Source organism: Camelina sativa, chromosome 5 (assembly GCF_030686135.1).
Source record: "Camelina sativa cultivar CO46 ecotype springtype chromosome 5, ASM3068613v1".
Taxonomy (NCBI): domain Eukaryota; kingdom Viridiplantae; phylum Streptophyta; class Magnoliopsida; order Brassicales; family Brassicaceae; genus Camelina; species Camelina sativa.
Window position 1 is genome coordinate 14,811,535 of NC_141884.1, and position 261,913 is coordinate 15,073,447.

Sequence of the window (261,913 nt, forward strand, 5' to 3'; positions counted from 1 at the left end):
TTTTTTTGGTTAGATCTCACTAAAACTAAATCTTATACATATATGTATGATATATATATATATATATATATATATAATATGCTGTCAAATATAAACATACCAAGAATTAACAATTTTAAATATGTTAATTAGTTCTTATTTAAACAAGTAAACACTTTTTAAAATAAATTTTTTATATATATTTTAAAAAATCAAATATAATTTGATATCTATAAGTTGTATAATATATATATATATATATGTTATTGACCCGCGGTCAATTTGGGTTGACCCAGTGAACCGGTGATCCGGTGACCTTCGCGGTTCAGTATTCGGTCCAAATTTCAAAACATTGAATAAAAGTAAAAAAATTAAAGAAACGTTTAGCCAATTCATCAAAACAATATCAAATTTGAGTGGTCAATGAAGGTGTTATTGACTCGTGAGGTCATATTACTACATACACGTGAAAATGATTCGTGTCACTACTCTTACTAAAATAATACAATTGTACATCAAAATTTGTTTTAAAACTCAAGAAATATTGAATGAATTCGATCAAAATATCTCTAAAATTAGAAAGAGAATTCTCTCATCTTTCTCGAACAGATCCAAGTGTCAATTTCAAACTCTCTTCAACAGCCAATATTGAGATTATAAGTTTTGTTTGCTCTACTTCCAGATAAATGAAGAATGTCGGGTTAAGAAGATGAGTAAAACACAAAAAGTTGTAAAAGTCGAAAAAGGCGATCGTCAAAAAAGTTGAGTTTTTTCTCTTTTTTATTGGCGACAAAAAAGGTGATTGGCTTCGTAACCCTAATCGCCGCCATTTACCGGCTTCACGCCGGTAGATGAGAATAACACGATGGCAAGGAATACGAAGAAAAAGAAAAAGGGCTCTTCACGATCTGGGACAACCCTCTCAGGTACTTCTCAGTTTGCTCGCATGGCCTCGACGATTCCTACCCACCAAAAAATCCAAATTTCGCCCCTCTCCTTCCCCCGTGGAGATTTCTTCTGTCGAGACCACTGCTGGTGAAGTCTCGAAACCTACAGAGATCTCTTCTCCTCTCCCCGCGGACATCTCGTCTCCAGATCTAATCCTCCCTGTCGCTTCGTCATCGGCTCTGGATCTGAGCAATCCTCCCCCCCCCCCGGGGCGACTTCTCCTGTATCAGCCGGCCCTTCTCTCGTTGTTGTTGAGCCTCCTGCCTGCGGCAACGTGTCTCCGGGTATTGCTGATTCTCCTCCTGCGCTTCCCAGTCAGGCGGTATCCTCTGGTCCAACCTCCTCCACTCCGGAAAAGCGTTGGACTAGCTTGTTTAGTGACTCTTCCCAGCTTGAGGAGTTGGGGTCTCCTACAGTGCATATCACAGGCGTTCCATTTGTTCTGATTCCGGACGACAATCTAGAAGCTGCCAGGGAAGAATTCAAAGACTTTGTCATTGCCCAATTTCATGGTAACTCTCCAGATATGGGTCGGGTCATTGGAGTGGTGAATGCTCTATGGGCACATACAAGTCCTCGCATATATGTGCACAATATAGGGAATGGAGCTTTCCTTCTGCGAGGTACAAATCCTCGGACCAGGGCAATCTTGTTGGGCCGTAATGTCTGGAATATCGCGGGGAACCCGATGTTTGTTGCTCTCTGGTCGCCGGAATTTACACCTGAATCTCCCCCTATTACATAATCGACTTTTGCTGTCGAATTCAGAGGAGTTCCGTATCTGTTGCTTAACAGACAGAGTCTTAGTAGGCTAGCCACTGCAGTCGGTAAGCCGGTAGCCTTAGCACCTGAAACAGAACGCAAGGAAAATTTTGAAGTGGCCAAGGTGTTTGTCAGAGTTGACCTCACCAAGGATCTCCCATCGAAGGTAATATCAGGTTTCTTTGATGGTCGGGAGGTGGAAGTGGATGTCTCCTATCCATGGCTCCCTCCTCGCTGTACTGAGTGCCGAGCATACGGTCATGACTCTGTTCGATGTCCCAAGTTGACAGCTACCACTGTTTCACTAATGCGGAGAAGGAACAGGTCCCGGTCGCGGAGTAGACCTAGGCTACATCGTCGCTCAAGGCAAGGACGATCACTTGGACGTCTGTCTAAGGGTTTCTCGAGTGCAAAACCAACTCATCTTGTGTGGAAGGTCCAGGAGAGTGGCCTTTCATCTGCGATTGTGGTGGCACAGAGTATGGAAGCGGTCCAAGGACACACCGACGGTGAAGTTCGAGAACAGGAATCAGGTCCAGGTCAAGCTCCTCTGCTGGGAGACAAGTTTTTGGCGCTGGATAAGGTTATCGAGATTAGGGATGATCCGAATCCGGATATCTCTGCTGGCAAGGAGCATAGCTTGGACCCTGGAAATGAGGTGAATGTGAATATGGAGAAGACCATCTCTGTCTCTGTCAAGTCTAATGAGTCGACGCCTGATCACTCGATAGAAGCAGAATCTGAAGCACCCTTTATCTTGGTTAGTCGCAGGAGGAGTGGCCGCAAGGTCACAACAACTTCACATTAATAAGTATTTTTTTTTTTTGTGGAATATAAGAGGTCTCAATAGTACCAGACGTCAGGACTTTACAAAGGATTGGATTTTAATCCATAGGCCACTTTTTGGAGTGTTTTTGGAGACGCATATATTACCGGCTAATGCGGAAAGGGTTGCTAGAGTAGTCCCTCAGGGGTGGAATTTTTTTGGTAACTTCGACCATCACAGTACAGCTAGGATCGTGGTGTGTTGGGACCCCTCGGTATCTATGGTTGTGTATCAAGCCTCTTCACAACTTATCACTTGCGGCTTCTATATTCAGTCGCTTAGCCTAAATATTACAGTATCTTTTGCTTATGGTTTTAATCTGCTAGAAGCGCGTTTACCTCTTTGGGATGATCTATCTTGGCTTAATGCGAATACTCCAGTCAGTCGTGTTCCTTGGGCAGTGGTGGGGGACTTCAATCAAATCCTGCGAACCTCTCATCATCTTATACAGGATGTGGACTCATCAGGTATTGAGGAATTTAATCTTGCCATTCAGGAAGCATAGCTCTTTGAGGCACAGGCCAAAGGTGTTCCTTTCACGTGGTGGAACCATCAGGAAGACAACCCCACCTCAAAGAAGATTGACAACGCTTTTATAAATCAGGCGTGGGCTGACTCTTATCCGGAATCCTATGCGGAGTTCCTGGAGCCACTACAATCTGATCATGCTGCCTGCTTATTCCATCTACCCGCGTTGAGAAGGTCTATTCGTAAGCCATTCAAGTTATTTCAGCATAACATCGACCACCCGCAGTTCAAGGACTCAGTCTCTCAAGCTTGGGATCCAATTCAAATCCAGGGTACGTGTTAGTACAAACTTGTTAGGGCTGTGCGCAAGTTAAAGATGGTCCTTAGGCTCCTGAACAAAAGACACTACAGCGATATCAGTGTGAGAGTCAAGAATCAAGCGGATAAGGTTGCAAATCTTCAAAGACTGCTGCTATCAAACCCGGATGTTCAAGCAGCTAGGGAGGAGCATGAAGCAAGAACTCTCTGGCACACGTTGATCTCTGCTGAGGAGAAGTTCTATCGCCAAAAATCCAGAATACTGTGGCTACATCTAGGGGACAGGAATACTGCATTCTTTCACAAGTCAGTATCACAACGGGCAGCGAGAAACCACATTCACTTCTTGTGTGATCAGGATGGTACAAGGATCAATGATATCTCTGCCATCAAAGCTTATGCAGCAAATTATTTCAAGAGTATTCTGGGGTACACTGAGCTGCCGGTCTCGCCAGTCTCAGTGGATGAGCTCAGAGGGATCTTACCTTTTAGATGCTCGGATGCTCAGGCTCAGGAACTTCAGAAGGTCGTCTCTCCTGAAGAAATTAAGGCAGTGGTGTTTGCAATGCCTTTAAACAAGAGCCCAGGCCCAGATGGTTTCCCGGTGGAGTTCTTTCGGGCTTCATGGGACATTGTTAGAGACACGGTAATAGCTGCAGTACAAGAATTCTTTCGTAATGGCAGGCTGCTCAAAGATCTCAACTGCACCATCATCGCACTTATCCCAAAAATTCCTGAGGCAAGCAGGCTGAGTGATTTCAGACCTATCAGTTGCTGCAATTTGATCTACAAGGTTATTTCTAAGGTAATCGCCAACAGAATGAAGCTTGTTCTTCTTGAGTGCATCAGTCCAAACCAAGCCGCGTTCTTGAAAGGTCGAAGCTTAGGAGAAAATGTACTACTGGCCTCGGAGTTAGTAAGAGACTACCAAAAGCCAAGTTGTCCAAAGAGTTGTATGGTGAAGGTTGATATCCGGAAAGCCTTTGACACAGTCTGTTGGGATTTCGTGTTAAAGGTTCTTGAAGCTCAGGCTTTTCCTCCACTGTTCTGTTCTTGGATTCGGGAATGTATCTCTTCGCCAAGGTTCTCTATAGCAATTAATGGAGAGCTGGCAGGATTCTTCTCAGCGGCAAAGGGTTTACGTCAAGGTGACTCCATCTCACCTTACCTCTTCATAATGGTCATGGAAGTCTTATCGAGGTTACTTGAAGCTGATGCTGCCTCTGGTACATTCAGGCTGCACCCTCGATGCTCTTCTCCACTGGTAACCACCTTCTGTTTGCTGATGACTTATTGGTATTCACAGATGGTGCTCGGCACTCTTTGACAGGGATTGCAGGTGTTATGCGCCACTTCAGGGCCCTTAGTGGTCTGGATATGAATCCTGCTAATCTGAAATCTTCTTTAGGGGCTACTCGGAGACTCATGTTGATGTTTTAAGTGCTTTGACAGGTATTAAAGTGGGGGCGTTTCCCACTCGGTATCTAGGTCTCCCACTCAATCCCACGAGGATCTCTTTTGCAACTCTTCAACCTTTCTTGGAAAGGATAACATCGAAGTTGCACACGTGGACTGTTAAAAGCTTATCCTTCTCCGGCAAGATCAGACTCATTTCTTCTGTGATCTATGGTATGGTGAATTTCTGGAGCTCTGTCTTCACTCTACCTAAGAAGTTCTACGAGAAGGTGGATTCTCTATGTGCTGGATTCCTCTAGAAAAATAAGACTGAGTCTGCACGGGGTGCGAGAGTGGCGTGGGCTGATGTGTGTAAACCAAAGGCGGAAGGAGGGTTAGGCATCAGGAGATTGCAGGATTTCCAGGTGGTTTTCCAGTTGAAACTACTGTGGAACTTCTTTGCAAAGGCGGGTTCGTTGTGGGTTGCTTGGTTGAAATGCAATGTCTTCCACCGGAAATGTTTCTGGCTCATGGAAGACTCTCAAAGACTCCCTAGAGCGGTAAGAGACATGCTAAAACACAGACACTATCTCAAGGATTTCATGCGTTGTGAACTTGGTAATGGACGAACGGGTTCATTCTGGCATGATTCTTGGTGTGCGCATAGCCCTTTATCTGAATTCATTGGGAGGAATGGACCCCGACAGTTCAGACTTCAGCTGAGTGCATGTGTTGTTGATGCGGTTCAGAATGGAGATTGGCGGTTACCTGCTGCTAGATCAGTATCCCAGCAAGACTTTATGACCACTCTTACGACCATCTCTCCCCCAAATGATGACAAAGGGGATGATGTTTATCTCTGGAAACGATCCGCTGACACATATGCAACCACTTTCTCTTCCAAGGCAACTTGGGAGCTACTTCGATCTACTTCTGCTCAAGTCCCTTGGTGCAAGACGGTCTGGTTTAAAGCAGCGGTTCCAAGATATTCGTTTATCACTTGGCTGGCCTTTCAACGCAGGCTACCTACTAGAGACAGATTACTAGCTTGGGGGTTGAATATACCTCCGGACTGTGTCCTCTGTTCGACTGGGATAGAAAGTCATGATCATTTGTTTTTTTCTTGCGCGTATTCTCAGGAGGTTTGGGAGGCTTTTGCCTCATGGATTTCGCCATCCCCACCTACTGGTCTAACTGCAATCTCCACCTGGATCTCTCAAACTCGGCAAACTCCTCAAGCCCTGGTATCTATTCTTCTCAAGCTTGTCCTGCAAGTCACTTGCTACCTTCTGTGGTAGGAATGCAATGCCAAAGTCTTCACCAATGTCGCCACCCCTTCCGCAACGCTTCAAGCAAAGGTGGATCGTACTATTCGCAACCGCCTTATCTCGCTGCCAGGATCGACTGACTCCCTAAATTCGCTTCTAGCTCTTTATTTCCATTGTATTAGCTTTTCCTTCTAGCTTTTATTTTTCTTTTGTACAGAAAAAAACATAAAATTTGGTATAAAATTTAACCTTTTATCAAAAAAAATAAAACACAAACTACGTAGTATCATCTGTTTATTAAATAAACGACATCATTGCAACGTAGATTCCACGTCGTCGACATTTCACGACAAAGTAACAGTGTTAGTCTCTAAGTATGATTTAGCACAAAAATTTAAAATTAGATATGTTTATTGAATAAATAAAGAATGGAGGTATGTTTTAGCACAATCTTATAGTCAATGTATGAATTTAACATAACAAAACTGTGGGGACATGAATTAGCCGATTTCCCACATAATCTCAAACATACGAACTAATGACTAATAATGACTAATTTTATAGTGTAAAATGGTTAATTCACCTACATTCAACTCCCCACATGTAGAAACACATATATTCAATCCACCTCGTGATATTCTCACTAGAGACCAATAGAAAAAGTTCGACGACAGTCGACACGTTTATCTGAATTGAACTCTAATATCATTTTGTAATGCGCGCACGAGCTTTCGGTACATACATACTCGCCCCACGATCAATATCAAAGTTGAAAGTCAGATGGACGTTGACTAACATTGCATACCATAAATATATCTTTTGTTTTGGCATCGTCTATTGAAAATTTATTTTCCGATAGAGATGTGTGTTCTGTTTCAATAGGTGTCAACTAGAAAACCACAACAGTCCAATAAAAAAAAATTGGACTTTTTCTATTCCAACTCATTTTATTTCCTCAAAAATACAGACTTTTGAAAATAAAATCAAATCTCCGGTCAAATTACGATTTACACTTATAATTAGAAGTCTCACTTTTTTTAACAAGTCAGCAACTTTAATCTAATTTCTCCAAACATGAAAAGCGTTCATGTATCTTTTTTTGGGAGAATTGGAAAAAAAAAGAACATTTTTGTGAAAAATGTCCATATAAAGTATAGATTTTAGTTTTATTGGTTTGGTCATATAGGTTTTATAGTAATTAAAACCCAGTTTTACCCTCACTTAAATAACAAAAATATAAAAATTTAATATATTTACAAAAAACTAAATAAAAAACAAAATAGGTAAACCAAATCGTAAACAATCAAAACCCTTTTTTCTTTACTCCTCTTTCACTTTTACGAAGTCTAAAAAAGAAAAATCTCTCGCTCGATTCAGAACAGTTTGCAAACAATGGAACACACTCTTCAACGACAAGAGATTCATCAACAATCACGTCCGTCCTCAATTCATCTTACAGACCTAGAATTCCAAGATTTATTCAATAGGCATCCATCTCGATGACTCATTAAAGGTACGTGAGCTAAAAATATAAACTCATGAGGGTCCTAATAAGAAACTTAAGTTGTATCGAAACTTGTTTTATTGCGACGGGTTTTTGTTATGTCATGCTTTGCCTCACGTGGTTGCGATCTGGAATCCATGGTTAAGACAACAAACTAAATGGATCGAGCCGAAGAGGAATACATTTAGTTTGTATGGACTAGGATATGATAATGGTAGACCTGATAAGGAATACAAGATATTAGGGTTAAGTTATAGTTACTGTCAAGCGATGGACGACAGTAACACCAAAATTAACCCGAGAGTTTCAATCTACGAGTTTGCAACCAATGCGTGGAAAGATTGTGAGTTTGGTTTACTTGACTGGCACTTAAGATCTCCACGGACTGTTTTATCTTTGAATGGAACTTTGTATTGGATTGCTAAGAGGCTTGAGAGTGGTGATTGTTTTATCCAAAGCTTTGATTTTTCAAGCGAGAGATTCAAGCCCTTTTGTTTCTTGCTGTGTAAGAAACAATTTCGGGGATACTCAAATCCTCGAGGTTTTTAGGGGAGATTGGATTTCTGTGTTGGAAGAATGCAAGACAACAAAGAAGGTCAAGATTTGGGTGACCAAGAACATGATTAGTGGAGATAGGAAGGAGATCGTATCGTGGAGACTGTTAATGACAGTGTCGATACATTGTTTTATGGATCGGATCATTGTTTTATAGATTGGGTAACATATTAAATAGAAAGTACTTTTTTAATGGTTTGTTCAGCTGAGGCTTTGTGAATGATGTTCGAAATTTAATAGTGTATATATTATGACTAACAATGTGTATACCGTACGTTTATGATAAGTGGTAAGTCTATTTCGACTTCTTCTTAAGGTTTTGGATAGTTCATGTTTTATGGATCAGAGACTATCTATACAAAGCCAAAGTTTTTAAAAAAAATATGTCTTTGAATGTTTTGTTTAGTGTGGCCTGGTGGAATCGTCGTTTGATAAATTCTGTCATAACAATATAACATGATACATGAAAAAGTCGGAGAATTATGAATACCACACACCACTTTTAACATAGATGTGCATTGCCAAGAAATAAGAGAAACCGGTTTTAGAGACCATAAACTAGTGCATTAATCGATAAAGGTTTGTTGTAACACTTTCAAAATTTTCTAAAACAGTTAGACAACGTTTTCTAAATTACGTAGAACATAATCCTAACAAACAATTATGATCTTAGCTAAATATTAGATAATTATTTAGTTTCCTATTTTAAAGATTCATTTCCTATATTTAGTTGTCTCTAAAAGTTTCAGTGTATACATTCTTCTTTTCCGTAGTAGATATCTACTAATTTTTTCAGAGATAGAGTAAAAGGAATAAAACATATTCTAACGTTTTCAGAGCATAGAGTAGATCGTTGAAGGATTGTACTAAAAAAATTAGAACATAGAGTAAACCGTAGAATACAAACTCTAAATTTTGTAGAATTTAGAATTACGGGCTACTAAACTAATTTAGAACATAAACTATTCCTGAAATTAGTATAACATGTACAAAATATTAGAACATCATCCGTTTTTTTCAGAACAACAGAAAACGTTTTCTAAATGTTTTATATCAAATTTTATCCATAAAAATAATAACTTATACATTTTTTTTTTTGTAAAAAATTATATGACCTCTACTATGGTATATCTACTTATTTTCCTATATTTCACTTCTTATAACTTGGTAAATTTAGGTTTATTAATTTGTATGGGTATTTTAGGTAAAAATGACCATTTTTAAAAAATGGTGTATATGGACAAATTTTTTTTTTAGTAATCCTTTATTTCCAATTTTCCCATGTTTTTTGTTTGCGGTAAACAATCCAAAATTCATAAAAATGAAGGAAAAAACAAAATTTGCATTGTTCTCAAAAATAAAAAACCCAGAAGAAAAAAATTTGTTTTTAAGTAATCATCATCTATATTAACATTTTTGGAGTATATTTTTGTGCCATTTTTTTATCTTTGTATCCAAACAATTTCTAACTAAATTCTTTACAATCCTTACAACCAAACACAATCATTTCTTTATTTGATAATATTAATTTCAAATTTTCTAAAATCTATCCTCCTAATTTAAAGCAATATGTTAGATTAAAATATAATTCTCCTTTCACTTTTATTTAATCTTATATTTAATTATTTGAATTACTATTTAGTACATAAATTTAATAAAATATTAGATTTTTTTTTAGCAGATGATGTGATTTTCATTTTTATAAATGGATATCTATATTAACATTTTTGAAGTACATTTTGTATTATGCCATTTTAGTTTTAATTATTTAAATTTTTATTTACAACATTAACCTCTCAAAAATTTCCAAAAATAGTATCACGACATATTTTGTTTTCTAAATCTATATTAACATTTTTGAAGTACATTTGGTGTTTTTACCCTTGAAGTTATATGTATTTAAAACTTATTTACAAATTTAATCCCTAAAAACTTTCCAAAAATAACATAATTTCATATTTTATTTCCTAAATATTTTACATTCCATTACAACCAAAAATAAAAAACAGCAACCAATATTATATAGAGACATAAACTATGATATATATTCCATTTTATTTTCCAAACTTGTGAGTTTTGATTCTTACGTAAGAAGAACTTCTATTCCTAATTATTTAAATATTATAATTAATATATATATATATATATAAATTTAATAAAATATAATTATATGAAAAATTAAAAAAAAAAATACTATATAATGTGGTTATAAAAAGGACATGTTGGAATTAATAAAATATTATTAAATATGTGCTAACATGGTTTAAATCCTCATTTTATTATTTACCAACACTATAAATATTATAATATCTGACATATAAAATCAATTTGTTTTACCTAAGATTGTGTAAAATAATTAATTCATTAGGAAAAATGTGACTTAATCACATCATATAAATGACTTATTATGTATTTAGATCCCTTATTTTTTTGTTATAATAATTAAAAATCAAAATAGAATCTCAAACACTAAACAAAACAAACTAAATATAATAAACAAATGGTCATTTAGTATATTACAGGTTAAAAATTTAATATAAACATTTGGTCGCACAAGCGGCCGAAAAATTAGGTTATTTCTGTATTTATAAAACATACAATATTTAACAAACAAATAAAATAAAATATAAATAATAATAAAACTATATACATGTGATATACCGCAGGTTAAAATCTAGTATATTTTAAAAATCTATCTTAACATTTTTAAGTACATTTTTGTGCAATAATCTTATTTGAAACAATTTTCCAAAAAACCATGGTCTTAAACACCTTAAAAACTATTAATCTAAAATCATTAAGGTTAATTATCAAAAACGGGTCGGTTTAATTTTATATGTTACAACCCAAAATTAGTGAGTCTGATCCCATTAATCGAAAACATAAATGATTAAAACTCGGAATATTTACATTACAAAAGTATATTGTTGCCAAAAATATCGCAGTTGTTTTTTATTTTTTATGTTAGCCGAAATAAGAAACAATATTGAAGATATACTGAAGATATGGTAATATTCTGGTTCTAATAAATCTATTTATAAGCCAAAAAAATCGGCATTAATTATCAAGCATATGAACATATTTGTTAAGATTTCACCATAGGCTAATGACTCTCTAGATTATTAATCCAATATACAAGTTCCTTAAAAGTAGCAACACAATAAACTAAATCAAAAATGTTAAAGATCTTTCGTTAAAGATCTTTTGACATCATATAGTAACAAAATTAATTACATACGAACATAATAATAGCATATACGGATATACCTAATCAACTATTCTGAAATATTTAAATTAAAGATCTTTCAATATTTTTTCTATAGGAAAATCACATTTTAAACCTTTAAAATATCACTGAGTAGTACTTTAACCCTCGACAGAATTTCATTAACACTATAAACCTTTAAAAATGATTTTACTTACACTTCGAACCTTTAAAATGATTTTACTAACACTTTAAAACCTTGAAACTGACTTTCATGTTTGTACTGCCATAAAAAATAACGGAATAATAATATATGTCAATGCAAAATAGTTAAACTATGGTGGTTTAATTTAAATTTTAATTAGTTTTAGTTTTATAAATAAAAAAAGAGAAAAATATAAATTTGTATTCATATTTATTGTAGACAAAACTTTTACGACGTTACTCTTCACATTATTAATCCTTTTAATAAATGCATCTCCACTGGATTATGATTCAAACCGATTAACTTCTCATTGGAAACAATGACTCTTCTAAACATGTTGTTATCTTCAGTTTTACATTTGTCAAATGTTTTAACATTACCTCTGATTCTTCATTTTTTTTTGCTTTGATATATATATATTTTTTTAATTTTTTTTTATCAATCGTAATAAATAATTAAATACATTGTTAGTTGTTGGATAGTTGATTTTAATGACATTGTTAGTTGTTGTTTTCACATCATTTAGCATGCTATGCTATCATTTCTTTTATTCCCACTCATAATAATTCGTTTCAACTCAGGTTTTTTTTTTCTTTGTTTCGGATTTACATAAATAACAAATTTGTTTTCCACAAAATAATGTTGCTGTCACGAATCCTTGATTTTTTTTTTTTAATTCATGTACGTTTTTTTTTTGGTTAGTTGTTGGTTTCTAAGAAAAAAAACATCATTGAATCCTACATAAAGTACTAGCAGAACTGGTCAGATCATACCAACCCGTCATACATCGCAAATAATACTATCTTTCTGATTATACAAATTTATTTCTCTGTCAGTTGAACAAATGTTTACTAAAGGGATTATGACGTTTTTAATAAATAAATAAGAGGTAATTACAAGATAAATAAAAAACACACATAATCACGCGATACGATATTATAGATTTTGCAGGGAATCTTAAAAACCGAGAAATTAAAATCTTTGGAAAATATCGTTGACCAAAACTATTTTTGATCAAAAGTGGATTAGGAAAAGAAAAAGAAAAAGGAATGAATCTAGACCGATCGATTCACACGGGAGTGACGATAGAAATAAACCATACACGTGGCATAATAACTTGGGGGAGGGAGACATTCACGCTTAAACACACGTAACAGCCACGTCAACTTAACAACAAGACCGCTCCGAACAAAACAACACACGTGTCTTGTTGGGTCCTACCGCACGAACGCGACGTCTGTGCAACGTTATCGAAGATCTCTGTCTCTTTCGCTCTCTCTTCCTTTTTTTTTTTTTTTTAAACAAAATTTTTACTCTCATATTCTTATGAACTAAACTAATTTCGTTAGTTATATTAACATCACTCTTATATTTTTTAGTATTTAGTTTTTTACGTTTCATTTAGTTAGTTAAAAATTAGATAAGTATTTGTGAATTGTTATAATGTAGGAGATAAATAAATTAATAAATTTCTGATTTTTTATCCACATAATTAACGTGTAATAAAAACATGAAAAATAGAAGATGTCACAAAAACGGATCGTGACACCAACCGAATCATCTAGGTTAATTTAATTTATATGGTTGGTGAATTTGAGGTTATTGACAAAGACTCATAATGTTTTTTTTCTTTTCGTTTTGGTACATCATACTATATTTAATTCGGTCTTGGATCTTGTGCGAGTGCTTTCTTTCTGTCTACACTTTGGTTAAACTAAAAAAAAAAAAACAATTAACATTGTCATTAACAGCGTTTTGCTAGGTTCGCTAACCTATGTCTCTACAATTTTTGACTCATTCAACTGTTTTAGTTTTCAATGTCTAATTTCACTATTTTGGACCATCTGATCTATCGGGACCTTAACCAATTAATGAATCATTAATCATGATTTTAATGTGTACGTGAAACATGTAACTAGTTTTTAAACAAACTTCTCACATTTGTTTATTGTGAAAGAAAAGAAAAACCAGATCTGCCTAACTAACCGTACCTATCGAGCAATGTAATGGATGATAATGTATCATGTCTTCCTCCTTTAGACCTAAGAACCGCCACAAAAAATGATAAACTATAAACTTTTCAAAAACTTACAATTTAAGAAAAAGAGATTTGCAAAAGTCTTCATGATCAAGGAGCTATAAGATTTTATTATATATTCTTTACGTTCTTTAGATCAGCAAACTACAACCTTCTTATATAAATTTATACTATCTTTTAATTTCCATTATTCATCAACATTTTCAAGCTCATCAATCACGAAATGATCACGTTATACGTCAAAACTACATGATACACCTGACACCTCTATATCCAAAATAATGAAACGTCGTACGTGTAATGTTTACAGTATTAAACCATAGATTTAATCAACCATAAATAAAAAATCAACCATGAAAATGTTAATTACGAAAAAACCATGAAAATGTTAATTAGATACAGTACTTAATAATTTTCCATGTAATACCGCATGATTTATCTGCAAATGTCCTCTTCACTATTCCTACAATTGTGAGTTAGAGCTTTGTTTAGGTATTTTTGTCTTTTCTTCACAAGAGAGAAGTTATGTACACCCGTCCATGTTCTTAACATCCATCTGTTCTTTTTTTTCATTCAAATATTGTTTCTTCCTTTTTTTGTTTGTCAATATTAAGATACCAATTTAAGATCATATATAAACCGCTTGTGTTCCTAAAATATACTGGTTTCAGATATGTAAAGATTGAAGGGAAATTTGCCAGATTTGCCACATTTTATTTAAAAATTTTCTTCAATGCCACATTTACGAAACATATAAGAAAATGCCAAAATCTGTCAATATGGCATGGTGTTGATTGACGATATTGTCCTCCGCGTCTGTAACGAAAGAAAAGGTGGCGGAAATTTTTTCTGTTTGGTTCTACGTTTTTGGCGGACATGTGACGTGACAGTCATTAATTGTGGACAAAAGGGTGTGTGTTGGAATATGAGAGACAAATTATTTTTATGTTTTAAATCTGAGTTTTGTTTTGGGTTTACGGTTGTACTAGAGAAAGCTAATGAGTTCTGGTTGGTGGACAAATTAAAAACACGAAACGGGGAGACAGCGAAGCAGGTAATGTCCGTCCACCATTAATGGTGGTGGTTGTGTAGTAAATTTTGATTTGAGGCCAAAGTTTGAAGCTTTTATTGCGTCTGTTTTCTGTTTCGAGTACCTTTCTTTTTTTTGCAGAAGATGAACACTGGCCAAACCTTCTAGGCTTAGTCCTCAGCCTCTTTGTAGGGATTGGGGGAAAAGGAGTTTGATCATCATCTGCGGTCTGACGACTGCGTTTATTCGTATGGAATGTACTACTTACCTGAAGAAAATATTTGAAATTAATAACATTGCATTGACAAATTAACTTAACACGGACATTAGCAAAATTTACCTCAGCCTGAAGCAATTTTTCCCCATCCACTATACCACGGTCCACATATTCAACAATTTGTAATCCTCCATCATAATGGACAGATTGATTATCAAAACCATCTTCTTCTTACTCCCGATGATCATCTAATCTTTCCTCCTCCTGATCATCTACTTCTTCCTCCTCTTGATCATCTACTTCTTCCTCCTCTTGATCATCTACTTCTTCCTCGTCCTTTCCATCATCTTCCTCTCTCTCGTCATTATCGTCATCTAATTCTTCCTTCCCCTCATCCTCCCCATCGTCATCCCTAACATTGTTGCCATCATCGCCATCCTGATCAGAACAATCTTTGGATTCACTACCAACAACAACCACATCATTCCGAAGACCAACTTCTCCATCAGATTCACTCCCACTATCCTCCTCATCCCCTTTTGATTCACTACCACTTTCATCTTCCTCTTCCCCGGATGTCTTCATAGTTGTCAAGATATCATCACTCCTAGGCTGATAAATTGAATAGCAATATTAGGTAAATCTGACTGTAGGGGGTTCATTAGTCATAGGGAAATAAGTAGTAGGCGATAACCTGATCGTCTTCATTGATGTTAATTTTCTTGAGAATCTCTGGAATACCAGGCATAAAGCCAGACCAATCTTTATTAGGCCCTCCTCCAGTTGGCTGATGAAATAAAGTGTTGTTTTAGTAAAGTATGAAACATTAATGTAAATGTTGTAAAGAAATGGATGCATTTACCTGTGTAGAACCGCTCGCACCGACAGACCAAGACGACTTGTTGATCTGCTCCATCAAATCTGAATGCTTGATACTTCTATCATACACTCCTTTTTCCCGAAGAGTTTTGAGGACATCATCAACAATTTCGTCTCTCATACAGCCCTCTCAACGGACAACATTAACTGTATCTTGGACGTATGTTCGTTAATTCTGCGATCTACTTCCTCAAGTAGAGATGCGGCAGTGACACGATCCACATGAGACTCGTTCCCCTCTCCACCTAGTACGGTTGGTTTTGGCTTTTGAAGAGATTGAGCTTTTACTTTCACCATCGGTTTGGGTTTTGGTACACGTTTTTCTTCTTTAACGACTGTTTTCTTTCTATTCTCAAGAGGGTCCATCGCCGTTAAAAGTGGTAGATGTGCGACACCACCATGCCAGTCTTCCTTTCTAAATATATGACCATCTTTAAGCTTCTTACACATGTACTCGACTCCGACGTCATGCATCTCATCCTCACCCCAGGAGTAGTCTTGGATGTCCGCTTCATCATCACCATTTAAAATGTTCTCAACATCAAGCTAGGAGAAAGATTGAGTAAAGGGTTAGATAACCAATAGTATTTTTTTACAACCATTAAAGAAAGACAATGGTAATAAGCACGAAGAACTTACATCCTCGTGTTGCTCCGTTCGGAGGATGTTCGCATTGTGAAAGGTTTTAAGCTTAGTCAAATGTAGTACAGACCGATCAGTAAATGTTTGCTCACCACTTAAGTCAGGTAGGTATTGCTCCAATAGGGGAATGGCATGCAGAATCAGAAGCTGGAAAGCAAGTGTGAATCCGTGAGTTGCTGTATGGGACTGGTTTAATTTATCAACGAGCTTCGATACACTTTCAACTTTGTCACCGACTTTGACCATCTCCAACGTCTTCAGAAATGACAGCCGCCCCCATGGATATTTAACAAAGCTATCGAGATCTTTTACCATCTCTGCAACTCTCATCGAGGCTCTGACATTAGAAGACTCGCATACTAATATACCTTCCACTATGACAATAAGAGCCAATCATAGCCTTCTATCTCCATCCATTCTTTTAGCTTTAGGTAACCTCTTGTCAAGCTTCAACACGTTAACAATAGATTGTATACTATATGACTTTTTCGGTCCTATGAGACTATGATAATAATGTTCTTCCCCTTCGGCAGGATTCTGCAACTTGTCAAGAGTTTCTTGAGAAGGGAATTGACCGCAATTGAGTCCGGTGACGATACCAAACTCTCTCAAGGAAAACCGGATGGGATGACCACCGAATACAAACCACAACTCTTGTTTTCTCTTAGTTACCAGAGACCGACATAGGAATTGATGGACAAGTTTCCCAGACAAGGAGCTCTTCCTAACTGGGAGTTCGAACAATCGGCCAAAGCAAGATTCTTTTAACCACTTGAACTCATCATAACCATCTAATATTTCAACAATATCTAGCAGATACTCTGGCTTAAAGTATGAGTTGATACGACCTTTGACAGGATAACGATCTGTGGAGAATAGCCGAGGAGGTAGGATATCAGTGTCAACACCGGCTTCTTTCTGTGGTGAGTGGTTGCCCGTGTTAACTGATGACCTGATCAGAGAATAAAAGTGATTAAATGAAAAGATAACAATTAGTGAATTAGTGAATGCACCCGATTCATCAACAAAATAGACAACTTTTAAATAAATAATGGAGAAGTTTGTGAGATCTTTCATTAATGCATCAAAGGACAAGTTAAATCAATAATGGACAACAAACTGATATATGCAATGGACATGTTGTACAACACATCAATGGACAACAAACCGGTAGACAACTTAAAGATCGAGTGGACAAGTTAGAACAGAATATTAAAGGACAAGTTAAATCAGCTATGAACAGAATGGACAAGTTTGAACACAAACTCAAAGGACAAGTTAAATCAATGGACAATAAACCGGTAGACAACTTATACATAGAATGTACAAGTTGGGGAATGAATAATTGTCTACTAGAAAAGTAAGGAATATATGTCTACGGGAAACCAAAAGACAAGTCTGCGAGGGAAGTTAACAATGGACAACTAATAACAATGAAGCGGGAATACTTACAAGCGGGAATTTCCGACAGGGTTGACGCCGCCGGCGATATGGTTGTCATCGAACTTTGAACTTTCACTAAGGGATCTACATTTCAGAAATTTTGGAGAAGAGGATTAGATCTATGAACACGAGGAGTTACCCAGTTAATTGTTACACAGGAATCGGGAGAGAAACTAACCGGAATGGTTCGACGTGGTCATTCAGTGAAACGCCACCGTCTGGGTTAGAAGGCCCGGAATCATCAGTTGCCGTTGTTCTCGGCGAGTTCGATAGTATAGCGGGTGGGAAATCGGAGACCATAATCGGAGACCAGCAGGTACTTCGGCGATAGAATCAATATTTTTCCAGCAAACCCTTAACGAAGAAGGAGAGGAACCCGAGGAGTTTTTTAATTTTTTTTCAATTTTAGGAGAACATAGTATTGTCCATCGGTTGCATCGGTTATATTTTTAAAAATAAAATACAGTAAAGAACAATTTTTGAATAATAAGTCCGATGACTGGGTTTCCTATCACACTCGCGTGTGGGCGTGTGAAAGTAAACTTACGGGACAAATTGGTTTTTTCGGATATGGGATGTGGCATCCCAAAAAAGAAACGGCGATTGTGGCATTTTGGAGAAATTTTTTAACTGTTCATGGCAATCTCTTTAATTAACTCAAGATTGAATGTCTCAAACCTAGAATTCAAATATAAACACAAAGTTCATTTGTTTTGTCATTTTCTGTTAAAATAAATAAATGGATAAGCCTAATTATAATTATACAAATCAAACTTTGGATCATCCCAACGAGTTGAAGTAAAAACCAAAACAGATCCCACGGCAATCGGATTGGTACTGATAAAAACAAGAGAGCAAAATAAGGGAACTTGTTTTGTTTGCTTCGAAAAGCTTCGCCATTTGTTGTCTTCTTCGCTAATTTATTTCTTTTTCATCTCTATTCTCCATATATGTTTGACCATTGACTTCTTCAAATATCATTGCTCTTTTTTGTCGTTATTTTTCTTGTTAATCATATGTACATAAATACATAATGTTTTTGGATATTATATGGAATAAAACTAAAACAATGTAAGTAAATTTTTATACGTATAATCTTCTTTTCTATTGGGAATATGTAATACAATAACAATTTATACTCACTCAAAAGTATTCTTATCATAAAGATATTATTATTGTTATAATTAGCATACTTGAAAATACAAAATTATTTGATAGAGATAACTATAACAGTCGTTAGGCTATAACCCCGACTTATTATTCTACTACTTTATTATAAATCTCTTATTATTGTAAATGAAAATCATTAAGGGCATTGATAATAACATAAACACTTCTTAGAAGGGCTGCAATAACCCGCTCCTTTCGACCTCTTCTTCACACACATAGACTCACACTCTGCGGTAACACAATTGGATTGCTTTAGAACTTCATGACATTGATTTTTCTTTTCTAGCCCCTCATTTGCCACCACTCCTGTTACAATAATATGCATAAAACATAAAAATAGTATTAATTTGTGTATTTGAAATGAAATTTGTCCGTTAATTTTCATGAAGATATATTAATAAAAATGTCTAAAACATCAACTGATCAGTCTGAGCATATATTCTGACTAGGCGGTATAAAGTTTGAAACATACAATAAAATTGAAAAAATTGACACTTAATATGAAAAAATTGTATAATATATTAATAAAAGTAAAATAGAAAATTTAATGATTTTCTTAATATGTGTGAGAAAATACTTAAATGATACTTAATATAAAACAGAGGAAGTATGTAATATAGAAAATATACTAATAAATATAAATACAAACCTAGCACAAGAATGGTGAAGATAACCATAACGGTGAATGAGAGTTGGATTGGTTTCTTCATCATGGATGATAAAATTATGAACTGATAGGTTTTAAACTTAAAAGTAAATGAATAAAGTGAGGTTTTTTGTTTGTTTGTGTTTAACCTCAACAAAAGGTAGTGTTATAATGTATCTCTTATTCAGATATATCTATTTTAAGCTATATGTCTGAATTTAAGGATCTAATTTGACCCACATATTTCGTATATGATAGGTAAACGCTTTAAACTCGCTCGTGTTTTTTCTCGTTCACTAGAAATATTTTTTTCAATTTTATTGTAAACAATAAACACACACGAACATATATACAATTTGACGAATATATATATATATATATATATATGATAAAATATAAACTACTTACCGTGGAAAAAAGAAAAGAAAAAACAATAGCATTTGATATTCAGAAAGTGGAAAAGGTACTTTTCATTCAAGGGAAACCAAAAATGATTATATAAGAATGTCAAACTTATATTTTTTCAATTATATAGTCCATTTTTTATGCCATATTATATGCTTTCAACCGCGTAAGTGATCTAGCTATGTTTCCACTGCTTGCCTTGCCTGTGAACATTACCGAACGACTCTTCTCAAGTTCTTTGAAAAATCGTGAGAACTCACAAAGATATATAGACAGTATAAATACAGGACATTTTCTGTATTATACTGTATGAATTATTCTCAAATGACTGTTTTTTAATTTATAAGATGGCACAAGCACCAAAACGGCGGCAGAAATGGGACCGCACGTGAGATGGACCTAGGACAGTGTCATGTGAGGGACCCCTAGTGGCTAAAAATTATGTTGTGTTCTTCAGTTTCGAACTGATGACTTTTCCTTTGACTTTTTCGACAACTTCACCGAGACAGTCAAGTTTTTGCTGTCATGTTTTCCGCATTTCAGATCCCCAAATCCTTTCTTTAATTTTTCCTAATTATGTTGTCTCGTCAAATTAAGCTTTAACAAATACTAATAACGATCAAAACAAGAAGAGTACATATAAATTTGTAAATAGTTTCCAAGAAAATTTTGAGTAAAAATAACAAAAACATTAGTCCATGAAACATTTTATACTGTAAATTTTATGCCTTTTTACTATTTGTGTCGATGTTTAAAGATTTCTTGTTATCGGGAGAGAGAGAGTTGTATAAAGTATAAACGTACGTGTGTGTGTGACACTGTTGAATAAAATATGTGTGGGTAACCCATTTACAAAGTAACTAACTTTAAGTACAATTGAAGCTATCTTAAAGACTTAAACCGAATATTTAATAGATCTTCCTCTGCTATTCATTGAACTAATTAAATATGGAGGACTGAGGGAGGAGACCAAATTATGAAATTCATGTAGATCCCATGTACAATTAATAATTATGTTTAATCTGTTTATTCTTTTTGCAAGAAATTCGCGTTAAAATATCTTAGTCTAATTTCTTGGTGAATGTTCTTTTGCACACAAAATTTGTAAAACAATATTTTCTCCATTTTTTTTCAACCAAACATTTATTAGAAAAAAATCCAATATTGTAAAATAATATTATTTTCTCCTTTTCATAATAAATGTTATTTTAAAGTTTAAATTTTATTTCAAAATAAATGTGGTTTTGTATTTTTAATATAGAGATGTTTAGTTAATTTTTTAGTCTTATTCATAGTATTTAATGTATTTATCAATGAAAAATAATAAATAAAATAAGTTATTGCTTCGACGAAGAAAAAATGAAGATTCTCTCTGGGTGCGATTATTTGGGCGATTCCCACATTTCTTGTCGCCCCCCTCCTTCTCCGATTTGGAGTTTATTTCCGACAATCAATTACGGTTTTTGTGGTTGGGTTGGCGGTTTCCCTCTGTTACAGTTTACTGTTGACAGTTTCTTTTTCCGATTATCCCGTTTGGTAACTGCTGGGAAAAACCGCCATGGCCAAACCCTATAAATTCGATTCTCCCTTCTCAAATCTTCACTCGAGTTTGCCGTTTAATCCACCACAGAGATATGAGTGATTACATCCGAAAAAACCTTCAAAACCTTGATTTAGGGATCAATGATGCCCCTATTCCACTTCCACCAGAGTTATGTGGTCATGCGGCAAACACAAACCGCTTCTCTCTGATTGTTTCTGTACTTAACCCGAAGAAGCAGAATTTGCGCGCCATCGTCAATCAAATGCCTAAGATCTGGGGATTCAGTGATTCATGCCGTGGCAGAGTCTTGGGAAATGGTAAAGTTCTGTTCTTTTTCAAGTCGGAGGAAAGTCTCAATCTCGTTCTGCGCCGTGGTCCTTGGGCTTTTAATGATTGGATGGTGACGGTCCACCGTTGGTACCCCAATATCACTGATGAGGCGATGAAGTACATTCCATTTTGGATTCAGGTTCGTGGTATCCCTGTCCAATACTTGTCTACGGCCATGGTCAACTACATTGGAACCAAACTTGGCCCGGTAGAAAATGTGACTTCGATGAAAACAATAACATGGCCGAGTTTGTGAGAATCTGTATCAACTGGAACTGTGATTCTCCACTAAGGTTTCAGAGAAACTTTCAATTTGCGGGAGGCGAAAACACAATCCTGAGTTTTCGTTATGAGCGCCTCAAAAACTTCTGTCAGACGTGTGGTGCTTTGACTCATGATGTGAAGGATTGCCCTCTCACCTTTGACGACCCTGTGGATGATGATCCGCCATATGATGAACCACCAAACGATGATGATAATGGTGATGATGGGGACAATGGCGATAATGATGAATACATCCCTCATCCTGATCAGTTCCCTGAGAGGTTCGACGACACACCAAACACTCTTCACAACAATGCTGAAAATCAACACATACCCGGTCTTCAGACGGTTCCAAAGGACAAGGAATTCATCATCACTGAATCTGATGATTCCTCCACTCCAAGCGTGTTTGAAGACTCAGAGTTGACTGCTGAGCGTCTGCGATACCTTCTGGAGAAGGTTAAAAGAGGGTGTCTCAATCCGAACACAGTAAGTACTAACCACATGGATTTGCAGGGTCCCTCAAGTTCATATGGTACAAAACGAAAGAAGACTGAACTGGAATCCATCTATCGACACTGCGAGGAACATGATGATCTGATGGTCCTGAATCAGATCAAGAAACGTTCCAAGGCTGAATCAGAGGCTTCTTGCAATGGTAACAGTTTCACCGGAGCCGCGGGGGGGGCCGGTTCCCCCAATGCCTCCATGAGAGTCATCTCCTGGAACTGTCAGGGAATCTGTTCACCTGACACTCAAAGAAGATTAAAACGTTTATGTCGTATTGTAAAACCTAATATTATTTTCTTATGTGAAACTCTAAACTCGTGTGATATTGTATGTAAATTTGCTTCTGATTTAGGATTCTATAACGTTATTACTGAACCCCCTCAAGGTAGGAGTGGAGGTCTTGCTTTGCTTTGGTCTAATGATGTAATTTTATCTCCTTTGTACCAAGATGAACGCATCATTGATGTGTACATTACTATTAATAATGAAGCTTTCTACTTCTCTGGTGTCTATGGTAATCCTGTCCAAAATAAACGGTTTTTGTTTTGGGATTACTTAGAACAACTTGGTACTTCGCGACATGGTCCATGGATGATTGCAGGTGATTTTAATGAGATTCTAAACAACAATGAGAAGGTTGGAGGACCACCAAGAGAAGCCTGGACTTTTCGAAGATTTAAGCATCTACTTGCTACATGTGATCTAACAGACTTGAAGTCAACTGGAGATCGCTTTTCTTGGGTGGGAGAACGATGTAACTACACGGTTAAATGTTGTTTGGATAGGGTCATGGTTAATTCTGAATGGCTATCTCTGTTTCCAACTGCAGAGACTGCTTTTCTTGAATTCAATGGTTCTGATCACAGACCATTACTTACCACTATTCAGCCTCCCAAACAAACTACATCAAAGCCGTTTCGATTCGATAAACGACTTATCGATATTGAAAATTTCGCACAAACAGTGGATCGAGGATGGAACTTATGTAAACAAAACTCATACTACTCTATCTGTGATCAGATTAACATCTGTCGCAGTGTCATGGCAAAAAAGAAACATGCTTCCAACATTAATTCAGCAAAAAGGATCGTTTTCTTTGAGAAAGAATTAAATAAAGCTATGGCAAGCACAAATCGACGTTTAAGAAGAAAAATCCTGAGATTACAAGATGAACTCAGTAAAGCTTACAGTGATGAGGAGTACTACTGGAAAACAAAAAGCAGGAACAGATGGATGCATTGTGGAGATCGCAACACTAGTTTTTTCCACGCCACAACAAAGAACCGATATGCAAAAAATCTTATCTCCAGTATAAAAGATGACGACCAAACAATATATACAGACGAGAAGAGCATTGGGGAGCAAGCACAAAAATACTTTACAAGTTTGTACACATCTAGCCGAATCCCTGTATCTCCAATAGATTTTGGGGACTTTCCAGCAACAGTAACCCCTGACATTAATGAGGATTTAACGAAGGCCTTCACAGACACAGAGATATTTGATGTCGTATCATATATTGGAGATGACAGGGCGCCTGGTCCGGATGGTCTCACTGCACGTTTTTATAAACAGTATTGGGATATAATAGGGAGAGACGTAACCAACGAAGTTCGTGATTTTTTTGACACCTCTTACATGAAGTCAGCTATAAACCATACCAATATCTGTCTTATACCAAAAACAACACCAGCTGAAAACTTTTCAGAGTATAGGCCAATAGCCTTATGTAATGTTCTATATAAGATCATCTCAAAATGCCTAGTGAATCGACTTAAAAAACACCTAGACAACATTGTCTCTGATACTCAGGCAGCTTTTATACCTGGCAGACTAATAACTGATAATGTTATGATTGCCCACGAGGTTATGCACTCCCTAAAGTCAAGAAAGAGGGTTTCTCAAAACTACATGGCCATCAAAACCGATGTTACAAAGGCATATGATCGAGTTGAATGGGACTTCTTGGAGGTTACAATGAAATTATTCGGTTTTTCAGAGAAGTGGATACAGTGGGTCATGGCATCTGTTCGGTCTGTAAGCTACTCAATTCTAATCAATGGATCCCCTCACGGTATGGTTATTCCGGAACGAGGTATAAGACAGGGTGATCCATTGTCACCCTATCTATTCATTCTTTGTGCAGATATCATGAGTCACTTAATCAGAACAAGGGTAGCAGATGGTGATATTAGGGGTGTTCGGATAGGGAATGTCGCTCCTCCGATTACTCACTTACAGTTTGCCGATGATTCTTTATACTTTTGCCAAGCAAATAACCGTAATTGCAAAGCAAGCATTACAAGTTTATGAGTATTACTCTGGCCAAAAGATTAATACAAACAAATCTCTGATAACTTTTGGATCAAGGGTACCAGGTCAATTGCAGAATCGACTAAAAAACATATTGGGAATACCAAACCATGGAGGAGGTGGGAAATATCTCCGTTTACCTGAACAGTTTGGTAAAAAGAAAAGTGAGATGTTCCAAAACATTATTGAAAGAGTCAAAAACAGAACAGTTTCGTGGAGAGGACGACATTTATCACCAGCTGGTAAAGAGATCCTCATTAAATCTGTAGCTTTGGCAATGCCCGTTTACTCGATGTCTTGTTTTAAACTACCAACCGAAGTGTTATCAGACATTGAAAGTATTTTACAAAGATTCTGGTGGGAAAAAAGTAATCATGATAGAGGCATACCATGGATAGCTTGGAAACGATTGCAATACTCCAAAGGTGAAGGGGGTTTAGGTTTCAAAGATTTATCTAAGTTCAATGATGCCTTACTTGCTAAACAAGCTTGGCGGCTTATCCAACACCCAAACACTTTGTTCGCAAGGATTTTAAAAAGTAGATACTATAAAGATGACTGCATTTTGGATGCAACTCCAAAATCCAATCAGTCGTATGGATGGAGCTCGATACTAGAAGGTCTTAAGTTGATCAAGTCAGGATATAGATATTCTTTGGGAGATGGAAAAACAATACGTGTGAATAAAGATAATGTTACAGAATCCCATCCTCCGAAACCAATTTCCGGTTTAGACCCATCATGTAACACCATGTTTCTTTCTGACTTTATTACCACACAAGGAGATCATCGCAAATGGAATAATGATAGGATCATGGAACATATATCAGAAAATGATAGAGAAGTTTTGCTAAATACTTACCTTCCTATATCAAACATCCCGGACAAGATAATATGGCATTATACTACAAACGGTAACTACTCAGTTCGTTCAGGATACTGGTTAGCTATGCATAACCCTGAACAACCAAATAATCTCCCTCCTATCCCTCATGGATCACCTGATCTAAAAAGAAAGATTTGGAAATTAAAGATTTTACCAAAACTAAAACATTTCCTCTGGCGTACAATCTCGAAATCTCTTCCCACTCTCACAAGACTTGGTTCATGCGGAATGAATATCGATCCGATTTGCTCTCGATGTTTACAGGAAGATGAGACCATAGAACATGTCCTCTTACTTTGCCCTTTTGCTGAATCTGTTTGGCAACTGTCTAAAATCCCTGTCTCACTTTTGTACACAACATATACGAATATAGATGGTTTCATTGATAACATTTTCCAGACTATTGATTCTCATTCATCCTCGACAGATATGCAACCTCTTCTTCCCTTCTATTTGTTATGGCATCTTTGGAAGAGTCGCAATGCTTTTGTTTTTGAAGGTAAACAGGACAAGCCAAATACGATTTTATTACGAGCCAAATCCAATACTCGTGAGTGGAACTATTTCCACAACAATAATGACGGGAACACATCAAAACGCGAACATCGCCAATCACAAAAAATTTGGACAAAGCCACCGGTACACTTCACAAAATGCAACTATGATGCCGCCTTTGATCCTAGGACTAATCAAACAAAGTGTGGCTGGATTCTCCGAGACCAAAATGGGATATCACAAGGATGGGGAGCTTCGTTTCTGGGGATTTCTGCGTCACCTCTACAAGCAGAAGCTAAAGCTTTATTGGCGGCAATACAACAAAGCTGGATCAGAGGACTAACTAATATCATTTTTGAAGGTGATAATGAGATATTAACAAAGGTCCTAAATGACCAACAACAAGATATGTCGATCAAAAACATTGTTCATGATATAAAGATTTGGTCATCTAAATTTCATAATGTCAAATTTGCTTTTGAATCTCGGGACTGTAATAATGTTGCTCATCATTTGACAAAATTTGGTTGTAATTCTACTTCTATTTTTTACTCAGGATGCTTTTCATCTCCTGTTTGGTTATTAAACCAGTTGTATAACGATTTTCATTAATAAAATTCACTTTTGCTGAAAAAAAAAAAATCAATGAAAAATATTATATATATATATATTAATAAAGAATAAATTTTAATATTTAATTACTTTTAATTTGTGTGCAAATTTGATGCTTATATTGAAACGGAGAGAACAATATATAAATAACCAATTGGAACACTAATTTTGCTAACAGTAGCTAGCACACAAAAAAAAGAGTTACCTAACAAGACAAAATTATTTCAAAGGAAAAGTTAGCTACAAAACCCAATTCAATAGAAAATAATTTCCATTAAGCAAGCTTAACATCTCATTCGTAGAAGTGAACCATACTTCACATATTTTTACTCATAATAATAGTCTTTTCTTCAAACAAATGATACGGTAATGGCAGGTTCTTTGATTATCATATACAATTTTACAACCCAAACAAATAAATTCAAATACCAATTAGAGGAATTTCTTTAAACTTGGAAATAGTTTGTTACACACAAAAGACCAACAAAACGGATTTAAAAAAGAAAAAAAAGAAAAAAAGAGAGAGAATAAAAAGACAGAAAATAAAATTTCGTTTAGGTTCAAAGGCCACTGCTTCTTCAATGCTTTAAGCGAAGATGCTGAGCGGACCGGTCTTTGTTGAAGCGTCTATACCATTTTCACCATTCCTGATTCCGGTTATCCACGTCCTACGAAAAACCAAACCGAAATCAGTATTCCAATCGGTACATAAACACAACCCAAATATGCTTAAAAAAAAGACTTACTTTCTCACGTTGTCGCCACCAATATCCATCTTGATCGTTAGCCTTTTAGTAGCTCTCATGAAATCACTGCATTTCAAAAACCGGCTATTTCAATCAATGAGGAAAAAATAGAAAACTAACCGTTAACTGAAACGAGTTCTTTGAGATACTTTTACCTGAAAGGTTCATCTCCAATGCGTTTTATAACACCATTTGCGTCCCGGTACACAACATGAGTCAACAAATCCGACCTCTCTTCTATACGAAACATGTCGGCTAATTTCCGGTACAATTCTTGGTACGAGCCAATAACCGAGAGATCAAGCGTGCGTCCAACATCCTCAGATTCCATGAAAACTTTACAATGACCCGTTTCAAGTCCCTGGAAACCATAATTGCATGTTAACCCACGAGCCACCGAACCTTTCTCCTCTCGCACTTGCGCCTCTTCTTCCAAAGACCGTTTCCGGTTCATAACTTGCTGTTCGGTTAAAATAGGTTGACCGAACAACAAAAACTGATGAGTCTTAACCGAACCACCACCAGACTTCTTCTTATCCTGATGAACCATAGCAGGATTCCCCATAGTTAAAGAACACGAAATATTATTACTATTCTCTGTATCCCCCCTACCCTGACGGGACACTAAATTATCGTAATGATGCCTCGGGTTAAAACCGGATAAAAACATCGCTGTAGACTGTAACTTGTTACCGGAGTAACTACTAAGATTGAGATCAGACAACAAAGACGGAGATGGTGATCCGAAGAGTTGTTGAGCTTGCCTGGCTCCCTGTATCCCTGCAGGAGCATTGTTGTTGTTGTTGTTGTCGTTTGACAGATAACACATGGATTCGCCACCCGGGGAGAATATTGGGAATTTGGTACCGTCGAATGGGAACTCGAACGGCTGCGGAATCCGAATCTTCTTCCTCGGCGAGAAAGGAGATAAATGGATCGCAGGCATGTTCGATACCAATTCGACTAACCACGGGCTAACCCGTTTCACATTTTGTAACAAATCAGGTTCGTCCCACGCTACCTATAAAACCAATATCACCACACAAAACACTTAAAACGATGATTCTTGTTAAAAAAAAAAAAAAAAAAAAGGAAGAGAGAGACTTTGAGGTGACTTAAACTAAACTAACCTGGAGGAGACGCCAAGGTGAATTAGGCCAGCGAATGGGATCAGCGACTTGAACAGCTGAGACAGTACCCATGAACCAACTGATTCTTGAAGAATCCTCAGTTTCAAACGCCATTTTAAAACGCATACCACTACACCATCTTATCCTCATTGCTGATCTCACATCAGCTGCTTTGACACAAAACTCCGGCGTGCTAGCGCGTGGGTAGTAAACAACCTCAAACGCTTGTCCACACGCTGCACGCGCCACCGCTTCCGCCACTGCTTCCACTCTTACCCTCCCCGCAGTCGCCGCAGCCGCAGACGCAGCGTTTCCGTCGTTTCCTCCGTTGCGTTTCATCATCATTAACTTCGTCGTTGTTGTTGTTGTCTCGTCGTCACGGAGGAAACCGGAGAATCCGGGGTAAGGACTGTCGGATCCTAAACCGTTAGATCCGAGTCCGCCTCGTTTGGCGCGACGGATTCCGACGCAGAGGTCGCCGGATTCAGAACGGAGGAAAACGATGGAATCGCCGGCGATTAGTTTCTTCTGGTTAACGAACGTGCTCCAGCCGGTGGTTAAGAGATGACGGCGAGGCGTACCTCTGTAGATATGCCGGAATTTCCAAGTCTCGCCGTGGATATCTTTAGCAATCACGGTTTGAACAGGCGGCTCCGCCGTGTAATCAAGCCGAGGGAAAATAGTCTCGGCGCAGTAACGAGGAACGGAGAAACCGCCGCCGTTGTTAGCGTCGGACTGCGTTAACGTTTTAGCGAACGACGCCGGTTTCTCGTTAACGTTAGCGTTACCGTCAGAAGAAGAAGAAGGAGTAAGACCCAAAACGGCGTCGTTGTTGTTGTCTAGATCCAAGTCGTTGTTTCCAGGTAATGGCAAAAGTGTGATTTTGGCGAAAACTTCGTCTGTCTCAGAGTCGGCGAGGAACTTGACGGAGACGACGCGGCAGAGGATGAGAGGAGGTACGCGCGGCGCGTGGAAATCAGGAGGAGCGTGAGCGTGTTCTGTGTGGCCTTGAGCGAAGTAAAAAACAGTTGAGTTAACTGAAGGGATTTGAACCATTGATCCTGCACAAGCATGCCATAGTTGTGGATCCAAGCTTTTCTCTTGCTCCATCTTCAAAATTCAATCGAAGGAGACGAAGTTATGTTATCCCCTCAGAAGAAAGATCAATCCTTTATTAATAAGACAAGAACTTGAAAGGATTCAAAAAAACAGAGGAAGACGAAACAGAGAGAGAGAGAGAGAGACAAGAACCGTTTCAGGGGAAATAGAGAAAGCGAAGTGAAAGAGAAAGAGAAAGAGAAAGAGAGAGATTTGTGGTTTTAAATTAGGCAGAGGAAACAGTAAAGTTTCGTCTTTTTATTTGGTTTCTCACTTCAAAAGAGGTATCATAGTGAAGGGTGAAAAAAAAAAAAGAAGCTTTAATGGCCGATCAGATCGTAGAAGAAGAAGTAGAGAGAGAGAGAGAAGTTATAATCAGGTACGGACAAGACTACTATAATAATAATAATTATCTATCTTCTCTTTAGTAAATGATGTGTACAGAAGAAACAAGAACCAAACAAACCAGAGAGATTATCTCAAACACAAACTTTTAAAACTACTTTATATATATAATAAAAAGTTTATTTAATAAAAATATACTATAAAAATTGTGTTTAGTTTGATTAAAACCTGCAACTAACTTGTTTGTTTCATTTGTAATCAGGTCCAAGAACAAGTGAGTTTTTTTTTTTAAATAATTAAAATTAGCAATTTATCGTATCACGAGCCGCGATATTTTGAGTCACACCAACAATTTTTTTTTAAAAGTTCATTACTGTTATACCATTTTAGTAATCAGCTAATTTTACTTTCTGCTTTTCACTTTTTATTTATTTTTCCTTTTGTTTTTGCCCGTTAGTGAAAGATGGGTTCCATTACACGATAGTAGTAAAAAAAAAAAAGGGATAGGTCAAACCCATAGTAAAACAAATTCTGCTAGGTGTAAAATAAACAGTACTACACTGGGGTAAAAAGTAAAAAAAAAAGTAAGATATGTTAAACTCATTCAAATAATAACTTAAAAATAAAAAAAGGAAAATAAATAGTTGCATATCACTAAGTTACCCTTTCATCACAATAAAATGTTTTTTTTTTTTGTTTTTTCCATATTTTTAAAAATATAGTTGACTCTTGGTGTTCTGATATATAGGTAACTTTAAATTTTATGGTAGTATAAAACAAATACTTTAAAAATGATATTTATATTGAAAAGAAAAATGAAGTTTCAATATTGAAATAGTTATGGTAATGATGTCATAAATAAGGAATATAGAGTGTATATAAAATAAATAACGTACGTACGTGGGGGGGGGGGGGGGGGGGGTTGACCCAAGAGATGAAAACGCGGCTGTTAAAAAGGGGATCGGAGTTAGGAGTGTGTGATGAGTTCGTTGAAGTTAATTGTACTCGTCGATTGTTTTGTCGGGTCAATATTGTCCAATTATAATCTGACACGGACATCACCCAACTCATCCGTATTTTGGTCCTTGTTTCTTTTTCTTTTTTAAACGTTTATGGTAATTAAAAAAAAAAATTGGTGGTTTTGCTTTTCTTTTCAAAAAAAAAACAATTCAAACCAATTTTGTCGTATTTTTCACTTGATATTATCACTATAAAGTATTTTCCTAAAATCTAGAACATCCGTATTCTTTTTCCTATCTTAACTTTAATTTTTTAGAAAGTTAAAAAAGCCACGAATATATTTTTGTCTACTGCAACAAATTGTATTTGAAATTCTTTAGCTGAATACAATCACATTAAACAAGAGAAAATATTCATCATGAGTTCTCTTCTCGCTGCTGATCCCTAATTTACTCTTTTAACTATACAAACACTAAACAGATGACTTAAGTAAAGTTAGGAGTAGGACTATATTAACTTCTATTGACCATATACGAAACCAAGTAACTATTCTTTTTGTCGACTTCTGTTTGAAAAGAAAAATCACATGACTATTCTAACATAAAATTGTAAATAAACATTTGTGTAAGTTCATTGTCAAAGAATGAGCAAACAAGGTTGAAAAATAATAGGAGCAAACAAAAAATAGTTAATAGAGAATAAATGGACCAGGAGAGAGGAAGAAAACAAAGGGATTAATTAATGCATGACTTGTGAAAAAAAAAAAAAGAACAAAACATAAAATCATCGACATGACACACAGTTTCTTTGTCTTTCAAGTGTGTATTTCAGCCATATACTTTTTTCATCTTATCTCTAATACACACACGGATATATTCATGTAAATGTGTATATCAAATGCAGATATATTTAATATATGGATTTGACATGAATAGAGAGAAGCAACACAAAATTAGAATGGTAAATATTGTGTTGGTGGTTGTCTTGCATTATGATTTATGAAATGGTCCATTGGTCCTATGACTCCTAGCTAACCCTATCTTCAACTTTTCTTACACATAAACATATGAAACTACTTTACCCAAACTCTATTAACATTAGCTTTCCTGATCTATATACTATACTTAACAGTCTTCTTATTTTGTAAGTTGTCTATGCAGAAAGAAATATAATTTTATCATCAATAAATTAACAGTCACACGTACAAAAATAGTTTTCACTTTGCAAAATCAGATGAAGATATTGTGTTTAAAAATTATATTACAGAAGGTTTGACTTGTACATGTCTTGGAGATAAAACACTAGACATTTGAGTTTTATATAGATATATCATATATAATTATGTGACCCTCTGGTCACTAACTCACTATTAAACCAAGTTGAGGTCATTCTACTCCAATGTTATAACATGCTATATAGACAAATATAAATATATAATTTCATATTAGTATTTGGAGTTCTATTCATGTTATAATTTTGTTTTTGTTATTTTTAACATCATTCATGTTGGGATTGTTATGTCATGTCTATTAGCTGCTATAACGCATATGTCAAAGCTAGTGAACCCGATGTCATTTGTATAATTGTATATATGTTTCAAACAATTTAATTATGTCTGTATGATCAGTTTTCAATCCTAAAGTTCCTAACAATCTTTTATTGAGAGAGAGAGAGAGATAGATAGATGGTTGAAAGACATGAGATGTGACAAAAGGGAAGATGGGTGTAGTTAAGTTGTTGTGTCACTGTCCGCCAAACCTTCCAAATCAAATAGAAGCGTCACTGCTCAGACAACCAAACCAAACCACCCAAACGTCTCTTTCCATGTTTCACCGTCAACTGCTTAAATCCACCATTAACTCTTATATATAAATTTTTTTTTTTTCATTTTCCAAACCCTCACAATTCCTTTATTGGTCAACAAATCCCATAAGAAACAAAAGTTTATGTTTGTAATAAAACTGGGATATTGAAAAACCCATCCCCTAAATGATTAACCTTCGTGGATTATGTTTTCTTGCTAATGAAAAACAAGAGAGACATATCAAATCAAAGAATTTAAGCTATAACTTGCATATGAAAAGATAAGACGAACTGCATGTGCATAATCGTGACATCTGTTATTTGTTATTTTGATTTACAATGAAATTATAAAATATATAATCGTAGGTGCCAACCATTTCTTTTCCAAATACTATATATATACTTGATGTGGTTAGATAATATTTAATGCTCTTGTCCCGAGTTAACCTATGCTAAAACATTGTAAATTTGCTTTTTTGTAGAGGAATAGGATTGGAGATTAAAGATTTATGTCAAAAAGGGAGATCAAGATTCAAAATGGTAACCACAAAGCTTTTTCTAGTTTCACATCTTAAGAATAGTGCTTGTGAGATATTTGTTCTCTCTCACCTGCAAAGAGAAAACATGTTGCGTATGTTCACCAACAAAATAGCATATATATTGTGGAAAGTCTCCTCTAAATTATCCAAAATAGCTCTCAAAGTAGCATATATATTACTGTATGCTAACATTTGTTTAAGTCTTCTCTAAATTATCCAAAGTCATATATACAATTATAACATTATGGATAATTATTTAAAAATGCTCTCAAGTGTTTTCTTACGAACATGACCAAGTATATATATATATATATATATCAATTTCCAGTCACACAAACATCAATAATCCAACAAAAATAATGAATTTAATCTAATGACATCAAGTAAAATATATATTAATTAGTCATTGAAATTTTAGGTGTAAATGACATTTTCGGATCATATTTTGTGGCCAAATTTTCAGAGAATATAAATTTGGATATATTCTGACTAATTTTTTAAATATAAATTTAGATATGTTCTTAATAATATTGGACCAGTCTTTTTAAATATATATTTTATTAATCTGTTTAATAATTTTGATACTTGCAATAATTTCATTCGTAACTAATTATCATAGAACAAATTTTAGTTATTAATTTCTTTAGTTAAATTTAGCTATTTTTTGTTAGACTACGCCCATTCTAAACGTCCCACTAGCGCCCATCCCAAACTTTTACCATTATCTCACCAAATCATGCAATTTGATGATATTGTGGACGAAAATATCTTTGTAACATTGGAAAAATAGAAAAGAACAACAGTGGCTGCTTATTAATAAAAGTGGGCCAAAACTAAAAAAACGGTTTGGGCCCAAACGACAAGGACAGAGCGAGAGACTATATTGCGCCTGACGCGCATTTAAAACACATACTGTTGACAACTCGTTAACTTACGCTCATGACAGCTAAAGACAACTTAGTAGTAAAAGTAAAACACTTTCTACGACAGTTGACTTGTTTAGTTGCTGAGCTGGCACATATGTGAATGTACACGTGGCATCATCATCACGGCTTGCTTTGTCTCCCACGTTAAATCCTTAAGCTGAAACATGATTGGCCAACTGATTCCATTTATATATCTTTAGATTTATTGTTTTTTTGTTTTTTGTAATCTCTTGGTTTATTATTTTTGTTTCAAGTAAAGATTGGTTAAAAGATTTTTGTCCATTTCAATAATAAAAATATGGTAAATATTCTTTGTTTTACACTCTTTTTTTTTCAATATCAAAACTATTTTATGTATGATTTTTAGGAATATTAAATTTTGTTTTTTTGGTCGACATCAAATGTTATGAAATGAGACTCCTAAATGTGACATCTGTATTTGAATGCATGTTAATAATAATAAATTTGGAAAAAGTAAATTAGTCGAGTAGCTCTCAACAATAATCGATGATAAGAAAAAATATAAAATAATTGATGATAAGTTGGGTCGTAATAATTTAGTGTTTTTCTTTTTTTTTTTTGTATCCACTGATGGTTTTTTTTTCCACTCAAAACTCTTAAATGATTTTGTTTTTGTCCATTAATAAGTCTAGAATTATTTTTTTTTGGCAAACAGTCTAGAATTATTAAAACAATAAAATAAAATAAAAACGAATGAGGACAAATGAGGGAAGAGACATAATTGGGGGTTAAAGGGGACCCTACAAGAAGGGAAAGACAACGAAGTCTGAGGAATCTGTGTCGTTATGTCTTCAGATTCAGATGACACCTTCTGTTTCATTTGTCTTTTTTTTTTTTTTTTTTTTTGACGATCAAAACTAAGTTGTCTTTTTTCATATTTTTTTTTTCAGAACCATTAAAATATAGATGATTACAAGTTTACAACAACATTTACTATACGGAGAGAAAAAAAAACTATATAAAAAAAGAAATGTTAACTATATATGTTGTCTTGGTGATATATGTTATATTCCTCTTCTTCTTTTTTTTTTTTTGCGAAAATGACTTCACTCAAATGCAAATCCAATGTTTGGCTAACACTATCTTGAAGAGATTCAAAAATTCATATCGAATTATCCTACAAACTAGTATTGATGATGGCTCTGGATTCTCCAGACTTTGAAACAAAATATTTTGTAACAGAAGTGGAATGTGAACAATACTCCTCTTTTTTCTCTTTGAAATCAATCTCAAAATCACATAATTGAAGTATAATTGAATCGTCACCAATGTCAATATCCATAGATGACGGTCAAATTACTTAAGTATACAATCGAAAAAGGTGAACCCTTGAATAAAAACTGAATCGTTGTAAAGAGTGAGAAGCCGTTTTATGGTAATCACACCTCTCAAATCACTCTTAGGAGAGACAAGAATACGCATTGCTCTAGTATATTTTTTTTGGTGTGAAAAAGGAGACAAAGTCTCCTATGTTTTATTATAAAATAAAGAAACTACATACGAACAGACCGTGGGATCGCAGTCCCCTGGACATCCGCTAACAACACCAAACCAACAACTTCCGGGCAAACATCAAAAGAAAAGAAACCAAGCGGCAAAGAAAAAGCATAGTAGTTCGCATTGCTCTAGTATATTGTTTTATACTATTTGATTCTTTCTTTTTAATTCATCTTTGTCTTTGTTCAATATTCTTATTACCTAAACAACTTTGTTTGCTTGAAAAAAAGAATAATAATTTATTTGATGTTATATTATATATTCAATTTGATAAAATTGTAGATTTGAATGATGAGTTCTAAATTCATGTTTGACAACCGAAGAGATGAGAGAGAGAAAGGTTGAGTGTTTTCTAAACCACGTGTTAAAAATTTCTGAATTTCCACACTTTAAACCAAAAAATTTGGATTTTAATGGTTCAGATCATACACCAATTTTCATAATATTGATGTCTCCAACCCAAATATCAGAAAACCTTTTCGGTTTGACAAAAGTCTCTTTCGTGAGAGATGGGAGAGTCAGCAAAGGTACTCAATCATGGATCAAATTCGAGGTTGCAAGGAAAAGCATTGCCTTGGTGTAAACAATAGTTCTAACTAAACTCAGCAAAATGTATAACTTCCCTTGAAGGTCAACTCAATAGACGAATGTCAAGTCTTATTATACAATCAGATCGTATGCTCATCCCTCGATTTTAACATGACTTGGCTTCAGCTTATAGAGATGAGGAAGTCTATTACAAGTTAAAAAAAAAAAGTCAGAATCAATGGCAACTAGAAGTTAAAAAGTCAGAATTAGCACCTAGTCTTTATATTCTTTAAGTACATTTTTATAGAGTAATATTTGGTTTGTAAAGATATTACAAAGAGTTACTTTATTGTATATAAACTCATAAGCCAGTGCTTAGAAAAAATTAAGCTGGAATGCCACTTTCTATTTTGTATTTTAACATTTTTTGAAAAATCAGAATCTGTAGAAAAGGTTTAATTTTTCAGATTGTGTGGAAGAAATCCTTTTGAGATTAAATTCTAATAATTGTGAAAATACAAAAAAAAATCGATGGCGAAAGGAAAAATAAAATTTAAAATATTGTTAAACATCTTAACTAATGCTAGCCAAATAATAGCACGTCGAATTCTTTGAATTTTTTATTAAATTCTTTTAAAACAACATACCATCACAAGCAACCTTAGTTAGTTGAATAGATACTTAAATTTAATAGAATCTATAAAGCACATAACGAAATATCACTAAAATTATTTAGAAACTTTAAATTCTTTCAAATTCGATTATTTTGATTTTTTAAGTAATAATACGATAACTAGGTAAACAACCCGCACATAGTGCGTATAAATCGATTCAAATAAAATTATTATTTGAGATCTAAGATTCGTTTGTATAAAACAAAATATGTAACTAATTTTTTATTATTATTCAAATTTGTGACTATTTTGTGTAAAAATACATTTCATCCGTGAAATATTTGAATATAGAAAAAAAGTTTGATGTGGTGGAAAAATTTGAATGGACTTTATTTTAATAAAATATGAATAATTATCAATTTTTAAAAATAATTTGTTGTTTAAAAAAAATAGTAATATAGATTCAAATTAAATGACTACAAATAGTTTTAATTTATGTAATAAATTTTGATTTAAATCTATAGTGGCATGGATGTAAAACATCTTAACTAATGCTAATAATTGTGAAATCTTTTTGAGATTAAATTCTAATAATTATGAAAATACAAAAAAAAATCGATGGCGAAAGGAAAAATAAAATTTAAAATATTGTTAAACATCTTAACTAATGCTAGCCAAATAATAGCACGTCGAATTCTTTGAATTTTCTATTAAATTCTTTTAAAACAACATACCATCACAAGCAAACGTAGTTAGTTGAATAGATACTTAAATTTAATAGAATCTATAAAGCACAGAATGAAATATCACTAAAATTATTTAGAAACTTTAAATTCTTTCAAATTCGATTACATTGATTCCTTAATTAATAATACGGTAATACCACTCCTCAAATCACCCAGTGTATGAGTCTTGGAGCAGTAGCATCATCTTCTTCAGCAAAATGTTGGCCATTAGTTGGATCACCCGCATCCAACAAAAACTGATTGTATTCATCAAGATCAAACACTATCTCTTTCCGCCTGTCCAAAACAAAACGTAAATTACAAGTTTGCCATTAACAAATTATTATATTATGCTAATCAAGATACTATACTTACATTTCAAAGCTTATATTATACCCAAAAAATGTTCCAAGTTAAACCTTCATAAAGATTGACAAGAGTTAGTATAAGCATTTTACAATTTATTAAACAAAATCAAAGATAGCATATGTGTAACTCTAGTAGATCTTCACATCCGTGAAGTGTCAGAACTTCCAAACGTAAGTCACACTCCACAACGCCACTGCACAAGAAAAATAAAAGAATGAGAACAAAAAAATACTACAAAAAAACTCACACAAAACAAGTTTGTGAAAAGCCCCGTGAATCAGATAAATCTAGGTCTTTAAGCTTCTTAAATCCCCGTGAATCAGATAAATTTAAGAAGTCTTCTACAATCAAGATCGTATGCTCATTCCTCGAATTTAACATGACTTAGCTAGCTTCAGCTTATAGAGATGTCAGAATCAATGGCTATTAGACGTTAAAATGTCAGAATACTATTCCCGCAAAAAAAAAAAAAAACTATCAAACAAATTATATTACAAGATGAAGTGCATTAAGTTTAAACCGATTTTAAAATCTTTTTACCAAATAAAATATAGAATTAATATATGGGATACTATTAATATATAAATATTTTCAATAGAATTCTACACATAATTCTTGTACCGGCGTAAATACGCAGACCTAATCTCAATATTTAATATAGCTTTAATTATACCATGTACTATTTTTGTCCTAAATAAGCTTAATAATTCTATAAAAAAATAACGACATCGAAAATGATGGTACTAAACAAGCGGAAACACACAAAAAAAAGCGTGAATTAATTAGAAAACTCATTTGGTCTACTGAAGTTACAAAAGCCCTGTTTAGTTTCTATGCTCGGATCTTTCTGTTCTAGTCTTCATCTCAATGATCTTTCTGTGCGAATTTGAATGCACGGTTGGGATGAAGGTCGGGCTTGATGCTGGACGGTATTCTGGAACAAGACGGCCTGACCTGAACCGTACTCCGCAAGCATTGCATAGGGTGTTACGCCCACATGGTCCTTCCCTCCACTGCGGTGTCCTAGTTGTCTCGCAATGAGTGCATTTCCGGACTGTCCCGTCTGAGTTAAATAGTTCTGGACTGGAGACCGACGGGGCCGGACGACTCTTGTTCCTCTTGCGCTTCTTGGCAGAACTCTCGGAAGAGAGGTAAGTTTCAGATTCTGATTCATCCGGAACGAAATGCTGAGACATCTCTGCTCCAAGTGACTGGAAGAATCTCAGCGTTGTGGGGCGTTTGCGTTTGCTTCTGATGCCTTTCACCAGAAAGGCCAGTCTCTGAATCCTGTTTTGGTTTTGGGACAAGACGGAACCGTTGGTGGTGTTGTCGACAACTGAGACTGGGCTTGAAGACTGAAACAGCTTCGAGACTTTGACATCAGGAGGGGAGTTATCAACAGTAGAAGAGACATCCGAAGAACTCGACTGCTTCTGCACGCATGAAGTCAATCAAAGTAAATGAATCTAAACTCAGTAACATATTCAATGCATACAAAAAAGTAAAGAAAAAGAACAAGAGTCATGGTAAAAAAGAAGACAATCTGATATGTTGCCAATAATGGTATGTCTCTCTCAAGTTAAGTGAGAGACAAAGAAGATTTCTTCAGAATAAAGAGTGCCATAAGAAAAGTATACAAACGAAACAAGCCTGAGCATGATTCCTCATATATCAACAGAGTTCAATATCAGATTGACAATGATACTAAGCCTAATCCTTCTTGTGCTACATATACACATACAAACTGATAGAATTAGAAAACAGTTTCTCCTTTGTTCCTCTCAAGAACAAACACAGACACTTAACTAACCAAAGTAATTTAAAGTTTTGTTGAAGAGATCAAGAAACCCAAAAAAAACCTTTCCTGCCACAAAGGCCCTAAACAACCACAGAAACACTCAACGCCCTTACCTATCTAACCACATCCTATACATATACCAGCTGCTGAGTTGGCAACTATTCCTATCCATGGGAATTTGACACAGGAAAAGGTAAAATTAAAGACCTAAGACACTGCACAGTCCTTTTCACATATACCTTCAAAGACTTAACATACATACTCTCAGATTACTACTTTCTCAGGTGCTTTCCTAACTGGGTAAGAAAATAGTAATTGTGTTTCAAACCCACAGAAGCATTACACCAATACTGACACAAAACTATTTTCCTCTAGCACATGCACATCTCTTGCCTAAATGATCCATATAGACAAGCGTGATTCTTTGACTTTTACACACACCTAATTCAGTAAAAAGCTATGGATGCTTAAATTCAATAGAATGGGTGGGTGATCACATGCTAAACTATTTCCTAATGCAAATGGATATTGTAATCGTGTGAACAATCAAGTTAACGTAAATAAATAAAGTTTCAAAAAATCCAAAATGATGCAGTTTCCTAATGCAGATAAGAGTGATTCTTTTCAATGCAACAAAAAACCAACTGAAGCTAATATACAAAAGAACTGACATGTTGCAGTGTACCAAAAATGCAAATGTGGGATGTGATTGCATGAACAAATATATCAAGTTGCATAAATGATGCAAAGTAAACAATCTATCAAAGTGAGATGCTTAATTAAATGTGTATAACCCCTAAGAACTACTTAGTCACTCACCACAATGGTTGCAGGCTTGTGGACTCGCACACGCTGTACCTTGCAATTGAACTCAGAGGACAAACTCGTTAGCACGTCCAATGGTGGAGGGCCGAGGTTTTTAAACCCGGTAACCCAATCTTCTTCCTCATCATCATCAGCGGTTTCGATGTCTTCAAGGGGGAAATCATCCATATGCTCAACAAGATTATCAAAGAAATTATCGGCAAGACCCTTGAAGTCCTCTTCAGGTAACCATGAACCGTTACTCATTTGTCACTCACTCTGCTCAATTAAAAAAAAAAACCATAGACAAGACAGAGAAAACAACATTAACATAAGTTTAAGCAAAGCAAAGCCAAGCCAACATAAACATAAAGCGTATATGTATGACTAAAATTCAATTTCCCATTAGCTCACTCAATATGTTGACTCAATAGAGAGAGAGAGAGTAACACAATAAAGCAAATTTACAGAACAGAAATGGCAAAAAAAGACTAAATTGAGTCAAAAAAAAGATTTCATTTTGTCGTTACATATGAATTGGCTGAGAATTTTAGGCAAAAAAAGATTTCATTTTGAATATTCAATTCAACATTTGAATTCAAACCCATTTCGAGAAATCATGAGAACAGTCTCCGTTTTTAACAGTTTTAGGGCACAGAATAACAAAACACGAGACAAGGAAGAATCATAACGAAGAACAAAACATCTTCTTTTTTACATTTTGTACTGTCTCATAATCAGAGATAATTGAGAAAAATGGAAGAGAAAGAGAGTGAGACAGAGAGAGACCCAACGAACCTTCCGATACAGCAGCTGACTGCACAGAACGCATTCCCCAAGCACGAGCAAGGGTGTGTGAGAGAAAGACACTAATTTGTCACAATTTGGGGATTTAGGGATTACAGAACATGAGATAGAGAGAGAGAGGGAGAGAGGTAATGTAATGTTGTTAATGTACACGGGATTTCAATTGTGTCATATCTTTGACTTTACCATTCAATTTTTTTTTTTTTTTTGTTGTTTGGGAAAAATGAGTTTCCAAATTATATGTTTCTAAAGATTTACTTCACTTTAAAGAAAAAGTTTTAAATGATTTTGTACAAATTGCAGGAAACTGAGACAAGTTTTAATGGAAGGATCTCTATTCAAAATATTATATTAAGCAATTCATTTAAGAAAAAAAGGAATTTATAAGATTTCAGTGGAAAATATTACAGCTATTATTTATCATTAAAACTTATCTTAACATTGAGATTTTGCACCAATGATATAGGTACAAGAATATTTTATCACAATCTGTATAAGTGATAATTAAAAAAATATCTAAGAAACTTAGTAGTTTTATTGTCTTTTCATTTTTTTTTGAAAAAATACAATATAAGTACAGTAACACTTTTGATTTATTGATACTTGAACAAATATGTTTATTTTCATTCTTTTTATTGTTGATGGGTATATTGGTATTTTATTATTCAAAATTCTATTAACTACATAATAATTTAGTACTCTTTAATTTTAAAAAATTACCTTGGAATATGAGATTTTTTTGGTAGGAGTTTTTTTTGTTTCTAAATGAGTTCAGATTATATGACTAAGATGATATTAAATGTTTTTAATGCTATTAATTTTACAGAATAGATTTTTAACAAGCGATGGTACTAATATTTGTTTCGAGTTTCGACACTAAAAATAATTGCAGGTAATTTAGTAGTATAAATTTTTTTTTTAGTAAAATTATTTGTTAAGACGACTTTCATAAATTTTAGGTTATTCGATTAATGAACTTAGTATTCCTTGTAAAACAAATTTCATTAGCATACTAACTACGTAAGTGAAAATGATGTTAAAATTAGAAGAAAGTGTAGTTATTACTTTTACTCTTAATATGGTTTACATAAAACTAGGTTGAATTTAAGGTTCAAGGTTGGATTTATGATTCATGGTTTACAATTTTGTTGTTAGAATTAAAAGCATCTTCAACCCTACTCTATTTTTTCCTCTAAATTCCATTATAGGATAAAATATTCTCTATGTTCTTTTGTATTAGCTCGCTTGAGTCAATCTAGTTGTTGTTGTAAAAAAAAAAGATAAAATCCTCTCCAAAATAAAAGAAATGATAGGACTATTCTATAGGAGAAACTCTGTCTTTTATACTAAGACCTCTATTTAGAGTGATACATTGAGTAGAAACATTACTAAACTTTAAAACGAAAATAGAAAAATACATACATATCTTACATAACTTTAGTAGTATTTTTTTTTTTTTTTTTTAATTTTGTGCACCCAAATACTTTATATTGCTCATCAAATGTTATGGCCATTATACAAACTAAGACAATGCTTCGCGAGAAAGAAAAATACTTCATATATCCAAATTTAATCACAGCAATTTCAGTTTTGTCTAATGCTTTCAAGTCTAAACTTCGAATAGTTCCGATATATTCTGTGAAGCATTGTTGTGTGATAGTGTAGTATACTAGTATAGATGACACTGAAAAGTAAAATAATATGGTTGCTTCTCGAATATAGGTTACCAAAACAAAAATGGCATTAAACAATCACTCTTATCCGAGAGGCTCTGGCAATAGACCCGTAATCCCCTCACGCCAGCGACCAAAGGGTTAATAAGTCCTTCTTTTTAGCGAGGAGATACGAACCCGAGCCTAAGGTTCATTACCCTACTCTGATTAGACAACAAGTAAGACCCTAAATTTCAACAAAAACCCTAAACTCTCCGCATCAGATTAAAAAAAAAAACACAAACACTAAACTCTAGTTTTTAAGAACATTAGTCTTCCAAGAGAAGAGAGTTAACCAATTCTAGAGATCCTCACAATTTTGTTTTTATCATAGACCAAAGTTACAAAGCCCTGTTTTAGTCTCCTATGCTCAGGAAGTCACGGTACGGATCTTTCAGGTATCAAGCTGGCCTTCATCTTTCCTTCTCATCTCAACGATCATTCTGTGCATATTTGAATGTACAGTTGGGATGAAGGTCGGGCTTGATGCTGGACGGTATTCTGGAAAAAGACGGCCTGACCTGAACCGTACTCCGCAAGCATTGCAGAGGGTTCTAGGCCCACGGGGTCCTTCCCTCCACTGCGGGGTCTTGGTTGTCTCGCAATGAGTGCATTTCCGGGCAGGACTCTTCTGTTTCTTGCGTTGCGGGGTACTGGTTGTCTCGCAATGAGTGCATTTCCGGGCAAGACTCTTCTGTTTCTTGCGTTGCGGGGTACTGGTTGTCTCGCAATGAGTGCATTTCCGGGCAAGACTCTTCTGTTTCTTGCGTTTCTTCTTGGCAGAATTTTCAGAAGAGAGGTGAGTTTCAGATTCTGATTCATCCGGAACCAACTGCTGAGACATCTCTGCTCCAAGTCTCTGAATTATGTTTTGGTTATGGGACAAGGCGGAACCACTGGTGTTCTCGAGAACTGAGACTGGGCTTATAGACTGAATTAGCTTCAAGACTTTGACATCAGGAGGGGAGCTATCAACAGTAGAAGAGACATTTGAAGAACTCGCCTGGTTCTGCACAGCATGAAGTCAGTCAAAGTAAATGAATCTAAACTCACTAACATATTCAATTGCATACAAAAAGTAAAGAAAAAGAAGACATGATCTTCATCAGTTTATCTCCTTACAAAACAGGATTTGATATGCTGCCAATTATGGTTTGTCTCCCTCAAGTTAAGTGAGAAACAAAGAACATTTCTTCAGAATGAAGAGAGCCATAAGAAAAGTATACGCACTGATAGATTTAGAAAACAGTTTACTCCTTTGTTCCTCTCAAGACCAAGCACAGACACTACACTAACCAAAGTAAATTTGTGTTTTACTGAAGAGAACCCCACAACTCTCCCTGCCACGCAACCAGCCGAACCCTGAAGGCACACAGACACTCAACGCCTATACCTATCTAGCCATGTCCTATATATATAGAGAGATAGCAACTATTCCCATCCATGGAATTTTGACACATGAAAAGCTTAAGTGAAAGACCTAAGACACTGCACAGTCTTTTCTCATATACCTTCAAAGACTTAACATATACACTCTCGACTGAACCATACTGAGGATTATTTTCTAGGTGCTTTCCTAAATGGGTAAGAAAACAGCAATTGTGTTTCAAACTCACAGAAGCATTAGCTAATACTACCGAAGTAACATGCATGTGTGACGTAAATAATTAAAGTTTCAATTCAAAATGATGCACTTTCCTAATGTAGATAAGAGTGATTTTTATGAAATTCAAAATGATGCAATAAAAACATACTAAAGTTTAAATCCAAAACAATTGACATGTTGCAAGTGTACCAAAATCTCTTCCTAATACAAATTGCAAATGTGGAATGCCATTGCATGAACAATATATATCCAGTTGCATATCACGCAATAAGAAGCGACGGAAGCTTATGTTACAACTTTCCTTAATCAAAGATTTGCATGCTGTTAAAAGTGGCATAGTGAAAGAAGTTAGTTATATGCAATAAATGTGGTCACAAGGCTAAATCTATAGATAATGCAAACTGGATTTATGGTGTGCGGGCTTCTAGACTCGCACACGCTGTACCTTGCAAGTTAACTCAGTGTACAAACTTGTTAGCACATCGAATGGTGGAGGCCCGGCAACCCGATCTTCCTCATCATCATCAGCGGTTTCGATGTTTTCAAGGGGAAAATCATCGATATCATCAACAAGATTGTCGAAGAAATTATCCTCTAGAACCTTCAAGTCCTCTTCAGGTAACCAAGAACCGTTACTCATTTTTGCACTCACTGCCCAAAAAAACCATAGACAAGATATAAATTCAATTTACATATAGCTCACTGACTCAATAGAGAGTAACAATAAAGCAAAAAGTTTCAGAACAGTGATGGCAAAAAAAAGAATAAATTTGAGTTAAAAATATTTCATTTTTAATTTCCTCTTTACTTATTAAGAAAAAAAATCACAACTTTTCTAAATTTCAGGCAAAAAAAGATTTCATTTTTAATAATCAATTCTTCATTTGAATTCAAACCCATGTCGAGAAATCATAAGAACAGTCTCTGTTTTAACAGTTTTGGGGCACACAAATAAAACAAGAGACAAAGAACAAAACATCCATCTTCTTTTACAATTGTACTGTCTCATAATCAACACAACAGAGATAATTGAGAAAATGGACGAGAAAGAGAGTGAGACAGGGACTCACGAACCTTCCAATACAGCAGCTGACTACACAGAACGCATTCTCCAAGCACAAGCAAGGGTGTCAGAGAGAGAGAGAGAGAGAGAGAGACTAATTTGTCCCAATTTGAGGATTTAGGGATTACAGAACATGAGAGAGATAGAGACAAGTGTTAATGGAAGGATTTCTATTCAAAAGATTATATTAAGCAATTCCTTTAAGAAAAATATATATATACACATTTTTAGAGGAAAAAAACATACAGCTATATTATCAAAACTTATCTTAACTTGAGATTTTTGAGATTTTGCACCAATGATATAGATTCAAGAATATTTTAACCTAATCATATTTTATTACAACCTGTATAAGTGATAATAAAAAATATATCTAAGAAACTTAAAAGTTTTATTGTCTTTTCTTTCTGAAAAATACAAAATACAGTAAACTTTTGATTAACTGTTACTTAAAAATAAAACCTTTTTTTTTTCATTTTTTTCTAGTTGTTGGGATAATGGTATTTAATATTACATTAATTAAATAATAAATTAGTTGTCTTTTCTTTCTGAAAAATACAAAATACAGTAAATTTTTGATTAACTGTTACTTAAAAATAAAACTTTTTTTTCATTTTTTTCTAGTTGTTGGGATAATGCTTTTTTATTATTATATTAATTAAATAATAAATTAGTGTTTTTTAACTGTAGAAAATTATCTGCAAATTCACGGTAATATGAAATTTTGTCATAGGAGTTTTAAAAAAAAGTATTTCAGATTATCTGCCTTATTAATTTTTTTGATGTTACTAATTTAACCGGCTTTTCTTCGATAATAAATGTTTAACAAGTGATGGTCCTAATATTTGTTACGACACAAAAAAAATCGTGTAAGAAATTTAGTAAAATCATTTGTTAAGACGACTTTCATAAATTTAAGGTTAATTTTGATTAATGAACTTCCTATCCTCGTAAAACAGATTTTATTATCATACTAACTAAGTGAGTGAAAATGATGTTAAAATTTTAGAATAAGCTGTAGTTAAAATTTAAAAGAAACTGTAGTTATCATTTTTACTCTTAATACGGTTTACAGTTTGTAAAAGTAGGTTGAATTAAAAGTTTAAGGTTGGGTTTATGATGCATGGTTTATAATTTTGTTGTTAAAGTTAAGACATCTCCAATCTCCGTCTATTTTTTTCACTCTAAATTCTTTTATAAAATAAAATCTTCTCCAAATTAGAAGAAATGCTAGGATTATCCTATAGAATTAACTCTATTTTTTAATACCAATATTTAAAGTATATATCTATTTTAGAGTGATACATTGAAGAGGAATATTACTAAATTTTAAAACGAGAATAGAAAAATACATGTTTATATGACATATCCAACCCTACTCAAATATGAATGTATTTTAAACATGTTATATGACTTTGTGAGATATCAAGCCCACTAACTTGGGTTGCGCAGGTTATATGACTTTGTGAGTATATGTTTTAACATCTGGTGATGACTTTGTTTGTGAGTTTCTGTTTTCATTTTCCATCATTAGGTTTCATCAACAAGTCTAACTTAAAAAAAAAAAGGAAAATACTTTAAATATGATATATCCAAATTTTATTACAACAATTTTAGTTTTGTCTTATGGTTTTAACTTTTAAGTTTAAACTTCGAATAGTTCCGACCTATTCTGTAAAAGTGTAAAGCATTGTCGTGTGATAGTGGAGAATAGATGACACTAAAAAAATAAAATAATGTGGTTGCTTCTTGAAAACAAAAATGGCATTACATCACTCTTATCCGAGAGGCTCTGGCAATAGACCCGGGACCAAAGCAGGTTAATAAGTCCTATTTTAGTGAGGAGATAAGAACCCGAGCCGAAGGTGCACTACACTACACTACTCTGATAAAAAAATAGATGTCAGCCAAACATTCTTTCAAACATAACCAAATAATCAAACAACAACTAAGACCCTAAATTTCAACAAAAACCCTAAACTCTCCGCATCAGATTAAAGAAAAAAAAAAAAAGACAAACCCTAAACCCTAGTTTTTAAGAACATCAGTCTTCCAAGAGAAGAGAGTTGACCAAATTCTACAAATCCTCACAATTTTGTCCTTTTATCATAGACCAAACTCATTTGGTCTGCTGAAGTTACAAAGCCCTCTTTTAGTCTCCTATGCTCAGGAAGTCACGGTACGGATCTTTCTGGTTTCCAGCTGGCCTTCATCTTTCCTTCTCATCTCAATGATCTTTCTGTGCGAATTTGAATGCACGGTTGGGACGAAGGTCGGGCTTGATGCTGGACGGTATTCTGGAACAAGACGGCCTGATCTGAACCGTACTCCGCAAGCATTACAGAGGGTTTTACGCCCACAGGGTCCTTCCCTCCACTGCGGGGTCCTAGTTGTCTCGCAATGAGTGCACTTCCGGACTGTCCCATCTGGGTTAAATAGTTCTGGACTGTGACAGACCGGCTGGGGAGGACTCCTATATTTCTTGCGTTTCTTCTTGGCAGAATTCTCTGATTCTGATTCCTCCGGAACAAACATCTGAGACATCTCTGCTCCAAGTGACTGGAAGAATCTCAGCGTTGTGGGGCGTTTGCGCTTGCTTCTGATGCCTTTCACAAGAAAGGCCAGTCTCTGAATTCTGTTTTGGTTATGGGACAAGGCGGAACCATTGCTGTTCTCCAGAACTGAGACTGGGCTTGTAGACTGAAATAACTTCGAGACTTTGACATCAGGAGGGAAGTTATCAACAGTAGAAGAGACATCCGAAGAACTCGACTGCTTCTGCACGCATGAAGTCAATCAAAGTAAATGAATCTAAATTCAGAAACATATTCAATGCATACAAAAAGTAAAGAGAAAGAACAAAGATTATTCATGGTAAAAACGAAGACATGATCTTCATAAGTTTCTCTCCTTACAAAACAGGATCTGATATGCTGCAATTATGGTTTGTCTCCCTCAAGTTAAGTGAGAACCAAAGAAAAGTATACAAACAAAACACGAGCATGATTTCATCCAGATCAACTGCTTTCCATATCAAATTGATAATGATACTATGCCTCATCCTTCTTGTGCTATATGTACATACACACTGATAGATTTAGAAAACAATGTCTTCTTTGTTCCTCTCAAGAACAAACACAGACACTAAACTAACCAAAGTAACTTTGTGTTTGTTGAAGAGATCAAGAGAACCCCAAAACTCTCCCTGCCACAAAGGCACAGAAACACTCAACGCCCATACCTATTTAGCCATGTTCTATATATATAGCTGGCAACTATTCCTATCCATGGGCATTTGACACAAGAAAAAGCTTAAGTGATAGACCTAAGACACCCCACAGTCTTTTTCTCTTATACATTCATAGACTTAACATATACACTCTCGGGTGCACCATAATGAGGATTATTTTCTAGGTGCTTTCCGAAATGGGTAAAAAAATAGCAATTGTGTTTCAAACTCACAGAAACATTAGCTAATACTGACACAAAACTACTTTCCTCTTGCAAATGTGCATTGTGATTGTGTGGATAATCTACCGAAGTAACATGTATGTGTGATGTATATAAGCAATAATTTTTTGACTTCTACACATCTCTAGCCAAATGATGCATAAACGATACATAAGAATTCGTATAGACAAGCGTGACTCTTTGACTTTTACACACACATAATTCAGTAAAAAGCTATGGAAGCTTATATTCAATAGAATGGGAGATATACATGCAAAACTATTTCCTAATGAAAATGGATATTGTAATCGTGTGAAGCTTAAATAAATAAAGTTTCAATTCAAAATGATGCACTTTCCTAATGTAGATAAGAGTGATTTTAAGAAAACACAAATTAGCTACCAATGCAAGAATAACCAACTGAAGCTTAAATTCAAAAGAATTGACATGTTGCGGTGTACAAAACTTACTTCCTAATGCAAATGTGGGATGTGAATGCGTGAACAATATATCAAGTTGCACAAACGATGCAAAGTGAATCCCCTTTTCCTCGTATTTTCTAACGTTATGTGGTAAAAATGCTACTGAGGTTTAAATCTGAAAGAACAATGATGAAATACAATATTGAATCATTGTCTTACAGGGGATGTGTGCTGTGATCGTGTTTCAAAAATCTTTCAAGTAATATGCATGAGCTATGTAGATTAGTGTGATCAATCATTAAGCAATAAAAAGCTATCAAACTTGAATACGGAAGTACCATATGTTACAACTTTCCTAAATCAAAGATTTGCATGATGTTAAATGTGGCATAGTGAAAGAAGTTATATGCAATAAATTTGGAGTTATGCTTAATTAAATGTGTACAAGCCTAAGAACTACTCACCACAATGGTTGCAGGCTTGTGGACTCGCACACGCTGTACCTTGCAATCGAACTCAGAGGACAAACTCGTTAGCACATCCAATGGTGGAGGACCGAGGTTTTTAAACCCGGTAACCCAATCTTCCTCATCATCATCAGCAGTTTCAATGTCTTCAAGGGGAATATCATCCATATGCTCAACAAGATTATCAAAGAAATTATCCTCTAGACCCTTGAAGTCCTCTTCAGGTAACCAAGAACCGTTATTCATTTGTCACTCACTGCTCACAAAAACTATAGACAAGACAGAGAAAACAACATAAACATAAGTGTAAGCAAAGCCAAGCCAAGTAAGAATCAACCAGCGTCTGTATGACTAAAATTCAATTTCCCATTAGCTCACTCAATATGTTGACTCAATAAAAGCAAAATTCCAGAACAGATATGGCAAAAGACTAAATTTGAGTCAAAAGATTTCATTTTTAATTTCCTATTAACTAAAAAATCATAACTTTTAAAATTTGAGTCAAAAAAGATTTCATTTTTAATATTCAATTCAACATTTGAATTCAAACACGAGACAAAGAACAAATCATTCATCTTCTTATACATTTGTACTGTCTCATAATCCAAAAAAAACAAAAAAGAACAAAAAAAGCACAACAGAGATAATTGAGAAAGTGAAAGAGAAAGAGAGTGAGACAGAGAGAGACACACAAACCTTCCGATACAGCAGCTGACTACACAGAACGCATTCCCCAAGCACGAGCAAAGGGTGTGTGGGAGAGAGAGAGAGAGACTAATTTGTCCCAATTGGGGATTTAGGGATTACAGAACATGAGAGAGATAGAAAGAGAGAGAGAGAATGTGCTGTAGATTTATTTCTTTTTCTTTTGAAAGAAAACAGTAATTTTTTTAAGTAATTAATATCTAAAAGATACTGTAGAACTTTAATTTCATTATTTTTTAAGGAATGTTTGAAAATACTCTTTTTATTTTACTTTTTTTTTTTAAATGCTCATATCGTCTATCTATTTTCAATCTGAATATTTATAAAATTTTATAAGGTTTATAATATACAGCTAATTTGTTTATATTTTTATAAGTTTGCACATATATTTGGATACATACAGTATATGATTTTTAGTGACACTTTGAATAAAGTTTTATTGAGGAATATTTTTGAATAGTGATTTTGAAAAAGAGGTATTTTAAAAATTTCCCATTTTTTAATTGTCGTTGGGATCATGGTATTTTTATTTAAATATGTATTTATTATATGATAAAATATTATTGTCTACAGAAAAATTTATCTTATGATCATTATAATATGAAATTTTTATCGTAAAAGTTTAAAAGAATTACGAGTTGATACTATATGATCAAGGTAATATTAATGGTTTGGATGCTATTAAGTTTTTGGTGTTTCTTGGATAAATTCAACAAATTATGGTAAAAGTACTGTTTTTGACACTAATTTTTTTTTTTATCTAGAGTGATGAAATATAAATTAATTAGGATAGATGACTTTCTTAATTTTAAGGTTTCGATTAATGAACTTAAGTATTCCCAACAAAACAGATTTCATTAGCATACTAATTATGTGAGTGGAAATGATGTTCAAAAATTAGATCAGTAGATATTACTTTTACTCTTAATATTATTTGTAGTTTGTAATATTAGGTTAAATTTAATGTTTGGGGTTGGGCTTATCACTAACAATTCATGGTTTAGATTTTTGTTGTTAGATTTAAGTCATGATGTTTTGCAGTTTTTGATTTTTGATTTTTTAGTATTGATTTTTAATTTTTGCAAAATCTTGAATAATATTTTTAGCTTTTGATTTTTTTAAATATAATGAAGCACATAGAAATAAACATAAATTTATTGCAGAAAACATAGGATAAATGAATCAATGTTTGCATATAAAGAAATAAATAATTCATAAGTAATGCCAAAAGAATGATGCAAAAATAAATAAACATAGGTTTATTGCATATAAAAAAATAAAATAGGATTATTTTGGATAAATTGGTAAATGTTGAAAATAGTATATTTGAAAAAAGCAAAAGAAAAATTTAGAAAAATATCACACAAATTTTGTTAGAAAATTTGGCTGGTTACCATATTTTTTTAGGTATTTTTATTAAAATCATAAATGTGTGATTAACTGATTTTTGCAAAATCAAAAAAGTCATTCTTGAAATTAAACCATCAGATTTTGATTAATGAATCAATGTTTTGCGTATAAATAAAATAAAACTTTCAGAAGTAATGCCAAAAGATTGATTCAAAGATAACTAAAACATAGGTTCCTTGCATATGAAAAAAAAAGGGTTTTATTTTTGGATAAATTGGTAAGTGTTGAAAATAGTATATTTAGAAAAAGCAAAAGAAAAAATTAGAAAAATATCACGCAACTTTTGTTAAAAAAATTGGCTGGTTACCATCTTTTTAGGTATTTTTTATTGAAATCATAAATGTTTAATTAACTGGTTTTTATAAAATCAAAACAGTAGTCATTCTTGAAAAACAAACCATCAGATTCTGTTTATATTTTTTGCAACTTCTGAAAACCTATACATACGATCTGAGTAATATATGTCGATAACAAGTTAACAACAAGTCAACAACACACTACAAATAAAATAAATTGTATCAATTTGAAGCCAAGCCATGAAGTTATCAATATAACAGAGAAAGCTATGATTGCGTAGAGTAGTTAGGTAGGAACCAAAATATCAAACTCATGAACGGCCCACATGTCAAATCAGATAACATGCTCTTTTAGATCCGATCTGATTCAATTATTGTTTTCTTCTTACTTATTAGTATTATCATTCTGTTGCTAATATTTTCCTTCTTTTTTTTTGTGTGTGTGTGTGCAAAGTTGTTGATATTTTCATATTTCGTCAAACTAAAGATGAAATAGAGAGATCACCGACGATTACGTGAGGAGAGTGTACAAAAACTTAATGGTAATGGAGTTTCCTCATGGGAAAGTGGGTCTCCTCCGGCCTAGCTTCCACATGATGGGTTCTATTAAATTTCAAGATATAGTTTTATCACTTTGTGTCTTTGACAAAGAGTTAAACTAAAATAACACCACCAATATAATGTACATGATAATTTTATTCATATTTTTTATTGATAAAACTAAAATTGTATGAGAAAAAAAAAAGTTTTAGATACTTGAAAAGCTTAAAAGTCTTTTGCCATCCATATTAGTTTAATTTATTCTATTTTAAAATGTATTATATTTAAGAGAATTTATGAAGTTCCTTATTATATAGGGTGAGGAACCAAAAAAAACTAAATATTAAGTCTTTTCATTGAAATTCAGTTAAAAATCGGATAAATTTAATATATTTGGTTAATACAATTTAGAATTACTTTATTCATCAATTTGATCATGTTAACTAATGAAAAGTGCTTGGCCAAAATGGGTAACATGGCGGAAATTTGTAGGGGGTGGGCGTTCGGTTTTTTCGGTTTGGTTTCGGTTCGGTTTTTTTAGTTTACGGTTTTTTTTAGTTTTATAAAATTGGAACCATAAAGAAACCATATATAATTCGGTTTGGTTACGGTTCGGTTTTTTCGGTTTATGGTTTTTCGGTTTTATCAAAAAGAAAACCATATAAAAACCATATCTATCACAGTTTTGTTCGGTTTCGGTTTGGTTCTGGTTTTTAACGGTTATTCCATGCTTTAAAAAAATAAATAGTTGATATGTAACTAAAAATAAGCATAAAAGTAATAATGAATATATATAGGCTAAGGTTTTGTAATTCGATAGATTAATAGGAGATCAATAACTAAAGCCCAATAAAAAAAAATTATTGATATTGTTATACAATATAAATTTATAAGTTTGAGAAACTAATTAGTAATTATATCTAATTATCCTAAATTTTTATAAAAAACCAAAAAAACCATTCGGTTTTAAGGTTTTTAACCAGACCAAACCTAAACCAAATAGTTAATTAAAATGAAAACCAAACGGATTTTTAGATTTAACCATAACCAAACCAAACCATTTATTTCGATCTGGTTCGGTTCGGTTTTTTTGCCCACCCCTAGAAATTTGGTTATGAGCAAGAAAAAAATCTAAGTGTGATACGCATATCTATATATATATATTTTTAAGTACATTTTGGGTTCTACCCTTTTATTTGTATTTAATTAAAAACTTATTTAAAAAGTGAATCCCTAATAAATTTCCAAAAATAACATTACTTCAGATTTTGTTTCCTAAATATTTTACATTTCATTCCAACTATAAAAAATTACAGTAAAATCAATATGGAAATAGAAACTATGATATATTTAACCACACCTTCTATTGTGTTTTGAAGATATTATATCTCTGAATCATTTGCAAAAAAAAAGAAAACAACAATTTGATTCCCTTTGTCTTCAAATACATGTGAGCTTTGATTCTTAACGTAAGAATAACTTTGTAACATATTTATTTAAATATTATAATTAATATATATTAACTTAATAAAATTTTAAAATATTACAAATATGTAAAATTAAAAATTTTAAAATACTATATAATAAGGTTATATAGTAGATGAGTTATAAAAATGCCATGTTAGAATTATTAAAATATCTTTAAATTTGTGCAAACATGGGTTAAATCCTCATTTTATTATTTTTCAACACTATTAGTATTAGAATATTTGACATATAAAATAAAGTTGATTTAACTAAGAATGTGTAAAATAATTAAATTATTAGAAACAATGTGACTTAATCATATCGTATAAATGACTTATTTATTTGTTATAATAATTAAAAATCAAAATAGAATCTCAAACACTAAACAAAACAAACTAAATATAACAAATAAATGGTCATGAAGTATATTTCGGATTAAAAAATTAATATAAATATTTAGCCATAATACTGCAGGAAAATTTAGTTATTCCTCTATTTACAAAACATCTAATATTTAACAAACAAATACAATATAAAATACAAATAATAATAAAAATTATATGCACGTGGTGTACCACGGGTTAAAACCTATAGTAACTCTAGAGAAATGTAAACTCTAGAGAAATGTAAAGACAACGTTGTTTCTGTTAGAGAAGGTAGTGACGACAATGAAGCAGCTCAACGATATGAAACTGGTTAAGACGATGGTGGGTCGATGACGACGAATGTTCATATTTTTGGATTAACCGTAACGTTCAGATGAACTAAACCGAAGCGAAGGGATACCCAAACTAATTTCTTCAAATTGCCAATCGGTTCAACATTACTAAGCAACAAACTAGTATAAGCTTGATTGTCGCCACAACTTTGAAACATGACATTTGTATAATTGTATTACTAATAATAAATATTTGAAAATTTTAATGAATTAAGATTTATATATATATATATCTTTTTATGTTCTCATTTTAATTTTAACCAATCATCCATTCCGGTTTAACAATTTTACATTACAAAACAAAACAAAAAAGAAAAAAAAGAGACAAACGCAACTTAACTGTAGTTGTTGTCACAGCCTCACAGGCGAGAACTCCAAAGTCTCTCCTATGTTAAAAGACAGCCGTCAGATATAAAATTGCAAAATCAATCCAACGGCTAAGATTCACTTCTCATTCCCAAAAATATAAATGAAAAAAAACCCCTAAAAAATGGCGCAAACAAAAAAGCAAAGAACAGAGCCGTCAGGTACACACAGACCACTCTCTCTTCTCCTTCTCCTTCTCCTTCTCCTTCGCCTTCCTTTACTTTACTCTGCTGAGATTTGATTATTGTGTTTGTGGGCTTATTAGGTCTCGTAAACTCGATGGAGCAAGAAGAGCCATGTGAAGTCGTCAAAGAAACAGCTTCGATTATAGAGCCGCCCAAAACTCCAAACCCTAATGTCCCAGATTCGATTCCAGCCACCATCGATTCTGATTCTTCTCTGTCGGAAGAAGAGATAATAACCACACAGAGTGACATAGGAGTCGAATCGATGAAGATTGATTCCAGTTCAATCTCAGATTTTGTTTTGGTATCTGATGAAGAAATTGTAGAGTCTATTTACCAGAGTCTGTTGAGAATCATTTTCTCGTTGCAGAGTCAAGGTGTAGCTGCTGTTTCTGTTTCTGCTTCTGCTTCTGCTTCTGCTGCTGAGGTTTGGTGTTTTGATGGTTGCAAGACACCGCCTCCTTCTTCTCGGAGTCTGGATTCGAAGATGATTGATGATACTTGTCCTGGAGCTCCTATGAAGCTCACTAAGATATCGAGGAACATTGATTCTGGATTGAGAAGGAAACTGTTCTGAATCTGACATGGAGTTTAGACTGACATGAGTTGTTGTTGTTGTTGTTGTTGTATGACCTGAGTTGTTAGCTATAAGGAGCTTTTCAGGGGTTTTTTTCTAAAACTCTTGTGTGGCTCTTGGTTTGACTTTGTTTGTACAGTCTTCTTAGGCTTTTTATTATGTGTATTGCTAATGCTAGCTAGGCTAGTTGATGTTGGAGATATTCGGAGTTTCTTCTGTTTTTTTAGATTTAAAATAAAAACCAATCCTTTTTCTTTCTTTCTTGTCTGTAATTTGTGTTCATGTTTCCTGCAACTTATGAGCGGTGAGGAATCTTTAATAAAGTTTTTATCTTTCCCCCTTTTTGAATTCAATTTTGGCAATGTGTCTATGTTGGATACGCGAAGGAACCACCACAAAGAAAAAAGTTAGTGTATGTGTTAAATATGTCAGAGCTTTTTCTTTATCTGCAGAGTTAAAGATACCAGAAAACTGTACTCAAGTTTACTACAGAATCAAGGATTGCTCAACGATTGTGGAAACTGAAATGATTGTGATTCTCAATGTGGTCAAAAGGGTTCCACTGAGATCTTTGTTGTGGGCTATTGTAAACCAAGGATCAGAGGCAAATGAGCCATGACGCATAAGAGTAGCATTTTTGGTCTGTCATTCATTTCCGCCAGTCTTAAGCGTGCATTTGGGAGATGGTAAATCATAACACTAGAATAAACCAATGGTTGAATCTTTTTTTTTTTTTTAACAAATGGTGGAATCTAAGTATTGGAAAATCAATGTTTAACATGGAGTTGTAAAAATAAATTGTGCTTAAGAACTAAGTCTATACAAAGAACTTCAGCAGTATCCCCAAGATTTTATCAATGGGGTTACATAAGAAGTGCCTAACTGTGTCTATCACATTCGATAGAATTCAAAGAATACTTTATCTGAACTTTTTTTGATCTTTGTTTAGTCCTCTACGGAATAATTGACACAGCTTTGGAAGCGTCTAGATGGTTAAACCGACAGGTTCCAAGAAGATATTCTGGGAGCTCCTCTTCGGTATTTGCCTGTACAAAGAAAAAATTGCACACTCAATTCCAATGCTTCAGTATGTAACAGACTACCAACTTGGGCATAGAGTTAAACCAGGGAAGAAGAGTAATAACAACACCATTGGAAACTACTTTACCTGCACCAAGAATGCCATTTCAATCACGAGTTTGTTGAGGTAACCAAGAACAAGACTCACAACTCCTCTTGCAACAGTTGATGACCCAATATCAACACCCAGCTGAAAATAACAGAGGTGTAAGATTCCCTAACAATCAATGCTCGACAACAAATTTACCCAATTCTGAAAACTGAAAAGCCTAATACTAATTCCTATTAAGACCGTAAATCCTTCCCTACTGTGTTACCTCAATATAGTTTTTTCCCCTGAAGTAATTGATCTCAAGGGCTTGACCAATAAGGCATGCTTTCTTTCCCACACTCTGCTTGACTATCCAAGAGCCCTGATCATTTTGCAAAAACCAAAGTCGGATATGAGTAAATTTGGAGAGAATAAGGATAAAAAGATCTTAAACGAGGTAGTAATCTTTTATGCGAACCTTGGATATGTAAGGAATGAGCTTGAACCTTGAATTCCTATATGCGTCATCACCATTAACAAAGCTAAGTAGCAAAGGATGCTCTTCAATGGGAGTGCTCATCATGTAATAAAGCACAAGGCTGTACGTTGTTGATCCAGGAACCTATTATTCCACAAAACAACTAATTGATTCTTCTACAAACAAATGGCAAAGCTAGAATAAGAAAAAAAGCGGTGGTGGCAGGAGTGTCCTTTTACCTGTATATTAACGATGAAAAAGAACTCTGGTCCACCTTTTGCTGCATATTTCTGCATTTGGGAAACTTGTAAGACTTCTTTTCTAATGATAAGTAAGAGGGGGCAAATTTCTATCAGAACAAACAATAACAATAAGAACCTGAACTATGCCTCCTGGACGGGACCCCAAATCATCTTCCCGCTTGTCAGATTTTAGCCAGTCTGCAGCTACCATTTCCATCAGTGTACCCTTTGCCTTGAACTGGATTCACCAGAAGAGAATGCTTACAAATTGAGCATTATACAGATTGGTATATTCAAAACCTCTAAGAAAGCAAAATATATTTTCTTTTCTTTACCTTCTTCTGGTCATCAAGATAAGTCTTTCCACGAATGAGAAAAGTAGAGGGGTCAGTTGTTGTCCAACTGCATGGTAAAGCACAAGTAGGATCAGTTGGAAGTGTGGTTCCATAGCAGCAAGACGTGCTACTCTCTTCCCTAGCCCTCTCATGCAGGTCCACATAACCCCTCTTTTGAACTGCTCGAGGAAAAAACAATTTAACCATTAAATGACAAGACACAGCTAATAAGAGCAGAATTACTCCACGAAACTTGGGGTTACCTGCAAGATCATGTAATTTTTTCACCAAATTCGTAGCGCTATTGAGTTTTGGCTGGCGGGATTCCTGCGATTGGCAAACGGAAGAATCAGAACTGTTATCTTTTCAAGCATATTTAAGTTAGGTCTGATGTTGCTACCTGACAGCATGTCTCCGTATCAAAATCTGAGGTCCAGCTGTCTTCCAAATAGTCACTATCTGACGGTTCAGGGACATCAAAAAACTCATCCAAGTCTACAAGGCTAGATCGCTCTGAGGGAAATTTGTCTCTCTCTTCATTTGCAGTGTCCTTAAACATTTCACTTTCTCTCAGAGAAGAATCACCAAACTCACCATCTTCATTCTGAGTCAATCTTGCACTTCTTGACAACTCCCCTGACGACAGATTGGGAGGAAAGCTTCCATGTTTTGCCCTAAAAAGCTCTCTCAGGGCTGATTCAACCAATAAGGATGTTATGATAAAACAAAAAACTGCTAAACCTAAGACAGTTTCCTTTAAGAGAACTGGCAACTACCAGAAAGTCTTCCAAGCATTTTCACAGTAATAGATCTAGCTAGGGAGGGCTTCATATAAGATCTCCAAGACTTCCAATCAACAGCAAGCATGTGCTTCACAACTGATTGTGTTCCGTTGTCTATGGGAGAAATCACATAACCGCCACCTGTGATACAAAGGAGAAAGTGTCATCTTGCTTTGATACTCAACCCAAAATTGCAGTTGAAAACAATAGTTACACAAAAGAGATCAATAGTTTCAAGGGAAAGAGTAGTTTTCAAAATGTACTGGCACACCCACAGACATATATATATTCTAAGACAGTGAAACAAAAGTTTTGCTGGAAAATGCGAAGTAAAACTTTGCTATAAAATTTGTATCTTTTCGATACAAAACACTCGAACAAATCATCAAAGAGTATAGAGATAAGTTTCCACAAACACAAAAGAGGTGCAGAAACCGTAGAAGACTGAGATGTCAAATTTATATGACATCACAAGGCTAATTAGCAGTTGCACAAATGAACATGTAAGAAAATGCAGAAACTAACTTCTCTTAAATTTAAATCTAGGCGTACATTACTTTTAAGGCACGCACGGACATAGCCTTTCTGAGGTGGACACTTCTTGTGAAATACGGAATGATAGAGAATAACTGCAACAGAATGAACAGACGAGGATAAAATTTAGTTAATGGAATATCCGGCAGAATCAAATGAACAGATATTTCAATTAAGTGTTACGAACCATATGTTCCATCATCTTCCCTTCTCCAGTAACGTCTTAGGGAGAAATCTCTTCTTTTCATCCCCCTGTTACTACAGCATGTCAGTAATAAGACAAACAAAGAAGCAAACTCTTGCAAAAAAAGTTGAGTAGCTGACCAAGGTAACCAATCGCTGTAAAACTGTTTGTGAATTATATCAGTGTGACCATCAAGATGTTCAACCACACTTCCTTGGTAAAAACAGAAGTCCCATCTGCAGAGTTTCGATAGTTTGGTTTAGAAAAAGTAACAAAACTTTGAAAAAATTAAAATAACCCAAAACCCGCATATGTTTATGTACTAAGATTTTTAATGACTTAGGCTTGCTTGTCTGGATGACAGTAGTACTTACTCTGATCTTGAGGGTCCAAGAGAAAGAAGCGTTTGGAAAATGGTTTCTGAGGTTCCATCAACAACGCCAACAGCCATAATAGCCGGATGATCATCCCACTGCGAGATCAGGCAAAGGAATGATCAAAACTCAATGAACAGATCAACCCTTTTCAACAGATTATGAACGAAGAAGATACTAACCCTTCCAAGAGAATCTCTCTCTTTTGCCTCTTTGAAAAGCCGGAGACCTGTATGCAACACATGTTAAAACTATGCTTTCCAGCCACAAAAAGCAATGAAAAATTGAATATGCACCATACCATTTTGACAACCAAATATCGTCCATGGAGAAGGCGCAACAACATCAGTTGTAACAGGATCCACTCTTGCAGACGGCCGGAGAGTCCAGTCAATAGAGTTTGAGTGACGATCTCGAACTGAGCTACTCAATCTGATTTCAGAAAATATTTCTATCTTTTAAAAAAACCACAAACCATTATAGGTGCTAAGAAACTAACAACATTGACAGGAATTACTGGCTCAACAGTTTCATTAAACAGTTAGGTTAGTGATGTATTTCAGTAAATTGTGGAAAGAAAAAGGTACCTCAAAGAGTCCCATCGTCCCCTCGAACAATTAAAAACATCTCCAGGAAAAGGACTACCCTGCATAAACATATATAACTATTAAGTCTCTAATTCTCCAAATAGAAAAGCTCTTAACAGCTTAGTTACTAAATTGACCTTTAAAGCTGCCTCTTTAATTAAATTGATCCACCTAGCTGCATCCTCAGGACTGCTTGCTCCTAACTATACACAAATTACAATAGAAAACTTAACATATAAAAAAAGAGATGTTCATCACAACAACTTCTTCCACCAACAAAAAGTTAAAAAAAAAAAACATAAATTACCTTACCTTGAGCTGATCATTGTGATTCGAGGTATTGAATAGTGTAAATATAAAGAATGCCTACAAGTGATTAAAAACAAACCATTATAACAAAACCAACTACGATTTAAGAAACAGATACACATCCCAAATAAAAGATTCATACTTTTCTATGAACACTTTCTCTTCCATTGTCAGTAACTCGAATACATGAATCAATCACCGCACTTCTTCCAGCATCCTGTAAAACCCAAAATCAGACTCTGCTAACATTATATAGTCCAAAAAAACAACAACAACATGGAGAAAAACAAAAATCTGAAAAAAAAAAAAAGGAGAGACCTTGGATTTAGAATCAGAGACGGACTTGAAACTCTTGAGAAGATGATCTCGAAGAACAAAGTAACGTTTCCTAGAGAAATGCAATCCAAATCGATTGGATCGAATGATATACAACCAACCTTCCATCTTCGTCTCGTTCTCGTTATCTGACCCAAAAGCCATCGGAACTCCAAAAGCGAAGTCCTGGATAAAGAACAAAGCTTTCGACTTTAAGACACCTTATCAAGTTTCTTGATTTCCAAGGAAAAAAATAATCCAATGGAACCCCAAAAACAAAAACCCACCTTTGGAAAAGTCTTGAACCACTCGAAAAAAACTTGTTCGCAATAACAAAAACCCAACACACAAGTCAGTCTTCCTTGTTTTCTCCGTTTGATACAAATCGAACCATAAAACGACAAAACCCAGAAAAGAAAAAAAAAAAAAAGGATCAGAGAAATCGAGAGCGTAAGACGAAGATGACGAGAGGGTGATTTTGATGTAAAGATCGGATTTTTTTTTTTATTAATTGGGTAAACTAAGATTTGAATTGATCTCTCGTCATCGTCGCTTTTTCCAGATTTTTCTGGGTTAGAGAGAGAGAGAGAGAGAGAGAGAGAGAGGAAAAAAAACTGAAATTTGTTGTTTGTTTATTTTGCAAAAGTGACCCATAAAAAAGATTGGGGAGAGAACGATGAATGATTACGAATGTTGTGAAATGACGTTATTACCCTTGTTATGTTTCTTGATGTGTTTCACAGTTTTTAACCACAAAAAAATGTTTTGATTTGTCCACTTTCACTCGTTTTCCATAACTTTCTTTTCCACCTTTAGTTTTTACTTTTTTGATACACTCATCTTATGATGAATGAGTCCACACTGTTGTAATTGGTTTCACTTTTGCTTTACAGTTTAAAGTTTAACACCCACTAGAGAAACATTTAGAAATAAAGAAATTTAATCTTTGTGCCCACTTCTATATCTTTCCACGGATTGTTTATAAGCAAGTTATAATATACCAATTTATCGAAAGAGATACCCGTGTATATAGAATAGATATCACCTTGGGTAAATGTTGTTTTACTAACTTTTGTACATATTTTTTATACGAACCAAAAGATATCAAGTGACATAGCATGCTAATCTACTTAACTCAAATTTAGACTGTGTATCACTGGCACGAAACAAACAAAAAAATTATGTAGGACGCCTATCTAGATATATATATGGGTGGTTTTGTACATCAAATACACAACAGCCCTTGTTATAATCGCATTAAAAATATCAGTTATTGTAAATAAAATCGAAATAAACAGATCACTGTAAGAAGTAATTAAGAATAAAACACTTGGGAGCTTAATCACATGCACATACAAAAATCTACTTACACCAGATTGTTTAACTTACATTTTTGTAATTAAGTTCCTACATAAACTATTTTTATTTTTTAATATGAGTGGAGAATACAAAAAGCAATGGCTAAAGAAAGTGAAACGAACCGACAAGGTAGTATATAGAATACAAATTAAAGAGAAACTAGTAATCTTAAAAAATAAGCATTAGAGTTGATTGAGAAATTTGTAGAAACGTATCAAACTATCGTTGGCCATAAGATAAAAACTGTAGAAATTTGTAGGAACAAGTCATCATCAAATAAATTTGTTTAAAACACTACTAATAAATGAATTTTTAGTTGGATTGTTGGTTGTTGCAAACAAGTTGGCCTATTGATGAAGATTGATGACCAATATTTCTCAGTTATTATTATTATTATTATTATTATTATTTATCATCCGTAGCTTCAAAGTCTCATGATCACCACTAGATTTAATAACAATAACAAAAAATTATTCGCTTTTAAAGGAAAGTTTCATGCCAATTCTCTTCGTGGGTCCATAATATAAAAATGTTGTAAATACAGTATGCTATTCATGGAAAGATAGAAAAAAAAAACAAAGACGACGTAGCATGTGTACAAGGGATGGGCATGACTTCTAGTAAACGTTAGACTTGATGCACATGTACATACATACATGTAATATAATCTGTAAGCTTATATAGTGGATTGTACATGTAAACACATATATATATATATATAATAACACAAATACTTTCTTTAATTTTCGTATGTGGACAAAATTAAGCATAAAATACTTCATTTCTTTATAAATTGTATAAGCCATAGGAACGCAATTTTTGTTGTGTGTGTAAATTCCTAAAATTATATTGTATGCATGAAATCGCCCAATATCTTTTTTTTTTTTGTAAACTCAAAAACTACCTAATCAGTACAAATTCATCACCCAAGTGTCTAAAACTATTTTGATATGAATTATAATATTAGTTAGCTAGTATACTTTTTTTCTTCTTTTTTTTTTTTTTTACTAGAGAACAAATTTGATTATTTTTGAACACGAGAGATCAGAGAAGATACTAAGATAAACAAAAGATCACGAGAGAAGATAATATTATCCTTGTAATATCACAAAAAGGAGGAAAATGCTTACTCAATTACAAAATATTATCAATGAATGGACCAAAAAAAAAAAAAGAAAGAACAGGATTGTGGAGACCAAACATAAAGAGAGAGTAATTGTACTCATACTGGAGAATGCTTGTCTAATTTCTTGGCTTCATGATGGTTCTCTTTATCTTGTCCCAAAAGAGGTGTCGTGTCCCTATCTTTCCCCTGTAAAAAAAAAAGGAATAAAACAAAAGTACTTAGAAACTTTCAAAGAGTCATTATTTCTAGATATCTTTTCTATTTATTTGGTTACGTACAAGAAAAGTCGACTCTGAGGAGACTTGTTTGGATTTAGAAGCAACGGAGCAGAAGTAGGAGTATAGAAGCATGCCGAGGACAGCGATGAGGATCCCTGCGATGTTACGAGGAGTGAAAGGATCATGGAGGAGAGTGTAACCAAATGCGAGCACCAAACACGTTTTGAGATGTCCCAAGACTTGATATGTCACCGGAGATGTCTTTCCGATCACTAGAAATGTGCTAAAGTTAACCGAAACCGCTATCAAACACGACAAAGTTATGAACCCCTGCATGTATAGAGCAACAAGATTCATCATCGTCAAATTTCACAAAATTCTCCTATCTAGGTTTGTTAAAAATACGACTACAAACATGTTTCAAAATGAGATAGGTTTAAATGGGCCGGACTAAAGGTGGGCTGAATTTAATCGGGTCGGACCAATATACCGAAACAACTCTAATTCTTAAATGAAGATTATACGAAATAAAATTGATGTAATTTTTACCACAACAATGGGAGAGTAATGGAAGGAGAAGACATTGAGGCTAGTGAGGTATTTGTCGACAAAAGGACCGGAGACGAAGAGTATAGCAGCTTGGAACGGGGCTGATTGGTATAGGAGTTGTGTTGATGTCACGTTGAGTCTCTTCTGAATTGTATTTGTTAGCTATACACCACAATATGATATATATTAGTCATATTAGCTATACTATATACTATGGATTAATCTTTTGTACATTGATTAATGAAACACAAAGCATACAATTTGGCCGACGCAAGTTGTGGCGATGGCAAGGAGAGAGAGAACAGAGCCAACAAAGTTGAGCTGAAGATCTGTGATTGATGCTATCCCAACCCCAACCAGCAGCAGAAATAATGAGAATTTTATTTTCTGGCTGCAAAACCAAATATGTCACTACTTTTAGAAATAGATCTATATAGTAAAGAGTAAAAAAATAATAACCTTATATATTTTGACATCATTCATCCGGTTAAAATATGAGTTTTATATAATAAGATAAGCAAGGTTCACCTGAACTTCTTGTTGAAGAAGAGAGTTTCTAATAGAACAGTGAATGGTATGATTGCAAGTTTGGTCATCTGCCATTTGTTTATGGAGAAACTTCAAATTAGTTAAACATGTAGATGTTAATATGATAAAGATCAAAACTAGGTCGAACATATATACTTGGTAGAAGCCGATAGAGTTGAAGCCGAGGCTGAGATTGAGGAGACCGATGGAGATGCCGTTGAGGAGGCCAAAGAGAACAACAGTTCTCATGTCTATAGGTTTATTCTCAAAGAAGTTTAGTTTATATGCCACATGAAGTGTGCAATATGTTACCATCAAATGCCAACTCGTCAATGTTGTTGCTGTAACAAAATCATGGCCAAAAAAATAAATGATCATAATTAATCGGTTTCTGATAAAGATCTTAATTGGAACATATATAGTGTCACAAAGTAAAAAAGAGGAAAAAAATATGAATTACCAAAAGGGAAACCAAGATTGGTCATCAAAGCTTTGTTGCAAATGACAATGGAGACAGAAGATGCAACTGATAGAAACAATGCTCCAATCACACCCATTTGCATACTCTTCATCTCTCCCATTCTCCTCTCCCCCCTCTCAACCTTCAAATCTATTAAACGAAGAGAGAGAAAGATAAATATTTATTGATGAAAGAGAGAGAGAGAGAGGGAGAGAGAAGAATTGTGAATGTGATGAGTGATGAAATGCAAAGGAGATATATGAGGATTTTATTCTTTGTTACTATAAAAATGGTAGGTGCTATAACACCAAACTTCTGTTCTTCCTAATTTCATGTTTTCTTAATTATGTCATTTACACACAAGATACACGAGTAATAACTTTTATGATGTTGCTTAATATATGTTTTTCCTCATAAGATCGCTTCTACTAATGATATGATAGCAAACTTCTTAACCATAAAAAAAGAAATTGAAATTAAACAGCCAATAGAGTATAGAGAAAAATAAATAAATAAAGGGAGACATCATAGTTTTCTATGGACAAATCATAGACTTGAACTAAAAGCAAAAAGGAAGGTGAAACTGACATTTTCATACTTTTTTTTTTTCTTTCTATTGGAGAAAATATTGTAAACAGAAATCAAAAATAAAACCGAATATCGGATTTGGTGTAAAAAGCTTCACATTCACTCCAAAGTCCCTAACCTAAACAATCTTCTCTTGTCCTAAATTTCTCTACCATTTACGTTATCTATTGAAAGCAAATATAAAATTCCCAATCTATGAAATTGGGTGAAATAGATCAATCCTAAAACTGGTTTGTTAGTCTTGTTTTCTTATTGTCTTTTCAGAAGTCCAAAGAAGGAAATTTAAATTGACTGAAGAACAATGAAGAAACAACCAACACTATACCAAATTCTTATTTGTACATATGTTTAGTTTTAATTACAGTTTACCAAACTCATTCCGAAAGTTTAAAGCTCAATCAACATTAAAAGCTCAATCAAAAGTAATCTCACACCATATCAAATATAAAGAGTTTCACATATGCCCTATCAAAACCTAATTAGGGTAAATTGTTTTGATATACAGAGTAAGGTTTTTGATAATAATTATATAAAAGAAAAGAAAAGAAGAAGAGATAAGTCTATTTTTATCCTTTGACCGTCCTCCCAAGGTACTCTTTATCAGCATCTGCTAATCGGTTCTGAAACATGGTCCATTCCTTTTTGCATCTCTCTCTCACTCCTTGCCATGGAGCTTTCCCATTCTCTGACTTACCTTGACTCCCAAGTGACGGTATCACTTTATGTATTATCCATTGCGAATCCACAACGCCAATCTTCTCATGAGCAGGCTGCAACAACACACACACGCATAGATACTTTCATGATCCATTCCGGAGTTAATATATGGTTTATTATCAAGCAAAGGGACAACGAATACTTACTTCTACGCATCTTCTAAGCGCAAAGTCGAGACCCCATCCATGAACCAGATCGTTCTGCATCAGAAACATAAACAAAGTGATTAAATCCATCCAAGCAATAGTGCATTAGTTCCGCGTATCTACTGATTGACAAACCTGAATCATATGCCACACACATCGCCATGCTTCTCGTGAAAATACAGGAGCCATTATTTCAACAAATCTGTGTGAGGGGAACAAAACTTAATACTGATAACGACTAAGCAATCTTGAGTGGGGCTAAAGAGAGGATTATAAAGAGAAGAAAGAGAGTTTTACGCGGCACATGGAGGTAAATGTGGGTCTTTACACCATCCAGGCTTTTCTTTAGTATCTCTGTTCACCAGTGAAAACAACACATTCTTAAATAAGAACCAAAACAAAAAGGCAAAGAATGGTTATTGAGAGAGAGAGATAGAGAGATCTTACTTGTGGACCTCTCGGTCACCTCTCCTCTTTGTCATCTCCCAAGTGAGTCCATTATTAGGCTCTAGGCCTGGTTGAGAAATCTCTAAACCATGCTTCTTAACTAACTCAATGTACCTGAAGTTTTCACAGAACCCCATCATTATATGTATAAGAAGACATTGTTATGCGACTCCAGACAATGTAAGTTACCTATCCGCATTGAAGTGCTCCACTCCAAGATCTTCATCCCATATAAATATGTACTCGTAAGCTGACACAACATCAGGATGCAAAAATCTCTTCGCGTACCACCTGCCAAAACCATTAGAGAAATTTTCATATACTAGACAAGATTGTCCAGAATGTTTGATAACCACTCATAGAAACTACCAGATGACTCACCATTTCGTTTGCTTTCTTATACTAATATGAATCGCGTTCTTTGACCACTCAAACTGGTCCCATTCAGTTGTCCGGCCATCATAATGGAAGAGCAAAATTTGGAAATCTTCTGAAAACTGCAGAAATGACAAAAACAAAGAAAAAGATCTGAGTGTATCCAGCAAATGTAAATAATGTTTAAAAAAACACTGGCTAAAACATGCTGATATTGCACAGAACCTTCTTAACAACTCCATTAATATGGTTCCTCTGCTCAAACCCAACTGTAAATGTCACAAGATATTTTGGCTTCTTCTTCAAATCCTGCATAGGTAATTATTTCGATTATTAGAAATCCTAATAGCCTCCACAGATAAACCATATATGTTGAGAAAACAAAAATAAAAGCACATACTTCATTAGGTTCTCCCCATAATCTACGCAAGTAAAAATCAGTTTTCGCCACAACAATTCCTGGAGGCAATAGCTCAGCACCACGCGGGTTGGTTGGAACATATATCTGCAATCACAACAACAGAAACAATGAGACACTATCTCTAGTACATATAATCAAATAGCTAACATAAAAACTATATTTGGTTCTTGAGGAAAGAAACAGTTCTGCATTCATGAAACTGATTTACAGATCAGACAGCTATATAACCTCAGGAAACTTTCTTGAACCGAAATCTTCAGGCGACTTGTCACCAGATAACAACTTCCCATCAAAAGATGACATAAAGCCCGAGGGTAAGTTAATCTACAGGAACACAAAAACAAAACTCAACAAGTGAAAACGTGAAAGAGGGACAACTAAACAAGTCAAGAAGAAAGATGAAAACAAACATCATACCTTAAAAGAAACTGATGGTAATGTAACACCAATAAAAGTCCCAAACACTATCCCCAAAATAGTTGTGATAATAACCTTTGCATTTTCATTTGTTCTTCGAGGAGCACCACTGCCAAAAATACTAAACCACTAAGTAGTAATCTTCAAATTGAAAGCAAACTCTCTCTTTTTGTATTACAATCAAACAGCCAATAAAAAACATACCTGCGGTGCATTGTTCCCATTTAGTTCGCAATATCTCCAAACTCTACTCAGCCAAATACTAAAGATTCAATCTTTTCTTCAGCTTCAATAGCACAAAACTATAATATCAGTTCTTCAAATCTTGACTAAACGACAGATTTAGGAAAAAAATCTAATCTTTCTCAAAACATCATAATCGAATCGTGAGATCATAATACTGAAACAAAGGCAATATCGAAAAATCAAATTCTAGTATAGAAGAGAAGGGAAATGAGATGAAAAGGTGATTACTTTACAGGATATAGATCTCCAGAGATCTGAACACGCCCAGTGATACAAGAACAACTCGATAGATTAGGGCTCAGAGGAGAGATTCTCCGATCTGTAAGAGAGCAGAGTGAGAAAGAGTGTGTGAGAGAGAGAGATGAGAGAGAGGTTTTAAAATTCTTAAAGGTCTAAACTTTTTTTTTTTCTTAATTAATCAAATTATAAAGGTAAAACCTCTATTATTAGGACATTTGTTCCGGTCTTTTTCATTTTTTTTTATTACAACTCATTTATTACATTTATTTGGAGCCAACAAAGATTTGAAAGTTCAACCTTTTTTTCTTCTTCTTAATTAATTAAGTGTTAACCAGTCAAACTTTAAACAAACAAAGGAAATGTATGTGCTAAGTTTGATTAAGTAAAGAAAAAAAAAAAATTGTGTTGAATAAGAAGCATAAGATAAATGTAAGTATACAGGCTAAGTTTGAGAGTAAGCCCATTAGGTGATCCATATATATGCAGCAACTCCATGTTTGGGCTTAGTATATTGTACACATAATTTTGTTTTGGTTGTTCTTCGTTTTTACTGTAAAACTTGAGGGAACCATATGAATACAACTTTTTGTTTTAAATTATAATACTATGAATGGATTTTTTAAAAAAATCCTAGCATTTTTACAAAATTAATTTCACTAGTTTTACAATTTTAAAAATTTACTAAATCAAATGAAAAAAGCAATTTCGTGGTTTAGGTGTTTCAAATGTGTGTGGTTAAACTAATTTAGATGTTTCAAATGTGTGGCTAAAGAAGCTTAGGTGTTACAAATTGGTGATCAAGAGACTTGTAACTTCAATCAAAATGTTCATACAATCCATCAACATTTGATTACTATAATCACAACGGAAACAAATTTTAAAACATTTTTTTTTTTAATTTAAACTCGTCAACAAATAATGAAAAAAAAAACCCCCCAAAGATTGAGTTGTTGGTTGGGGGCATATTACAAAATTCAAGCTTAGAAAAAAAACCAACATCTTTTCAGTCTTTTTTCCCCTGATATAAAAACTAAAAAAAAAAAATACATTAAAACAACATAATCAACTACACAAAAAGAAGAAAGTTAATCTGTTTTTTCCGATTGCTGGGACTAAAGTTTTACAATCAATAAAAAGGATCCCAATTTTGGAGAAACATTCAATTGGGTCTGTCCTGATTAAGGAAATTAATTAGTCCTTTTTTTTCTTTTTCATCTTGAGATTTCACAAGTAGGACTCAGCCCTATTTGCTCCATCTCCCAGCTTTTCTTTGAGGCTACCTTCTCATGTCTTGGTACATAATCCTATTTTTCCAAAATAAAACAAAAAAATGGAATAGATATTTATAACAGAAAAATATAGGTTGATAACCAAAAACAAAGAAAAAAGATTATAAACCTCAAGTTTCTTGACAAGTTCTTTAGCAGAAGGAGCAGAGACAATGATATGACGAGCAGTTGGTGAAATGAAACCTTCTTCCACTGCTGTGTCTATGAATGATAACAATGAATTGTAGTATCCTTCAACGTTCAACAGTCCCACCTTCACATTTCATTTCACATTTATATTCATCAGATTAAAAAATAAATTAGCTAATTCACAAAAATGTAGCTAAGACAATTATATCAAATGTAACATATATGTTTTGTCGTAGAGGTCTACCTGATAAAAACATGTTCATTGTTGTTTTAGCTAATTACACTAAAACTAAATCATTAACTAGTTTATATATGTAAACGGAAATGGAAGCAAAATGATTACTGGTTTATCATGGATTCCTAGCTGTGCCCAAGTGATTACTTCAAGAAGCTCTTCAAGTGTACCATACCCACCTACATAATTACCAACACATTAGTTAGTTCCCATTTTTTACTGATCAAAATTTTAATAAAATGTGGATAAGATGAAAACGGAAAGGAACCAACCAGGTAAAGCGATAAAAGCATCAGAGTGCTTAGCCATCTCAGCTTTCCTTTGGTGCATGTCTGCTACTGCCTTCACTTCTCCCACTGTCTCTCCTGTTATCTTTATTCACAAATTTTTTACACATTATTATTTTATTTTTTTTGTTATTATTATCACCACTCAGTACTCACTCACTCACACCACTTGTGTCTTCTGTGTATTCCAAAACAAAAAGACAAATCTCTTACACACTCACACCACTTGTTTTATGGTTTCCTTCCTCCAAAGATATGTGAATCTAATAAAAGTCTCTTATGCTACTGTTTTAGACTCAACATGTAGTAATTTACAAATCCATTTTTATCTTTGTGCAATCATATTTTAGCCCATTATGTTGTGAGAAAAGGATTAGATGTAATGATGATTTAGTCTCTCGAGGTGCTTCTCTTACATTTATCACTTTGACCCTCTTTCTTAAAAAGGTAATCATATTTTTGGAGCAACATGATTGGTGTCTTTAATTTTTTTTTATCTTAATCAGTTAAAAATTAATTTCCCATTTCAAATATAGAGAAAAAATACTAATTATAGCTAAAAAAACAAAAGAGAAGAAAGAAACATGAATATATCACCGTCCAATAAACTGGCCTGTTTTGTCTCAATTGAAACACTCTCTAATATGAGACAAATGTTATATACGCGTTTAAAGATAACATTTATGAGGTTGATGTTCTTGTTAAATTATCTACCACCAATTTATCTGCAAACTCTTTTATTTGTTCTTACGAAAGTGGTAAGAAAAAAACAATACTTCATAAATATTATTCTGGAGTTATATTTCGGACGTACCTCTCTTGGCATTAGTGTCTTGGGGATAACCCTGAAGACAGTAACAAGACAAAATAAAGTTAGTTAAAAAAGTTAACGTCACAAACACTACACGTACGCCAAAATTATCCATTTGTATTACTACTACTAATCGGTTCTTTCCACGTTAATGACTAACTTAAACATTGAAATTTTACTTTAAGAATGGATCTAAAACGAACCCGATGACATGGCGACCTCCATTGAAAACAGCTTGAGAAATCAAACCCATTAAACCAATGCTCCCTCCACCATAGACAAGATCGATGTTTCTCGATACCTACAAAAAAAAAAGAAAAAACATTTGGATGGTTTTGGTAAACTTTGCCTTTTAATTTTAGTGGTCGTTGTCATTCGTTAATTGATACAAAAAAAAGAGAGAGAAAAAAATGTATTACATCAAATAGTGGATAAAGATATTGTAGAAAAAACTATAAAGGTGTGGAAAACTCAATAATTACATTTTCTGGTAAAAGTACCCAAGAAAGTACATGAAAAACAAAAAAAAAAGATGGTAAAACAAAAATAAAGTATGAACTTTCCCATCACAAAATTCAACTAAAAATACTTTTGAATTCTCATCCTTTTTTAAGCTATGTAACTATGTTTCTACCACTGATCACAGTAAGTACAAATGGAAGAAGATAATATTCTTCCAAATAAAAATCATCTTAACAAGATAATATGGGGTTTTTAAAAAAGAAATTATATATAAATAGTGAACTCCACTAACTTTAAATGGCTTAAAATGCTTTAGTTATGAGTTATGACAAGTCAAATGATTAAATCCATTTCCGAGCAACTTGTAATACCTTTATTGGGTCAACTGAAAAAAAAATTAAATTAACAAGAGATCCAATATTTGATGATACTTATTCTGAGGTCGTATTTACTAAAAGTCAAGAAGTCAAACAGAAAATTATAATTTTTAATTTTTTTCTTGGTAGCAAAGAAGTTTTGTTCTTCGCTATTCATAAAATATCCAAAACGGAAATCAAAACAGGTTAAACTAATCTCCGCTCTATTATCTTCTTCCATTTGTACTATTTTAAATCTGTCTATATTGCTCCCTCCTATTACAATAAATGTTGTTTTAGCCAAATAAATTTCACGTTAGGTAATGTTTTATACTATTTTAAATCTAAAATTAATTAGTTATTTTTGTTTTACAGTTAGTTGTATGCTATAATTTATTTCGTAATAGATTGAATAGTGTTGATGTAGGTAATAAATAATGTTTAATATGTGAGTTAAAACCTTAAACATTACATAAAACGGGAAAAAAAAACGTTGTGTATGTGGTTTTCTTATTGTTACGGTTTTACAATCTACTACAAAGAAGAAAAATCTGAAGTCTTGAGAAAAAAAGAGAGAGAACTTATGACTCATAGGAGAATTAGGTCTTAAGACATGAGTCTTCCCAAAAACTTGGAACTGATAAAGGTTTTACTGTAATTCTCAATTCTTTTCAAACTGGAAGAGGAAAAACAGAGCTTTTTTTCTTTCTTTCTGGGTTGCTCGTAAGCTATGAAAAAATAAATGAAAAGGCTAAATTTTCTTATATACACGAAAAAAGAAATTTAAGAAAAAAAATAAAAGAAGTAAGAAAGAAAAACAAGATTCTAAACAAAGAAGAGGAAAATGAAAAATTTACCAGTTCGGCTCCGAGTTCGATAGCAGCATCTTTGTAACTGGCTTTATTACCAGCACTACTTCCACAAAAGACACATATCCTCTTAAACTTTGGTTCTATCTCCATCTCTGTCTTGACACAAAGTTTTGGTTTTAAAAAAAAAGGAAAATTATAATTTGAAAGGATGAAGAATCTATCTTTCTCGTTGTGTGTTGGTATGAATGTTCTTTGCTCATTATATATAGAATATTAGGTGGTGGGGTACTACTAATATACCTAGCTCATACGCTTCTTATTAGTAAGTAATATCTCAAAAAGAAACTTTTAAAATAAATATAAATAAATAAATAGTGGCTAGCTACATGAGTTTGACATCTATTTCTTTTTTATATAACACGAGTTTGACATTCTTCCATAATAAATAGATTAAAAATGGTTACGAAAAGAAAAAGAAAAAAAAAAACCTTAGAAAAGAAATTGTCTTATTCCTTATGTTAGTTGGAGACCAATAATAATATACAATTTACAATGTACTGAATGTCTTGAATAATTAAGGTTCACATTCATTATATATCACATTCTATTTAATATTACTTCAAAGTACTTTTTGTTGACATGGTGTGTGTCAGTGTGTGTGGATACGATATGTTTATAAGTTGCCGACTGATTTCCCCACTGATTAAGACTTAATCAAAACGAGCAAGAAAAAAAAAAATCCGGTTTTGATAGGTTAACCGACGTATCAGTATCATCACCTGTAGCCATTTTGAAGAGGTGATTACACGAACATGTTTTGGTCTTCAGTCCAACATAATGAACCTAAACCTGAAACTTTTTGGTTTAGAAAAAGAGCAAAATAAATAAAAGTAATAAAGTATTTAATTTAACCATTAGAAAGATTTTTTATTTGTGTGACTAACAACAAAAATAGAAATGAATAAATAAATTTATTCACTAAAACAATTCTCTGAGCTTTGTACTCGCTCATGAGCCTTCAAAGCATGTGAACAAATTTGCCAACCAGTTCATGAAAGAGAATGATTGACTCCATACGAACATCATAAGTAATGTTAAGATCGTATAATCCTTTCTATCATAGCCATGAAGGTTTATGGAAATCTTTGATTGACTGAAAAATTGCTTTCGATATGCTTGGTTTTTTTTTTTTTTAGGTGAAAGACCTTAAAACAACATTTGAAAACGTTCCTAGTGGGAGACTACATCCTTGGGTTTTTTTCGAAAATGACTTTGTCAAATTTTTGAGCTTAATAACGGATGATTCTTTCAAAGGAACCAAGCTATCACAATTCAGACATAGAAAACAGTTTTTGAAATTATAGTTAAGCTATTGTCTCCCATGAATTAGTCTCGGGTGTCCTCCATAGGTTTGGAAATAGAATTACCTCAAGTTATCCAAAAAAAAGTTCAGCAATTGTCGTCACACATCTGAATTTACTTTCGGTCTATTTTTCGTTTTATTTATTTATTTAGACACTCTGTTAGACGCAATTCTATATTGATTTAATTAGTATGTATAAGAATAACTACAGGAGAGTCTAACAGGTCATTCCTTGTTTTACTTTGGTATTCATGACGAGGAAGACGAAGGGTTCCATATAAAATATATTGTAATTAAGAATAGAAAAAATTTAACAGAAAAAAGTAAAAAGAATTAAAACTGAAATGTTGTGGTTGTAGCTTAATATTTTACTACAAGGCCTATAATTGCATATCTCTATGTAATTTATTAAGTATTGATGTTTAGGGTATCTAAACCAATTATGTTTGGGAAAATTTCATTTAAACCATGAAAGTTTCCATTAACATTATTTAAACAATGAACTTTCCCTAAAACCATTTAAAATATTAAATTATATTGATTATCCTTTTAAAACATCAAATATTGTTAAAGAAGCTAATATAGACATTTCGTAAAATCTGATAACAGAGCAATTAACACATGTTTACTTCGTCGTTAACAAATCTGTTATTGACAAAACGACGTCGTTGTGTTGATTAGGAAAAAGGTCGTTAAAACTATGAATTTTCAAATTAACGACATTTAAACCTTGAACTTTTTTTTTCCTAAAACCATGTAATGTTGTTGATGAAGCAAAAATAGACATTTCGTAAAATTTGATAATATCTTATATATCTTTAAATTTTGAAATTAAGTTTATTAAGTTTTACTAAAACTGATGATACTAGCAAATGAAAGACTTTTGGAAAAATATGTTTCTCAATTTTTTTAAGAGACAAAACCTAATGTGTGTTTCAATCCTTCTTTAAAGTTATAGTTTAATATATGTAGCAAATTCAGCAGTTCTCCAGGTTAGAACCTAGTTTATATATTATTTCTAGTTAGTTTTTTTTTGAAAAGTAATGGGACAACCTATATTGTTCATCTGTCTCTGTTGATGATCCAACGACAAGCAAACGAACAACATATCAATATTTAGTGTTTGAGATAATATTTAGTGATTGAGATACAAATGTTTTTGTTTGTGTAGTATAAAATATGAGAAATTTATATCTGCTAAGAAAAATGTTTAGCGTTAATGTAATGCTATTTCAAAAATAATATTACATGATATCTTTTAAAAAATTATTTTATTTTATATACACTTGTAAAAGTAATTTTTGGATCTGATATTAGAAGGTTCTGATTGTGAAGATTGTCCTATTTAATGTTATACAAATTATTACCGTTGGCATTAGGACGATTTGTTAGTAGTACAAACAGTTCTCAAAACATCAATCATTACTTTTGAGGCATTCAATCATACTATATCGATGCAAATATGCAGTATGTTATTTGAAATATATATATATATATATATATATTGGTAATCAAAACATATAGTCGAATAGTTTGTATTAATTTAGTCAGTATATTACAACCCTATATTTAAGTGTATATGTGGGTAGATTAGATCAGTAGATGTAGAGAAAACATGATGCTCTTATTTATCTAGACCGTTAGGATTGAGAGCTTCCATGTCAATTGTCCAACATAAACAGACTTCACAATTTTTTGAACCATTCGAAGAGAGTGGCCAGCATGCGAAGAAATGATCTAAAGAGCTGAAGAAATGATCTAAAGATATCATACTCTTCTGTAAAATAAAGATATTTATTTTTTATAAATCACTATATATCATTGAATTTTTAATAATTAAAGTCTTATCCTATATTTTAGGTTTTTCTAGGAAAAAATCTTCCAAATATCATTTTCTTGCAAGTTTACCCTAACTTGCAAAAAATGCAAATCATTCATACGAAAACTGATTTAACCTACAATATAATCCTCAGTCATCACTTTAAAATTTCAAAATTATGTGTAAATACTATATCAAATCGAAACCCTCGCATTGAATAACGTAACTTAATTTTCAAAAAAAATAACGTAACTTAAGTCCTAGAAATTAAAAAGAATAAAGTATAAGAGTGTACAAGCTCTTCGAAGAAGAGTAATATATATTAGAGATTGAGTACATTTCAATTTTGTAAGTTTGATACGTATCTTTTGCAAGTTAAAGGTCAATTTACAAAAGGAAAAGAGTTATTTAGAGGATTTTTGTTTACTAGAAAACCTTATTTTTATGGTACATAAATTTAAAAAGAAAATCTACTTCTTGTGAGAAACTAAATAACAGAAAATTAAAATTGGAAGAACATGTAAGTCAACTAGCAAAACCCACAGCCCTAAATCAAACGTGTTAGAATTGACATTTTATTTTCAGGACCATGGTCTTTAGAGGATCAACTTTTGAAAAGCTCAAAATCTATAAAATATCTTAACACGTTAGTAAACTTATTAAATGGGATGAGTTAATCCGGTTTGAAACTTTCATTGAAATATGTAACAGTATTTTGATTACTTTATTCTCGACCAACCGTACATAAAACAGCCTCAATTATTTAGTACTAATCCTAAAGATTGTAATGTTTTATCTACTGCAATCATTTGGTACTGTTATTCCCCATATATCACTGACCATTCTCTTAAAGTCGTAAGTATTCAATTAATGTTGCAAAAGTGACAAATAACCCAATTTATTAATCCCACGAGAAGACTATTTGGTTAAATTGTCTATCAAATACGGTCGTCGAATATTTATGTGATTTCCTTGACGAAAAAAAAACTATACAAAAATCTTTTGTAAAAGATATACAAATTTAGTTTTCATATATTAGGAAAGTGGATATGTGATGCATGGTCCAAATTTAGGGACACTACAAAAGCCAAAAAAAAAAAAAAGTATCAACATGTGAAAAACATGATGGCGTATATAAAATTTTCAAAATTGTTGTACCATAAAATATTAAAGCCATAAGCTATTTTAATGTTATTTATTTATTTCTTATATATATATATATATATACATATGATAAAATAAAAATATATTTCTTGGTTGAAGTTTTCCCCGGTTCCAGAACTAAAACCGTGTACTTACTATTTAGCATATCTTCTTGACTGAATTTAATTTTCTTTACTCGTATATATTACAGTAATTGTTTTAAAAAGATTTATGAAAGTGCAATCACTGAACCCTCTAATTATTTTTGGATCAATGCATAACTTTTATAAGTAGTATACATATTGAGCCAATGCCTTGTGGAAATTTAATATGGACATGACTTAGAAAAAAAAAATTTCACAAGTCTTAGCTCATAAGACCCATATTTTTAGTAGATTTAATTAAACTACACAATTAAGTGTTTTGACCCACAAACAAGTTATAAGATAAGTAGATGATTCATTGAAAATGATTTTTGATAAAGTATGAATAAAAACAAAACAGGAAAAAATTATATATGTGTAGTATTAGATGATCATACAAAAACTCTTTCAAAAAAATTAAAATAACGAATCAACCACTGGACGAAAGTGAATGATGGTCCATTAAAATGAAGTTGTTTGATGGTTGATAAAAAATATCCTACCTAAAATACTCAATACTGAGATTCACCTTCACCATAATTCAATGTTTTACCTTGATAAATTATATAGGATGTCAATATGTGCTTAACACTTGAAATTTCAACGTCGGTGTACAAAAAAATGGCATTAAAATGCTAATAAAGTAACACTGAACTAATCCACAGATCACACTTCGAGCATAACATATTGTAGTGATTAGTGACGGTTTGCCTTTTCTATTTTAAGACAATTTCAAAATAGATGGACATTCCTTAATTGCCAAAGAACCAAAGATACAACGACACCTATCTCATACACTAACCATTTGTGGCCTCCCCATTTTAGGAAAGTATGGTCTACCACCTAGTATCCACCATTTTCATTTTTAGTTGATACAACAATGGTCCAAATTCAAATAAATAATCGAATCTATCTCGAAAGTTATGTTTATATGCATTGAGTATAATTAGTAAAATTATATGCATTGAGTATAACTTGTCTAGAATTAGTAAAGTTTTATGTGCTATGTCTACTTAGCAATGTAGTGGTGAAATTAGTTTCTTTGGTAAATTGATGAAATATTTTGAAGTGAAAATTGATGAAATATTAGTAAGCTTGTTGAAAACTTCAGTCAAGGATCTACTATAACTTCAAAGAGTCATCAGCACTGGTCCATAGCTCTGTCTTGTTGGCGACCATACTCAGTACTAATCTAAGAAAAAAAATAGAGAAAAATGTGTAAAAACAAATGTCACAGAACAATATGTACAAAACTAAGAATGCATGATTGTGAAAAAGGGGGATATGCAAAACCACAAAATAATGTAAGAAACGTATCACATGGAGGAAGAAGGAGAGGGGAGGTACAGAGTACGCAGGGGACCCCTATTCTACCCTTGTTAGTGTTCGACAGAGTCCTTGTCTACAATTATAATGAGTTTATTTTAAGTGATTGTAGAGTTGTGACACTATCTTCTATTGGTATATCAAGTTTCAATCTTTCGATGAATAGTTGCTCTCAATGTTTTTAGAACTTTGACTTTTGTTGCTTCATATATCTGTACAACCTTTGACATCTCAAGTTCACAAAGACTCACAGTTCAGATACAGGAAAAATGATGTACTTGAGGAGTTGAAGATAAAAAAAAAAGTGAGATAATTATTCTTTTGCATGTGGAGGGTGTAAAAGGGAGAATTGACGTATACCAAAACAAAAAGGGGAGAATTGAGAAATTTTTATACATATTAGTTCGATTTTACGATAACTTGATAAACTGTGCTTGTACATTAATCATAGATCTGCGTTCATCATATTGACATATTTGTGCATGTATGTCATAGATAGTTAATAGTTTGAAGAATAATTCTTTAACAAAAAAATAAAATCTGAATGATAATTGTAAGATAACACTCAATTTAGAATAGTAGATAACTAGCTAATATTAAAAATTTTGAGAAAATATTATCGTTTTTCATTTTTATGAGAGACATATAAAGATATTAATTAGGGCTTCTATTAATTATTACCCTCGAAAAATTGAAAATTTCCAAAACGCCATTGAACCATTTGTGTTTGGGTTCTTCGTCCACCCGTCTTTAACTGTAGTATTCAACAACAGAATCCTTAAGATTACTCTATGGTGCTATATCATCCCATGTGCATTAAAACATATGGTGGATGATTATTAGTGTTTGTGTGTGTGTTGATTTTTTTTTTAACAAAGTGTGTGTGTGGATAATGTTCATTATGCTATCCTATTGATGATCCTTCCCAAATTGATACATATTATTCGTTGTGTCGGTATTTAGAAATACCATGTATGGCTGAATGGTGTTCCTTTAGTATGACAATGTCTTGGTTAGTTACAATGGAATATTCATTTTACCATACAAATCATTGCAAACTTTTTAACCCATCAATTTTTTTTCTTCTTTTTCTTTCTCACACAAATGCAGTAAAAATCACCCGTACTACTTAAACATATTAGTCAGTTGCTAGCTAGAAAAAATAATCAGAAAACCATCCAACCCTGTATAGCAAACTCGTTCAAAATATTATATATATGTTCATCGTTTCTCTTTTGAACTAAGCATGATTTCAACAATAAAAAAATACATCAAAAGCATATATGATCAGTTTTTTTTATATATAGTCAATAATATGTACTATGCTGTCTTGTGCTGTCCTGACATGACAACGTCACTAGTATAAATCATAAGGTTATACTTGATCGCCAGACGCCAATACAATACCCGATCTCGAAGTTATGTATGAAAAAAAATAAAAAAATAAAACCATACCTAGGTAGCTATGTAAATGTTGTAACACGATATTACGATAAGTGTTAAAAGATGGGATTCGAATAAAACGGGACATGTGTAAGAGACCAGAGAGACAGAAGAAGTGGAAATCCTGTGTCACCCATCTCTATCTTTACTCTTTTGTCTGAAGTCAAATCATCTCAATAAAATTACGTACTTAGACACACATTAATGCAAATTTTAACAAGAAAATAAAAAATACAACACACAATATGTTCCAAGGTGAATAACAGATAAGTCCCTAGAATTTTTCTTGTTATTTTCCATACCCAAAATTTGTGAAATTGGTTGGAATCCAACTACGAAGCCACCGAAGCAGTATTATTATTAAGAACATGTAGGGTGCAATGGGCAAAACAGGGCTTAATTTAAAATGTTGTCTCTATTTAAGGTTATTCCCACTAAGACATGTTCCCACATAAAACATCTCTATGCAAATCACATCTTGTCCCTCATATCCTTTGGAACATCATCCATCATCTTCACTTACTATCCTCAATTTTACTGGCTACGTACTCATCTATTTTTTTTTTTTTTTTTGAGATTTACGACTATCTAATTTAACTTATTAAAAATAAATTGTATGGTAAAGGTTGACTACAATCCTTATCAAATTGTTTAATTATATTTATCAAAAATTTGTAAACAAAAACTCAAAATATTATCCTTTCTATTAAGGTGATCAATATATCTTACCTTAAAATTTAAAGAATGTTACAAATTCTTAAAGAAATTTTTACTAGATTTTCTTGTATCTTCAATAGCTAAAAGAAATTTAAGATTAGAAAGATTATGCAGCATAAGATCTGACTGAATTATTTTTTTAGTTACCACTCTTTTTTTTTTTTTTTTTTTTTCAATTTCACATTAAACTAAAATAAAACTCCTCGATTGGTTACCCAATCTAGAGGAAAATTGTTTACAAAAGATGATTCTGATAAAAGCACTCTAGAAGATCGAGCTAAGCAATCAGCCTTCATATTGGATGTTCTGGGGATCTTGATCAGGGAAAAGAGGGGCAAGGAAGCACTAAGTACCTGAAACTCCTCAAGAAGCGTTGAGAAAATCGGCCACTCCTCCGGAGCTTGCACCATCGCTAATAACTCTGCAGAATCCGTCTCGAATCTTCGGCAATCAATTCCTCTGGAACGGATACACTCCATCGCCCATAGTAATGCTTCTAGCTCTGAATGAAGTGGGGATGCACTGCGACGTTGACATCTGGCACCCATTACCAAGGTCTGATGTTCACTATCACCACACCACCATCCTAACCCTGAATGAGGTTCTGTGGCTTTCCACGAGCCATCAACCTGACAATAAATTGATATCTCTGGCGTACTCGAAGACTCTGTTAAAACAGGACCCGCCCTTACGGCTACCTGGGCTTCCTCCCACCATAATTGATCACGTAGAGCCTGATCGATAATATCTGTTGGCTCTGATTGTAACCCTTGGAAAACTTTATTATTCCTATCCTTCCATAAGAACCAGACCAGCCACGGAATCGAACTATGTGTAACGCCTAAATCCAAATGGGCTAAACCTTTTCCATATATAAAATCTAAATTGGAATAGATTGAACCAAAAGGGAACTTGTCCGTATTAGATCCAACAAAAATCCTCTCCCAAACCCGACGAGAAAGAGGGCATTGAAATAAGGTATGATTAATCGACTCTTCCTCCATTTCACATCTCTTACATACCGTATCACAATTAACTCCCCGGGAGGCTAATCGCACCGTCACCGGAAGAGAACCCGATGCGATCTGCCAAAAGAAATGTTTGATTTTAGGTGGAACCGGGAGGTCCCAAGCCTTAGCCTTCAGAGCATTAAAATTGGGACCATACTCAATTTCAGCTTTCATATCTTGGGCTACCTTGTACCCTGATTTAACCGAATACCGACCAGAATGTGAATAATGCCACACCAATCGATCTGGTCTATAAGATTTGCTAATAGGCAAACTAAGAATAGTTTGAATATCCTCCGGATCCATATATTCTTGTAGTATAGGGAGGTGCCATTCTTTAGTCTGTGGGTTAATCATATAATTTACCATTAAATTTGGATGAAGGTGCCGTCCCCTACCATTTGCAGATCGAGGATGCTGGTCCGGGATCCACGGATCACGCCAGACCGAAATGTTAATACCCGAGCCAACTGACCATCGGGCTCCTTTTTCCACTAGGGATTTAGTTGAGAAAATGCTTCTCCACCCAAATGAGGGAGAATATGGTTTTGTAGCCATTAACGGATGTTTGTTTCTGAAATATCGACCCCTAAAAACTTGAGCAAATAAAGAATTCAGAAACTGTATTAAACGCCAATACTGTTTAGCCAATAACGCATCATTAAAAATTTCCAAATCCCGAAATCCCAATCCTCCCTCTGATTTATCCTTACACATTTTATCCCAAGCCACCCAGTGGAGCCCCCGATCTTTCCCTTCAGAACTCCACCAGAACTCGTCAATTTAGATGTTTAACCTTGAGGAAGTTTGAAACATGACATTACATGCGTGGGCAGGGCCAAAGCTACCGACTTTAGTAAAACCTCCTTCCCTCCCTTAGATAAAAATTTTGCATTCCAACCATTTACCCGGTCATTCAACCGATCGCGAACATAACCGAAAACTTGAGCTTTCGATCCTCCAAGACTCTCAGGGATTCCCAAATAGGAGCCCAAACCCCCTTCCTTGGAAATGCCAATGACGGACTTAACCTTTTCCTTGACCTCTGAAGGCACTTTTTTACCGAACATAATAGAGGATTTATCCATGTTTACCTCTTGGCCTGACGCTTTACCATAGTTACCAATGATATCCATCACCGTTGAACATTGTTCCTCATCCGCTTTATAAAAAAATAAACTATCATCCGCAAACAACAGATGAGAAATAGGAGGAGAATCTCGGGCAATCTTGACTCCCGATATTTTTTCCTCCCTCTCTGCCTTTTTTATATTAGCTATCAACACCTCAGTACAAAGAATAAACAGATAAGGGGATAAAGGATCCCCATGTCGCAGTCCCCGTTTTGGCAGTATGGAGCCACGTGGTTGACCATTAAGCAACACTTGATAGGAAACCGAACTCACACACCACATTATCCAAGAAATCCATCTGGAATCGAAGCATAGCCTTAATAAAACCGCCTTTAAAAAATCCCATTCAACTCGGTCATAGGCCTTGCTCATATCCGTTTTGAAAGCCAAAAATTCCGAACTACACATCCTATTGGTCTGTAAACTATGAAACATCTGTTGTGCCACCAGAATATTATCTGTAATTAACCGTCCAGAAACAAAGGCCGATTGTGTTTCAGAAATAATCGAGGGCAAGATCTTTTTTAACCGGAAACAAAGAATCTTCGATATGATTTTATAACTCACATTACACAAACTAATAAGCCTGAACTCTGCCACTCCTTTTTTTTATTACACATTGATATAAATATCTTTTATTTGTTTTTTTTTTTTTGACAAACAAATATCTTTTATTTGTTTAGGATACTAAATTAACCAAATACCAATACCAATACCAATACATTTCAGATAACTTGTGGAGCATACCTCTCTTTTTTTTTTTTTCTGAAAAATTGTTTAATAGAGAAATTACCACTTTTGTTGACTTAAAGATCGTTTTCAAATCCATGTTAACGTTGTCGAGCTGTAGTTTGGCTGTTTGGGTAAACAAATTGTACGTATATAGAATCATCACTATAGTAATTATGAAAAATAGTTTTTTTATTTATTTTAGTTTCAAGTATATTTAGACGAGTCATTGCCCTTTTTCAAATGGTCCTCTTATCCGAGATTTAGAAAGATGATTTTCGCACGGAACAAAATGTTACAAAGAAAGTTCTAGCTAGCAACATCATAGTGATTGATCAACAACCAGCCTTAAAAAAGAGCCAATAGAACATGAAATTTTCTACTAAAAGGTATGACACATTCAATAACTTAATAATCGTTAAGACATTAAAGTGAACGGAGAGATTAAAGAGACGTGTTAAATGAAATTATTAGATGTGGCAATGTTAGAGACATTTTCACATCTCCTTCCACAACTTCTCTAGGTCACTATCTTTTCCTTGTAGATGTCAAAATCTAATATTAATTTTTGAATTGGATCTTATCCTCATTTTAAGAAGACAATTGACTTCTTTTTCTTGTTTTTCCTTTCTCAATTCTCTTTTATTTATTTATTTATTTCACATTTGTGTCTCATAAAATAACGTTTGCAAGGAAACGTCTATATGCCGACCAATAGATTAATGATGATGGAATTAATGGGTCTCAAATCCACTGGTTATATGTATTGTGTTAAAGTCACTAACCTTATGTTTGTGGGGGTGAATTGAAATTTCTCTCACCATTTAGTTTGGATGCGCTCTAGATGGACTTAGGTGGATAGTTGGAGCCAATGCTCCACTCCATATTGCCTTTTTATAGATCTTATCCTAAACACGTTTTGACATATATATTTTTGATTATTTTTAACTAATTAAACTTCAATAGGAGGTTACAATGTTTTATAAAGAAAACTTAGACGATCGTCTCAATGCCATCAATCCAGGATGAACTCAAGTTATTTGTAATTTATGTGCAATTTTTTTTATTTATTTATTAAAGATCTTATTTTCTTAGTTATGCCTTTAAATTAAGGATCAACTCAATAAGATATATGTTTTCTTTAATTCACTTATTCCACACAATTTTTGTTTTGTGTAACAACGCTATCTATCAGCTGTTAGTAAAATTTGGTTGTAAAAATTAAAAGACAAGTAAAAAACTATTAATCAATGAAAAATATCTATTCATTTCTCGCAAAATAGAAAAAAAACATATCATTTGTAATAATAAAAAAAAAATAGATTTGAACATCACTCATTATAAAAGGGAAGAGATACTAGCATATCAAAATATAAAATTAGTATTGCCTGTGTAAATTATGAAGTGAAAAAAAAAACAAGCTATATACAGTATAGTATGTCTCGTAAAAATTACTTTCTATCCAAGTAAAAATTGAGAGGGAATATTCCAACGTTCATAGAAAAAATATTAAATATCAAAGCCGTCTCTCTTGCCCACGTCTCTTGTCCAAGCCAAGTTTGTGGACACTGTCTCAACTATCCACATCTGTTACACTCATCATTTTTGGGTATTAATGCGGTCCTCAAAGTAAGAGTCACAATCTCTGCACTATCACGATATTATACATTTCTTTTATTCTTTTATCACATAACTAGGATGTCGATCCGTGCGTTACCGTACGAAAAAATGAAAACTTGAAATGATTAATATTGTTAATTTCACATTTTGAGTGATTTTTTTTTTGATAATCTTTTAATTGTATAATAAAAAAGTCATAAATAATGACTAAGATGAATTAACCAAATTAGTTAAATAAAATATTTGTTATATATAAAAATAAAAAATTGATTCAGTGACGATAAGAGAATAATGTTAAAGATATATAACTCTAGATTTACTGAATCATACTCAGATAATCAATTTTGAAAGATATTCATATAAAATAAAATTTAAATCATTATTTTATCAAAATTTATAAAAATTAATAAGAAAATCAGGGAGAAATAGCTCATAGCTGCAACTGCAACCAACCAAATTGACTAAAAAAGATAAATCTATGAAAAAATAAAAATCACAATTAATTACCTAAATTAATACTTGAAAGAGATGATCAATACAGTTAAATGGAAAACAGTACCAAACAAAAGTTAGATGAATGAATAAAAAAATAAAACAATCAAAAATTTTTAACAAAGATGAGTGAATTAATGTTGATTAATAAATTAAAAGAAAATAATACTCAGGAGTTTTAAATTTGGTGGTATTAAACAATAGTCAAATAACAAAAACTTTTTTCAGGGTCCATAAAAATATAAATATATATAAACAAAGAGGTGTGAAACAAAAATGTGCGAAACTAACAAATGTGAACATTGAAAGCTGGGAGTACGACGAAGAAACACAATTGTTGGATCAAATGAATATAACTTTTAAGATCATTAACAAATCTAAACAGTTAGATGAGATAATAAAAATAATCTCATCCGTTATATTTAAATTGACCCCTAAAAGTGAGTTTGCTATAATATACAAACATATAAATCTATGATTTTATTTATTAACTTGTAAGTTTAAAAAAATACTCAGAAAACAATAAATTCGAAACTTATTTTTGTATTCCATATAAGTTTATATATAATAAATAAAGAGGTGTAAAATATAAATATGTAAAACATAGAGGTGTGAAAAAAATGTGAAAAAATTAATAGGTGCGATTTTTGAAAGATGGAGGTACGACGAAGAGATGCAAAAATATGAAAATAAAGACGTGTGAAACAAAAAGATGCAAAAACTAACAAGTTCAAACATTGAAATCAAGGGGTACGACGAAGAAACACAATTTTTGGATCAAAACACTGCAACTTTATATATATATATATATATATAAACAAAGAGTGTGAAAACAAAGAGGTGTGAAACAAAAATGTGTGAAACAAAAACATGCGAAAACTAACAAGTGCAACCAGTGAAAGCTAGGGGTACAACGAAGAAACACAATTGTTGGATCAAAACATTACAATTTTATATAAACAAAGAGGTGCAAAACAAAAGAGTATGAAAACTAACGGGTGCCAACATGGAAAGCTGGAGGTGCAACGAAGAAACACAATTGTTGGACCAAAACTTTGCAACTTTGAGATCATTAACAAAGGGTGAGATCATTAATAATACTCAAAGAAAAAAAAACTGTTTTCAAAGTCCATAAAAATCTGTATATATGTAAAAATAAAGAGTGTGAAAACAAAGAGGTGTGAAATAAAAATGTGCAAAAACTAACAAGTGAAACCATTGAAAGCTAGGGGTAAGACGAAGAAACGCAATTGTTGGATCAAAGCATTGCAACTTTATATAAACAAAGATGTGTAAAACAAAAAGGTATGAAAACTAACGTTGCCAACATAGAAAGCTGGAGGTGCAACGAAGAAACACAATTGTTGGACCGAAACTTTGCAACTTTTGAGATCATTAACAAAGGGTGAGATCATTAATCATACTCAAAGAAAAAAAAAACTCTTTTCAAAGTCCATAAAAATCTGTATATATATAAAAACAAAAAGTATGAAAACAAAGAGGTGTGAAACAAAAAGGTGCAAAAATTAATAATTGCAACCATTGAAAATTAGGGGTACAACGAAGAAACACAATTGTTGGATCAAAATATTGCAATTTTATATAAACAAAGAGGTGTAAAACAAAAGGGTGTGAAAACTAACGGGTGCCAACATAAAAAGCTGGAGGTGCAACGAAGAAACACAATTGTTAGACCGAAACTTTGCAACTTTTGAGATCATTAATAAAGGGTGAGATCATTAATCATACTCAAAGAAAAAAAACTCTTTTCAAAGTTCATAAAAAGCTGTATATATATAAAAACAAAGAGTGTGAAAACAAAAATGTGTGAAACAAAAAGGTGCGAAAACTAACAAGTGCAACCATTGAAAGCTAGGGGTACAGCGAAGAAACACAATTGTTGGATCAAAACATTGCAATTTTATATAAACAAAGAGGTGTAAAACAAAAGGGTGTGAAACTAACGGGTGCCAACATAGAAAGTTGGAGGTGCAACGAAGAAACACAATTGTTGGACCAAAACTTTGCAACTTTTGAGATCATTAACAAAGGGTGAGATCATTAATCATACTTAAAGAAAAAAAATTCTTTTCAAAGTCCATAAAAATCTGTATATATATATATATAAACAAAGAGTGTGAAAACAAAGAGGTGTGAAACAAAAAGGTGCGAAAACTAACAAGTGCAACCATTGAAAGCTAGGGGTACAACGAAGAAACACAATTGTTGGATCAAAACATTGCAATTTTATATAAATAAAGAGGTGTAAAACAAAAGGGTGTGAAAACTAACGGGTGCCAACATGGAAAGCTGGGGGTGCAACGAAGAAACACAATTGTTGGACCAAAACTTTGCAACTTTGAGATTATTAACAAAGGGTGAGATCATTAATAACTCTCAAAGAACAAAAACTCTGTTCAAAGTCCATAAAAATCTATATATATATATATATATATATATATAAAGTGTGAAAACAAAGAGGTGTGAAACAAAAAAATGTGAAATTAAAAGTGCGAAAACTAACAAGTGCAACCCCATTGAAAGCTAGGGGTACGACGAAGAAACAATTGTTGGATCAAAACATTGCAACTCTATATAAATAAAGAGGTGTAAAACAAAATGGTGTGAAAACTAACGGGTGTCAACATGGAAAGGTGGATGTGCAACGAAGAAATACAATTGTTGGACCGAAACATTGCAACTTTTGAGATCGTTAACAAATAGTTTAATAGGTGCGATTTTTAAAAGATTGTGGTACGACGAAGAAACAGGATTATTAGAAAGAAAAAAACTTGCAACTGTTAGAATCATTAATAATTTTAAACCGTTAGATGAGATAATAGAAACAATCTCATCTGTTAGATTAAAATTGACCCCAAAAGTGGATTTGCTATTATATATAGATAACACAACCAAAATGTTCACGTTTTGTTTTGCTCTTGGGTAAAAATTAGTGAACAATAAGGATGAGGAGAAAAAACCATGACTTAGGTAATGAAATTTTTTTCAGAGAATACGACACCAAGTCAGATACAGTCTACACATCTTCAACAGAACATAGGAAACTAATTTTTTAGGCGATACAAGCTTCTTAATTTACGGGCTTTCATTCTTCAAAACGATACAATAGAATAAAGTGTTACTAAGAGTTCCTGATATTAGATAATCAAAGTTTTACAACTTAATGTAGAAGAAATGAACTAAACATTATCATTGTCTTTTGGTTCCTCTGCTTTGCTCTTTTCGGTGACCAGTGAATTTGGCTCGACACAACTTCCTTCAACAACAGCAACATTTGCACTGTCGGATTCACCATCAAGCCTGTCCGATGGGTTCTCGGCATTTTCTTCCTCCATCTTCGGGAGGGATGAAGGCGTCTCTGTATCTTCAGCAACCACGGTTTCTTTGTGAACGTGCATACCTCCCACTGCATCTGGGGATGGGAGTAATTGAACTTGAGGTTCTGACGAGCAGCTCGTAGAGACATCAACAAATTCACATTCAGCAGTTTCAACTTGATCTTGATCCTCAATGTTTGTTTGCACAACTGTAAGAGACAATGAGGGATCGATATCAGGTAATTGGTTCTCTGAATGTTCTTTACCCGTCATTGAGAGAGATGAAGCGAATTCTGAACCTTCAGCAACCAAGGTTTCAGATGTATTTGCTGCCTCTAAGTGAGCGTGCATGCATTCCTCTGGCTCTGCAGATGACTGTAATTGAACTTGAGGTTCTGAACCTTCAACTAACTCACATCCAGCAGTTTCAACTTGATCTTGATCCTCGATGTTCTTATGCACAACTCTAAGAGACGATGATGGCTCTATATCAGCTAATTGGCTCTCAGTAACCACAGTTTCAGATTCCGTTGTTGCCTCTAAATGATCGCGTGTACCTTCCACTAGCTCTGAGGTTTCAGGTGTATTTACTGCCTCTAACTGAACGTGCATGTCTTCCTCTGGCTCTGCGGATGACTCTAATTGAACTTGAGGTTCTGAACCTTCAATTAACTCACATCCAGCAGTTTCAACTTGATCTTGATACTCAATGTTCTTACGCACAACTGTAAGAGACGATGATGGCTCTATATCAGCTAACTGGCTCTCAGTAAACACAGTTTCAGATTCCGTTGTTGCCTCTAAATGATCGCGTGTACCTTCCACTAGCTCTGTGAATGGCGGTAATTGAACTTGAGGTTGTGCCGAAGATCCAGTAGAGACATCAACTAACCCACATCCATCAGTTTCAACTTGATCCTCTTCGACAACCATAGGAGACGATGAGGGCATGACATCAACTAATTGGCTCTCGGCATTTTCTTCCTCCGTCATTGGGAGAGATGAAGGGAATACTGTACCTTCGGCAACCACGATTTCAGATTTCTTTGTTTTGTCTAAGTGAGTGTGCATATCTCCCTTTGGCTCTGCGAACGACGGTAAAGGAACTTGAAGTTCTGACAAACATCCGGTAGAGACATCAACTAACTCACAACCAGCAGTTTCAACTTGAACGTGATCCTCACTGTTCTTTTCCACAGTCTTAGGAGACAACGAGGGCTTGATATCAGCATTCTCTTCCTCCATCATTGGGAGGGACGAAGAATGTTCTGTACACTCGGCAATCACTGGCTCTGCAGATGGCGGTAATTGAACTTGAGGTTCTGTCGAACATTCAGTAGAGACATCACCTAATTCAGATACAGCAGTTTCAACTTGATCTTGATCTTGTGTCTCAATGTTCTTTTCCAGAACTGTAGGAGGCGATGAGTGCTCAATATCAGCTACTTGCCTCTCGGCATTTTCTTTCGCCGTCATTGGAAGGAAAGAAGGGGATTCTGTACCTTCAGCAACCACTGGCTCTGCGGATGGTGGTAATGGAATTTGAGGTTCTGTTAAGGTCGAGACAGCAACTAACTCACATCCAGAAGCTTCAACTTGATCTTGATCCTCAATGTCCTTTTGCACAACTGTATGAGATGATGAGCTCTCGATATCAGCTAACTGGTCTAAAGAAACATCAGCACGTCTCTCAGTGTTGCAAATATGATTGGCATCAGGATCGTTGAATTCTTCAGTATCCATTTGATCAACCAAAATAGATGGCCCGGGCTGGATATCAGCTAACTGGTGTAAAGACAGATCAGCACTAATATCAGTGTTGCAAATATTACTGGCACAAGGATCTTTGGATTCATCAGTATCCATTTGATCAAGCAAAATGGTTGGCTCGGCGTGGATATCAGCTAATTGGTGTAAAGACGCATCAACACTTAAATTAGTGTTGCAAATATTAGCGACACAAGGATTTTTGGATTCTTCTGTATCCATTTGATCAACCAAAATGGATTGCAGGGGCTGGATATTAGCTGATTTATTTTCAAGAATAGCAGCGGTTATCTCTACCTGAGATTCCACAGACCCTGTGCAAATTTGATCCCTTAAATCCCTTTGTTCAACTACTTCTGCCGGTTCACACTGTGATAAATTTTTATTGTTCTCATCCTCAGACTGGATAGAAGACGAAGGCTCACACGTCTTACCTGAAATTATGCCAACATCAATATAGGCACTGTTCTGCATGGTATCCATTTGCTCACAGTTGCCATCGTCTGGTTGTCCTGGTACCTCGTCAGGCAAGATACTTGGAGACTGAATTTCCTCAGACTTGGACACATCCTCGTTCACTTGCAAATTTTCAGGGACTTCCTCACCAACTAGGGGAACGTCTGTTTGATCCTGGGACACTTTCAAACCATGTGACACATCTGGGACTTTCTCAGATGAAATATTCATTTTTTCATCATTAGTCATACTTTCTAGTTGTCCTGCCACGTCGTCCGGTAAGATACTTGGAGACTGTTTTCCTTCAGACTGGGAAACCACAATGTTTAGTGCTGCTCCGTGCGGTGATGCAGGTACATCCGCATTTTCTTGCAAGTGTTCAGGGTCTGTCTCACCAACTAGGTGAATATCTGTTGGATCCTGTGGCACTTTTAAATCATGTGACGCATCTGGGACCTGCTCAGATGAAATATTCATTTTCTCGTCACTAGACATACTTTCTAGTTGTCTTGCCACATCGTCCGGTAAGATACTTGGAGAGTGTTTTCCTTCAGACTGGGAAACCACAATGTTTGGCGCTGCTCTGTGAGGTGATGCAGGTACATCCGCATTTTCTTGCATGTGTTCAGGGTCTGTCCCACCAACTAGGGGAATATCTGTTGGATCCTGTGGTACTTTTAAATCATGTGATGCATCTGGGACCTGCTCAGATGAAATATTCATTTTCTCGTCACTAGACATACTTTCTAGTTGTCTTGCCACATCGTCCGGTAAGATACTTGGAGACTGTTTTCCTTCAGACTGGGAAACCACAATGTTTGGCGCTGCTCTGTGAGGTGATGCAGGTACATCCGCATTTTCTTGCATGTGTTCACGGTCTGTTGGATCCTGTGGTACTTTTAAATCATGAGATGCATCTGGGACCTGCACAGATGAAATATTCATTTTTTCGCCATCAGACATACTTTCTGATATTTCATTTTCCCTATCAATACCACTTGATTCTGTATGAGCATGTGTCTCTGATTCAAGCCCCTTATGTTCCATCGCTTCCATTGCTGGACAGGAAACTAGAGACTTTCCATGTAAATCATCTCCTTCACTATCTTTTATCGCTTCCATTGCATGGCTAACAGCATCACCACTGGGCATATGGGATTGAAGAGTTTTCTCTTTCTCCTCATTTTCAACTGAACAGCCCACTAGAAGTTTGGCATCATCGGTATCCTCCATCTGTGTGTCAGCAGTACCAACTTTAGGCCTATCAACACCTTGGACCGAAACAGATTCTTCAGGATCTTGTTCTGTATTAGCAGATTTAGATATAGGATCATTATCTGTATCGTCAAGGGACATAGAGTTCTCTTTGCTTGTAACTACCAATGTCTGCATGTCAATGTTACTGTGACCCTTTTGTCTAACATTAGGCAATTCATCAGTCACCAGCATAGACGATTGAACTTCAACAGAATTGGTTGCCTCATCTTCTTTAACCGTCTGATTTGCAGTTTCAACAGATTCTCCATCCACATGAGGAACTTCATCTGTTCTACTGGCTTGAAGTTCCTCAGAATGTGTCTCAATCTTGGAGTTAACATTCGTCTTTTCTTCCGGACTTAGGAGGATAGCTTCTCTTCTTTCACCATTCTCGTCTTCTCTTCTTTCACCTTCTACTTGAAAAGAAATATTTGTTTCCAACTTTTCAGTTGGTAGAGGTTCCGCAGTTGTCGACGCAGATGCAATAGGCTCAGATCGAACATAACTCAATGAAGATGCTGTTTCTTCGGACAGGTCTACACTCACGCGGCATGTTTCACCATGAACAGTATCTTGAGACAATTTTTCTACCACAAGCTGATCTGTAGAGCACTTTTCCAAAGACGACTTAGCAGCAAAAGCATTTCCCAAAGTGGGGGATATCACAGAAGAATCTACTTCACCACCCGGAATCTTGACAAGGTCATTCTCGGAAATAGCCTTAGTCGATCCAATGTCATCAGCCTTGTTTGCAACTGAACCTGAAGTTGTCAGATTACCAGGAACAGGATGAGAAACATCTGAAACAATTTTTTCTTCCTTCCTCAAGTTATATGGAGCTTCTTGAGTCTTAACACCACAAGAATCCTCTTCCATTCGCTTGGCAGATTGGATTTCATTCTCTGCCTCGTGGGTCTCAACTCTGTGCAAATTCATCTCACCTGGGGATTGTGCGTCAGGCGCATTTGTTTTCGTTGTTGCAGAAGGCTCTCCAACTTTATGTTTTAATAGGGAAGTCTCTGAAAAGATCTCTTTCATGACACGAGCAACATCAGTTACATCAGCAGTTTGTTTCCTAGCAGAACCACCAATACCAGAGGTGTCTCTTCTACTTTCCTGACCCAAGCTACCAGAAGAGTGAATATCGGATGCAACTGACTGGCTTAAGTGGGGTTGTTCTTTGGCAACAGCATCACACTTATTTCCAGCCGATATAGCTTTGGTGCCTGATGAATTACCAACCTTGACCTCTATTTGTGGTGTTAATCCTGTACTCCTACCAGAAGAGCCATCAGTAGCAGGTAAAGCTTGGCCACGCCTCTTTCCTTGGCGTCTGGGAGTTTCTCCTCTACTTGGCAAATTGCGGCCTCGCCTCTTAGCAGGAACGGCTGCAGGAAGAGAAGGAACATTGGCTTCTTGAGCTAAAGATGACATGTACAACACGGAAAAGATTTAGAACCAGAAAGTTATAAGCAAGATTACGATGCTTCAAAGATTTATTACCTTCAACTGTAGAACCACCAGGTTGCGAACTCACTGGCAGAGTAGCATCAGAAGGTGCAGCTGTCACACCTGGCAAAGCTGTATATGTTCGACCCTCTGGATGTTTATTTTTTACAGCCTCAACAGAGGCTACAGAAGGACTTTTGGATCCATCACAAACAGAAGAGACAGCACTCTGATTTTGTATTGGGCCAGCACCTGCCAATATAATATGGCATTAAGATTCTCGTCAGCATTATGTTCTCCATCATCCTCATGCAAGTTATAACTAACCTCCTACATGAATATGAAATCTAGAAAGTGATGTTTGATTTATTTACCCGAAAAAGTAGAGCTAGTGGAGACTGGCAAATCATGTGGCTTTTTATTAAGTCCTGGATGCTGGATGCTCTTCTTTACAGCAGCTGCTTTTCTTTCCAATGAATTCTCAAGTACATTTAGCGTCTGAGCATGGGATCCTGAATCAAACCCAGGTGGTGCATCTAGGTTACTATCTGCTGCTTTGTCTGATTGGACTGAAGTAGTTACAGAACGCACAGGAGGTACTGGATCAGGATACGAAGTACTTCCGTCACTAGGTTTAGGGACTCTAGAAACAATCTCAGATGCAGGAGGAAGACTAGAGTTTGTAGCTTCTGGATCCCTAGAAAGAGATGCAGCGGTTTCAGTTCTCTGAGTACTAGAACTGTTGGAACCATGCAATACACCTTCACCTCTTCTTCCCCTTCCTGCTCCACGCCCCCTGCTTCTTCCCCTACCTCGGCCTCTTACTGGCATAGGAGCGGGAGATGCTGGCAATGATTGAAACCCAGGAGGAGCAGATAAATCAGGCGATGTCAGGGCCAGAGACGAACTAGAATTAGAAGCTGCTTCTAGCTTTTTATCCGGACTACCAAAATCAGGACCAGTTACTGCCAATGAGATAGCATTCCCTGTTGCCTGTGTCCTGCTTACAGCTGATAACGATACCGGAGTCAAGGTTTTATCCGTTCTCTTCGGCCTACCACGGCCCCGTTTGATAGGTTGTGTTTCTTCTTTCAGGGGCTGCGGCTGTGTCCTTAGAGGTTCCATTGGTTGTAAAGTTATTGCCTTTGTCGGAGATGTAGGGAGTAGTGTGTCAATAGACGTTTCAAATGGTATAACTGATGTATCATCCGCCAAGCTTTTTTCACTTCCTTCGCCCTTGCCTTGGGGAGAATCAGGTGGCTCAGTCTGACACAACTTCTCAAACTCCTCCTCTGTTAATTTCTCTTCATAAGATCGAACCTAATGAAGTTGCAATATTTGTCATTCTATGGTTATACGCAAAAATGCTACATGCAGGATCATATTATGAAGAGAAAACTCAACAAACCTCTCTTGCTCGTTTCCCTCTTCCATATTGGTGAGTATCCAGGCCTCCCATTGATCCATCCTTCCGTTTCATGCCAACAGTTGATTCTTTTGCAACCATCGGGACATCATTGAGTTTCATTGTTTCATATAATAGTTTTAAATCATCTTCAGTAACAAGCCGAGAGGGTATAGGTGTTAAATGGTCAAAACTATCAGACCCCGGCTCATGTACCAAGGTATTCCATGTTTCCTGCAGGGCCATTGCTTTTTCAGATAAACATCATAAAACAAAATAACCCGAAATTATTATAAGAACAAGCATACCATCTCATTTTCTTTCCTTTGCTTGTCGATGGACTCAAAGATATCAATCTCTGACTCCCTACAAAGACAACAAAATGTCAGATCTGCAAGAAAGTAGAAAAGAAATCGAGATGCATGGAAATATAAAAAAATTGTCTTATTTAAGAATGATTTAAACACATCACACCTGAAGAAAACTAGTAGATGCTATGCAGATAGAAAATATTATGTAAAGATACGATAGCAGATAATTGTTTACAGTTAGAAAGTGCAAATACTTTGTACAAACTGTTGGCAGTAATCTTATAGAATTGCTAGATTTATCACAGTGCACATGCAAAGGAACAAAACTATCATGATAATTTAACAAATTAAAATATGTGCACAAGTAATATATTCTGAAGAAAAAAAACGATATGAAAAAGAGCAGTCACCTTCGAGCTATAAGATCATTTAAGGCATCATCATCCAATACTGGGGCATCCTCCTCTTTCTTTGATTCACGCAAAAGGGATTCCAGATATTCCTTACGATCTTCAGCACTGTTACAAAGTAAGAATAATTTATAGAGAATTGGTAGTTGAAACTTGTTGAAGCATAAAAGGGATGTCTCACGAGTAACCTTGTGTTATTGTCAAAGAAGCCAGCGGTTATACTCTGGTTAGCAACTCCAAGTTTGTGCTCAGCTGAAGCTCTGACTTGCTCCTCAACCGAATTGACCTTAGGATACAATTAAGGAAGAAAGACAAACAAACAGTTCAAACAGCTTGATTATATATCGATTGAACGGGAACAGCCAAGAAACAATTGGTATTTCCCAAGAATACTGCACATTTCTATATGCCCCATAAGTCAGTTGAACAGTCATAGATTTAGGACAGAAACACTACATTAGATAGCCCAATGATGAAACAACAGAAATTAAAAACACCAGGGTGAAAGTTACAACCATTCACAAACTCAGTGACTTTGGACTTTGAAGGTTTCATTGAATTATCAACCCATTTTTTCAGATGCTTGAAATCCTCGAGCACAATAAATAAATGAACTTACCGTTTCAAAACGAAGAACAAGCACATCTTTTTTCTGGCCAATCCTGTGCGCCCTTGCTTGAGCTTGCAGATCAACCTGAATTGTATAAAAAAGGCTGCTTCAAGTCTGGCCTGATGTCCACAGTATTCAACTATAGTAAATATGAGGAAATGTTATATCTAACCTGAGGATTCCAGTCGGTGTCAAATAATATCACAGTATCAGCAGCTTGGAGATTAACTCCTACTCCACCAGCCCGTATGCTGAATTTCCATGAAAGATTTTAGCAATCACATACAAATACATATTACTAGTACTGAACGCCCTACAAGTTTACAACTTGTAGTATTTCGGAACATAACTAAATCTATTAAGAGTGAACATGAAGCATCCTGATAGAGATTAGAGCTACAGAAAGCCAGACCACGATATATGATGCATCACCTTAACAGAAATATGAAAAATGGGGAACCCGACTTGTTGAAACCATCGATAAGAGCACCACGATCACCCCCCGATGTTTGCCCATCCAACCTAAGGTATTTGTACCCCTTCAAGGTGAGGTAATCTTCCATAACATCAAGAAGCCTCGTCATTGTGGAAAAGAAAAGAACCTGCGGGAATTCATGGATACCAAAAAAAAAAAGTAACAATCATTTATAAGGTTTTGCAAATAAAACAAATAACAAAATAAATTACAAACTAAGATATTTTTGCGCATTTCACAAATAACAGAGAATTGTATAGTTGAGGACGTGAAGTTCTGCATAAAGCGATATGGAAGCAACCAAAAAAAAAGGTAAATATACTAGATAGACATCCAAACACAACAAAATTCCAAAAAGTTCTGGTGATAGGAATCATAGTCCTTCAGGGCGAAGGCAATGCAATTACGCAAGGCACTCTAGCTTCAATAATCAGCTTTCGCATTTTAGAGTATTAAATTATTAGAGTTATCCTATCACCACAAGGGAGAATAGAGAACGCATTACCCGATGGTCTGTTGCTTTGAGTTTAGGCAAAAGCCGATCCAACATCTCAAGCTTCCCACACAGTCTTACAATTGGGGGCAGAAAATGCTTAGGAATTATGTTATTGACCTAACAAAAAATAAACTGCCGTTCATTAGAATTTTTAATAGTGGGAACCAGTGATTCATTACATTTACATATATAATTCCACAGAGAATGAAAATGATTACCTCCTCTGAATGCAGTTGGCTTAAATATGGATGATTGCAAATATTCCGAAGCTCCATTACTGAGTTGTGCACTGCACGAGACTGTTAACAGAAAAAAAAACTAAGACATAACTCAACATAATCACAAAACTGCCAACACTTGGAGCAGAAAACAACACCTTCGCATTTCCAATCGAGCCCAAATTATCCTCAACCCTCTTCATCAACAACTTCTGATAAGCCGAAGCCTCGCAGCGTATCAATCTCTCTATCTTTTCAGGAAGCTCATTCTCAACCTACCAAAATAAGTTAGTCGACACATTTATAATCATGTTAAATAAAAATTCAGAAAAAATAACTGAGATAAATGCATTGGAAGATATCTTTCAATATCATTATAGCGATAAAAGGGTGATATTATGTTATGAACCTTATGTTTCAGCCGACGCAGCACAAATGGTCGAAGAACTTGATGAAGTCGATTGATGATCAGTAGATTCTCTTCTTCTGATAGCAACGCCTAGTCAGATTGCAGCCATACACATGTAGTTAATACCACGATGCCTTAAGAAGTGTATACTAGTTAATTTTTTAATATCAAACACAGTCAATGCTACCTCCTCAGCAGAATTTTCTCCATTACTTTGAAATGGTTTGTTGAACCACTGTGAAAAGTCTTCTGACGAGTTGAAAATATTAGGCAGCAGGAAATTAAGCAGAGCCCACAATTCTTCTAGGTTGTTCTGTAACAGATGTAAAATAATGAGATGGTGGGCTATCCCAATAGCAGAAAACAGTAACAAACATGATTGTGTGAAGCCAAGAGTATGCGTCAATATCAACATGAGAAGAGAGGGAGAAGGAAAGAAACTGTACCTGCAATGGGGTTCCGGTTAACAGGAGTCGGTGGGAGCTAACATAATGTTTCAGGTCTGCATTCAGCTTGCAGGATGCATTCTTTATGCGATGTCCTTCATCAATAATAATATAATGCCAGTGAATCTTGCTTAATTTCGGTCTATCATGCTTATTCATAAGATACTCGTATGTCGTCAGAAGGACATTGAACTTCTGATGAACAATTTGCTCCCTACAGCGAAAAAGGAGATAGTGAGCTTTAATATCTGAGACATAAAGAATAATAAAAACAAAATTTGTCTCTCTTTACTTAAATAGTTTGCGCCTTTCCTCAGGAGGCCCACAGTAAACAATTTTATGAATTGATGGGGCCCAGAAGTTAATCTCTGACTGCCAACCAGGCAGGACCGAAGATGGTACAACAACCAAAAAGGGACCTCTGTCATTTTTCGTCTCCATCAGATAGCAAATCAAAGAAATAACCTACAAAGAAGAATAACTTTATAACTATTGGAACAGAGGCATCTTATACGAAAATTTAACATGTGTGCCTATATCCCAAATAGGATGGCATTAAATACCTGAACAGTTTTCCCGAGACCCATCTCATCAGCTAAAATGCCATTTAAGTGATTGTTGTACAGTGAAAGTAGCCACCTTAAGCCATTCATTTGGTACCTAAAGTGAAGGTATTGTAGTTGTAAACATCCCTCGCAAAACTATCACCAAAAGGTTATCAAATATATAGTAAGGAGGGGGATGGTCCACTTACTCTCTTAACTTTCCACCCACTAGGCACGATGGCTGCTCATTAATATTTTCTTTTATACTGCAAAAGAAATTTTGTGAATAGGTAAATGAGGAATGATACGCACATACGACTCTATTTACAAACAACATAACCACCTTTTCGAGAAAAAAAATAAAGAGGCAAGAAAGATGACAACTACTCACATACGAAACAGAAAGTTAAAGCTTTAGAATGTCACTAAGGGTGATGTTTAGACTGTAATTATAGGATGTCGAATATTACCTGTGAGCCATCAAGTAGTATTTTTCGTTGCTTTCCAGGTAGTGCTGCATCACATGTATCTTAACCATGAGAAACAGATGGAAGAATGCTCACCAAATAAAAAAGGAATTCTTAGGATATAGAACTTGCCTTTGCTTGGTCACTCTCATCTTCATTTTCAACCAAAGTTTCATCTTCGGTCGCATTTGACATACGTGTTTCATCTCCCTCATTCTCAAATCGACTGGTCAAAGATTTAGCCTCCTTTAACTTGGATCCAAGTTTCTGAAGGTACTTTTCAGTCTCTTTGAGTAGTTGCTTTACTCGATCTGACTTGGCGTCCTACATATTCACCAACATTCAGAATTACAGGCCAGTATCAAAGAAGCAATATAAACCAAAAACTTCCATATTCAGTTCAAAGACCAAACCTGCACCATCCGGAGATAACCCTCCACATCATTTATCTTTAGCAAATTGATCTTCTCACGTTGAATTTTGTCAATCTTCTCGCGATGAAGCCGTTCCTTTCTTTTGTGGAACTCCTTTACATACCTATTGAAACTCTTCAACCTTTCTCTCTTAACTTTAAACAAATCCTCTAGTTTATCCCTAAAGCAAGGTTTCAAACAAGGATTCAGTACAAAGCAGTATAAAATATATCTGCTACTATTTGGTTCACCAAATAAGAAGAATGAAATAGGTCCGAAAACTAATTCCACATACTTGTGAACTTCTAACCCCCCAAAGAACTCCTTTTGTCTCTCACGAATTCTTCTTTGTCTCTCTTCCTTCATCTTCTGCTCATACTTTTCAAGCTGCTTAATTCTCCGGCCATGCTTATGTTTCTTATATGACTTTAGATGCTCAACATCAGTTGCAATAGGTTTGAAGAAGTTGTAAACGAACTCACTGATTCAACAAGTCAACAAAACACTAGCAGCTGAGAGGTGAAACAACAGGTTGAATATGTATATGCACATATTTTACAGATAAAAAGAAAGTTCGCATCTTCCATAGTATAACAAAGACAGATTATCTAGTTGTATCTCTGTTAGCTCGACCTATTACCATAACGGATACAAGAAGGAGAAACATCTCCATACTAATATTTTCTAAGCAAATAACATACACTTACCTCCTCAAACGCCGTTGCAGATTTAACAGCTGAAGCTTTTTCAGTTCTATTACACTCTTGGTCTTTGCAGATATATCCTCAGACAAACTCACAGATTCCTGCAGAGTTGGATATATGAATCAGTGCCATCAAGATCCAGAATAAGTGATAGTGAGAACTTAACAAAGTAAGGACACAAGCAACTAGTTCCCTAGTGTTACTACTATGTGAAGTATAACTAGTTCTTCAGTATTCCGTCAAATGTGAAGGTCATTTCAACAAAATTACCCCAAGGCCAAAACAACCTTGTAGTTACTTAATATATGACAAAGCGAAAATAAAAACCTCAACACAGGACATTTCTTTTAGTGAATTTTGTAAACTGAAGCAAATCAGTGTTTCTCTCTGGAAGACGAACAAATAATAGAAGTTACCAACTAAGATCAAACTGAATATATAGCTTAATATTATTTAATTCCCGGGATCAGTCTGACAGGTTCCACTGGGTAGAGCTGACCATTGGAGAGCTAAACATTTTACGAGATCACAATGACAGGCACGTCTTTATCCAGAATCAGATACTTAAATATGATTGTGGATTTGTTCCAATAACAAGATCAAGAACACAGAAAAGCAAGAACCACCAAAAACAACAAGTAATAGTATAATGCAAAAAAGCTGACAACAGGAACAAAACTCAATCACCATGAAAACAAAACGTACTACTAACTAAATGAGAAGAGAGAAGGGGGCTAGAGAGAGACCTTCAACTCACTGAACCGTGCCCCAATTGCCTGGTCGGCTTTCTGCTGTTTAAGAGACCAACTCCGATCAACCAATAGTCTCTTATTCTGTCGACCCATAATCCATTTCTGCGACATGGTGTACTTAGGTGATGGTAGCAATTTACCTTGCTCTTCATCTGATATGTGCCATATATCCATTTTTGAAGATTTGTCAACCACATTAGTTTACAATACTCCACGCCAAAAGGAAAGACCATCATTCAAAAAAAAATCGTAGCTAAGGTAGTCCACTAACCAGAAGCGTGAAACTCATCGAGTTGAACAGCTGAAGTTGAGAGGTCATTAGTTTTGATTACTCCAGCCCACCCCACCATCTCCGATGGTGTGTGTTTGGTCAAACCAGGAGAAAAGGCCAGTTGGGAATGACTGACAGCAACTTGGTTTTGTGCTTGAGAGCCTGGAATTTTAGATGCTAGCAGCTTTTGCCCGTCAGAAAATACAGTATTTGCAAAACTTCTTTCCCCTAATCTTGATCTGTCGGTTTCTTTGGATGAGAAGTCCATTTCATCCAATCTTCCAGTGGGATTGTCTGGTCTTGACAACAGTGCAGAGACGTCAGGAATGCCACCCAAATCACTGGACGTATGTGTTCTCCCTTTGGAATCAAACATTTCTCCGCGGAAACCGTCTGTAATGGAGGCATATTATGATCCACGGGAAAGCATGTAAAACGTAAATTAGAAAGCAACTTCAGCGAGAACCAACATTACCATCTTCGCGGAAAGTATTTCGAAGGGCGATCTCTACATGCAGTTTCTTTGGCACCAAACCATTTCTACAAGAAGGAAATTAACCAGACATTTCCGGCGTTATAATTGCACCAAATTGACTAAACAATTGGCTAGGAGACTGTAAAGTACCTGAGAGCTAGAAACACAAGGCACTGGGCTCTGAGCTGCTTCAATTGTTGCTCTCTAAAAGGTGAACCTGAGGGCAGTGATCCCTCTGCTGCAACATTATTTCCAGCTTCTTTATGTACTGGAGGCCTGGTTGCTGTGACTTCGCTATTTTGCCAGCCACACTGCCATAAAAAACAAGATGCCACATATAGAGGGGATAGATTTCAAACAAGGTATCTTTGGTAGGAAGTAAAAGGGGAAAGGACGTTGTGCAGAGCTAAAGTCAAACTAAATGCAAGTAAGCTTCAAACCCTTCATATAGAAGGCTAGGGGTTAATCAAATTACGTTTTAAAATGGTTTTAGTGGCATTTAAGTCTCTAAAAGATCAAGGGAAATGCAAGCATATTTTTCGTATTTCCAATACTGAAACAAAAAAAATACTTCTAAGGATAGACAAATATTTCGGAGAATAAGCCACTATGCGCCAGCACTGTATCTCTTTTTTACATTCTTAAAAATGATTTTGTGCATCAGATAAGTGGACCACAATAGTCCAAGAATATTTGAAATTTGGCAGACTCAGGGAGGCTCAAAATGATTTCATAAACAAAATGTTACGTACATAATATGTATCTTATCTGGAGGGATTCAGGAAACGTAATAGCGTTATATACCTGTGGATTAGTGTAAGCATCTGATGACAACCCAACATGCATATTCCTAATGTCACCTGAGGTTTAATGGCGACAATATATACAAATAAGATAACCAAAGCATACACAAAAAATAGGGTGCTTCTTCTATGCTAGATTAAAAAGGATATGCTCTGTACTGCAAGAAACAACGTTGAAGCAAACATCCTACCTGAATTACCAGGCATTTCTATTTTGCTTACTTCTCCAGTCTGATCATCAATCTTGTGGCTATCAAATATTTGAGAGTTATCCATATTCTGGTCCCATGAAAGTGATGATTCACCTCTCTTTCTCTTTCCACTTGACTTGCCCTCCCTTTGAGATTGAGAGATCCCCGACGTAGAATCCATGTTGGATGGACTCTCACGATCGAATGATCTGTTACTTTGAGTTCCAGACCCTTGGTAAAAGGTTTGTGATGCACTGTTTGATCCACCAAGCTGCCTACTAGAAGTGAATGCATCATATTTTGACATCTCATTTTCAACTAGACTTGCTTTGCCCTCATTGCTAACTCCAACCACTTGGGAAGATCCTGTACTCCACATTGATGCAAGACGTTTAGCTCACAATAAAAAGAAGAATACCAATTTCCCCACATGATAAACAAAACTCCTAGCTCATGGAGGGGTATCTGGTTAGCACACTCTCAGCTGAAACAAAGGAGAGAAAGGATATACCAGCCAAATGAGCAGACCCAGAATCTTCCGTTTGGGTACCACCAGCATGAGGAAGACACGATGACTTCAAAGCTTCAATGTCAAGACCGTGTTGATTGACTACAGTGTCCATGGCCCTTGGAGTTTTAGAAAGATTATATTAGTCGAAGTAAAATGAAACACAGGAGCAAAAGTATAAATTTTCAAAAGCATGATAACAATTAGAGCCAAAGACCCAGATTAACAAGCTGTGAATGAATTAAGTGAGTCTTCTGAGACAGAAATACAAGATAGGATAATGCTACAGCATCCGTATCAGTAGGAAGCAACCTCATGCTCTCATTGCATAAGAAGATAGTCTCATCTTAATCAACCGAAAAAGTAATTTTATTAACAAATAACTAGTGATATCATAGGAAAACAATACCTAGATATGACTTGATAAGGCATTGAGTGTTCCTTTCCGCTGGTTTTCATGTGCTGCAATATCTACAAATAATCAAAAGAATAAACAAAGTTAAAAGCACAGGATTAAAGCTCAAAAAATACAGAGTAAAGCATAGACCTGGTGAAGTCACATTACCACATAAAGTTTAGTTGCTAGCTTTGCAGGCTCATCTTTAGAATCTTGAATAAGTTTATGCAGAAACTTAGCTGCCTCCAACTCGATATTATGCGAAGATGTCATCTTAATTTTAAATTACACCATCACCTGCATCACACCGATCATACAAGTGTTGATTACATAATTAAGAAACAAACAAGAACTGTATATACATGAAGATACCAACAAAGACAATTCCCAACCAAAGAAATGGTGGCTGCCAAAAAAAAAAAAAACCTAAACTCAAGAAACCATAGCAACAGATTAAAATAATAGCTCTAAATCTCAAATGTAAACTTAAAACAACCCAAGAGCAAGTAATGCACAATTTTATGAACCTAAAAGCAAAACTAAGAGGTGAAAATTCATGTGAATAAATCAAAGCGGATACATACAATTTCCGTAAAATTGGGGGACGGAGCTAAACAATTTTCCCGAATCGCAAGGAAAAGGAGCAAAAAAAACCCGCGACTTGCTCTAGTGGATGCAAACCCAAAAGCAAACAAGAGTGGTAACAAAACCCTAAAATAGCTAAAACAACGATCCATCAGTGAAGAGGACGAAGAAACAGAGAGGGAGATTTTACCCAAGTTAGAGATCCACCTCTGGAAGACGAAGCACAAGTGAAATTTCAGGTGAAAAAAAAACGTAGAGAAGTGAGAAGTGAAGAAGGCTGTGTGCGTCGTCGTCGTCTCTGCGAAAGCGCACGAAATGACTCTACCACGAGACGAGACCACTGATAAATACAGTAATACTCTAATTTGGCCCGACCAATCGGTTTACGATAGCCAATCAATTGGTTTTAGATAACCAATAAATAAATTGGTTTATTTCTTTTTTCACTTACCAAAACGATGAAAAAACTATGAACCGGTTGGAATTTTTAAGAAATCATAAACTTTTATTTATTTTCTAAATAATTCATTAGATTATAATTATATTGTCGACTAAAACACAGATTTTTGAATTATCTGGCACGACAATTTAACTGTTTGATTTCCGTTAACAGAATATGTTAATAATAATAAAACGAAAATTTATGATTTATTTATAAAATCAATTTAATGGCTTAATCTTCATTAAGAAATTCTGTTAACATCATATTTTATTTGGTAATATCATTGAAAATTCGTGATTTATTTGGAAAATCAATAAAAGTTAGACAATTAAACCACCAGAAGCAAATTTATAAATTTTTCACCACTTTTTGGTAAGTTCATGCTTTTTTACATTTTTCTTATTGTTTTAGAGTTGAATATATAGTGTGGTTTAGTTCCAAGTGTAGTTTAGTTCCAACGATCTCAAGTTTAACATATAGATATTCCAACAAAAACAAATAAAAATAAAAATAAATATGTTATTGTTGTATTTCAGTATTTGGAAAGCAAGTAAGTCACCGTTTTTTATGTTATATATAGAGCCGTGCCTATGGATTAGAAAAAAGGCATTTGCCTCAAGCCCCCAAAGATATAAAGAATTTTTAAAACCCCCAAATCTAACAAATATAGTGTACCACAATAGTGTAGGAAGACCTTTTATTTCATGAATAATTTGGTTTGATTTTTTTGCTTTGATTCTTTAATATAATAAGATGTATTCCTCTTAAAAATGACAATCTAGTTTAAAACTTTTTTGTTTATTTACTTTTTTTCTTTAAAACGGTTAAAATCTGCTTCACTGCTTCTAAATCTTCATTAATATACTAATTCATTTTTATAGTAATTTTGTTTATGAATTATGACTGTGATGATTTGATATATTATTTTTTCTTAAATTTTTAAAACCTAGATTATGAGCAGTTGGTGAAAAAAATTTATTGAAAGACTATGCTTTGTTTTTTTTAGACTATTATATTGTTTTATTTTCAATAATTTATATCATTTCTAAATTCTTTTACATTTATTTTACTTAAATTCTTTTTAGAAAAACCGCTAATTTCAATCTCACCGTAAGCCCCGATTAGTCTGAAAACGGCACTGGTTATATATACAAGTTTTTAAAAAATATTATTATTTTAATATTGGGTCTTGACTCTCGAATAGAAATCAAGCAGCAAATTTATATAACTACTTTATTTCGTAACAAAGTACATTACAACAAGCCACGTAAAAATATATATATTGCAAACCTTACAAATATTACAACACATATGTTTGGTTTTATTTCGTAAACAAAATTCACAAAAGAGAGAAATTCAAACAAAGTTTTGTGGTTGTGAAGTTGATCGTTATCTTTCTCACACCAACATTCATCATTCACCAATAATATTTTCTTCTTGGTTCCCATGATCCAACATAGCTACCTGCTGCGTCAAGAGCATCTAACTGTAGTTGATGTATTATCGCCATCTCTCTCATCTCTTTCTCAGCCTCCATCAATGACTTTATATGTGAAGTCGATGAGCTTGATTCTCCTTCTTCTTTTTCTTCTCCCTTCTTTGGCTCAATATCTTCATATGATGTGCATGAATGTACATGCGTCCCATAGTCGCATTCTTTGCAATAATACACCCAAAGTTTCTCCGACATATCTTCTTCGCAAACATCACATATGAACATCATACCGTCTTCACGACCTTTGCAAGGTGTATTGTAAAGTAGAGTGAGTGGATGTTCGTGATCGTCACGCTCCACGTTCTCGGGAACAAACGCACATCCCACGTGAATATGGTACTTGCACTCCGAGCAATGGTAAGTGAAAGCAGATCCGTACTCACCGCATGCATCACACGTGTAAGTAGATAGACCATTCGGTGGAGAATAGAGCAGCGCTAAAGGGTGATTCGGGTGAGACTTGTGTTGAGTCTCACCGCGAAGGTCGAAACATGATTTGTGCAAGATGTAATCGCACTCTGACTTTGTGCACTTGAAAGCTTGCCCAATTAGCTCATGTTCGCATCCGGAGCAAATGATCTGATCTTCTTCTTGGGATTTGAAGACCCGTAACGGATGATTATGACTTGTGTGTCTCACCGATGAACGGTTGATCGGATTATCCCTAGTTTTTCCTAAACCCATATTTTTCTTGATATATATGTTTTTGAGGGATTCAGAGGCCTTGTGGAAGAATTGCTTTGGAAACTATATATACAAAAAAACTAAAGTTATTGACCAAGTTGTAACTTAGCTAACTATATAAGGTTTTTATTTATAAAAGAGAGTTGACCTTTGAGTTACAAAAACATATATTCTAAGTAATATCAGATTTAGGTAGCAACATGTGTATTATATATAGGGTTTAACTAGGTCAAATCTTTCCCACTCAATGCGTAAGTGAGTTATCTTTGCAACCTCCATTGAATAAGAGAGAACATATTTATAAACTCTTTTAGTTGTGAGGATGACTAGGTAAGGGTTAATACTATTGACCAAGGAACTTCGTGAGGAATAATCCTAAGTTTAGAGAAATAAGAATTTTAAATTCAGGATAGTTTTGCGATTGTTTTTGTCAGGAATACCGAAGTTTAATCTTCGAGAATTGTTAAATTTAAGAGAGAAATGTGCTCAGTTCCGTGATTGGTTAAGAAGGCGGAAGAAAGATTTTAGGGGGTGTTATTCAACCTTGTATTTTAATGGAGTTGGGTGTATTTCAAAATCCAGCGTTATTCAATTAAGTATTCTAAAAAATACAATAAAATTTGGTGTTATTGGATTAAACATTTGTTGGATGATTTTAAAGCACTTGTAAAATTGTTGTTATTCTATTTCCAATGGATTTTGTTTCACTTTAGATTTTAACGTAATTTACATCCAAAACAGGAACAAACACAATCCTAACAATTTTTGAAGTATTTCATCTCTCAGACTTCTCATGAGTATCTCACCGACTCATGCTAAGCGGAGAAACCGCCGCCGGAGCTCACCCTGAAACCGCCGTCCTTACAATGTCAAGGATCTGTAAGGAAGCAGAGGACTTCCTTGATTACGACACAATGCACAGTCTATGTTTCCTTGCCGTTGTCCCCTATTGAAAGCTTAGCCGCTTCAGCTGTTTCGACGGATAGGAGTCTATGTGCGGCTGCGATTGTGGTTCCCACCAAGGGAGGTTACACGGTGGAGATTGTGGCGAAATACAGGCCGAGCGTTCCGATTCTATCTGTTGTTGTGTTGTGCCGGAGATTACTCGTACCGATGGACTTCGAACAAGGACTCGACGGAGGAGACGATTAGGTCCGCCATTTTAATAATTTAGTTTATTAATGTGGTTTTAATTCACAACCCAATTTATGGATAAGTTCTATTTTTTTTATTTACCTTCAAAAGTAAAAAAAAGTCCACTAGTCATGACTTTCAAAACCATCAATAATGTTTTTCAAATCCACTAATGACATCCAAATCCACATTCAATTCATTTACAAAACCATTAGACTCTAAAATCTACTAGTATTTTAAATCCATTAAAAACTTTGTTGAATAACACCCCCTTAATGTCTTTTTCTTCTTATATTTTTAGATTTTTCTTAACAACAAAAACGTCGTTAATGCTACCCTTACACCCGAGGATGTATCCTTGATTTTTGTTTTACTTTTGGGTGATTGCTCCAAACCAGACGTATTCGGCTAACATTTCACTAAGTCGGGCAAATATACGGTTAAGTTGGGTTACCATATTGCACGACTCGAGAATCCGGCAATTGCTTTGGCCTATTTTTATGGTTCGGATATTATATTTTTACAGGTTTTTGTTTGGAAGGTAAAATGTCCACCAAAAATAAAACATTTCATGTGACAGGTTGTAACAGGTTTTGTGTGAGTCACAGCTAATTTAAAGAGAACAGAGTTAAGTTGTGATCCAAGATGTGATATTTGTGGTCACCTAGAAGAAAAAAAAAATCAATCATGCTTTGTTTGAATGTCCACCAGCTCGTCAAGTTTGAATGACGAGTTAATTCTCATTCCAGTCACCATTACCAAACCAGAGATGTGATATTTGTGGTCACCTAGAAAAAAAAAAATCAATCATGCTTTGTTTGAATGTCCACCAGCTCGTCAAGCATTCTTTTGTTAATTCTCATTCCAGTCACCATTACCAAACCAGAGAGACTTGACTAAAGTGAAACTTCAAAAGTCCTCAGAAACTGTTCTCTAACCAAACTCACAACGTAACAGCCCATATATGTCGGGCCCATAATAATGTGTATATAAATTCGACGTGCAAAACCCTAATTGCGCGCAACTCTGACAGCCGAGTAAAATGGAGATGAAGGAAACGACGAAGACAGAGGATAAGCCGGAGATGAAAATCCGCCGGAAAATCACGAGTCTCGATGATGATGAGGTAAGCTAAGTCTAGGTGTATGATTGATCATCTGTTTAAATATTTGATTTTTGAAATCTGTTTAATTATTAAGTCTTTGTCTCCGATTTGTATGCGTGTGTTTGAAGCTTTGGGCTGGATTTGAATGGGAGGAAACTGATAGGATCATGAGTGGTGAAATTAAACCCAAGACCTTGATTACTGCTTATGCTATAAGGATCAGAGGGCAACTCTGGTTGCACAGGAGATGCGCTCAGTGTTCCCTAATTCTAAATTCATGAGGATGAAATGCGTATCCAATTTACGTCATGTCATGAAATTAGCCAGAGAGAGAGGGGTTGTACATCTCTCATTCTCGCTCATACAGCTCATGCAGAGTATCGTAAACATGGTCCGTAGTGTTGTACTCTTCGTCTTGATTTATTATTATTATCCGAGTTTAGATCTCTGTCGTGCGTTGCGTGGTGTCATAATCTTTGCTTGCTTTCTTGCTTGTTTGGTTTGCAGATGAAATCGTTATCATAAACTTGCTGAATGGTGCATCCGCTTCTTTCAGGGTTTATGATCTCATCGAACGGGCTTCTATACCGGTATGTAAGCAAGCAGCTTTGTCTTTCTTTGTATAACATTACATTTGGTTCAACACTATAAAATATGTGTAATTTGCTCAAAATCTGCCATTTCATAATAAACTGGTCTTACAGAATCGTGTAGCTCCTCCGAGCGGACGCTATCCTCATCTTCATGTGAGAGGTTTTGACTCTTTGGCCAGTGTTGGCACAGCCAGGTCAAAAACTAATGCTATCTTTCGTTATTCATAGTATAGTTACAGCAAACTCTTTTCTTATTTTCATGTATTATTTCTTGATTTTTTTATTTTAATTTTTCTTTTCAGAATGATACATTCACTCTTCCCAAATGTCTCTCATTCCGGTGGACCTTTCCGAACAAGAAGCAATGCATGGTTGCACAAGCAAAAGAATTATGTTTTTTTCCGACATCATCGGTAACTTGCCTTACCTAGCTACTTGTTCATCATCTCTTGAGGTTTTTTTGCCTGACTATAATAATATATTACAACTCTTTATCTGCATCGATGCACTCGTGTTCAGTTTCTGCTCTGAGGAAGCCCTTGCAGGAGAAAGTTCAAGTTCTCCCACAAAGATAAAGGTTTTTATATCTTTTGCTGACCTTATCATGTGTTGCGTCCAACAACAAAACTGGAGATGTAGCATTCCTATTTTGATTTTCAACTTTTTTTTTTTTTCTCAGTTTAAGGAATGTGGACCTCGATTCGCACTCGAGTTGTTGGCTGTTAGTAGGGCTTCGCTTGACACCGGGGAATTCGATTTGATTTGCGCTGGTAAATCACCACTAAACTGATGGTTTGATGAATAGTTCTGTCTCATGACAAGTCCTAACACAAAACATCGTTTCTCTTTTGTTTTATGGATTCGCAGCTCCCGCCTAAGACCATTGCATCTTTGACGACCCTTCTTTGTTATGGCGCTAATATGCTTCTTATAGTCCCATGTTTGTTGCATAACTAAAACAAAATTCTTTATGGGATATCTAGTTTATGTTTAACATTAGTAGACTACAATACTGTGTATTGTCTTTGCATAGTTTGTCATATTCCTGCTATTTCATTTTGCTGTTTGCATTTTTATCCCAAAGCCCTTTTTTTTAAGATGATCGGCCTTGCTTTGAGACTTTTTTACATGATCGGCCTTGGGAATGCCAAACGGTTAAATACAAGTTTTAAAGATAGTAGATTTGAGTTGATCATAGCATCTTTTTGGTATGACGACGACGACCCAAGCCGGATACTTCCACACGATATGGCCAGCAAGCAACAATACAAGCATTAATCAACGAACTAAACTTGAAGTCTCACACTCACTAAACTAAGCCAATGATAAGTCAATGAATCTGACGTTCATTCTAACTAAACTCATCAGCCGATTCATTCATCTATTGTTCACATCAGATAACCCAAACGAAACAAGTTAGCAGGAAATTTTCATGTGTTTTACTATATAGTAGAAAAAGACTAGCTCAGACAAGTTCAAAACTAACCTTGATGAACCAAACATTTTTATTTTTGCAGAGTTCATGAGTTCATCTAAGGAGACATGAGAAGCATTTCTAAAATAATTAAGGAATATAGTTTGATCGTGGATGTCATGTCGCCGATGCTGCAAAAGACGACTACTCACTTTATTTATTTAATGTCCCCTACGTTTTAGCAATCTGGAGGGCTTCTTTGGTGGAAGCCAAAATATAGGATATTTTCGATTGTAACAGCTCTTAAACATTGGTACCAAGTACCAAGTACTAACCATCTTCAGTTAGCTAGGCACCACTTTTATTTGGAAAAAGCTAAAACATGGTAGTATTCCTAGGACAAACAAACAAACAAAGTTCTAATGCTGGCAGTGAATGATGCAAGCAACAAGAAAATACAGATGAGGACTATGTAGTATGTGTCACATAGAAGGCATTTAACTAACTACGATTGGTTTGGTTTGGTTGGTCTGAGGCTTTATAGGAGAAATGCATTGGAAACTAGATATACCATATGCACAAATATATGAGACTATGCATCATTTGGTGCCTACGTGTTCTAACCATATGATCTTCGGATTGGGTTATATTGATGAGGTTAAATAATAAAATTGATATGAAAATAAAAATTGAATGAATGAAAACGGATTAAGAGATTGTTGATACTAACGTACTGATTTAGTTGAATTGCTCTTTGATTCTCTAAGAATGTGTATGGTATTGGGTATGACCGTTCCCAGTAATGTAATTTATTGTTACTCATGTCTCTTTGATGATGCAATTTTTTTTTTTTCTCATAAGGGATATTTATTAACTTTACCTTCAAACAAAGGAAGAGACTTCGATAGCTAAACTTCTGGTCACATAGTCCTCTCTTGATTATGTGGAGACTTCGATAGTGAGATTTCTTGAGAAACGACATGTTACAAAGCCGAAGGAGATATTAAACTCCCCGGAATTTTGCCGGCGGAAACAAAACTTCCCCGGTTCTAAGACTGAACACAAAAGTACAATAACAAAGCCAGCAAGGTTCAAATTGACACCTTCCGGATACTAAGCCGACAAGGGTCGAAACCCCTTCGGATGGATACAAGCCGGCAAGTTTTAAGAAAACTTTCGGATTCAAAAGATTGATTAACGGAAACAACCATCCGAAAATCAAGATAGAAGATCAAATATACAACGAAGCTACAAAGATTATCACCTTGCCCCTTACTTCTTCAATTTTCCAATTAATTTCTGTAACCTGAAGCTTGATTCTGCATCTTCGATAGCAAGACGGATCTTCAAACGAAGACATTAAAACTGTCGAAAGCTGCCTGGACCGGTGATGTCAATAATTCAATTGACTGGATTCGGTATGAAGGAGCCAAGAACCATCAGATTTCACCCAGATCTGAAGAATGGTTCGAGTGGAGGAAGCTTAGAAAAAGCCGCCTTAACCATAGCACCACCCACAAAAACTATTATGGATGGCCATGGGATGATTGGTTGAAGGCCATGAGAAACACCGGAGAACGTCGGAAGATGAGACATGCAATACTCTGTAGTCTAACATGAAGCGGATTTGATCAGAAGGCTATAGGAGCCACGGCGAGCCGGCCAACAATGATTATGTGAACCCACTGTTACCGGACGAAAGCTGATCATCACCGTTAAAAGAAACCGGCGATATCAGACGGAAGCCCGACTAAACGGGACGGCGAAATCGATTTTGCTTTCTCTCTCTAAATGATAGGAGAGAGAGAAGAGAGAGAAAGCCATATTGATGATGCAAATTAAATAGTTGTTTATACAGTAATACAAAATATAGTGATTTTTTTTTTTTTTTTTTTTTTTTTGACAACACAAAATATAGTGATTGTATACAACTAAAATAGTATCTTTACGTAACAAAGGTTTTTTTATATATACAATTACAAATTCATGATTAATGTATATTTATTTAAAATTCCTTGTAACCCTCTCATAATTACATGTCATTTTGTTTTTATGTTTCATCCTGTATAATGTAAAACAGTAAAAGATCTACATACCAGAAACAGCTAAAACTCATATCTCAATCTCATTCACTAGAAAAATCTGGTTCTACTGGTTTTTGAATCGAAGACATCATACCAGAATCCGAACCACTACGCTTGAATGTCCCGCCGTTCACGGCTAGCCTAGCCGTCGCAGCCTCGAACCTATAATGAAACTCTTCTTTTGCCCTAAGCTCACTCTTGTCCTTCCTCTTCTTGTGCCGTCTCCAAGCAGCTTGTACAAAACAAGCCGCCCAAGTCCTCCATTGATGCGAATAAAACCGAAACTTATGTCTCAATTGCTTAGTATGTAGTCTTCTAAACTGTGAAGCCACAAACTGCAAATCTTCAGCTTTCAATGCAAAGGCTTCAACTTCACAAATGGCTTTAACTGTGCGTGTGGAAGACGGTAAGATCACAACTGGACGAGGATCTAATGCCCATGTAAGCAACTCTTCGCCACAGAAATCACCTGGTCCTATGAGACAAGAGTTAAAGAATCCTGTTCTGCCTCCATTGGTTGTGTAGGAATCAAGATGGCCTCTAATGATAAAGAGCATTTCGTTAACCGGGTCGCCTTCTCTTACAAGAAACGTTCCTTCCGTGCATAATGCTGGTTTTAGTCTCTCGCAGATCGCGTCAAGCATTCTTTCGTCCATTTGATCAAACAATGGTACCTGTTTTCAAGAACTCTCAGATCAAGATTTGATCAAGTAGGGATCAAGAAATGATAAAAACATACAAAAGATAGAGAGGCTTACACGGCGAACAAGGTCAAAACAGAGATGGCGTTTGATATCTCTTCGGAGATCAAGAGGAAGACTTATCAACAAAGCTTCTTCATCAACTCCTCGTGTGGCTAGCCACTTGTATTGATCGTATTTTCTTACGGCTTGTCTTAGCTCTGGAGGAAGTTGTCTATGATGCATCCACTGTTCTGTATCTGTCCTTCTTATCCTCCACTCTTCAAGTCTCATTGTAGTTGACTGTAAATATGTCTGCATATTTCCAATAAGCAATGCAAACAGAACAAGCCCGAGTGTTGCAATGATGATGGCGAAGAGGATTTCCCCAGCGTAAGTGCTCGTGGCGAGATTTTGTCCCAAAGAGCTAAAGAATAGAAACATGTTATGGGATAACCAAATGGAGTCTAATTAATATGCAAAAAAAAAAACAAAAACTGTAGTTTCACCTGAGGTTCTTTAATCCCCACCAGAGACAGTAAAAGTACTTGTTTACGAACTTTGATGAAGTAACACCTGAGGCTACTGCATCTCCGAATATACCAAACTCGTAAAACTTAGTTCCAGGTTTACATATTGTTGTTATATTGCTCCACTCAAACCAAGAGTTTCTTTGTGGATCTTCCAGTCTCCTGCACTCAAAGAATCTGTATTGACAAACCGGTTTCTCTATGTTGCAAGCATGTCTCCAACAAGCCTCTTGCCTCTCTACTGCAAGCAAATACCAACAAGCTCCTAAAACCTGGAAAACAAGAAGGACTTAGTTTTGTCTTTGTATGAAACAGAGAGACTTGACTTCAATGCCCTCAGAAACTGCTCTCTAACCAACATGTAGTCTTAAGGCTTGATAAGGTATACCTATAGCTATGAGTTGAGTCACTTACATGGCTTGCTAGCATATATAACATAAGGTTGTAAGCGGCTCCTGCCCAAGCCGTCTCTGTAACAACACCAGTGGCTTTAATGATCTGGCGAGATAGCGGGAATATTAAGAACATCCTTGGAACATACTGGAAAATGATGATGAATCTTAGAACGTTTTTAGTGTTTGTCATTGGTGAGCCTCTTAAATTGGGGATTACAATCCAAATCAAAACCTGAAAAAATTGTAACAAACCAAGAACTGAATCATATGGAATCACTAAAGCTGGAGGGTAGCTAGAGATATATATACCTGAGGTAAAGGTAAAGCAGCAACGAGATGAATCCAAAAGCTTTTATGAAGATATCTCCAAGCAATCTTTCTTGAATCAATCACAAGCTCTCCTCTACCGAATACACGAGAAGGAGGTGCGATATAAGCTGTTCTAAAACGTATAAGAATCTGAGCGATGTAAAAAGCATCAGCTAAAGATCTAATGAAAGTAAGAACCACTTCAAGTCTGATCCCAATGGTGATACATGCTTCATTTCTCATGACCGGTAAGAAGAAAAACAAAGGGTCGACAAATAGAGAAACCAAACATGCTACGAGAAAAATCTTGTTCCATTTTCTTATCGTTTGTCCTCTAGGATCGAGTATTTTGGTCTTCACTCTCTCAAAATCCTCAGAGAACACTCTAGAGAGTACTTTGGCTTTCAGAGACTTCCCTTTACTCATCATCTTCACATTCTTTATTTGAGTTCCATTGATTTTGAACTTGACCTTAACTCCAGATTCACCTCCATGAACCACTTCTTGATCTTCTTGAAATCTACAACATTAAAATTTTGTTTATGATGATTAATAAAAAAAAAAAGAGAGGAAGAGAGAGAGACTAAAACAGAGGACAAGTAAGTCCTAACCTCACAGATCTTGTGTTAGCATAACCCATTTTGCTACCTTCTTTATCAAATCAGAGGGCACGAGAAATTACAGAACTTTACAAGAATTGATAATATGAACCGTGACTATATCAATGAAGGAACCCATTTTAAGGCAACTTGGGAACATTAAATTCCCAGAAAAAAAGGAAGAAAATTAAACCCATATTTGGATTAGACACGTGTGTTTGTAGACAACTGTACGAAAAAGAAAAAAATCCGAATAATAATACCAAGAAATGATTAGGGATTAAGAGATACTTAAGCTTATCAATGTGATTATAAGAGATGAACAGCTAAGATGAGATGAACAGAAAGAAAAGTTTCTTCAGTCGCTTAAGCTACAAGCAAAAGACTACTTTTAGGAGAAATGTTTGATGTGAATACAAAAAAGGAAAGTTGAATATTAAGGCACCGACACAAACAACAAGCAAAAGAAGCTGTAAGAATAAGGAGTAGGACCAGAAATGAGAAAATGTGGTGTTCGTTCATATATGCTTTATGCAGATTGAAAAAAATAGCTTTGTGTTTGAGAAAGAGAGGAGAAAGAAAAAAAAAGAAAGGTTTATAGTGAACTGGTGTGTGGACAAAGTGGAACTTTTCTGGTACGGATCACATGATTATAAATATAAAATACACTGTTAAACGTAGCTACTGTGTTACTTATACTTGTTTGCATATAAAAATTATATAAAGTACGTACAAAGCCAAAATCATGATGGCAAAACACAAGTTGGATTTTCTCGAGTTAAAAAATTTAGAATAAACAAAGATATCTTGCTTTTGAAAGTTTTGTCCAATTATATAACATATAATTCTAAAAATATTTATTACATATTATGTATCCTAGCTACTAAATTATGAACCAATTATTGTGTGCTGTGAAACTTGCATCAAGATGAAGCCTATTTTGGAAGCTTGGTATTCTACGAACACAAACAAATGGATCGCATTAGACGAAGAATGATGGATCAAAAATTAATCAAGAACATAATCAAAAAATAGTGAATAGAATGGGAAAGAATAAGATGAAGATGACACACGAGATTTACGATTTCTTATCAATCAATGTGATTGATCGTACGTCAATTAGGTATTTCAATAATATCTCAATAGAGAATATTCTCTATTGAAAATCTCACATATACAAGATCACAACATGAACATTGAACACAACTTAGATAAACTCCAGCTGTTTTTTTTGTGTGAGTGACAAATATTCAAACTGATTTAACAATCCTAAACAGTTCAAGTTCAAGTAATCTTCTGGTTAATAATGACATAATGTCCTCAACTAGTGCTTAAACCTAGTGATACTAATTCACACTTTAACATTTTAGTTGACAAAAAAAAGAAGGAAATCAATTACTATAAAAAGGAACATATGATCTTCTTTAATATTTGTCAAATTAAATATTAATGAAAGACATATTTATTGACTAAGTATTGAGTTGAGTGGCTGTCTATTAGTACATGTATAGTGGTAAACATAGTGTTCGAATTAATACTACGATGGTGGTTTTGTAAGATCCGAGGAGTTGACTCGTTTTTGGTATCCAGCCATGTGTTTGTACCAGTCGTTGCACGGACCACACTGCTTGACTTCTTTCAAGTTTAAAAGAAAAGAAAAAATCCAATTTTACCACCAAACTTGCTTTGTTTGTTTTGGATATTTTGAGTAATATTATTGGCTAAAATACCTATTTCAACAGCATTTTAGTCCACGCGCAGTAGTTAGGTCCCAGTTTCTCTCATGATTTTTGGTGAGCCTTTTTGAAAGTGACGTTGGTGAATTGAATCGAACCTTAAGCCACCCTTGTTACATCCATGCATTTGATGATGTTTTTATTAATTTTTTGTTGAAGTTAGCCCACTGAGTTTTCTTTACTCGGGTGTGTTAGTATTTGTTCTGTTGCATATATAGCAAACAATGTTGGTCTTCTAAATAAACTACATAGTAAATATAAGTGATAAACTTAAAATTTAGACAATTTGCTCACAAATCTCGACGCATTTTCTCATCGGATTAGATTGCTTTAATTGCATTAATGAATCTTTCGTTAGATTATTAACGTGTCATAAGAAAATGTATTAAAATTTATCAAACACCCCTCAAGATACTAAGACCATTTGCATTTCTTTATGTTGAGATATGCATTATATGTTTTATACTGAGATCAGTGCTGTTAAAAATAGTATAATAAGAATAGGTCAAACGTAGTCTCGAACTAGCCGAAGGACACAATTTTAAAAACTAAAAACAAGTTGGATGGTTTATCCCATCCAATTTTTATTCAATTCTTCTTTTTTTTTTTTTTTGGTAATTAGATTTTACTTATGCAACAATGCAATAAGATTGTAGAACTCCATTTGAAAAGATAAAAATTGAATTTTTATTTTTAGTTTTTATTTGGTTCATGATTTTTATAAGGTTAAGAGACAAAGTTTGGGTTGGCAATTAATTGACGGTTTCATTTGGAATAAATGGGTTTGGTTCGTCCAGTCTGTGGAACACACCATATGGGCTCTTCTTGATTGACATCCCATCATCCCCCACCTTCTCTTTCTTCGATTATCCAAGATGTTAACGTTACTACTACTACTCAATTATTATTCCAAGACATTTGTAACATCATTTAGTCAAAAGGTATTACTTACCGAATGCACTGTGACATAGTAAAAATATATGCTTTGATTTGCATGCAGAGGAAAGTTCAACGCATTAAAAACTGATATCAGCAAAACATACATGACTGTATTCATATGCTTAATATTGCATGACACGAACATTATCCGAACGTATTATCCAAATGAAAAAATTGACATGCCTCCATTATCTATCTTATAGATTATGTGTGTATGCATTGCGAGGCCGGTCCTAGGGTGTGGACGTGTATGATTAACTTGAACTCTAGTTTAACAATATCTTACAATACATAAAGGCCATATTCATTTCGTTTTTGTTTATCACAGTCAAAAGCTTAAATCATATTCTACATTTTTTATTAACCAAATTATAGAAAAAAAAAACTAACAAAGTTTATGAATTATAAAATTATAATCTTTGTTAAAAATATTTCAGTAACATTATAAATTATTGTTTAGAACAAATCTTGACACTCACTTATAGAGAAACCTCTCAAGTCACAACGCTTCACCCGCGTCAGAGTGAGCAAATTATCTACATAGTGTGAAATGGCTCAATGTTGTTTTTGGTTCTGTGCTTTTCTATATCTACTTCAAAGTTTTAAATATGTGCAGATGGTTCAAGCAAGACCGGCTTCACATTCGGCAAGCAGAAGGATTCAAACCGTGGCTCAGTAAGATCCACTGTTTCCTCTTCATGTCCACTCCTGCTCCCACCTCTTGACCATCCTACTTTGCTTTCTTTCTTCGTCTATGAAGACAAAATGTTACTGATAATAAGGTTTCAAATACTTTAGTATTCTGTGTTTTCATGTACAAAACATACCTGGAAAAGATAATTAATGGGGAAACTTCTACGTCTGGATGTTGTATCTGGTGTGATGGTAGAAAGAATCTGAACAACTTCTCTCATTGTTGGTCTAGCTTCTGGTTCCAATAGCAAACACTCTTTAGCAAGATACGCCATGATCTGCATCTCTTCTTCAGCAAACTTCCCGTTTAGCCTCGGATCAGGCAGTTCCTCGATCACCCGCTTACTGTCTTGTAAACGCGGCACAGCCTAACACAAACCAAACAATAACTACTAAGTTTCAGAATGGTTAAAGATTCATTAAGTAAGTGTTGTTACTTACCCAAATAACAAGGCTTTCTTCTCCTTTGTTGTTGCTAGGTTTCTGTATCGGTTTCCTTCCAGTTATAAGCTCGAGTAGAACAACACCAAAGCTGAAAACGTCTGACATCTGTGAAGCACAGCCTGCAATTGCATATTCAGGTGCAAAGTAACCAAACGTTCCTTGTAGTCCTATGGTGGGAGAGCTTGAACCGCTTTGTAAACCGTCGCTACTCAAACACTTCGCCATCCCAAGATCTGTTATCTATAACAATTTATCCTCATTACAAGCTCAAATTTAGAGTCATCTAAATATATGGGGGAGGTGGTATGTGTTACTTACTTTTGCATGCCAATTCTCATCAAGGAGAATATTTGTGGATTTTACATCTCGGTGTAAGATTCTTGGCGCAGCAGCTTCGTGAAGATACTCGAGTCCTCTTGCAGCTCCAAGAGCGACAGAGATTCTTATGTTCCATGTCATTTTCTCCCCCAACTCTCCATCTAAGCAATCTCTCAGACTTCCATAAGACATGTACTCAAAAACCAGAAGCCTCTCTGCATGTTTGCCATGAAACTCCGAGCAATATCCAATTAATGGAACCACATGGTAATGATGGAGTCTTGATAATAACTCAACCTGTGAAAACATTAAAAAAACAGAACACAAATGTCATAATCTTGATTATATTGAAACCACCCCATATAAGAAGCATGAAGAGGAGGAGGAGGAGGCTATTACTTCTGTTGAGAAGAGAGTGTCAGTGTCATTTCCTTTAGGGGTATTTAGACGTTTGATCGCAGCGGTTTTACCGTCTTTGAGCTGCCCACGGTAAACACAACTACTACCTCCATGTCCTATCACACTGTTGCTGGAGAATTTATTGGTTGCTTGCTCTAATTCAGAGTATGAGAACTGAAAAATAGCTCCATGGATTGTTTCAGGTCTGCTCACACAAAACAGAGAAGCATTCTGAAAGAAGCATCCTGTCACTGAGGAGCTGATGCTAATTTTAGATTGCGAAACCGAGCTTTTACGGTTTATTAAGTTGGCAGAGCTATGCCAGCTAGATTCTCTATCTGAAGAAACTGAAGGGGTTTGTCCAGAAAATGTGTTCCTTCTACAAATGTAGCAAATCATAGAGGCAAGCAATGCTAGTGAAGTGAGTACACCGCAGAAGAGTAGTATAACCACAACGAGTTTCCTCGATATATATTGCTTTTTCGAAGATTTGGTAGCTCCTAGAAACAAGTAAGCAGACAAATGTATGATATAAAAGACTGAGCTTGCCATAGAACGAGATCAATAGAGTAAAGACATACCAGCAGCGCAGTTGCATGAAGTGAAGCATGAAGAATTGGCACCACCAATGGCTATTACGGGAAAACCATTAGCAGGACACAAGCACACCCATTGGTTTCTATCAGCTAACATAAGAGAGAGTTCTAAAGTTGGTTATCTCTCTAGAATCTTGAAACTTTCCTACTTAGTTGTTAAGGAGAAAACTAACCTGGTCTACAATTACATGATGTGGAACAGTTAGATCCCAGGATATCACTTTGATTGCTCGAAGAGAAGCAAGTGCACGTATAGTTACTTGCGCCTAACACATAAATGAAAGTCACACCATTTTAGATATGTTGATGTGTTATCTTTGAATACAGAAGCATGAACAAATATGGAAAGAGTACACATACACTAAAGTACTAACCTCCATAACATTGTTGAATTGATATGAGGACCAAGAGAATTAAAAATGCGGTTTCCACTCTCATCTTCATTTATAACTGCTGCAGAAACTACACCACAAGAGGTTAGTAATTGACTCAAACATGTGTAGACAACAACATGAGCGAGGGGAGATTCTTAAACAGAGAAGATTAGATGAAGACCTTCATGTCTGATTATTAAACTAAGCTCAACTCCCAAGTGTGCAACAACCTGAAACAAATTATGTTAGATTAGAACCAGAGACTGCAAGGAGAGTAGACCCTTTTTATAGAAAATTACAGGTAAATCTAAAGTGTAATGTAAATGAATGAGGTTGGTGAACAGACATCCAAAAGATTCTAACTCTGTTGCACCCACTGTGAACCAAAAACATTCTATGACCTGGTCAGACAACAATCAAGAGACTCCAATTCTTAAAGGGCCCAGAGTTAGAAGAGAAAACAAGACACCACCCCAATAAACAAAAAGTAGTACCTTACCAAACAAAAAAAAAATCAACAAAAAGTAGTAAAACTCATACCGATTGATATAAGGTCACATCAAATCATTTAAGATCCAATTGCAAATCTTTAGTTCCCCTCTAAAGTTAGTTGGCTAAAGACAAAGCACAGCAGAACACAGCAACCAAACTATTCATATTGCATTCTTGAAAGCAAAACACACTAAAAGAGAACAAAACAAGAGAGCCAATACAAATCACATTACCCTGCAGAAATGTTGAAGTAAGAACAAGATTGGTAAGTGAATCACAGTGTCAAGAGAAAAGGAAGTTGCAGACAACAAAACAAAGGGTTATAAAAAGAAGAAAGTAATGGAGCATCTTGATCACTAGTACTAAAATATAATGTGATTAAAGAAATGATTGAGATTAGTCAAAAATGGGAAATACAAATAATAAATGGAATGAAAACAGACCAACCACCTTTAGAAAGAAACGGAATTGCAAATCTGAGAGTGACCTTTCAACCATTATAGTATCAAAGGCAGAATCATTGAGATTAGACCATTAAATTATATATCAAAAAAGCTCCTTTTAAGTTAATCTTTAAACTGTTTACTAATAGCAAAATTCTCATATTATAATCTAATCCACTAAAACTTTCTCAACGTTCATAAAAAAGAATTAAGATTTTGTGAGCTCAAATTAAGGGTTAAGAGACAAAAACCAAATTAGAGGATATAGACAAAAAGAGGATGACGAAAGTGCTTTGCTTTTAAGGAAAAGGTAAACGAGGACCGAAGCAAACTGTTGGAACGTGTCGGGGCACACAATTTCCGGTGTCGGTTGTCGGGAACGGGTTACAGAACCGGTTTTTTTTTTTTTTGTGGGGCTCAAAAATTCCGGTGTCGGTTATTTAAACAGGGATTTAGATTGTAAGACATGTTTCCTCTCCTCCGCCATTAACTGATAAAAGTAAAAATGCAAACTTTTTGATGGAAAGAAACATGTCCCACTAATTCAACAATGGTCCAAGTGAAAAAAAGTTAAGGTTTTTGGGGAAATGGGAAACTCATTTCATGATTTCTTGATACAAGTAGCTCGAATGAATTGAAAACGCAGATTCAAAGAATGGGAAATAGCAAACCAACCTTTAAAAAACGAAGCTTTTGGAAAAAAAAACAGAGGCGCAGATTCAAAGCTAGCTAGTAGCAGTACCAGTAAGCGAAAACGCAATTGTGGAATGGAGCTTATCGCGTTTACAGGTTGAGCTTTTATCAAGATAACACTTTCACAATCCCTTTCCCCGTTGGTTCACACTTCACACACAAATCAGAATGAGAATTAAGAAAACTTAACGCTGAAAACAGAGGAGTGTTTTTGCGTTTGCGTTTTGCGGTTGTGGTGGAGTTGAGTCAAGCAAGCTCATCACTGTACTGATAAGTCTATATAGTAAGAGAAAGAGTTCATTTATTAGAGATCGGGGGATGTCACGTGCCACGTGGTGTTAATATCACGTTTTCATTGGAACTCGTTTCAGAGGTTTAAGTTAATGTAGCAGAAGTCCACCATGATCCTTGCTCTGCTAGAATCCATAAATGACCATAATATTTTCAAAATTCGAAGTTTTAAGAAAAGTATTTTTGAAAAATCTCTACTCTATGTAGTAATATTGAACTCTCAACATTCCTTTGTAAATATACAAAAAAATTGTATTCCATTAAGCAAAACACATATGAGCACTAAGTTGCAGTACATGTTTCCAAATCAACCGTCCATTTTTTCGAAATGTTTCTTCGTACGTGGCATTCTCAAATGTTTTAAGGGCTTCGATACCTATATTATATAACCTTAACAGAAACTACAAAAGAATATATACTATATATACTCCCAAGGATTTTGTCACTAGTCGTCATCTGAGAGATAGACCAAGCTACTGTTTGAGTTCCCTTGTTGTTGTTGTTGTTGTTGTTGTTGTTGCTGTTGTTGTTGCTGCTGTTGTTGTTGTTGTTGTTCTTGAACCTGCCTTGTTGGATTTATTGTTGATGCAGCAGCAGTGTTGGGAGGTCGAGATGATCGTAAGTGAGGTGCCATGGTTCGCCTCACTTTACCATGCACATGTGGAGCAGAAGCTGCTGAATAAGAAGTTGGAGTGTGGTTGGAGATTAAAGGTGGCGGTCTTGGCTGAGGCGTGTTGCAGGGTGGTGAATGCAAAGATATAGCTTTTGATGTGACTGAGGGTCCATGTGGGGCTGTTGAACTGATAGGCGTGTTTGCTTGTACTACTGGTAGCTGAGATATTGGTCTTGGCTGAGACGTGTTGCAGGGTGGTGAAGGCAAAGATATAGCTTCTGATGTGAGTGAGGGTCCAGGAGGGGCGGTTGAACTGATATGCGTGTTTGATTGTACTACTGGTAGCTGAGATATTGGCCTTGGCTGAGGCGTGTTGCAGGGTGGTGAATGCAAAGGTATAGCTTCTGATGCGACTGAGGGTCTTAGAGGGGCGGTTGAACTGATAGGCCTGTTTGATTGTACTACTGGTAGCTGAGATATTGGCCTTGGCTGAGGCGTGTTGCAGGGTGGTGAATGTAGAGGACGAGGTTCTGTTGTGATTGAGGGGCGAGGAAGAGCGGTTGAATTCATATGTGGGTTGGATTGTGCTGCTGCTTGCTGAGATATCGGTTGAGGTTGAGGTGTGTTGCAACGCGGGAAATGCGAAAGAGGACCTGAAGGTCTTGGAGCTTCCGCTGTTGTGACTGAGGGTTGAGGAGGAGTAGTTGAATTCATAGTCGTGTTTGTTTGTACTGCTTGCTGCTGCTGCGTTGGATGTTGGGAGCTCCTAGCTGCTAAAGATGGAAAAAGTGTGAGTGTCATTGTTTGGCTCATCAGCTTTATCGAAATTCACTTTTCTTAACTCTTCACGTTTACCTCTAACAGCTGCAGTATCCGTGGCTGCACTCTTCACTGGACGTGAACACTTGTAAGCATTCGCCAAGAGACTGTTCATGGCAACCAAACTCCTAAAGGCTCCAATCTGTTTCGAAATGGCATTATATTCAGTATCTACCTCTTGGGATTTCCTATCGAACTCACTGCGTGCTTCAGCCATCTTTCTCTCGAGTTCAGCCTTCAACCCTAATGTCTGTTTACAAAAAACAAGACAGTGAGCAGAGAAGACAGAAAATTGAATAGAAATTAGATTTAACCGAGAATTAGGACAAACTAACCGTTTCTTCAAAGTTTTTCCTTAAGGTCCCTTGTTCTTTGTTCAGCTTCTCCAGTTCGTAGTCACATATGTCACTGTACGAAGGGAAATGTAACCGAGGACTCTGTCCCATAGGATTGTTGGGAAGAGATGTATCCGCTGATGCGTTGACTGTTGATCCGCTATATGAGATGTTAGGAGGCTGAACACCTGCTTCATGGACATCCTCAGACTGGTTAACTACATAACAATCAAAAACGGACCAAAGCCTTTACATTCTAGTAAACACCAACTATTTTGTTAATGCATTTTTAATCACTATCTCTGAGTAGATCATGACCTAAAGAAGCTGTTCTCGAAGTCCAATGGTCTGCTGCTGTTGTGATATTCTGGGCGAGAACTGATGAAATTGGCAGAGAACCTGTAATTTGAACACCCTGTAGAAGAAAAATCAAATCCATAAGCAACATATGAGATGTTATCAGTTACACCACACCTGTTTCCTCCATAAAATCAAGAACATGTACAAACTACGAGAAATGGCCTTTTCAAGAAGTAGAAACTCACCTGATCTGATGTAGCAGAGCCGGCAGGGTCAGGTAAACAAAATGCAGATTCTTCAGAAATCACTTGGTTCAAAATACCATCAGCATCATGACTAGTTGTACTACTTTCTACTCTAATCAAAGAAGCTTCCACTACATTCAAAGAAAACTCTGTGGAGGCAGCTTGGGAATATAAAGCTGGTGGTGGCATCATTGTGTCACAAACCCGACCTCTTGACGACTCAGGAAGTCTCTCTCCACAGTCAGAAGCAGTCAAAATCTCAGGTACATTGGTTGAAGCCACAATTACAGAGCCATCTAATTGACTAATCATAGAATTGCTCTGTGCTTTTGGCAAAGAATCTGTAGGCTCATCAGTTTCCATTGGAACCATGGCATCAATTACTTTCACCGATACGGTTATGAAGAGATCAAGCAACACATCAGGAGCTTTTTACGGATTACAAGTTCCCTGGTTTCCAAATCACAACAAACCAAGCTTATTTCAAATTACAACCTTTGAAGAACACACACACACAGAATAACCGAAATTAAATCCATAAACATAGATAAAAATTGTAACTAAACTCAACTGACGAATTCTTTGTAAATGCGATTATTGTAAGAAACAAAATTGATCCGAAATCTAGGGCGTGGACATAGATGAAGAAACAAGAGCTTTGTTTCAATTTCATTGAGGGAAGAAACATGTCGAACAAATTCAATGATACTACTCCAACGAAAGATAAAAAAAAGACAAGTCTACCTTAAAATGTAGAATCTTCGATTCAAGGTGTTCTTCTTCTTCTTCCTTGCCCCAGGTTTGGTTTCTTTTAGTTCTTAACACAGTAACATAGGAATCGAGACATGGATCATTTATTTAAGCTTTGTTGGGCCTTTAGCCCACATTTTGATTTCGATAGATAGGTATTGTATAATGCATTTTACTTGGGAGCTTTTTAATTAAACCAAATATTTAGTTTCGAACGATTAGGTTTATTTAGGGAGGTTTATTTGCGGTTGGGGCGGACAAATGCATCTGTGGATTAAACTACTTTTTATTTACCTTTTTTTTATCGGATGTCCCCGTAGTTCACAATAGTGCGGTGTAAAAGAAATAGAGACAAAACCGCAGCAGACCGCTTTTGCTTACAAATAAAATTTGACTGCAGCGGTCCGTTATCCACACTTAAAACAAAGCAGTCTAATCCGCGGATTTGTACGTCCCGACTGCAGTTACCATTCAGACCCGAAAATTCTATATCATGGATTATATATAATATATAATTTGATTCATTATTAGTATCTGATTTACGGAAAAGAGTAAAAATAGATTTATATTAATAAAATTCCAAAGAAAATATTTTATTGGCTTGTGCTTAACTTACTAATGAAAACTTCACTTCATTATATTATCACACAAAATCATAAGAATTCGATAATCAAATTTTACAAATTCATCATCAATCTTTTAGAATATCTTTATTTAATCCCTTTAAAATCATCAAATCCCTTTGAAACTGATTGAAATCCCATAAAATTCAAAAATTATTAATTAAACTAAAATATTAATTTTAATACATCCTCTTAATTTGTTATTGATAATTGACACTATATATGTAATTTAATATCAGTTGCGGTGATTGATGCTATCACTTATTTATTGGTTATTTCATTAAAATTGATACGTATATAGTATATACTTGCAAAGAAGACAAACAGGCGCTCCATCAACCGCAAAAAGAAGATCCTCCCAACCTTGAAGTTCCAGCATTTTCCTTGATCTGACTATGTTCTATCTTGTGTACAAATTATGATTTGTCTTGAGAATCAGTTTTTTTTTTTTTTTTTTTTTGTCTTCGGTCTTGAGAATCAGTTCATAGTCCATTATATTATATATGAGTCAATAGAAGGTGAATAAAAAGTATATTATAGAATATGCCAAAAAAACTGCTATTGTAAAGTCTTTGAGATCTAATTCATTGTGTGAAACCATGCCTTGGAAGCCTTGCCCTATGATAAGACAAATAAAGCAAGAGCTTTTGGCCACATAATATTTAGTAAACTAATGGGACAACATATCTTGTTTTGTTGTTAGGTGAAATTGTTGTGCGCTAAGTTAATTACCAGTTACCATGTTCGAATCATATATTATAATGCTTTCAAAGTTTTTTTTAAAAAAATTTTAAAATCAACACCAAATTCCGAAAGCTGAAATCTTAGAACCAAAAACCATCTAAAAACTAATAACCATTTGTGGCCTAGATGTTTTTTTAACTTCCAACTTATATCATTCTCACTTGTTTTAACTATTAATTATTTTGGCAGCATTTTCCACTTCTTTAGTTAAGATAAAAACTTCAAAATAAATTTTCTATAAGAAAATAAAGCAATATGATCTAAATTTATTTTCCAAAAGAACATGTTCAGCATATAGTAACACAATATACTTTTTAAAACTTTAACACCAATTATTTAATGCCTATTAATATAACTGAACTAGGTACTAGTCCGCAGAAAACCACGAGCTGAACTTTTTTTTGATGAAAATTTGTAATAATTTATTTTGTTATTATGTTATTTATAATGGTTTGTGATTAAAAATTCGGTTTGCTTATATTATAATTTTTGTATTTTAAAAATGTTTATTGAAAACCTGTCAATAAAACATTTGCATGTAATGACTAAAGTCTATTATTTATTTTTCTTCCTCTCTCTGTATTTGAAACTGAGTAATTCAAACAAATAAAATAAAAATAGGGAAAATTAAAGAAGAAAATGATAAGATACTATATCTATATCTTTTATTTATTAATTCTTAAAATCTAAGCCGTTAAACGGAACTGTTATCTATTTTATTCGATTAGATTTTTGATAAAAAATTTAACCCGTGCTGCAAAATGTTTTGATGAAATTTGTAGTTATATAGATTTAATTCTTTTTTTTCGGCATATAGATTTTATTCAATTAGATTTTTAAAACTTTAACTGTTAATTTTAGTTTTTTAAGTACGAATTAGTTTGAATTCTCATAGTTTTTTTTTTGCTTTTCTATAATTTATTTTATCTGATGTATCCCCGATTTTCATTTTTTTAGTTAATATAATTAATTAATCTTAATTAAGTTTTCTAATGGCAATTGAATGTAATTTTTACACATTTTAAAGTTAGTTTTATATTTTTTACTTCCTAACTAATATAATAGAATTATGTTAATTATATTTAATCAACTAACAGTTGCTCACGTACCGGTGGGCCCGCAGCACTTTCCCACATACTCGATTTATGCTAATGTTGACCATTTCCTAGGGCCGAGAAACCCAGGTTTACGGATTCAATCTTTTCCTTGGCTGATGTGGTATCTTTGGAAAGCACGAAATGCTAAGCTATTCGAGAATCGGGTGGAACATCCCGATGAACTAGTGAAACTGGCAGAAGGGGAAGCGACCTCTTGGTTTCAGGCTCAGACGGAAGTCGAGGATTTGGGGGGTACCGTCCCCTCTCCTTTATCTCCTCTGATGCCTCGGGGGCATAGCTTTTCACTCCCTTTGGTTTTTTCGGGTTACCGCTGTTTTGTTGATGGCCCTTGGAAAGAGTCTGACCCTTTTTCAGGTGCAGGATGGTGTTGTACTTCAGTACAGAGAGAGTTCCCTTTGCTCGGCGCAACCAATTACAGACGCAGTCTTTCCCCGCTACATGCTGAAGTTGAAGATTTTATGTGGGCCATGCGTTGTATGATTGGTCATGACTTCCGGGATATGACTTTCGTTACGGACTGTTCCGATTTGGTGAAGATGGTGTCTTCTCCTCATGAATGGCCGACCTTTGCACCGTATTTAGAAGACATAAAAATGGACAGGGAGGAGTTTTCTTCTTTTTCTTTAATTTATGTTTCTCAGAACGCTAATGTTAGGGCGGACTCCTTGGCACGCCTAACGCGTGTAAGTCCGCACCATATTCGGTTTGTAAACAATTTTCCTCCAAATTGGCTCGTTTGAGTTAATTCTTTTATTGACAAAAAAAAAAAAAAACAGTTATAAAAGTCGGATATTTTCTAAAACGCTTTAGGCCTCTCAAAGGTAAGGACCATCCATGTGTGAAACGAATGATTATTAGATTGTGTGGCAACCTTAGCCATATGACCACTAAATCATGGTAATACTCGCTGAAAGCGACATGGTATTGTGTATGTACTTTTTTATTTGATAATATTCGGTATATCTATACTATTAGTACTTACTAGATTCAAATTGGACCATGATTTTGTTTTGGTATATTTTTCATTAAAAATGGTTAGAGAATTGCCTAATTTAATTAAATTACCTTATAGTTTAGATTTTCTAAATGACGTTCATACCCCTTAGTCGACAACATATTTACCACCAGGTTGAGACGCGGATCTTGTATGACCCGAAAATAGTAGACTTCAAAACACGCAGATTTATTTGTAATCCGGGTTGATACTATTCGGATCGTATATTTGGTTTGATTGAAGAATAATTATTCCCGTCGCCAAACAGAGGAAACTGGTATCCGAGTATTTTAATGGCTTCAGTAATATTAAATATTAACTACTACCATACTTAATCCCTATAATTATTACGAATATTAATAATAATGAAAAATCTTTAATATTTATCGATTGTGACTTTGTTGCTTCCAAAATAATCAATAGATTAAATACGAAATTGTATATATATGTAAACTTATTTGATTTGCTTTTATATTGTGAGATATTTACGAAAACAACAAATCAACTTAATACAATTAAATAAAAACAAATCATCAATTAGTTTAGATTTTTTAATATTTCCTTAACAAAATTATAGTAATTAATTATGATTAGTATAGATGGAAAGAATAAAAACACAGAAATTATATATATGTAAAGTTGTAAACAAATTTACATAAAAGATGTAATGTATATCCCACATCGACTAAATATTTTGGAATATGGTTCATAATCACTATAAATATATGACTAATATGTTTTGAGTACAAATGAGCAGGAAGCTTGATTTATCAGGTATCCAAATTTAACAGTTTAATTTGGTTCTATATTTGAGCATATTTAAACTTTTAGAAAGTAAAACATATTATAATATATTTAGGTTTTTAAAAAAAGTTTAAGATATTATAAATATTTAAATTTTTATAGAATGTTTAAATTATTATAAATATTTGAACTCCGTCGAAAGTTTAAAATATTAAAATATATTTAAAGTCATTAAAATATTTAAGTAATATTAATATTTTTACTCTTAAAATTTTTAAAGCATAAAAAAAGTTTGAGTTAAACCCGTTAAAACAGGTATTTTTATCAAACTATAAATTAAATTGGTTTTTTACAATTTTTTTCGCTTCAACATGTAAAAATTTAACAAGCAACTTCTCCTCTTTCGACGACAAACCAAAATAAAGAAACATCCATCCTCTTACAAAATTACTATCCGATATTGCGGTGTCTATCCTTTTACAAAACTACTATCCGATATTGCGGAGTGTCTATTCTCTTACAAAACTACTATCCAATATTGTGGTGTGTCTGTTTCCGTGAAAAAGCTACATTCTGCAAACTACTTAGTCTATTAGGATTTTCAATTTCCCGTATAACCCCAAATATACAAATAAACACTATATAAACAAAGAAAATAAGTCAAAATAAAATACTACATTACAAAAATACAAATTACAAAAAAAGTAACTAACAAAATATATAATCCCGTGATGTAGCACGGGTGCTCTCCTAGTTTATATTTAATATTGAAAAACATTATGTTCGCATCACAATTTAGTGATAAATGAATATATCCTACAACTATGTAAACAATCAGAAATCAACTTAAAATCATAGAATGTTCTCATGGAATCTGAATAAACTCTCTTAGGGAATAAAGCAGCTCTGACTCAAAGAAATTAAAAGCATTTGGACAAAAAGGAATTTTTTTGGCCTTTTATTACTCTATATTTTTTTGATGATTTTCTGGTGTTTTCTTATATATAAAAATTTCTTTTCAAAATTCTGGACTTTATCACAGTTTTAAACATTTTTTATATAGATACTAGATAAGGACCCATCCGATGGGCAGGTTTAAAGTTTTGTCAATAAAATTAAATTTAGCAAAAATTATTAAGATTTATTGTAAATTATTTATTATTTTTTTTATACTATAGTACTATTTACCACCACCTAGAAAATATCTATATGAGCAAATTAAGCCAACTATTATATGTCTCTTTAATTTTATTTTTGCATAGTTTTTTAATCATTAAAATTGTTGGCTCAAAAAATATTTTGAATAAAAGATAAATTACCTTACAATAGTGTATGACTAACCATGGAGGGAACCTCGGTTCTGCTCTCCTCCGTTATGGAAAACCTTGGCTCTGCCCTCCTTCTGTGTGGAGAGAACATGTTCACGTCTTTTAGCTATCTCAAAATGGCTTGCTCCAGCAACCAATGAAACTAAAAACTCTTTTCCAACGTCACAAAATCTTTTGATAGTAACTAATATTAAATTTTCCAATGTATTTCATGGAAGTTTCTTTGACACACCATGATGTAGGCTCTGTCTCTAAGCTCCTATGGATCTATCAACAACGATTTATATTTTCCAGTCTATCTATGTTTGTTGTAGGCTTGTGTTTGATTAGCCTATTTATACAACCATTAGGTTGATAATCTTCTCCTCTTTATCTCCTTTTGAGATTGAACGAATGGTAACAACTATGTTTGCACAAAAAAAAAGGTCTATGACCAATCAAGGTTGAGAAATTAGAAGAAAATTAATTTGACATAATTTATGAAATAATAGAAAATTATAAGCACGGTAATATATGAATCTCAAATAATTCAAATAGAACAAAGTTGAAAGCATTTTGAATAAATTATTTTGTTAGATGAATAATATGAGACGATCTATGTTTATATAGAAGTGAGTACATTTTTTAGAAAACAATAATTTTCTGTATATTTTCCTTAATCCCTTTTCTATTTATGTGAAAATTTCTTCCAATAAGCTCATTGTTTTTTAAAAAATTTCTTGCTTCGCACTCTCTTGTAAGACGTACTATCGTTCGACGATAAGAACGCTTTCTGTTTTGTTGATCTAGTGTTATATAATCTCTGTTGTTATCTTGCATTTGTATATTCATCTTTTTATGCTATTTGTCCTGCAAATTAATAGAAATAATAATAACACCGTGAGAAATTTGTTAATCCCTAAAACCTTAGTTATTATGCATAAGAAACTTTGTTAACACTTAAAAGTCAAAGATTGCGTAGTATGCATTATGAAATTGAGAAACGAAACAAAATTCAAAGAAACGACGACGAAAACATGTGGTAATATCTAGGAATCTTTTAATATAGTTGCTTCGATTAGACAACAAACAAATTTCCTTCAAGACTTGTTCAAAAACAAAGATGTGTCAAACAAAAGGTTAATAAAAAACAAAAAACAAAATTTTACCAAGAAAAAAAAAACTAGTCGAAATTATTTTGTTTGGTGAAAAATATATCATCATCTATTTGCTTATATAGAGGGGTGTATTTACAATCCTTATCCTTTTAGGTTAACAAAGTTTATTTTTAATATAATAAGATTACAATTATCTTATGCATCGTTTTAGCAAGCTTGAAAACTGTGATTTTTGATCGTTAAAATTGACACTATGATGAGTTACTAATTTAGATATTTAATCGTTAAAACTGACACGTGTCACGATCTGGTGAGTTTTTAACTTTGATATCTTATCGTTAAAACTAACATGTGTCAAGATCTGGTAAATTACTAACTTTAAAAACCAAACTTTATATGATAAGATGAGCCTTATATATATAATTTAGGCTTTTAAAACCAAATATAAACCTTTTTTATAAGTATTTTCCATCAAAAAAATAGTATTGGATGATCACACTCTCAGCCCACCCTACTGAGGTGGGGATTGATGAAGAGTCGTAGAATGGTCGTAACTGCCGTTATTATTTTTTTTTTTTTGGTAAACATGTAAAGATTCGATTCATACCAATTTTCAATTTTTTACAAAATACAAAGATATAACAAAAAAAAACAGAAGACTGAAATCTAAAACATACATCATTACAAAAGAACACTGCAGAACTAGAGAATATAAAATAGAAGGTGCAATAGTTGGAAGAGGAGGAATCTCAATTCAATCGGTTTTGCTGTGAGTCCTCTGCATCCGAGAGACATCCCTCAAATACTTTAACGATGCAGACACGATCATCTTTCATCTGCACAGATAAACCAAATTAGAAGAATTCACACCAACAAGAGCCCCCCCACCTCAGAGCAATACACTTCCAAATTGTAGACCATTGGCAGTAAAAAAAACTCCAACTGCTTGTGAGATTCTTAAATCATCTTCGTTACTAAGTGATATAATATAACAGACCATCATTTTGCTAAATAAACATCATCGCCGACAATATGTAGCTGACAAAAATGTTTTCTATAAATTTATTATTTACATTTTAAATTATTTTATTATTTATACTCAAATTTTACATTGTTATAAGTTTTAAATTACTGTAAAATACTGCTATACATACCCAATGAAAAAAATCTACTTTATAAGTAAGAACGCATAAATGTTCTCTCATGCTATCACTTCTGATGTCACCAACCATACGCGTTGTCGACCCCGCAATTATACAAATTTTGGAAATGCAATGTTGGACAAGACAACTTGCAAGGCATATCACCAAAAATTGCCACACGGCACTTGGTTTTTATTTTTCCCATCACTAAACTCCAAATTTCATTTTCTCATTCATTTCTAAATTTCTTAACAAGATTGACCTCTCGGTGGCGAGAACGAGTTTACAAGTCGCAATCATGCTTTTGTCTACTGAAAGAAAGACTCAATAATTAATATGCTTCAACCTATTAAGTCGATGTAGTTTATTTTTTTCTTTTCTTGTCGTCAAGTCGATGGAGCTTTGTAATTTCTCTTTAATATATATGGTATCCAGCAGCAATAATCTATACCATCACTACTCAAATGCTTTTTCTTTTCACAAATGTGAAATTTTTCTTATTTAATCAAAAAATGAGCTTCTCTCTTCGTTCTTTCTGTTTCGTTTTCTTCGTTTCAAGTTTTCTAAACACTTTTGTTTCTGCTACACAACACTTGTGTCATCAAGACCAAATGGATGCTCTTCTTGAGTTCAAGAAGGAGTTTGGGATTCAGAAGCCTACTTTTGTTTATTTTGATGTCTCCTCTTATCCGAAGACAACATCATGGGTGAATAATAGTGATTGTTGCTCGTGGGATGGTATCACGTGTGATGCTACGTCAGGCAATGTTGTCGGACTAAACCTTAGTTCCAGCTGTCTCCATGGCCAACTTGTATCCAACAGTAGTCTTTTCAGACTACTTCATCTCCGTGACTTGAACCTGGCTTACAACAATTTCACTGGTTCACCAATCCCAGCTGGTTTTGATAAACTCATGGAGCTAGAAAGACTTAACCTCGCCCGTTCATCATTTTCAGGTCCAACTCCAACCAAGCTTCTTCAGCTAACCAAGTTGGTGTCTCTCGATCTTTCTTATTCATCTTTTGCTATTGATGAATCTTTTCTTCGTCTACTTGCTCAAAACTTGAGTAACCTTAGAGAACTGGATATGAGCTTCTCGAACATTTCCACAAAAGTTCCACATGAGTTTTCAAACATGTTGTCTTTAAGATTGCTACACCTTGTCGAGTGCAACCTACTTGGAGAGTTTCCAAGCAGTATTTTTCTAATTCCCAAGTTAGAGTCCATTGCCTTAGACTACAATCTAAATCTAAAAGGCAACCTTCCCAATTTTCAAGAAAATAACTCTTTGTTAGAGATAAGCCTTTACAACACAGCCTTTTCAGGTACCATACCCGACTCCATTGGTAACCTCAAACATTTGGTTTCTTTGACCCTTTCCTATTCCAAGTTCTCAGGGAAGATTCCTTTTTCACTTGGGAACCTTTCTAATCTCACCAATCTTGATCTTTCTTCAAATGGTTTTGTTGGTGAAATCCCATCTTCTATTGGCAATCTAAAACAAATGACCTATTTTAATGTTGAGAGAAACAAGCTTAGTGGAGACTTGACAAGTACAATACTCAATTTTACCCAACTACGTTCACTCGCTCTCTCTGGCAATCAGTTCACTGGTTCTTTTCCACCAAACATTAGCCAACTCTCCAAATTAATATATTTTGGTGTGTGTGAGAATTTTTTTACCGGAGCCACCCTTCCATCCCTAGTCAAGATCCCTTCATTGACACACATCTATTTGGATTATAGCCAACACAAGGACCTCGTTGGGATTGAGAATATCTCCATGTTACCTAATATACAATATATTAAGATTATTAACCGTAACGATTACAATAAAATCAGTCCAGTTGACTTAAACATCTTCTTGCCTCTAAAGCAGTTAATATTGTTGGCACTCTTGGGAGTCCCCGTCTCAACAGCAAATATCACTTCTGATTCAGATCTTACATCACAAATGGAAGAGTTGTATTTGCCAGGCTGCAACATCACTGAGTTCCCAGAGTTCATAAAATACCGAAGGAATGTAGCCTCTATAGACCTTTCAAACAACAAAATCAAAGGACAAGTACCAGACTGGTTGTGGACACTTCCAAAGTTGTCTGATGTGAATCTTTCTAACAACTCTCTCACCGGTTACAACGGATCATTCAAAGCTTATCATGGGAGTCAAATCCTTAGTGTGGATCTAAGGTCAAATTGTTTTCAAGGACCGGTCTTCATCCCGACCAAGTCTATTCTATATTTCCTTGGTTCTAAGAATAACTTCACCGGAGAGATACCTCGATCGTTATGTGAACTACGCTCTTTGTACGTCCTTGATCTATCAGACAATAACCTCCACGGGTCAGTTCCTTGGTGTTTAGAGACTCAGATGAGTTATCTTTTTGATCTAAACCTCCGTAACAATATGCTCAGCGGACATCTTCCTGAAATCTTTATGAACGCCAAGAACTTAGGGTCACTTGATGTCAGCTACAACCGAATAGAAGGACAACTGCCAGCTTCTCTTATTGGTTGTTCTGCTTTGGAAGTTCTAAATGTGGGAAGAAACAGAATCAACGACATGTTTCCTTTCCATTTGAATTCATTGCAAAAGCTTCAAGTTCTTGTCCTCAGCTCTAACAAGTTTCACGGTACGTTACATAATGCTGATGGGGCTTTCTTTGGATTTCCTGACTTGAAGATCATTGATGTATCACATAATGACTTCCTCGGTACATTGCCTTCCGACTTCTTCGTAAACTGGACTGTGATGTCCTCCGAGAGAGATTATAATATGGAACCAGAGTACATTAGGAACACTCGTACATACCGTTACTACACTTCACTTATCTTGACGAGTAAAGGAGTGTCAATGGAGATGGATCAAGTCCTTACAATCTACACGTCCATTGATTTTTCGGGAAACAAACTCCATGGCCAAATTCCTGATTCTATTGGTCTGTTGAAGGAGCTTCGTAATCTCAACATGTCAATCAATTCGTTCACTAGCCACATACCATATTCTTTGGCAAACCTGACAAATCTCGAGTCACTAGACCTGTCACAAAACAAGATTTCTGGTGAGATTCCTACTCAGCTTGGGGCTCTCTCTTCTCTTGAGTGGATAAACGTTTCACATAACCAGCTTGTAGGTTCTATACCACAAGGCACACAGTTTCAGCGACAAAACTGCTCATCATACGAGGGAAACCCCGGACTTAATGGTCACTCCCTTAAGGATGTTTGTGGAGATATCAAAGCGACTACACCACCACAACCCGAACAAGAAGAACAAGAAGAACAAGAAGAAGAAAAACCATTGAGTTGGATAGCAGTATGTTTAGGCATTGCACTTGGAGTTGTATTTGGATTAGCGACGGGATACATAGTGGCTTCGTACAAGAATCAGTGGTTTATGAACACTTTTGGGCCAAAGCAAGCAAGAGGGCACCAGAACGTGCTCCAACCGGTGTTTAAGAAATGACGGCCAGGCGTACCTCTCTTCAATGAAATTGCTGTATAAATTTCATAAATATTATGTTGTATTTCATGAGGAAAACACATACGTGCGGTGTGATGAATCAAGTTTTATGTATTACTAGAAGATGAATGTGTGGGTATATTGAAAACATATTTTTCTTAGAAGAAATGAAATTAATTGTTTAGTAAACTTATAGTAACATGAATTTTCCTTTTTAATATACCAAACTAAAAGAGACTATAGTGGTTTAGTATATCTAATTATCTTTTTGTCGTTTAGTTATACTTTAGTATATACATATATCTAATTATCTCACCTAGTATGATATTTAGCTCCATTTAATGCATGATTTCACCAAAACAAAACTCCAACATTAAGGCATGAAAATTCTAATGTTGCTCTTAAAACATAAACAGACAAACTCATTGGTTATTGCCTAAACTCAAACTCAAACACCACCTTTTCGGCGATGGAGTTTGCCCAGAATGAGAATTGCTGTAAATCAAGTTAGATAAAAGGTCACATCAACCCAAAGCTTTCGTAGGTGAGAGTGCTTGTAATTCGAAACCATTAATTTTACATCCTGGGCAAATTGTTATTGAGTTTTTTTACATAAACTAAAAAACCTTCCTATTTTGTTGACACTAATTATCTTTGAACCTCTTGTGCTCGTGGAACCCTTTAATCCCCTTTTATAGCATAAGAACCAAAAGATACTCTTATGTTGTTGTTCCAATTTATTATTGGAGAAAGAGTTAGAACAGAGGAGGGAGAAATAGTTGTGTCGTCTACTCGTCTCTATTTCAAAAGGACAAAGAGGGAGACAACGAAGGTGCTTGGTGTGAAGTTTTCTCCTTCGGAGAGAAGAAAACAGAACAAACAATTAGTTTACGAACAAGTGTGTATTGCATCACCATCTCGTTTTAAGGTGCTTCAAGTAAATTTTGGTGGAGAATCGTCCAAGTAAATTTTGTTGTTTATTCGCACAGGCTTCAAAGCTTGTCGAGGAAAAGAGGGAATTGTGGAGAGATGCTTTTTGGATACTTTTATGAGATATTAGTGTTGGAGGAACACTCAAGTTTTGAAACTATACCAACGGTTATTTCAAACATGAGAGATTTTTTCAAGCTGTTATTCAATTTGGTTCTCTGGTATGGCCATATGGGGTCTCAATGTTCGTTATTCACGTGGTGTAACAAGACGGATGAAGGTGTAGTGTATAAAAAGCTGGATAGAGTGATTGTGAATATGGATTGGCTTGGGCAGATATGCAATTTTACTGTGTATTTGAAGCTGGGATTGTTCTGATCACTAAAGAGGACAAATCTCTATTGTAACATCCGTGAACCAATTCCTATGTCGACACCATAATTTTTTCGGTTCGGTCAGTTTAGTTTTAATCGTCAAATTAAAACGGTTGGATTTGGGAAGCCCTAAACTGGGATATTTTAGAGAAAAGTTCGACGGGTTCTGTAGCCACTCATTGTCGTTTTCCAGAGAGTTCAAAGCAGAGAAATAGTTCCTGTGAGTTTCCTGAGAGTTCTAAGCCATTGTTTGAGAGATCTGTTCATGTAGAGTGGTGATCTGAGGCTAGGAACGTGTTGGAGGCTTGCTGTGGTGTTTTTTTCGTTATTGTAGGTCAGAAACTTCCTGTTAAAGAGGTGAATACATGACCATGGCTGATCTAAGCTTGATAATTCTCTGTTTCTATGTTCTAAGAGTGTTTTGATTGATTCCTTGCTTGTGTTTGGTTGATTCGTGGTTCCTGTGGCCTATTGTGACTTTTGGGTAAGCCTTGGCTGCATCGAAGGCGGTGGAAGGCGGATAACATACCTCCAGCTTCGAGGAGAACGTGACTGCGGGTTTGGTATCGATCGACACCAAGGTGGTGACATCGCGAGGACTTTGACAAGTGTCGGTTGACACCAAGGTGGTGATGACGCGAGAACTTTGGCAAGTGTCGGTTGACACCAGGTGGAGGTGTCAGTCGACACTCCTAAGGTTTTCGGGTTGTCGAGGTGGGGTGTCGGTCGACACTGATCCTTCAGCAGACGGCTGATACTTGCTATTTCTGGTTTGTTTTTGTTTTATTCAAATTTGCGTTTATTTCTTGTAAAAAAAATGTTTCACCCGTAAAATAACTGAACGTGGAAATTTTTTTAGCGCAGTGGAGAAAATATTGATAAAATGTGACCATTTACGGTAGGTAATGTTTTCTTGTGTTTTTAAAATTCAAATTCATATATTTTATGTTTTATCGAGTAACCAGAACTATTTTGCATGTTTCTTATGGAAACAAAAAAACATACATTATATTTCTCAATAATTAAATTATTTAATTTTATTATTTGTTAGTAACAATCGGATTTGAAACTCATTTTTTTGGATATAATCTAGTTTAATCATTTAATATTTTTGATTATACCATTTAAATCTTTTGGGTTTTTAAAGATTTCCTATAAGTAGAGGAATATTAGATTAAACATATAATTTTGGAAAAATATAATTAAATTTCGAAATCTGAATATATCTATTTTATAAAAAGGATATTTTTAGGTATGATGTATGAGTATTCTTGAGGAAATGTGTTTTTGGTGTTTGAATATGCCATTATAAAACAAAATTTGGAATGAATGTTTAGTTGTGGAAGAATAGTTTTGGTTTGTAACTGATGGCATGTAGCTGTAGTGGTAGTTGTGGAAGAATAGTTTTGGTTTGTAATAAAAACACAATGGCATGTAACTGTAAATAAAATATCAAAATGAGAGTAAATTATTAACTAGTGTATCGAGCTTTGTAATATTGACATCAACATTTTCTTTGAAAATGTTTCTCTATTAGTATATATTCGCTCCATTTCATAATATATGATGTTTTAGAGAAATTATATTGTTTCATAATATAGGGTATTTTAAATTTTCTATGCTACTTTTAGATTAGTTAATACTTTATATTATGCAGTCTTGTTTACGATTGGTTAAACTTTTTTAAAATAGTCATTTCTTAATCTGCGTGTATTTACTCAAAACATCATATATTTTGAAACGGACGGAGTATAAGAGATTTACATTTTATCATAATGTTGAAAAATATAATCTTTAAGGTATGTAAATCTTTTTTAATTCAATAACCCCTCTTTAATTTGTTTTTGAAGTTTAAGGGAAAACTTTGTTAAATTATTAATGGTGTAAAGGAATGGAATTGTAACATCGGCAAACCAAATTGGGAATTTTGGGAGTGGGTGTGGATCGACACCAAGAGGAGTGTCGAACGATACCATCAATTTTTGGTTTGACTGGGTTGTTTTAATTCATCGTTTTGGTTCGGTATGGTTCAATTAAAGTGTCAAACCGACGTATTTATAGAGAAAGTCGACCTAGGGTCGTGGATTGAGAGTTTTGGTCGCCGCTTGGGAGAAGAAAAGAGAGAAAGGGGAGAGCTTGAGAGTTTAGAGGTTTTTGGGTTATTTTTGGCTGTTTTGGAGAGATCTGTTCTTGTGGGTGGAGATCTAGAGCTAGGTTCGTGGGAGGAGCTTTCTAAGGTGTTGGATTTGTCACTTTGGGTTAGAATCTTCCTGCAAAAGAGGTGAGTGCATGACCATGGCTGATCTAAGCCTGAGATCTCTTATGTTTTGCTTGTTCTATGTTGTTTGTGGTGTTGTTCTTGCTTGTGGTGGTTGTGTTATAGTTCCCATAGGTTCCTGAAGCTTTCAGGTGAGTTTGGGACGGGTTGGAGATGGTTGGAAACAGAGATTTGATGATCGGCTTCGAGCAGAACGCGGGGTCGGTGTCGATCGACACCAGGTGGGTGTCGGTCTACACCAAGTAGAGGTCAGTGTCGATCGACACCAACTTGTTTGTCGCTTGTTTTCCTGGTTTGTTGTGTTGTTTATGTTGCTTAACATTTAAATCTCAGTTGCTTGTGTGTATAGCCCAGTAGATGGGAGGATTGCCTCACTAAGTATTTATGATAATAATTACGCAATTCAATTGTTGTTTGTGGTGTGCAGGTATGTGACGTGGAATCATGGCGATGAGGAGGAGGATGATCTAGGGTCTCGTTTGTGTGTTGTTGGTTATATTGTTTATGTTGGAACCCTTGATAGAGTTATGTTAGGTTGTTGGATATAATGGATAGGAATGTTATTGTAATGATGATATGTTGGTTCTGTATTGTTGGTATGTTTCCGCTGTGCATATTGGTTGTTGATGGGTTATTGTTGTATGATGGTTTAATTAAGTAGTATGAGATGCTTAATTATATATTGTATTTTTTTTTTAAAAGGTGTTGGGTTGTTTCAGGAATAATTGGGATGTAGAAATGTAATTCTAAAAAATTCTAGATAGTCATCCATGCTGTATAACACGGGAAAATATTTACGTAAATTTAAATTTGTTAGCTACAAAATAATAGTAAAAAAATTATTTTATATTCTATACATTTTATAATGTTATATATTTAATTTAGATGCAGCCGGTACCACTATTTTGGTTTGAATACAATATCAAAATTCGTTAATTATAAATTCGGTAAAGTAACCCCAACAAAACCTATATTGACATGTAATCCAATATTACAAATTGATGCGTTTATGTTTAGAGATCTTCATAGCAAATTTATAATAGTGATTGATATTAATAATAACACCATTGCAGTTATTCGTATAACATGTTATATATCTTAACTTTATATACCAAATTTACAATTAAATTATGTATTTTTTTTTTGTGAAAGTTTATTTATAGGTTAATATTTTTTATATAGATTAAATTAGATCTGAATTTGCTAACATTGGGCTGTATGTTGAATTTGAGCAATATGTGTAGAACCAAAAAAAAAAAGGAGATAAATTCTCTTATATATATATATATATTTTTTTTTTTGTAAATAGAAATTTTGATATAGATAGAATATTATTTATGTGGGGAATTGTGTATAAAAAATTACATTTGAACGAAATAAAAAGAGTTTGTTATTGTTTTTTAAAGATCTATGAACCAATAAATTAAATCTATTAAATATTTTTAAAATATTATTTTATTATTTTATAAACTAATATAAACTGTGAAGTGACTTAGTGCAGTGGCAGAAGGTAAGTACAATTGTAGAATACATTATTACATCCGGGATCGGTTTCTACGAATATAGGAATTTGGCTAATGGGCCGGCCAATTGTGGTCCAATGGTTGAAAAAAAAAAAAAAACTAATATAAACTTTTTATTCGTAGTTATTAAAATACAGTAGTACTTTCCTAATATGCGACATCAAATCTAGTTAAAATTAGGCCAAAATAATAAGTATATAGAGATTTTTAATTCGCACTTGTTTATATACTTTAATGTTGGTTGGGTTCGGTGCGAAATTGTAGCTTTCGTCTTCCTCCTTCAACAACAATGCCTGTCAAATGGTAACATTTTGATGCGATTTGCAGAAACTGAATTATATCATATCAAATCAAATCATTCATACATCCTTCAAATTCTCCAACTTTTTTCGTTCCTTTACTAATTAATCTCTGGGTTTTATTTTTTTTGGTTCTCTAGGGTTTTACACTGGCAGCCAAATCAAGGCTCGACAGTAAGCAGCCAGATCCTAAACGAAGCTACACAATGCGTAGAGAGCATCAATGGTGTCAAAGAAGGAAGATGGAAAGCTACCCTCAACTATTACAAACCCTTGTTACGAGACCAAACCAACCAAGCCGAGTTCCCTCGTGATTTCCTTGGGATCTCGCTCGCTGATCAGCCCAACAAGTACTACTTCATCATCAGGTCTCAGAGGATTGTGCTTGAAGCTGATTCGTCTATTCAATTGATCATGGAGAGGCTTCAGTCTTATAAATCCAAAGTTGCCCTGTACTTTGAAGGGTTTCAGTATCAGCTTGGTGATTTTAGATTGAGAGTTGGTAAAGTTGTTCCTACTCATTCTGAGAATGTTAGAGGAATCGTCATGGAGGTAAAACAAAGTTTTTAGCTTTTTTCTTGTAATCTCCTTACCCATTTGATGATTCTTGATGCTATTTACAATGTTAAGAGTTTGAGCAATTGAGATAGATGAATAACATGGTGAAAGATAGATATGGTGAATATTTTGGTGATGATACTTGCTAACGGAGTTGTTTCTCTAATATCTTTTGGTGATGAAGGGTCTTGATGCTATTTTACAGTGTTAGAGCTTTAGCAATTGAGATAGGTGAATGCCAATGTTAACATAGATGAAGAAAAGTGAACAATGTTTTTTTTTTTTTGGTAGTCTCTTTTTGGTGGAGATGATCCATGATGCTAATTTCAGTGTTGGAGCTTGAGCGATTGAGACTAGTGAATAACAATGTTTGATGCGTTTAGTTGATGAAGTCCATGTTTTAGATTGTATATTGTTAACTGAGTTTCTTGTGATCTCTTTTGGTGCTAGTTACAATATTAAGAGAGATGATGGATATTGAAGGATGATGGATATTGAACAATTGTGATGCATTTAGAAGTTGAAAGTCTTGTTTATTTATACAGATTGTTTTTTTTTTTTAAGAAAGTTTCTTGTAATCTCTTTTGGTAAACATCCTTGATGATATTTAAAGTGTTATAAAAATGGAACAATATTGATTATGCATCTACAAGTTTCTTCAGTATTGTTTTGTGTAACTATGTTGATGCATCGTGATGATGAAACCCTTGCTTTTTTTTTATCCCGATTGTCTCAATGCTAATCTAATCACCAAAAGGGTACATGGAGCTTCCCTTTTGGTGATGATCCTTGATCCTATTTGATGCATCTTGAAGTTCTCTTAATCCAGTTTGTCTTGTTTCTTGTAATCTCAATTTGGAGTTTGTGTGTTGTATATCTTGTAACTAAAGACTGTGTGTGTATCATTGCAGGTGGAGTATCTTCCTATATCATCAATGGAAAAGTCAAGAAAAGTGATGGAGGAGTTCTTGGAGATATGGCATGAAGCTCTGTCTAAAAGGTCGTTGCCTGGTAAGTTTGTGAACATAGATCTCAACTTTGGGGAGTTTGGACTTGGAGACAATTACACTCCACAACACACCGCTGTTCGATATGCTCTCGTGATGGCTCACATGATTGCTACGGTTCAAGCTGTTAGAGGCTAAACAAAAGACACAGCTTTGTATCTTTGGTAAAAAACTTTCTGCGTTTCGCAATATTAGTGATATCGCTAGACATTTTATGTAGAAGAAACATTGAGAAAGAGTTGATAGACCAAGTTTCTTTGTTAACTCCAGGAAATAAAAATGAGATTGTAGCAGATTGTTGTTTGAATTTCGATTAATGACACAGATCGTTTTTTCCAAGTAAAAAAAAATGGAGAGAACCCTTTTTTTTTTTTTGACGATCTGGAGAGAACCCTTCTTTGTACATGAAAAGCCAAAACTGACTGCAAATAAAGGTGTTAAAGCAGGCCGACCGTCTCATTAGGCACATCACACCCTGCGATGGGCCAAAATAGTTTAATTTGTGATGAATCAATCCGCAAGACCCGTGGGTGACATATTGAAAGCCTAAAAATTACAGTAAAACTTTTATAAATTAGTATTTTATAAATTAATGAACACAATAAATTGTTAAATTTTGATGGTGCAGAGTTGGATAGTGTAAAAATTAACAAAATTCAATAAAATAATATATTTTTTTTGAAATTTCCATATAAAATATAATCTTAATTATATCATAATTTAGTAATCATATAAATTTATACATATATATATATAATATATGGCTTTAAAAATTGAATTTTATCCTAGAATTCATATATATAAAACAATTATTATGTTGTACTTTCAGAATATAATGTTATAAAATACCCCTACTCTATAACATGAAATAAAATAGCTAAAATTTTCAATTTCAAATACGCATCATTTTATTTTGATAGTTTTATAAGCTACGAAACATCTTGTTAAAGGGTGGCACTCCAGCCACCCTGGACGAAGTAAGTGTCCAACTTAACTTTTCGGAAATCCCTTTCCAACACATCAACTTTCACAAATCACCGCTAACGGTATTTCCCAATATCGGCATGATCCACTACTTTCCAACAATTTGTCAATAGCCAACTGCACCTCCTATACAGAAGCTAAAAACACTACACAACCAACAACACATAAAACAACTTACCGTGGAATCTCATTGAAGGCTCGAAGAGGATGATACTAGGACTCTATACCACAACCAATTGACTAACTACTCATAATCAACTTCATGCATCAAGCAATAGGAAGATAATTCAACCAATTAAATTCCTCAACCGCTCTAAAACATCCACTTAACCATCCTAGAACTGTAAGGGCTCTGATACCAATTGAGATTATTATTAATAAATTTGGATTTATGTATGACATATGTATAAGTGAATTTATCTATAGTATTTGTAATTTATTGTCAATAATTTTTTTCTTCTAAATATTCAAATTTCAATTCCAAAATCATAATAACATTCTAAAGTCTAATCTTATTTTTGTAAAATTGTTTCAATTTCATAATTTTTAATAATTAAACAATTAAAAAACATATTTCTTTTACTAATTTATACTATAAGATAATAAATATTAATTTATAGAAAAAATAATATCACTATAAATTAAGAAATGTCATAGTCCCAACATTATTAATTTATAGAGGTTTTACAATATATATATATATATATGCTTAAGGTTTAAGAAAAATAGTATATTTTATATGGTTTTCATGAAAAGACATTATAAGATAGAGTGATAGAGGATTATTTAATGTATTATAAATATAAGACAAAGGAAAAAGAAAGCATACATATATATATATATGTGTGTTTGTTTATAAGTGCACTAAGGTACTCTTGTATATACAGAGAAAATTCTTACAATTTTTTTGGTTGTCAATTGACAAATTATCAAATTTTATTTGATTATACACCACAATGTCCCTAAAATTTACACTATTTATCATGGAAAAGAAAAACTGAATAATCATGAAGATTTTGGCCTGTATAAGTGTATCACACGCTTATTTGTAGGTTGAACCGGCCTCGCATTTGAATCCGAATCCTGCAAATTGTATACCAAACATATATAGTTCACTTCTTCGATATAAGTTGTAATATTTCATTAGCATTGTCATATTGTGAAATTTATTAATCATAAATATTTAAATAAAACTCACATCGTGAACAGCTACTCGGAGTAAATTCACTTGGCTTTTCGACACAGTTCGTATCTACAAGTTACGCAAAAATATTGATTAAACGATATAAAAACTAAAAGAAAAGAACAAAATTTAAAGAGAACAAAATATTGATTAAACTAAACCCTATAGAAGACATTAAAAAAAAAAAAAAAAAAAAAAAAACCTAAATGATATCACTATTAGAAAAAAGAAAAAAAAAACATATGAAATAAAAAAAACTTCTAATTATGATTTGTAACAACAAAACTGTATACAAGTTACCAATCAAATCTAACAGAATAATATATATGTAGTACCTTTTTTAAGATGGTCCATGTAATATTTTGCGTACAAGGAGGAGTGGTAAGTGATCCAATATATCTATAATAGTTCCTGCTCTCAGTCTTAATTTTACTTGGATCGATCATTATTACATTTCTCTCGGCATCATGTTGGTCTGTAATGGCCACCAATTTATGTTCCAACTAACAAAAACAAAATACAAAAATTGGTTAAAGATATTTATTATTTAGATAACTAAAAGCTTAATTCTGGCAATAGGTAATAATTCTGGCAATTTATACCAATTTGAGAAAGGAGTTTGGTCTTCCGATTTTGTACAGAACTGTGACTACAGCCATACTTCCGTTCTTGCTTTCGTGAACCATGTGCAGCTCTAAAGCAAACCTGTCATTTATTATATACCATATTTAAAGAATTTTTAACACAAGTAAACCTGTCCTTCAGAAATACAGTATATTTTAATATTTTTATAAAACGTGATGTTATTTGTTAATTTTTATTCCTATATATGCATATTATTACACACAAGACACAACTATGAATGTATATGAGTAATGTCAAAAAAAAAAAAAAGACAACTATGAATGTATGAGCGCGTGGGTATAAAAACGTTTATAAAACAATAATCAATACTCAATTTTTAGGCATTTATAAAACAATAATGGAACTTCAAGAAATATAAATTCAATTTTTCACTGCATATTTAAACTAAGGAAAATTAAGAACAAGTCATTGAGCGGGTTGTAATCTAGTGTAATGAAAATATTAAGAAAGTTATATAAGAATCTGTTTTATAATAATAATTAAATTTATTAGTATGTTATTTTTTTATCAAAAATATAACTATTGGTATGTGTTAATAGAAACTACATATATTATGATAAACAAATCTTTAATTTATATATCTGCACATCATGTAGGTCATATAGTTAGTATACTAACAAGGAAAATAATATTCTAATTTATAAATAATTTGTACCTTTTCCAACTATAGTTTATAAATATGCCAACTATAGGGGAGAATGCCAATGAACAAAGGTACAAAATGATTAAAAGTTAGAATATAATTTTGTACCTTCTTCCATTGATAGTATGTTCAGAGGGAGAATGCCAATGAAGCTGTAGGAGTTTATATTCAGTTCCATTGATCTTAAAACTTCCTGCCCCTTCTTCTCCAAATTTCAGCTGAGTAAAATAGATACGAGTTACATATAAAGGTATGAAAATTTATAAACGAGGGATAAATATAATATGGGTAAGTAAAATATATACCATCATGTCATGGCCTCTATTTTTGAGAGTGGCATTAGAAGGTTTGTAGTTTCTACTAAGCTTTCCAAGATGAGAAACAAGTTTAACTCTTTTGTTCATAAGATCAATTGGAGATTGCATCTCTCCTTTGCCGCACATATTCCATTCTGGTTTCAGTTTTCCCCAGTTCTTTGGCCCGTTCTCTTTGTTATGCTCGTAGCTGAATTCGCTTTCATCCTCTACATCAAATGCATTAGATAATTGTTTTATAAATTCCAAACAAGAAAACTTGTACGGCGTCATATATTATTGTAGGGAAAAAAAAACAATCAAGATATGATCAATTAAGTTTCAAAAAAAAAAAAAAAAAAAAGATATGATCAATCATATGGCTTACCAACTTCTCTATCATTTTCTGCAGCACTTGAACACGAAACAATGGTGCCGAGGATGGTGAGAATTACAAAGAAGAAGCACCTTATTGAAGATTTATCCATGTTTAAGAGAGGGATGATTCTTCTTAACCTAAGAAAACATCTTGGATGTAAAGATATATATAGGATATGAAGTGTTTGTAATAGAAATATCTAAGATTTGCAAATAAAATAAAGAAAAAGAATTTTGCTACGTCCCTCTTCTTCTTCTTTTTTAAACTAGTCTATAAAAGACGTAGTTTTTGTTTGCTATACCCTGTGTAAAAAATGGAGGATAAAACTTCCCTCCACTTAGATGAAACGAAAAGAGAGGACAAGAGCAACAACGAAATAATCTAATATTACAACTTACAAACATATATTTCTCTTATTTTTAGCTCCTTATTTTTATCCTTCAAAAATAAAATTCATATTTCCTGTTTATAAAAACAAACTCAAATTTGCTCTTCTCTAATCTAAGTTACTCTCAATTAATTTGTGAACAAACGTTCACTCAATTATCTATTTACTGTACTCAACTTAATTTCCTTACCAATTTTTGTTAACTATTCTAGATGTTTTTTTTACCAATCCCATAGTTGATAATATTATAAGTTCATTACAGTTTTGTACGCGAGCCTAGTAGTCGTCACGTTTTTTTCTTTTCCTCTTAGATTATTTCAACGCCAACCGAGACGGCATGCTTGACTACTTAGATATGCATATTTAGTTTCTCCTTTACATTGATGTGATGAGGAGCAAAATTATTTGGCGAATGGGGACAAAAAGAATGAAACAACATAGATATGCCAACATAGTGAAACGACCGACCCTTTTTCTTTTATAATAAATAAATAATATATATATATATATATATATATATATATATATATATATATAAACTACAGCTAGTGGTCCCATACCCACTAGCCTCCTAACCACATTCACAAACAACAGCGGAATAACATAAATCAATATCCAATAGTAGACCAATAATAACCAATAACATTCCAATATTATAGCAAGGGCAATATTCCAATACCAAACAACAAGAAACATGGAACCAGCAACCTAGCAATGTTTCTAATAACCCAACTCTAGCAACCTAGCAATGCCAGACAACATCCAATCGAGTCCCTAGAACATCCTCCTCTTCATTGCCTTGATTCCACGTTCACACTTTGCCTTTACCTGTACCGCAAATACAAATTGAGATGCATGAGTATTTGATAAACACTCAGTGAGGCAATCCTCCCATCTACTGGGCTACACACACAAGCAACAATGATTCCAAAGTTCCAAAACAAGCAACAAACAAACACACAAACCAGGAAATCAAACATCGTCTCGCTGGAAGGAAGGTGTCGACCGACACCAGCCTAGTGTCGACCGACACTGGCTAAACGATGTCGACCGACACTACCCCACAGTGTCGATCGATGCCTGACTTGCTGGTGTCGACCGACACCAAGTGGTGTCGATCGACACTCCCTCTGCAACTGCGAACCGCGCGAAGTCGAGAGTCGAATCTCGCTCCCAATCTCCTCCAAATCGCCCAATACTCAAAACCCAAGCCTTATACCTCCGTAGGAACCTGTATCAACCAATTCCCAGCAAGAAAAACACACAAACAAGCAACAACAAGCAAGAACAAGGGAATCAAAGGCTTAGATCAGCCATGGTCATGCACTCACCTCTTTCAAGAAGATTCTGACCAACAAGAACGAATTCCCTCACTCCTAGCAAGCTTCTAACACCTTCCCAGCCTTAGATCTCCCAAGAACAGCAAGAAATCTCTCAATCTCTTCCCAAAAGCTCAAGAACACTCTCTCTTTGTGTTTTCTCTCAAAAACGGCGAATAACCCAAAACAACACGACCCTAGGTCGTTTTCTTCCTCTAAAACTCGATTTTAGGGATTCCCTAAACCAACCACGCAAACCGGACAATTAAAATTGAACCGACCAAACCGGCCACAATTGGTGTCGATCGATGCCTCACTAGAAGGTGTCGATCGACACCCTTACCAAAATACCAAAAATTGGTTTGCGGGTGTTACAATTCTCCCCCACCAATCTAGATTCGTCCTCAAATCTCGAACAACCATCAGCCAAGGACTCCCGTGCAACCGTCTCCACGGCCCGCACTCCTCCGACCGATCTACAGAAGGTCACCTCTAGGCGATAGACTCACGCTCCAGGCGTCATTTGCTCTTGACTTTTTGGACTTTCCTTTACTCATAGGCCTAAACCTTGAGTTTTTATTGGCTCCTCATCAGGCCGAAGCCCGCATGCCATAATATATAAGGAAAAGTCCAAACTCGTCTCTCGGGTTGCCACCCTACAGCGCGCCCCCGGATCGTCATCCGAAGTCGATATACCAACCATACTCCCGAGCCACAAAGTCTCTGAATATGGCAGTACTAGGATAACCTAAGTCCCTCAAGAGTCGCGAGCAAACGATTCTGAACACGTCTGAGTCCTATCCCTATCCAGGTTTCCTTCCCGTGGTTCGCGTAAAAACATCTCAATGTCCTACCAACCACATATTCCCTCACTGGAATACCTCATGACCACACAAGGATCATGTACACGCCACAAGGGCCGCCACAAAGGCCAAACAAAATGTCCTAAAGAGGACCGCCACCAAGGCCAAACAAATGTCCTAAAGAGGACCGCCACCAAGGCCAAACAAATGTCCTAAAGAGGACCGCCACCAAGGCACTCTGGCTAAAAAGCCCGCCACAAAGGCCATCTGTCCCGAAGGACCGTCACAAAGACCATATGTCCCGAAGGACCGTCACAAAGACACTCTGGCTAAACAGCCCGCCATAAAGGCCATCTGTCCCGAAGGACCGTCACAAAGACACTCTGGCTAAACAGCCCGCCACAAAGGCCAAACAAATGTCCTAAAAAGGACCGCCACCAAGGCCACACAAATGTCCTAAAGAGGATCGTCACAAAGACACTCTGGCTAAAAAGCCCGTCACAAAGACCACACATTGTCTAAAAAGACCGCCGCACACGGCACACTGACTCAAAAGTCCGCCACTAAGGCCACACACAAGCCCCCTTTAAGGCTCTCCACCGCTAAAATGGACAAATTCTAACTCCCATAAAACTTTCCATATTTAGCACTTTCCATTTTTGGAAACTTTCCACTTTTGGAAACTTCTCCTTCAGAAAACTTTCCTTCACAACCCCGCCTCACGGAAACTTTGTACCCCAACACCACCTCATCTTGTTACTGAGTCGCACAACCAACCACCCCAAGCGACCGAGTAACAAGAGAGATGGGCTGGAATACTCCATTCCCGCTCCAGCCACGGATTACAGATGGGACCAGGCTAAACAAGCTCAAGTCGCGGCTTGCTCCTCATACCACTTCTTGAACCTTGCCTTCATCTTTGCCTCAGGCTCCCAAGTCTGCTCCTCAACACCATCACAGTCCCACAGGACTCTCATCAAAGGAATCTTCTTCTTCCGAAGTTCCTTGATCCTCCTCTCGAGAACCCTCACTGGTCTCGCCTCCAAAGTCATGTTAGGCTGAAGATCCTCAGGAATCTTAGCCAACACCTGCTCACCCTCACGGAGACACTTCCGCAACATAGACACATGGAAAATCTTATGGAATGCACGCATAACCTCAGGTAACTCCAATCTATATGCCACTGGTCCAACCCGCTCAATCACTCTGAATGGACCCATATACCTCGGACTCAACTTAGTCTCTGACAATGACCTGTTCGGACCCCGCAACATGGCCATCTTGAGGTACACTCTGTCTCCTACCTGAAACTCAAGATCTCTCCTCCTCCTATCTGCATAACTCCTCTGCCTATCCTGAGCCTCCTTCATGTTCAGCTTGAGAACCCGAATCTTCTCTGAGGTCTCCTGAACAAAACTAGCACCAAACATGCTCCTCTCCCCCACCTGAGTCCAGCATAATGGTGTACGACATGGCCTCCCATACAAAGCCTCATAAGGAGCCATCTTAATACTCGCCTGATAACTGTTGTTGTAAGCAAACTCTACCAGGTTCAGGTGATCTGCCCAATGGCCACCCCAATCCAAGACACACATCCTCAGCAAATCCTCCAGCGTCTGGATCGTCCTCTCAGACTGTCCATCTGTCTGGGGATGATAAGCTGTACTCATATGCACCTTAGTGCCCATCTCCGCCTGAAATGCCTTCCAGAACACCGAAGTGAACTTAGAATCCCTATCAGACACAATGCTCGCTGACACCCCATGCAATCTGACTATCTCTCTCACATACTTCTTGGCCAAGACCGCTGCTCCATCAGTCTTCTTAATGGCCAGAAAGTGTGCTGACTTAGTCAACCGGTCCACAATGACCCAAATAGCATCAAAAGTCCGTGACACTGGCAATCCTACCACAAAATCCATGGTGATTATATCCCACTTCCACTCAGGAATGGGTAAACTCTTCAGTAACCCGCCAGGAACCTGATGCTCAGCCTTCACTAGCTGACACACATCACACCTCGAAACCCAACTAGCCACATCCTTCTTCATCCCGACCCAATGATAGTACCTCTTGAGGTCACGGTACATCTTAGTCGCTCCTGGATGAATGGATAACTTGCTCGCATGAGCCTCTCTCAGAATCTTCTGTCTCAACTCCTCATCCTTGGGCACACAAACCCGACCGTGCACCAAGATAGTACCATTATCCGAGACCTGATACTCCGAATCCACATCCTTAGAGGCATTCACCAGCCCCAAATCCTTCTCCTGAGCCAACCACATCCTTAGATCTGCTCTATCTACTGCTTCCAAACCCAACGATTCCTGTGAAACAGCACACAAGCTCAACGCACTGATCTCCCCTACCAGAGACTCTATCTCCTGTTCCTGAGCCGAAGCTACCCTCTTCCGACTCAGAGCATCTGCAACCGTGTTAGCCTTACCAGGATGATAGGCTATCTCCAAATCATAATCTGCCACAAGCTCCATCCACCGCCTCTGTCTCAAATTCAGCTCAGGCTGAGTGAATATATACTTCAGGCTCTTATGATCTGTAAACACCTGTACCTTTGCACCATAAAGATAAGATCTCCAAATCTTCAGGGCAAAAACTACAGCACCCATCTCCAAGTCATGAGTAGGATAGTTGCCTTCATGCACCCGCAACTGCCGCGAAGCATAGGCAATCACCTTCTAATGCTGCATCAGAACACACCCCAAACCAACTCTAGATGCATCTGTATAAACCACATAGGGTTCTCCCTGCTCAGGCAAAGCCAACACTGGCGCAGTAGTCAACATCTCCTTCAGGCTTACAAAGCCTTCCTCACACTCTTCTGACCAGACACAAGGAACATCCTTCCCTGTCAACTTAGTCATAGGACGTGCTCTGCTTGCAAACCCCTGCACAAATCTCCTGTAGTAGCCTGCCAGACCAAGGAAACTTCTGATCTCTGTGGCATTCTGCGGTCTAGGCCAATCCCTGATAGCCTGAATCTTCTCTGGATCTACTGAAACCCCCTCAGCAGAAACAATATGACCCAGAAAGCCCATCTCACGCTGCCAAAAACTGCACTTGCTCAACTTAGCAAACAACTTCTACTCCCACAGCTTCTCCAAACTGCCCTCAAATGCACTGCATGCTCTTCATGACTCTTAGAATAAACCAGAATATCGTCGATGAAAATGATGACAGATACATCCAGAAACTCCTGAAACACACTGTTCATCAATCTCATAAACGCTGCTGGCGCGTTAGTCAATCCGAAGGGCATCACCACAAACTCATAGTGCCCATACCTCGTCCTGAAAGCAGTCTTCCTCACATCTGCCTCATCTATTGGTATCTGATGATATCCCGACGCCAGATCTACCTTGGAGAACCAAGTAGCACCCCTCAACTGATCCAACAACTCATCAATCCTTGGGAGAGGGTACTTGTTCTTCACGGTAACCCGGTTGAAACCCCATTAATCTATACTCAAGCGGAGACTTCCGTCCTCCTTTATAACAAACAACACCGGTGCTCTCCACGGTGATACACTAGAACGTATGAATCCCTTGCTCCATAAACCCTCTAGTTACTTCCTTGGCTCAACTAAACAAATACTCAAGTATGCCGACATCAACTCGCCGCCACCTGAATATCAACCCTCTTGTTCCTCCAAAAACCTCTAGTAACTTGCCAGTTAGGGAAACTTCCACAAGTTAGCTTATTCCAAAGATAGCTTTCCGTTTTGCAATTCTCCACAGCAAATCATCAATACGAACGTAATAAAACAAACAAGTACCATACGTTCGCATATTCTGATTCACCGCTTCAAATGCTTTACATGCCGCTAACTCAAACCACTTGACTTATTCCCTCCAACAAGCTTACCAAAACCTTGAATCTAGCAACCCTGTCCATCTCCAATGAACTTCATCCAACATCGTCGTAACGATTAGTTTATCCTGCCATGAAGGCTTCTCGTGAACTTATGTATCTGGCAAACATGCCTTTCCCGGCTCAAATCTGCTGTAACTCCCCTTCCCGGGACTCCGGCACCACCGGCCTCACAATCCTGGCACAACAACCACACATTCATAACCGCTCTGGTTCATAAAACCCTGGCCCATCGGCCAACATAATCCTAAAATCCAAGATTAAACCACCATCACTCTCGAGGTCTACATTTCGTCGTTGTGTTTATACTCACGTTCTATACATTGCTTGCTCCCACCTCTTCCACTCTTAGGTCGCAACCTTCGAGTCATACCGATCTCACTCTCAGACCAGCGTCTTCGAGTTATACCGTCTCACTCTTGGACCACAATCCTCAAGATCTCGGTATCAGGGAAACTACTCATCCCCTCAGGAGAACAACATCCCCTCTGCCACTGTTGGAGCCCTCAGCCCCTCGAGCTATCGGTATTCAGGGGAATCACCATCCCCTCAGGAGCAACAATCTTTAACGACTATAAACATCTCTCGACACAACTACCTCTTGTGTTCTGAGTATAACATTGCAATGTTACACCTGCCCACTCAACTTATAATATCCAACTCGATTAACCACCAAGCAGAAAAAATATATGCTCCAACTGCATATGTCCACCTATCTGCCTCTCTAGGCCCGATACCTCTTGAGAATAATCTCATACCAGTCATCTACAACCGCTCCATCCTCTTAACATAAGGTGGAAAGTCCTCAACATCTGCAGCCCTCGACTGCACCCCGCCACATGCGGCACAACTGGAGCCTACACTGGTACCCCTCTCGGTAACCGCTCCAACAGCACGCCAACAGATCCGCCAAGCGATCATCTCGACCCTGGGCTCCACCTGCTGCAACCCCACACCTGGGTTCCCAGCACCCCCGGCACGCTCACCGGCTAACCCCCTCTGGTCCCTCCTGATACGCTTGCGACCCTCTGACGTACCTCCTCGTGGAACTCTGGACCACACACTCGCTGGCCTCGGGACCCGCCCGACAATGACCACAACCACGTCCCCGTCCACAACCAACAACTCAAACACCTTAACCACTGATCTTCCAAGAACAGAGGCTATCAAGCAGAAAACAAATCAATACCACACAAAGAAACATAACAATAACTCACCGTGGAATCTCATTGAAGGCTCGAAGAGGATGTTCTAGGACTCCATGCCACACACAATTGACTAACTCACATAATCAATCAAGACATGCAATCCCAAAAATCTACAACAGAAACCTAGTGAACCCAAACCTAGAACCGTAAGGGCTCTGATACCAAAATGAAACGACCGACCCTTTTTTTTTTTTATAATAAATAAATAATATATATATATATATATATATATAAAAATAAACTACAGCTAGTGGTCCCATACCCACTAGCCTCCTAACCACATTCACAAACAACAGCGGAATAACATAAATCAATATCCAATAGTAGACCAATAATAACCAATAACATTCCAATATTATAGCAAGGGCAATATTCCAATACCAAACAACAAGAAACATGGAACCAGCAACCTAGCAATGTTTCTAATAACCCAACTCTAGCAACCTAGCAATGCCAGACAACATCCAGTCGAGTCCCTAGAACATCCTCCTCTTCATTGCCTTGATTCCACGTTCACACTTTGCCTTTACCTGCACCGCAAACACAAATTGAGATGCATGAGTATTTGATAAACACTCAGTGAGGCAATCCTCCCATCTACTGGGCTACACACACAAGCAACAATGATTCCAAAGTTCCAAAACAAGCAACAAACAAACACACAAACCAGGAAATCAAACATCGTCTCCCTGGAAGGAAGGTGTCGACCGACACCAGCCTAGTGTCGACTGACACTGGCTAAACGGTGTCGACCGACACTACCCCACAGTGTCGATCGATGCCTGACTTGCTGGTGTCGACCGACACCAAGTGGTGTCGATCGACACTCCCTCTGCAACTGCGAACCGCGCGAAGTCGAGAGTCGAATCTCGCTCCCAATCTCCTCCAAATCGCCCAATACTCAAAACCCAAGCCTTATACCTCCGTAGGAACCTGTATCAACCAATTCCCAGCAAGAAAAACACACAAACAAGCAACAACAAGCAAGAACAAGGGAATCAAAGACTTAGATCAGCCATGGTCATGCACTCACCTCTTTCAAGAAGATTCTGACCAACAAGAACGAATTCCCTCACTCCTAGCAAGCTTCTAACACCTTCCCAGCCTTAGATCTCCCAAGAACAGCAAGGAATCTCTCAATCTCTTCCCAAAAGCTCAAGAACACTCTCTCTTTGTGTTTTCTCTCAAAAACGGCGAATAACCCAAAACAACACGACCCTAGGTCGTTTTCTTCCTCTAAAACTCGATTTTAGGGATTTCCTAAACCAACCACGCAAACCGGACAATTAAAAGTGAACCGACCAAACCGGCCACAATTGGTGTCGATCGATGCCTCACTAGAAGGTGTCGATCGACACCCTTACCAAAATACCAAAAATTGGTTTGCAGGTGTTACACATAGAAATTGAATCATGAGAGGAAAACTGTTTGATTTTTAGTCTAAATTAATAATTTAATATTAATTAATATGGGTGTTTGGTATATTGGTTGAAACACACATATATTTTGTAAAAGAAATAGAAGTTTCGCTTCGCCGTAAGCAAGGTCTTAAAGGAGCAACTTCAAAACTTTCATGTATGATAAGCAAATGAATGATGGAGATCTGGGTGACAAAAAAAAGAAAAGAATGATGGATACCTTGAATTATCGTATCATACATAGGCTCATAGCTAGTGCCAAAAAAAAAAACTCAAAAGAAATACTTAAGACGGTCCAATATGATCGAACACATTGTATGACTTCAAAATAATAAGTTTGTTTATAACTTGAGTAGTAGTTTAATTTATTGTTGAACATTCTAGATTATTCTTATTACTTACATCATGGCGACTAGAAACAAATAAAATTTCAGTTAAAATTTAGTCGAAAAATAATTCTGATTGCTGTATGTAATTTACTGATTACTCTGTATGTAATGTACTGATTACTAACAAATTAAATTAGATATGACTTTTATATTAAAGCTGATTTATTCGCACCTTTTTGGTTTATTTTATAATTGTGAATCTTGAAACTTCCAACCGTATCCTTGTACTATTTTTTTTTTTTTATGCATGTCGTATAACTCGTTCGCATATTAGTTGTCTAAACCAATCGCATTTACCGATAATAAAAACTAAAAAGAAATCTAAAAACTGAAGTTAAAATAATGTAGAAAAATAAAAACTCAACAAACATCGGTTGACGGAAACCAAACTAAACACTTATTAAGGCCAACGAAATAGAGCGGAAGGCTTGGAGCCTAAATGCTTAATCAAGTGGTGTTCACGATGAGCTCCGATTGACTCAGAATTAAAAGTTGACGACTAGGTTTTTGCTGAAGGAAAAGAGAGAAAATAGGGGATTTTTCGCTGCAAACTTCTTGCTACTCTAGCTTAAATCTTGAAGAAGCTTTGTAAAAGCTCTTTTGTCGAACAAAAGTGATTATCTCTATAAGGATTTGTCTCGTAACTCGAAGCTGGAGAACACACATAGAGTGGAGCCAAATGTATAAATAAGTTAGCCGTACGGAAAAACCTTAGATTAGACAATTTTTAGGGTCTGGAGTTTCGTGGAATCTTAATAATAATGTACACCTTAAACCATTTTAAAAATAGTATTTTTAAATTGCAAATTAAGACCATTTTTAAGGATTTTCTTCTTTTAACAATTACATGAATGCAAACTTCAAAATGTGAATAGTAATTTTAAATGGAAATAAAAAAAAAGTGTAAATAAAGGAGGAAGATATCGATGGGACATTGCAAAAATAATCAGGAAACACATACATCATCAATTTCGTATTAAATAAAAATTACACTTTTATTGTAAAAAATGAAATAAATTGTATTGTATTTTCGTATTTGATTCATGAGCTGCCTTGATTCACAGAGATTTTGGTCTGAATAACTTCACCACACGTTTATTTATAGGTTGAACCGGCCTCGCATTGGTATCATAATTCTGCAAATTATTTTTTCCAAACAAATATAAATTTCAAATCTAAAATAGTATAATTGTAAAAGGATTATTATTTAATTAAAACTTACATCGTGAACAGCCACTCGAAGTAGTTTCACTTGGCTTTTCGTTACTGTCCTTACCTAAATATCACAAATATATATAAACGAAACGATATGGTATAATTGCTCACAAACTAAAAGAGAGGAAAAAACGAGTTGAAACACTAGATGAATATATCATTCGTTGTATTTGTACTTGGTAATGATTTTATTAATGGTAGTTTAAGTAAAAAGAAGAAAACAAGAAGATGAATAAACCTTCTTAACGACGGTCCAAATAACATTTTGCGTACAAGGAGGAGTGGTAAGTGATCCAAGATATCTATAAAATTTTCTGCTCCCAATCTGAATATTCCTTGGATCAATCATTTCTACATTTTTCTCTGCCTCATTTTGATCTGTAATCACCGACAATTTCTTTTCCAGCTAACCAAAAAAAAAAAAAAAAAAAATTGGTTACAATAACAATTAGTTATCTAGGAAATTAAATGCTTAATTATCAAAATTCTTGAAATGTATACCGATTCGAGAAAAGAGTCTGGCCTTCCGATTTTGTAGAGCACTGTGACTACAGCCAAGCTTCCGTTAATGTTTTCATGAACCAAGTGAAGCTCAAGAGCAAACCTGTGCCGGCCATTTATGTAAAAGTTGAAAAGGTTTTTAATATATATAATTAGAAAATTATAATAACTATTTTTTTTATCATCCAGAATTAATAATTGTAATAAGAATTGTCAACTAAAGGCTTGATGTGTACTATGTAACTAAGGACAACAATTTTTTTTTTTTAAATAGCATCAACTAGTTTTAATTGCAAAAAGTTTCAATTAAATTCGTGATTTGTACTAAGTACTAACAATGGAAAACAACTCTTCTTTTTGATGCAATCATGAACTTAATTTTGTACATGCTGCATGAATGTTTTTTCCCCTCCTCTGTTGTACATGTGTTTTAAGCATATATATTTGATCTATATTATAGTTTTATTTTTCGTATTTAGTTTAAGTCAAATATATGAGATGTTATTTAGAATGTTTCACACCTTCTTCCATTGATAGTATGTTCAGAGGGCGAATGCCAGTGAAGCTGTAGGAGTTTATATTCAGTTCCATTGATCTTAAAACTTCCTGGCCCTTCTTCTTCTTCTTCAAACCTCAGCTGCAACAAAATAGTTATTATGAGTTTTACTTTGAAACTTATAAATGAGAGATGTGTATATGAATGGGTAATAATTATGATACCATCATATCATGGCCTCTATTTATGAGAGTGGCATTGCAAGGCTTGTAATCTTTAGTAAGCTTTTCGAAATCAGTAACAAGTCTAACTCTTTTGTTCATAAGATCAATTGGAGATTGCAACTCTCCTTTTCCGCACAGTTTCCATTCCGGTTTTAGCTTTCCCCATTTCTCTGGCCCGTTCTCTTTGTTCCGCTCGTAGCTGAACTCCCTTTCATCCTCTATATTCATCCATCCATCATATAATTTAGTTCTCAAAATGCAACAAAATGTAGGAACAAAACAAAAGAACCAAGATCACTTGTGTGGCTTACCAACTTCTCTATAATCTGCTGTAGCACTCAAACACCAAACGGTGGCGACGAAGCTGGTGAGAACTAAGAAGATAAAACATTGGATAGATACCTTATCCATCTTTGGTTTTGAAAGAGGTTTTGAGAGAGAAAGAGGGAGAGGTGATGATTGAATTTTAATTGTTTTGTTGATTGCAACTTGGTTGCAATAGAAGTATATATAGTAGATGATTATAGTGCATTAGGGGATTACATATGTTAAACGTCAGCCTAGTCGTCACATTTTTTCATCTTATACTATTTAAGGTGTTTTTAATGCCGATTGAGACGACATGTTTGACTCTTGTTGAAAACATGTTTTCGTTTCATTTTCACATCATTTTGTTCCCAACTCTCTTTCTTATAGATTTATTTCTTGGATTCGCAAGATTAGTTCACATTCATTGTTTATTCAATTTGTCAAAGACAATTTTTGCATGTACGTACGTATGTCGACGCAAGTTCATAATAAGGCGAAGCATTTACCGGACAAGTATTTTTTAGATGGCAAAAATATGATAGAGAACACATAAATGGCTTTAATTTGTATCTAAAATTCACTTTTAAAGTCCCAAAATTAACATATACATATTATGGAATCTGAAAATGAGTCATATTTTAGCAAAAAAATTAGTAAGAATATAGAAGGATCGGCAAAAAAAACTTTATTTCTGTAACACTACTTATTGTATAGCACTACTTACCCATTCAAACTATTAATTAACATATTTGGTATTACATAACACTACTTATTGTTACAAACTAAATCACTACGTGTACGTTTCATATCGCTTGGTTTGGTTATCACCATCTTTTAATGCGCGACAAAAAAGTCATACGAATGTACATCATATTATTAAATAAAAAGTTATAATTAAATATTTGACTTAGACATTCTATTTGTGTTGGAGAAACACATTTTTTTTTTTTTTGGAGAACCACATAATATCGAAAGCTAAGTAAAACTTAGAAGTAGCACGTTGTCTAAAACCAAAATTTTTAGTTTCATACTGGATTAAAATTTCGGGTTCAAAACTTGGTAACAAAAAGTTCTTTTGGTTGAAAAAAAAAAAGTTCTTTTGGTGTTAAAAAAAAAGTTCTTTTGGTGTAAAAAAAAAAACAAGAAAAGAAAACGTAGAAGTAGTGTTTTGCATGCATTCGATTTCTCAGCGACTCTACTCTATGAAAATACCAGAATAATAAAATCAAATTTGTATTCATTGAATCATTGTTAAGCCAATTTTATCAGCAAATTAAGTTTCACCTATATACAATGAGGTAAAGAGGAGGAAGATTCATTGGTGAATGGGAAAGGAAAGAAGGATTCACGGGTGAATGAATGGGAAATTAAAGGAGCAGTATTGGATATGTCAGCTTACGGCCAAACTGAATCATGAGAGGAAAATTGTTTGGGCTTTAGAGACTAGTAGTAGTCCAAATAATGTATGGTATATTGTTTGGGCTTCGTAAACTGTTTATTGGTTGAAAGTTGAAACACAATACATTTCAAAAAACAGTTTACGAAGAAAATAGAAGTTTCGTAAAACCACTTCCAAATACTAGTACAAGTGAGTTTCTCTCCAGTTGACACCTCAGTTTCTTGTATTGAATCAGAAGCTGACACATCAGTAAAAATAAACCACCAATCAAATTATAACAATAATACAGATAATCAAAATATGCTCTTACGTGGCTTAAAGAACCAAATGTACGCGATAATACTTCTCTCTTTCTCAGGTCACCACCGGAGTTTCTCGACTGCGAAATCGAATGGTTTCGAAGATGGAGATTATGATTTCACGGCAGATCTGCCGGACTATTGCCTCGCTCATACCTTTCAATTTCTCAGCACCGGAGATCGGAAAAGAAGCTTGCTGACTCGAGTCAAGCTTCGTGGTTGTCGCGAGATTACGGATGTAGGTATGGATTCGTTCGCTAGAAACTGTAAAAACTTGAGGAAGCTATCGTGTGCCTCTTCTAATTTCGGTGCCAAGGGATTAAACGCGATGCTTGAGGGGAATTCTTGAATTAGCTGAACCTATTAAGCTGAGTTTGTCTTCTCGCAGATCTGGGATACCGCCGGCCAAGAACGGTATAATCTCTGATCTCTCTCTCTCTCTCCGGAACTCTTTTAGCTACTTCTGAAGTTAGATGACTCGATCCGATGATAGATGATAGTTTAGCTTAGTTGTATGATTGGTACAGAATTTGAAACTTAAGGCGTCATTATCTTTAATGAATTAGTTACCTTGGATGTTTGATATTGTTGAATCTTTTTTCATGTCTTGCTCTCTCTTATAATTTGGCTCAAGTGTTTGCTAAAATGCCCAGTTCTAATGGTATTTTTTTTGTGTGTGTATGTGCTTTAAGGTGGAGTTTTGTTATTAGACCAAGTTACTGCAAAAGAAGAAATTGGGGTGATTAAATCAATGACTCAGGTTTGTTTTTATCTCCTCTTCTCTAAATTCTTGTCTCAGTACGTGAATAGTTGATTTAAAACTTCAAAGTGAATAGTAGAGTAATGTTAAAATAACTTTAGCAGATTTGAAAAATAAAGTTGTAGCTACATATTGTGGTCTTAGAAATTTAAATCCCAAATAAGATTAATAAAAATTAAACATAGTTATACTTAAACTATAAACTATAATTGAAATAATTAATACCATTCATATACTTAAGCAATTTATTATGTTATGTGTTAACACAGGTAATGAAAGGGGATGAAATTCCCACAATAGAAAGTATTCCAAAATGCCTTACAGAAATGGTTGGCAGAACAATGGAATTTCAAATCAAGATTACTGAATACAACATCTGAGCATCTTCTCAAGCTTTCATTGTTACTCGGGTCATGAAAGAAAACATATTTGGAGATTTAGAGGTCATTAACAATCCAACAAAGGTATTTTAGATATCTTACATGTTTAAATTGTCACTATTTAAATGTATTACTGTTCTTTATAGGGAGATGAAACAACCACATATGTCAACGTAACAAAATATGAGGAGATTAAAACAGAGAATGGGAAAAGACCTCCTACGTTTCAAGAAGAGGAAGAGGAGGAAAAGAAATCCAAAAAGAAACGCTCGATCACAACTTAATATGTGATAGTCAAGATATTTACAAAAACATGTGGCAGTTTAAAGTTCTACATCTCTAAGTCGTTGAGATTTTTATTCTACATCTTCAAGTCTTTTACATTTCAATACTACATGTCAAACTCTTTGATTAAAATTCTACATTCTGTTTTAAAATACCATTTCATATGGAAGCCTAATTCATGCAATGATTTTATTTTAATAATATTGTTTTCTGCTCTAATCTACTGTCAATACTGTAGTACATATTAGTTTAATTTCACTAAAAGAAAAAAATAAAAATACAAATAAAAAGAGTTTGTGAAACTAAAAAGAGTTTGTGATTGTAAAAAAAATACTACGACTTGTCTCAAAGTTTTAACAGATTGAAAACAATATATTACTATTACTTCATCAAATTTACAACGACTTTAAATTGGTGTTGAACAGAATCATGATTAGATCGATACTGGACTGGAACAAGGTCTTGAACGTGTGAAGACACTTATTGACTAAGGATTCAGCGAATCAATATCTCGATTCAATTTGGGACATGAATACAAGTTTCACACAGTTTGATTTCCTCCACATCTCTTTCGTCGTGATGATACCTGTCACAGTAACAGTATTAGTAGTATATATTTGTATGTGTGCTCTTCCCAAAAGTAATAAATTATTATTCAAAACTGCAACAATCTTCTATTATATATATCATCATTACACTACTGAAATGAACCACAAAAAAAACAACCTTTGACTCATAAGTCAGTGCAGACAAAAACAAAACACAAAAAAGAACCTGAAAAACAAAACAATATAACAAAAAAAACTACACAACCAAATTAAACAAAAAAAATATAAGCAATCTCGCGGTGTAGCGCGGGTACTATCCTAGTATAATCAAAAGTTCTTAGCAATATTTTAATTACAAATTTTGTATTTTTAAGTTAGGATCGCCAAAAACCATATATTCCGAAGAAACGTCACAAAGGCCACACATCCTGAAGAACCGTATAAACAGGCAACATTAGCTAAAAGCCCGCCACAACGGTCAAACATCCTGAAGGACTGTCTAAACATGCAACATTGGCTAAACAGTCCGCCACAAAGACTACACAATTGGCTAAAGAGTCCGCCACAAAAGTCACAAAAATATATCAAAAGACTGCTGCAAGGCCACACAATGACTCAAAACTCTGCCATGAAGGCCACACATACGCCACCAAGGCCCACAAACACTAAAAATAGACAAATTTTAACTCGTAAAAACTTTCTATTTATGGAACCTTTCCATTTTTAGAAACTACCACAATATTTTCCTTTTCATGCAACGCAAGTCAAATCCAAGAAATTGCTCATCTTATTAATCATTAAATGTCATAATCGTTACAACTCCGACGAAAATACATAATGAGATAAGATATACAATACAAAGCCAAAACCAACAAATTGGGACTATGATAGGGAAGCTCAAGCTCTGACTTGTTTCTCGAACCACTTCTTGAACCTTGCCTTCATCCTCGCCTTTGGCTCTCAAGTCTGCTCCTCAACACCATCACAGTCCCACATGACTCTCATCAATGGAACCATCTTCCGCCAAAGTTCCTTGACTCTCCTCTCGAGAACCCTCACCGGTCTCGCCTCCAAAGTCATGTTGGACTGAAGATCTGCAGGAATCTTAGCCAACAACCCATCATCCTTGTTGAGACACTTCCTCAACATCGACACTTGGAAAACCTCGTGGAACACACGCATAACATCTGACACTCCAACCTATATGAAAGCGGTCCCACCCCCTAAACCACTCTGAACAGACCCATGTACCTTGGACTCAGCTTAGTCTTTGTCAATGATCTGTTCGGACCCCGTAACATGGCCATCTTGAGGTACACTCTATCTGAAACTCAAGATCCTTCCTCCTCTTATCAACATAACTCCTCTGCCGATCATGAGCCTCCTTCATGTTTAACTTCAGAACCCAAATCTTTTCTGATGTCTCCTAAACAAAATCTGCACCATATATGCTCATCTCCCCCCACCTAAATCTAGCATAACGGAGTACAACATGGCCACCCATACAACGCCTCATAAGGAGCCATCCCGATACTCGCCTGGTAGGTGTTGTTGTAAGAAAACTCTACCAAGCTCAGATGATCCGCCCAGTAACCACCCCAATCAAGCACACACATCCTCAGCAAATCTTCCAAAATCTGAATCGTCCTCTCTCACTGTCCATCAGTTTGAGGATGGTAGCATGTACTAATACGCACCTTAGTGTCCATCTCTGCCTGAAACGCTCTCCAAAATACTGAAGTGAACATGGAATCTCTGTCATACATGATACTTGCACGGTGTCGCATGCACACCATGCAATCTGACTATCTCTTTCACATACTTCTTAGCCAAAACCGCCGCTCCATCAGTTTCCTTAATGGCCAGAAAATGTGTTAACTTAGCCAACCGGTCCCCAATGACCCAAGTCGCATCAAAAGTCTGAGATAATGGCAATCCTATCACAAAATCCATCGTGATTATGTCCTACTCCCACTATGGAATGGGTTAACTCTGCAACAAGCCACTCGGAACATGATGCTCAGCCTTTACTAGTTGGCAGATATCACACCCTGCGATCCAACTAGCTGCATCCTTCTTCATCCCGACCCAATGATAATACCGTATGAGACCACGATACATCTTAGTCGCTCCTAGATGAATAGAGAACATGCTCGCATCAGCCTCTTTTAGAATCTCTCGCCTCAACTCCTCATCCTTGAGCACACATATATGACCGTGCAAAAAATGGTACCATTGGCGGAGACCTGATACTTTGAACTGACATCCCTAGAGGTATTCAACAGCCCCTCATCCTTCTTCTGAGCTAAGCGAACTCTACTCAGAAGATCTGCATGATCACCCGCCTCCAAACCCAAAGGCTCCAGTGAAATAGCACACAACCTCAATACACTGATTTCACCCACCAAAGACTCAATATCCTGCTCCCGAGCCAAAGCCACCTACATCCGACTCAACGCATCTGCCACCAGGATGGTAAGCTATCTCCAGATCATATATTTCAAGCTCTTATGATCTATAAACACTTACACCTTCCCGCCATAAAGATAAGAACTCCAAATTTTTAGGGTAAAAATCACAGCAGCCATCTCAAAGTTATGAGTAGGATAGTTGTCTTCATGCTTCCGCAACTGTCATGAAGCGTAGGCAATAACCTTCCCATGTTGCATCAACACACATTCTGAGCCAACTCTGAAAACAATATAAATCACATAAGGCTCACTCTGCTCTGGCAATACCAACACTAGCATAGTAGTCAATATCTCCTTCAGACTTGTGAAACCCTACTCACACTCTGATGATCACATAAAAAGAATATCATACCCTGTCAACCTAGTGCAAACCTTACTTTACTATTGCAGATGGAGAGATCTAAGAACCTACATTCGAACATTGAGATATAAGCATCAATGATAGATAAAAATAATGTAAAATTGTAGCAGACTCGTTGAGTAAAAGCATTACATAAAGATTCAAGTGGGGAAGTATATATAACTTGGAATCTGAATCCAACGTTTGTAGGTGATTTTTCTTTTCTTTTTTTTCCATCCGGAGTGTTTGAATTTGCCCATAATGCAACCGATAATCCAACGTTTACATTATCGGCTGAATTTGAATTCGTGTTCTAATCAGCACTATTTCATAACGTGAGACACTCTATAAACTTATAATAACAAAGGTAAGAGAATTTCCTAATTAAAATCCCAATAAGAGGAAAATTGATAGAGTTGACCTTCTTTTATATAATAGATAATATTAGATCATATACATATGTCTTACGGTTACCATTCAACTTGTGTTCAATCTATTTTGTTTCACTTTATTTGCACTAACCATATTCATTTTATTAATGTTTTAGTCCAATCAACTTTCTTTGCACCGTCCAATCCATTTAAATCTTTAAGTGTAATGCAGTGTTAATAGATAACGAAAATTATCCGCACAGTTTTTTTCAACGTTTCCAACGCATCTATTATTCTCAACTGAATCCTCCAACTCATCTATTATTCTCAACTGAATCCTCCAACTCATTTTGCACAAAATACTGCTATTATAAGACAACATATTCTCTTCTAATAGTCTATAAATCATTTATGTATGAAATCAATCATCACCCATGTTTAACCCAAAATACAACAATGGTTCTATCATATGATACTATGTAATTATTTGTGAATCTCAGGGGTACAAATGGCAACATATAGTGGTTAGAGAGAACGGGTGGTGCGACATGACTTGCAATGTAAGGGTCTTATATTTTAATTAGGCGTAACGAGTTGGCTTAGAACTGAAAGCAACCTGGTCCATCCCCATAATATTATTATACTATATCTTATATTTGAAATTAATCTATTTAATAAGAAGATTATGACCGTACGGTAAGGAAACGTATACATAGGTGATATATTTATAGTTTTTAGTTTTTGTATAGTAGCTTATTTAAAGAGTGTTAGCGTAAATAAGTCTTGAATTAAACAGAAAAGGTTAAGATAAAATCCTTAATAAAAGAAAAAGTTTATGAAACCTTTAAAGAATTATTTTTCAAAGCCAATAATGGGCCAGAAGATCGAACCTATATACAGAGGTTTGGAGTGAAGCCTATATAAGACCAAACCACGATAGTATGAGACAATGACTGACAAACAAAAAAAGCAACATGAATAAAAAATTTTAGAACATTTACATATAGAATTGATTATAGCCGCAAGCTAGTATCTTTTAGGAGTCTTGAATCAAATTCAACCGATAATGTAAGAAGACATGAATAGTGTTCCACCACTACTAGTGGTAGAAGTTGAGTTACACAAGTGTTTTACAATGTAAATATCTGCAAAACGCATCTACACTACACGGTATTTCAAAGCTTAACCACTATATTTATCTAACGAGGTTAAGTAAAGATTTTGACTCTTTAACCCACCAACAAAAACAAGTTTTGCACTCGTGTCCTATTTATCTATTGGACTTGTGTGTATCCGTAAAAGAGCAATAGTATCTACAATTTAAATATTTAGTTAGACGTAAATGACAGCCACTTGTTTTGAATTCAAATGTTCTTTCGTGACTTTTGTTGCTTATACACACATATAAATATATTGACCCAGAAAATACATAGACACATGAATATTAGTGATTTAAAGAATCATGAATGTTGGAATACAGACCACCATCCCACGTCGAAAAATTAGAAAATGAGTTTTTAATATATAAGTTAAGTACAATTTCAATTAGTATGAGCTTTTCTAAAAAGGAACTCAATAAAAAATCTGTGAAGACTGAACTGTTTGAACCTAAAACGGATAATATCATACTAACAAAAATTTAATTTGGGTTTAAAAAGCTTAACAATTGATATCAGAGTCTAGGTCGAAAAATGGACCTAAGGAAGTGGGGATGGACTTTGTATTCAGTGTGGAAGGATCAAAATATAACATGATTAATGTGCCTCAAAAATACTTAAGAAATAAAGGGATACCGGATCATGGGTATCTGGATACATCGAAATATTAGAAAATAAATTTCTAATATATAAACCAATTCTAATTCTAATTAGTATAAGCTTTTTGGGAAGGAATCCGATAAAAAATTTGTGGGGACTAGACTATTTGGGATCAAAACGGACAATTTCATATTAATGGGAACTTGACTTAGATTTAAAAAACTCAATAATGAGAGTGATTAGCAACCACATCGAGCAGAATAGTATCTACCTTAGTCATTGTAGCTCAATTTTCTCACTTATATATAAAATATATTCCTAGCTTGAGAAATAAAGTTAAGATTGAGAAACTAAGATCGTGAGAGGACAATATTAATTTCAATAATGAAAAGTTGGATCATGGATACAACTGCAAAGAATAATTTTTTTTATAAGGGAAGCATTGGAAGCAAGGAGTGAAGCGGTGAGTGAAGCGGTGAGTGAATCTTGTGACTGTTTCTGCTGTCACTGTTTTATCTTTTTCCTTTCTTTAATTATTTGAATTTTTGCTCTTTTTTTTTTTAGTTTTTCTGTTCTGTTGTAATAATTGTAAGTCTGTTATATTTGATTATTTTTTAAATTTTTTAGATAAAAGTGTGAATGTGGTGACCAGAAAAAATAACAACCCAAAACCAAAGAAGAACCTAATCCACGTCTATTAGTTGTGGTGGTGATTCTCCTGCCAAACCCTAGCCGGTCATCACCACGTCCATCTCGTGTCGACTGCCTTTATATTACTCTTTTTTTCTTTTAATCAATTCACATTTATATGATTACGTTTTTGTAACTAATTAACATTGGAAATATGATCTATAAGCGTAATTACAACATGTTGGTTCTGAATTGGGGAGGGGAAGATAGCATTGGCCCTTACTCCTTACATCTTAAAGTCATAAAGGAGACATTATTATCTAGACAAAGTAACAAAATAGTTAGATATTTTATTTGAATTTTTTTCTTTTTAATGAGGTAAATTCTAAGTGGAATCTCAAACAAACTTTATGATCTACAAAAATCAGATATTATTAAAATCTTTTATGGAGCCAACATCTATTTTTAAAATTTTAATAACCAGAACTTCCGGACCTAAATTCAGACTAATTTTCGAAGTAAAATCAGCTAATTTTGTCATTTTAATTTAGACATCTTTAAATGTTGTAAAGGGTTTCATAAATCATAACTTTATCCTTCTCACCTCATGGAGAAGAATCCTTTAGCCACTGAACTACTATTATGTTGGTTTATTAATTAAAGATATTGTATGCCTCTATTTCTCTAGATATCTTACGATTTTTTTGTATTTTTATGTGCTGTGACATATTTTGTTTGAAGTGGTAGAACACCACGATATATAGCGTATGGCTGCGAACGCATAATCTGAAGTAATCGTGGGGGCGAAAGAGGCGTCTACAAGCAATACGAATAGTTTGTTCACATGTTTATATAAAAAATAAAAAATAAACAACGATTTAATTACTTCATTTTGCAATTTCGTTAAAAGAGAAAAAAAAAATAAAAGAAACAAAAAATACCTTAAAAAGAGGGAAAGAAAAGATGCCTTGGAAGTCACTTGCTTTTCGTGAATGAAAGGCAACCATGAGATGAGAGAACACTAACCACTTGCTTACTCAAACTATTCTTACTTCAACAAGTAGATCATCTAACTATCACACAACCCTTTACTTAACTCCCACTATATTCCTCTCCCTCTCCTAGCTCTTTCATTATAACTTGCACATTTCATTTTCCTCTATTTTCTTAAAAAAAATTATAATATTAATATTTGATTCAATTTTTCGAAAAATAATCCCCAATGATCAACAATATAGTAAGTAAGAGAATTCACAAATATTCATCTTTTTATGTAAAACAATTCAACTAGTAATGACAATCTATTAACGCTGGTGTGGCTGAGAACACTATCCCTTGAAACTTTGACTCTCTTAGATCATCTTCTGGTGCTGGTAAATTAAGATCCAACGGTAGATATTTCCTCTGTTGCTCCATCGAACGGCTCATATTGATCTCAGTCTCCTCCTCTGTACTGTTTCTGCTAACTTCAGCGGTAGCGGCAACGGGGCTAACCGTGGTTATGGCTGTCCTGTGCCGCCTCATGTGACCACCGAGCGCTTGCCCGGAAGTGAATTCGGAACCGCAGATCGAACACTCGTGTACTTTGTTTGCCTTGTTGATGATGATGTTACTTGCCTGTGAAGCTAGGGCTGAGCCGGAAACTTTGAAAGGACTGTTTTGACCTTCTTCTGAGGCACTAGACTTGGGCTGCATCAGGGGTGATCTAGTCTTTTCATCAGTCGAAGTCCTAGGCTTCTTGTGGCTCGCTCTGTGTCCACCAAGTGCTTGGAACGATGAGAAAGTCCGGTTACATGTTTTACACTCGTACACGTAGAAACTCGAATCCTCCGACGAAATCTTCTGATGAATTTTTCTCGAGTTCTTGAGATCCGGCGATGGAAGAACTGTCCCACGAGCCAACATGATGAGACAAATCGCCATGTCTTCCTCTTCTTGCGTACAATCAGTAGTAGTCACCGGAGACGAAACCGCCGAGTTGTACTCGTCAGAAACCGCTCTTCCTCCGCTCCCACCGGCCGATGAACTTGTGGAGGTGACGGTTGTCGCCGTCGTCACCACAAACGTCGAAGACGATCTCTGTCTCTTCGTACGCTTCCCCTTTATGATTTGCGTCTGATCACTCCCAACTTCATCTTGACCCATCATCATATCCAAAAATAGTATAAAGAAAAAGAAGACTAACCCAATTCAAGAAACCAATCAAGAAACAAACCCAATTCAAGAAAATCTCGAAAACTATTGATGAAAGGAATGAGATGTTTGGTGTTTGTTATGTGGAGTGAACTAACAAGAGAGAAGAGAGAGAGAAGAGAGGCAGTGAAGAAGACGATGGTGGGGCTGCTTATATATATATTTATCGAAAAAGAAAAAAAAAAAAAAAAAAAAAAAAAGAGAGAGGTTATAAGTTTGGTGGTTGTTAATCTTTTTAGTTTACTCCACAAAAGATTTTACACATCGATCCACTTTACATATATTATATTGTTTTTTAGCTAACCAATAACATTTTGACGGTTCACTCTATACCCATTACCTGACACTTCTGCGTTTTCTCTGCCAAATTCCATAACCATAAAATCAAACAAATTTATTCAATGATGAAAAAAAAATATTACTAACATGAGAAAAGAAAAAGATATAGTCTAATATGTCTTTCTTCTTTTCTAGTTTATGTTCTGTTGTATCTACTTTTAATCCATATCTTCGAAATCTGATCTCTACCTAGATCTATGTACTAGAAGTCAACCCTTCATGACGTTTTTTTTTTTTTTTTAAATCGTATTATTATATTAGACAGCTTCTTCTAGTACATACTTTCTAATAACAAACATATTAATATCATTGGTCTGATTAATCAAACTCTTAGATCTTGAATCATTCATCCATATTTGCATAAATTATTAACATAGAATTATTATTATGTCTAGTGTATTAATTTCCGAGTGAAAAAAATGATTCAAGCAAAAGTAGGAGAAATAAAAGGGAAAGTGAAACCCGTGAAGAGTTTACCACTGAATTAGGCAAAGGTTCATTAGTAGTGTTGAGTGGCACTTAGGCCACCAATTCACGTTTTTGTTATTTGTTTTTATTTTCTTTAAGAGTGTGAACATTTCAGTTCTATGGACAAGCAAAGATTTTACTTTCACGCACTTTAGCTCCACGTCATCAGAACGACGCTTTCAATGTAAACCGAAATGGGATAGAACTAAAGATAAAAATGTTCACGACAGCAAATAAAAAGAATATAGTATAAGTATTACATATTATTAATGGTTGTGACGACTTTAGAATACTCCTGTAAGGTTATCAAAGGAAATAATGATTCACAGACATACATGGTTCATAATTAGGAGGCGACATGCAGTGGCCGGTGTTTATAGGATTAGGTGCATTCATCGGTGGCATGTTAGGCTAAAAACAATTGTAAGCATAGTCTTTGTTAATGTGAAGAGACAACACCACGACTTTTAATTATTTTTTCTCTTTTTTTTTTTATATTAACAACTTAATTAACATTTGTTTAGATGTAGAGAGGGTTGAAAGCTAGTGATCAATTGGTTATCTACTTTATCTTAAGACTTGAAACAGTTGCCAGTAAAATGGGCTTATTGAGATGAACAACTTAATTAGAGACCACATTAATAAAATAAAATTAACACTTAGAACAATTTCTCATTTTTTTGTGTCTAGTTGGGATTACATACTTTTGTGTACGGTATGGGTAAGTGACAACTAACTACATGCAGGTCAAATAAATTCCATATTGTATAACACATAAAAAATAATAATGATCTATAGATTTTAGAATAAGTAGTCTATAGAGAGAATTTCAAAATTAATACTTCAGATTGTTAGTCTATAAAATTACAGAACATTAAAATATAATACACATTTTAGAATTAGTAAGTTTACAAAAGATAGTGTATTTTACAATAATGGTTTGTCTCTACGATATAATACAATTACGGAGTATAATATATTTGCGATTTACCTGTAAACAGTTAAACATTTTATTCTTTAGAGTTTCTGAAACTAGTTCTTTACTATTAAGAAGTTTGCATTCTACAAAAATATCTTATTGATAAAAGACAGAAAATTATGATTTTTAGGTACCACAAAATAATTTTTTAAATCAACTAGACAACACTAGCTAGGTTAAAATAATATACTCCAGCAAAATTAGACATTTTTGTCATCATACTTTCTAAAGTCTCACAATGGGAAATTGAGGGTTGAACCCATATATATGCATAAGGTACAAGACATAGTGGCTAAACAACCCCACAAAATCCTTCTCAAGGTAAAAGAAGATAAATACAAAAATAATTTTGACATCTCCTAAATGTTTTTATGATGTACATATCACTTGCACCATTCCACAACAATTTGGTAGTCTTATAATTTTGAGATTATTATGGATTTTGCCACTTTTTTAGTGGTATTTATGGATTTTGCCATTTTGGCTAAAATCTTATGGATTTGACATTTTTCAAGATTTTTAAACACAATTTTACACATTAAATTTGGGGTTTTTTGGTTCCATTTTTTTGTTGGGTTTAGTATTTGTTATGAAGTATGTTTTTTAACAAAAAAAAAATTTCACAAATGTATAGATTTTAAAGTGATTAAAAGTGGCAAATCTAAAATATTTGAAGAAAATGGCAGATTCAAAAAAATTAGAGTGAAAAGTGGCAAAATCCATAATAATCCCTTATAATTTTTCACAATAAATATTGTTTTGAGATTTAATATAGATTTTGACTAGGAAAAACACAGTTGTCCCTACTACAAATTCATAAAAAAATATATATAAAAAATAAATGCAAAATTCAATTTATTTGAAAGGGAATAATAATAAAAATTTGTTCACTTGAAAAACTATCAAAATGAAACTTATATCAAAGGGATATTAAATAATATTTTCTCCAATCATGACTGAGATATATTTTTGTTGCAAATAAGACATATTTATTTAGCCTAAATCTTTTAGATAAGATAAAGATAAAAATTATATCTCAAGTGGATATAAATAACATAATGTTTGGGCTAAGGAAAGGTTATGTGTGGGATGCAAGTATGTTACATACACAAAACCCCATCACTTCTTTCCTTCACCGGAATATTTTGCTAATTTCATGCAACATTTTGACTTTACATAGGGATCGCTGCCTTCTATATAATAAGTATGCCACTATGGACTATACATACCCATGTTTGTTTTTTGTATTGATGTGTGTGTATGCAACTAAAGTGTTACCACTTGCCACTGGAATATACCAACTTATACCAATTAAATGATTACGATCTTTCATTGATATTTACTCTTTCTATAGCCGCAAATATTAAATTTTAATTTTGATAGTACCAAATAAATGCTACCGTTCAGCTATATATAAAAAAGAGACCTAGGTATTTTTATTAATAAAATTTGATTAGGCGCAATAATTCTATAACACGATGAAATGATTGGAGGAAGTTACTCTTAATCACGTTGGGCTATTCCAAACCTTATTGTCTTGTACTTAAAGTGGCCCTCACATCCTTTACAGAAAATTTTTAATAGATACACTCACACATGGATATTTCATATACAAATCAATATATATTTAGTGGTCCTAACAAAACTAATGATATCAGTTTCAATTTTACAGTCACAACGATACACAATTGTATGATTTATACTTATATGCGTTCCGATATGATAATGAGGAAATAATTGAAATGATTTGGTTGCTAATCATAAATAAGAAGAAGAAGAAAAGTATATAAAAAAATAAGTAAACAATAGAAGAAGAGATGCATGATGTTGCGTAAAGCAACGACACCAACAGATGTGTGTGGCTAAAAGCTACTAATTTTTTACTCACCGCGTCATATTTTCCTAAACATAAATTATTATCCTATTTATTATTATTTTTATTTTTAACTTTGTTTAAAATAAATTTGTCATCCACCATTTTAGGTAGTTTCTTTTCTGAAATGTTATAAATAATTTTACAATTAAATTTAGTTATAGATCTCTACAACCTTTTTTTTTGTATAATTAACCACAAGAAGTGCTGGCAAAGAAAAAGGAGAAAAACAAAACAAAGACAACACCAAGTGACACATGAGTTCAAAGATCTTAACCCAAGCTTGTGGCCAAGCTTATGGTGGTACGTAGCTTGACAAATTCACGATGTTTTTCTATAGAAAACAAACGTAGAGCCTGAAAATTACTAAATTGGTATTCTTTTACGTTTATCAAAAGAAAATTTTTATATCTATTTTGTTGTAATAAACATTAACCAAAAAGAAACATATTGTTTTTGTAAGAAGCAACATAAGTTGGGAGCCACCATAGATAGAAAGTCCTAAAGGACATTTGATTTGTGATTCCTGCTTCTTGCTTGCTGTGTGAAGATACTTTGTAATTTGTAATTAATATATACATATACTTGAACCAATTGTGTATACAATTAGATATTTCGTAATTGGAGTTATTAAACATTATAATGTGAGAAAAAAAAATCCTTCATACTAAGAGATATGAGTCAGTTTATTTATTTTCAACTGGAATATAGTACATATACAACATTACTAAATAGCTAGAAATACGTATATGTTTATGGTGCAACTTAAGAATTATTAGTACAAATTTTCATTTATAAAATTTGTAAATGACACGTAGACGTTTGAACTCACCATTATATTTAAAATATGAGAATAAAAAGCAAATAAACACACATAAATATGACGTAAACAGGTTCGATGTAGAAGTTAGTACAAGAAAAAATGTAAGTTAGCAAAGAGAGAGAGAGAAAGAAAGAAATACTTAGCGTAAGAAGACAAAGGAGAAGGAAGTGTGAGGCACGTAAGGGTTCAGATGCACCGCCGCCGCATCTTTAGTTGTACCACCAATTACACAACTCATTCCAAATTTCCAACCATTGTTTTAAATACTATATCTTGAATAAATGGTATTTTTCGGGGAAAATAGCATTTTAAATGCTTAATTAATACTACCTAAAAAAACTAATTTGTAGACTTAATACTGCTTTTTGGCCACAAGGAAGCGTTATTTAGACCGTTTAAACGAAATTAAGCGACTCATTATATGTTCTATACGGTAGAAATTTATACGAAATATATAACACTACAAAAGTTTTAAAGGACGAATTAAGTAATTTTCAGATTAAAATGACAATATACGTTCAAACAAATATGTACATCGGTTAATTTGAACGTTATTTCTACATGCCAACTCCTCTTTTTGTTATTTTAAAATTGTTTTATCTAATTATAATTGGTGGGTATGAGTCTCTGGCATTACATGTGACATAGCTTCCAAGTTAGGATTAACCAGAGAAGATCTTGTTTCTACAAAACCGGATCCAACCCACTCTTTCGCTTGCTTTACTTCACTTGCAGGTTGTTGTTTTCCTCTACAACTCCCATTATACTAATATATCTTTTACATTCACAATATTAAATCATTTATTAATTAACCTAATGATAAATATTTTTGTAGAAAGATGTAAAGTCACCTAAAAATACCATTGCTTGATTTGTCAAAAGCATATAGCTTTCACTTTTTGTTAAGATGTGTTAGGTTTTAATCAAAGAATATTAAGATCCGGTGTAACTCACTTAATTGCATATCTAAATATGGTGAACTTTAGAGAGATTACCATATTTGAACTATAGTTAAGTCAATTTGTTCATTTTCAAAAGCATCCGAATTAGTCTACGCACAACTTAGTGATTCTTCATACTTACACTTTGGTTAGTGCGGTTTTTAATTTTTACTTATAACAACTAAAAGTTCAAAAATTTGTTTCAACTTCTACTTTTTAAACGTGACTAAAAAATATCGACACACAACAAAACATATACATGCATGTATGTGAAAAAGAAGGCAAGTTCTTTATATATATATAAAATATATATAAATATAAGGTGAGAAAATGGGTGGCATACCAAATAGTAGAGAAGAGAGAGTGGTGGTGGGGCTTTACGACATAATATATAAAAAGAAGTTTTTGTCCAAAAAGGAGTGGATAGACACAACACAACACCTCACCACACTTCAACACTACAACTACACCTCACTCTCTTACTTCTTACTCACTCCACTTCACCACACACTTCCTTTCTCTTCCTAACTAGCTGTTTCATTTATGTCTTTCGACTTTATTCGTGCTATTGCCCATTATTCATTTATATATTCTTTAATCTATAATCTGTATAAGTTTTTGTAAACTGTTATTGTTTTTTCAAACTAAAAATTGTGTTGAACAAAAAAGTACAATATAACAAGATTCAATAGACATATCTTCTAGTTCTATCTAGAGTTGAAATAGATTGCTCATACCAGTTAAAAAGTATCTTAGTGAGTTTTATCTTCGAATAGTTAATCTACCACTACTACAAGGGATAAGCATCTTGATCATATCGTCTAAGTCTTTTCCAGAACTTTTTAAAATTATATTCTTTTGAATAATATAGTTGAAATAGTAAGATAGTTACTTATCCATCAATCAATTTGTATAGTCCTTGAAAGATAAGAAACACATCATAATCAGAACCTAATATATATGTGTCTTTATATACTTGACACCAAATATCAATAACAGAAAGATATATATAACTTAAAAGATTAAAAAATAAAGATAAAGAGGATAATGTAATGCAACTAAAATCCAAGCAAAAAATTATGGCTCAACGTCTACTTGGTGAGTCTTGAGTGTTAGTATAAAATACATATGATTGTGTGTGTGTGTGTACATTTGAAATATACATTATATGCATGTGTATAACTCATGTTATGTAGCTGTCAAAATTAGCTAGAACTATATTTCTCCTACTTAAAGTTTGTCTTGGTTAACCTAACCATTTAAGCCGGTTGTAACCACTTTGTGTTTAAGGGCTTTGCGGTTTGGTTCTGATTTTGTGATACACAGTTTAGTGATAAAATTGGACATTGCCAACCAAGACTTGGGATCTGGTTGAATATTCGGTTCTTCATATAGTATTTTGTTCATAAAACGGTATAGTAATAGATATACTGAGATAGTAATTATCTCTACGGTGATTAACTTGATTTGTGTTTTGAAAATCTAATGAACTCATCAATGATTGTGTAACAAATCAGAAAACTGCAAGATTTTGTAAGTGTTCCATTTGGAAAATTTCAGACCAACAAATCTGATCATCTGAAATTCTTGAACCCCATAAATAGAAGTCACATCATTTGTGTCGGAAAAAACAATCATGGGATGATAGCTATAGATACTATGCCAGAGTAAGGACTTCAACTTATAGATAGAAATTGCATAATTCAATAATTGTTATTAGTAAGTTGAACAACGTCACAATTTTTTTTTTTTGTAGATGACTTTATTAATGAAATTATCATATTCACAAGTTGACAGTGGAAAATTTTGCGAAAGCAAACTTAAAATATAACATGAACATATTCATATTTTATTAATAAGGTAGTTGAAGTAACAGACAGACGGTTCGGAAGACGCATACAAATTGGACCAACCAAGTGGGTAAGCTGATCCTGCTCTTACTACATCTTTATAATTATTTATTTTAACAATGTTTTTGTGTATATACAAAAAATAAAATTATAGATTGAAACACAAATATGGGTTGCGGAAGAAAATGCTCAATGCTGAGTAAATCAAATGAGTTTAATAATTCACCTATGAGATTGAACAAAATTCAATTAACTCAAAGCCATGTTATATCTTTTTTTTTCTCACTATAATCTTTGGGATATGTGATCAAACATAGAATTGCTATTCTTTCTTTATGGTTCACAATGGTTCGAGTAGGCTTCTTCAATGTAAATACTTAGGTAACTATGATGATTTTAAAAAGCGATTTTATAAGCTTTAACCAAAACATAAAATTATTTTATAATTATTATTTACCGACAGTGGCTTTAATTGATAAGCTGTCGGATAGAAAAAAAAAATCAATGGTTACACAATTTTCTACAATTTTCCATGTTTTTTTTCATAGCAAATTTATGTAAAATCTCGAGTTATATTAAACAGTTCCATTATTCAGATTCAGAAATATTATTGATCAAAATCAAAAGATCTTTTATTCATTTGGTTTATTATTGGCACAACATATTGTTTGTAATGGAAAAACTAGTTTATAGAGGTACAATCCATCCATTCAGAATCATTTTATTAGTCCACTTTTGGGTCGAATTTTGGTTTGTACTTATACATTCAAATTAACATTTCTCTTGCTTTATAATTAAATTATGAATTATCTTTATGTTTTCTGAGCATGTCAAAAATAATTCTTTGATCAAAAGTCAAAATATATAATCCCAACTTTGTGATAGAATTTATTTTTACTACAAAATCTCAATTTTGTGATGAAATCACATGCTTAAACCAAACAATTCTGAGTCCAAAGGAGTCACATGTGCATAACCGAATTAGAGGTTAACCATTTGACTACAAACTCTAAAAATCACAATTACAATCGCAATAAATAAATACTAGAATTTTAATATCAGCTAACAACTTTATCATTTAATTTTAATAGTCAACACTTAACAACTCACATGTTCTGTAGTTCAAACAACTCTTTACCATTTAAAAGACTTTTCTTATTGCACTGTTCACCAATTTACATCACTCACATAGTCAAATCCATGTAGCTTAAGATGATACACTTCACACCTATCTTTGTTTAGTCACTTTCTTCACGTGTTTCAGTTCAGTTTGTTACAATAACAAGGTATTGAGAAAATTATGCTTATCATCATCAGCTTCTTTAAAACTAATGTTAAAGTCACTTTATCTAAATACACTAAATCAATACGCATGGATCATTTCGAAAGTGTTGAACTGAATAAAAAAGGATGCTAAATCAAACCACCAAAACAATATACTAAAACCGATCAAACGCAGCTTTAAAACAAAAGTAACACATCGCTATCACAAATCCGAAAAGAGAAACTGATGCAGTGAACATAAAACATCAAAAGTTTTTATTCAGCCAAACATTATTTGCTAAGATTCTGACATCTTATTCAACAGTAGACATAAGAGTACTTACTTAGCTCAGACTTAGAGCGGCGTCAAGCCAATCACACCTGCGAAAGAACCAGCATAACTCATGAGGATACCGATATAAAGAGACTAAATTTGCCGTTTAATACAGTGTGTTTTCTTCAAATGAAACCAGTTGTTGGCGTTTGAAACAACCACAGCCTAATATAAAGGGATCGGAAGTTTAACCATACCGCATGCCAATCTACCGCCTGCGTTTCCTGTGGTCAGACTAAGCTCATGTCCACCTATATTCGTCATATCAACAAAGAGATGTAATCAGATCACAACTTGGCTTTAAAGACTTTTATAAACTTAGAAAGTGACACCCTTTTACTAAACCCAAGGAGCAGCAAAATGTTCACAGGGCACAAGAAATGTGCGAGCAGTGTCAAATTGATGTAAACGAGAATCAGAAGTATAACAGTTTACCCTTTCCAAGGTCATCCTTAAGCTCGTGAACCACGAAGGCTCTTCCAACAACACAATTAGGACCAGTCAGAGGAATCTGCACAAATGATTTCACAGTAAACAAAAGCTTCTTATAAGACAATATACGAGAGGCAAAATAGTTTAAAAAGGAAGACAACACCAACCTGATTGTCCACGATTGTTGTTTCTGCCACACCTGTTGTTACAAATACATTACTTAGTTCAAGAAAGTTTTTAAATCATCAAAGATAGCAGCCATAACATATAGGAGTTTCGAATCGAGGATGTTAAATACCATCGGCATTGGCAATTATGTTTCCCAGGTCACCCGCATGACGGCACTCGTCTTCAGGAGCTCCGTGTGTCATTTTATTAGGGTTGAAATGTGGTCCTACGAGAATATAACACATTGATATATATCAATTTACAACACAAATCCTGATATTGGTAATCAAATGAATCTGCCATTGGTATTATTAGTATTGGTAAGAACCTGTTGAGATGCAACCATTTGTTGTATCACCAAACTCATGCTGTAAAATCAAACAGAAGACATAACTACACCACTATATATAGCTATAGAATAAGAAAACATGATTCATTCATCTGAGGAAGGACACACTTACGAGGTGAAATCCATGAGGCCCTGGAGTGAGACCAGTGATACGAACATTCACAGTTGTAGGACCTGCATTCCCATTTTAACAACCATTCACTTACACAAACTACATAGTCAAAATCTAGCAACAAAACCAATCTTATCACAGCTATTAGATTACTTTGTATAAACTTAACAGAACCATTGTATCAAAAAGGAGTTGCCTTTTTTTAATGTAAAGACGCTAAAGCTAATCCCTTTTTGTTATATACAGAGTAGTGAGAACCAAACAAAACAGAGCAGAATCAGATGTGAAAAGTATGAAACTTTGAGAAGATTAAGCACTAAGGAATGACCTAATGATGCCCACAAACCTCAATCAAATTGGAACCCAGATGAGAAAAATAAAAACTTTGAGCAATTGAGAGAGAGAGAGAGAGACTCAAAAGGAATCAGAGAGAGAGGAGGGGACCTGAGTCATCTTGGGTAAGAGTAACAACTCCTTCGACATCGGAGGTACCCTTAAGCACTGCAACAGCCTTCTTCGCGGCGGAAACAACTGTCAACGCTTTCGAAGGAGCTCTGGCGGAGAAGGAAACGGATTGGGGACGACGGTTAAGGTTGTTGTTAAGAGAGGCACCGCGGAAAGAGGAACGAAGACTTGAAGAAGGGTTGGATGAGTGAGGAATGAGAAGACGAGAAGGAGATGAGAATGCGAGGATGGTGTTGGCAGCCATGGCTCTGGCTGCTGTGTTTTTTTCTTTGACGTTTGGAAGAAGTGAGTGGGCAAATAGTGTTGTGAATTTGTGATTGAGAGATGAGGTTTTTCTCTTATTATTTTGGTTTCTCAATTCGGCCCACACAAAAATATAACTTGTTTTTTTTAATTTAAGTGCATCTTACCAACTTTAGGACTTACAATTTGATTAAACTTATTAGTGTCTCACACGTTTCCTTTTTCACTTTATTGCTTACTTTTTGATTGAAAAATTAATATCTTTTTAGCAAAACTAATAATTTTATAGATCGCTTGTTATATACAAAGAAAAAGGCAAATTTGAAAATTCTAATTCCTTTCCAACTACCGTTGCCGATTTCGGCGGCGGCAACCTCCCCCTCTGTTTAAATGACCAAAAAGAAGAATCCCTTCGCAAACCTTCGTCTTCTGCCTCATCTGCGCCTCTCCCTCGACAGGCTGAGAAATCGGCTGATCCCTATGCTTCCATCTCTCTTTCTTGTCCTCCTCCAATTCCAACAGTACTCCTTGGTACTGCCTCTTCAAAGGACTTCTCTGTGACTGGTCCTAGACTGGCAAAACCGGTAACCCATATGGGCAGCCCAACAACTTCGAGTGGTTCGAGAACCCAGATCTCGGACCCTCCTTCAGTTCCAGTGGCGGCTTCGACTCCTGTTCTCCCTAACTGGAAACAAATGCTAATTGGATCCTCTGGTAAGATGGAAAAGAAGGGCTCTCCTTACTCTCTTGAAACCGGGAAACTATGTGTCAAAATTCCAAACGCGGTGATAGCAAGGAACCAGAACAGATGGAAAGACTTCATCATCGGTCAATCCCACAGCAACCTACCCTCCAAGGGTGCACTCTTTGCCATCCTTAATGGCATCTGGAGCCGGAAGAAAAGAGATATCACCATCTCAAAGCAGGGGCCAAAATTGATCCTCATCTGTATTCCGAATGAAGAAACCAGGCGACGAGTGTTATTAGCCCAAAGAGTGTGGCACATTGAAGGCCAATCAATGTTTGTTGCGGATTGGAAACCAGGTTTCTCCCCAGTAATGCCTGAACTCACTGAAGCTCCTGTTTGGCTGGAATTCAGAGGAGTTCCCCCCCCCCCAATTCTTCTCTGAAGAAGCGCTTGAACATGTGGCAGGAGGTATGATTGGTCATCCAGTCTTTTGTCATCCAGCAACTCTCAACCTAACTGACCTGGAGGTGGCTAAAGTCTTCACGATAGTGGATATCACCAAACCACTGCCGGAAGCAGTTAATGTCTAGTTCGAATCAGGAGAGATTTCTAGAATTGAAGTGTCAAGCCCTTGGCTCCCCCCGACTTGCGATTTCTGCCAGGGCATTGGACATACTATCAAACATTGCCTTTTTCAGCCCCAATTCTCTGTACCCGGTGCAACTCAACGGTTCATTTGAGTGAAGACTGTCCTCGTTCAAAGAGACCTTCCAAAGAAGGGCTCAAAAGGAAGAACCCGAGTAGGAGACGCAAAGAGAGAGGAAGAAAACTCTCTGGAACTGAAGCTGAAGCTGAAGAAATCCCTCCCCCAAAGCTTCCCTCCTCTCACCCCAAGTCAGGCACGCTAGAACTGTCTCTCGAATTGGACAACTCCTCCAAAACCCCAAAGCTCTCCAAATCCTCAAAGCTCTCCAAAAAGCCTTCGACTGCTAAGAGCTCCTCATCCTCAGCTCCTTCCTCTTCAGAATTTGAGCCTGTAGAGGAATCCTCTTCTTTGGACTCTCCATCTGAAGAAGATGATAACCCAGCTGATAATGCTAACTTCATTTGTGTTCTGTCTAAGAAGGAAAGATGTTTCGAGCACACTTCCACAAGGAAGAGCTCACCCCCCAAATCATCTAGATAATGACAAGAGTCGACATTTTTTGTTGGAACGTAAGAGGTTTTAACTATAGTGTAAAGAGGAGAAGTTTCCAGAAATGGCTACGGCAGTACAAGCCGGTTTTTGGCAGTGTTATTGAGACTCGTGTTAAGCAGCATAAGTCGACTAAGTATGTTCAGTCCACCTTTCTTGGTTGGAATTTTGAAGCAAATTATGAGTTTGTAGAGCTAGGTAGAATCTGAGTTTTATGGGATCAATCAGTGAAACTCCTTATTCATTACAAATCGTCACAGATGATAACTTGCATAGTTACTCTACCAAATGAAGACAGGGAAGTCATTGTCTCCTTTGTGTATGCGGTCAACTGTCGCTATGGGAGACAGCAATTATGGGAGGGGATTTGCACGCTCTCCAGAGACCCATCCATCAATTCTCGGCCTTGGACAGTGATGGAGGATTTCAATCAAACCCTTAATCCTTCAGTGCATTCTGCGGGAGGTACTCGAGTCAGGAAGGGAATGGAGGAATTTAGAGACTGTCTTCTCTATGCTAATCTCCAAGATCTCTCCATTCGAGGAAACAAGTTCACCTGGTGGAACAATCAGGAGCAGAATCCTATTGCAAAGAAGTTGGATAGAATTCTTATCAATGATGAATGGATGGCCAAGTTCCCTCTGTCATATGCACACTTTGCTGAACCTGATTTTTCAGATCACTCACCCGCAACAATTGATCTTGACACGAGGCAGCGAGGTCGCAGACACTTTATGATATCTCACTACCTCCTTCAGCATGAGGATTTACTTCCGAGGCTTCTGATGTTTTGGCACACAGCACATCATCAAGGCTCAACTCAATATTGTCTGGTCAAGAAGTTGAAGGCTCTGAAAAACATCATTCGAGACCTCAATAGAGAACACTTTTCGGATTTGGAGTCTCGAACCAAGGAAGCACAAGAGCAGCTCATGCATTGTCAGTCTACTCTCTTGGCTAATCCTTCCCCTGCAGTAGCGCTGCAAAGAAACTGGCTCATAAAAAGTGGATAACTCTCGCTAAGGCAGAGGAGAAATTCTTGCACCAAAAGGGCTAGGATTAAGTGGTTTCAGTGTGGGGATCTTAACACAGCCTACTTCCATAGAATTGTGGCAAACAGGAGAGCCAAGAACCAGATTCACTACCTGATGGATTCTCAGGGGCAGCGGTTAAGCAATATGGAGGATGTTAAGCAGCATTGTGTGTCCTATTACGAGGACCTTCTGGGAGGAGCTTCCTCTACCCTCTCCCCAACAGAGCTTGTCCACCTTAGGGAATTCATGCCTTTCAGGTTGAACCAAACTCTCTCTGACTCACTTACAGTTGAAGTCTCGGATGCTGAAATCAAGCAAGTTCTCTTCTCCTTACCGACTAACAAGACCCCAGGACCGGATGGATACACTGGAGAGTTCTATAGAGCCTCTTGGGATATAATCGGTCATGACTTCATCGCGGCTGTCAAAGAGTTCTTTAGCACATGCAACCTCCTCAAACAAATGAATGCAACAACTTTGATCCTGATACCCAAGGAGATAGGTGCTGAGAGCATCACCAAGTTCAAACCTATCTCCTGCTGTAACGTGATCTACAAAACCATCTCCAAAATCATTGCGCCGAGGTTGGAGGATATATTGCCCCTAATGATATCCAGCTCCCAGTCTGTTTTTGTCAAGGGTAGGCTGCTTGTTGAAAATGTGCTCCTGGCCACTGAGATGGTCCAAGGCTTCGGACGAAGAAATATCTCTCCTAGAGCTCTTCTGAAGTGGACTTAAGGAAAGCCTTTGATAGTGTTAAGTGGGACTTCATCCTGAAAATCCTTGAAATTGCTCAATTCCCTCCTAGGTTTATAGCATGGATCAAGCAATGCATAACTACCACTTCTTTCTCTGTCAATATCAATGGGGAGCTTTGTGGTTTTTTTAGAGGAACTAGAGGGCTAAGATAAGGGGATCCGCTATCTCCTTCTCTCTTTGTGATTGCGATGGAGGTTCTCACTAATATGCTCAACTCAAGGTTCGTGGCGGGACATATCGGATATCATCCTCTCGGAAGGAATCTTACTATCTCCCATCTTGCCTTTGCTGATGATCTCATGATTTTCTATGATGGAGGGATCAGTTCGATCCAGGAGATTGCTTCCTTGCTTGACACCTTCAAAGACCTGTCAGGTTTGTACATGAATAGAGACAAATCCACATTGTTTGTGGCAGGAGCTCCGACCGATGGACTTGATCAACTCGGTTACCCTCTTGGATCCCTTCTTGTGCGCTACCTTGGTCTCCCTTTACTTCATCGTAAGCTCAAGAAAGAAGAGTATGCCCTGCTTCTCGACAAGGTAAAGGCGAGGTTCACGGATTGGTCATCTAAAGCTCTGTCCTTCGCAGGTTGACTCCAGCTAATCTCTGCAGTCATCTACAGTACTGTAAACTTCTGGTCCTCAGCCTTTGCTTTACCAAAAGGTTGTTTGAGAGCTATCGAGATGATGTGTAACACGTTTCTGTGGTCTGGAAATATCACCAAGCGCCCGGCTGCTAAAGTCTCTTGGAAAGATATTTGTCTACCAAAGAAAGAAGGTGGACTGGGTCTCCGCAACTTTGCTATCTGGAACAAAGTTTTGACTATGAAACTGATATGGATGCTAATCACAAATAGTGGCTCTCTATGGGTCGCCTGGATGAAGGAGCATATGCTCAAGAACTCAGATTACTGGTTAGCTGAGACAAATCAAGGCTCCTCCTGGATATGGCGGTTCCTTCATACTCTGAAATCGATGGTGAAACCTCTCCTGACGAGTTCCATTGGTGATGGCCAAACTGCAAGCTTCTGGTACGATAACTGGTGCGTCATGGGTCCACTAATCAATTTCCTTGGCCTTGATGGCCCACGTTTAATGGGCATCCCTCGGGAAGCAAAGGTGGCGCAAGGAGTTGGACCGCATGGATGGAGACTTCCTTCATGCAGGTCCCGCAACCCTCTTCTCCTTACTGTCCGGAATACTCTCAGTTTACTGGACCCACCTTCAGTATCAAAAGGACCAGATGTTTTCTCTTGGGGACAAGAAGGCGCAAGGAAGTCTTTTTCAGTACTAAACTCACCTGGGAAGCATTGAGACCAGCATCTTCAATCAAATGTTGGCATAGAGCTATCTGGTTCAAGCGTGGTATTCCTAAGCACTCTTTTACCTTATGGGTTGCAAATCTCAACCGGTTGCCTGTGAAAGCTAGACTTCACGCTTGGGGAATGACTGTCGACACTTCTTGTATCCTCTGTTCAGAGGGTGAAGAGACAAGAGATCATCTATTTCTTCACTGCAATTTTCCAGATCAGCTCTGGAGTCAGATTCTTTCTCGATTGGGCCTCCCCCCTCTCGCTTTCACTTCTTGGCAAACTTTAGTTTTTTTGCTCCTAGGCACCACAAAAGACCTCCGCTCAACCCTGAAGAAGATTGTTGCTCAGGCTACCGTCTACACTATCTGGCAAGAACGGAATTCCCGTCTTCACCAAGGCCCCTTATCCTCTCCTGAAACTGTCTTCCGTGCATTGGACAGGTCCATCAGAGACATTCTCCTTGCGCACCAGTATAGTAAACAAGGAAAAGGTCTCCTGGCTAATTGGCTTACCTATATCTCTGACTGAATCCTTGACTGATTCCTAGTCTTAAGCTCTGCTTCTCTGCTTTTTAGCTCTTATCCTTTCCGGAACTAGTATCTTCTGTCCGCTATGATTTTTTTTTTTTTTGGCTGTAGCAACTGATATAATCTCTTGTAAACCTCAAGTTCCTTTTGGTAATATAATTAACAGTTACAAAAAAAAAAAAACAAAAAAAAACAAAAAAAAAAAACTAATAATTTTTTTCATTGGTTGATTAATATCTTGCAGTTGGTAAACAAAGTGTCTAACTATAGTATGGAGTAGAATAACATTGTTACTATTATGTATATAATTTTGAAGTAGAATGAAAAAAAGCATACTAACAATAAATTTATGATGATATGGAGTTTAATGATAAAAAATGCATACTAGTATGGAGATTTTTAATTTGCATAGTGGATACTGATCAGCAATGATAAATGATGAATTAAATACGGATTAATCCTGCTTTAACCTGGTCAAGAACATACTATACAACTATTATAGATAAAACCATATTGGGATGATTGTTTGAAATCTAGCACTAGAACTAAGAGATGTTCTCTAGGAACCAAATATTTTGTGAAGATGATCAATTTTTTTATATATTGTCCTTTTAAAGATGTTGGCTAAGTGCTTAATTTTAGCTTTTCAAAACTCTTATGACTTTTATCTATTTGATTATGATAACACAATATTCTCCAAAATATAAGTCACAGAAAAGAAAGAGAAAAAGTTGAATTGAAAAAGAAAAGGGATTTGTATAAACTGTAAAAAAACAAAGCTTCGTTTTATAGTAAGTAACCCTAAATCCTATCTACATTCTCGTGGTAATTTTGTTACGGAACTAGTTCATTGATCTTCGCATGGCAGCTCGAAACGACACAGTGGGCAAACGTGATTGATCTCAAACCACTTTTCGGCACACTCATCGTCAAAGACATGTCCACAAGGTAAAATCACAACAACACTTATTTCATCTTTAAACTCTTCAAAACAAATTGCGCACGTTTTACCAGTAGAACTAACCTTGTCATACATTTTCCTGGCTAAAGACTTGACCACGAGCTTGCTTGCGGGTACTAACTGGATATTGTTTTCGTCCAACGAGACTTGAACCGCTTCTTCAATCTGAACCTCCTCTTCAGTCTGAACCACTTCTTCAATCTGAACCTCCTCTTCAGTCTGAACCACTTCTTCAATCTGAAGCTCCTCTTCAGTCTGAATTACTTCTTCATTAATACGAGGCTCATCGAGAAAAGAAACATCCAACGCCAGTTCTAAAGCACACCCATGAGGATACCCATTACTTGCAGAACAAGTGATTTCAGCGTCAAAGAGAATTTTATACATCGTCTGTGCAATATAGTGGTCGCTGAGCCCTGTTTCCATCAATAAATCAAACAAATCCACTTTTATTTGACTCTCGTTGTGGTCATCGTTGAGGAATTTGAATTTGTAAGTCGGGAATGTCAATATTTCACCACCTTCAAGGAAGATCCTTGGAGTGACTCTGATTGTGCCTGCATCTTCTGGTGCAGGATCGTATTTGATTTCTTTCTCTAACGAGATTTGATCCGCTTCTTCGGTATATGTCTCATCGAGACAAATAAGAAGATTCAACCACACTTCGAAAGCCCACCCTGGAGAAGACCTATTACTTGTGGAACAAGTTAACTCAGCAACATAGTCGATCAAGTGATACATTGTATGTCCAGTATCTCATCCCTGCTTCCTTCATGAACTTATTCAAATCCAGTCTGCTTTGACACTCGTTGCCATCATCGTTGATGAACTCGTTGACAAACGACAAAGTCGTGAATGTCAAGTTATCATCTTTACCGAAGATCCTTGCATTGACTCTAATTGTGCCCGCATCTTCTGGTTCAGGATCGTATTTGATTTGGTCGTTAAAATCCGCGCGTATAAGTGTATACATGATTAAAAACAAAAACAAAATCAAATCTGGTGGTTTTTTTTTCTTTTTCTTCTCTTTGTTAGTGGTCACCCAAGAAGAAATTGAATTGATTGTTTAAGAGTTTAGGCTGAATTAACTCATATATTTATAATCGAGAGACTCTTTATCTTTGTCGATTCCTAATTCTAGTGGGATTTTTGAGATAAAAGTTTCCAGTTTTTTTGAAAAAAGTCCATTACGATTTCCATTTATTATCTTTTTAAAAGAAGAAAATTACTTTAAGTCCTTTTTCTAAGCTGTACTTTCCTCTATTGAATTTTGATAAATTCCTTTTTCTTAAAGGTGAATTTCTATTATACTTACGAAAAGTTTAGAGATAATGTGAATTTTTAATTTAACATATTCGTGATTGAAGACAAAACAGGGAGGTTGTTTTTTTGATATATCATGGTTTTTAGGTGTTTTTAGCCATGATATAAGTCTTATCTATAGAGTCTTTTTGATATTTTTAGAGTCTTTTGAGTCTTTATAGGATTTAACATGGATAGGAGCATAATGGAGCTAAATAAGAAGATTTGGAGCTTAATCAAGCATTGAGGCTGAGCTGCAGAAGTTGGGAGACATGTTCACAAGAGTGCATCGATCGACACACTGATAGCATCGATCGATGCTAGGCCAAAGTCAAAATTGGAAGTTTTCCCACAAGTTTTGAAGATTTACAAATCTGCCCCAAAGTCTTCCATATTTGCATCATTGGTCCCTGGCCGTGTTTAGGAATATAAATAGGATTTTTATGGTCATTGTTTAGACCTAAGCTTTATTTTTCCCTGCAACTTTTTGAGAGCAAAACCCTGTGAGATTTTTAGAGAGCTTTGGGAGAGAGAGATCTGCTTTGAGAGAAGAATTCTTGAACTCCTTTACTTCTTCTTTAATCTCTTAATGCAATTTATTCAGAAGATGTTTTGTGTTTCATTGATTATGTCTGAGTAGATCTGCTTGTTAGGTTTAGGGTTTCTCATTAGGGATTTCATGGATTATTAGATCTGTTATTATTTAGGATTCATTATCTTTCTTGTTCTTCATCATAGGTTGTTCTCAATGCTAGATCTTTGATTAGTCATCTGGATTTAGATCTTAGGATTATTAATTGATATGAGAATATAATTGATTTTCCTGATAAAACCTTTGGTGAGCAAAATTATTTCTTGCAAAGAGATTTGATTTAATAATTTTGTGAACAATCTAAACTTGTTTTTAAAGCTGATTTATTACCTAGAATTTTGCAAAGAGATTTGGATTTTCTGGTTTTAAATTTAGATAATATTTGCAGTGAGAACTGATTTATTTTATAATTGTGTTTAGAGTTCAAGAACGGTGCTTAATTGTTGAATCCTGCTTATTTAATTAATTGATCTGATTTTCCATGATTTCCTAAGAATTTTCCTAAGCCTAGCGTTTATTCCTATTGATTTACAACTCCTTTATTTTCTGTTTTTGCATTGCTATTTAAATTTAATATTTTGATTTAGCATAATTAAAAGAGTAATAAGTCTATTGTGTGAATCTAGAGTTCTTGTGGATTCGATCCCTAAGTACTACAATTGATCTCTTAATTTGAGAGAGTAGCTCAGGGTTAAATTTGAGCATATCAAATTTTGGCGCCGTTGCCGGGGACTCTTTTGATTCACCATTAGATTAAAGTCTTTGATTTTGTCTAAATTTTTCTTTTTCTATTTTACTCACACGCTTTTGTTTCTTTTCTCTTGTGTGTTTCAGGTACATGCCTAAGCCTAGCACCAGGAAAAATCCTACTGGTCCGGTTGTTAAGCTTACAAACCAAGAGTTAGGACAACTAGAGCGTGAAAACACAAAAGCAGCCAAATCAGCGAAGATGGCCAATATAATCATATTGAGACCTGATGAGGCTGGGGTTTTGAAGGATCAAGAGGGTAATGTGTACAACGAGCAAGGCCAGAAACTTGATGCTGAAGGACGGGTTATTCAGGAAGAACTCGTCGTGGCCGATGGGAATGCACATGGCGTCGAGCCACGCAACGATGGCATCGATCGACGCAACCAGGACGGCATCGATCGATGCAATGCTGGCATCGATCGATGCAATGCTAGAGCTGATGCGGAGAATGTTCAGAGGCGACGGGATGACAATGGAGAGCTTGTCAAGACTCTTACGGACTTCAACAGACCAGACTTGTTCTATGAGAACCGCTCCGCAATTGTCCCTCCTCCATTCCCAAGGAATGACTTTGAGCTGAAGCCTGCCTACTTCGCTCTTGTTGGACAACGGCCATTCCAGAATTTGCCAATTGAGAAGCCTCTAGACCACATAGAGCACTTTGAGGACATAGTCACAAGCATCAAGGCTAATGGAGTCACTGAAGACTACCTCTACTGCAAGCTTTTCCTCTACTCTCTTGCTGAGGAAGCATCTCATTGGCTAAGGCAGCTGAAACCAGGATCTCTAACAACCTGACATGACATTAACGTGGCGTTTTTGAACTACTTCTATGATGATGCGATGTCTGATGAGCTAAGGATCAAGCTTTCTACCTTTAGACAAGGTCCTACTGAATCTTACAAAGCTGCTTGGGTAAGATTTAAGGCATACCAGAGGGACTGTCCACATCATGGCTTCTCAGAGGTGCAATTGATCAGTATCTTCTTTAGCGGTATTGACTGGAGGTATCAGATGGCTTTGGATGCTGCTAGTGATGGGAACTTCAAGACAAGGTACCCAGATGATGCTGAAAAGTTGATTGAAAGGCTAGCATCAAGTAATAGCACCAAGAATGCAGACTTAGAGCGGAAAAGAGCACATGAAGGCAATGGTTCAAATCAGTTTGCTGCAGTGAATGCTAAGTTGGATACAGTGCATAATCTTCTTGTGGGAAAGAATTCTGTCCATTTTGCTGAAGATGTTGAGACTTTTGAGCCAAAGCCAGAGATTACAGAAGATGTCAACTATGCATATGGAGCTGGCTATCAAAATCAGAGATTTGGTCAGAAGAATTCCTTCACAGGAAATCCAAGCAGCAACTTCACAAGGAACTATGGTTCTTCATCTTACCAACCCCTCCCTCCACCCAGTTCAGAGAGCAAGATGGAATCAATGGTTGAACAAATTCTTCAAGGTCAGCAGAAGTTAACAGTAGACTTCAATGGAAAGATTGATTCTGTTTACACTGAGCTGACTGGGAAATTTGAAGCTCTAAACACTCATGTCAGGAAGCTAGAGAATCAAGTGATTCAGACTACTGGGTCTGTTAAAAGACAAGAGGAACTTCTTTCTAGAAGAACTGAGAACCCCAATCATGCTTGTAATGCGATTTTGGTGAAGGACGTAGACGATGATACAGTAGTGGATGATGCATCGACCGATGCAGCTGCAAAGCATCGATCGACGCAACCCTCAGCGGTCGTAGAAGAGTTGACTTCACGAGACAGTATCAACCGATGCAATTCAAGTATCGACCGATGCAACGTCGAGACCGAGAAGGGAGTTACGAAAGCTCCGATTCCAGTTGCTGAGAGAGTGTACAAGCCTAAGGTTCCTTTTCCTAAGCCTAGGAGGTCTAAGCAGGAGCTTGAGGAAGCTAGATGCAAAGCTATGATGGAGAAGGTGATGATAGAAATGCCTTTGATTGATGCAGTCAAGTTTTCTCCTGGTATTAAGAGATATGTGAAGAGGATGGTCACTAATGGTTTAAGCCCTGAGGAAGGAGCTTTGCTTACAAAGGATGTCAGCTCAATTCTGTTGAAGCAGCTCCCACAGAGGAAGAAGGATAAAAAGCAGGAAGTTGTTGTTTCTAAGGAAATCAGTGCAGTGATTCAGAGTAGGATTGCAGAGAAGTTACCAGATCCTGGAAGTTTTGTGTTAGATTGCTCTATCTCCACAGGAAGGTTTCCTCACTCTCTTTGTGATCTTGGTTCTACTATCAATTTAATGCCACATTCTGTTGCTGTGAGACTTGGGATGATGGATTTCAGACCAACTAAGATATCTCTTATCTTAGCTGATCGATCTAGAAGGATTCCTGAAGGTGTCTTAGAAGATGTTCCAATCAGGATTGGAGATTGCATAATTCCCACTGACTTTGTGGTGCTGGAATATGACAAAGAGCCTAATGATCTTCTCATCTTAGGACGCTCTTTCTTGGCTTCAGCTGGTGCCATCATTGATGTTAAGAAGGGACACATAGCTCTGAATGTAGAAGATTTGGTTATGAACTTTGAGATGGACAAGTTGAGAAGGGTTCCAACTATTGATGGTCAGACATTTTCTGTGGAGGTTGTTTCTGATGACAATCTGATCATTGAGCTTCATGTAGACAGTACTGCTGGGTATGTCAAGGAGTTGGAGACTATTGAGAAAGTGAGGAAGCAAGCTGTTAAGCTTGAAGATTGGAGTGGGGATCATCTAATCAGTACTAGAGACCATGATGAGGTTCTAATGCATGACAAGTCTCTGGAAGATGACGTTTTTGTGATGGAAACACATATTGCTGAGGAAAGCTGCAAAAACGTTGAAGAAACACGAGTTCAGAGACTTGCATCGATCGATGCAGCTGTTGCATCGATCGACACTCCTTCCACAGACGGCTCGGACTTGTCCAAAACTGAAGATTCTCGCGTTGGATCCTTAGCTGCAAGTGCTAGACCAGTTGTAAAGCTGAAATCTCATCATTCCACAGTCTAGAACCCAGAGGTAAGGCCAAGGTATGCATCTCCTTCTCCCAAACCCTCTCCATTCATCAATAGGAATTTGAAAGGTACAAAAACTGTTGTGCAGTTAACCAAGCCACGAGATTATCGTAGAGTGCTTGTTTCTTCTGTTGATGATTTTGCAGGACTTAAAAGAAAGCCACCCATACCTAAATCTCGCCCTGGTCCTGTTCCTCATGTCCCTTGTAGACCTCATTCATCTGCTGCCTACACACCACCTTGGAGGAAGTGGAAATCCTCTCAGAAGCATTCACTGCCATGTTCCGATCCACCGGATGCCTGAGATCCGACACAGTCAAGCTAATGACTGAAAACAAGCGCTTAGTGGGAGGCAACCCACTGGTAGGTTTTTCTTTTTCATTTTTCTTTTGATTTTCATTTATTTTTATTTTATTCGCCAATCTCTTACTTGATAGCACTGGAGACAGTGTTGTTTAAGTCTGGGGGAGGCAGTTACTAACTACGTTTTTGTTTTTGAGATTTGAGAGTCAAAAAAAAAAAAAATGGTTTTATTGAGTCAAAATTTTGTTGGGAACTATGATTTTTCTTTTTAGTGTACTGCCTTGGTTGATTAATGCTGCAGATTGAATCCACAAATCCGACTAATGAAAAATCCAATGGCTGACCAGTGAACCAGAAACATCCAAATTTCCAACAGAATCCATAAAAGCTTGAGGTAACTTCTGTACTTTTCTTTTTACCTCATCAAGGAGATTGATTTTCATAGAGCTTGACTCCTTGTTCATACCTGACAAGTAAGACTTCAGAAAGAAAATGGTACTCCTCTCCCTTATTTAAGTTTAAAAGATTTTTCCTGAGAGCTTTGTTTTAAAAAAAAAAAAATGAATAAAAGATGAGATGATTTTGATCAGTTTAGAGAGGTAGGTAAATTACCTGTGACCTCATTATTCTACTCTTGAGTCAAATGATCACAGAAAGCTTGGAAGCGAGGGGTAGGTAAATTATCGATGACCCCATTATTCGCGTACACCTTTGATTCAGAAAAAAAAAAGAAAAAAACAAAGCAAAGCTCTGAGGAAGAATAAATAGAATAAGTCTGGGGGAGAGAAAGAGTACTAAATGTGGTAAAAGATATGTCTTGCTTGTTATGGTATTGTACGGGAATGAGTCTAGAAGGTTCTTGACATTGATCAAATTGATGAGACCCACCGATGAAAGCTTAATGGAGGAAGTAGTGGAATTTGGTTTGAATTTGGGATGCTAAGAAAGTCAACGGAGAAGTACATGGTGGTTCGATTTGGATTTATCAGCTAAGCATGTGGATTAAGGTTTGGATGATCATGGCATTACTTTGAAAAGAAAATGAGTTTCTATGTTTTCAAACCTCTTTCACAGATGAAGTTTATGTTTTGCTTGAGGGCAAGCAAAGGATAAGTCTGGAGGAGTTGATATATCATGGTTTTTAGGTGTTTTTAGCCATGATATAAGTCTTATCTATAGAGTCTTTTTGGTATTTTTAGAGTCTTTTGAGTCTTTATAGGATTTAACATGGATGGGAGCATAATGGAGCTAAATAAGAAGATTTGGAGCTTAATCAAGCATTGAGGCTGAGCTGCAGAAGTTGGGAGACATGTTCACAAGAGTGCATCGATCGACACACTGATAGCATCGATCGATGCTAGGCCAAAGTCAAAATTGGAAGTTTTCCCACAAGTTTTGAAGATTTACAAATCTGCCCCAAAGTCTTCCATATTTGCATCATTGGTCCCTGGCCGTGTTTAGGAATATAAATAGGATTTTTATGGTCATTGTTTAGACCTAAGCTTTATTTTTCCCTGCAACTTTTTGAGAGCAAAACCCTGTGAGATTTTTAGAGAGCTTTGGGAGAGAGAGATCTGCTTTGAGAGAAGAATTCTTGAACTCCTTTACTTCTTCTTTAATCTCTTAATGCAATTTATTCAGAAGATGTTTTGTGTTTCATTGATTATGTCTGAGTAGATCTGCTTGTTAGGTTTAGGGTTTCTCATTAGGGATTTCATGGATTATTAGATTTGTTATTATTTAGGATTCATTATCTTTCTTGTTCTTCATCATAGGTTGTTCTCAATGCTAGATCTTTGATTAGTCATCTGGATTTAGATCTTAGGATTATTAATTGATATGAGAATATAATTGATTTTCCTGATAAAACCTTTGGTGAGCAAAATTATTTCTTGCAAAGAGATTTGATTTAATAATTTTGTGAACAATCTAAACTTGTTTTTAAAGCTGATTTATTACCTAGAATTTTGCAAAGAGATTTGGATTTTCTGGTTTTAAATTTAGATAATATTTGCAGTGAGAACTGATTTATTTTATAATTGTGTTTAGAGTTCAAGAACGGTGCTTAATTGTTGAATCCTGCTTATTTAATTAATTGATCTGATTTTCCATGATTTCCTGAGAATTTCCCTAAGAATTTCCATGATCGCCTGTTTTTGCATTGCTATTTAAATTTAATATTTTGATTTAGCATAATTAAAAGAGTAATAAGTCTATTGTGTGAATCTAGAGTTCTTGTGGATTCGATCCCTAAGTACTACAATTGATCTCTTAATTTGAGAGAGTAGCTCAGGGTTAAATTTAAGCGTATCATTTTTTTTTTCAAAATCGTTTTGCTATTAGAGTCCAAAACATAATATTTACACGTTACACAACACATAAACAAATAGAAACCACGTCACGTAAGAGGTACTTTATCTCTTCGTCATTATTTTCTCCTCTTCATGGACGATCATCCAACATCAATTAACTATCACTAAAACCCGAAACAGAGGAAGAAGATGAAGATGATGTGATGGACGTGGACATGCCAAGTCTTCTCTTCCTCTTATGGTTAGCCTTGAAACAAGCTTGTGTCTCAGTCTCTTTGTCTTATCCTCAAACTTCAAATCTGGTAACTTCTCAATCGTTTTCTTCTCCTTCTCGAGCTTTTCTTAGCTTGTCTTCGTTTTCTTCCCCTTGCATCTTCTCCAGCTCCTGTTACAACTATATAAATAGGCACATCAAAATTCACTAAAACACATTTAAGGCTTTTTACATGGTGTTTCAATTCCAAAACAATATTTTTTTCTTTAATAAAAATATTGGCAAATTAAAAACCGGAAACCAAAAAAAAAAAGTCACTAGAATAATTCCTAAAGATATATACAATAGACGAATTTCATAGTTATAACATAGTTATATTATATGTAACTAAATTAGGATCCGGCTGATGTGCGGGTTTACAGTTTTTTAAAATAAAATAAAATTTAACAAAAAATATAAAGTAAGTATTTTTAGTAAGTCAAACCTATCTATAAAAGTAAATAGATACACCGAAGTGTCCAATGTAAATATCTGGTGTAAAAGGTGCGACTCTGCGGTTGAGACTATTAATCATACTTTTTTTTTGAATGCCCTCACTCGTGGGAAGTTTAGGATTTATCTCTAACTCCGGTCTCATCAGAGGGTTTTCCATATGAGTCGGTGTACTCAAATTTGGATTTTGTTTTATGGAGGGATGTCTCTCAACAGGGTGATCCTGATCAACTTCTTCAATTACCATAATTTTTATGGGCAATCTGGAAGGCCATAAATACAAAAAAATTTAAGGTTTAGAGATCGAGACAAATGATATAATTGCTTAGGTTTTGGGCGATAAGTTAGCCTAGGAAGAGGCGCTATCTTTTACAGCGGTCATGTCGGCTCCATCTCCGTCCTCGGATGTCCAGGTTTCTTCACCTTGTTGTCAAATTGATTGTTCTTGGAAAGCAACAAATGAGCATTCATGATTGGGCTGGTGGTGTTGCGTTGGTGAGCAGCGAACCTTGTTGTTGGGGGCCAAGTATCTAAGACGGAGCCCCTCCCCCCTGCATTTAGAGTTAGAAGAGTTGTTGTGGACCATGGAGCGAATACGTGCTGAGTTACTCACTATGGTGCATTCCCCTGAATATTGGTCATCCTTCTTCAACTTCCTCGATGAGTTTAATATGCTGGAGTTTTTTCCACTATACTCCATCTCTTGGATCCCGCATGCGACAAATCCGAAGGCGGATTATCTCGCCCGTGCTTCGCATTCTTTTATCTCTGAAGTTTCTTTTGTAAACCCCTTCCCTCTGGCTTGGACAATTAACTTAGGAAATTCCTTTTAACTTATTGTTTGGGTGAAAAAAAAATAGATAGACTTTTAGTCAAAAAAAAAATAGTTGTAGATGAGTTCAAAAGTATTAAAATTAAATTAAATTTAAAAAAGAATATATATTTAATTCTTTTTGTAAGTAAAAACAATGTATAAAAGTAAAGAGAGAAACTTTTAGTTATAGAAAATAGTTATTTCTTTTTGTTATACACTAATATATATCCATTTACAAATCTACTGTCTATATTACCACTAAAAGTTTATTTGTACACACAAATATATTTTACTGTTAAACTATACTCTTTAGTCTTAACTACTACCAACAAATTGTCTTTATGAACACATTAAATAACCTATTATATGTCTCTTCACTTTAACATTTTTATAATTACAAAAATGCATACGTTAATCTTACATACTTCTATCATATATATTACAATAGCAGTCTTTTGAATAAATTATTTGATTGGTGAAAGAAATATGAAACGATCTATTTTTTTTACTTCAACAATCTTTTTCTTTTTGTAAAGGTGAGTATTTATACTTTTTTAGAAACAATAACTAATTGTCTAATGTTCACAATCATTTTTTTATCTTATATAAAAAGTAATCTTTTTCTTGTAATTTGTACACACAAATATATTTTACTGTTATAATATACTCTTTATTCTTAATTACTACCAACAAATTGTCTTTATGAACACATTAAATAATCTATTATATGTCTCTTCACTTTAACATTTTTATAGTTGCAAAAACGCATACGTTAATCTTACATACTTCTATCATATATATTACAATAGCAGTCTTTTGAATAGATTATTTGATTGGTGAAAAAAATATGAAACGATCTATTTTTTTTTACTTCAACAATCTTTTTTTTTATGTAAAGGTGAGTATTTATATTTTTTTAGAAACAATAACTAATTGTATAATTTTCACAATCATTTTTTATCATATATAAAAAGTAATCTTTCTCTTGTAATATAGCAACTAAAAATTAAAATAAGTAAACAAAAATATAATTTTGAATTTTATGGTATATATATATAATTTATCTTATAATTAGATTTTAAATAAAGTTTTATTTTAGCTATTTACTTTTATATAAAACCTTTTTAGGTTAGGTTTTGAATTTTTACATTTTTATTTTTTAAAATTTTAATAATCAATTGACATACATGTGTCAACATCTGAATGATATAATTGACACGTGTCACGATCTTGTTAATGAGTAATTTTGTAACCAAGGTTTATATAATAAGATAATTGTTTATTAATGGTAAATGCCTTTTAAAAAACCTTATAAATAATTAGTATTGTTTGTAAAATGTCTCCTTTTAATCTTGATATATATATATATATATATTTAAATTAGCTTTAAAAAACTAATACTAATACAATCGAAAGGTATTATAAAATGATATTTAATTTCTTAATAATTTAGGAAAACCCAAATAATAAATAGCTTTAAATTAGTCACACAAAAGAAAAAAAAACAGAAAAAAAGGAAAACAAAAATTGAATATCTGGAAAACACAACATAAAGTTTTAAATGGGAGAAATATATTATATATAGTTTTCTAAATTTTTATCAAAATCCAAAAAACTATTTGGTTTACTGTTTTTAACTAGACCAAACCTAAATCGAAGACTTAACTAAAATGATAATCTAATAGGTTTTTAGGCTTAACCCTAGAGCCGGACTTAACCACATTAACTTGAAACATTTGAATAAGCCCCACCTTAAAGGGTCCCATTTATTTATTATTTTTGGTTATATATATATAAGAAAATTATATTTTTGATGAATAAATTTTGTAAAAAGAAAAAGATATGTTTCAGTAATATGTTCTTAAACTTATTTTCCCAAAGAAAACTAAGTTGTTTTTAAATTTCTTTAAGATATTAAGGTATTATGCTTTTAAAACCAATAATTATTTTAAAAACTAATATTTTTTAACTTTATAGTCTTAAAACCTAAGTTGCATGGAAACTCTTTTTAAGGTTCGTTTCCCATTTTCGAAACGTTTCAAAAACAGAAACTCGTAGAAACACGGAAGCAAGTCACGAAAACACGATTCCTAAAATTCTCTATTTGGAAATACGATGGAAACTCCGTTTCCGTTTTGAAAACACCTAATGAAAACTTTTTTTAGCTTAGAAACTTAGTAAATTAAATAATTTGAAAATATATATTCATAATACATATATAATATCATTAGTGTACTAATTCAACTATTTAATATTTATGTTTTGAATTTGTGTTGTTTCAAATATTCTTTTTGATATAAGTTTTATGTTTGGCGTTTTATTATGTATATACATTTATATATATCGAGATATATATACATACGTTTCCAAAACGTTTCCATTTCATAATTTTAGACAAAAAGCGTTTTTCGTTTCCGAAACGTTTCGCTTCTGTGGATCTGTTTCCGTTTCCATGCAACCTAGCTTAAAACTATGTAAAATTAAAAATAATAATAATAATAATTTGTATGAGCGTATGGGGCCCCAGATTTTCATGGTCCAGCTCTATTAAACCATAACCAAAATCACATCATTTATTTTGTTTTGGTTCTGTTCGTTTTTTTGGGTTAAGGTTTTGTTTGCCCACCTCTAATCTCGTTGAGAACCACCGTAATGTGAAACTCTCTGCGACTCTCTAATCTCGTTGAGAACCACCATGTTGTTCTGAACCATACATTGTCCGTAACTTACGGACCGTAAGTTATTATGTGATGGGAAATGAGATTCTACTTGTTTCAGTATCTGCACAGAGTAAAATGATTCTTCAGTTGCCTATAAGATGCTTTTAAAGTCGGGTTTAAAAAGTTGAAGCTTAGAGTGAACAGATACGTGATAAGGGCCACTAGACGCGTTTCAGGTACACTTCCTTGTGGCCTCTATTTTGAATTTTATTAAATATTTTTAGTTGTGTCAGAGTGAGATGGTCTAGTAATCTGATTTTCAGATGTCTTGTAGAGCCGACTAGCCGAGGAGGCAATTCAATCATCTTTAGTCATGATTGCTGGAACAAGTTTCTGGGAATGGGACATCTCAGCTAGATCCGATGACTTTTTTCTCCAGACAAAATGTGCTTTTGAAGTTTTCTACCTCCATAAAAGTATAATCATCTTATTTAAACAAATTCATTTTTCTGAGTTTTAGGTTAAACTTGTAATAAACTTGTAAGAAGCTGAAGACATATACTATTTATAGTGGAGAAACAACTCAAAAACTGTCTACAACTGCATATGTCTATAGATGTCCAAAGTATGTTTTAAAAACGGCATAACCTATTAACAACATATACATCTGTCTGTCCTTGTTTACATATGGTTTCTCTTCTTTCTTTTTTTTGTACTCTCAAAAGGAACCCAACATTTCTTTGTTTTCGTACGTCTTGCCCATTTTTTACAAGAATTCTCACAAGTTTCTTAAAGTCATGGACTTGGGGAATGGGACAGGACCTGGGATGTCGGGGGATTATAGTGGAGGCGGCGAATTTGTAGTAGGCGACGACGTGGGAATGGGAGGTGGTGGTGATGTTATGCCGGGAATGGAAGGTGGTGATATTATGAAAATGGATCCTGAATTAAAATGGATATATGAGATGGTTTGGTATGGTGAAAGTAAAAGAGAGGATGGTTTTATTTGTGAGGAGCATCCTTCTAAGCTAACTTCAGATGGTATTTGGGAGAGACTTGTTTTGAAAACGGTAGGTCTTAATATTTGGCAGTATCGTCTTCCGAATCTTGAGATTGTCATCTTGCTTGTCTTCTTCTTTTGGCAAGCCTTTACTATCCTGTTCAAGAAATTGGGTCTTTCTGTTCCCAAGTTCTCATCTATGATGCTTGTAAGTATCTTCTTCTTTTTTATTCTTCTTCTTCAATTTTTGTGTACGTGTTTAATACTGACAAAACCGTTTATGCATTGAAGGCGGGACTTCTCTTGAATGTTATGCTTACTATATCGGGTAATAACTCGATCATTGGAGAGATCTTGGTCCCTAAAAACAGAATCGACATTCCAGGATGCCTTGGATCATTTGGATTCATGATTTTCTGGTTTCTCAAAGGTGTTAAAATGGACGTCAAGAGAATCTTCAAGGCTGAAGCAAAAGCAAGAGTCACTGGAGTTGCAGCGGTTACTTTCCCTGTAGTTGTTGGTTTCTTACTTTCCAGGTTCAGATCAGCTAACGATCGAGCCCTCTCTTCCGGAGATTATAACACACTGCTGGTAATGGAAAGCCTCTCGTCCTTCTCTGGGATCGCAAGACTCTTGCGCGACCTCGGCATGAACCATTCCTCTATTGGTCGGGTTGCTTTATCCTCAGCCTTAATATCTGATCTGGTTGGACTCCTAATCATGCTGGTGAACATTTCTCTTGCTTCAAGATTAATCGATGGTGTGGCTTTGCTAGTCGAGATATCCTTATATCTCTTCTTGACGTTTAAGGTTGTGAGACCATTCCTATTCAAAGTGATCAAGCGGAAACGAGAAGGGAGACCAATCGAAGACAAATACATCTATGTAATTCTCGTCTTGCTTTGCTTATCGTGTATGTACTGGAACATAATTGAGCAGAATCCTGCACTTGGAGCTTTCTTTCTTGGTCTCGCCATTCCTAGTGGACCTCCTATTGGATCTGTATTGGTCGAACGGTTAGAGAGCTTTAACTTTGGTATTGTGTTGCCTCTCTTCTTATCAGCCACTATGCTCAGGGCTGATATTAGATCTTGGAAAGGCGCTTTGACATTCTTCAGCGGCGATGATAAGAAATTTGCGGTTGTGTCTCTTGTCCTGCTCATCTTCTTATTGAAGCTCTTTGTCGCGGTGATTGTACCTTACCTCTACAAAATGCCATTGCGAGACTCGGTTATCCTTTCTCTTATCATGTCTCACAAGGGTATCATCGAACTTAGCTTCTACTTTTACGCTTTCAGCCTCAAAGTTAGTCTCTCATCTCATCTCTCAATTATGATTATGATTTCTTGCAAAAACAAATACAAAAATAGAAATATTCATTTAATTATTCTTGTCATTGATGATTTTGGTGTAGGCATTTTCCAGAGATATATACTCAATCCTAGTCTTGTGCATCGTCATCAACTCTATGGTCTTACCAGTGGTGATCGGGTTTCTCTACGACCCTTCTAAGCAATTCTTGTGCTATCAAAAGAGAAATTTAGAGAGTATGAAGAATAGTGGAGAGCTCAAGACTCTTGTATGCATCCATAGACCAGACCACATATCTTCCATGATCAACCTTCTCGAAGCTTCTTATCAATCCGAAGAGAGTCCTCTCACTTGCTACGTGCTCCACCTCGTCGAGTTACAAGGTCAAGACGTTCCCACTTTAATCTCACACAAAGTTCAGAAACTCGGAATTGGGTCAGGGAAAAAATATTCTGAAAACGTCATCCTCTCTTTCGAACATTTCCACCGTTACGTCTCAAGTTCTATTTCCATTGACACGTTCACTTGCATCGCAAACGCGAACCATATGCAAGATGATATTTGTTGGCTAGCTCTTGATAAAGCTGTCTCACTTATCATTCTTCCTTTCCATCGGACTTGGTCACTCGACCGAACATCCATCGTATCAGATGCTGAGATGATCAGGTTTCTCAATTTCAACGTCTTGAAACAAGCTCCTTGTTCTGTTGGCATCCTTGTCGAACGCCATCTCGTTAACAAAAAACAAGACGAGCAACAAAGCCTTAAGGTATTACAGTTACATTTTAAAAAAAAATATATTTCCCATGCATCTATTATTGTCCGTATTAGAAACCAACTCAAAGTGGTCTAATGCTTTAACTATAAATATCTAAAGAGTTAAAGACTAAGCACACAGTGCTATTTGATGCCAGGTGTGTGTGGTATTCGTGGGAGGCAGAGATGATAGGGAGGCGCTGGCCTTTGCGAAGCGAATGGCCCGTCAAGAGAACGTGACATTAACAGTTTTACGTCTGGTCGCATCGGGAAAGAGCAAAGAAGCGACAGGATGGGATCAAATGCTTGACATGGTTGAACTAAGAGAGTTGATGAAAAGCAACGATTCAGGATTGGTAAAAGAAGAAAGATCAACAATATACATGGAACAAGAGATCTTGGATGGAGCAGATACGTCAATGCTTCTACGTTCCATGGCTTTCGATTACGATATTTTCGTCGTGGGGAGAACCTGCGGTGAGAACCACGAGGCGACTAGCGGTATAGCGAATTGGTGCGAGTTTGAGGAGCTTGGAGTCATTGGTGATTTCTTGGCCTCGCCAGATTTCCCAAGCAAAACGTCGGTGTTAGTAGTGCAACAACAACGTTCACTAGCCCATTATGATTAGAAGGGGAGAAGCACACTATACTTGGTGGTTGTTGTTACATATATCTCTCATTTGTAGCATCTACACACACACAAAAAGAAAAAGGGGATTTTCATTTCATTTGTTCATTGTTACTTGCGGATTATATATTGTAGATCAGAAATAACATTAAGGAAAAATTTAGAGTATTTTGATTATAGGTTAGAGCAACATTAATTAATCTTCGATTTAATCAAGGAGGGCCACTCACATAATTGCAAGACAAACTTCAGACTTGTGATTATAAAACAAAAACATAAAAATTACTCCATTAATTTAACCATACAAAAGTTGCCACTAAATTACTCTATGACACGGTGTTTATTCAATAGAGAGAATCAACAACCTCGATTACATCTTCACTAGAATTACAATTAGATATTTGGAAGTTACAAAACATGGGAGAAGGAACACAATCAATGAGATGCAGAACCGGGTTTTGACTTTGACTCACGTTACAGAAATCAAGTGAATGGCTTGATGAATTCAAACCCTTGGTTTAGAAGTGATCCAGTAATCCAAAGCTTCAGGTTAGGCAAGTTTAAGCTCTGTTCAAAGCATGTCCCCTGTTTCCACCAAAAACAAGCAAACTCGTTAAGTAAAACGTATTACATATTCGGAAACAAAAACAACGTTAATAGGGTACAAAGTTGGTTTAATTACATCTAACGTATATGTCAAGAGGTATCTGTCAGGAGAAGGAGAGCTTAAGTTGGAGTTCTGAACTTGGAAACTTGTAAGAGACTCCAAAGACTTGTATAGAGATGGAGCAACACCTTCTCCTTTATTACACACCAATCTCACATAAAACCCTTTCTCCTCCACTTGAATAACATCCATCTAACACATAAAAAACATTTACTTATTTTCAAGGTTCTTGATGTTTTTCAAGATTATCAATATAGCTTTTCAAGATTTACCTGAACGATCTTCTTGGAAACAGGAGGACTGATACCGCGAAAAGGTTGAGTCTTTTGAGCATCAGGAACAGGTTCTTGGTACCCTCCAGTAGAGTTTAAAGAAGCTTCAAGGCCCGCGATATCGGATTTGAGTTTTTTGGCTTGTGATTGAAGTTCTTGAACATACAACACCGCATCTCCAACTATGGATGCTTTATCCATCTACATGACACACATACACATACAAATCCATTATTTAACAGTCTCATTACACCAAATCTTTACGTATGTAAATGTTATAATTTACCTTAGTAATGTTGGGAACAAGAGATCTCAAAGCGTAAAGCTTATCCTTCATTCGACCTCTCCTCCTTCTCTCAGAGATCAAAGTCCTAGACCGATCAGTCTTATTCTTACGTGTTCCATCGTTATTCGTCGTAGTGGCTGATGAATCATCACCGTCGTTGTAATCTTCTTCATCTTCTTCACCGCCGCCAGCTCTAACACTCTCACCGTCAAAGCTACGGAACGATTCAGCGACATTGGAGTCTAAGTCAGGCAATTCGTCGAACAGGTCATCGACAGGTGTAGGGATGAACTGGCTCTCGTCGATGAAACACGGGCTGCTTTGTAATGGACCAAGATCGAAATCAAGAACTGGGTTGTCGTCGATGGTTTGATGATGATGATGTTGATCTCCTCGTATGAGGTTTATGAACTGATCGAAGTTTGGATCGACCAAGAAATTGTGAAGTTCTAGATCGTTCATGTTGGAAAGAGCATTGACTCTTCCGTCCATTGTCTTTTTCTTTCTTTTTTTGTCTGTTTGTGGTAATGAAGAAGAGACTGTTTATGAAAGATTCTGACAACGATAGAGAGACAAAATGAGTTTTATATATACACATAATATTATGTTACAATCATCAACTCTATTAGTTTGAGAAGTATATGTGAATCTGACAGTGATGTTTTTTTTTTTTTTTGACATAGGAGTACATATCATTTTATATTTATCATCAAGATACAATTTACAGCAGATTAAAATGTCGTTTTTCGTTACAAACATTTTCATTATCTTATCGAAACAATGGTGGAAACTACGGCGAAAACAAAATGGAGAGGAAAACTCTATTTTGTTTCATAGATCTATTTAGAGTCTCTAGAGTCTAAATGGAGAGGAAAACTCTATTTTGTTCATTTAGGATGTGAGCTACTTAGATTGGAATTTTAGAGTCTCTAGAGTCAAAATGGAGAGGAAAACTCTTTGAAATTTAGAGTCTCTAGAGTTTTCCTCTCCATTTTGTTTCATTTAGGATGTGAGCTACATAGATTGGAATTTTGGTAGCCAAAACGTTAAAGTATTTTCAATTTATTGTTTGTTTGTTTAGAATGGGAATCTAGAAATAGACTCATTGATCTTTTATCCAGTATTAATATTAGAATTTGGGATTCTTAAGACTCTTTTATTTCTTATGACCAACATATACACTATGTGAACCACCAATGCCACATTTGAGGATCTTTCTTTCCTTCCATTACGAATGAAAATTTTCATTTGTTGATATGATTACTGTATGTGGAGGCATGTAAATAAACTAACTTAAGAAATTTCAGATTGTTTGCCAAAAAAAAAAAAAAATTCAGATTAATATATTGACTTAAGAAATCAATATAGAAATATACGCAGATTATTTATTCAGTTTACGTCTTCATAATGTCATGCATGACCTGTCTATTAAATATAATTTTTGATTAAATATAAATTTTGCTATTATCAAATGATTGACTTGTCGTGTTGCATGACAGTTATATATTTTTAGGTTGTTCTATTTCATTTATTTTGTGTTAAAGATATAAATATTTGTTTTTTCTTCATTACTTCATATCTATACAATTCTTCGTATAAAATAATAAAATACAAACATTATACTCACTACATAATATATCAACACTCATTTATCATATTTTTGGATATAATATGATAATTTCTATCCTCACCAAAAAAAATGAAACTGGAAACAAGAGAAACATATAAAACTAATTGACATTCTCATCAGACATTATTGGTGCTGCTAGGCTGTTCGGTTCAGAATACTGAAAATAGTATTATACGCAGCTTATGTCAGTGTACTATTGTATTATTTATTTGTATGTGTCTCTCTCTAAACTGTATGAAAGGAATCAGAAGGAAAGTTTATCCATCCACTTCCATATTTTGGATATAATATGGTTTTTTTTTAAAATGTAATTTATTTTTAAAGTTTTTGGTTATGTAAATATAAATCGAACAAACCATATTAAAAGGTGGTGTTCATTTAGTTCGGTTTGATATTTAAAAATAATATTAAGCATATACAGCCAAAAACTAATTTTTAAATATAAATATTAATATAAATTCGATGAAGAAATTCGATGTTTATGAAATATTTTTGGGACATAAATATCGAACTTCTTCATTTTATTATTTTGGTCTAGCTAAAAATATAAAAGACTAAATATATTATTATTTTGGTCTAGCTAAAAATATTTCAAAACTGATGAAGCTTTTTTTTTTTTTTGGTCCCAAAAACTAAGATCTTATCAAAATACTTTTAATGTTACTAAGCCGGCTCTGAATTTATGGAATATTATAGCATTTCCAACGTACTAAATACTAATCATTTTACGGATAATCGCAACTAAATTATGAAGAAGCCTGTTCAATGCACGGTTTTGGGTTCTTGTCTCAACAAACAGACAAAATGATGTTTAAACCAAAAAAAACCCAAACACATCGAGTAACGAAACACAATACTATAAACTAGTTTAGAGTCTTGGCCGGTGAGGAACTAGTTTTATGTATTTAGTTGTGATATTAATATTCTATCACGTATATAATGTAAAACAAAAAAAAATTGGTCAACCAATTCAAGATTCCTTCTAGCTGTTGATTAATTATAAGGAAAATTAAACGTTTGAGTAACAACAACATATCCCACAACTTCCACATAATGCCAGTTTATTCTATAGTAAACAGAGTTGACAAAAACAAGTCACCAATAAACAGAAACTAAATATTAGTAGATCTACAACTGGATTTCTGAATTTAATCAAGATATATACCCAAAAATAATAAATATATATCAATAGTACTTGACTTCTTTTATTTTATATGAATTTTGGTTTTATAAATGGTTTCATTTAAATTATTAATTTGATACTACAACACCCCATGAACAAGATTCCCAGTGCCAAATAAACATTTGTAATTTCTTTGATGATATTATTTCTTTGAAAGTGTCCAAATAGAATTCAAAATTGATATCATCTAAAATATTAACCTAATTTAGATAGATCCCAACTCGAATCCTTTCAAATGTTACTACTATGTCTTTTACCACAGTAGATTCTAAAGTACTATCTGCAAATTAATCAATTATAAGATAAAAATTTAAAAATATCATAGAGATTGTAATAACCTAACTAGTGATTTCCTAACTAATATAATCACATTAGCAACCATACAAAATTACAAATCTCTAAAATATATATTCACTATATTCTAAGTGATGTTTTGGACCTTATGAATCCTTGTACAATCAAAACCTTCGTACATGAGTAAACTACTCAAGAACCCTTGACTAATGCACCTTCTCCATTTTCACAAAACTATCCACAACTACAACGACAATATCTGCAGACTGCAGTATATGTATAGTGTAATTTGTTTACCATTCATGACTATGTCACATATTCACTTCAAATATATTTTTGATACTTGTATTCTTTATTTTTATTTTTTTGTCAAACTGATACTTGTATTCAGCTAGCACAATTTTTACAGAATTCCATTATATAATACTTTTTGTTTTTGTTTTTTTGGGTATCTAGACTCGATGAATGTCAACAAGAAATCTAGCATATATTATTTTATACTATTCAGTATTCACCCAACAAATATGGGAAAATTATGACAACTTCTTTTCTTCACTAGTGTAGCAGACATGGAACAAATTCAATTTTTGCTGTGACCTATCAGCACATCTTTAGAAACACAACACTGGATATAAGTTATGAACACCAATAAAGGGGATATGTCAGATTAGCCCTGGGCATTCGGGTTCCCGAACCCGATCGGGTTCGGGTTTTCGGGTTTAGACATATAGAACCCGTTCGGGTTTTCTATACTTTCGTTTGGGTTCGGATAATACTTGTTCGGGTTCGGGTAATTCGGGTATACCCGAACTTAATCGAACCATGAAAAAAAAAAAAAAAACTAATTTTTATTTTTTTATAAATTTTAGAAAACTTGTATATATATAAATATTTAACATTTCTTCTCAGGACAGAGAAACTAAAGTGGCAAAATGGTTAAAGTTGCATCTTTAAATGTTCAAGATCATGGGTTCAAATCCCCTAGAATGCATATTTTTCATTTAATTCAGGTTAGTTCTGGTGGGCATCCGGGTTCGGATATTACCCGAATCCGATCGGGTATCCGAACCTGGGTTTTATACAATACCCGAACCGGCATGGAATTACTAATAAAACCAACCTACCAATGACCACACCAATCAGTCAGTAACAACAGTGGTCCATCTTCTCCATCTCACATGATCACATCAAAACATTAATACCTTTTGTTACCAAACTTCTTTCTCTCAATTTACTTACAACTTTTCTCTGCCCAATACCAACATTTAGTGCTCTCTCTCTGATCTTTGTAGGCTTTTTATGAAAACTTTTTTTGCCCTTTATCTTTTACTCATACCACCTTTCCAGATTTACAATCAAAATGAAAAAATTTGCCGCCACAAAACAAACCAGCAAAAGGGTCTTTTACTTTTCAAATGTTTTCAAAACCTTGTTTAAGGCTCATCTGAAGGTACTTTTGATTCGATTCTAACCCGAGCTCCTGAAGCAAGCCTGTTCAAGATACAACATATAGGCTTTAGATAAATCTGATATGTCCATATCAATACATTGAACAAGAATTCAAGATGTTTATGTTTTTACCTTTCGTCGATCTTGATCACTTTCTCATCGTCTTCTCTGAATGAATCGGGCTTCCTTGAAGATTCTGTTATTCTTTTACTGCAAACTTCATGTGTTTTAGTGGGACACGGAATGTTCTTGGTAGTATCTTCCGATGAGGTTCTTTTCTTCTCTGAGACAGGAGATCTCATTGACTCACTCCGCGGTTGTTGCTTGCTGAATAAAGAAGAAGCCTTTCTTGATCCTAAATTGTATTTCGAACCACCGGGTTTCGAGTCCCCGTTCTCTGCTACACCCATTTGGTTAGATGCCCTGAAAAATACTCACATGAGATGTGTCCTCAAGAATTCACAAAGATAGACTTTACTAAACTTCAGAACCTCTAGGAAAGGCATACACGTTGAAGTTGTATTTTTTTTTTTAGTGGAAACATTAAAGAACTGTCTTAACTCAAAACATAACACAACATCCAATTCAACACTATCAGGACCTTTGTTTCCTAGGGATTTAGAAATCTACCTGTCACCATTGTAAGATGAAGAACGCTTAAGAGAAGCATTACAATCCACTGCATCCTTCTTTTGTAGCTTCGTCTCGACCAAACTCCCACTAAAATACTCTTTCTCCTCCAACCTCAATCCCATTAAGCTCGGTGTTTCCGACAAACGATCAAAATCTCCCATCATAAACGATGAGGAGAAGAAAGGAGACTGAAACTTCGAGTGGCCAAATTTAGGTTTGTAAGTTGGGACAAGGCCAAAGTTGTTATCCTTGACTGATATTGAACCACATGATATCAACTGCATCAGCATATTCGAGGCCCTAAGCCTAGAATGAGCGGGCATTCGAACATCTTCTTGTTCAAGAATCCTAAAACTATTCATCTTACTAACATCAGCTCTTATGAGAGACTCCAAAGTATCAGTCTTTGCTCCCAAGGAAGAAGCACTATTGGAAAAAGGCGGCGAGACAGAGTTTCTTGATATTTCTGCACTCTCCATCTCCTTCCCCGCCGCACAAGAAGCCTCGCTCGCGAGATTGTTTTCGCTGGTTTCAGGTTCTGATGATCCATCATCATCAGTTGAAACACCTCTACTAAAAGTCTCTATTGGTTTTTTACCACAACCACTCACAGTTTCATCGGTTTGTGTAGACGCATCTGCGAGTCCTTCGCTCTTGTACACTTTGTACTCGGCCAAACACCAAGAAGATGAGTTCTTTGCGTCTCTTGAATCAGGGGATACACCAGAAGAGACAGAGCGAAGAGCTGGTGGAGAAAGCTCATCATCTTCTTGAGAATGCTTATTAGTTCCTTTCCCATTGTTCATACTCGAAGACGAAGACGAATCATCATTACTTCTAGATGATGGTGGCTCCACAACTATCTGCTTCATGTTTTGACTCGCTGTATTCACAATTGGACTAAACTGATCTGCACAACATAGGTTTCTGTAAAGCTTCTTCATTGAAACCAAAAAAAAAAAAAACAAATGATTACAAAAGAAGAGAAGATTCATTTCACCTGAATTGGATTCATCAAACAGCTCAGAACCTTTAAGAACATACTCATTCCCATGAGCTGGTAAAATCAAATCATCTTCTGATAAATCATGCCAAACAAAACCATTCCTATAGCTTCTGCAGAGTTAAGTCCAAAAAAAGTAACATTAAATCTGAAACTCTTGTTGCTTCATGAAGTCAAATCAAGAAAGTTACATACCTTTTACTAGACCAAGAGTACATTGAAGCCATTCCTCTACCTCTAAGAACATTAAGCCTCTCTATAACATCTGCAAGACCCAAAAAGAAACACAATTGATTCTTCTTCATAATTCTTCAAAATCTCCCCCAAAAAAAAAGCTTTATTAGCATTTACCTCTTAAGTATAAACCATTAGGAGAAGACATCAGAACCTCCATGAAATGAGGATGCTCAAGTTGACGATTCTTGGATAGGTAATAAACAATTGGGACTTTCTTAACCTTTTGATGATACTTTGGTGATTTCTCAGTCCATACTTTTGCTCTCTCTGGACTCACTTCTCTACTGTACTTCTTCATCCTTGCTTCCATGTTTTCTAAAGAAAAGACCCTAATTGGATAATTCCGACATTAGTCTCTCTGTCTCATTTCTTGAAACGAATCAGATCTATTAATCTGGAGGAGACAAGAAAAAAAAACACAGAATGAAGAAACGAAACGGTGATAGAGTTTAAGAGAAGCTCCTCAAAGATGAAGAAGAGAGAGAGAGATGGGTTTAGTAATTAATGGTTTTTTTTAGAGCAGTGGAGATTAATGGGAGAGACAGAGAGACGACAGTAACAGTGTAAGAGAGAGAGAAAGAGAGTTAAAGCTTATTTTTTCAGACAGAGCTATTTTTGTTTTGTAACTAGAGAGAAAAAGACACTGAAAAACACTGTGTGATTATTATTCGCTCGTGTCTTTTATTTTTCTTTCTTTTGTCTATCTTCATTTTACTCTCTCTTTTTCTTCCTTTTTGAGGAAAATCCTATCTAATCAAAAAAAATTCACAAATATTTTTTATTTTTATGTTTACTGGATAAATAATTAAATTTATATAAAGAAAAGAGAGTTTTGAATTATATTATACTCCCTTTGTTTTACTTTAAGTGATGTTTTAGCCAAAATAAATTGTTTCATTTTGAAGTGATGGTTTCTACTTTTTATGTAAACATTTATATGTATTTTTCTTTACCAATCTTATTTTACATTATGTTTTTTATTAGTTGAATTTATTTTATTTTAATGGTATTTTTAAGTAAAAGAAGTAAATTAAAATTGAAAATTGTATGTTGATTTGTGTGAGAAAATTTAAACACCGGTTAAGAGGAAATAATAGTTTAGTGAAGCTATATCAGAATAGTGCTGGGCACGGGACGGGTACCCTTGAATTTTCTCCGACCCTTTACTCGTCCCGACCCTAACGGGTAACAGAAAAAATTTACTCATACTCGACCCTTAAATAACGGGTACCCGGAGAAACGGGTACCCGGTAAAAAATAGTTGACCCTTTACTCGTCCCGACCCTTTATTATTACCCGGAAAACGAGTACACGATAAAAAAATGTTATAAATTTATGCAATATATAGTTCCAAAATTATAAAATTACGAATTTTGAAAATAAAAATAATATATTAATTCAGTTAGGCTAAGTTGAACTTAGGTTTTAACTCTAACTCTATAAATTAATAATAAATAATAATAATAATACAAAATATTAACGGGTATTTACGGGTCGGGTAGCAAAACGGGTAAATGGCCGAGTAACAGGACGGGTATTGAAAACTAAACTAATACCCTATACTCGTCCCTTACTCACAGTTAATATAAATATAATACCCTTTACTCGACCCTAAAGCTGCGGGTACTTTTTTTTGGGACGGGTACGAGCCGAGTAACGGGTCGAGTACGGGTAACGGGTATTAGTGCCCAGGCCTATATCAGAATATTGTTTTGCTTATACACCAAATATTGAAATTCTAGAACTTTCACTCTAAAATTGTATGATTTTAAAATATTAAATTTTGTATTAGAGTATATTTTTTTCTTTCAAAACTCAACGTTTTTTAACCCAAACAATTAAACTAAAATATCATACATTAGAAAACTTTAAAATTGGTGATCCAATCAAGAAGACAAAAATCTACAAAATAAGCACTAACAAACTTTAAAATATTATACATTATGAGAAATCCGTAAATAAGTGAATTAGTCATATATAAGTAAGTTGAGTCCGATAGATGACATAAAAAAAAAAAATTATTGGTGCAACTATAAATGTGACTGTGTTTATAACTTTATACTATATATCTATAAATATAAACTTACGAGTTTACAAATGGTAGGGATAAAAAAAAAGATTTGATTTTAGAAGTTGCATTGAAAACACAAGAAAACACAAGATGTCACTTTTTGTGAAACAAAATTAAAACCTAAAAACATGTTTTTAATGAAATTTAGACAGTTATAATTAGAATAAATAAAATAAACTGGTCAGTATAGTTAGAAATTTAGAATTAGACACAAATAGATTTGGTGGTATATTTTTGGTATTAATTTTTACGAGTTTAAACGAGTTCGGGTTCCTACAAATTTAGGAATTTGGCTAATGCACAGGCCAGTTGTGGCTAATGGTTGACAAAAAAAACAATTTACCAACCATAACTATAATTTTAAAATTTAATCAATGTCTCAAAATAATGAATTGTATCTTCAACCAATTTGCCAATTATGGCAACGTTCACGTAACAATCAATATGCTAATTATGACGACTTTCATGTAATAATCTCCTTTCCGAATATATGGATAGATTGTTCCAGAGAAATTTTTATTGTTGCATCTTCTTTGAGGAACAAATTTAATATTATGATTAAATGCGAGCATTAACTTGCAATTTAAGAAAAGGTTAAAGCGATTGATTTGCTTTCTCTTTCTTTGTGGAAAGCTGAAATGGAATAAAAACTCGTGCATGAAGATGTCTCTTGTTAGATTTACGTGCATGCTTTATTTCTTTATTAGCATATCAAAACCAATTATGCATGTAATAATTGACTTTCAAAAACGGATATGTGGTGATATCATATGAATGAAATGATAAAAAATATAATTGTGATAATCTATGGCAAATCAATTTTGTGCTGTATAGAATCAACAAGTCAAAATTCATTTCCGCTATAAAGATTAAACTTTCAATCGGAAACTGATCTTTTTTAGTGATTATATCATACAAACATGTAAATGCCGAAAGTATATGTAGAGCTATAAATATGTAGTATAAACAGTCACATTTATAGTGGTATACATTTTAAAGCCAACTCTAGATGTGTCATAAACATAGATCTAATTAACTTGGGCCAAGCCAACAACCTTTTCTATTTTTTTCTATTCATCCAAGATCCAACAACGATTTTGGATTACCTTCTCTTTTGGATTATCAATCCATCAAAACTAGAACCATTCCTAATTATATAATTACCTTTCGTCGTATAATTAGAAAATAAATAGGTTTCTTTGTCTTGCTTCAAGGTTTTTTTTTTTCTTCTTCATAGCCCTATTGAAAATTGTTAGTGTAAAATATCGCACATCGAAAAGATGTTAAGGGATTAAGTAATATATAAAGGGTTAGGGCCAATCCACTCATTGTCAATTGGTTTTGAGTTGGAAGCCCATAGTAAAACCCGAATTTAATATGATATTATTGGGCCGCCCCGTGGATGTTGTTCCCACATATGTCCACACTTCAGATGGTCATGCCTAAGCGTGAGGGGGGGGTGTTAGTGTAAAATATCCCACATCGGAAAGATGTTAAGGGATTAAGTAATATATAAAGGGTTAGGGTCAATCCACTCATTGCCAATTGGTTTTGAGTTGGAAGCCCATAGTAAAATCCAAAGTTAATAAAAACCGCATGGGGAGGGACAAATTGATTAAGGTGCTTCTCTGGCCTTTTAAGTTTGTTTCTTCCACACACACTCTCACTCTCACTCTCCTTTTGTCTCTTGCAATGTTTTTGAAGCACATAAGAGAGCATAAAGACAAATGATATAAAGACGAACCAAATAAAATCTAGGAACCCAACTCGTTTAGCTTGGAACCCAATTTCGTTAGTGGGCCTTCTCAATATGCTCGAAATGTCCCTTAAAAATCAAAATACATAAATGTGAGAACTGAAATCAAGTTTCTTCCAAAGTGATTCGAATGCGGAGGAGCTTATCACCGTTTAATAGTTCCGAACTGAATTGAGAGAGAGTTTTGAAAATTTGTACTGTATTGCTTGTTTTAGAAAATTTCTTCCATGCCTTACAAAAGACCCCCCCCTTACATATTTATACCGACCAATTTATTACCTAATTAATACATAATTAATAGGACACGATTTGCGCAACCTAATTAATCCTCTTGAATGCGGGAATCTTTGACCAGGCCCGAGCTGTGAGCTGACCAACACGATGCATCTCCGCGCTCTCTTCCTTTCTCCGGGCTTGATGGGCCGATCAGTAATACGCTCTTGGCCCATTAGACATGCCCGGCCTAGGCCCTTTGCCTATTGTCCGAGATGACAGATCGTGGATACAACAATAAATATTTGGGAAAAAACACGAAAGTATCTGATCTATTTTTTTTACACACATTAGTATCAAAATTCTGAACCATATACTCAGTTTACAACGTACACGAAACTTACGCTAACCAAATAAAAAAATCCTTGTCTTTTTCTTTTTCGTGAGGTTAATTGTAAAATTAAAATTATATATTTGAGGTTTATTTAAATGTAGGAATTTTTTTCTAATAAAATATAATTAATATTTGAGCTGCGCATATAGGTTATTTTCTCTACTCAAGTTAGAAACTAAACGAAATAAGAAACGGTGATTAACATTGTAAATATCTTTATTAAGAGCTTGATTGGTTCTTCCGCTAGCTCCCGCAAACGCTGCGTTTGCGTTTGCGAGAGGTTGCTAGCGTTTGGGGCCAATCACACCAATCTCTCCCAGTCGCTCCCAATCGCTTTCAACCGTTGAATTCCAAAAGCTGGTTCCCGCAAGCGTTTGCGGTTGCGGGCGTTTGCGTTTCAAAAATTTTTTTTTTTTTGAGAAAAAACTTGAAACAGATCAATGATAATGAAATATATTTTTTATATATTTTTTACCTAACTATTTTATTTATTAAGGATGAGAGAAAATGAAGTACAGATACGATTGAAAATATTAAAAAAATAAACAATTGGAAGAAAATAATATTTCAATTAACAATAACTCGGAAAAATTGATGTAAATTTAATGGCACATCACACATAAGTTCAAAATAATCTAAATAAATATAACGTTTCATCAGAATTTTAAGAAAATAAGATTATTTGTGAAAAATAAAAACAAATCACGAGTGACTATTCTCAACTCTCGTTTGATCATTACTACCGATGCAAATACTGCCCCGCATAACTTATTGAGTGTGTGAGATTTAAGAAAAAAGATCTACGATCTAAAACATATGTTTAGTCATTTATCAAATTACTTGATTAAAGTTTTGGTAAAAAGCCAAATGCATAAAGTAATAAGTATTTCATTATGAAATTTATTTATTTTTTTAATAATTATTTTAGTATTTTTAATGAATTTTAATTATAAACCAAGTTTAATAAAGTTTTTGATATTTTAAAATATTTATATAATTATATATCACATTTATTATGTTCCAACCGCTATTGCACTCGTTGGTCAACCAGTCGTAAACCTCCCGCAAACGCACCAATTTTAAACTGCTAAACCAGTCGTTCAAAACGCTTAATAACGCTTGAAATCGCAATCGCCCGCTTCCGCAATCTCCCGCAACCGCAACCGCAACCGCAGCGTTTGAACCAGTCAGGCCCTAAAATAATGTTTTGAGGTGTCCTAAAATGAAAGCTCAGGGCAGACTTTGATTATTCAAATGTATAAAAAAACAATTTGTGTATTTTTGTGTAAATTAAAAATACTTTGTATAATTTAATAAAAATTTCCTTATATTTTATAATAGAGTATAAGTCAGTGAATTTTATACTATAATTTAATCTGAAATATAATTTAAAACAAACAATCTAAAAATTACTGTTACCATGTTGTGAACCCAAATAGAATTTTGACATGTATACATCTCTCGTGAAAATGTTCATTTTTTTCAGCAAAGTAAAAATTTGTGCTATAAAAATCTCAAGAAAAGTAAAAAGTGTAATGTATTAGATTAGTCGATTAGACAAGTTGTTGTTTCATTCCTAATTTAGGCCCACTAGAAATTAATTACTCAATATGAGGATGACTCAACCTTACCCAACTCCTCAACTTCTTCATCATTTCATTATATGAAATTTTTGATTTGTTTGTTGTAAAATATAATGATGGGAACTTTCTTGTCGTTTTGGTTCATACAAACAAAATTATGTATCGAACTAACTTCTCCGTTTATTTCATTGTAAGAGCACAAAAAGTTTCTCTTCCTAGACGGTATGGCTTTACTATTTCTCCTTTATAGCTTATGTATTTGCCATTAATGTTAAGAGTAAGCAAAAGTAATCAACTTGTATTTGGAAAATATGATATTAGTGGGTGAATTAGTCAAATGATAGTGCACAAAGTAAAGCCAAGAAAACGGGGTCCTCATACTTTTCCTTTACGATCCACCGACTCCTACTCGTTTATTTTGGCAAGAACTCACTGTTACTGTCGCTGAAAATGTTGTCTTCTTAGAGGAGACTAATTCAGATCTGTGGGTAACCAAATCCCAATCACTGTACGCTCATCAACCTCGCATCATTTTATATCTTAAAGTCTATTTCTCACACTTTCTCTCCTCTTACCCACACATACGCGAGAGAGTAGGGTCATTATGATGGGCAGCGGCCAGCTCACTTTAGTCTAGCCCATTTAAAACTTGAATTTGGCTAGGGGGTCACAATCTAACACGCGGTTAACCTAGAAACTATTCAAAGGATAAAGTCAGTACACATAATTACCAAGCCCATGTTTGACTTAAACTATGTGAATAGAGAAAATAGGATTGTATTATTATTGTTGTGTATTATCAAATGGAATGATACAACTTATATATAAGCACAAACCATAATCAAATGACATAATTAAAGGGATTGCATATGATAATATAATTAATGTATATTAGAGTAATATATGGGATTTGAGTAATCATAGGTGATATGATGATACTCTTTCCTTAATACGTCCCCTCAATCTCAAGGGGTGATGAAGCGAAGCAAAAATAACAGCTTGAGATTGACAAGTCCAAGTGTTGAGAAGGAGATCCGCTTATGAATTGAGAAGATGATTTGTTGTTGTTGAGCAAGATTTGCTAAAAAACAGATCGGGTGACAAGTTGTGTGATGTTGAGGTGGCGGACATCAACGATGGTTAGAGTCTGCCTTTTTTTTTTGTTTATTTCAAAAGAAATTTATCTTGATTCAGAGGCTTATGATAAGCTTATATGATAGAAGCACTTTTGACTTGAGAAATAAAAATTATAAAGAAAAACACTTGACTTAGATTCAGAGGTCTAACACGGTAGACTTGAATAAGAGAAGCTCTATGGCTTAGATTCAGAGGTTCATAATGAACTTGAATGTAGAAGCACTTGGCTTAAAAAAAGATAAACAAAAGAAGCATATAGCTTACAAACAGGAACGGAGCCGATCGTTAGATCATTGTGGCTCTGATACCATGTGAATAGAGAAAATAGGATTGTATTATTATTGTTGTGTATTATCAAATGGAATGATACAACTTATATATAAGCACAAACCATAATCAAATGACATAATTAAAGGGATTACATATGATAATATAATTAATGTATATTAGAGTAATATATGGGATTTGAGTAATCATAGGTGATATGATGATACTCTTTCCTTAATAAACTACACGTATGTGGTGGCATAGTTGTATTACGTTAGCTAGCTTGCACTGATAAATCATTTTTGAAAAGAAACGTGATATGAAATCCCACGGGCAGGATTGATCAAAGCCGGACCGGACCTACTATAACAATCTAACATGGGAGAAAAGGGTTCATTCAAAACTCCACTGCTTGGCATACATCATCTCATATCTTAAAGTCTCTTTCTCACACTTTCTTCTCTTACATACAAATACACAAGAGAGTAGGGTCATGTGATGGGCCGGTCCAGTTCACTTTTAGTCTAGCCTGATTTTGGCTAGCCGGTCACAAGCTAACTAGCGGTTAACCTGTAAGATATGATCCTGGGAGAAAATGGTTCACTCAAACTCCAAATCTTGGCATACAATGACCCTTGCAAAGAATACAAACTCTTTTTATACATACTTGACCCTTGAATGAAATGTGAGTACATGAATGATCAAGGCAAAAGCCTTTGGTACTTGGTCCCTCTTTTGGAGTCAGACTCGTCACAGTGAACCCTCTTCCTGTTTAGATTATTCCCACAACTATCTTGTGACAATGGCGATGCTTCAGCAATAATCACCGGTGGGATATCAAAGGACTCAAGTTGTGGCGGTGGATGACGCCATTGTGGAAGCTGTCCAGCTAGAAGCAGAGTCTGAAGCAGAGGCCCTGCCTTCACCACCGCCTTTAGAAGCTTACCTTTCTCCGGTAATGTCATCTCCGGGAAATCTAACTCGATTTCCATCGGCGGTTCGAAAGATGAGACAATGCTTTCTTCGCCGTCGGATGAGTGGAAACCATTGATGTTTGGATCTTGCTCTTCGTCGGTTTGGCGTTGATGGATGAAGTTTTGATCAAGAAGAAGCCTCTTGTATCTCTCTTGTGCTTCATCTCTCTCTTTGATAGCTTTGTTGAGAAGATCTTTGAGCTGCATTATCTGGTCGTCTTTGGTGTTGAGTTCTTCATTGGCCACCATTCTAGTTTGCTCTAACTCCATTGTTGTGTGCAGAAGCGAGTGCCTTAACTCTTCCATCGTCTAAAACCAAAATTAACATTTTGAGTTTTGAGCAATTATATTGAGCAATCTATAATAATAGGAAAGAAGTAGAATCTCTTAAAAAAAAGTATGTAGATTGGTGTTTAGTTACCTTTATACCACACTGGTTTTGGTGAGCCCAACCAAGTAGATAATTTTGCTGTTGTCTATCCATCTTCCTCAATGGATCAAACTCTATAGAGAGGGAGAGAGTGAGTTATATATATGACTTATGATGAGTGTATTGTTGTTGTCATAATTATAAACAAAATATGGGATAAGTGGGTAAATTTTTGGTTATTTGATTTGCTTTTAGATTAGTCACAACTCACAAGGGGTTGGGACAAGACTCGAAGAAAATGTCTGAAACCTTTCTTCCATCAAAGAGACTCTTTATTGACTTTTTTCGTCCCTTTTTGGTATTTTTTATATAACAAATACAAAATTAAACAAACGAACAAAAAAAATAACGCGTTAACGGTAATTATGATTATGTTGGACAATATCCTCCTTTATTCCACTGGACTTCTTCGGCCTCGATTTGAGAGGAAAAGAGAATTTTACGTTGCAATGAGAGAAAGTATCATCATGACACTGTTCATGTAAGAACATAAAATTACTTCATGGGGGGTTAGTTTTAGTAACTAACTGACTCATAGTTTCCGATATCTTAAAAATATCATGAAAGCAATATCTCATCGAATAAACATTATTTTTCATAAGTTTTAAAATTCAAACATGATATGATTTGTTTGTAAACAAGCTAAGCATAACATTCATCTTGTATAGTACACGACAAGATTAAATTGGCCCATTCGTGTTTTCTTTTTCTTCTATATTTTGGATTCTATTGCAAAATAATTTCTTAAAATTATTTTGTCCTACATAATTTATGGCAACCTCACCTCTTCCCTGGAGCATCCGCAATGGAGAACACTTTAGGATATTCTTAGAGTAAAAATATTATGAAAATAATCTAAGATCAGTAGTTAAGATCTTTTGTTAAAAAGTTAATTATTGGGAGAATATGTTTAAGATCATAAGATTTAATAATATAATATTCTTAAACATATTACATTTATAAAAACTGTAAAAATAACATTTAAATTGCAAAGTTATAAAACGTGTACTAAAATTCAAAATACAATACCAAATTTTTATGAAACAAAAAAAACATTAAAGATTAAAAAAAAAAACAAACATATTACTTAATTAAAACAAATAAACATTTTATTTAATTAATACATAGTTTAAATCAAATCCTTTTTTAATTTGTGAAAAATTATTTGCAAAAAATTGTATCCAATCACAGCTTGCCACGTCAGCTTAGAATTGAGCCTATATCAGTTCTACATCAAAAACTAGATAACATGTTCTTATATTCTTATGCCACTATTCATTATAGTTAAAATTTAATTGGACTAAAAACACACCAAATATTCTGCTATTGCGGATGGCCTTACATGATAAGTGCCAAACGCAATGGGACCCTAAGAAAAATCTTTAAAGAATAAGTAAATTAAAATAGCTTTCACGTCGATGAATTTATTATTGCCACATTCCGAAACATATATTCTTTAAAAGCTGAGTCGATCACACCTGTCCACACTCACGCATTTTCATTTGCCGCATGTGAATCCACACGTACGTGTAATTATTATACACTCGTATCGTATCATATAACTCACAAGTATCCTCAGGGCTCAGGTTTGAACTTTGAATTATATAATGTATGTGTGTGTGTGATGATGTGAACATAGGTAGAGAAAAGTTGGTCAGCAAAAGGAGAGAACCGATAACCTAACATCTACCCTTTTGTTTCTATTCACAGATCTCAATTAATTTCAATTTTATTTTTATACAATATTTTGTTGCATTTTTAGAGATTTCATAAGAGATGTGGAAAAAGGACACCTGACTACAATAATTTCATCTATTAGTTTTACCATAAAAGTTAAAGAGGCAAGAACTTAACTATTCCATTAGTAAACTTACAATACATCAGAACAAAAAACACAGTAAAACTTTTTCATCAGGCATTAATTTCATTGAGGACTAGCTCTTTCAAGAACGAGAGCTATCATTACTACAAAACACAAAACGATATAAGAATTTTAGCCCACTCACTCAAAGCATTATAGATTTGCTTAGTATCCATCAACGACACAAAGATATGCAAAAGAGGGTTCTACATTTTAGTTTTTAGTGGTAAAGACTACAATTATACCAAAAGCTACGATTAGCGAAGTTTACTCAGAAAACTACTGCTAAAGTGTCAGATGTACTACCCCTTCAGTTGCTGCTGCATCCTTGAAGAAGATAGGCAGCTTTGGTACGAACCTGTTATTAACAAACGAAACCAAAATCGTTGTCAGATGAACCAGGTAATCAAAAAACATGAACCAAGTGAGAAAAGAGAAGAAAAGGTCTTGATTTGATCTGGCTTTCTACTTACTTTTGATGCATAGGGCCTAAGATCGGTGCTGTTGATCTGACAAGAACAGTTTCTGAGAAACACAGCCCACATGTCCCTCAGTACTGGCTTTTCATCTACCAATTTACTGGAGAAGAGCCAGTTCTCCGCCAAAACCACGAAAATGTAAGTTTTGAAAAGGTTGCAACCTTTCTCCTTCACATTGATAGACATCAGCGAGCTCAACAAATTTTCGTCGCTGTCCTGTTAACAGATCCAAGACCAGATAATGTATAAAAGAACCTTTCGTTTGCTACAGTCATAACTTGTTGGTTCATGGTTGTTACCTTATGGTCAAGTAAGACAACAAGTATTTGATTTGCAATGGAACTTCTCAGATACTTGTTTCGAGCATCAACACCTGATACGGATTCCACTATCCTCAAACAATTCATGTCTTGAGGAACTCTGCATATGCACCAAACCAGATAAGCAAACTGTGTAAAGCCAAGGATGCTACAAGAAAATAGGAGAGAGGTCGAACCTGGAAGCAAGAGAGATTGCTATTTTCCTGCAGCTTGAAACCCATTCTTCATCTTTGAAGGATCCAACAACAGATATTAAGCAGTCTTGTAAGAGAAGTGAAAGACCTACAAGACCGCGATCTAAGAGCAGTAGTACAAGGATTTCGGCCATCTGTTCAACTTGTGAAGTGGAAAAAATGGGATTTTTACACCTGAAACCAATGAAGCACCAGAGAAAGCAGGAGTAATCAAAATGTATAAAATAGCTAAGTCCTGCCACAGTTAAATACTCAAAATGCAACAAAAGAATTACTGAATCGGCAATGAAAATGAAAGATCGACAAACCTAATTTGACAACAGGCTGTGACAAGTTTGAGCCAAGCTCTAATATTCTGAGGAGGACCTTGAGACTCAGAATCTTGAAGCCAAAAGTAAATAGACTACAGTATTAGTATTATAAAACCTAAAGAAAATATAACCACCAATAAAAGAACAGGGATCAACAGTAAACACACCTGTTTCTGTTAGTTCAACATCTTGTGAAGAATTAATTCTGAACCCATATGTATCAAGAGCTTCTGTAAGTTCCTGATAGTTAGGAAGCCAGTTAATTTCAACAGGAGCTGCTCCATTAACCTGATTAAACCACATCGTTTAAAACCCAAGGAGCTACCTTCAGTCAAAACATAATGTAAAAAGCTATGGAAGCAAGCGCAGGAAAGAAAGAAAATACACAAACGTACCTCGTTCTGTGATAACAATATGGAACACCAAAAGTCACAAGCAGATGATCTCAGATCTTCTTTCGACGAATACAACACTAATAAGTCCATGACATCAAAACCATAAGGTAAGCAAAAGTCCATAATATAAAATAAAACTTAAAAAAGAAAGAGCTACTAAACACATACATGTATTAAACGTCCATTTGCATATGAGTTTTTCCACTCGTGCACACGTCAAGATCAGCCTTGTGAGCAAGCCACTAACCAGCAATCCTTCGAGAAAAGTCGTTCCTAGATTGTACAGTGAAACCTATTTATCTTAAGCCGGCAAGACATGCATCTTTTAGAGAACTAAAAGACGATAAGTTCACAGAAAACTAACCTTCATCTACGTTAAGATCCACCATCAGATTCAACTGATTATTCATAAACTCTTTCAACAAGAAGCAACTATCAAGATCAACATGCGGTGAAGGTATTGGAGTTTTCTGTATAGCAACATCAACAAGTACAAATCTTAAACAAACCATCACTTAACTCTGAAAACAACATGGAGAAACAAAATCAGCCTAACCTGATATCCAAACATATATAATCCCCATTCTTGATAATCTTCTTCACCAGCAATCTCATTCATCTAAAAAAAAACATGTAATAACCCAACAATAATCACCACCACACAATTGCACATCCAAAAATGTAAGATAAAAGAGGATGATATTTGACTGTATACCTGATTATGAACCTCATCAACACATTGAGAAAGCATTGCTACTTTGCCGTGTTCCTCATCATCATCAGAATCGTAAACCTTAGAGACTTTGCGTTTCTTCTTGTTTTGCTTGTCTATAAGCTTACTCTTCTCTTTGTAAAAATCAGATAGAAGATCATCCAAACCAATAGCCTTCTTCCTGCTTTGTGTCAATTTCGAAAGGAACAAACTTTACATTAACCCTTGAACAAAGACCAAGTTTTTTTTTTTTTCTTTCTACAGTAGCAGATAAAATTGGATACAAAAATTTCGAGAAAACCCTAATCGTACAAAGACTCAAAATTTCACTACAATGACAACAGTTCAAGCGAAATCAGAGGATGGGTTGAAGAAAGAGGAATTAGGGAATTCGAATTGTTGCTAAAGATGAAAAAAAAGGATTGACCTTTTCTCAGTTATCGCTGGTGGGTTAACCAGAGGATCTTCGTCCTCGAAATCAAGTGGTCCATCCAAATCCATCGTTAACACTCTCTGTTTCTCTCTGTCTCTGTGAGTTTTGGGGTGGGGGGATTACTCGACCTCCTTCGTTCAGATGAAACCCTTAAAAAAACACTTGCAGCGTTGGGAAGCGCGAAGTAGGGGGAGTGTTTAAAAGAGGCAGCACCTTCCCTACTACCTCTCTGTTTCTCTGTCTCTCTTTTCTTTTTCTACTTTACCAGTAAAATATTGTCATTCGGTTTGGGTCCGAGTAGGTTCGTTTAATTCTGGGTATTTTGGGTTTGATTCGATTTTAGATAGTTTCGGTTTGGTTTTGAGTATCCAAAATATTGGAAACAATTAAAAATAGTTAGATTTGTTTGAATTAAATTTAAAAATAGTTAAAATTTAAAAGTAGTTAACTTTGTTTAGCTAACTTTAAATAATAGTTAATATTGTTTGAATGAAATTTAGTTAAATTGTGACAATGAGAACCAAAACTTCCTCATATATTGATTATTTTGGTGTAAAAAATATTTGCTATTGTCGAATTTATAATTATAATTTTTGGTACTTACATTTTATATTATGTCTAAATATAATTTATATTTTGGATATAAAATTTTATTTTAAATATCCATTTGGTTTTCGGTTTGAATTTAAGGTTTGGTTCTTCAAATAAAAGAGTGGAGAATCCGTCCGGATATTTTATCGGTTCTGCATCTAGTTCAGTTTTTTTTTGGTTGGTTTCAGTTTAGTTTTTCGATCCGGTTATTTTACCTAAGCGTGGTCATGGCAGGGTCAGTGTAAAAATTCCCAAAATTGTTAGGATCCCTGCTCAATTTTTGAAAAATAAGCCTTAATTACATATATATTTTTTTTGAAATGTTTTTTGGCCTTAAAATACACTATTTTTTATGTTAATTGAAAGTGGTTCCAGTGCAAATGCACACCTTGCACCTCCCTATCCTCGGCACTGGGTCATGGCAAGTGCTCACACACCATCCGACCGACCACTAATGCTCTCATACAACAAAGTGTACCTATTTAATTTGCTCATCGCAGGCTCTATCCTACAGACCAAGTATAGAAAATTTAGCCAAACTACTCCAATTGTGGTCACATCGCTGGATGCCCATTACCGACAGTGTTCTAGCGTTACAAATTGGAAACTTTGGCACGCAATATGGTGATACCTCGGCCTCAACACGCATGAGTCATGACATATACTTTCTCATTAATATGACTCATTGGTGCTTCCAACATAAGGGATCTGGATCGAGGATTGAAAACGCCAAAATTTAATTACCATAGGAACTTTTAACATACGCTTGTGAAACATAAACAACACACACATCATACACCACAAAGATCATTACATTATACATGCTAGGATGATAATTAATTAATTATTGCTTACACCGAACTTTTGTATTATTTTAATTTAATATTAAAACTTTAAAAATTATTTTGCATCCGGTTTAAAATATTTTTCTAGACGCACTATGAATATTGAAATGTTTTAGTTACGGGATTTTGTGACCGATTGTGTTGGTCGATTAGAAATGTTTTCTGTTTACCATGTTTGCTTGTAGGAATGAATGACCATCCTTACGTCTCCTTTGTAGCCTTAATGCATTTTAAAAGTATTTGTCGCATTTTTATTAGAGTAAGCGTCGAACTGGTAACGAATTCAGCTATGTATGATTTGACCAGTGTTTACTAGTGATTCGGATTTGTTTACAAGTGCAAATTTTTTTTTACTCCACTAGCTTTGGGTGAAAAAGTTTCCTCCCCTAATAACAAAAAGTTTCCTCCTCACTTTTAGAACTGAAATCAACCGAAAGTTTTTTTCACCTAAATTTGTATGCTAACATGTACAACCTCTCAACCCTCAGTTTTACTTTTTTCTTTTTCTTGCGTCTAGTCTTAAAAAGATGTTTTACATCCTCTGATAATTTCTAATTTCTAAAAATAAAAATTGGCATGGGTTTATTTTCAGGCCGAGATGTTTCAAAAGTCCTCATGATCAGTTGCCTTACGCTGAAACCCAATTGAGAGAGAATGCCTTACAAATTCATTAATTAGTTGGGTACATCTTATATAATATGAGAAGTTTTTTCTCTAACTTTTGCTGAAAAGATGACACTTGGTCTGTTATCTATCCGACATCTGTACACTTTTGTTGTTTTGACCTAATTAACTAAATTCTCTAGACCTTTAAAAGCTCATAAAACAAAAAAAAACTCTTAACATTTATTTCTTCTCTTATTCAATTAGGCTCCTTCCAATCTAAACTCACCATCTATCAGTTTATGGTTTCATCATAGGAACAATCTGATTATAGGTTATTTTGAAATTATAAAAATATGTTTCAATCTTATGTATGATTCACGGACAAGAACGAATTCTAAATTATGTATAAAATTTATTTATGAGTTTCAATCTTATAAATGATTCATAAGCAAGAAAGGAATCTAAATTATGTTAGATTATAGATGTTTACGTGTTCTCAAAATTCTCTTAACTATTCATAAATTTTTGACTCAAAAATTTATTTCTTATATAATATGAGAAGGTTTTTCTCAACTTTTGCTAAAAAGATGACACTTGGCCGGTTATCTATCCGACACCTGTACACTTTTGTTGTTTTGACCTAATTAACTAAATTCTCTGGACCTCTAAAAGCTCATAAAAAAAAAAAAAAATCTTAACATTTCTTTCTTCTCTTCTTCAATTAGGCCCCTTCCAATCTAAACCCACCATCTATCAGTTTATGGTTTCATCCTAGGAACAATTTGATTATAGGTTATTTTGAAATTATAAAAATATGTTTCAATCTTATGTATGATTCACGGGCAAGAACGAATTCTAAATTATGTATAAAATTTATTTATGAGTTTCAATCTTATAAATGATTCATAAGCAAGAAAGGAATCTAAATTATGTTAGATTATAGATGTTTACGTGTTCTCAAAATTCTCTTAAATATTCATAAATTTTTGACTCAAAAATTTATTTCAGGATTTCCATTCCTAAGTTTAGTTTCTGGCTTTTAATCTTATATAATATAATGGTGGGATATTTTATTTAAGTAATTTGATAATTGGTTACTCATTTATTTCCCATTAGATCTTACCAATTAGGTTTCCATAATATTAGAATTCAATCTATTTTCCAAAAAATTAAATTTCAGTCCCTAATTGCTCTCATTTTAAGAGAATCTTTTCAGTCATTATTATCTAATTTCAGTCATTAGGTTCCTATGAAGAATTATATTTTTTTAATATATCTTTCCAAATTTCAATAGGTATTCCTGAATAATTTTAAATATTTTTTTGCAGGTTATCATTTTTATTGTTCGCATTAAAACTACATCAGAAAAAATATAACGTGAGAATGTTTGAAAATTTTCCTTATTTATTCGAGTGTTTATGTATGTCTTTCCTAATATCCATGGGCCGGTCCGGCGGTTTTGGATGACCTATGTCAATTTGTTTTTAAAAAGCCCTTTTCATTATCGTAAATAAAATTATAAGAATAGTAATATAAAAAATTATTTTCATAATATTTTCCACTTTCACATATAATAGTTTACTTCCTAAGAAACTTTATTATTATGACATTTGATATTATAATATTCTGCGGTTTGTCTTCTAAGTAGCTACGACAAAATAAATATTTGTTTTATTCAATTTCATTTATGATAAAGCTAACTAGACAGATCTAAAAATTCATTTCGGCGATGGAACAGAACTATTGCATTTTTATACTCAACCAAAACTTAGAGTAATTATTTATAACTTTATTTACTTGGATTCATTTTCATTATTAGAATTTCTTAAATTTTCTATTAATTTGTATTAGAATGTATAAAGAATAAATTATATTTAGGGATGTGATTGCATTTTTTACCTCACCAAAAATAAGCTGGTAAAATATATTTATTAAGTTCATTGTTGTTTACCTAAATTTCATATTTAGATTGTATTCATGTAAGTTATATTCCAAAATTACATGTTTTTGTAGATGTCAGTGGTAATATAAATTGTGCAAACGCAAGCAAGAAAATAAAAAGATGGAGAATGCTTAATATGTCTTGAAAAACTAAAGGGAGAAAAAACCATAAACACACTACTATATAATTAAAAATTTCTCCACATGTTGAAATACAGTAAAACCTATATAAATTAATACTGTATAAATTAAGAAATTTTGTTGGTCCCAAGTCGGGCCAGTATAAAAATTAACAAAATTCGATAAGATTATAAGATAATAATTTTATTGAAATTTCCATGTAAAATATGGCCCAAATAATATCACAAATTTATAGTCATGTAAATTTATATATATATATATATATATATGCTGATATAATAATGTATATTTCTCCTAAAGCTCATTTCTATAGAACAATTGTAATGTTGTATTTTCAAACTATAATGATATAAAATATTCTATAACATGTCATAAAAACAGTTAAGTTTTTTAAAGTTTTCAACTTCTAGATATGCATCATTTACAATTTGATAATTTGACAGTCTATTAAAATTCGACAATCGATATTATTATTCATAAATTTGAATTTATGTATGTCACATGTATAAGTAAATTTGTCTATAGTATTTGTAATTTATTATCAATAATGTTTTCTAAATAATACAAGTTCAATTTTTAAACCATGAAATTTACAACATCCGAAAGTCTAATTTTATTTCACTAAAATTGTCTCAATTCTTAATTTTTTAAAATTTAAACAATTAAAATTATATTTATAAATTAGTAATTATTAATTTACACTATAAAATAATAATTATTAATTAATAGATAATTTAATATCACTATAAATTAATAAAATATCTTGGTCTCACCATTATTAATTTATAGAAGTTTTACTGTACTTAGCGCCTCCTATTTTTCTCTCAGGCGACGTTATCGAGGAAGCTATTGCCTTAAACACTCTCGGCGCCGGTGGAGCTTCGGCTCACCGGCGTCGGGAAAACTTAACCGATTTGTCCTTATGCTTCAAGATCCTGCTCCTTTTTTCTCCCTGTTTAAGTTTTTCCCCATTTTTTTCCCCTTTTGTCCAAGCTTTTCAAGCTCTTTTGAACTCTTTTTACCCCGACGGCTGTTTATCAAGCAAAGGACAGAGGTGGTTTCCGGTGAACTCCCTCTCTCAACTTTTATCCGCACCACAAGAACAGAAGCATCTGCAAGTCAGCGAGTTACATAAATCAGATCTCCTTTCAGATCTGAAATTTTCTCGATCTGTACTTCACTTCACCCCTGAAGAACCCTCACCCTAGGCTTCGTTACTGGCAGGAGGCATCTCTCTTGGACCAGTAGATGCGCCATGCTCAGGGGAGACGTCGACGGCGCAAGGCGATCTTCTTCTGGGGGCAACTGCTAAACAATCTGAAACGAGTAAGTCTTCTTGCCTCCCCGCCGTAACATCGGACCAAACTCATACCAAACTATTGATGCATCGTGTACTTCCGATGAGCCCGTTTTCAAGGCAAAACTTTCAACCCTCTCCGGCCAGCCGCCTTGGTCTCTCTCTGTTGATAGCCAAAGATCGATTAGGGTTTCCCTTAGTGGACCCTCAATCAGTTTTTGGCCCATTAAGGCCCCAACTAATTAAGCCCAATAAGTGTGCCTCAATTCCAAATCCGTTAAAGCCCAGGTACGACCTCATATCTAAATTGTCGAAGTTAAAACCTAGTCGACGGTGTGATCAAGATTACGATGCCTATGGATTCCATCGGAGAAGTAATTCACTGTTGTTACTATGGCGGAACTTCCATCTTCTGAAAACCCTGGTAGAAGTTTTCCTTAAGGCTTTGATTTATGAACCTTATTGTTTGAGTTTGTGTGGTATTTGGTTCCCGATTCCAATTCGTCCGAGCATTGTCTATGGCTATGGTTTGTCGACCAGGTCTCATGTCTCGGCGAAACTAGTGAACCACCTCAAGCATCAGAGCATCTCGATCCCTGCTCGAACCCTTGTCAAAGCTCTACACTCTGTAGCTCTTCTCATGCCGGCGAGAATCACAGCTTTGCCCCTTTACTCAACGCTACTTCGTCATGTTAGTACGACAGTGGCAATCTCTTCATCCATCATGGAAGAAGTATCGACAATCTTTGACCTCACATGTACCAATATGCTTCATAGCTTTTGGCTCAAAGCTCTCAGGAATCAATTGTCGATTAACCTTATCTACCTTGTTTATCTTTGCTGCTTTGTTATTTTGGTATTGGGGAATGCCCATTTCAAGTTTGTTTTAAACAATGGATTCTCAGAATCCTCCTTGTTCTGTATTTGTTATCTTCTTTAATGGAATGAAAGCAAATGTTTGACAAAAAAAAAAAAAAAGAAGTTTTACTGTACTTTAATACTATATATAAAAGGAAAATTCAAGTAACCCTAAACAAAAGAACCCAAAAAAAATTGAAATGATCAGTATATTTTTAAAACCACTAAAATAACAATTGCTGAGTAAACAAATAAAAAAACTAATAATATCCAAATTACTAAAATTCAAAAACAATGTAAGCTAAATCCGTGTGTAGCACGGGATGACTTCTAGTTTTATATACTTTCACTTGATCTTTAATTAAACCGCTTAACCTGACAGCATATGAGTCACCCGGCCCTATGTGGTAGCAATAATCGTTCAGATTTCAAAGGTTGTGGAGGCCCACACATGATTGATTGTAGCTCTGCGAATATGTCACTAAGCATGGCAATGATGTAGACTAAATTTTCTTGGTGAAGCGAACATAGGTGGATTAGGTTCATCCCATGGATAGTGATAGAACTTCAACAGATATTTACAACACCCTAGAGGAAAAGAGAAGAAAGTATAGACACGCATTTGAATCACCCCGAATTTAGATTTTGTATCCGTCCATATGCGGTCATGCTACACTTGAGAAAGGAAAAAAGAATCAAAAGTTTATTTTGCAAGTGACTCTTTTGTTTCTTTTTTCTAATGTGAACATAAAACTGAAAACGGTTGACAAAGATACATTTGAACCTCTCAACCTAAGTCACAATTGGATAGTTTTCTAAAGAGTGACGAATATGTCCTAACTTTTTGACTCTTTATCCCTTGATCAACGTCCATAATGTTTTACACCAAGAGCTCATGCTCAAAGGGACAAATAGGTAAATCAACAATTATTCGGCGTGCATTATCCACAGTTGGTGAGAGAGTGAGACAGACACGAGTGCTATATGACAGCTCTTATCCGATGTAACATTAGGGCATCCTTAATGGGAGAACTTTTTTTTGTGTTCTTAAATTAAATATATTGTGAAAATAATCTAAGATCAGTTGTTAAGATCATAGGTTAAAAAAATGGGGGAACTAATTTTGGTGTTCTTAGAATAAATATATAATAATATAATATTGTTAAACATTTTACAAAGATGTAATTTATTATTAACTATAGACCAAAACTTGAATGTGAACAAAGATACAAACCAAATTCAATGATCCTTGGACAAAAAAAAAAGGGTAAGCTTGAGATACATATTGAGTTGCAGAGTGAACATTCCAAAAAGCTAGTTTTGCCAATTCAATGAGATTAGACCAAGAGATATCAATGATGCAGCAGCATCACTTCTTGTCTTCTGCTTTTCTCGGCTGCAAAACACCATTAAACCAGACATAAAGGTTCAGTAACAGACCTGAAAACTCTACGCATAAAGAAATGCTATTGATGCAAACACAAATAGCACAAAACAGGATTAAAACAGCAATCTCAGTCGAAAGATTAATTCCTAGACTTTCATATGCGCCATTGAACGATGTTGCAGGCTATACAAACACATGAATAAGATGTTGGTAGGAAACAGAGCTGAACAAATGAGTACAAGGTCAACTAGTTATAAGTAATGCTGAAAAAAGACAAACATCATCAAAAGGTGAAGGGTGTACAGATTCTTTTTAAAATTTAGCTTGACCTCTAAGAGCAGTTACCAAAAATGCACAATTATCATCTGCAATTATCAAACAGGACAACATTCAAAATGCACCAATGTAAATATACAAGAAGGTTTTAGGAAATCCATACTTTAAATGGCAAGCCTCGTTCTCTTGCAGAGTTTAGTTTCTTCACAACCTCGGCATAGACATATGACTTTTTCTCATGAATGGGTTTGTTAGTCATAGACACCAGTTCCATTCCAGGTTTTGAAGATACTTGAGGACTCAAAGCCATTAGTGAACCAGCATGAGTGCCTCTGCTTGAATCGATCATCTTGGTCTTAGGTAACATTGAGATTTTGCTAAGGCTATGAAGAAAGTCACGTTTTTCTTTTCTACAGTCCTCCTGCCATAAACAGATTTGACATTGAAGTATATATGAGAACTAATATCCTTCTAATTAGCAATAAGCAACTCAACCAGCTTCTAACTGATTCTACGCCAAGAATTTTCAATGATATATGTAGGGATGAATAACATGTTCCTCCGTTTAACAATTACGTTCTCAAGCTAATATCATTTACCAGACTCTGTCTGCAATAGCATAATGAGGAGAAGCAAAAGGCGAGATGGAAAAACTTTAAAACCATTAGAAACAGGAGAACAATGTATGAGGGTAAAAGATGTGACAGATGAAACTAAAATGGAAACCAATTCAAAACAATTTTTGATAGTCGAAAGACTGACCTCCAAAACTTTCAACATGTAGTTGTTAAAGCTTCGAACGTTATCTTTTTGAGCCTCCTGTATAGCCGATACCATTGCCATTTCATGAACCTGGGGACAAGAATAAAGTGCCAAAGCTACGAGAAGAATCCAAGTAGTCCATTCAGGCAATAACGTGAAGAAGTAAGCAACCAAAACACCAATCCAAACCAAGTAGCCTTGAGTGACCAAAATCGAAAACTTGGACATGAACACAGCGAAGACACCAACGATGGAGAAATTGAATAAAAGTATCAGAAACGTGATGCAATCAATCGGGAATCTAAAACGATCGATCAATAAAACTAAGATTTCTCCACCTAAGTTCCCTAAAACGATGAAAGCTGAGAAACCCATGTAAAATTTCAAGAATTTAACACATCTGAGGTAAAAGAGAAGGACGAGAACGAACGTTGCAACAGTGATTGCAGCGACGAAGACGAGTGAATTCAAAAAGGCACCTACGAATTTGTCCCATGAGGAATCCGAATCGCTCTCCGAGTAAGCAGCGGTGGCTATGGAGGAGAAAGAGGCGGAGGAGGAAGAAGAAGGGTCGGAGTTTAGGATACAGACAAGTAGAACAACGGTGAACATACAAATCGAGACAGGTGTGAGGATTGCGATGAGTTCTTTGCCTAGATTCGATTTCGAAGGCAATGAGAGAAATGAAAATTTTTCGTTCTCTCCAAATTTTTTTGACCAATCAGAACGCAGGAAAAAAATAAGAACGGTCCATAGATCAGTTCTATCTGAAGATCATTTTTTTTGCTCTAAGCACACTGTTTCGTTTTTTTATAATATTATTAGCTAAGAACATAGTAATTGTTATCCCGTTAAGGATGGCCTTATGAAATTATCACATCACATGATTACTGTTACTTTTTTTTTTAGTATTTTAGATTGACCGACAATAAAAGCGCTTCAACTACTTGTCCTAAAACCAAAGAGAAATAAACCAAAGTTGAAAAAAGAGACTAAGAAACGTGTCTTTTCTATTAGTTTATTCATCTATATGTCGTCAAGTTAGAAAGGCAATTTGTTTGATAATTATTTACCAACAAATTTCAACAGCTTTTCTTGATCCAATCCAATCAAGATTTTCTTGAATCCGAGACAACAATTTCAGATTCGGATTCATGACTCTCCCTAAACTTCTTGTATATATCACCTTTGTAAAACTCTCTCGTCCTCATTGCTAGAACCAAAGCCACAAGCGCTCCAAAAAACGTTACTGCAGCCAAAATCACAAACGGCAACTTAAAACATTGACTTCCTAGGCAAGTCAAGTCCTTTACATCTTTCCGAGTTAGCCCTTGGGCTGCTAGTTGCTTCAAGGCCTCTCTATCGTAAAGCATTCCCGTGACACGAACGTTGAGGATGTATGAACCGAGGGGACTAGCAAGCTGTCCACAATTGAACAATGTAGAGTAGTACTTAAGCCCGAAAAGTTCTGAGATGATGGCAAAGAGCAAAGGAAGTTGTGCACCGAAAGAGAATCCCATTAGAATAGACGCGATATATACTGAGCCCGGTACGGGGAACGCAATGAGAAGGTGGCCAGCACAACTCAATAAGAGGACTAATGTCATCATGAGCGGTCGTGGTAATTTATACTTTGCAAGCAAGTATTCCGAGACAAAACCTGAGAATACACGACCGAAGTAGTTCCATATGCTGACTAGAGACACGAAAGAGCTAACCGTGTGGTTCGGGTAGCCAAGGGATTCCCCTATCTGCCCGAGGTTGTCTACGGCTGTTAAGCTCGATCCTAAACCACAGAATGTAGCGACAAATAGGATTATCATGTCGGTGCTTAACAATGCTTGTAGTATTGTGTAATCTTCCCCTCTTGGCGGTGGAGAAAACACCGTCAAGAAACAAGATTTTGTCTCCTTCTCTTCTAGATCCACCTTGGCGGTTTTGTCCTGATCAAGATCAACTTCTTTCTTGGGTTTTTCAACTTTGACCTCACTCGGTTCTTCGATAGGCAACTTCTTCATGTTCCAAACTTCAATCTCTTGTTTAACCGAAACCGTAAGAGGCACAAAGAGCAAAACACAGCAGATCGTAGCGCTTGCCGCATAAGCGGCTTTGGAGAAATGAACTTGCTTCTCAGCAATGTTCATTGCCATAAGGAACAAAGCCAAGAATATAGAAATATAAAGGAATTGGTAAAACACACTGAGCTCATTCCTCTGCCTCACAACCTTCTTCTCTCTTATCAAATACACAAACACGAGAGAAACCGCAGCAGGCAACCATGCTATCAACAGAATCAAAGACTTGGAATCGTTTCCATAGATCGCAAAATAAAGCTGAGTCATGATTGCGCCACTTAGCCCAACGTAACCTTTAAGCAAACCAAGCATAACTCCTCTGCTCTCAGGGAAATTCTTAACACAAGTAACTAAAGCTCCTGTGTTTGCAAAGTTCTGCGAGTTGGCTCCAATACAAATGTAAAGACACATTTGCCAAACCTTTGGCTTCGCGACTTTACCTGTGACGGTAAGCCAGATCATGAAGTAACCGACAAAGTTCATCGCGGAACCAATGGTAAGGACGAACCAAGTCGGTGTGACCTCAGCAATGAGTCCGGACAAGACGCCGACGTTTGCTCCAAGATCTTTGAAGAAACCTAAGAGGTTTAACGTTGTCTGGTCGTAACCAAGTGTTGATTTAATATCTTTGGAGTAAGTCCCAAAGAGATAGGTAGCTCCAGCGCAAGCCATGATGAGGAACGAAGCAAACACCATGAACCATCTTCCATTGAATAGGTGGATCAAGAATCGTACGGTCTCGTCGTTTCCCATCTTGGAAACCAGAGTGTGAGGCTATATTATCAAGATCTCTGTGAAACTGAATCTTATAAGATTGAGAAAAGGAGAAAACTATTGGCTGATCCACGATAAGAGAATAAACTAAGAGAGAGAGAGAGAGATGAATGATTAAAGATACAGAAAGAGAGTCTCACGGCTATAAAGTAGATCAGAGGAATAGGGGAATTTGTAGTTTATCTTAAGTATCGAAGAGAGAGCTAATTGTCGGAAAGTTTGAAGGAGATTGACCATTTTATCTAGGCTCAGAAAAGATAAAAAAAGATTGACCATTCTATCTGTCTTTTCTAATTTTGTCTCTATGTTAGAAAATCACTGTCCGGAAAGATAAAAGGAGATTAACATTAAAAGTTGAATTTATCTGAATCAAGTATCCACCTAATAGGACAAAAAAAATTAGAGTATCCACCAATGCTTAACTAACCATCTCCATATAGTATACCACAAACAGTAATGGAGTATATTCAACTTGACATTTTAGGTGATTTGGGTAAATTTAACAAATCTTATGTTATTTAATTATGGATTTTAAAAAATCTATTAAAATTAACTGATTAAAATCCATTGTTACTGAAATGATGATTTAAAAATCTACTTTAAAATCCACTATTATTGAACTGATGATTTAAAAAATTATTTTAAAATCTACTGTTATTCAAAACAGTTTGTGGATTTGAATTTTAATGATTTTTAGAGATTCCGGAGGATTTGAGAGGATTTGTTTAGTTAAAAATACAGAAATCCAAATCTCATGGTTTTAAGTGGGATTTGAAAGAATTTTACAATAAATCATATAAACTTCCCTAAAATCATCAAAATCATTTAAAATCTCATAAAAACCAAATCACTTGAACATTAGATTGAATATATCCCCCTAAGTATGAATGATATTTTAACATATTTGAATCACTCTTATTTATATTTAACTTTTTCTTTATCACATATAAATTTAAATAAGAATTTTGAACCACAAAAAGAATCAAATAAAATGTATAATAATAATATTAAATAATATATTAATAAATCATATTATATAAAGTTGGATTTTGAAAGTTAGCCATTAATAATATTTTGACATGTGTCAAATTATTAATATGAGGTTTTGACATGTGTAAAAGTTAATACTTAATAGGAGAGATTTGAGATTATGACAAAAAACAAAAAAATTGTTTAAACAATATTCTTATTACATAAAATTGGATTTGAAAGTTAGTCATTAACAGGATTTTGACACGTGTCAAGTTATTAATATGAAATTTTGACATGTGTAAAAGTTAATATTTAATAGAATATATTTTATATTATGACAAAAAACAAAAAATTGTTTAAAAAATATTCTTATTATATGAAGTTTGGTTTTATAAATTAGCCACTAACAGGATTTTGACATATGTATTAATATGAGATTTTGACATGTGTAAAAGTTAATAATTAGTAGGATAGATTTGAGATTATGACAAAAATACAAAAAATTGTTTAAAAAATATTAATAATGTAAAAAGATAATTAGGAAAAAATTAAAAAAATTAAACAGTTTTTAAAAAAATAATTATAAGGAGATTATATATTTCATAAACTTCGAAATTATAACAGTATTTACTTATTTTTAATTTTATGTTATTAATTCAACAAAAAAAAATAGAAAAGAGATTATGGAAAATGTAAAGTTAATTATTAATTCTAAAAAATGTAAATACTCACTTCTACATAAACATAGATCGTCTCACATTTTCCATCTAACAAAATAATTTATTCAAAAACACTGCTTTAAAATTTGTTTAATTAGTAAAAAATTTTAAATGGGAAGGTAATTTTTGCTTATTTTTTTAAACCAGAACTTTCTCCTACTTTCTCATTTTTTCAGTTTGAATTAGGTAAGATTAATATGTTGACCCAAAAAAATGTGAGATTAATATATGCATCTACTTTTTCTAATACTGTATTTTAATTTTTATTGTAGTATTTTTAGATTGTTTTATTTAATTTATATTTTTATCTTTGATTTGAGATTCATATATTAATGTGCTTATAATTTTCTACTATTTCTCTAATTATGTCAAATTAATTTTCTTCTAATTTCTCAACCTTGATTGGTTGGTCATAGACTTTTTTTTTATGCAAACATAAATGTTACAATTCATTGAATCCCAAAGGGAGATAAAGAATAGAACCTTATCAACCTATGGTTGGATAAACTAGGCTAATCAAACACAAACTTATAACAAACATAGATAGATAGATTGGAAAAACATAAACCGTTTTTGATAGATCCATAGGAGCTCGGAGACAAAGGCTACATCATGATGTGTCAAAGACACATTCACGAATATATTAGAAAATTTAACATTAGTTACTATCAAAATATTTTGTGAAGCTCGAAAAGGGCTTTTAGTCTCATTGCTTGCCGGACCATGCCATTTTGAAATACCTAAATGACGTGAACATGTTCTCTCCACACATGAGGAGGATAGCGCCAAAGTTCTCTCCATGGTGGACGAGGTTGAACGCATGCAAGGTTATCTCCCCAAGGGAGAAAGACGGAGCCAAGGTTCTCTTGATGGTGGAGGAGGTTGGACGCAAGATTCTCTCCATAAGGGAGGAGGGCGGAGCTGATTTCTTTCCATGGTTAGTCATACACTATTGTGATGATACATCATTGATTAGTATACTATGTAATATATGTTTTATTTGAGAAGTTTCTTGAACCAACAATTATAGTGATTAAAGGAACTATGCAAAAATGAAAATAAATAGACATATAATAGTTGGCTTAATGTGTTTATATAGATATTTTTCTAGGTGGTGGTAAATAATATATTTGTAACATACTGTATACTTAGGTGTAAAAAAATACACCTAATAGTTGGATAAAATAGGCTGATCACAAACAAGCTTACAACAAACATAGATAGATAGATTGAAAACCATAAACCGTTTTTGATAGATCCATAGGAGCTAGGGGACAGAGGCTACATCATGATGTGTCAAAGACACTTCCACGAATACATTGGGAAATTTAACATTAATTACTATCAAAAGATTTTGTGCCGTTGGAAAAGGGCTTTTAGTTTCATTAGTTGCCGGAGCATGCCACTTTGAGATAGCTAAAAGACGTGAACATGTCTCTCCACACATGAGGAGGGCAGAGCCAAGGTTCTCTCCATGGTAGACGAGGTTGGACGCATGCAAGGTTATCTCCACAAGTGAGGAAGGCGGAGCCAATGTTCTCTTCATGGTGGAGGAGGTTGGACGCAAGGTTCTCTCCATAAGGGAGGAGGGCAGAGCCGAGGTTCTCTCCAAGGTTGATAATACACTATTGTGATGATACATCATTGATTAGTATACTATGTAATATATTTTTTTATTCGAGAAGTTTCTTGAACCAACAATTTTAGTGATTAAAGAAACTATGCAAATGTGAAAATTAATAGACATATAATAGTTGGCTATAATTTGTTTATATAGATAGTTTCCTAGGTGGTGGTAAAGAATATTTTTGTAATATACAATATACTTAGGTGTAAAAAAATACACCTAATAGTTGGATAAAATAGGCTGATCAAAGGCAAGCTTACAACAAACATAGATAGATAGATTGGAAAACCATAAACCATTTTTGATAGATCTATAGGAGCTCGGAGACAGAGGCTAGATCATAATGTGTCAAAGAAACTTCCACAAATACATTGGAAAATTTAACAATAGTTACTAGCAAAAGATTTTGTGACGTTGGAAAAGAGCTTTTAGTTTCATTAGTTGCCAGAGAATGCCACTTTGAGATAGCTAAATGATGTGAACATGTTCTCTCCACACATGAGGAGGGCAGAGCGATGGTTTTTTCTCCATGGTGGACGAGGTTGGATGCATGCACGGTTATCTCCCCAAGGGAGAAAGGTGGAGCCAATGTTCTCTTCATGGTGTAGGAGGTTGGACGCAAGATTCTCTCCATAAGGGAGGAGGGCGGAGCTGAGGTTCTCTCCATGGTTAGTCATACATTATTGTAGTGATACATCATTGATTAGTATACTATGTAATATATTTTTTATTCGAGAAGTTTCTTGAACCAACAATTATAGTGATTAAAGAAACTATGCAAAAGTGAAAATAAATAGACATATAATAGTTGGCTTAATGTGTTTATATAGATATTTTTCTAGGTGGTGGTAAAAAATATATTTGTAACATACAATATACTTAGGTGTAAAAAAATACACCTAATAGTTGGATAAAATAAGCTGATCAAACACAAGCTTACAACAAACATAGATAGATAGATTAAAAACCATAAACCGTTTTTGATAGATCCATAGGAGCTCGGAGAAAGAGGCTACATCATGAAATGTTAAAGACACTTCCACAAATACATTGGGAAATTTAACATTAGTTACTATCAAAAGATTTTGTGACGTTGGAAAAGGTCTTTTAGTTTCATTGGTTGCCAGAGCATGCCACTTTGAGATAGGTAAAAGACGTGAACATGTTCTCTCCACACATGAGGAGGGCAGAGCCAAGGTTCTCTCCATGGTGGATGAGGTTGGACGCATGCAAGGTTATCTCCACAAGTGAGGAAGGCGTAGCCAAGGTTCTCTTCATGGTGGAGGAGGTTGGACGCAAGGTTCTCTCCATAAGGGAGGAGGGCAGAGCCAAGGTTCTCTCCAAGGTTGGCCATACACTATTATGATGATACATCATTGATTAGTATACTATGTAATATATTTTTTATTTGAGAAGTTTCTTGAACCAACAATTTTAGTGATTAAAGAAACTATGCAAAAGTGAAAATAAAATGGACATATAATAGTTGGCTTAATTTGTTTATATAGATATTTTCCTAGGTGGTGGTAAAGAATATATTTGAAACATACAATATACTTAGGTGTAAAAAATACACCTAATAGTTGGATAAAATAGGCTGATCAAACACAAGCTTACAACAAACAGAGATAGATAGATTGGAAAACCATAAACCGTTTTTGATAGATCCATAGGAGCTCGGAGACAGAGGCTACATCATGATGTGTCAAAGACACTTCCACGAATACATTGGGAAATTTAACATTAGTTACTATCAAAAGATTTTGTGACGTTGCGAAAGAGCTTTTAGTTTCATTGGTTACCGGAGCATGCCACTTTGAGATAGCTAAATGACGTGAACATGTTCTCTCCACACATGAGGAGGGCAGAGCCAAGGTTCTCTCCATGGTGGACGAGGTTGGACGCATGCAAGGTTATCTCCCCAAAGGAGAAATGCGGAGCCAAGGTTCTCTTCATGGTGGAGGAGGTTGGACGCAAGGTTCTCTGCATAAGGGAGGAGGATGTAGCTGAGGTTCTCTCCATTGTTGGTCATACACTATTGTGATGATACATTATTGATTAGTATACTATGTAATATATTTTTTATTTGAGAAGTTTCTTGAACCAACAATTATAGTGATTAAAGAAACTATGCAAAAGTGAAAATAAATAGACATATAATAGTTGGATTAATGTGTTTATATAGATATTTTTCTAGGTGGTGGTAAAAAATATATTTGTAACATACAATATACTTAGGTGTAAAAAAATACACCTAATAGTAAGATAAAATAGGCTGATCAAACGAAAGCTTACAACAAATATAGATAGATAGATTGGAAAACCATAAACCGTTTTTGATAGATCCATAGGAGTTCGGAGACAGAGGCTACATCATGATGTATCAAAGTCACTTCCACAAATACATTAAGAAATTTAACATTAGTTACTATCAGAAGATTTTGTGACGTTGGAAAAGAGCTTTTAGTTTCATTGGTTGCTGTAGCATGCCACTTTGAGATAGCTAAATGACGTGAACATGTTTTCTCCACACATGAGGAGGGCAGAGCCAAGGTTCTCTCCATGGTGGACGAGGTTGGACGCATGCAAGGTTATCTCCCCAAGGGAGAAAGACGGAGCCAAGGTTCTCTTCATGGTGGAGGAGGTTGGATGGAAGGTTCTCTGCATAAGGGAGGAGGGCGTAGCCGAGGTTCTCTCCATGGTTAGTCATACACTATTGTGATGATACATCATTGATTAGTATACTATATAATATATTTTTTATTCGAGAAGTTTCTTAAACCAACAATTTTAGTGATTAAAGAAATTATACAAAAGTGAAAATAAATAGACATATAATAGTTGGCTTAATTTGTTTATATAGATATATTCCTAGATGATGGTAAATAATATATTTGTAACATACTGTATATTTAGGTGTAAAAAATACACTTTTTACAGAATATATTTGTAACATACTGTATATATTTGTAACATACTGTATATTTAAGTTAAAATCTTCTTAGGTTCACCTAGGTCTATTTAGTGGTGTTTTGGATTCTCTCTTCGTAGAAAATTGTTTCCTTCATAGCTGTGGACTTACACAAATTTATTTTAAGGGTATAAAGAGTTCAATCCTCTTAGAATTACTCCAAATTCTCTAACTGAAAAGGGTATTTAAGAAACACACAAACTCAAATGTCTCAAAAGCTGATCTCTCCTCAGATTTTCGCCTCTGTTGAGAAAAATGGAAAAATAACAAAGGCACTCAAATGTCTTCAAATTTTTTTTTTACTGTTTTCTCAGACTAAGTTTTATTATCAAATAAATGGACAAGAAGCATGACTGATACGAACACAAAAAGACATGATTTCCCCAAAGGTTCAAAAGAAGTTTGAAAGACTTACGTTGAAAGTTAGATCACAATATACTGATCTTTTGACATGAGAGGTAAGAAACAAAGCTATCACTACAATAAAAAAACCAACAAACTTTATTTTTTAAGCATTATCATCACAAGAACTAGACAAGATTATACATGCATGTGTTACGAGAAAATTTTCAAGATTTTCGACAGTCATATCGTATGTATCCGGATGTGTTTCTCAAGCTATGTCAGCTTATTCAAGACACGACGCATTTGAAAGATACAATATTTATCTGTGTTGAAGAAATGGTTGCCACCTTTCTTATCACTATCGGCCAAAATTCAAGGTATGGTCATACTAAAGATACTTTCAGAAGATCAAAATTTGCAACAAGTACAAATTTTCGTAAGGTTTTAATGGCAATATATGCAATTGCTTCGAGTTTGATGGTCAATCCTAACTTTATGGTAGCTCCAGTTTTAGCCTTAGTTCATGGTATATATTTTTAGGTTATATACTTATATCTATATTTTTGTTTACTATTGTCTTTTGTAAAAATAATACCTAAGTCCTATTTTTCTTTTAGAACTGCTTGGGGGTAATTGATGGTACACACATACCTGCTATGGTATTAAAACAACCAACCCATTTTTTTATAACAATGATAATCTAATTAAATACCCTAAATATTTAATTACAATCCAAATAATAAACCAACAACAAATCAACATGCACAACGGAAAACAAACCAAACCAACTCTAATTTAATATAAATACCGTATCAATTAAAACCAATAAAAATCATCAACCTAACATGCTTCTAAACCAGGTTCCAACATAAATAGCATGACCAATAACACAATCGAGACCCTAGATCATCCTCCTTAGATCTCTTTCACACCACAACAGGCTTCTCTCCTTCTCTCTCTCTTTTTTCTCTCTCAACATCAACAATGAAAAGCAGCCACAAAATAAGAGAGAAGAGGCATCCAAAGCATTACAAAAACCATCACTTAGGGCTTTCTAAAACTGGCCCTAAACCGGGTGAATTTAAACCAAACCGGTCAATTTCATGATTTAACGTAAATTGATCGGTTCTTCCACTTTTATTCTGGGACACGGACATTATAATTCTTCTCCTCTAACAAAATATTCGTCCTCAAATCTAAACACACTGCCATCATCCGCAAAACTCCTCCAAACACCGCTGCAACGGTTCGCACCACCTAACCATCCGGTCTACTGCAACCAGGACACCAACGACCCAAACAACCCTGACCTCACTGGTCAACACAATTCAGACCCCACCTGATGTGACCGCCGGACGCGGTCGTCTACCGAGTCGCACAGACGGACGGTCACTGCAGACGGACGAAACGAAACTCTCTCGGGCCGAGGAAACTAGATGAGGCTTTCCTCGGACAAGGCTCGGAGATTTGAATCCAGAGAGGAAACAAACGGTGGAAGCAAGAGATGAGCTGAAACGAACGAGCGGATCGAGAGATCTGGCCTTTGGTCTCGGCTTCGGTCGAGCAGTCTCGGTCGCGGTACGGACGATGCGGAAATCGGTTCCCGGAGTTTGAAGGTAAACTGCAGAAACGGCTCTCGGCAACACGGAAGTGGTTCTCGCTGAGGCGGTAAGAATCCTCAATGATACGGTAAGGATTCTCGGTGATGCGATAAGGAAGGTGGAGTCAAAGCGGAAGTACAACAAGCGGTAGGAACCGGACGTGATACGGTAGAGATGGACGCGAAGGTGGTTTGATGCGACGACACATGGGAGATGGCTCGACCCGTGATATGGTCAACCAGTCGATGTCGAACCCGGTTCGAGATCGGCTAGGGTTTCTTGGTAGTCAAGTCCCGGACTTGGACTAAGGAGAGAGGCGAGACAAGAACAAGATTCTCTCTTGTGAAATTAAATTCAATACTTCAAGTCTGATTTTTACAATGAGTGTTGATGCCTTTATATAGTGAGGCTTACATAAGGAGACTCTAAAACCCTAGAGACGTGGCCATGATCTAAACCATACACATGGCCAAAAGCAAAAGCAAAAGTAAAGTAAAGCAAAGACCAATCCAACGGTCAAAGAAGGTTCAAGAAGAAATTCAAAAGAAAAGAAGGGAAGGGGATAGGGTGGCCACGTCATTGGCTGAACGTGGATAGGATCTTCACTTCCTTGGCTCCCAAGCATGTCAATAAGTGTTTCCAAGTCATGAGCCAAGTGGGAATGAAGTGGAGATGCACTAGAGTCTCTGCCTCGTTAAAACCTCTTCGGTAAACCCAATGGGACAAACCCGAAGTAGGAAAAAGAGTACAGCTCCTTCTAATGGCTTAGGGATGTCTTCACACTGGCGTGATGGTGAAGACACTCAATTCAAGCTTCCCAAAGCTGGTCGCGGCTCAATGTGCCTAAGTGGTGATGCTAACCTCGGGTCCTTTGTGTGTAGGTTGAAGCTCGGCCTTGAAATACTCAAGAGGTGAAATGTTTTGCTCCTCCAAGTTGATTCTTCGTTTGGTCGCCTTGCTGGAGCTCCCTTGGTCGCGTTGAGGCTCCTGGGAGGGTCGCCGGTGCCTTGGCCGCGTTCGAGATAGGCGTTCTGTCCATGTCTGATGCTTCTCGGTCATGCGTCTCGGAGCCGTCCGGGACGTCTCGGGCGTCTTGGTCAGGGGGTCGAACCCATGATCACATCACCACCGGTCAACCCAAACATGACTCTCTCAATCAACAGAACTCTGGACCCCCGACCAACATAAACCTGACCCTCCAACACTCAGAAATCCTAAGATTGAACCCCCATCAACCCTGAGATCCATATCCGGTCACCACAGGAAATCTGAGATTGAACCCCCATCAGTCTATTGAACCCGCATCCGGTCACAATAGGAAATCTGAGATTGAACCCCCATCAATCTCTTTAATCCGCATCTGGTCTCACTGCCTATCTCCACGTCCTTGACACTTTTGCCCCCAACTCATCTGCTTTTAGGTCGCAACCTTCAAGCCATACCATCACATTCTCAGACCTCCCGTCTTCGAACAATACCGTCTCACCCTCAGGTCGTCACCCTCGAGATCTCGGTACCAGGAGAACCCCATCTTCTCTGCCACCCTCAGGACCGCAGTCCCTCGAGCTATCAGTATCTAGGAAACCCTCCGTCCCCTCAGGATAACCCCCATCTCTTTCATGAGTTGTTTAGGACCTCCCGCCCTTACAGCAAACGGTCATAACGTCTATAAGCATTTCCTCAACCAGGACCATCCCCGTGATCCTCGTAAAACATCGTAATGTCTTACCAACCACCTTATTCACTTCTGGAAACTCACCTCTACCTTGGCCACTCCTAGGCCACACTCCAAACATTCCAACCACTTTGGATGTTCACACGCACTTTTTCAAAAAATAGACAAGTTCTAACTGTTTATAAAACTTTTTATTTTTAGAAACTTTCTATTTATGGAAACTTTTCATTTATAGAAATCCTGAGAAATTTCCTTTTCTAAATGACACACAAGTCCTAAAAGAAAAATCCATAATAAATATCCATCTTAACTTCTCGGAAATCCATTTGCAACACATCCATTTTCTAAAATCACCACTAACGGTATTCCCCGATCCACCTCTTTCCAATAACTTTTCAATAGCCAACTGCACTTCCCGCACATAAGCTAAAAAAACACTACACAACTAACAACACACAAAACAACTTACCGTGGAATCTCATTGAAGGCTCGAAGAGGATGATTCTAAGACTCCATACTCACTTAAATTGACTAACTACTCATAATCAATTTCCAACACATAACAACGATTCACAATATCATGCACCAAGCAACAGGAAAATAATTCCACCAATTAAATTTCTTTAAACCACTCTAACACGAATCCCCTTAACTGCTATGATACCAAACTGAAACAACCCGACCCAATTTTTTTAAAATAATAATAATAATATAATTAAATACCATAAAATATTTAATTACAATCCAAATCATAAACCAACAAAAAAATCAACATGCACAGCGGAAGACAAACCAAACCAACTCCAATTTAATATAAATACCATATCAATTAAAACCAATAAAAATCATCAACCTAACATGCTTCTAAACCAGGTTCCAACATAAATAACATGACCAATAACACAATCGAGACCCTAGATCATCCTCTATAGATATCTTTCACACCACAACAAACTTCTCTCCTTCTCTCTTTTTTTTTCCTCTCAACATCATCAATGAAGAGCAGCCACAAAATAAGAGAGAAGAGGCGTCCAAAGCATTACAAAAACCATCACTTAGGGCTTTCTAAAACCGGCCCTAGACCGGATAAACTTAAACAAAACTGGTCAATTTCATGATTAACATAAATTGATCGGTTCTTCCACTTTTATTCCAGGACACAGACGTTACAGGTATAAAACAGTGACGCTCCAAGCTACCGTATTAGAAAAATGAGTAATATCACAAAATGTATCGGTTATTTGCAACTTTGATAAGAAATTTATATATGATTTTAGTGGATGAGAGGTTTCAACTCACTATTCAAAAGTATTATATGATTCTTAACAAGGACTACTAGATTTGTGGTTGCAAAAGGTAATTCTGTACAATATTTGATAAACTATTAATTTTATATATCACAAACATGATAACCTAATAATTACACATGTTAAATTTTCTCTCCGAAAAAATTTATTTATCTGATTGTGGATTTACGAATAGACGCAAATTTTTGGCTCCTTGTTTTGGATATATGTTGGATTCACACACTCAAATTTTTGTTTATTTTGTGGGTTTAAACTCTCAAGAACGAAAATACAAGAAAAATACGTATAAAACGTGTGCAAAATGTAGAAAGTAAGGTAGTGTTGTATTGATCTTATGAAAGGATTTGATCCCCTTTTTGGGTCTACAATGGTGTATATTTATATCCAGTAATCAGTTGCCTAATAAATGTATTAATCATCCTTTGATACGTTTGTTTCGTTCCTATATGAAGGTATTGTGTTGACTGAGTTTTATAAGCTGTCCAAACATGTCATGGGATTGCTATTAAACCAGGATCTCATACAATTATTGTGATATATGAGACAACAAGATAGAATCAGCATAGATGTCTCATAGATGGTGTGTAAGTTCACATGAAGACAATGAGCAGAACTGAAAAAGGTGTTGAGGCACTACTTGATACAGTTGCGGTAAGAACATATGCGATGTTCCAAAGTAGTACATGAGGTAGTACATGAAACCAAACTGTATGAATACTTTGAAGAGTTGAAATACAGAAGTTTGGGGACGACTTGGATAAGCCAAGAGGGTTAGATACAACGAAGATGGTATCAATCGTCTGAAGCAATTCTTGGACTAGTTCCGAGAATAATACAGGAAGTAGTACAAGAAGCTGAGCTGAAGAGTTTGAGTACAAGAGCTTGGGGCCAATTTGGTCAAGCCAATATCTTAAATGGAAGATTCTTGATAGGAACATGAAGAGAAACTTTCCTTGTCCATAAGGAAAAGAAAAATTTTCAATTCCTATTTGTTGTATAATAGAAAAATTCTTTTTGGTGTAGAATAGAAAAATTGTCAACTCTAGTGTTGAGCAATTGATATGAATACCAAGAGGGCGCTTAATGAAAATTTGCGCTCCTTAGTAAAGTATTCACAAAAGATACACACAAGGTGTATGGCATCGCCCCATCAATAAGATAGAGAGATCTTTTGATGGTTTATTCATCTAGAAAAGAATGATAGGTATATTAGTGCTGATATCATAAGCAATTGTAATTGCAATCTTTTTTAAGTGAATTTGTTCTGGACTAGGTCCCGGAGATGTAGAAAAAATTGAACCCATTAACAAAGCTCGTATGTTGTCTATTTTATGCTCATACATACTAAGTTGATTATACACATAATTAATACTTAGCCACAAATATGCGTTTACACTATGATTAATGTTGTAACGTCTCCCTTTGAATCTTGTCGGACACTTATTGGATTTCTTCGAGCTTATCTCCTCCGCCCCCCACGGCGAACTCCTGAGCACTTCATTGATAGTGAGCTCTTTGGTTTCACTTTGACATGTTAACTTCTTTATCAGTAACTATTAAGTATTACCTCTAAGAATTTACTGCCTAAAGTTGCGATCTGGAAACTTTGCATGAATTGTTCAATCATCGTCATGCATCTCTATGAAACGTGACTGAAATAATTTTGGAGTTTTTAAGGAACAGTTTGTGATATTAAATCCGCTCTTCCGTATCCTTCTGAAGCACAAACATAATTAGTGTTGGCTTGTGTAGCCTTACACAATTTTCTGCGTAAGTATTGTCAGTCGGATGAATTTCCTGTTGAAGAGGTTGCTGAAGTTATTGATGAAGAAAACATGGAAGACAATACTCTCTATTAGATGGTTCTCAAAATAATGAAGAAGTTTTTGAGACATAATATTAAGAAACAGAAAGTGCTAATATATCGAGTAAATAATGGCTCGGCAAATGTAGAGAGATGGAACTAACCCTAGGCGTTTGGAAGAAACCGAAAGAATCAACTTTTTTGGTTATCGGGACCAAACTTAAATGATTGGTTATTGATATGTCTATATTTTGTCTCTCCTTAGCATGTATTTGTCATGCATTTAGCTAGGATAACTAGTTGTTTCGCATCATTTTCTAGCCTCTTTTATACACTTTGCATGTTTAGGTAGTTCTTGCATCATCCTTGCATACATTGTGCATTTTGGAGTATTTTAGGTATCTAGGAGACGTCGGGAACACATCACTCGAGCCACTTTTGAGTCACCAGTCGAGCCACCCGTTCGACCCACCCGTTCGAGCCACCCGTTCGAGCCACTTTTGATTCACCAATCGAGCCACTGGACGCACACCGACTCGATCGCACATGTCAGGAAGATGCTCCGTCTCACACACTTCAGGAGATTTCCAAACCGACTCTTTACCATATCGTTTTAAGTTTTTGGGATTCACATGTTTCTACTATAAATACATTTTGTTAAGTCTTGGCTTGAGACATCTTTTTATCTCGTCTTCTGTTCTTATCGTAAAGTTTTTACCTAGCCACCTAAAACGTTGTCAGACTTTGTAATCCGATATCTTTGAGTTGATTAAGTTTTTGCATTTGATTTTTTCTACAAAGTTGTTCACCTTGTTTTTATCTATCTAATGATGCTTGATTCAATGTTTCCTGAGTTTGTTTGTTGATGATGATTTCTAGATCCGAGTAGTGTTAGAGTTCTTGAGGATAGGTGGAAGATCTTAGGATGTAGGGTGTTTAAGCTTTGATTTATATGATTCCCTTCTGGAATAGAGTTAGAAATACTAGTTTCTCTCTGATCAATTGGAACTAGGTCTTAGACATTTCCACGCCCAGAAGGTGTTTAATGAAATGTCTGACCAACTAGTGCCAAAGACTTACGTTCCTAGCCTAAGAGATTAGTTGTCTAGGATGTTTGTTGACGTGAATGAACTTGTTTGTCATGCCATGCTTGATCATGTTTCTCTAGCGAGAGTTAGGTTTGGAAGTTGTTGAGTCTGAGTAGGTTCTGTCAAGAGATTGGATTAGCTAAGCCAATGATGTTCATTGTTTAGGGATAGTTTGCTTGTAGCATGTTAAACACTCTGTAGACTAGGATACTCCACCGACATCAATTAATCCCATCCTTAGGACTTCTATCTTTTGATTGATATTGCATTTTTGAGACCGTTTTTCATCTTGCTATTTAATTCTTGTTTAGACTCGATTTCGTTTGTACTCATGCTTACTTCTTGTCATACATTTTCGTTTCTAGTTTTGTAGCTCATTTCCGTTTTGCATTCTTATCATTCTAGGATTGTTAGACAAACACTCTTTTTGAATTGGCTCGACTTGTGATTACTTGATTGCATCTTGAGTGATAGTATCATCCCAATTGGATTGACACCTTAAGTATTACAACTGCATAAGGTTAATTGAACCTGCTAGGACACACAAAAATCCTAGTATCAATTTGGCGCCGTTGCCATTTGGGATTCGTTTTGATACATTTAAGATTTAGGGTTTTGCAAGAGTAAGTTCTATTACACAATTATTCTGATTACTAACTTGTTTTGGTCGTCTGCTTATTTGTTTTGCATCTTAGATACCTGTTCATTGCAACCTTGCATGCAGACCAGATCAAGAGGGCATCATAATCTCCTTCCTGCTATTGACGACATCAATCGGTTACAAAGACCACAAAAATCTCGTACTTCCATTGATCATCCCGCACCAGTCACTATGGAACAACCTAACAGACCAAATCCGAGGCCGCGAAACACGCGAAACATTGGTGCTGGAGATGCACCAAACACTCATACTCAGTGTGCTGGAATCGTCCCTCCCGCCATGTAGAATAACAACTTCAAAATCAAAAGTGGTCTGATCACCATGATCCAAGGAAACAAGTTTCATGGGTTGCCTATGGAGGATCCACTCGACCACTTGGACGAGTTCAACCGTCTGTGCAGTCTCACCAAGATAAACGGTGTGAGTGAGGATGGTTACAAGTTGCGCCTCTTCCCATTCTCCTTGGGAGATAAAGCTCATCAGTGGGAGAAAAACATTCCCAAGGGAACCATCACCACTTGGGATGACTGCAAGAAAGCCTTTTTGGCCAAGTTCTTCTCCAACGCTAGAACATCACGTCTCAGGAATGACATCTCTGGTTTTACTCAGAAGAGCTCAGAATCATTCTATGAAGCCTGGGAGCGTTTCAAGGGTTACAAAAGCCAGTGGACATGGTTTCAGCAACGAGTCACTGCTGAGCACTCTAAACCATGGTGTTCTTCCAAAAATCCGCATGCTGCTTGACACTGCTTCTAACGGTAATTTCCTAAATAAAGACGTTGATGAAGGATGGCAACTGGTTGAGAGTCTCGCCCAGTCTGACGACAACTACAATGAATACTACGACTGCACAGTTTGAGGTGATGCCAGTTTGGAGGAGAAGTACAGGAAGGACCTCAAGAATGTCAATGAAAAGCTTGACCGTATCTTGCTAAGCCATCAGAGGAGCATCCACTTCGTATAAGAGGATGACCCTTTCCAAGTTCCAGATGGGGAGGGTGAGCAGTCTGAGGAGATCAGCTATGTCCAGAATCAAATTGGATACATCAAAGGTTAAAACCAATACAAGGCAAACCCTAATTTATCTTACCAAAGTAACAACGTTGCTCATCCACAAGATCAGGTGTACCCGCCTCAACAACAACATCAAGGTCTTACAATCCAGGATTCGCTCATAAACAACAGTTCCAGCAGGGCTATCAGGTTCCCTCAGGACCACCGCCAGGATTCCGCCCTCAACAAGTTCAGCTTACTCCAGCTCCAGTTCAAGAAATGAAGCAAATAATGCAACAACTTCTTCAGGGTCAAGCTAGCGGTTCTATGGATACTGCCAAGAAGTTTGCTGTCCTCAGTCAGAGGATGGAATGTTCTTACAATGATCTGAACGTCAAATTTGAAGCTCTCAATTCAAAGATAAGGTATATGGAAGGCCAATCTGCTTCTACTTCTGCACCAAAACCTGGCCAATTCCCAGGGAAGGCTGTTCAGAACTCCAAAGAGTTTGCAAATGCAATTATTCTGAGAAGTGGGAAAACATTACCTCCCAGGAAAGGAGTTCCAGACATCACTGAACAGTGAGGGATTGGATGGGGAGGATTTTGTTCAAGATGAAGCTCAGATGAAGGATCCAGTCGACGCAGTCAATGATTCAATTGAACCAGTGAAGCAGTCCGAATCTGAAGATGTTGAGGAACCTGTTGTTTTTGATGACAAACATGCGAGGTTCATCCTCCACTCTACAAGCCTCCTCTACAATTTCCAGTGAGGTTTAAGAAGCAGCTTACTGAGAATTATAAAGCTCTGTTCGAAAAACAAGTCAAGGAGATTGAGTTGAGGATGCCATTGCTGGATGCATTCGCACTTGTTCCTCAATACCAGAAATTCCTCAAGGACTTAGTGATGGAGAGATCAAAAGAAGTTCAAGGCATGGTGGTACTAAGTCTTGAGTGCAGTGCAATCATCCAGAAGAAGGTTGTACCCAAGAAGCTCAAAGATCCTAAATCATTCACTCTACCTTGCTCCCTTGGACCTATGTCTTTTGAGAGGTGTCTATGTAATCTTGGCGCTTCAGTTAATCTGATGCCACTCTCTGTTGCTAAGAGGTTGGGTTTTACAAGTTTTAAGGTTTGCGACATCTCCCTCATCCTTGCAGATAGATCAGTGAGACTTCCACATGGTATGTTAGAAGACTTACCTGTCAGGATCAGAGACGTGGAAGTGCCAACTGAGTTTGTGGTTCGGGAGATGGATGAAGAACCAAAAGATCCTCTGATCTTCGGAAGACTGTTCCTGGCGACTGCTGGAGCCATCATTGATGTCAGAAATGGCAAGAGTGATCTCAATCTGGGCGAAAACTTTATTATGAAGTTTGACATCAAGGATACTTTGAAGAAGCTAACAATAGGAGGACAAGTCTTTTACATTGAAGAGATGTATCAGCTGGCTGACGAATTGTTGGAGAAATTAGCTGAGGAGGACCATCTCAAAACTGCTTTGACCAAGGATGGAGAAGAAGGGTTCATGCATGAGGAGACCACTTGTTACAAGAATCTGCTAGACTCCCACAGAGAAACGGATGGACAAGAGGTTTTGGAGCAGCTATCTGACGTAGAGGAGGTATGTGCAGTTGACGCAGAGACTTCAAAACGTGAGATCTCCCACTCGACCAACCTCAAGACCCTACTTGAGTCACCAGCGTCCGACTCGATTGGCGTCGACACGCAGCTCGAGCCGCACTCTTTCCACTCGACCGTGATCATTCCAGACTCCCATGCTGACGACTGGTCAGAACAGAAGGCTCCCAAGGTAGAACTTGAAACTCTTCCTTCCGGACTCAGGTACGTTTTTCTGGGAACCAATTCCACTTATCATGTCATAGTGAATGCTAGGTTGAGTGATGATGAATTGGGATTGCTTGTAACTGAGCTTAAGAAGTATAGAAAGGCTATAGATTATTCCTTAGATAATATCAAGGGAATCTCACCTAGTCTTTGCACGCATAGGATCAATCTTGAAAATGAGTCTTATGCTAGTATTAAACCCCAAAGGAGATTGAATCCTAATCTGAAGGAAGTAGTAAAGAAAGAAATCCTAAAACTGCTTGATGCTGGAGTTATTTATCCTATCTCTGATAGTACTTGGTTATCTCCAGTGCACTGTGTACCTAAGAAGGGAGGAATAACTGTAATCAAAAACGAAAAAATGAGCTAATCCCAACTAGGACCATCACAGGACATAGGATGTGCATTGATTATAGGAAGTTGAATGCTGTATCTAGGAAAGATCATTTTCCTCTGCCTTTCATTGATCAAATGTTGGAAAGATTAGCCAGTCATCCCTACTACTGTTTCTTTGATAGATATAGTGGATTCTTCCAAATCCCTATCCACCCAAATGATCAGGAAAAGACAACCTTTACTTGTCCTTATGGCATTTTTGCCTTCAGACGTATGCCATTTGGTTTGTATAATGCTCCTGCTACCTTTCAGGGGTGCATGACATCAATTTTCTCGGATTTGATTGAGGAGTCAGTGGAAGTGTTTATTGATGAATTCTCTGTATACGGTTCCACTTTTTCCTCCTGTTTGTTAAATCTGTGCAGGGTATTATCAAGATGTGAGGAGACGAACCTAGTGCTGAACTGGGAGAAGTGCCACTTCATGGTTGAAGAAGGGATCGTTCTAGGACATAAGATTTCTGAAAAAGGAATTGAGGTTGACAAAGCAAAGATTAAGGTCATGGTTCAGCTTCAACCGCCTAAGATAGTGAAGGACATCAGAAGTTTTCTAGGACATGCTGGGTTTTACAGAGATTCATCAAGGACTTCTCAAAAATTGCAAGGCCATTAACAAGGTTGTTGTGCAAGGAGGTTGAGTTCGAATTTGATGCAGTATGTATGGAAGCTTTCAGCAAGATCAAGGAGGCCTTGGTTTTGGCACCCATAGTAGAAGCCCCGAATTGGGATCACCCATTTGAGATTAGGTGTGATGCTTCAAACTTTGCAGTTGGAGCAATTCTGGGACAGCAAATTGACAAGAAGCTTCATGTCATCTACTACGCAAGTCGCACCTTGGACGAGACTCAAGGAAGGTATGTAACTATAGAGAAGGAACTCCTAGCAGTTGTGTTTGCATTCGAAAAATTCAGGAGTTATCTTGTGGGTTCGAAGGTCATAGTGTATACCGACCATGCTGCTCTGAGACACATTTACTCGAAGAAGGATACCAAGCCAAAACTGTTGAGATGGATTCTGCTTCTTCAGGAGTTTGACATGGAGATTGTCGACAAGAAAGGCATTGAAAACGGAGTTGCGGACCACTTCAATGCATGAGGAACAACTTCTGGTCGCCCAGGTTTGTGAGCAGATGCATGACACAGGGGTTGAGAACCTCAAAATCACTTGTATGGTGATCACTTCAGACACTGCACCATGGTATGCAGATTTCGTGAATTACAAGGTTTGTGGAGAAGTTCCTGATGACATGGATCCCTACAGGATGAAAAAGTTTTTCAGAGAGGTCAACCACTACTTCTGGGATGAACTTTATCTGTACAAAAGAGGTTCTGAAAGGTCTGTTCAGAAGATGCATAGCAGAAGGGGAAGTGCAGGGAGTGTTTGAGCACTATCACGGTTCCACCTATGGAGGTCATTTCGCCACATTCAAGACAGCTCAAAAGGTTCTTCAAGCAGGTCTCTGGTGGCCAACCTTGTTTAAAGATGCTCACGGTTTTATCACCAAGTGTGACGCTTGTGAAAGGATGGGAAACATCACTAGGAGGAACGAGATACTCCAGAATCTGATCCTGGAAATAGAGATATTTGATGTTTGGGGTATAGACTTCATGGTACCTTTCAATCCCCCATCAAATGGTAATGTCTATATTCTGGTGGCAGTTGATTAAGTTTCTAAGTGGGTTGAAGCCAATACCAGTCCTACCAATGATCACAAGGTTGTTCTGAAGTTGTTCAAAAGTATAATTTTTCCAAGGTATGGAATCCCAGGGCAATGATCAGTGATGGTGGAACTCATTTCGTCAACAAGGTGTTTGAAATATGTTGAGAAAGTATGGCGTTAAGCACAAAGGTGTCTACCGCGTATCACCCTCAGACTAGCGGGCATGTTGAAGTCTCGAATAAGCAGATCAAGGGTATCTTGTCAAGGATTGTTGGGGTTTGAAGAAAGACTGGTCTGTCAAGTTGGACGAGACTCTATGGGCGTACAGAACAGCGTTCAAGACGCCGATAGGAAGAACACCATTTCAGCTGGTCTATGGTAAAGTATGTCACCTCCCTGTGGAAGTTAAGTACAAGGCGCTTTGGGCAATCAAGTTGCTGAACTTGGATATTGATACAGCTCATGCTAAGAGGACTCTTGATCTATATGAGTTGGAAGAAATCAGACTTGATGCCTATGAGAGCTCAAAGATATATAAATAAAGAACCAAGAATTTTCATGATAAGAAAATTGTTGTCAAGGAGCTCAAGGCTGGAGATCAGGTTTTGCTTTTCAATACCAAACTTAAGTTATTTCCTGGACAACTTAAGTTATCTGCTCACTAACATATTAACGCTTAGCTTTGAGTTCATTATGTCTCAGCGGAGCAGGAAGAGTACTGAGCTCATAGATGAAATGAGAGATGCATATGGTTGTAAGGCTGGAGAGCGCTCATCGCCAAAGTCTATGGCGAAGTGTTTCTTAGAAATGAAAAACATGGTCGATAAAATTGTTGGGGGTTCAAGACAGGCAGCGGGGTCAAACAGACCAGCCAAACCGCTCACTAAGAGCAAGAGTCACGGGAAGACCGACACAAGCTTCTAACTCAAGAGAGGAAGGCAGTGATTATGAACAGGAGGAACTTGAGTTGCGCTCAGGACAAGCTCTCAGGAAATCTGTACGACAGAAATCAACCGAGACAAAATTGACTTCCAAGGAGTATTACGAGCTGTTTCAGCAGTTGGAGTTCAACAAAACAAGATACCTTCATGTTGAGACTATGGAACAACTCGGGATTGCGGAGGATGTTAAGTATCTATTTAGGCGGTGCCATCTGGCCAAGAATGGATACAGGGAGGAGACAGTTCAGTTCCTCTCTACTCTGGAGATGCACTTGTATGCGGATGAGCCGGGAATGATGTCTGATAGAGGTCTGGGCTACATTACATTCCGCATTCACGGCCAGTTCTACACTCTTACCTTCAGGACCATCAAAGAGATATTCGATAGGAATGAAATATCAGCACTCTGGGTGACGATTGGAAGCACGCCCACATTCACTTCATCGAAAACGAAGACGACAAACCTGAGAAGCCAAGTGTTGTGTTACTTCCAGAAGGAGGTGGCCAATGCATTCTACGCCAAGGAGATTAAGGGATACATCACGAACGGCGAGCTTGAGATGATTGATCTAGCGCTTAATAGACTCTCATTCACGGTAATGGATGGCACCAAGCTGCAAGGTGACACGTCCAACACTTCCATCTCGCTGTACCTCTTCAACTACATGATGTCGTATAAGACTTAGGTATCGAGACTCAACAGCAACCACTCTCCAGGAGTGATGTGTATGGGCAGCGTGGTGACTTGGTTTCTTGAGGCTGATGGTGTTCCATTACTATCCAAGTCATACCCACCACGCTGGATCGACGTGAACAACCCGCGGCAGTTGCGCACTCTGGAGCGGGGTTTGGGGTAGGAAAGGTTGCTTTACAAGTTTGTGCATCGTGAGGTTGGTCCCTCGAGATTACTCCTCCCTTGCGTCGAGTTGACTACAATCTTGGGGGGTGAGTATATTGAGTTTATCCCTCCCGCGGATACCCTATACAATTATGAGGTTGAGGAGCAACATGTAGACGTTGCGGAAGCAGGAGCCAAGCCGATGGAGGAAGACGCAGTTGAGTACCGCCCAAAGCTGGTTTACTTCAAGGAGTACTCAGAACCGAGAATGGCTAAGGGAGTCAGAGCAGCTCATGAACGTCTCAACAAGCTTCAGCGATGGGGGAAGGCCAGAGACAAGGCGCTAAGCAGCTTCACCAAGACTATCACAAACTTCAGGCGTAAGTTTAGCTGCTCGACTTCCACAACCGCCATCCCTAGGTCTATCACCGAGGACACCAGACCAATGCCAGG

At 35.3% G+C, this 261,913-nt stretch overlaps 30 protein-coding genes, 2 long non-coding RNA genes, 2 other non-coding genes and 2 pseudogenes across 74 annotated transcripts; 8 read left to right on the forward strand and 28 right to left on the reverse strand.

Annotated features, from left to right (window-relative positions):
• Positions 1-18,834: 18,834 nt before the first annotated feature.
• Positions 18,835-19,659, reverse strand: LOC147943769 (defensin-like protein 149). Its single transcript, XM_087452764.1, has 2 exons — positions 19,502-19,659; positions 18,835-19,158 (listed from the first exon to the last, which is right to left on the reverse strand). The coding sequence occupies exons 1-2, from the start codon at positions 19,563-19,565 to the stop codon at positions 18,989-18,991; spliced, it is 234 nt and encodes a 77-aa protein (XP_087308890.1). The 5' UTR covers positions 19,566-19,659; the 3' UTR covers positions 18,835-18,988.
• A 1,878-nt stretch (positions 19,660-21,537) lies between these two features.
• LOC147943770 (uncharacterized) lies at positions 21,538-26,856 on the forward strand. The gene is made up of 4 exons (XM_087512360.1): positions 21,538-21,984; positions 22,077-24,645; positions 24,697-24,831; positions 24,929-26,856. The coding sequence occupies exons 1-4, from the start codon at positions 21,538-21,540 to the stop codon at positions 26,854-26,856; spliced, it is 5,079 nt and encodes a 1,692-aa protein (XP_087368486.1).
• Positions 26,857-27,221: 365 nt separating this feature from the next.
• On the reverse strand, positions 27,222-30,324 carry LOC147943771 (auxin response factor 10). Of its 2 annotated transcripts, none has more exons than XM_087450083.1 (4): positions 28,733-30,324; positions 27,758-28,623; positions 27,603-27,668; positions 27,222-27,524 (listed from the first exon to the last, which is right to left on the reverse strand). In XM_087450083.1, exons 1-4 carry the CDS (start codon positions 29,840-29,842, stop codon positions 27,443-27,445), a joined length of 2,124 nt encoding a protein of 707 aa, XP_087306209.1. In that variant the 5' UTR covers positions 29,843-30,324; the 3' UTR covers positions 27,222-27,442. The 2 variants fall into 2 exon arrangements, with proteins under 2 accessions (XP_087306209.1, XP_087306210.1); XM_087450084.1 differs by having other exon boundaries at positions 27,758-28,619; positions 28,729-30,237.
• An 8,515-nt stretch (positions 30,325-38,839) lies between these two features.
• On the reverse strand, positions 38,840-41,880 carry LOC104786882 (putative GATA transcription factor 13). Its single transcript, XM_087450085.1, has 3 exons — positions 41,558-41,880; positions 40,775-41,038; positions 38,840-39,590 (listed from the first exon to the last, which is right to left on the reverse strand). Exons 2-3 carry the CDS (start codon positions 41,024-41,026, stop codon positions 38,982-38,984), a joined length of 861 nt encoding a protein of 286 aa, XP_087306211.1. The 5' UTR covers positions 41,027-41,038; positions 41,558-41,880; the 3' UTR covers positions 38,840-38,981.
• Positions 41,881-43,470: 1,590 nt separating this feature from the next.
• On the reverse strand, positions 43,471-46,274 carry LOC104786883 (putative GATA transcription factor 13). The gene is made up of 3 exons (XM_010512335.3): positions 45,959-46,274; positions 45,330-45,535; positions 43,471-44,287 (listed from the first exon to the last, which is right to left on the reverse strand). Exons 2-3 carry the CDS (start codon positions 45,522-45,524, stop codon positions 43,673-43,675), a joined length of 810 nt encoding a protein of 269 aa, XP_010510637.2. The 5' UTR covers positions 45,525-45,535; positions 45,959-46,274; the 3' UTR covers positions 43,471-43,672.
• A 1,537-nt stretch (positions 46,275-47,811) lies between these two features.
• On the reverse strand, positions 47,812-51,165 carry LOC104789254 (putative GATA transcription factor 13). The gene is made up of 3 exons (XM_010514985.3): positions 50,983-51,165; positions 50,284-50,555; positions 47,812-48,725 (listed from the first exon to the last, which is right to left on the reverse strand). The coding sequence occupies exons 2-3, from the start codon at positions 50,530-50,532 to the stop codon at positions 48,114-48,116; spliced, it is 861 nt and encodes a 286-aa protein (XP_010513287.2). The 5' UTR covers positions 50,533-50,555; positions 50,983-51,165; the 3' UTR covers positions 47,812-48,113.
• A 4,643-nt stretch (positions 51,166-55,808) lies between these two features.
• On the forward strand, positions 55,809-56,890 carry LOC104786885 (cyclin-dependent protein kinase inhibitor SMR11). The gene is made up of 2 exons (XM_010512338.2): positions 55,809-55,949; positions 56,054-56,890. Exons 1-2 carry the CDS (start codon positions 55,913-55,915, stop codon positions 56,548-56,550), a joined length of 534 nt encoding a protein of 177 aa, XP_010510640.2. The 5' UTR covers positions 55,809-55,912; the 3' UTR covers positions 56,551-56,890.
• Positions 56,891-57,184: 294 nt separating this feature from the next.
• LOC104786886 (protein ENHANCED DISEASE RESISTANCE 2-like) lies at positions 57,185-62,995 on the reverse strand. Of its 3 annotated transcripts, none has more exons than XM_010512339.2 (22): positions 62,089-62,995; positions 61,805-61,987; positions 61,629-61,703; positions 61,490-61,543; positions 61,315-61,380; positions 61,178-61,236; positions 60,892-61,022; positions 60,773-60,819; positions 60,591-60,688; positions 60,357-60,452; positions 60,220-60,284; positions 60,056-60,127; positions 59,493-59,639; positions 59,117-59,409; positions 58,980-59,043; positions 58,717-58,895; positions 58,518-58,619; positions 58,379-58,429; positions 58,140-58,283; positions 57,948-58,043; positions 57,719-57,820; positions 57,185-57,596 (listed from the first exon to the last, which is right to left on the reverse strand). In XM_010512339.2, exons 2-22 carry the CDS (start codon positions 61,964-61,966, stop codon positions 57,504-57,506), a joined length of 2,196 nt encoding a protein of 731 aa, XP_010510641.1. In that variant the 5' UTR covers positions 61,967-61,987; positions 62,089-62,995; the 3' UTR covers positions 57,185-57,503. The 3 variants fall into 3 exon arrangements, with proteins under 3 accessions (XP_010510641.1, XP_087306212.1, XP_087306213.1); XM_087450086.1 differs by having other exon boundaries at positions 61,485-61,543; positions 62,089-62,521; XM_087450087.1 differs by lacking the exons at positions 60,220-60,284; positions 60,357-60,452; positions 60,591-60,688; ... (6 more) ...; positions 61,805-61,987; positions 62,089-62,995 and having other exon boundaries at positions 60,051-60,128.
• A 1,227-nt stretch (positions 62,996-64,222) lies between these two features.
• LOC104786887 (UDP-xylose transporter 1) lies at positions 64,223-66,570 on the reverse strand. The gene is made up of 7 exons (XM_010512340.2): positions 66,042-66,570; positions 65,738-65,922; positions 65,582-65,649; positions 65,312-65,444; positions 65,054-65,215; positions 64,565-64,834; positions 64,223-64,472 (listed from the first exon to the last, which is right to left on the reverse strand). Exons 1-7 carry the CDS (start codon positions 66,160-66,162, stop codon positions 64,383-64,385), a joined length of 1,029 nt encoding a protein of 342 aa, XP_010510642.1. The 5' UTR covers positions 66,163-66,570; the 3' UTR covers positions 64,223-64,382.
• A 443-nt stretch (positions 66,571-67,013) lies between these two features.
• Positions 67,014-69,860, reverse strand: LOC104786889 (uncharacterized). 4 transcript variants are annotated; one of them, XM_010512341.3, is made up of 13 exons: positions 69,627-69,860; positions 69,357-69,438; positions 69,153-69,261; positions 68,964-69,059; positions 68,715-68,819; positions 68,540-68,623; positions 68,321-68,436; positions 68,129-68,230; positions 67,940-68,053; positions 67,790-67,846; positions 67,628-67,694; positions 67,493-67,546; positions 67,014-67,399 (listed from the first exon to the last, which is right to left on the reverse strand). In XM_010512341.3, exons 2-13 carry the CDS (start codon positions 69,374-69,376, stop codon positions 67,196-67,198), a joined length of 1,128 nt encoding a protein of 375 aa, XP_010510643.2. In that variant the 5' UTR covers positions 69,377-69,438; positions 69,627-69,860; the 3' UTR covers positions 67,014-67,195. The 4 variants fall into 4 exon arrangements, with proteins under 4 accessions (XP_010510643.2, XP_019101472.2, XP_010510644.2 ...); XM_019245927.2 differs by having other exon boundaries at positions 69,153-69,273; positions 69,627-69,814; XM_010512342.3 differs by having other exon boundaries at positions 69,632-69,792.
• Positions 69,861-70,513: 653 nt separating this feature from the next.
• On the reverse strand, positions 70,514-74,557 carry LOC104786890 (cytokinin riboside 5'-monophosphate phosphoribohydrolase LOG1). The gene is made up of 7 exons (XM_010512343.3): positions 74,065-74,557; positions 72,593-72,690; positions 72,393-72,423; positions 71,564-71,663; positions 71,400-71,470; positions 71,037-71,180; positions 70,514-70,942 (listed from the first exon to the last, which is right to left on the reverse strand). The coding sequence occupies exons 1-7, from the start codon at positions 74,167-74,169 to the stop codon at positions 70,850-70,852; spliced, it is 642 nt and encodes a 213-aa protein (XP_010510645.1). The 5' UTR covers positions 74,170-74,557; the 3' UTR covers positions 70,514-70,849.
• Positions 74,558-79,628: 5,071 nt separating this feature from the next.
• On the reverse strand, positions 79,629-84,119 carry LOC109132853 (uncharacterized). The gene is made up of 3 exons (XM_087512361.1): positions 83,892-84,119; positions 82,327-83,604; positions 79,629-79,679 (listed from the first exon to the last, which is right to left on the reverse strand). Exons 1-3 carry the CDS (start codon positions 84,117-84,119, stop codon positions 79,629-79,631), a joined length of 1,557 nt encoding a protein of 518 aa, XP_087368487.1.
• Positions 84,120-89,883: 5,764 nt separating this feature from the next.
• LOC104789256 (chromatin structure-remodeling complex protein SYD) lies at positions 89,884-106,469 on the reverse strand. 5 transcript variants are annotated; one of them, XM_087450092.1, is made up of 35 exons: positions 106,306-106,469; positions 105,699-105,827; positions 105,543-105,604; positions 105,137-105,252; positions 104,626-104,991; positions 104,436-104,491; positions 103,782-103,942; positions 103,632-103,696; positions 103,157-103,549; positions 102,880-103,037; positions 102,137-102,234; positions 101,725-101,910; positions 101,430-101,610; positions 101,149-101,340; positions 101,020-101,063; positions 100,759-100,815; positions 100,568-100,664; positions 100,297-100,469; positions 100,005-100,218; positions 99,746-99,871; positions 99,559-99,648; positions 99,308-99,424; positions 99,150-99,230; positions 98,941-99,048; positions 98,393-98,562; positions 98,133-98,211; positions 97,970-98,044; positions 97,539-97,636; positions 97,351-97,458; positions 96,938-96,995; positions 96,633-96,863; positions 95,599-96,544; positions 95,279-95,476; positions 90,595-95,196; positions 89,884-90,504 (listed from the first exon to the last, which is right to left on the reverse strand). In XM_087450092.1, the coding sequence occupies exons 2-35, from the start codon at positions 105,801-105,803 to the stop codon at positions 90,158-90,160; spliced, it is 10,158 nt and encodes a 3,385-aa protein (XP_087306218.1). In that variant the 5' UTR covers positions 105,804-105,827; positions 106,306-106,469; the 3' UTR covers positions 89,884-90,157. The 5 variants fall into 5 exon arrangements, with proteins under 5 accessions (XP_087306218.1, XP_087306216.1, XP_087306214.1 ...); XM_087450090.1 differs by having other exon boundaries at positions 89,884-95,163; XM_087450088.1 differs by having other exon boundaries at positions 89,884-95,196.
• Positions 106,470-107,974: 1,505 nt separating this feature from the next.
• Positions 107,975-108,739, reverse strand: LOC104786891 (protein VACUOLELESS GAMETOPHYTES). The gene has a single exon (XM_010512344.2). It carries the CDS (start codon positions 108,734-108,736, stop codon positions 107,975-107,977), a length of 762 nt encoding a protein of 253 aa, XP_010510646.1. The 5' UTR covers positions 108,737-108,739.
• A 2,173-nt stretch (positions 108,740-110,912) lies between these two features.
• LOC104789258 (brix domain-containing protein C4F8.04-like) lies at positions 110,913-112,358 on the forward strand (annotated as a pseudogene).
• Positions 112,359-114,926: 2,568 nt separating this feature from the next.
• LOC104786892 (putative cyclic nucleotide-gated ion channel 15) lies at positions 114,927-118,246 on the reverse strand. The gene is made up of 6 exons (XM_010512346.3): positions 117,592-118,246; positions 116,981-117,500; positions 116,691-116,903; positions 116,256-116,548; positions 115,825-116,173; positions 114,927-115,740 (listed from the first exon to the last, which is right to left on the reverse strand). Exons 1-6 carry the CDS (start codon positions 117,618-117,620, stop codon positions 115,108-115,110), a joined length of 2,037 nt encoding a protein of 678 aa, XP_010510648.2. The 5' UTR covers positions 117,621-118,246; the 3' UTR covers positions 114,927-115,107.
• Positions 118,247-120,672: 2,426 nt separating this feature from the next.
• On the reverse strand, positions 120,673-124,984 carry LOC104786893 (receptor-like serine/threonine-protein kinase NCRK). 20 transcript variants are annotated; one of them, XR_015557013.1, is made up of 10 exons: positions 124,689-124,958; positions 123,260-123,308; positions 123,079-123,154; positions 122,878-122,970; positions 122,690-122,794; positions 122,109-122,608; positions 121,710-122,006; positions 121,389-121,624; positions 121,082-121,315; positions 120,673-121,006 (listed from the first exon to the last, which is right to left on the reverse strand). XR_015557013.1 is itself a non-coding variant. In XM_010512355.2 (10 exons), the coding sequence occupies exons 3-10, from the start codon at positions 123,146-123,148 to the stop codon at positions 120,857-120,859; spliced, it is 1,692 nt and encodes a 563-aa protein (XP_010510657.1). In that variant the 5' UTR covers positions 123,149-123,154; positions 123,260-123,308; positions 124,689-124,984; the 3' UTR covers positions 120,673-120,856. The 20 variants fall into 20 exon arrangements, 15 of the variants coding, with proteins under 15 accessions (XP_010510657.1, XP_010510650.1, XP_010510659.1 ...); XR_015557012.1 differs by having other exon boundaries at positions 123,079-123,157; XR_015557011.1 differs by having other exon boundaries at positions 123,079-123,166.
• A 243-nt stretch (positions 124,985-125,227) lies between these two features.
• Positions 125,228-128,252, reverse strand: LOC104786895 (uncharacterized). 4 transcript variants are annotated; one of them, XM_087450096.1, is made up of 6 exons: positions 128,054-128,252; positions 127,310-127,759; positions 127,083-127,179; positions 126,765-126,952; positions 126,466-126,679; positions 125,228-126,383 (listed from the first exon to the last, which is right to left on the reverse strand). In XM_087450096.1, the coding sequence occupies exons 2-6, from the start codon at positions 127,679-127,681 to the stop codon at positions 125,443-125,445; spliced, it is 1,812 nt and encodes a 603-aa protein (XP_087306222.1). In that variant the 5' UTR covers positions 127,682-127,759; positions 128,054-128,252; the 3' UTR covers positions 125,228-125,442. The 4 variants fall into 4 exon arrangements, with proteins under 4 accessions (XP_087306222.1, XP_087306223.1, XP_087306220.1 ...); XM_087450097.1 differs by having other exon boundaries at positions 125,228-126,380; positions 128,054-128,192; XM_087450094.1 differs by having other exon boundaries at positions 125,228-126,380; positions 126,765-126,982; positions 128,054-128,140.
• Positions 128,253-136,197: 7,945 nt separating this feature from the next.
• LOC104789259 (receptor-like protein 7) lies at positions 136,198-139,502 on the forward strand. Of its 3 annotated transcripts, none has more exons than XM_087450102.1 (2): positions 136,671-136,806; positions 137,730-139,502. In XM_087450102.1, the coding sequence occupies exon 2, from the start codon at positions 137,805-137,807 to the stop codon at positions 139,314-139,316; it is 1,512 nt and encodes a 503-aa protein (XP_087306228.1). In that variant the 5' UTR covers positions 136,671-136,806; positions 137,730-137,804; the 3' UTR covers positions 139,317-139,502. The 3 variants fall into 3 exon arrangements, with proteins under 3 accessions (XP_087306227.1, XP_087306228.1, XP_019101471.2); XM_019245926.2 differs by having other exon boundaries at positions 136,703-136,840; XM_087450101.1 differs by having other exon boundaries at positions 136,198-139,502.
• Positions 139,503-144,553: 5,051 nt separating this feature from the next.
• LOC104786898 (mediator of RNA polymerase II transcription subunit 20a) lies at positions 144,554-146,575 on the forward strand. Its single transcript, XM_087450103.1, has 3 exons — positions 144,554-144,721; positions 144,858-145,269; positions 146,187-146,575. Exons 1-3 carry the CDS (start codon positions 144,708-144,710, stop codon positions 146,418-146,420), a joined length of 660 nt encoding a protein of 219 aa, XP_087306229.1. The 5' UTR covers positions 144,554-144,707; the 3' UTR covers positions 146,421-146,575.
• Positions 146,576-148,114: 1,539 nt separating this feature from the next.
• LOC104786900 (alpha carbonic anhydrase 2-like) lies at positions 148,115-150,779 on the reverse strand. The gene is made up of 7 exons (XM_087452729.1): positions 150,419-150,779; positions 150,043-150,260; positions 149,846-149,955; positions 149,052-149,154; positions 148,785-148,952; positions 148,465-148,518; positions 148,115-148,349 (listed from the first exon to the last, which is right to left on the reverse strand). The coding sequence occupies exons 1-7, from the start codon at positions 150,516-150,518 to the stop codon at positions 148,272-148,274; spliced, it is 831 nt and encodes a 276-aa protein (XP_087308855.1). The 5' UTR covers positions 150,519-150,779; the 3' UTR covers positions 148,115-148,271.
• A 9,953-nt stretch (positions 150,780-160,732) lies between these two features.
• Positions 160,733-162,747, reverse strand: LOC104786901 (alpha carbonic anhydrase 2-like). The gene is made up of 7 exons (XM_010512372.3): positions 162,570-162,747; positions 162,259-162,476; positions 162,060-162,175; positions 161,539-161,641; positions 161,276-161,443; positions 161,045-161,098; positions 160,733-160,958 (listed from the first exon to the last, which is right to left on the reverse strand). Exons 1-7 carry the CDS (start codon positions 162,667-162,669, stop codon positions 160,881-160,883), a joined length of 837 nt encoding a protein of 278 aa, XP_010510674.1. The 5' UTR covers positions 162,670-162,747; the 3' UTR covers positions 160,733-160,880.
• A 1,521-nt stretch (positions 162,748-164,268) lies between these two features.
• On the forward strand, positions 164,269-165,847 carry LOC104786902 (uncharacterized). Of its 3 annotated transcripts, none has more exons than XR_767682.3 (4): positions 164,275-164,679; positions 164,958-165,025; positions 165,295-165,468; positions 165,552-165,847. It is a non-coding gene; the product is annotated as an uncharacterized LOC104786902 (long non-coding RNA). The 3 variants fall into 3 exon arrangements; XR_015557016.1 differs by having other exon boundaries at positions 164,287-164,679; positions 165,295-165,489; XR_015557017.1 differs by lacking the exon at positions 164,958-165,025 and having other exon boundaries at positions 164,269-164,679.
• Positions 165,848-172,969: 7,122 nt separating this feature from the next.
• LOC104786903 (zinc finger protein ZAT5) lies at positions 172,970-174,258 on the reverse strand. The gene has a single exon (XM_010512374.2). It carries the CDS (start codon positions 173,956-173,958, stop codon positions 173,095-173,097), a length of 864 nt encoding a protein of 287 aa, XP_010510676.1. The 5' UTR covers positions 173,959-174,258; the 3' UTR covers positions 172,970-173,094.
• An 8,433-nt stretch (positions 174,259-182,691) lies between these two features.
• LOC104786904 (superoxide dismutase [Cu-Zn] 2, chloroplastic) lies at positions 182,692-184,802 on the reverse strand. 2 transcript variants are annotated; one of them, XM_010512375.3, is made up of 8 exons: positions 184,376-184,802; positions 183,932-183,993; positions 183,799-183,838; positions 183,601-183,696; positions 183,470-183,501; positions 183,306-183,381; positions 183,068-183,121; positions 182,692-182,917 (listed from the first exon to the last, which is right to left on the reverse strand). In XM_010512375.3, the coding sequence occupies exons 1-8, from the start codon at positions 184,638-184,640 to the stop codon at positions 182,892-182,894; spliced, it is 651 nt and encodes a 216-aa protein (XP_010510677.1). In that variant the 5' UTR covers positions 184,641-184,802; the 3' UTR covers positions 182,692-182,891. The 2 variants fall into 2 exon arrangements, with proteins under 2 accessions (XP_010510677.1, XP_087306230.1); XM_087450104.1 differs by lacking the exons at positions 183,799-183,838; positions 183,932-183,993 and having other exon boundaries at positions 183,601-183,743; positions 184,346-184,709.
• Positions 184,803-191,004: 6,202 nt separating this feature from the next.
• On the reverse strand, positions 191,005-192,091 carry LOC147943772 (uncharacterized; annotated as a pseudogene).
• Positions 192,092-194,615: 2,524 nt separating this feature from the next.
• LOC147943773 (small nucleolar RNA R71) lies at positions 194,616-194,722 on the reverse strand. The gene has a single exon (XR_015558781.1). It is a non-coding gene; the product is annotated as a small nucleolar RNA R71 (small nucleolar RNA).
• A 9,475-nt stretch (positions 194,723-204,197) lies between these two features.
• On the forward strand, positions 204,198-207,447 carry LOC104789261 (cation/H(+) antiporter 8-like). The gene is made up of 4 exons (XM_087450105.1): positions 204,198-204,792; positions 204,876-205,889; positions 205,999-206,664; positions 206,810-207,447. The coding sequence occupies exons 1-4, from the start codon at positions 204,382-204,384 to the stop codon at positions 207,278-207,280; spliced, it is 2,562 nt and encodes an 853-aa protein (XP_087306231.1). The 5' UTR covers positions 204,198-204,381; the 3' UTR covers positions 207,281-207,447.
• Positions 207,448-207,539: 92 nt separating this feature from the next.
• On the reverse strand, positions 207,540-209,155 carry LOC104786905 (transcription factor FER-LIKE IRON DEFICIENCY-INDUCED TRANSCRIPTION FACTOR-like). The gene is made up of 4 exons (XM_010512377.2): positions 208,505-209,155; positions 208,219-208,419; positions 207,962-208,138; positions 207,540-207,864 (listed from the first exon to the last, which is right to left on the reverse strand). The coding sequence occupies exons 1-4, from the start codon at positions 208,994-208,996 to the stop codon at positions 207,763-207,765; spliced, it is 972 nt and encodes a 323-aa protein (XP_010510679.1). The 5' UTR covers positions 208,997-209,155; the 3' UTR covers positions 207,540-207,762.
• Positions 209,156-212,814: 3,659 nt separating this feature from the next.
• On the reverse strand, positions 212,815-215,616 carry LOC104786906 (protein SOSEKI 3). The gene is made up of 6 exons (XM_010512378.3): positions 215,048-215,616; positions 214,892-214,961; positions 214,694-214,809; positions 213,691-214,603; positions 213,193-213,483; positions 212,815-213,102 (listed from the first exon to the last, which is right to left on the reverse strand). Exons 1-6 carry the CDS (start codon positions 215,241-215,243, stop codon positions 213,045-213,047), a joined length of 1,644 nt encoding a protein of 547 aa, XP_010510680.2. The 5' UTR covers positions 215,244-215,616; the 3' UTR covers positions 212,815-213,044.
• A 7,324-nt stretch (positions 215,617-222,940) lies between these two features.
• LOC104786907 (uncharacterized) lies at positions 222,941-224,035 on the reverse strand. The gene is made up of 2 exons (XM_010512379.3): positions 223,750-224,035; positions 222,941-223,637 (listed from the first exon to the last, which is right to left on the reverse strand). The coding sequence occupies exons 1-2, from the start codon at positions 223,810-223,812 to the stop codon at positions 223,056-223,058; spliced, it is 645 nt and encodes a 214-aa protein (XP_010510681.1). The 5' UTR covers positions 223,813-224,035; the 3' UTR covers positions 222,941-223,055.
• Positions 224,036-225,662: 1,627 nt separating this feature from the next.
• LOC104786908 (uncharacterized) lies at positions 225,663-228,743 on the reverse strand. Its single transcript, XM_010512380.3, has 12 exons — positions 228,458-228,743; positions 228,034-228,211; positions 227,875-227,937; positions 227,683-227,788; positions 227,487-227,591; positions 227,319-227,395; positions 227,091-227,211; positions 226,921-226,993; positions 226,595-226,786; positions 226,398-226,518; positions 226,093-226,314; positions 225,663-225,977 (listed from the first exon to the last, which is right to left on the reverse strand). Exons 1-12 carry the CDS (start codon positions 228,529-228,531, stop codon positions 225,930-225,932), a joined length of 1,380 nt encoding a protein of 459 aa, XP_010510682.1. The 5' UTR covers positions 228,532-228,743; the 3' UTR covers positions 225,663-225,929.
• A 4,658-nt stretch (positions 228,744-233,401) lies between these two features.
• On the forward strand, positions 233,402-234,703 carry LOC109132854 (uncharacterized). The gene is made up of 2 exons (XR_015558507.1): positions 233,402-234,308; positions 234,425-234,703. It is a non-coding gene; the product is annotated as an uncharacterized LOC109132854 (long non-coding RNA).
• Positions 234,704-235,911: 1,208 nt separating this feature from the next.
• Positions 235,912-238,009, reverse strand: LOC104786909 (nuclear pore complex protein NUP93B). 4 transcript variants are annotated; one of them, XM_087450110.1, is made up of 4 exons: positions 237,651-238,005; positions 237,168-237,283; positions 236,569-236,826; positions 235,912-236,138 (listed from the first exon to the last, which is right to left on the reverse strand). In XM_087450110.1, the coding sequence occupies exons 1-4, from the start codon at positions 237,661-237,663 to the stop codon at positions 236,112-236,114; spliced, it is 414 nt and encodes a 137-aa protein (XP_087306236.1). In that variant the 5' UTR covers positions 237,664-238,005; the 3' UTR covers positions 235,912-236,111. The 4 variants fall into 4 exon arrangements, with proteins under 4 accessions (XP_087306236.1, XP_087306235.1, XP_087306234.1 ...); XM_087450109.1 differs by having other exon boundaries at positions 237,168-237,257; positions 237,598-238,005; XM_087450108.1 differs by having other exon boundaries at positions 237,168-237,257; positions 237,651-237,948.
• A 137-nt stretch (positions 238,010-238,146) lies between these two features.
• On the reverse strand, positions 238,147-240,342 carry LOC104786910 (protein NUCLEAR FUSION DEFECTIVE 4-like). The gene has a single exon (XM_010512382.3). It carries the CDS (start codon positions 239,993-239,995, stop codon positions 238,277-238,279), a length of 1,719 nt encoding a protein of 572 aa, XP_010510684.1. The 5' UTR covers positions 239,996-240,342; the 3' UTR covers positions 238,147-238,276.
• Positions 240,343-255,362: 15,020 nt separating this feature from the next.
• On the reverse strand, positions 255,363-255,464 carry LOC147943774 (small nucleolar RNA R71). Its single transcript, XR_015558750.1, has one exon. It is a non-coding gene; the product is annotated as a small nucleolar RNA R71 (small nucleolar RNA).
• Between the last annotated feature and the right edge of the window lie 6,449 nt (positions 255,465-261,913).

Coding starts and splice junctions, on each gene's coding strand:
- LOC147943769 (XM_087452764.1), bottom strand. CDS start 19,565: ATGATGAAGAAACCAATCCAACTCTCATTCACCGTTATGGTTATCTTC. Junction 19,159..19,501: donor CTTCACCATTCTTGTGCTAG/GTTTGTATTTAT, acceptor TTATTGTAACAG/GAGTGGTGGCAAATGAGGGG.
- LOC147943770 (XM_087512360.1), top strand. CDS start 21,538: ATGAGTGATTACATCCGAAAAAACCTTCAAAACCTTGATTTAGGGATC. Junction 21,985..22,076: donor TTGGAACCAAACTTGGCCCG/GTAGAAAATGTG, acceptor CTAAGGTTTCAG/AGAAACTTTCAATTTGCGGG. Junction 24,646..24,696: donor TATGGTTATTCCGGAACGAG/GTATAAGACAGG, acceptor TTCTTTGTGCAG/ATATCATGAGTCACTTAATC.
- LOC147943771 (XM_087450083.1), bottom strand. CDS start 29,842: ATGGAGCAAGAGAAAAGCTTGGATCCACAACTATGGCATGCTTGTGCA. Junction 27,669..27,757: donor ATTGGAGATGAACCTTTCAG/GTAAAAGTATCT, acceptor TTTGAAATGCAG/TGATTTCATGAGAGCTACTA. Junction 27,525..27,602: donor GGTGGCGACAACGTGAGAAA/GTAAGTCTTTTT, acceptor GGTTTTTCGTAG/GACGTGGATAACCGGAATCA.
- LOC104786882 (XM_087450085.1), bottom strand. CDS start 41,026: ATGAGTAACGGTTCATGGTTACCTGAAGAGGACTTCAAGGGTCTTGCC. Junction 39,591..40,774: donor ACAAGCCTGCAACCATTGTG/GTGAGTGACTAA, acceptor TCATGCGTGCAG/AAGCAGTCGAGTTCTTCGGA.
- LOC104786883 (XM_010512335.3), bottom strand. CDS start 45,524: ATGAGTAACGGTTCTTGGTTACCTGAAGAGGACTTGAAGGTTCTAGAG. Junction 44,288..45,329: donor ACACTGAGTTAACTTGCAAG/GTACAGCGTGTG, acceptor CATGCTGTGCAG/AACCAGGCGAGTTCTTCAAA.
- LOC104789254 (XM_010514985.3), bottom strand. CDS start 50,532: ATGAATAACGGTTCTTGGTTACCTGAAGAGGACTTCAAGGGTCTAGAG. Junction 48,726..50,283: donor ACAAGCCTGCAACCATTGTG/GTGAGTAGTTCT, acceptor TCATGCGTGCAG/AAGCAGTCGAGTTCTTCGGA.
- LOC104786885 (XM_010512338.2), top strand. CDS start 55,913: ATGGCGCAAACAAAAAAGCAAAGAACAGAGCCGTCAG. Junction 55,950..56,053: donor GCAAAGAACAGAGCCGTCAG/GTACACACAGAC, acceptor TGGGCTTATTAG/GTCTCGTAAACTCGATGGAG.
- LOC104786886 (XM_010512339.2), bottom strand. CDS start 61,966: ATGGCTTTTGGGTCAGATAACGAGAACGAGACGAAGATGGAAGGTTGG. Junction 60,820..60,891: donor GATATTTGGTTGTCAAAATG/GTATGGTGCATA, acceptor TGTTGCATACAG/GTCTCCGGCTTTTCAAAGAG. Junction 57,597..57,718: donor AAATGGCATTCTTGGTGCAG/GTAAAGTAGTTT, acceptor TTCTTTGTACAG/GCAAATACCGAAGAGGAGCT.
- LOC104786887 (XM_010512340.2), bottom strand. CDS start 66,162: ATGGGAGAGATGAAGAGTATGCAAATGGGTGTGATTGGAGCATTGTTT. Junction 65,650..65,737: donor ACTCTATCGGCTTCTACCAA/GTATATATGTTC, acceptor AACAAATGGCAG/ATGACCAAACTTGCAATCAT. Junction 65,445..65,581: donor TTCTTCAACAAGAAGTTCAG/GTGAACCTTGCT, acceptor TTGGTTTTGCAG/CCAGAAAATAAAATTCTCAT.
- LOC104786889 (XM_019245927.2), bottom strand. CDS start 69,376: ATGGGAACAATGCACCGCAG. Junction 67,847..67,939: donor GGTGACCGAGAGGTCCACAA/GTAAGATCTCTC, acceptor ACTGGTGAACAG/AGATACTAAAGAAAAGCCTG. Junction 67,695..67,789: donor CATTTACCTCCATGTGCCGC/GTAAAACTCTCT, acceptor CCCCTCACACAG/ATTTGTTGAAATAATGGCTC.
- LOC104786890 (XM_010512343.3), bottom strand. CDS start 74,169: ATGGAGATAGAACCAAAGTTTAAGAGGATATGTGTCTTTTGTGGAAGT. Junction 71,664..72,392: donor AGACACTAATGCCAAGAGAG/GTACGTCCGAAA, acceptor TTGTGAATAAAG/ATAACAGGAGAGACAGTGGG. Junction 71,471..71,563: donor TGCTTTTATCGCTTTACCTG/GTTGGTTCCTTT, acceptor GTAATTATGTAG/GTGGGTATGGTACACTTGAA.
- LOC109132853 (XM_087512361.1), bottom strand. CDS start 84,119: ATGGATATCATTGGTAACTATGGTAAAGCGTCAGGCCAAGAGGTAAAC. Junction 83,605..83,891: donor GCGATCGGTTGAATGACCGG/GTAAATGGTTGG, acceptor CGTTTAATACAG/TTTCTGAATTCTTTATTTGC. Junction 79,680..82,326: donor CGCTTCTTGAGGAGTTTCAG/GTACTTAGTGCT, acceptor TTTTTTTCTTAG/ATTAGTACTGAGTATGGTCG.
- LOC104789256 (XM_087450088.1), bottom strand. CDS start 105,803: ATGACATCTTCGCATAATATCGAGTTGGAGGCAGCTAAGTTTCTGCAT. Junction 100,470..100,567: donor GTCTCGGGAAAACTGTTCAG/GTATTTAATGCC, acceptor TCTTCTTTGTAG/GTTATTTCTTTGATTTGCTA. Junction 100,219..100,296: donor GAAAGGCGCAAACTATTTAA/GTAAAGAGAGAC, acceptor TTTTCGCTGTAG/GGAGCAAATTGTTCATCAGA.
- LOC104786891 (XM_010512344.2), bottom strand. CDS start 108,736: ATGGGTTTAGGAAAAACTAGGGATAATCCGATCAACCGTTCATCGGTG.
- LOC104786892 (XM_010512346.3), bottom strand. CDS start 117,620: ATGGGTTATGCTAACACAAGATCTGTGAG. Junction 116,549..116,690: donor TATATATGCTAGCAAGCCAT/GTAAGTGACTCA, acceptor CTTGTTTTCCAG/GTTTTAGGAGCTTGTTGGTA. Junction 116,174..116,255: donor TGGGGATTAAAGAACCTCAG/GTGAAACTACAG, acceptor TCTATTCTTTAG/CTCTTTGGGACAAAATCTCG.
- LOC104786893 (XM_010512355.2), bottom strand. CDS start 123,148: ATGAAGATGAGAGTGGAAACCGCATTTTTAATTCTCTTGGTCCTCATA. Junction 122,795..122,877: donor ATCATGTAATTGTAGACCAG/GTTAGTTTTCTC, acceptor CTCTTATGTTAG/CTGATAGAAACCAATGGGTG. Junction 121,632..121,709: donor ATGAGAATTGGCATGCAAAA/GTAAGTAACACA, acceptor AAATTGTTATAG/ATAACAGATCTTGGGATGGC.
- LOC104786895 (XM_087450093.1), bottom strand. CDS start 127,681: ATGGTTCCAATGGAAACTGATGAGCCTACAGATTCTTTGCCAAAAGCA. Junction 126,983..127,082: donor TTCGAGAACAGCTTCTTTAG/GTCATGATCTAC, acceptor ATTGTTATGTAG/TTAACCAGTCTGAGGATGTC. Junction 126,384..126,465: donor GGATACTGCAGCTGTTAGAG/GTAAACGTGAAG, acceptor TTCCATCTTTAG/CAGCTAGGAGCTCCCAACAT.
- LOC104789259 (XM_087450101.1), top strand. CDS start 136,314: ATGCTTTTTCTTTTCACAAATGTGAAATTTTTCTTATTTAATCAAAAA.
- LOC104786898 (XM_087450103.1), top strand. Junction 145,270..146,186: donor TTAGAGGAATCGTCATGGAG/GTAAAACAAAGT, acceptor GTATCATTGCAG/GTGGAGTATCTTCCTATATC.
- LOC104786900 (XM_087452729.1), bottom strand. CDS start 150,518: ATGGATAAATCTTCAATAAGGTGCTTCTTCTTTGTAATTCTCACCATC. Junction 150,261..150,418: donor AGAAAATGATAGAGAAGTTG/GTAAGCCATATG, acceptor CATTTGATGTAG/AGGATGAAAGCGAATTCAGC. Junction 148,350..148,464: donor TCCGAGTAGCTGTTCACGAT/GTGAGTTTTATT, acceptor TACAATTTGCAG/GATTCGGATTCAAATGCGAG.
- LOC104786901 (XM_010512372.3), bottom strand. CDS start 162,669: ATGGATAAGGTATCTATCCAATGTTTTATCTTCTTAGTTCTCACCAGC. Junction 161,642..162,059: donor CATACTATCAATGGAAGAAG/GTGTGAAACATT, acceptor TGGCCGGCACAG/GTTTGCTCTTGAGCTTCACT. Junction 160,959..161,044: donor TTCGAGTGGCTGTTCACGAT/GTAAGTTTTAAT, acceptor AATAATTTGCAG/AATTATGATACCAATGCGAG.
- LOC104786903 (XM_010512374.2), bottom strand. CDS start 173,958: ATGATGATGGGTCAAGATGAAGTTGGGAGTGATCAGACGCAAATCATA.
- LOC104786904 (XM_010512375.3), bottom strand. CDS start 184,640: ATGGCTGCCAACACCATCCTCGCATTCTCATCTCCTTCTCGTCTTCTC. Junction 183,839..183,931: donor GGCCTCATGGATTTCACCTC/GTAAGTGTGTCC, acceptor TTGATTTTACAG/CATGAGTTTGGTGATACAAC. Junction 183,502..183,600: donor CATAATTGCCAATGCCGATG/GTATTTAACATC, acceptor TTGTAACAACAG/GTGTGGCAGAAACAACAATC.
- LOC104789261 (XM_087450105.1), top strand. CDS start 204,382: ATGGACTTGGGGAATGGGACAGGACCTGGGATGTCGGGGGATTATAGT. Junction 205,890..205,998: donor TTTACGCTTTCAGCCTCAAA/GTTAGTCTCTCA, acceptor ATTTTGGTGTAG/GCATTTTCCAGAGATATATA. Junction 206,665..206,809: donor ACGAGCAACAAAGCCTTAAG/GTATTACAGTTA, acceptor ATTTGATGCCAG/GTGTGTGTGGTATTCGTGGG.
- LOC104786905 (XM_010512377.2), bottom strand. CDS start 208,996: ATGGACGGAAGAGTCAATGCTCTTTCCAACATGAACGATCTAGAACTT. Junction 208,420..208,504: donor TTGTTCCCAACATTACTAAG/GTAAATTATAAC, acceptor TGTGTCATGTAG/ATGGATAAAGCATCCATAGT. Junction 207,865..207,961: donor TCTTGACATATACGTTAGAT/GTAATTAAACCA, acceptor TGGTGGAAACAG/GGGACATGCTTTGAACAGAG.
- LOC104786906 (XM_010512378.3), bottom strand. CDS start 215,243: ATGGAAGCAAGGATGAAGAAGTACAGTAGAGAAGTGAGTCCAGAGAGA. Junction 213,484..213,690: donor TCATCTTACAATGGTGACAG/GTAGATTTCTAA, acceptor AGTATTTTTCAG/GGCATCTAACCAAATGGGTG. Junction 213,103..213,192: donor GTGATCAAGATCGACGAAAG/GTAAAAACATAA, acceptor TATCTTGAACAG/GCTTGCTTCAGGAGCTCGGG.
- LOC104786907 (XM_010512379.3), bottom strand. CDS start 223,812: ATGGATAGACAACAGCAAAATTATCTACTTGGTTGGGCTCACCAAAAC. Junction 223,638..223,749: donor AAAACCAGTGTGGTATAAAG/GTAACTAAACAC, acceptor TTTTGGTTTTAG/ACGATGGAAGAGTTAAGGCA.
- LOC104786908 (XM_010512380.3), bottom strand. CDS start 228,531: ATGGATTTGGATGGACCACTTGATTTCGAGGACGAAGATCCTCTGGTT. Junction 227,789..227,874: donor TATATATGTTTGGATATCAG/GTTAGGCTGATT, acceptor GTTGCTATACAG/AAAACTCCAATACCTTCACC. Junction 226,994..227,090: donor TGTTGAACTAACAGAAACAG/GTGTGTTTACTG, acceptor TTTGGCTTCAAG/ATTCTGAGTCTCAAGGTCCT.
- LOC104786909 (XM_087450107.1), bottom strand. CDS start 237,779: ATGTTCACCGTTGTTCTACTTGTCTGTATCCTAAACTCCGACCCTTCT. Junction 236,827..237,167: donor ACATGTTGAAAGTTTTGGAG/GTCAGTCTTTCG, acceptor TGTTTATGGCAG/GAGGACTGTAGAAAAGAAAA. Junction 236,139..236,568: donor AACGAGGCTTGCCATTTAAA/GTATGGATTTCC, acceptor GGTGTTTTGCAG/CCGAGAAAAGCAGAAGACAA.
- LOC104786910 (XM_010512382.3), bottom strand. CDS start 239,995: ATGGGAAACGACGAGACCGTACGATTCTTGATCCACCTATTCAATGGA.